This window comes from Capsicum annuum, chromosome 2, assembly GCF_002878395.1.
Source record: "Capsicum annuum cultivar UCD-10X-F1 chromosome 2, UCD10Xv1.1, whole genome shotgun sequence".
NCBI classification, from domain to species: domain Eukaryota; kingdom Viridiplantae; phylum Streptophyta; class Magnoliopsida; order Solanales; family Solanaceae; genus Capsicum; species Capsicum annuum.
The window spans coordinates 145,238,567-145,475,749 of NC_061112.1; the positions used below are offsets into that span (position 1 = coordinate 145,238,567).

The 237,183-nt window shown below is 33.7% G+C and overlaps 19 protein-coding genes and 3 long non-coding RNA genes across 44 annotated transcripts in view; 10 read left to right on the plus strand and 12 right to left on the minus strand.

Annotated features, from left to right (window-relative positions):
- Positions 1 to 8,459, minus strand: part of LOC107860247 (phosphatidylinositol 3,4,5-trisphosphate 3-phosphatase and protein-tyrosine-phosphatase PTEN2A) — a 13,542-nt gene extending 5,083 nt beyond the window's left edge. Inside the window, exons 1-11 of the mRNA XM_016705524.2 lie at positions 8,047 to 8,459; positions 6,833 to 7,259; positions 5,312 to 5,413; positions 5,171 to 5,227; positions 4,300 to 4,365; positions 2,132 to 2,308; positions 1,953 to 2,039; positions 1,802 to 1,866; positions 1,651 to 1,727; positions 897 to 943; positions 620 to 750 (exon numbers count right to left, since the gene is read on the minus strand). Of these exons, the coding sequence (XP_016561010.2) occupies positions 620 to 750; positions 897 to 943; positions 1,651 to 1,727; positions 1,802 to 1,866; positions 1,953 to 2,039; positions 2,132 to 2,308; positions 4,300 to 4,365; positions 5,171 to 5,227; positions 5,312 to 5,413; positions 6,833 to 7,258 (1,235 nt within the window). The 5' untranslated portion in view covers position 7,259; positions 8,047 to 8,459. The remainder of the gene's footprint in view (positions 1 to 619; positions 751 to 896; positions 944 to 1,650; positions 1,728 to 1,801; positions 1,867 to 1,952; positions 2,040 to 2,131; positions 2,309 to 4,299; positions 4,366 to 5,170; positions 5,228 to 5,311; positions 5,414 to 6,832; positions 7,260 to 8,046) is intronic.
- A 1,188-nt stretch (positions 8,460 to 9,647) lies between these two features.
- On the plus strand, positions 9,648 to 13,203 carry LOC107860249 (protein RER1A). The gene is made up of 3 exons (XM_016705526.2): positions 9,648 to 10,295; positions 12,386 to 12,566; positions 12,681 to 13,203. Exons 1-3 carry the CDS (start codon positions 9,916 to 9,918, stop codon positions 12,732 to 12,734), a joined length of 615 nt encoding a protein of 204 aa, XP_016561012.1. The 5' UTR covers positions 9,648 to 9,915; the 3' UTR covers positions 12,735 to 13,203.
- On the minus strand, positions 13,126 to 15,646 carry LOC107860248 (UPF0481 protein At3g47200). Its single transcript, XM_016705525.2, has 2 exons — positions 14,366 to 15,646; positions 13,126 to 14,112 (listed from the first exon to the last, which is right to left on the minus strand). The coding sequence occupies exons 1-2, from the start codon at positions 15,349 to 15,351 to the stop codon at positions 13,464 to 13,466; spliced, it is 1,635 nt and encodes a 544-aa protein (XP_016561011.2). The 5' UTR covers positions 15,352 to 15,646; the 3' UTR covers positions 13,126 to 13,463.
- Positions 15,647 to 21,122: 5,476 nt separating this feature from the next.
- On the minus strand, positions 21,123 to 29,254 carry LOC107860250 (peptidyl-tRNA hydrolase, mitochondrial). 10 transcript variants are annotated; one of them, XR_001671501.2, is made up of 11 exons: positions 29,061 to 29,252; positions 28,332 to 28,448; positions 28,134 to 28,218; positions 27,959 to 28,026; positions 26,409 to 26,459; positions 26,240 to 26,313; positions 25,740 to 25,798; positions 25,576 to 25,652; positions 23,085 to 23,230; positions 22,329 to 22,440; positions 21,123 to 22,223 (listed from the first exon to the last, which is right to left on the minus strand). XR_001671501.2 is itself a non-coding variant. In XM_047407361.1 (10 exons), the coding sequence occupies exons 2-9, from the start codon at positions 28,446 to 28,448 to the stop codon at positions 23,099 to 23,101; spliced, it is 678 nt and encodes a 225-aa protein (XP_047263317.1). In that variant the 5' UTR covers positions 29,021 to 29,254; the 3' UTR covers positions 21,123 to 21,681; positions 23,085 to 23,098. The 10 variants fall into 10 exon arrangements, 7 of the variants coding, with proteins under 7 accessions (XP_047263317.1, XP_047263315.1, XP_016561013.1 ...); XR_007052518.1 differs by having other exon boundaries at positions 21,664 to 22,223; positions 29,069 to 29,254; XR_007052517.1 differs by having other exon boundaries at positions 21,664 to 22,223; positions 25,740 to 25,813; positions 29,061 to 29,253.
- A 6,141-nt stretch (positions 29,255 to 35,395) lies between these two features.
- Positions 35,396 to 43,530, plus strand: LOC107860253. The gene is made up of 3 exons (XR_001671505.2): positions 35,396 to 35,800; positions 41,742 to 41,892; positions 42,780 to 43,530. It is a non-coding gene; the product is annotated as an uncharacterized LOC107860253 (long non-coding RNA).
- A 17,031-nt stretch (positions 43,531 to 60,561) lies between these two features.
- LOC124896304 lies at positions 60,562 to 61,639 on the minus strand. The gene is made up of 5 exons (XM_047407859.1): positions 61,367 to 61,639; positions 61,218 to 61,295; positions 61,072 to 61,149; positions 60,751 to 61,008; positions 60,562 to 60,627 (listed from the first exon to the last, which is right to left on the minus strand). The coding sequence occupies exons 1-5, from the start codon at positions 61,637 to 61,639 to the stop codon at positions 60,562 to 60,564; spliced, it is 753 nt and encodes a 250-aa protein (XP_047263815.1).
- Positions 61,640 to 97,591: 35,952 nt separating this feature from the next.
- Positions 97,592 to 98,708, minus strand: LOC124896305. Its single transcript, XM_047407860.1, has 5 exons — positions 98,657 to 98,708; positions 98,416 to 98,601; positions 98,053 to 98,110; positions 97,884 to 98,003; positions 97,592 to 97,778 (listed from the first exon to the last, which is right to left on the minus strand). Exons 1-5 carry the CDS (start codon positions 98,706 to 98,708, stop codon positions 97,592 to 97,594), a joined length of 603 nt encoding a protein of 200 aa, XP_047263816.1.
- An 8,928-nt stretch (positions 98,709 to 107,636) lies between these two features.
- LOC107860252 (probable hexosyltransferase MUCI70) lies at positions 107,637 to 114,698 on the plus strand. 8 transcript variants are annotated; one of them, XR_007052522.1, is made up of 4 exons: positions 107,637 to 107,691; positions 107,831 to 112,613; positions 113,529 to 113,739; positions 113,973 to 114,698. XR_007052522.1 is itself a non-coding variant. In XM_047407363.1 (4 exons), the coding sequence occupies exons 3-4, from the start codon at positions 113,564 to 113,566 to the stop codon at positions 114,213 to 114,215; spliced, it is 444 nt and encodes a 147-aa protein (XP_047263319.1). In that variant the 5' UTR covers positions 107,637 to 107,691; positions 107,831 to 108,202; positions 113,529 to 113,563; the 3' UTR covers positions 114,216 to 114,673. The 8 variants fall into 8 exon arrangements, 4 of the variants coding, with proteins under 4 accessions (XP_047263319.1, XP_047263321.1, XP_047263320.1 ...); XR_007052519.1 differs by having other exon boundaries at positions 107,831 to 108,202; XM_047407363.1 differs by having other exon boundaries at positions 107,831 to 108,202; positions 113,948 to 114,673.
- A 70-nt stretch (positions 114,699 to 114,768) lies between these two features.
- LOC124896087 lies at positions 114,769 to 115,444 on the plus strand. The gene is made up of 3 exons (XR_007052523.1): positions 114,769 to 114,929; positions 115,018 to 115,196; positions 115,282 to 115,444. It is a non-coding gene; the product is annotated as an uncharacterized LOC124896087 (long non-coding RNA).
- An 11,313-nt stretch (positions 115,445 to 126,757) lies between these two features.
- On the minus strand, positions 126,758 to 143,207 carry LOC107860255 (probable N-acetylglucosaminyl-phosphatidylinositol de-N-acetylase). Of its 4 annotated transcripts, none has more exons than XM_016705536.2 (11): positions 142,825 to 143,201; positions 138,400 to 138,563; positions 138,129 to 138,189; positions 137,266 to 137,336; positions 136,809 to 136,873; positions 136,565 to 136,609; positions 136,405 to 136,485; positions 131,822 to 131,889; positions 130,713 to 130,761; positions 127,576 to 127,736; positions 126,758 to 127,186 (listed from the first exon to the last, which is right to left on the minus strand). In XM_016705536.2, the coding sequence occupies exons 2-11, from the start codon at positions 138,506 to 138,508 to the stop codon at positions 127,120 to 127,122; spliced, it is 777 nt and encodes a 258-aa protein (XP_016561022.1). In that variant the 5' UTR covers positions 138,509 to 138,563; positions 142,825 to 143,201; the 3' UTR covers positions 126,758 to 127,119. The 4 variants fall into 4 exon arrangements, with proteins under 4 accessions (XP_016561022.1, XP_016561021.1, XP_047263323.1 ...); XM_016705535.2 differs by having other exon boundaries at positions 138,400 to 138,551; positions 142,825 to 143,200; XM_047407366.1 differs by lacking the exon at positions 126,758 to 127,186 and adding an exon at positions 127,195 to 127,360 and having other exon boundaries at positions 138,400 to 138,551; positions 142,825 to 143,204.
- A 2,184-nt stretch (positions 143,208 to 145,391) lies between these two features.
- LOC107860257 (zingipain-2) lies at positions 145,392 to 148,706 on the minus strand. The gene is made up of 4 exons (XM_016705538.2): positions 147,838 to 148,706; positions 146,210 to 146,445; positions 145,998 to 146,135; positions 145,392 to 145,910 (listed from the first exon to the last, which is right to left on the minus strand). The coding sequence occupies exons 1-4, from the start codon at positions 148,292 to 148,294 to the stop codon at positions 145,641 to 145,643; spliced, it is 1,101 nt and encodes a 366-aa protein (XP_016561024.1). The 5' UTR covers positions 148,295 to 148,706; the 3' UTR covers positions 145,392 to 145,640.
- A 2,409-nt stretch (positions 148,707 to 151,115) lies between these two features.
- LOC124896088 lies at positions 151,116 to 157,992 on the minus strand. Its single transcript, XR_007052525.1, has 3 exons — positions 157,147 to 157,992; positions 153,134 to 153,188; positions 151,116 to 151,360 (listed from the first exon to the last, which is right to left on the minus strand). It is a non-coding gene; the product is annotated as an uncharacterized LOC124896088 (long non-coding RNA).
- Positions 157,993 to 162,071: 4,079 nt separating this feature from the next.
- LOC107860258 (probable WRKY transcription factor 7) lies at positions 162,072 to 164,052 on the plus strand. The gene is made up of 3 exons (XM_016705539.2): positions 162,072 to 163,020; positions 163,397 to 163,522; positions 163,637 to 164,052. Exons 1-3 carry the CDS (start codon positions 162,323 to 162,325, stop codon positions 163,794 to 163,796), a joined length of 984 nt encoding a protein of 327 aa, XP_016561025.1. The 5' UTR covers positions 162,072 to 162,322; the 3' UTR covers positions 163,797 to 164,052.
- A 5,100-nt stretch (positions 164,053 to 169,152) lies between these two features.
- On the plus strand, positions 169,153 to 172,559 carry LOC107860259 (tRNA-dihydrouridine(16/17) synthase [NAD(P)(+)]-like). The gene is made up of 3 exons (XM_016705540.2): positions 169,153 to 169,758; positions 170,275 to 170,381; positions 171,576 to 172,559. Exons 1-3 carry the CDS (start codon positions 169,414 to 169,416, stop codon positions 172,291 to 172,293), a joined length of 1,170 nt encoding a protein of 389 aa, XP_016561026.1. The 5' UTR covers positions 169,153 to 169,413; the 3' UTR covers positions 172,294 to 172,559.
- A 193-nt stretch (positions 172,560 to 172,752) lies between these two features.
- On the plus strand, positions 172,753 to 174,755 carry LOC107860260 (rRNA methyltransferase 1, mitochondrial). Its single transcript, XM_016705541.2, has one exon. It carries the CDS (start codon positions 173,248 to 173,250, stop codon positions 174,688 to 174,690), a length of 1,443 nt encoding a protein of 480 aa, XP_016561027.1. The 5' UTR covers positions 172,753 to 173,247; the 3' UTR covers positions 174,691 to 174,755.
- A 4,093-nt stretch (positions 174,756 to 178,848) lies between these two features.
- LOC107860261 (probable 2-oxoglutarate-dependent dioxygenase At3g50210) lies at positions 178,849 to 183,133 on the minus strand. Of its 2 annotated transcripts, none has more exons than XM_016705542.2 (12): positions 182,912 to 183,133; positions 182,354 to 182,469; positions 181,852 to 181,970; positions 181,706 to 181,769; positions 180,760 to 180,827; positions 180,536 to 180,594; positions 180,258 to 180,423; positions 180,098 to 180,117; positions 179,974 to 180,020; positions 179,667 to 179,747; positions 179,501 to 179,590; positions 178,849 to 179,400 (listed from the first exon to the last, which is right to left on the minus strand). In XM_016705542.2, exons 1-12 carry the CDS (start codon positions 182,943 to 182,945, stop codon positions 179,272 to 179,274), a joined length of 993 nt encoding a protein of 330 aa, XP_016561028.1. In that variant the 5' UTR covers positions 182,946 to 183,133; the 3' UTR covers positions 178,849 to 179,271. The 2 variants fall into 2 exon arrangements, with proteins under 2 accessions (XP_016561028.1, XP_047263324.1); XM_047407368.1 differs by lacking the exon at positions 182,912 to 183,133 and adding an exon at positions 182,609 to 182,846.
- Positions 183,134 to 185,489: 2,356 nt separating this feature from the next.
- Positions 185,490 to 186,827, minus strand: LOC107860262 (protein IRX15-LIKE). Its single transcript, XM_016705543.2, has one exon. The coding sequence runs from the start codon at positions 186,733 to 186,735 to the stop codon at positions 185,668 to 185,670; it is 1,068 nt and encodes a 355-aa protein (XP_016561029.2). The 5' UTR covers positions 186,736 to 186,827; the 3' UTR covers positions 185,490 to 185,667.
- Positions 186,828 to 191,216: 4,389 nt separating this feature from the next.
- On the plus strand, positions 191,217 to 195,183 carry LOC107860263 (probable inactive receptor kinase At5g67200). The gene is made up of 2 exons (XM_016705544.2): positions 191,217 to 192,880; positions 194,218 to 195,183. Exons 1-2 carry the CDS (start codon positions 191,476 to 191,478, stop codon positions 194,784 to 194,786), a joined length of 1,974 nt encoding a protein of 657 aa, XP_016561030.1. The 5' UTR covers positions 191,217 to 191,475; the 3' UTR covers positions 194,787 to 195,183.
- Positions 195,184 to 196,075: 892 nt separating this feature from the next.
- On the minus strand, positions 196,076 to 199,947 carry LOC107860264 (SUMO-conjugating enzyme SCE1). The gene is made up of 5 exons (XM_016705545.2): positions 199,665 to 199,947; positions 199,450 to 199,533; positions 197,571 to 197,723; positions 197,364 to 197,477; positions 196,076 to 196,382 (listed from the first exon to the last, which is right to left on the minus strand). Exons 1-5 carry the CDS (start codon positions 199,731 to 199,733, stop codon positions 196,320 to 196,322), a joined length of 483 nt encoding a protein of 160 aa, XP_016561031.1. The 5' UTR covers positions 199,734 to 199,947; the 3' UTR covers positions 196,076 to 196,319.
- A 4,885-nt stretch (positions 199,948 to 204,832) lies between these two features.
- On the plus strand, positions 204,833 to 210,459 carry LOC107860265 (U2 small nuclear ribonucleoprotein B''). Of its 2 annotated transcripts, none has more exons than XM_016705547.2 (10): positions 204,833 to 205,327; positions 206,629 to 206,691; positions 207,456 to 207,540; positions 207,626 to 207,694; positions 207,947 to 208,019; positions 208,240 to 208,288; positions 209,104 to 209,186; positions 209,270 to 209,339; positions 209,896 to 209,978; positions 210,080 to 210,459. In XM_016705547.2, the coding sequence occupies exons 1-10, from the start codon at positions 204,983 to 204,985 to the stop codon at positions 210,123 to 210,125; spliced, it is 966 nt and encodes a 321-aa protein (XP_016561033.2). In that variant the 5' UTR covers positions 204,833 to 204,982; the 3' UTR covers positions 210,126 to 210,459. The 2 variants fall into 2 exon arrangements, with proteins under 2 accessions (XP_016561033.2, XP_016561032.2); XM_016705546.2 differs by having other exon boundaries at positions 204,898 to 205,327; positions 207,944 to 208,019.
- A 10,943-nt stretch (positions 210,460 to 221,402) lies between these two features.
- Positions 221,403 to 223,018, plus strand: LOC107860267 (ethylene-responsive transcription factor RAP2-10). The gene has a single exon (XM_016705549.2). The coding sequence runs from the start codon at positions 222,275 to 222,277 to the stop codon at positions 222,773 to 222,775; it is 501 nt and encodes a 166-aa protein (XP_016561035.1). The 5' UTR covers positions 221,403 to 222,274; the 3' UTR covers positions 222,776 to 223,018.
- A 2,858-nt stretch (positions 223,019 to 225,876) lies between these two features.
- On the minus strand, positions 225,877 to 231,920 carry LOC107860266 (CBS domain-containing protein CBSX1, chloroplastic). 2 transcript variants are annotated; one of them, XM_016705548.2, is made up of 8 exons: positions 231,462 to 231,920; positions 230,180 to 230,267; positions 230,038 to 230,102; positions 229,558 to 229,606; positions 227,906 to 227,958; positions 226,589 to 226,704; positions 226,433 to 226,490; positions 225,877 to 226,355 (listed from the first exon to the last, which is right to left on the minus strand). In XM_016705548.2, exons 1-8 carry the CDS (start codon positions 231,651 to 231,653, stop codon positions 226,281 to 226,283), a joined length of 696 nt encoding a protein of 231 aa, XP_016561034.1. In that variant the 5' UTR covers positions 231,654 to 231,920; the 3' UTR covers positions 225,877 to 226,280. The 2 variants fall into 2 exon arrangements, with proteins under 2 accessions (XP_016561034.1, XP_047263325.1); XM_047407369.1 differs by having other exon boundaries at positions 231,468 to 231,848.
- Between the last annotated feature and the right edge of the window lie 5,263 nt (positions 231,921 to 237,183).

The following is a 237,183-nucleotide window of genomic DNA, read 5'->3' on the forward strand; positions in this document are numbered from 1 at the left end:
GGGGGGGGTCGGGTCAACGCCGGGGAGCGACGACCGGGGGTCAGGTCTGGTCAGCGCCGGGGACCGGAGGTCGGATCGGGTCGGCTCCGACGTTCAGCGACGGCGCCGGGGACCGGGGGCCGGTGCGCTTGGGATGGAGAGGGGGTAGGGAGAGAGAGAGAGAGGGAGAGCCGGCGACCGGAGGTCGTAGCCGGCGGTCTGGTCAGCGCTGGCGACCGTAGGTCGGAGCCGGCGGCCGGATCGGGTCGGCGCCGAAGGTCAGCGACGGCGCCGGGGACCGGAGGCCGGTAAGCTGGGGGTGGAGAGAGGGTAGGGAGAGAGAGAGAGGGGGGGAGAGAGCCGTTGGTTATGAAAAAAGAAACAAAATCACTTCAGTTCTGACAAGAAATAAAATGAAGCAGAAAGTATCTATCATGAAGCTGCTACTAGTCTCTATCATCATTTGTTCAATATCTTTACCCTCCTAAGGGGGGCGCGACTGATACTTCCTCCACCTGATTTTATGTTTTATTAGTCTAATAAGTATGAGTCTCATAATTTTTAGATTACGATTAACATTGATATTTGTGGTACACACACATATACGAAATGCTGAAAAAAACAAGGATCAATTGCAAACCAATAGAAATCTCCTTGGCGATCATGAAAGTAGATCTTGAAGTCGCCTGCCAACTCAGTTAGACCAGGTTCACCAGGTAGAGCAAAAACCATAATTCCTTTTCTTTGTGTTCGCATCCAAAAATCTTCAGGCTGCAATAACCAATGAGGCAACAAATAAATATGATATATATATCATGAAAGGGCAAATACTTTGAAACTGAAAATGGCTTTTAAAATAAATGTAAGCACGGGAAACAATTAAGCGAGCTCCGTACACAGAGACTGAACTAATTTACCATAAGATCCTTAGTCTTTGGATGCTTTTTTGTTGAGAATAGGATGCCTGCAGAAAGTAAGGCATAAATATTGTGCTGGATTGAGTTATCATCGCAAATTGATGGGATAAAATGAATCTTACTTAGTAGAAGAGTCACTAAAAACATTCAAATGCAAATGGGATCTGCTTCATGAAGAATTTTGACAAATAAAAGGTGCAAATGGAACACCTCAGCATTTAAAACAGAAGAACGCAAAGTAGCCACTTGACTATCTCAAATGAGAAGCCGCATATTGCTGGTATAAGGAATCACTAAAAGCATTCACTTGGAAAGTGACCCATATGAGGTCTGCTTCATGAAGCATCTCAACAGATACAAGGTGTAGCATTAGATGTCCCAGCATTTAGACTAGACGAATGTGCAGAGGCCACTTGTTATCTGAAGGTACGTAATTCCAACTACTAAAGTCATAGAATCCCTAACAACCACTTCACATTAATGTTCAGCTCTTTTACAATCAATCTGATCCTTCAGAACTTCTAAATCTGTATTGCACGGGATTTGAGTGCTGCTCATTTTCTCCGGTCCAGGCTCGTGTGAGATATCAAATTAAATGTTACTATAACTATGTGCTAACTAGTTCTATAGTATCTTTCTGTCCCAGGAATATTACCTAGTGTTGACAAAGAAGAGATATGTCTAATCAATACATTACGTATAATAGGATTATAGATAAATGTTATTTTGCCAATATTGTGTGCACAAAACCTACCACTGTGACTAGATATAGTTATTGAAGGCCTTATCCAGGATGAACACTTGTGGAATCGAAATCCTCTCAACATGCACCTGTAGAAGGATAACTACTTAATTACTTCTTGAAGGTTAGATCAAGAATTAACTATAGTTAACAAGAAATGTACCTACGTCCAGCCGGAGCTTCACCACCATATTGAGTCAAGATGCGCTCAAAATATTTTACATACCTCTAGGAAAAGCAGAAAAGTCATTAGCTAGATCAAATGAAATAAATCACTGTATATCAAATATGTTCCATTGGAGGTGTTGACTAACAATCTGACTTGGAAGAATAAGAGCCTTCCCATCTACACATCTTTTTTGGTTATAATAGTTGATGCATTCCTCAGCTGTTGGGAAAAACTGAATAGTAAAAGGGCAAAACAAAAAGTGTGAATGAGAGAAGCTAGGCCAAAGTTTCAGACCACAAGCTAGTATTTTCCATTAGGCCTCACCTTCAAAAACAAAAGGAGGCTGCAAATCATAAGTCCTGTCCTCGCCATTCCAGCTTTACAATGTACAACTACCACATTTAGAATGTCCTCCTTCAACCATGCATATGCACTTAGGCAAAACAGTTTAATAAGATGAATTGGAGGGCAGTTGTGGTCATCAAATGGGAAAGATGCAACCTGTTCATATTCAACAAAAATTATCTAATTGAAGATGTAACATTATGCAACTGCAAAAAATTTCAAGATTTCTACACCAGCACAAATTCTTCAAAGAAATTTCAAAATGAATAGCTACTCATCAAAATCCTTCCAGAAACAATTTTTTCTCCACTTTGTGGTTCTGTAACCCGATGGTGAACTAGTAAAAAGTAAAGCCTTAGGTAACAGTATCATATCAGCAAACAAGATGTTCCTCTATCAGAGATCTATTTTAGGTTTCTGAGTTAACTAGGTGCACATTAGAAGCATGTGGGGCACTGGGAAACTACCCCAAGTGTCCAACTAATTAGAGGCACGAACCAGACATTTGAATCAAACAGATTATCTAAAGGTGGCATTGTAGCAGTTCATTAGCTTATTAGTCAGGATGAATTTATCTTTGGATTATTGCTTCCTATTTGTTTTATGATTCATTCGCAGCTTATTAGCAAGCATTTGGACCCATAGATGTCGAGGAGCTTTTCATAATAGGTGAGAGCAGTACCCAAAAAACCTTGCTCTTTCATTTACTCGAAAGGTCATAACAATCTCATTTATGAATGTTATGATGGCCAGGCATAGCCAGGACTCTTTCAAGGCTGCTCTCATGGCAGGTGTTTGAAACTAATCTCCCGCATTCAAATGATTTAAGGGCCCATTTGGCCATAGATATCCCAATTAGTTTTGGGGGGAAATTTTGGCAAAAAGTGTTTGGCCATACAATTTGTCATTATTTGGCAATCCAAATTCCCAAAAGCTAGAAAAAAACTAGTTTTTTGGCCAAATTCTATTATTTGGGAACTTTCAAAAATTTAAAATTTACCCCAAAATTTTATATTTTATAAAAGTACCCCAGCAGTTATTAATCCCAACTAATATCTATTTGCGAACCAACCCCACTAATAAACCTTGTTATTTGACTCAAGTATGTAATAGTATTGTTGCATAACACTTGTTAAAAGTAAAGCAAATAGAAAAACTGGATGCACCTTTGTGAGTTGAGAAAATTGCAATAGCTCCTACACTGATGTGTGAAACTATTTATAAGCAGGTAGAAGCTTATATATATGAGTTTAATTTTTATCCCGGAACATGTTCATTATAAATATTACAGCGTTATTGATAATTTTTTTTGATAATTTTACTAGTTTTTAGAACTTATGGGTATAATTATAAATCATATTTCTTTTAAAAAATCAAATATTTCCCCCCAAAAACTATGTCCAAACACATGGTGAAACTTCACCCAAAAATGACTTGCCAAAAATATTTGAGAATCTATGGCCAAACGCTAGCTAAATAACTTATTGAACCAGTGTTTAACTGAGTGTTAACGAATGGTCAAGTAACAACATGTTCTTTTTCCACATGAAACCTAGGAATAGTTGCATAACATCACGATGTTAAATATTGTTTCTGAGGATTCCTGATGAATGCTTATGAGATGAATATCGCCACAGATAGTAATGATATAAATTGCTGTCTTACATAATATAACAAAACAAATAAAGAAGGCTGACAAAATAAGCACTCCAGAATAGTTTGGTTCTAATTTTATAACTGATAAAACAAAGAGATGAATAAGAGAAGAGTAAAGACATTGATATCAATTTCCTTTGTAATTGTCTGGTTCTTCCACTGAAGATAAACAACATTGGTTATCATCAGCAACAAGGGGGCAACGTCCTACTAAAACCTTTCTTTTAAGCATTGTGAAGGATGGTTGAAATGATGACCAGGTAAATATTCTAGTCGTTGAAACTTCAAACAAACCCAACTGAAGAAATTTGCGTATAGGTACATGATAATATAACTAAAAACAAGGAGTTAATCAGCAAAATATTGCTTTATTCCTTGACCAGATAGTCCTAAGTATGGCATTTTGCAGTGAGCACATACCACAGTTTCTTCGATAAAATAACCACCAAAATCCACGGAATCAAATTAAATTTATAGGAAGAGATTTTCACCTTCCCCCCAAATAATGAAGCATCGTACAGTCTCTCTGAACAAAGATTGTAAACTTTGTATTTTCCCTGCATTCCAAGAGAGCAGGAGTTGCAGTAACAGATTAAACAAAGGAAAGAACACTATCAGCCATCAAGTAATAAACCACCTATAAGGCTATAATTGCATTACATTTAAATGACAACAACAACATTGCCCAATGAAATCCCACAAGTGGGGTCAGGGAGGGTAGAGCGTACGCATGCCTTACCTCTACCCCGTGGAGGCAGAGAGGTTGCTTCGGAAAGACCCTCAACTCAAGTGCATTAAAATTCCCCCAATTTTTACATTAGAAAGATTACAGGATTTTTAATCAGAATATGAAGCAAAATAAGCAGAGTATTATCAACAAAGTCACAAGGCATAAGGTGATATGTCATCCATTGAATCAGAAATCTTCCCCATGTCTTGCTTAAACCAAGAGGATGGAAAAAAAAAGCATTTCACTTTCCATCTCACCCTTTTCTCTAGTAAAACTGCCTACATATTATTTTTCAACAAGAGAAAACACAGAGCTATTTTAATATTTGGGACACATTAATAGGAACACTCACATGCTACTGCAGTTCTCTTCTTAGAAACTATCCCTTATATTCTACAATTACAAAATGCAAATACAACTTAAGAAAGCAAAATTCTGAATCTTAACATCCCTAAGAAACTACTAGAAATTGTTCTAACGGAAATTGACAACAGAAGATCCATAAAAGCATCATGATGGCAGCCACTTTTACAGCATAGGAATGGTATTTCGAGAAGCACTATTCTTACAAAAAGTATAAGATGCACTATAGAGTTACTGGGGACCAAAAGCGATCGAGTTTACAGAAGTACCTGATGATGAGTCTCGAAAAATTTGATCACTTCCTCCATGTGATTTCGATAGAACCCCTGTATCATCCATCTGATATGTCAGAGATGCAGGTCTGGAATAAGTGGAGAATATCCAAAAAGTAATTAATAAGCGATCTTTACCTCCACATATCCAAAGAAACCAGAGCTCATGTCGCCTGCAGGAAAACCCATAGCTATGATATTCTCTGTTATGTAAGTCATATCCAAATCAAATCCACCCTCCTGTTTTATTTAACCAGTTTACATCAACAATCAGATAACATCTAAGAAAAAGATAAATCAATTTTGTTTTGCCAACGGACTGAGCATATCGACATAAAAATGGACGGAAAGCCTAACGAGCTCTGAAGTTAAGACTGTCATGTCGACTTCTCTGAAGAATATATCGGACTGCGACACATCTCAATACTCAATTTAGCTTGTTATTTCGGTTAAGTTTATTTTTGGGGATTACAACATGTATATTCTTTTTGATAACATTTAGCACAACAAAAACAGGAAAGGACCATGTCATAGAAAGGGAGATGCATCTAGGGACTTGAATTATGAATTTGAGGAGCAACTAGTGTTTTTCTACGTGGGATAAAGTTACTCTTTTCATCTGCATGATGTATGAATATGCAATAGCAAGAGAGTTTACCTCACTCTATATGACAGTAAGCAAATAATGTCGTCAAACAATGTCAAAACCATGTTGAACTTTTAATCTTCATGTGTGTAAAAATTCACTGTATCTACTTGAGATTCCATAAAGGATGTCCACTATTACAGAAAACAAATCTAGGCAAAAGGAAAAGTTTTCAAATCATATTTAGTAAATTCAAAAGACACCTTTCCCAAACAAAAGAAGATGAGAGGGAATCTCTCTAAATATATATGTTACAAGAAGCTGTGGCATTTGAAAACATTGTGCCCCATACAAGAAGCAGCCATAAATTGTTTCCACAAAGCTTGTTTTCTAGGAAGGTGTGAAGGGAGCAGATTAAGGTAGAGGGTTAGTGGGAAGGAGTGCATCCTGGCTAGTAGGAAGGTGTGCTTGGTTTGCTACTGTGCATGCAGTCGTAGTGTTATGTGTGTGTCTTGTAGTTTCTTGTTCGTGGTGCTTTCGTGATGTTTGGGATGTCTGGATAGACTGTGTATAGCATTACTTTGTGGGTGTCCTGTTTCTTTTATTTTCTATTGGTGTGTTATCCTTTCCTGTTTGTTGTTTTTATGTTTTTCTTATACTGTTATTTGTCTTGAGCCGGGGATTTATCGGAAACAGTCTCTCTACTTCGTCCGAAGTAGTGGTATGGACTGCGTACATCTTACCCTCCCCAGACCCCACTTTGTGGGAATACATGGGGTATATTGTTGTTGTTATTGTAGCTTGTTTTCTAATTTTGTTGGGTAAAAATTATTTAAACGTCAGTCTCAAGTTTCACAGAATGAAAAATGAACAAGGGGAAAGGATTTCTTGGGCTTTTATCAATATGATCGTGGAAAGATTCGGGGTAATGTCTAGAGTTGCTAACTAAAAGCTATCGACTTCATAAACTTAAGGGTAGCGCATAAAGTTGCAAACTAAATGGTATTGACTTCATATGTCATATGAACAAGAAAAACTTAAGGCAAAAATAAAGCAGTGACATTCTGACCTACCTGGTATCTTCGCTTGTTTTGAGATACTGCATGTCGTGCCTTAACTTGCACAGCCTTCACAGCACTTAGAGATGTGTCAATTAGCCCCTTAGTGATTGATTCAAACACACCTGTTTGTGTGGTTTGTGAGTGGCTTCCGGCGCCATCATTTGCCTCAGAAGCTTTTGAAGTGAACGGCAAACCAAGTCCACTAGCAAAACGTGAGAAGGTAGATGTCCCAGCATCTCCACCTGACCCCCGCTGCCCAGGTGCTACAGGTTGTGGAAAGCTTAAGGTTTTCGCCCAAGATGACATGGCTGATGCAGGTGACTTAGATGTATCCTGAGCAGAATTATCTTCCTGGGAAGCAATTGGCTTGGGAGCTTCAGCATCATCAGAGGGCTTACTGGAGAGTTGTGGAGATGAACTAGTGGATTCAGATTCCATTCTGGAACCAAACAGAAAAATGAAAAGACAATCAGCCTTGTGAAGAACCACAATAAAGAAGCAAATTGGTGAACAGGTGCTACTATATGACACAGTTGAAATGGAACAACGGTCTCTAGTCATCAATCAACGCTAAGCTTAACCTAAAAAAAGTCTATTCGTGCTAAGGAGAAAGAACAAACTGTTAACAAATAACAGCAGACTAAGTATTAAATTCAACTGTACACACGTTATTTGGATGTGAGATTATACATATTGATTTGAGCAAATTCATAACAAAGGATCATTAGTCAACTACTTTTCATCCCGTAAGTTTAGTTGTCCATTCAATCTGTTCAATGATACCAGAAACTATTCGAGGCTAATTTTTACACCAGAGACTGCCTCACAAGTCGAGATAAAGGAAAATCACAAGCATTCAAGGAATATAAAACACTGCAACATCTAATAGCATGCGCTGCATAGCTTTCAAAAAACAAAAGCAATGCTAACCATGATTCGTTTTCACATACATGTGCAAACAAAAAGATTAATAACAATGGCAATAATTAATAATAACGCCTCAGTACTGCAATTGCGAGAGCCATATTAGCAAATTTAAAATGCCTAAAAGGCATATGAAGCGTAACATGTTAACTAACAACGCATTACAATTGGCAATCTCGCAACTGAAAAATACACATGGATCCAAGCTTTACGAAATGAATTGTGCATTACAGAAGAATGACGATGTACATTGCCAAAATATACAACAAAAATTACTGAACCAGAAAAATCGGATCACTCACGGAGACTGGAACTTAAACAGAAATTGATGCAAGCTCTAATTGTTCTAGAGGCTTCGAAAATCTCCGAGTTCGAATATCAAATGAATGCCGGGAATGTGGTAAGACGGACTCCGCCAACGGTGTTTACATTCAAGGCGGTGCAATGGCGGTGACTGGCTGCCGGCGCCGATTGCTGTTGCTATTAACAAATTTATCCAGATCGAGATCCTTTGTAGTTATAGTCAAACATCAATTAAAATAGTACTAATATGTTTTGATAAATGAGCTCCATAGTTTCTTTCTTAGATCTTCTCGCCTAATAAATACTCTTCCCCCATTTTTCCTCACATGCTATAGTATAGAATATTAGATTAATACCACGTATAATAAGACAATTCTTTCACGATCTTCCCTTTTTGCACGTTTAAATTATAATTACAAAGATGTAGAAGTTAGCATAATTTATATATATATATATATATATATGTTATTAAAATATGTGTTACCAATTTGTGGAAATTTTTTTGGTCGCTCATGGACGCAGTCAATTTTCGTTGCAACTTTGTGACGAATGACATTATGTGAGTGCAATAAAATTTCCTAGAAATTTGCTTTGATGTTTGTAAAATATGTTAGTAGTAGCAAATTAAGAAAAAAACGTGTTAGTCCAACATAAAAATATTCGCATGCGAGTGAAAAAGACTTTTATAACATATCAAACTTAATATATATGTAAGGTGCGAGCTGCACATTTAGGCAATTAAGTGATGGCTGACATGGATAATAACTGTAATATCATTATCTTTGAAAGCTTTTATTTACATCATAATTTTTTTTTTCACGATTTTCACTATCATCTTCTTCATTATTTGTACAATTTTATTTGTCTAAATTAGGTCCCAAAAACAATCTCTTTCTAATTCTGATGTATTTTTAGGCTCTTATTTTGAATTTCATTCTGATTTTGCCTCCAATTTCTGCAGAAATTATTTCTATGTAAATTTCCTCGAAGTCGTTGAAGACACCTCACACTAATGTTTAATGTAGTTATGGTGAGTTAGCAAATTTCAAAATACTCCCTCCGTTCCAAATTGAGATGTCATGCCTATTAAGAAAACAATGATTGGTAATGTGACTTTATCATTTTACCCCTATTAATTATGTCATGTTGTTAGTTTCAATATTGATGGAGTTATTATATGGCTAATACCTAAGCACTTTTTGCATGAATAATTAAGATTATAGGATTACCAAAGTCTTTGCAACATTTTTCAAAATTTGATAATTCGATGCTAGTAACAAGGAGTAATCAATTACTAAGGGCATAATGAAAAAAAAATTGTCTTGTTTTGATTAATGAAAAAAGATAAGTAAATGAGAAATCAAATTAAAAAATTTGTTACTGAGGAATATCAGACATATTTATTTATGCATTAGTAAACTTCAAGATATCAGACACGTTTACTTATGAAATATGTTTAATTGAGAACAAATTTGTGTTTAACTGAAATAAGATAAAGCTCAACCTTCTAAATAAAATATTTAGATAAATTTAAAGGCCTAAATATGAATTTAACATTAATTAAATAAATTTTCTTTTCCCAAAAAAAGAAAAGAGAGTGGGTTTGTTTTGAAAGGAAACAATTGATAAATAGGGATGAGAACTACTTTTGTTTGCTTTGCGATAGCGTGGTGGCTATTTTGAATATTTCCAAACTGAAATAAAACGTAAGAAGCAGCGGAACCTAAAGAACTTGTAAGTTACCCGAAAGGAAAACGCAAGAAGCGTGCCCAATTCATCCAAATTTATACTCTCCTGATAGCAACACACCGCTCGTGACGGCGTAAATAAACAATCAAAAGTGATTTAACAGAAACTACACTTCCGTTATGGACATCAACGGTGCCGGTACCGGCGACGCCGCCGGCGATGCTTCCTCGTCTGCTACATCCAGTGGCTTTTCACAATTAACCGCATCTGCTTCCCGATCGTACCAGCACTTTCTGGACAAAACGACGCCGTATTTGCTCTACCGTTGGATCGCCTTCTTCTTCATCGCTGTTCTATATGTCGTCCGAGTGTATCTGGTTGAAGGATTCTACGTTATCTCTTATGCACTCGGCATCTACATCCTTAACCTCCTCATCGGCTTCCTCTCTCCACAAGTTGACCCGGAGTTTCAGGAGTTATCCGATGGCCCGATTCTACCGACCCGAGAAACCGATGAGTTTCGCCCTTTTGTTCGTCGTCTCCCCGAATTCAAATTCTGGTGTGCTTTCTGTTAATTCCTTTTGCTTAGTATGTTTTGCATTATCGTTAATCAGAGATTAACACTTGAATTGTGTCTTTCTTTTGCAAATATATACCATTAATTAAGATTTAGAATCCTTCTTAAGTAGATTATACTGAAATTAGCTGTGCATCAGCAATTCTTCAGTTTTGTACCTTATTATACTGAAGTTTGAGTCCAAGTTCCTTTTTTCCTTAATCTAGGAGCAACTGTTTAAGGTTTCTGTTGATTCTTTTTTCTTCCGTTGCTATTTAGTTAAACCTGCAATGACTTAGCTGGATTAGTGAAATTTTGGGACTTTTGACGGTTAACATGTGCTGTTTAGGGTTAAAAGAGAAGTTCCTTTTATGTTGGTTACTGTGCTTGCGTTTTTGTTAGTGTAATTTTTTATATTTGTTTGCGAGATTGCCGATTTCCTGACTTGCCTTTCATTTTTATAGTTTATTTCAACTCTTTAACATGTTAAGTTATATATCTGGTGATGTCGAAGTAAGCATTGTGATATGATTACATGCTGGAGTTCTAGTGGTTCTCTGTAAAGTGTTACTCCATACAGAGTGGATCTTTGTGGTGGTATGGTATTGTTATGACTTGGACCCTTTTAGGTAGGAAAAGCTGCTCTGTAGTAAGTTTCAGCTCCGAACATCGTTGTTTCCTACTGTAAATGGTTATCATGTCTCTTGAGCTAGATATAAACAGCAAGACTGGTGTAATTTACAAAAATAGTTTGAAATGAAGTGTGGCAGATATGGTGTTGAAGCCAAGAGAAGCTGATCCTTTCTCTCTCTTCACCACATTAGCGTGTGTGCCTAAGTGCATAGTTGTAAGCAAACTAGAACACCCCCCCACCCCCACCCCCACCCACCCATCCCCCCCCAAAAAAAACAAGCACACAGGAAAAGAAAATCTATGTTATATCTTATGAATGTATCTAGTTGTAAGCAAACTAATACGCCCCCTCACCCCCACCCACCCATCCCCCCAAAAAAAACCACGCACACATGAAAAGAAAATCTATGTTATACCTTATGAATGTATCATAGGTGTAAGCAAACTAGTACGCCCCCCCCAATTAAAAAAAAAAAAACACGCACATATGAAAAGAAAATCTATGTTATACCTTATGAGTATATGAATTAAACGTATATGTAGTGTAGGATCATTGTAAAAGGGATAAGGCCAAGCAGAAAAACTAGCAACTGGGCATTGGTCTTGTCTCTTCACTAATCTATCTATTTTATTGTATAAACTTGATAAATTTTCAAATTTCAGTCTGTTCACTGTAGACCTGGCATGCATGATCCAAGCTGATGGCCGTTTCATTCTTCACTCAGTGCGTGTCTGTCTTCTTGTGGCACCATCAGGAAGTCCATTACTAGTAGAAAATGCTTCCTCTGACAGCTGGTTGAAATTTCTGAAACTCCAGACGTATAGCTTACTTTCTAAGTGCAATTTATATTTCCTTTCATTAGAGAGTTAAACATTCTGCTGATAGAGTGGTGATAGTGTGATAAGGTTCAAATAGAACAAGGATGTCCCAAGGCTTCATAAAAGTACAGAACCAAAATTGTGCTGCTGCTCAAGTATTAGATACTATAATAGACATGGGCATGTTAGCAGGGGCATCCCCTCGATAATGGTGTTGCATATTTAACATTCTTGGATAGTGGCTAAAAATGGAGAAAATATTTTCACCCTTTGCACACTGTTTTGATTGGAATTGCTGAATGATTTATACTGTCTCGACCTACCTTTGACTGAAATACCTTGTATGCCCCCAAAGGGATGCTCGTAGAGAAATGCTGTGTATCTATGTTCCAATGGGTGTTATAATGTTTGCTTGTCACCCAACAAATCAATTTATACAGTCCCTTGTTTGCCTGTGTTTATTCTTCTGCACTGACCCGTTCTAATTTGAGTCACAACATTATTCAGTTAGCGCTGCCCTTTGTCATCCATGTCAAAATAAATTCCATATACCAGATGCCCAGAACCTATATAAGCAGTGTATGAAGCTGTCTAATTTCTCAACCATTCTGGGCATTGATTTTCTATTTTCCTGTGTGAAGGTACTCAATTACTAAGGCTTTCTGCATTGCGTTCGTGTTAACATTTTTTGATATATTTGATGTGCCCGTCTTTTGGCCGATTCTCCTTTTCTACTGGGTTGTGCTGTTCACACTTACAATGAGAAGACAAATTCGACACATGTTGAGATATAAATATCTGCCGTTCTCTTTTGGGAAGCAGGTATTTTTAAACCTTGCATATCTTAATAAAATTCTTTTGGTTCCTTCTTTGTTTTCATAATTATCCTTTGTTACTAAGAATTGTGTTTCATCCCAATTCCCTCTATCCTTGCAGCGGTATGATGGAAAGAAAGCAGCTTCATCGGAAAGTGAAGATCTTCTCCCGTAGACTGAAATGCACAGGTCTGCGGCAGCTGTTTGTTCTATGAAATTTACATCATGCAGTTGCAAATTGTCTTTCTTTTCTGCTTCAATAGCCATAGATTTTCTAGGATGCTACTGGAAGTGGAAGAAACTGTCAGGGGAATTAGTATCAAGGATATGATGGTTACATCTTTGTCTCTTAGGGCGTGTATCATAGTGTAATGATATCTTAATTTTTCCATCTTAGCTTTCAGAAAGTTATGCTTTATAAGTACCCTGAGGTCATATAGTACCTTAGTTTTCTACCTAAGACTGGAAAAAAGCCTGCTAGTGCTTTTGTTAGTGATCTTGCTGGCTGTGGCAGAAGCTCCTCTTTGGAGAAAATAAACAGTTAATTGCAGTTGGTATACAGTAAATTAGTGAGATCGACAATGTCCCTCATGTAAGCGCTTAAAAGTTTTCAATGTTACATATCAGTTGAGCATTCCTCACAATTACAAGTGCATATCAACTTGTATTTTGAGCACGGTCTACCAAAGGCCGTGGCAATAGAAAAAGAGAAAGAATACAAACTCTCCTAAGTTTTCATCGACCAGCCAATGTACAACAACAAACTCAGTGTATTCCCACATAGTGAGGAAACAAAAATTCAAATGCCAATGAATCAAGGCGGCTGTGGCCCAGCATCCTGGCACAATGTACACTAACTATTGTGTATGAATTGTAAAAAACATTCTGGAGAATTGAGTGAGAACTAGTGAGGTGGTCTGTAGTAGCCATACACTCCATAAAACGTTTGTGCAAAGGTGAACAGTATCAAAATAACAGCAGCAGCAAAGGAGATAATTGCCCATGGATTGTTGAAATACTTGTGCCTTAAAGTAGCACGCCAAGCATTCCACCTATGGTCATAGTACCGATTAATTTGTTCGGATAACTGTGAAAGGTAACTGTCATTGACGTCGAAAACAACCTCTTGACAAAGCCGGTTGAAGAGGTCAGCAACTTCAGCATCATTGCCAAGCCAATGCTCAATTATTCCACAATAATGTAGGTATTTAACATCCTCTGGTGAATCAATCAAGTTGTCCAAGAAAATTACGTACGAAGTAATGTCATTGGTGCAGTCAAGATGGCACTGCTCAAAAGCAATCAGGTTAAGGAAGAGTGATTTTGTACCATCATGAATTAAAAGCCTAGGCATTTTGAGGATTCCATTCTTGAATTTTACATCCCAGAACCGATCAGTCTTCCTTTTCTTGAACTTAACTCCAGCTTCTTTCAGCTCTGAAACACTATGAATCATTTGCTGCCTGCGTTTGTCTGCTACCCGACTCGAATGCGACCAACGCTTGATCCACATCCTAGGCGTTGGCTTTGGCCCTGTCTGCAAAAGGCTCCTCCTGAAAATTACAGGTGTCAAAATCAGCTCATTTTTTAGTAATCAGTCCAACTCGTTCAAGTTTTAAACCATAAGGAAATTTGGATCATAAGGGATCAAATAGTGTAACCAAAACCAAAATATACAAAATCAAATTTAGAACTTTAAGCTAATTGGATCACGACATGTTATTCGACCCAACCCATCTTGACCCAAGTAAACTTTAACGCATTGCATGATGAGCCGTTTATTAGTTCAACCCATTTTGACTTTACCTGAAAACATCAAGGCAATGAAGTCCACCAAGGTCACCCAATGGATCAAAAGAAGCTGAACGTCCCATTGATGACTCCAATTTGTTCAAGTCACTCTTTGTCAACGGCTCATCCGTTGGCATCAATGGATCAAAAAACCTCAGTGCTAACCTGGCTACAATACCTTTCTCATCAGGCATTTCAGATTGAATCCCATACAACCGGTCAAGAATAAACAACGGAATTTGATTCTCAATCATGATCATATCTCTCTGAATCGAATGCATCGATCCCCTCATCGCGAAAACCGGATCATTTCTCGCATAACCAAGATGCTTAAATCCACCAGCAACTCCACGAAACAGCTCTAAAACAAAACAGCTATCAAGAACCATCATTTCAACAAACTCATTACTGTTCATTGCAATTGTCCCTTCGTAACAAGCACGTGCTTTCTCCTCGAGTTCTCTCACTGCATCAATATACATTTGAATTTCTTGATTTGTCCGCTTCAGGATATGGTAAACGGCTCGCCATTTATGGCGATCCATATTACGAAGGCGTCTCTTGCCATGATGATAAGGACCTAAAGAGACAATTTGAGGTATATAAGCTTTATCATCATCTCTTCTTAAGCTTAAAGGGACTCTATAAATAGAAAGTTTAGCCCATGATCCAGCATCATTATCTTGCTTAGCTTGCTCTAGTTTGTCCTTAATGCTAATTACCCATTCGGATTCGGGTGATTTAGGACCTTCCTCTACATTATGAACATTTTCCTCGATAGTAATTTTCAAAGAATCAGCTGGCTGATGCTCTTCTTTTTGCAACAAGGGTTGTTGTTGTTGTTGAAAGGGTAATTCTGGAAAATGAATGGATCTGTTGGTGGTGGGAGTAGGAGTAGTACTAGGACTAGGAGCATTTTGAAGTCCAGCATCAACAGTTTCTTTGAGTTTGAGGGTAATGAGGTACCAACTCAAAAGATCTTTGTTGAATACTGCAACCATTTTTTTTATTGGCTTGTTTTCTACTTTTCTTTAAAAGAAGATTGGAATTTGGATCATTGTATTAAAGCAAGAAAAATGTTTTGCTTTTAGGGAGACTTTAGCTTGTAAGCAAGTTGTAGCTTACATTATAATGTAATAAATGAATAAGAAGTTATGATTGTAGGATGTTGAAGTTGAACTAATCCAACTGGGGAATATGCTGCCCTACTGGACCCCTCATCACTATTTTATGAACTTGAACACTCTGTTATCAGTTCTATAATTTGTATAAGTGCCTTTCCTATTAATTACTATTTCCCAAAGGTTAACTGATCAATCCTATTAGTGTTGAATTTGGTTATTTGTTGCGTGGTCAAAGGTCAACTTGTTTCGTGTTTGATGATGCTCCAAACATATACATACGGCATACCAAAAAACTACATACAGTTTTTAGCAAAAAGCAACAGGAATGGAATTATTTAAATTTGGAGGATCACATTCACATCTGCCTTAATCTATTTGACCCACCAATTAAGGTGTGAAAGAATAAAAGAATTGACACATGCTGGAATAAACAAATGAAGTGGCTAATATTTGCTAAAACCAGCTGTTGACAGTTCGCACAGATGACCCATGGAAAACACTATTGGGACTAGTTCACCATTATGGCTAATTCTTCACTTTAATTGCCCATAAATAAACCACTATGAATATTGAAAAAAAAAAAAAAAAAAAAAAAAAAAAGAGGATATTTTTCCACTGACGGGTAGATGGCACATCACATGAAAAAAATGTTTTAAGTCTCCTAAACTGATATTTAAGTTAAATCACTTCATATTTCATAAGCAAATCACACTAAAATGTAAAATGTATAGCATTTCTTATGTCGACAGTGGATAAATCTTAATATCTTGATTTATAAAGGAGGCATACAGACAATATTCGGTCAGCCGATCACCTCTTGATCAATAGAAAATGTTTAACAAACTCTCTTTTATAATTATCCATATTCGTTCACGTTCTAATTTGTCAACAGACAAATTAAGGAAGCTTCACAATAAGTTATTTGAGTTTTGGTTACATCTGTGTAGGGTATGGGGTTTATATGAAATTTTTAAATAAGTTTACTATTAAAAGTTTCACAAATCTCCCTTTAATAATTCCATATTCGTCCACGTTCTGAATTTGACAACACACAAAATAAGAGTTATCTTCATTAAACAAAACACGAACAGAAATACACTGCAACAAATACTAAGATTTGCAAATAAACTGTCTTCCAGTAGCTACTAAATGAAAAACAGGTAAAGATAGATACCTTTATGTTGAAAACCTCCATAAATGTGAAAATGTCATGAACTAATTCTTGAAAGTTTGCAAGCATCAGTTGGAACTCTTTTTCCATGTATACTTTTTTGTGAGAGCACAATTAAAGTTAAAAAACATGAAAACTTGTATAAAAGTGCAAATATCATGTCACAAATTAATTCTTGAAAGCTTGCAAGTATAAGCTGAAACTCTTTTTCTAAGTACACTTGTGAGAGCAATCATAGTAAAAAGAAATGAAACTTTGAATAGAAGTTCAAATATCTTGAACCAACGCTTGGAAGCTTTTAAGCATCAGTTGAAGCTCATTTCCTCAATATATTTATGAGAGCATCTTAGTATAAAAAGACATGAAAATCTAAATAAAAGTTCAAATATCATGAACTAACTCTTGGAAGCTTGTAAGCATCAGTTGGGGCTCTTTTCACGAGTATATAATGGTGAGAGCATTACAGTAAAATGACATGAAAACTTGAATATAGAAGTTCGAATATCATGAACTAACTATTTGAAGCTCGAAAGCATCAATTGGAGCTTTTTTCTCAAGTATATTTGTGAGATCATCTGAGTAAAATGACATGAAAATTTTCGATAAAAGTACGAATTACATGTCATGAACTAACTTCATGTTGGATCAGGGGATGCGGGAGTTCTAAATTCACCTTAAGGTTTAAAGTTCAAATTCCAAAAGCTACATGTTTTTCTCTTTGAACCCCTTTGTGAAAATCTTGAATCCATCACTGATTCGAAAAAGATAACCATGGCCAGCAAGAACTACCATGTGATCATGTTCCCATGGTTAGTCTTTGGCCATATGCTATCTTCCCTTCAACTATCAAGGAAATTGGCAGCAAATGAGAAAAAGCGATCGAGGTGACCATTTGTGTTACAAAATTGGAAGCATCAACGCAAAATCGAGAACCTAACATTTACAAATAAACTGTCTTCCAGTAGCTACTAAATGAAAAACAGGAAAAGATAGAAACCTTTCTGTTGAAATTTCCATCAGTGAGTTTATTTTGCGTTACAAATTTGAAAGCATCAATGCGAAATTGTGAACCTAACATTTGCAAATAAACTATCTTCCAGTTGCTACTAAATGAAAAACAGGAAAAGATAGATACCTTTCGGTTGAAATTTCCATCGACGAGTCCATTTTGCGTTATAAATTTGAAAGCATCAAAGTGAAATTGCGAACCTATCATTTGCAAATAAACTGTCTTCCAGTAGCTACTAAATGAAAAACAGAAAAATATAGATACATTTCTATTGAAATTTTCATCGGCGAGTCCATTTTGCATTACAAAATTGAAAGCATCAAAGCGAAATTGCTCTCCACTTGGAGATATTGGCACTACACCATGGTCATTGGAGAGTGGAGGAGGCGCAAACTCCTCAGCCTGGGAGTTCAATTTCAAAAATATTTCCTCTAATTCTCTCATCTTTTTCTTAAACCCTTCTTCAATAACACCTTCATTCTCGATGCTAAGAATTTCAAAGGATGAACCTAGCAAGTTCAAATCTTCTATCTGCCGATGGTTCATAAAAATCAATAGAATTATAATTGAATACAATAACAATAACATACCTAATGTAACAGAGATTAATTCTTGCATTCCTCCATCAGAGTTTTAAGAGCCAATGGCAAAAAGGTGTAATAAAATAAAGCCGAGTGAGGAGGGTAAAAGGAGAAAGACGGAGGGTGTTTATATGTTAAAATTAATTAATGTGTTTATTGATTTTTTCCCTAGATTTCATGCTTTTCGTCTTATTTTTTGACATTAAACTTTTGAAGAAATAAAAATATCTCTCTATATATATATATGAAGAGGATCATGGACAAGGTGATGTAACACCTCTCTATGATCTCTATTCATATTTTTCTTTTTCTTCATTTTTTATTAATTAATTAATTTATCAATTTTAAAAATTATCATATTTATGACAATATTTATAACAAATGAGTTACAAAAAAACCTCAATCTATTTATATTCTCTACTTAAATTACATGTCTTTTCAACTCCCATATATTTAATCCATATAGTTGAATCATTCTATAAATAAAATCACCTATGATGTTGTTCAATGTCAATCTTCAATTCTTGCATCTTCTTCTTTATTTATTTATTTTTTCTTTTTGGGATTCTTTCTTTTATGTAGGTGCGACCAATTAAGGTTTTGGTTGATTAAATCTATGTATTATGGTATGTGTTATTTTTCTTGCATAATGACTCATATTCAAAAGTATTACTTTACGTTTGTGTATATATCTCTATATTCTAGCATATGTATATATAGTTCACGGCAATTGTGATCTTTGCTTTAGTTTGTTTATATTGTATATTTTTTTATAAATTTAATTTTGTAAATTTATCTGTTAATTTATGGATCGAAACACACTAAGTATTGTTGGGTTATATAATCACCTTCCATAGATGATTTCATTTCATTTCATTTAGTACCAGTAACTATATAATTATAGAATTATTAATTTTTGTAGGCAAAATTTTTAATCTAGATTGGTGGTATAAAAAAATAATAGTTACAAATTAAATGTAAAATTATCTTATTTTGTGTTTAATCATGAATTTATTAGTTTAGAGGTATATATTTTGTGTAGTTATCATTTTTCTATGGCTTTATGATGAGAGAAAGCATTTTCATGTGTTTTCATTACTCTGAAATGTGAATGCATGTTTACTTATATTTCCATAAGTCATATTAATCTCAGGCAACTTTAACTTGAATTTGGGAAAGGAATGATATAGTTTTGAAGAGCACTTCAACAAACAATGTCCTTTACTTTTACTCTAATTGAAGATGAACAATATACAATTGAAGAAAATAGAAAATTTCGTGCCTATTAAAATAAAAAATTATATGGGTTATTCGAGTCCCAAAATCACTTGCTTACTATTATAGACTTGATTCACCTGCAGTAATAATCTTCTCGGTATCTTGTTTATTGTACACATATTCCTTTAATTTTTTAGTGGCTCACATGCATTTTATTAACCAAGTAATGTTAATTATGGTTCCCAACATTTCTCTCTTCTCAATTTTTTCGATATTATGTATATTGAGAAGAAATGGTACCATTATGTATTTCTTATATCTGTTCGTATCTCATAAGTGAGAGTTTTTTGATAGTTAATTTTTAATATAAATTTGTTCAAAAATAAAATGACAGCAAATATATATACACCTTATGCTTATACACTGATATTTCTTTTATTATACTAAAGACATAAAGGATCTCAATAATGCTTATACACCTTTCTTTGTTCCTACGCACTTGAGTTTTATTTCTTGATTTAAAATATATAAAAAAAAAAAATTGCAATTTCTTTAGTAAATCAACATTATTATTTGGATTCAATCAACTCAATTCTTTTTCTTATTATAAATTAGGAATATATAAATTTTTTTTTACTAATAATAATTTGTAATCGCATGTATGTCATGTTGCTCCATTACTTTCCTGGTTCAAAATGCATGTATCATTTTGTAGTATATTGAAGTGTCAATCACCCACTTCATGCTTACACTTCGACATTTTTATATATTTTCGGCTAATTCAAAAAAAATATCTCAAAGAATTAAATTAAAAAATTATAGTATTAGAGTAAAAAATTGTGCTTTATAAGATTTTTTAATTTTCATATTAATTTTATGAAATGAAAATGTCCAAAAGTATTCTAAAATGTACCAATAGAAAAACTATATATTATATAGCTTTGGCAGTAGAGCAACTAGAAAAATTGGAAAATGTAGAAGTAAAAGAAAAAGAAGAGGAAGAGATTAGAAATTTTGTAACTTGATTTTTGAAGACTAAAAGTAGTTATAATATTTTAAATATTAAGATACAATAATAAACTATCCGGTGTATTCCTACATGGTGGAGATTTTAAATATTAAGCAGTGGCGGATCCAAGGTATAAAGTTTGTGAATTCCCTGTGTTAGATAAAAATAAAATCAAATAGTAACTAGAGGGATTTGAACTCACAAGTCACAACCTAGAGGTCAATAAAACTTTTACAAGTCTCCCTACTCCACTGAGCCAACAATACACTTTGTTTATGAATTCCCAACTTATAATTCTTATATATTTACTAGATTTCTCTATATAAATACTAGATTCGCACGAAAGTTACTGGATTCCTGGGAACCCGCACCCGGGACCCTAGATCCGCCCCTGATATTAAGATATTAGAAAAATAATAATTTATAAATTTAACAAAATTTTATATAACCGCGCGGATAAATTTACTGGTATTTAATAATCAACAAAAACAAACATCATAAAATATCACATGAATTATTACAACGTGAACAAAGAAACAGCAACGTAGAAGTATTACTAGAGAAAGCAAAGGACATTTTGGTCCATATACTTTCTTCTTCCACCTCAATATTCCAATATATGGCGGCATTGTTCTAAAACGATCGATGTGTAGTCTCAGATGTGCTCAATCGTAACTACATTTTATGTACTTGAATCATTGTGATATTTTGTGCAGAAAATTATAATGAAGAGAACTCATTAATAGAAAAGAAAATCACAAATAAAAAAGTAGTACTATTCTCTTAAAAATTTGGAGGGGCAAGAATACATAGAATGAACTGCTACCATTGGAATGACGCGATTCTTTTTTGTTTGGCTACTCATCTGAAGTAGTAGCGTTGTTGAACAAACAATTACTTCTCGTTTCTGAGAACTTTTGTCTTGCGCATGGCAGAGCTATGCTACTTCGCTCTGTTTGCTCAACCAAATAAGGTACCCCATGAACAACTGAAATCTTCTCTCCTTCCCCTCCAACCCCCTGCCCCCGGGTTTCTTAATATTCAGTTTCTGCAACTGCAATCAAGCCTAACACACAATTCCTTGGCATATTTGGTGAATCTACTTCCAGGGAAATGAAAAAACAAAATTGTAATAGGGTGTGTACCAAGACCATTATCTGCTGCCTGCTGAGAGTCCATGCAAATCTCTAGTGTACTTTTCTTTTTCAACCTTGGTGTCCTGCAATGAGTTCAATAAATGCAAGAAGAAAAACAATAAACATACTGGGATGTTTAGACTTTTGACGCGTATTTTCTGTACAATAGATGTACATATCAATAATACTGTAATTTTGAGTGATCCGTTGACATTCTGTAGCAATGATATAAAGTTAAACCTTATAATTTTCACAGCTGAAATATCATCAATGCCAATGTACAGTTATGAAAAGATAAAATTCTTGCGCAAAATTTATACTTCCATCTCCATTCCCCAGTTTGGTTCCTGAAATTCTTCTTTTCACTAACTTTATGTCGTAGAGTGGGGAGTGGTATGCAATTTTTGTACAGGAAACTGAAATTCTCAACAGTCCTGCATTTTCTGCAGTACACAAAGCTGCATTCTGAAAATATCAGTAGTGAGTGGTTGATCCTTTCTCAACCTGAACATCCGCCCTTCTTAACAGCAGATAAGAATTTAGGAGTGAGTGGAAAAGAGGAAAGGCTGGCTTATGGAGTAAAGGGATGCATCAATGGCAATGGAACGTCGCGCTGCACATTAATCTGAACACCCACAAATTAGTTAATTAAGTTTCACTAGTCTAAACACCCACAACAACAACAACAACAGCAGCAACAGCAACAGCAACAGCAACAGCAACAAAATACCCAGTATATTCCCACCAAGTGGAAAGGGCAGCCTGGTGCACTAAAGCTCCCGCTATGCGCAAGGTTGAGGGAAGGGCCCCACCACAAGGGTGTATCGTACGCAGCCTTAAGTCTAAACACCCACAAGTTGGTTATTTAAGTTTAGTACTTCACTATTAACAGAGCTTGTACATGAAAACTAAAGGTAGCATAAAGGAAATCACTAGTAAAGAAAGTGATGCTATTATGGATTTTATGAGTGGCAACAAAATCACATCACACCAGCTAGAGATATGTAGTTCCAAATATTCCTTATTTCACTTTATAATGTAATACGGATTGATCTTAGAGTAATGGGCAGCTAGGTTTAATTGTTTCCTTTGTCCAAGTACAACTAATTCACATGGAGCAAAAGCAACGTGAAAGCTTATAAACATAGTTGCCAGCTTTTTCAGGATATATATGCAGACAGCAGGCATGAAATAATTCAAGATTACCAACAACATACTCAGAAATCGCATTATGTCGGTTGGGGGGTAGAATGTCATGAAATGTTCATTCACTTAAGTGAGGTAATAAGAACGAGTCAGAGAAGAGACTGTTTTTTCATTTAAGCAATTAATGAAACCTATTTTGCTTGGACTTTAAAGAATTGCACCGGAATCACTAATTTTGGAAGATCTGACACAGGTGCAACAACATTTTTCAAGAGTCCGAATAACATGGACGGAAAGCCGGAAACTAAAAGAAGACACAGCAATAACAAAATCTACAGACCTTGAAGCATGACGTCATGTTGGCAATGTCTGCAATCTTATGTGCTTGTACTTCTGAATTGTATTGAAGCAGTGAGAGCTTTCGGAGAAGCCTTTGGATAAGACTTGCTCCAATGCATGTGCTCCTTCCAGTAATGCTGCATCAATCTGCAAGTAAAATGTATGAATCTTCAACAACTCAAAAGTGGATTTGGAGCTGCAAATGGATACATTTGGAATTCCTTCATTGATGTCAATTTTCAAATATATTAGTTGTGTTTTACAAAAGATCTCTCCAATGCTAATGTGGCTTCAATGACTGGAGCATAGGTACTTCTAAAATGACATCGTATTTCCATCTGATATTACCTATATTTGACTCTAGGGAACATGTCTATGAAAAATTTTAACTGGGTCCAAATATTTTTTCACTGGTTGAATTATACAGAACACGTCATCTGCATGTCTTTTACGTGTTTCAACATGTCTACGAAATTTTGTTTTTGCAAATTGATAAAAGGAAGATAAAAATTATCCATCCAAATTAATGGAAAAAACAAAAGGAAGAATGGTTGATCAAAATGTTTTAGAACAACAAAACCTATGCCAACCAGAACAGGTTGTATTAGTGAATACTCTACTTATAGCTATATTATACAGAACATATACTCTCAAACTCTATTTAAATCATATATAGCAAAAAGATAGGACCAAATTTATCGTATATTTGTACAACTGTATGATTGATTTGATTCCTGTGTTCAACATATAAGCATCAAAATTTAGCCCCTCCCCTCTCCTCGGAAGTAGAGATCATGGTAGAATTATTGGAAAGGGAGCCAGAGAATTCAAATAAATGATCAGGCTTAAAATTTTCAAATCTAGAGGAAGAGCGTCCGAGCAAGAAAGTGAGAAATACGTAAGTTTGTTCAATAAATTGTCCAATATCTTCTATTTTTTTTTTCGAACTTGAATTCTCCAATATGTTTTTCATTTAAAAAAAATTAAACAAAGGATTCTTTACGGTCTTTTCTGAACTCCTCCACTATATCTAATCGACGGTAAGTTTTAGAATTATTGGAAAGGGAGCCAGAGAATTCAAATAATGATCAGGCTTAAAATTTTCAAATCTAGAGGAAGAGCGTCCAAGCAAGAAAGTGAGAAATACGTAAGTTTGTTCAACAAATTGTTCAATATCTTCTCTCTTTTTTTTCGAACTTGAATTCTCCAATATGTTTTTCATTTAAAAAAAAAAATAAACAAAGGATTCTTTACGGTCTTTTCTGGACGACTCCACTATATCTAATCGATGGTAAGTTTTCTAGACTAGCTTCACGTGTATGCAATTCATGTAGGGGTGGCAGATGGACGGTTTGGGATGAATTTGCACAGGTCAAGATGGGCTTAATGAATAAATGGGTCATTGCGAAATCCTGCCCAAAGTTCACTTAGAGACGAAGAAAGATAAAGGAAATGATATATACAATCTGGAGGTGTTGTCACGGTGCCCGTGATTCTTGTGATGAGGTTAGCATTATAATCATCTAAAGAATGTGTCAGGTCTCCATTTCCTTTTTCACTAGATTGATACATGTAGTTTATGTGTTTCACGGGTTAGCTTTGGGCGACATCGCCGGGTTGCATTAGGGATGAGTTAGTTTACAGGTTAAAACAGGTTCTGCCCAAAAACAGCCCATCAGAAAAACTCTCATGTCCAACCTGTTAAAATACTTGGAGGCTTAAATGGGTTTGAGCTAGTTTTGCCACCTCTAAATTCATGTATATACATCTGTTCGCTTTCTAGTTGTGGTCTCATTTCATTTTTGGAGTTTACTGCATTATAACACTAAGCTTCAGAATTTGATAGACAAAGAGCATCAACAAGAGGGCAGCCCAATGCACTAAAGCTCCTGCTATGCGCAGGGTCTGGGGAAGGGTCCCACCACAAGGGCGTATTGTACGCAACCTTACCTTGCATTTCTGCCAGAGGCTGTTTCCAATGCTTGAACCCGTGGACTTCTGGTCACATGGCATCAACAAGAGATTGAAGAAATTTGGGAACAGAATTTTATGTATTGTATGGTTGATTGGCTAGAACGAAAAAGAAGACAATTTGATGGGAAGAAAGAAAGCATAGCTGTTGTGAAGTTTTAAATGTATTCAGAATTTATTGTTTTGGCATAGAGGCTATTTTGCTGATGATAAGTTGGTTTTTGTGGACTTGCAAGCATCTTCATGTGTGTAACCTGACAACTACAGTTGAATTTAACTTTTGCAGTACCCTCTTGGTACTGATATTGAATAAATTTTTTTATAACATTATCAAGAAGATATTCAAGAAAGTTCATAGAACAGAAAATAAAATGCCTCCACTGCACTAATACACAATGAGCCATTCCTTAAAAACTCAAGAGGCTGTACAAGTTCATTAGACCAGTAAAAAAGTTCAACAACAAGAAAAGGAACACTAAGGAGTCGACTTTATGGAAGAACTCAATGAGTTACAAACTTACTCGTTCTCTTGCAGTCGAATTAAACTTTTGAAGCATGAATGCTTTGGGATCCATCTGACCAGGAGGTCTTCCAATACCTAGCAAGAGAACTATGTTTAATTTTCCATACTGAAACTCAAAATGCCAACAAGAGAACATTCAGGTGTTTTAGACTTTCCACAAACCTATCCTTAACCGAGGAAACTCTCCATTTCTACGAAAATGATAAATCACATTCTTCAACCTGTAAAAAAGAGAACTGGATCATATAAAGTTTAACAGTGACTGAAACAGCACCGTGCATGAAGAGACACAGAGCTCTTGTGGTACTAAATAACTAGCAAAAACATGAACCTGATAGCAAACAGAACAGATTTTCAGAGATAGAGAAATTCTATACACTAGTCAAAAAGAGGCATGTCATGCTTTTTCTGACAAAATATTATGCTGACTGCATTCAGGTAAGAATTATTTGATATGTTTTATTTTAGATACATGACATAGCCATCGATTTTCATTATTAAGTTCATTACAATTCCAGCTATGAACCTTTTAAAAAAACAATTCCAGCTATGAACCTACATAGACAATTCACGGGATTGAAAATGAACAGATGGATGGTTTCACGGTACTGAATTAAAGGTTGTTTTAAGTAGATTTAGATAGAGAAGAATTCTGTTCATACCCGTTATGTCTGTTATGACCTCCCTTGGGGTGAAGACGAAGAACTCCACATGGTAAATCCATGTCATCATGAAACTAGAGAAAAAAGACGATTGTTCAAAAGCATTAACAAAACATAATCAATATGTCCAATTGATCTTGAAAAAATATGAACAGCTAGTAAATTGTACCACAACCACACGATTGAGAGGGAGCTTGTAATATGCTGCAAGTGGGCCAATCTAGGGAAAAGAGAAAAGGGAGGGTATCAGAGGTATTGATCACCTTGATAACACTAAGCATCAATGAAAAGCACGATACATCTCCATTCCTCATTAAAAATATCAGAAAAAACAATGTCCAAGAAGTAGAAATCTATTGGAGTCAGAAAATTTATATCTTTTATTTTCACATGTAAACTGGAGACCGAATGACATAAATTGAGCAAATAAATGTGCTATTTTCCATTCTAAAGAGTTCTCAGACACAAGTTCACTTATTAAGCAGAGGAACTTAACTTTTCGGATGAGAGTCTATTACGTATAAACGTTCCTTACAAACTAGGGGAAGCAACGACTGGGCCATGCCCTTAACCTGATTGTAGAGGAACTAAAACTGGAAAAAACAATCGGACCAGGCTTGGATTTGCATATAACTTGTGAACACGCAAGAAAAAAAAATCAATTCTGGCAGAAAGGTGATAAATATTGCCATTCAAAAACATGCTCCCCCAAGTCCATAGGAAAAATAAATCCTGTGCATGCTAAGGTCCTAGAATAATATCATTTTCCACTTAAATGCATTCTGCATATGAATTACCACTACTTTCTGGCAGCACAAGGCTGCTATCTGGGTTGCTTTATTTCATAGAATAAAACATAAGCTGCAATTCACTACCTAGCTACCTAGAAAAAATTCTTGGCAACTTCTTCTAGATTATTTCAGTTAATAAAACCACAAGAATCTAAGCTAAGAATATAGTTTTATCTCAATTTTTCAAAGAAACTGACAGAACATAACAATTCAGAAAACATCCGAACAACATTTTTATCGGGTTAGGACCATTTTTGACAAGAGTTTGGCTAATAAGTCACGAGACAAAGATACTAATTTGGCTTGTCCCATTCAGAGTTTCTTGTTCACTTTTGACAACAATCCTACCAATTTGCAATGTCACGTTGTTGGACTTGCATTCCATGTTAAGTATTCGTTGGCCAGAGGCTGACTGTAACCAGTAAAAATTAACAACGAACTTCAACATGTCTTACTGGTCTTGAGACTAACAGAGAAAACTAGTCCAAAATCATTGAAGGTTAACAGAGAGAAATACGAGCAAACACGTGAAGATATAAGGATTAGCAACTTATTCTCACAGACCAATAGTCGGCACTAGAAGCTTCCAGAAGTAAGAACTATTCTAGTGATCTTCAGCTTCACCACGCACCAGTCCATGCTACACATGGCTTGGGTGAATTATAACTAGAACAGTCAATATAACCGCCAATTCAAAGAGAGGAGTTAACTCTAAACAACATCATCTAGACCCTATTCGGCGAAATGAAAAATTTACAACTCATTTTCGCTATGCGACAGATACAAGAAATCATCTAGAATACAGTCATTAAGAATACCAATTTTCATTCAGACACATCCTTCTTTGAGATGAAATCCACAGGGCACCCATCATGAGCAGAAAAAAGAAAAGCTTTACAATACAAGAAAGACGTATTTAATTTCTTACAGATTCACCACTCAAATTCATGTAAGTTAGCGGCTTTGCAAGGAAAACCGGAATGCCATTGACGAAACCTGAAATTGTTATATACCAACCAAATATAGATAAGAGTATAAACAAATGAACATGAAATGTACTTAAAACATTTAAAAGGCATAAATCAACATTTAGTTAAAGAGACCTTTTCCAAACATAGCTTTACAATGTACAGTCTCCATATGAATCCCTTGCGAATTTGCGAATGCATCAAGCATTTCAAAACCAATCTATAGTGGAAACAAAAGATAAAGCTCTTAATGAAGAAGAGCTCGAATGAGATTGGAACCCATTTTACAAATTCTTTCTAAGAAAGTAATGTTAGTCGAGAAATAGAGGTTACATTGTGTCTCGTTCCCCTGTATTTATCCCCAGGATTTCCCAATCCAACAAAGAGCCACGGCTGAGGAGAATACGTGCAGCAGTTGCGCCTACAAATCCTTCTAAGCATCACATTCATCTGCAATAAATATCAAAAAGGTTTTATTAGTAAAAAAGGACATTACAAACATTTGAGGTGGATTTGGGCGCTTTTAGTTTTAGATCATAATCAAAATACTGAAGGGGAGCCATGTGAACCCGTGCTCTCTCCGTATTTTATGTATATATTTTCTAAAATTGATATAAAATTATTCGTTAGCACTATGAAGGGGAGCCTTCGAGTAATTGTTGCCATGTGACCAAGAGATCACGGGTAAAACCTTGGAAACAACCTCTGGCAGGAATGTAAGGTAAAGCTGCGTAAGATACATTCTTGTGGTAGGGCTTCTCCGGAGCTTTCGTACACAGGGTTGTTCTTTTTATTTTTACTATGCTACTAAGAAAGGTTAAATGGCGCTACTTTAAAAAAAAAAAAAAAAAGCAGTGCACCATGTTCTAAAAACCATGCATTCGCGTGTGCCAAAAGGGGCCAAGAAGCAATTATTTGTCGATTAGACATATCAAGGTATGAGTAAGGCGATAAGGAAGATAAAAGAGATTATATTACTTGAAAATTAGAAATTTGAGCGGAAAGATAAAAGATTACATTACTTGAAAATTAGAAATTTGAGAGGAAAGATAAAGAGATTACACTACTACTTGAAAATTGGGAATTTGAGCGGAATTGACAGCTTTTTAGTGTCGTAGTTGGGTTGTAGAGATGCTGCTGATGCTATGCTGCTTCTTTCCTCCCATCCTCCAATTCCATTGAACCAACTCCACACCCGAACTCTCACCCGTTTCGCCCTCTCACAATTAATTTGGGCCTTTGGGTCCACAGACAGAAATGGGCCTATGTTCTTGTATATCCCGGCATAAATAAGAAATAGGGACTCGTTCGGACATTCAAATTAAAAACATATTCACTTTATTTGATATTTTTCAAATTTGAATTGTGTTAGTATTTTAAAAAAATAGAATATTTTTAAAGTTAAAAAGGATAAAAATAAAAATAAATGTAAACAAATTTAGACTTTTATGAAAGTAAAAAATTTAAATTTTTTTTTTAATAATAAATTAAGAATGCTAAAATTGAATAAAAATAATGAAAACAATTTATTTGGGTCCATGGACAGAAATGGGTCTAGATTTGTATATCTTCGGCTTTTGATTCAGGAATAAATAAATTTTAGTGAAGTTTTGATTTCTGGTCTTCAAAGCTTGCCTCTGAGACAAGTAGGGTTGTCGTTTGAGCCGTTCTTCATTTATTTCATTAAATTTAGGAAAAATGGTCAAATTTATTCTTCTACTTTAAAAATTTGGCTAAATATATACTTTGTTATATTTTGAGATCAAATTTACCCTCATACTTTAAAATCAAAATTAACCTTAATGTCATCTGCAATTCAAATACAAATGCAATTCCTAATTAATAAAATGCAAAGAAAAAAGAATAGGATAGCGGTATTCAAATTAGAAAAGGTAAATTTTAAAAACTATTTTGATATAAGCATACATACCATATGATGCAAGCCAAAATTCATCAATATCATGGAATGAAAATTGAAGCCCATTCATCATCATACAATGGAAATAAAAGAATAGATGGATTTGTATATTCAATATCTACTTGTATTATTTAAAAGGAATACCAAAATATGTAAATCTTATCTCCTATCAATATAAATAGGACTTGTTGATAAATCAAGAATCAATTTGCAATTAAAATGCAGATACTAAATCTACTCCATTATAATTGTTGTATACAAAATCATCACTAGCAAATTTCTACAGAGTTGTAATATTACAGTCACGTACTTTGAAAATAAGGTTCATATCTTCTAAAGATATATAAGTGACACAACAAATATCATCTATGAAATTAGAAGGGCATATGGATAACAGAAATTTTAATATGTTAGTTAGCATCATCGGAGCAAAAATTCAAATTAAAATTATGAACTTCGAAAAAGAAATTTTGAAATTACATACAAAATTGAAAAAAAATCTAAAAAGAAACTATTAGTAAGAAATGCATTCCTTCGAATTAGGTTGTTAGCTTCAATTTTTTTTACTTGATTTTAAAATGCTTGAATGTGAATATTTCAGGGAATGTCAGAGAAATGTAGACAATTTGAAATTATCATAAACAATATTTAATTCAAGGCTCGTTTCTAGGACTATAGTTATTGGAGTATCAAACAGAAACTTAATACGAGCATAGCATATTTAGGAATATGATCTTCAAATTCTATCTTGATAGAATCCTATTAAATTTCTTGACATAAATTTCAGTTATTTGCTACTCATAATATTTACAAAGAAAGGAATAAGACTGGGATTTTTAAAAGCAACTAAAAAAAAATTCATTGAAATTTGACAGTTTATGAGCAAACACGGAAAAAGTTGTAAATCTTCTAAAAATGATTAGAGATTCAAATTCATTAGTTCCAAATATTTGAATAACTCACCCGTTTCAAATAAATTTAAAATAAAAATCTGCCCTTTCCCGTGAAAGCTGAAATAATTGTTATTAAAAAGATATTTAAAAACTTCCTCTGTTCAATAATATTTTTACACTATTACACATTTGTTAAAAAATAATAAATAATAAAAATAATCTAATATATTTCTCTTTGTATGTAACAAACTTTAAATGCTTTGAAAAATATATTTACTCGTGAATAGTGTTTAATAATAGGGTGAATAGGGGCGTGAATCGATCGGTTCAATTTGATTTTGTGTATTAGCAATTCGATTTATTAATTTTTGATTTACAAACACGCTAGATCGATAACCAAACCAATAAGAAGTTCGTTATGGGTTTTTGGTTAATAGATTTTTAATTTTCATCGGTTCAATTTTCGATTTAACTAATAAGATAATATTCGTCTAATTTTTATTTTTTTTTTACTTTCTCTTATTTTCACTTGTTACACAATATTTTCATGCATAAAGTCTACACAAATTATAAGCATTAAGACAACATCTACAAAATGCAAAAGACAATAAAGCATGTATTGAAATCTAAAGTCACTATTAAATATATAATTATGAATAAAAGTATAATTTAAATATAATCTTATTCGATTATCGATTTAACTGTTAACTAAAACTTTAAAATCGAAAATCAAACCAATAGCCCAATAATTTTTTTTATAAAACCATCAAAAATCATTAATTCAATAACCCGATACAGATAAACTAATAACATTTTTATCTATCCAATTTATCATTTGAATCGATTTTCGCACATTTCTAACGTAAATAGATAAAAATTAATAAATTATTTATTATTTTTTTAAATTAAATAAATATTATTATATATCTATTTATTATTAAAATGCAAAAGTATTGTTTGAGAGGAAAGTATAATTATACCCAAAACGAAGCAAAAACAAAAACCATTACAAAAATGGCATTGTACAATTTGGGATCTAACTAGACATTTAACAATATTTATGGAGTAAAAAAAGAGACGGAAAAGTTATGTACTCCGGCGCGTAATCTACCGTTTTCCCCATTTTTGCTTTCTGAAAAACCAAACCACACTCTTTTTCTTACTATATTGGTTTGGTCATAGAATCAAAATGAAATAACAAATTTCTCTAGGGGTAATTTGGTCATTACAATAAATTATAAGCTCAATTCAAATATTTTTTGTGCTTTGACTTTGGAACTTCATTATGAGTTTTAATAAAAACCCATTATTTTCTCTTTAATTACAAGCAATGTCATTGAAGAAATTTACCATAATGTCATCACACATATTTCCACACATGTGGCCCTCTATCTTCCATTTATTTTTCAATCTTATTTATCTTTTTTATTTTTATGTATAAAATTATTTCAAATATATTTAAGTAAATTGATTAGTAAGATGATAATTTATTGTAAAAATTAATTATAATTGATGCAATTAAATAAATTTTACCATTTATTTAATTTCATATCAAACATATAATTTACTTTCTTTCTTGTTTGTTAATACATTTTTACCTAGTTTAATTTTTTTCTAATATATTCAATCGTGCTTTTATTATATTATCTCTAATTAATTATTATGGTCATCTAAGTATCATGTCACTTAAATTGAAGTAGAAAAAGTTTTACACAATAATTAAAAATTTAAATTATTTTTAAAAATATTATTTTTCTTTTCTTTTCTATTATATTATATATATATATATATATATATATATATATATATATATATATATATTTCTTTTCCTTTCTTTTCTTTTCTGTGTATTAGAAATGATGGTTTTGACATGTTAGCTTATGGATATTAAAACAAAGTTTTACGATACTAAGGTCTATAAAATACTTTGCAAAATTAGTTTATTTAGGAAAATTGTATTTTGTGTTTTAATGTTTGAACCTTATCAACAACAATAAGAAAAGTCCTTCCATTTTTAATTAATTACAACTCATGCCATTCCAATGAATTACTACTTTGCCATTGATGCTACTCCTATTGAATATGATGGAGCCCACATATAATTAATTATTATAAATTATTTATATATTAAAATTAATAATATTTAATTAAAAAATTAAATAAATATTTATGACATGCCTATTTAAACCGTAATTATACTATATTACCCCTAATTAATTATTGTATCACTCCTAATTAATTATTATACTGCCCCTAATTAATCATTATAAGTTATTTATACATTAAAAGATTAATAATATTTAAGTAAAAAATAAAATAGACATTTATGACATATTTGCTTCAACCGTAATTTTACTATATCACCCCTAATTAATTATTATGGTCATTTAAGCATTGTGCCACATAAGTTGAAATAGAAAAAAATAATTTAATATGTTATATATTTCAAAAAAATTACATGAAAAATACTAGAAATCACAATAATTAACAATTTAAAAGATTTACAAGATATAAAATCTTTAGTCGACTCTTGAAGTTATATTAGTGTCACTGAAAATGAAATAGAAGAAAAGTATTATAAATCACAATAATTAAAAACTTAAATTATTTTTAAAATATAATTGATTATCAATGCCACAAAAATTTGGACAACAAGAGTAACGTATTCAAAGGGAAAAAGAGTAAAATTTTCATGACATTTTAAAAAAATAAAAAATGCTACATATACTCAAAAGGGCAAAAGAGTAAAAACACATAAGAGATAAATGTTGAGAAATCAAGAAGCACCAAATGTTACAAATGTATCATTAACATTTGTAACATTCAACACATTTCTAAATGTTTCCAGATTCTTCTTGAATCAACACATACACATAATAAAAATAATAAATAATAATAATTACATTTTACTATATCACCTCTAATTAATTATTATGGTCTTTAAGCATTGTGCCACATAAGTTGAAATAGAAAAAATATTATAAATTACAATGATAAAAAATTTAAATTATTTATAAAATATAGTTGACTATCGTCGACACAAAACTATAGACAATGAGAGTAGCATATATTATTCAAAAAAAATTATATAAAAAGTATTATAAATTACAATAGTTAACAAGTTAAAATATCTAAGAACAATTTAATATGTTATATATTTCAAAAAAAAAAAAACATGAAAAATATTAGAAATCACAATAATTAACAACTTAAAAGATTTAAAAGATATAAAATATTTGGTCGACTTTTGAAATTATATTAGTGTCACTGAAATTGGAATAGAAGAAAAGTATTATAAATCACAATAATTAAAAACTTAAATTCCTTTTAAAACATAATTGACCATCAATGCCATAAAAATTTAGACAAAAAGAGTAACGTATTTAAAGGGCAAAATAGTAAAAACAAACAAGAGATAAATGTAGAGAAATCAAGAAGCACCAAATGGATTATTAACATTTGTAACATTCAACACATTTCTAAATGTTTCCAAATTCTTCTTGAATCAACACATATACATAATAAAAATAATAAATACTAATAATTACATTTTACTATATCACCACTAATTAATTATTATGATTATTTAAGCATTGTTCCACATAAGTTGAAATAGAAAAAATATTATAAATTACAATGATAAAAAATTTAAATTATTAAAAAAATATAATTGGTTACCGTCGACACAAAACTCTGGACAAAGAGAGTAGCATATATTATTAAAAAAAATTAAATAAAAAGTATTATAAATTACAATTGTTAACAATTTAAAATATCTAAAAATAATTTAATATGTTATATATTTCAAAAAATTACATGAAAAATAATAGAAATCACAATGATTAACAATTTAAAAGATTTAAAAGATATAGAATATTTGGTTGACTCTTGAAATTATATTAGTGTCACTGAAATTAGAATAGAAAAAAAGTATTATAAATCACAATAATTAAAAACTTAAATTATTTTTAAAATATAATTGACTATCAATGCCACAAAAGTTTGAACAAGAAAAATAATGTGTATTATTTGAAAATTACATAAAAATATTATAAATTACAATAGTTAACAAATTAAATTATCTAAATACCTATTAAAAGTATGATTGATTATCTAAATTCTATTTGTGTCATATAAATTGAGATAAAAATTAATATATTGAACCCGTATTAGATCTCGAATGAATCTTAAAGTGTATATGTAATTTTATTTTTTTTAAAAAAACTTTTATTTAAATATATCAAAACCGAAAAGGAAAATTTTAATGCAATACGTTAAACAATGTATAAGAACTAATATTAACATAAATAATACCAACATTTACTAATAGGAACATTACTAATATATTCTATTCAAAAAGAAAATTTATACACTATAACAAACGATCCTATGTTTCAATAGATGAAATATACAAAAGAATAGTTTGATAAAAATTTTATAGAAATATATTTTATAAGTACATTTTATGGTACAATGAAAACATTTTCTATTCCAACATAAATTCTAAAATTAAAAATTACAATTCATATATTTTATTGTTGGACACGGGCCGTGCACTTCTTTGTCATACTAATAAATACTAGTACTTAATTTCTCAATCAAATCAAAACTATAGAGGACTATACATTTGATTTATTTATATTTCCAGTGACTAAATCTCCATTAAATCTCCGTCAACTTGTATGTAGTACAAAGGTTTTTGTTATTATTATATTTGTTTCTGTACAATGCTGGAATGGCTCAGTACAGACAATCGGGTGCATTAGTTATTACTAACAATGGTGGTGTTGGTGGAGTTGTTCGTAACGGCATCGTATCGGATCATGTATCTGTTGGGATTCGTTCGAGTAAGCAGCAGCAAGCGAGGAATCAGCACCGTTGATTGAAGTCGAATAATCGGAAGATCTCGATTGGTGCTATTATTGTTATTCTATTTGTCGCCTTTGTTGTTTCTGTCTCTGCTTTCTTCTATTTCACATCTCAAAATACGGGTACCTAACTTGCTTTTTTTTTGACTATTAATTTTGTGTGATGTGTTATTTTTAGCTTTTTTGGGGAATTGGGAAATGATGGATTTTTGGAATTTATTTAAGTTGAGGGTATATTGGAAATAGTTTTTCGTGGCAGCGTACTCTCTGCCCTCTCTTGACCCCACTTGCGTAAGTACACAGGTTATGTTGTTATTGGGAAATGTTAGATTTTGTTGGGAAATGGTAGATTTTGGCTTTATTTAAACTGAGGGTCTATCAGAATAGTGTCTATTTCTACAGGTAAAGGTAAGATCTGCAGACTACGTACACTATGCTGTTTCACAGGCTCCACTTTTGGGATTACACAGGCTATGTTGTTGTTGGGAAAGATTGAAGTTTTTGTTGCTAGTTTTGGATTCTGGGTGGTTGAAAGTTTTGTTTTGCAAGTTTCTGAATTTAGCATAAGATCAAAAGGCTTTCTGGTTGAAATCTCAGCTACAACACTCAAGTGTCGCTAGACCAGAAAGCCCGAGGAGGACTAGTAGGGACTGGTGAAACCCCATGTAGAGCGGTCCAGTCAGGAGCAGGGACCCTAGACCAAGTCTGCACTCCATAAATAGGGTGAGTCCCCTCCATATTTTCCTCAAGTAAAACAGAGGTTCCAGTTAAGTTTCTATGAATGTCAGATCTTTAGGGAGGCATGATTTGAAATGCGAGTAAGCTAGAAGTTAGAGAAGTTTCATGACAACTAGACTCTATAGCACTAAATAGAACACAAGAAAGGGAAACATTCCTAAATGCCTTGTAGCCTCCCACCTTATAAGTGTGGCATGCTACACATCCATGAAAGGGACTCTATTCTACACAGCTTTGTGAATACCCAAGGACCCTGAACTTAGCTCTGATACCAAGCTTGTCATGACCCAAACCAGGGCTTAGTCGTGACGGGTATTTCAACACGGTATTAGAGATAGTGTAGGGCTTGGGTCCACGCAACCCGTATCAAAAAAGAATTTTGTTTGGTTCATGTAAAAGAACTAGTAGATCCAAATATGAGCGGGCGTGTCATGGTTAAATAAATATTACGTGTACCCGCTTTAACAACTTTAGCTTTTAGATGAGCTAGTCACACTGAACCTATAGAAGAGTAGTCAAAAGGGAAAAACCTACAAAAAGGTCAAAATTTGTTGAGGTTTTGAGTAACAAAAATACAATTAAAGTATTGCCTTTTGTTAAACAAAGCACCAATTGAGGAAAAATAAAAAGCAGGAAATGCAATACAAGAAAATGGAACTAAAACAGCAGAGACAAAAAACACTAGGTGACTCTTCTCATCTGTCCCAGCCTTGGTGGACAGAGTTACCTGATATCTGTTCTTGGTGGCAGGTATCTGTGTATTTAGTCGAGGTGTGCGAAAGCTGGCTCGAACACCACGGTTATAAAAAAAAAGTAACTATAAGCACAATTAATGTCAAAGACTATTTTAAATTTCTAATGTAGATGAAAAGATATTGTTATAAGTTTTTAATGACTATTCTTTTTGGTAACTAATTTAACTTTATTAATAACTGATTTAACTTTATTAATCACCAATTGGACATTACATATCTTCAGCTAGGCTACAACACAGCCTGCTGATCACTAAACAGAACAACTAACGACACCTACTTCCCGCCTAAACACAACTATCTTTTAGTAGAGATATTCAGAATTGAAGTTGTTGAAGTCTTAGCCCAGTACCACTAGAAGCTTGGACATTACAAACGCAAGCTATCTCCTTTGCTATCACATTGAAGTGTTTCTGTACCTGCTCAAAAACTCTGATATTTCTCTCCCCCCATTCAATATGAATCATCTCAGTGTACACTAGCTTGATCAGTCTATCCTGCATAGACTTGCCTTTAGTTATTCCAAGTACCCACTGCTTTTAAAACTGCCTTGAGTCCCTTGAGTTGCTAGCTGCAGCTACTCTGCCACTGCAACAGTCTTTCCCATAGATGCACTGTGAAGGAACATTCTTCAAACAAGTGGGTATCATTTTCTACATATAGCTTACAGAGAGAGCATGTTGGGCTAACATCAATGCCCCATTTGAGTAGTTTATCTGCTGTATTTAAATGCCCATGCACATGGATCCACAGTGTAGCAATTGCCTTTGGCCTAGTCTCATTTCGAAAAATCAAATGTCTCCATTCTACATTAGGATAATCACCCAAGGTCTGCATATATAGTCCTCTGATTATGCTTTTGTTGGGGTCACATACGACTTGCCTATCTCTAATAAATTCCTTTACTGCAACTATTTTATGCACCATCCAACTCGCTTGCTTAGGAACAAGCATTGCATAAAATCATTGCCCTTGACATAATGACTGTGAATCCATCGAATCCACAATTTTTCTTTTTTCTGAGCAACCTCCCAGCAAGTCTTTGCTATTGCACATTTATTCCATAACCTGAGGTCACTTATGAACATGCCCCCTGCAGCCTTGGGGAGGCACATTTTATCCCATTAGACTAGGGCCCTCTTTGTTATAGTTCCAGTTCTAGACCATATGTAACTCCAGCGGTGGGGCTTTAATCAATTTAATCACTTTAACTGGAAGTTGGAATAGCAGTGACCAGTTCGCTTGCACCCCAAATACCGCTGTCTTGACAAATTTATCCTTCTTGCATATGATAATTTCTTGGCAGTCCAGAGTCCATCAGTGGTTGCCATTGGATCAAGGTGAGTTTCTTGGATGATAATGGTACACCAAGGTACTTAAAAGGTAAGTCACCCTGGCTATAATCCAACACCTGTAAGATTTTTGTTCCATCTCCACTTTGTACACCTCCAAATAACACACTAATTTTAGTCAGATTGGCCTGTGAACCAGAAGCTTGGGAGAATTCACCAAATTTTTCATGGGTCAACTGAACAGTCAAACTATCACCCTTTGCAAGTTGCAAATAGTAATAAGTCATCTGCAAAGCTCAAATGGAATATCTTTAGTTTAGCACCTTTTGGATGGTACTTTTATCTCTTATCACTGTCCAGAGTAGTCAGCAACCTACTCAGATATTCCATCACCACTGTGAATAGAAAAGGGGACATGATATCTCCTTGCCTAAGCCATCTAGCTGCATTAAAGGGTTCAGATGGTTCCCTATTGATCACAATTGAATAATTAACAGTCCTAATTCATTCCATCACCCAACTGGTAAATTGGACTGGAAATTTTAACCCCATCATTACCTGCTCAATGTAAATTCACTCAACAAGCTTTCCGTAAGTCTACTTCAATCATATATCTAGGTGAAGTGTTCTTCCTACTGTAATCTTTAATGAACTCATGAGATAGTATTATATTATCAACAATTCTCCTCCCTGGGATGAAGCCTGATTGAGTATTACTAATGACTGTAGCTATCTCCTTCTGAAGTTTACAGGTAAGTCTTTTAGAGATGACTTTGTAAAGGACTGTGCAGCAAGATATGAGTCTATGCTCTTTTATAGTGGCAGGGTTGGGGGTTTTAGGAATAAGAGTGATTGCAGTGCAGTTAATAGCTTATACAGTTTACCCCATTTGAAGAAATTCCGCACTGCTGCCACTATTTCTTCTTTTAAGGAATATCTAATTTCTTGTTGTGAATCACTACAAGCTCAGTCTTGATGCTTTCTTACTAACTTATATCACGCTGTCAATTATATTTATTGTCTATTGTTGTGGTCTTAAAGATGCACGTCTTAGGACCTTGACGCCTACCCCAAAGTGGTAACTAAGCGAGCAAAGAGCAATCTGGGATTCAGAAAGTTTCAGGGCTTAAATGTACTTGGAGCAGACTTTTAACAACACTAACATATAGAAAGTAGATAGTCCATTGTTTTCAGTAAACATGCTGAAAAGTCAACTGGGAAGGCTTTGCATGTAGAAACTTGTAGAAGTTTTTGTTGACTGATCTCACTGAAAAGTTTCAGATGATAGATCATGTGGGAAAAAATTCAGTTGCCAAATATTCCCAAAATAGTGGCCGGAAAAAATGCAGGTGCCTTTGAGTAGTTATCCAAGAGAAGTGTGGTGCCATTGGAGAACAAACTCACGAGAAAAAGGTGTGGTTACGCCGACACAAAGGAACTAAGAATGTTTTCAATTAAGCAAAAGATATGAAGTAAAACCATGTTAATCCAAGTTCAGAAACCATTCTAATTCTGTTGCAGAGGCAAAATATTACGGTTTTTAGTTTCATTGTCAGATTTAGCAACAAAGTTTTCTAAATTTCAAATTTGTAATTCCTAATCACTAATATAAGTATTGGTAGTGTATCAACTGTGACACCAATTTCTAGTTTGGTGTCATTCTATTAAAGATAGAGCACCACTTAAGCAAGGTGGATTGCTCAATACCTACACGGCACGTAGTCTCAGTTTAATATTCCTCAGGCATGCCCTTAACAATACTGATGGTACTTGGATGGGAAGGGGAAGGGTGAAGCTGGTGGGCATGGCCGAAGATTGGGGGTGGCAAGGATGGGAAATTGTTTAAGTATCGTTGTTCTTTTTGCTATAATTGTTACATTACTATTTTCATGAGTCCTCTTGGAGGGCCGTCTCCTTTCCTTTTTTCTTGTGGTCTACTGTTTCATCTTTCTCCAACTTGCTGCTAGAAATTAGGATAGTCACTTGAGGCTGATTTTTGACTGGAAAAATATTCTGAATTGGTTGGTGGTGAGTGTAAGGACCAACTTCATAAAATAAGGATCCAATTGGCTCAATTTAGGGACTAGATTGCAACAACACTCCTACATTTTGAGACATAAATGTGATTTATCTAAAGTCAAAATGAAATTTTGCCTTTGAAAGGAGAAAGTTTGGCTGATAACCAGTGAAAGCAGAAGTGGGTACAATTTTTGATAGTATAATTTGCACCTCCCTAGTGGGTTACTATATAGCCCTTTATCTAGTTGGACAAAATCTATGTGTATTAGTGCTTGCAATGCATGGTAGTATGCAATAGTACAATACTGGTCCTAAATCTCTAAGGAACTAAGAGGGTGTTTGGATAAGATTAAAATCTCGTCAAACTAGATTTTAATCATTTTTTTAGCTTTTTTAGGTGTTTGTAAAATTAAAAAGAGCTTAAAAAAAGCTAAAAGTGGATTAAAAAAAGCAAAAATTGAGAAGCTGAATACCCCCGGCTTTTTACTTTTTAAATTAAATTTTTTTTAGATTTGATCAAAACATTTAGCTTTTTATCCCTTATATTTTCTTCTAATTCCAACAATAGCCTAAACTTTGTAGCCCTTATTGATTTTTCTTTCTTTTTCTTTTTGCCGCTTTTTTTTCATCTTTTCCCTCCAGTTTTCTCTTCATCTTTCTCCTTTATTTTCAGAGAATCCATCATTACATAAGAAAACACTCAAAAAATTTATCATTAAATCGAACTTGTGGTAAGTTTTTCTCTATCCGTTCATATAGAATCTCTGCATGTTATTTAAATTTTAAAAATTGATTCTTTTTAATAGTTTGTTTCATTCCTAAATTTTTTTTGTTGTTTACAAGCTTGCAATATTACAATATAATACTATATTTATGTAAAAAATATCTTAAAATTTTTATTTTTTAATATTTAAAAATAAAAAAGTAACTTATATTTATAAATTGACCTGACATAATCACTTTACGTTGAAAGTGTATTTAAATAGAAATTATTTTTGAAGTATTAGAATTAAAAATCATAAATAATTCACGTTATTATGTGTTAACAGCTTTAAGGATATTTAAGTCATTTTTACAACAAAAAAGTGATTGACAACACTTCTTTACCAAACACATCAACAGATTTTTTTCAGTTTCAGTACGTCTATCCAAACACTTATCTGCTTAATTTAAAAGCACTTATTTAAGCTTTTAATCACTTAAACTAAAAAACAATTTTTTTAATCCTATCCAAACGGGCTAAATTTGTCTCAATTTTTACAGTTCTTTCACAATATTGCAACACATTGCCATATGGGGAAATCTTGTTGCTTTTTATGTCATCAATTGGATTGTCAGTGCCTTCCCATCCTCCGGCCTGTATACAATAATGTTTCACTTATGTAAACAGCCCTCATACTGGATTACTATATTTGTAAGTGAACTTTTTCCGTCTTTTTTAATGTTGTGTTCAAATCCGTTATTGATATCATGATGTTTTCAAAGTGATTGTCTATTGTTTACAGTTCAACAGTTCTTTTTTTTTTTTGCAAGTCATTTGGACAGTATTTAACTCATGGTTCATATATTTCTGAATTTGAAACTCTCTTTGGATCGTGTTTTTACTTTTATAACCATGACGAACATGCTTAACAAAAACACAGTTAAAGAGTCGAGACAATGCTTCGAAATTGTCAGTCGATCCAGTTTTATAGTAGATTGTGTCTGGGCAGAAGGCTTTAGGAGATGACTTACTATTACACCAGCAGTTAGAAAAAATATTTGTTGTTGGGTACTTCATTTGATTTGAAAACGATAACGTAAGAGTTGATTTTGAATTGTTGCATGAACCCAAGTTCTTTGACACTTCAAAATGTAATTAATAGGGCGAGTTTAAAATAATTTAATATGTCTGAGAAGGGTGTGTCTTGTTACTTGGGACAAGTAGTTATCCTTCAGTTGTTCTGGCATGATATCATTCTATTCATCATCTTTCCTTGTTGATCCAAATATATGTTAGTACATTAGGCAATTCACGAATAGTGATGCTGTGATTTTGAAAATCTTTGTTGTTTGAATATCGATCCGTTGCAGTACCTTCTGAAAGTATTACAGATTGACTGAAGTATTCTGTAACTACTAATTTCTATATGCTAAAGGTGATAAGGTGCTCCTAATTGTTTATATGAAATGCTTTGTTACGTCTAATTAGATGGGATGCTCCTTTTTAGCAATTATTCTACAGGAGGAACTATTTTTCTTATTCCCTCTTTTAGTTCAATAATACAGCATAATTAATTCTAGCTTACCTTCTCATTTCAGATCATTGTTGCAGCTGGCATGGGTCCAGTGCTTGCTTTGAAGTACTTCAGGTATACCTACAGATCTAGTAAAATTAACATACTTCAGCAAGCCGAACGCATGGGAGGACCTATATTGTCCCTGGGTAATATAGAGCCTCAGTTTAGATCTTTGGATAAAGCTGTTTCACCTTTATCAATTTCTCAACCCAAGAACCGTACTTCAGTCTATGAGCCGCTGCTCTCAGATTCTCCTAGTGCGACAAGACGTTCCTTTGGACCAGGGGCTCCATTTGATTTCTTTCAGTCCCAGGCCCGATTGTCTTCAAATTATACAAGAAACTGCAAGGACATCTAATATTGACAGTTCATCTGGTAGGACACATGGAATTATACTTATCAGATGTAGAAAAGATACTACATCGAGGACACTAACTACTGATGTGTTCTTTTGAACTGATCAGCATCTTATTCTACAATTATTCTATGCTGCGTGAATTATAGTTGCATCAAACTGCCAACATCATGCTCAGGGGCTACTGTATTTGGCAGCTTATGCTGTAAAGATCAGGACGGATTACTATTTCCAGGATATGAAGATGCAACAGCATAGCACGATTTTCATTCTTGTTTATTGAAGGAAACAACGAAACATTTCACAGATTCTGGCACCCCATTTCAGGGTGATATTAATTTACAATATCTACTCAATTATAATGGAATCAAAGAGACCTATCCTCGTAACTGAAATATACCCAGCATCATTTTCAACATTTTTGTTTTTTACGGGTTGATGCTATTGAGTGGATTTGTAAAAGGAAAAATTACATAAACTAGCAACCTTAAACTTTAATTACAAGAAACAATAATAGTTTGGTAAAATTACAATTAATAACAAAAATAGTAATATTTTATTAATTTTTTTGAGAAGCGCGTGATATCACCTCAAACTTTTCACATCCCTACTTTTACTCTACTTTACCAATTTACTTTCCTCCAACTTTCATTTTTTTTTTTTTTTATTCAATTTTCGCCTATCTCTCCCACGATCTTGATAAAGATCATCTCCACTTTTCAAGGTAAGTTTTGTTAATGCATGTTATTTTTTTCCATTTAATTTTTGTTAATGTGGTTATTGTCGTCATTTTTTTCAGTATTAGTCTGCGAAAATTGTATGTTTCAGATCAATTTTTGTTTTCTGTTAAAATTTATAATGGGCTCAACATGCAAATCGAAGTTGTTCAGTTAGAGAAAATCAACCGAAGGATTTACTTACCGATGAAGTACCATCATTTAGTCTTGGTTTAACACAAGACGAAGTTTTTAATTTGGGTTCTAATGTTCTCTCTAAGGAAGGTGTTACCATTGAAGAGTTGAGATCTAAGCACCGTAACGATCCCGAAAAGATTGTGGAAATAATGAAAAGGAAACGATTGACAAAAACTTCATCTCCCACAAAATTTCAAAAATCAGTGAAAAGGAAAAAGTCGGATGAAAAAGGAGAATGTAGTAAAATTGCAAGTCCCGTTGCATCAGATTCTGAATCTGAACAAGAGAAAGTGGAGGAGGTATGATACTATTCGAAAATCTTGTTATTGATATGAATTGTATATGCTATATACAATATATTTTAAATATGTATTTCATATCTAAATTTTGTGTAAGATATTTGTATTTATTAGGTTTCTGTATATATATATTTTTTTGAAAAAATTTCTGAAATAACAACTGTAGAAGTGTAATATGTATTCTGAAAATACATTTGTTATATAATTTGTATATGTGTTGTAATATTATTTTCTTTTAATTAAATTTGTACAAATCATGTATTCATAAGATGCATATGTGTTTGTTGAAATATAATTCTAATATGTATTCTGAAAATACATACAGGTTAGATATGTGTTTATATGTTTACCTCTAAGAATTTTATTCGATGTTAAGTTGTATGTGGTAGTCATTAGATTTGAATGTGATATGTAGTTCTTGTTTGTTGAAATGTATTTTTTACATACATAGTTGTATTTGTTATTATTCATCTTATAAAATTATTATAAGATGTATTTCATAAATACATATAAAAGAATTTTGTATTAATATGTATTATTAAATACATTTGTTTTATAATTTGTATATGTGTTGTTATATTATTCTCTTATTAATTAAATTTGTACAAATCATGTATTCACAAAATACATAATGTTTTTGTTGAAATATAATTCTAATATGTATTATGAAAATACATACAGTTTAGATATGTGTTTTTATGTTACCTCTAAGATTTTTATTCGATGTTAAGTTGTATTTGATAGTCATTAGATTTTTAATGTGATATGTATTTCTTATTTGTTGAAATATATTTTTTACATACATAGTTGTATTTGTTATTATTCATCTTATAAAATAACTATAAGATGTATTTCATAAATACATATAAGATACTTTGCATAAACTAGTTTTAAGATGTATTTCATAAATACATATAAGAGATTGTTTTGTCATATAAATGTATTTTTTGATTGTTTAGGTCATTCGTTATCAAATATACATGGCACGGGTATTGCCCAAATTTGCTCCTCATATAGAATGTCAGACGTCAATGACACTGAAGACCGTATTAAGACAATGTTGACGAAGAGTCAGTACAAGATGTTTTGTACTAAAAATATATTTGGTTTCTTCATGAAGAAGAAAGATTGTATCGTCCAAGCCTAGTTAGGGAGATGCATTATGTCACTTGAAACTAGGGAAAGTTCTATTAGTGCCATAGTCATTCGAGCAAAGGGCACAATTCTTCATTTCACTATTCGAGAGTTTGCTTTGGTGACTGGTTTGAATTGTGCTACAAATAAGGATGAATTTGTGTTTGACGAGGAGCGCCCAAATAGAATTATTGATCAATATTTTGATGGTGAGAGTTTTGTACAGAAAAAAGATTTATTTGCGGTTGTTTCTGATAAAATTTGGGGGAATGATAACGATGAAGATGCGTTAAAGTTTGTCAATTTGTACTTTATTCACGCACTCTTACTATCGTCAGTTGAGACCGTAGCTATTCCACGCCTCCACTTTGATTTGGTTGAGAGTGGTCGCAACAGTGATTATCCGTGGGGATCGGTTGCATTTGAAGAATTAGCTAGAAGCTTGCATAAAAAGTTGAAGTCGAAAGGAAAGTTCTATATGCTTCTTGGAATGCCACTGGCCATTCAAATTTGATTGTACGAGTGTTGTTCAAACGTGCCTCGTAATGTTGCTTCCAAGGTGGATTCTCAAATCCCACGTATTTTGAATTGGAAGACTAATTCTCCTCGTCCAAGATATGAAACACTTATGGAAAGTATGTTTGATGATACAGATGACAAAGTTAGTTTTATGATTTTTTTTTTTGGTATGTGATGTTGATTATTTTGTAAATATATTTTCTGATCTGATATATGTATATATACAACATACCATTTGTCACTGTATATTCATTATTGGGTTTGGATCATGGTTAACTGATTTATAATGTAATTAATTTTATCATCTAAATTATTATTTTCATTATGTTATTTAAATTGTAGGTTGTTTTTAAGAATATCGATCCAACAAGAAAGGAGATTTCAGCTTTTCATATACCGAAGAAGCTTGTTCCTGGATCTGCTAGTCATAATGAAGATGACATTGATTCGGATGATGATTTTTAGGATCCTCCACAAAGGCAAAATCAGTTTATCACAAAGAAAAAACATCATGGCGATTCATCAGCTTCACCTGTAAAGAAAAAAATGAAACCATATCCTAAAGGTGTAGATGAACAAACATCAAAACGGACCCCTCTACCCCGTGCTGCAAAGATGCCTTTTGTCAGAACTCTAATTCACAAGTCAATTCAAACAAAAGTTATGCTACGTGGAAATAGAAAAGACATAAACCGGCCTGACAGTAAAAAATCTATTCCAGTTCAGTCACCTGATCCATCTTCGTTCAATTCTGAAGATGAAGACGGTGGTGTCTCGAAGAAAGTCTTTGATAAGTTTTGTGAAAAGGTAATTTTTGTTTAAGTTTTTGATTAATTTATTTTTTCATTTATAATTATTTTTTTTGTAATTCAGGTATGGCAAGAGTTTAATGATGTCTGTGGCCTAGTGTCTTCCAGGTTTGATCAGATGATGAATGCAATTAATGAAAATAAGGTACAAAATATATACATTTACAACATATGTATTTTTTTTACTATTTATTTTTGATTTATATTTTCATGTTTTAAACGCGAAGAAACAAGCAAAAGGCAGCGAATCTGATCAGCCACCAGCGGATGAAAATGTTAAGAGCACATCACCCCATCAAGCGACTACAAAGTTTGTTCATGAGTTTAATAAGAATCTTGAAGGCACATTGGTAAGTAAATTCCGTACATTTATATTCAACTAATTTTATATATACAATTCTAGTTTATCATTATAAAAAATAATATTAAAACAGATTGTCGAAGAGATGACAGGATATCAAAGCAACAGTATGAATGATGTGTATAATGAGATTGATGGGTATAATGAGGATAATAACATTGTTCTGGTAGAGCAATTTTTTTTTTTTTGGTTAGGTATAGTTATATTGATGAATAATACTTATTTTAATTTTTTATTGTTTCATTTTTGAAAGGAAAAAACTGATATAGATGTGCATGAAGCAAGAGATGTATGTGTCGCTCTGGTATGTTGAATACATATAGGTTAGTTTTTTAGTTCTTCATAAATATTATTTTATTTAATTTGTATGAACATGTGTAAAACACAAAATCAGTTGACGAAAGAATTGGTGAAGCACAAATATCAGAATCTCAGTTCACATTTTCAGATGACGTCCTTAGAAACATTGATCTTGACTTCATAACAAAAGCCAATGTTGAAGTTGAAGATGAGTTTAAGGTATCTAAAATACCTGCATTGTTTGCTATTTTTAATTTGCTGGAAAATGCAATCTTACTAGATCTTTATAAAATTTATACAGAACAAAGAAGGTGCGATCGAGATGAATGTAAATACACCAGCAGAATATGAGTCAGAGGTTAATGATGTGGATAATTCAAAGTTAGATCAGCAACATAAGAGTGCAGTCCACATTCCTGCGGGAGTAAATGATGAAAGCAATGCCGATCAAGATTTGTCTGACTCTCAGATCACTCTTTCGGATGAGATTCTTCCCAGTCTTAATGCGTATGTCAATCTTGAACGAAGTATAATTGTATATCCATCGACAAATCAAGCAAAACAAATGTCAACACATGTTTCAAGGATTAGGCAACCATCTAGATACAATGAGTCACTATTCACAATGAAATTTGATTCAGCAGATGGTTAGTACTCTTAACATAATTTTTTTAGTTAACAAATTTGCTTACTTTATATTTTTTTCCCTGATGGATAGTGAAGTATGAATTTATTTTTTACTGTTCAGTTGTATTTTTGGAACAACTGTAAATGTTTTTAATGAGATATGGTTATATTTTGAAGATTATTTTTTTTATTTTGAAGTTGGATAGTTTAGATATTTTTACTCTGCATTTGTTCATATGTATTTCAGAAATACATCTGTTGCAGTTTTAAGACATATGATTTAACTTTTATTTCAATAGTATATTTATTGTTACTTATAATACTACATTATCTTATGTAATTGATTACATTTACATAATTAATTGCATAACTTAATAATAAAGTAAGCACGGAAGAGCAATGGAGAACATTCAATCAGAAGCATCCCTTCACATCTCATTCAGTTAATGCGATAAAAGACACTAAGGTCACCAACAAGTTCATGACGTGGATTTCTTTGGATATTCTTAAATATCATTCGAAGAGGTATACAGAATACAACTTAATAGTACTAACTTTTGTAAGTTAAGATTATGTAAATTACAGACTAATATGTATAATGAATAATCAGGAACAACAAAGAAGAACATTATTTGAAGGGAAAGGCAAAAATATCAGTTATCAACTTTGAAATTTTATCTGTTGAAGACAAGAATTGGTTCTACGTTATGGGTACTCCTAGCCAGACGTGGTCAGATGAGGTAAATGGTGTATTATTACGTTGATTTATATTGGAATAAATATTAGTTCTGTGTTAAATATGAATAATTGTAATTGATTATTTTGTTATAGTTGAAAATGTATATTTGTATATACATATGGAGTAGGTTATACGTTAACTGATATGTACATGATATTTTCATATGTAAGATTTGATTTTTTTTATTTGTTTATTTAATATTAAGTATGAAATTTATTTATAATGCAGTAAATTGATGTATCCTTGTACTATCTTCGAAAGAAGTTCAAGTATGATCCCAATATCTCATATAAGTTCAGCACTGTAGACTACAATTTCATGAACATTGTTACAAGTGTGTTTGATGTGTATAAATTGGATGATGCAACTCTTAATGCTAGTGGAAAGAAATATCATCTGAATGAGTATGTAAGTGGATTCCGCATGCATGCTACAGTGCCATGGCATACTGTTGATCATATGTTCATTCCTGTTCACGTAAAGGCAAAGCATCATTGGATTCTTGCAGTTATATCTTTCAATCATAGGTGCATATATGTATATGATTCTTTGTCAGCTGCTGGTCGTGATGCGACAATGCTTACTGAAAATGAAAAGTTAGCTAAGGTTATACCTATATGTCTCATTGAATATAAATTCTACAAGAATAGAGGTATTGACATTGACAATCATCCTAATTACAACTTGAATGATAAGATGGATCCGTATGGTGTTTCAATTGTGGAGAATCTGCCTCAACAATCAAGTGCAGCTTGTAAATAATTAGTATGCATATTACTTGTATATATACATATGCATTAAAGTTGTAACAACTTCTTACTTATTAATGTATCTCTTTGCAGGAATTTTGGTTTATATATGGTTACGTATGCCGAGTGTCTTACTTTTGGTGAAGGTATTCCATCTGTTGACTTTGACCCAGATCTAATTCGCATAAGATACGCTTCACTGTTGTGAAATTATGGTACTAGAAAAGCAAAAGCAAAGGCACAAAGTGATGATGAAGCACCAATGAGGCCTCTTCGGATCACTGAGTTAACAGAAGGCACTGAAGTGGTTGATATTTGATTTGTATTTTATTTTGTTGAAGTTAACAACATTTAACATTAGGTGGATATTTTTTTTTTGAATATATTATGGGATTCATATGTTACTTTAATGGTCAAAGATGGCATGTTAATGTTCCTTTATTGTTATGTTAACTTTTTGATTTTTAATCGTCTAATTTCCAATTTTTCATGGTTAGTATATGTCTATGTGCATATTTGTAATAATAAATATGCTTATTCCAGTGAACATATGCATTTTTAACATACATATGCTTATTCTAGTTAACATTTTTACTTTTAACATTACATGAACATTCAGTTACCAAATCAATATGAAGTGAACATATCACCAATACAGTAAAGATATGTATTTGCAAAATACGTATTACCATTACAGTGAAGATATATATCACCATGACAATAAATATATGTATTTTTAAAATACATATTACGTATAAATATGCTATTCCAGTTAACAAATGTATTTTATTAACATAAATTTTATAATTTCAGTGAGCAAATGTATATTTAAAATACATATACCATTAAACTGAACATAATCGTTTATAATACATATGTATTTTTATTTGATTTTCATATATACACTTCTACTTAATACACATTCAGACATATGTATTTTTCAGATTTTCATTTGTATTTTTTGAAAGATACATATTATGGTTAATACTAATGTTCTTCAGATTGTATTTCCATTTACGTCTAATGTAAATATATTTATTTTTCAAAATAACATTGGCTCCTATTATTCCATATTCAAACATATTTTAAGTGCAAAAAATATATGTATATATATATATATATATATACACATATATAATATAAAATTAAACATTTGAACTATAGCAAATTAATAAGTTCAACTTCATAAAAGTGCAACATCTGAACACTAACAAATTATCAATATCAATAAAAAGTTCAAAATTTAAAATGAAACAATTAAAAAAAAAATTAAAAAAATTAAAGCAACTGAATTTTCACTAAAAACATGATCAAATGTATCATTTGTTGTATTTCCTAAATGAACGCCTATTGTGACCTTTTTGTCCGCATGAACTACAATAATTTTTGCTTTTCTTTCCAAACATATCTCTTCCTGATTTACCGCGCTCCTTCTTTGCAGGTCTTTCAAGGGGCCGCTTGTATTTTGGGGGCAAAATTACTTCGTCTAAAATTTTCTGAGGTATCACCCAGTCATCTTTATGTGGTAGAGGATATACAGGAAGATCATATGTTCTCAGTACAACTTTTGGCTTATATAGATTAGAGCAATATAGTCTTTTTTCAAGATTCTTGCTATCAAGTACAGCACAAGCATGCACACATGGTATCTCATCCACTTGGAATGCATGACAAGAACATTTTTTTTCCTTTAGACAAACTATAAAATGTTTCTCCTTATCATGGACAGTATAGACGTACTCTGAGGCTGGTATAACTTGAAAATATTAATACATAAAACATATTATAGAAAAAAAATATCACAGTAAAATTTGCTACAGATTAGCAAATGTATTTTTTTCCAAAGCAGCAAATACATATTAATATGTCTAAAGAATATATACATATTTTTTTCATTACAACACATACATTTGTTATAAATTTAATAATTTATATATTAAGATATGTTTCATACAACATTTCAAAATTCAAGAAGATATAACATTAAATGATTATATCTATTTTATCATACCTTCATACGTGTACACTCTGCTTCATTCTGTTGGAGAATTGCTTGAAATTTTTCAATAAGATCCGTGCGTATGTACAATGCCTCCTGTCTGTTTTCACAGTTCTATCTACCAAACATCAATCTAACTTCCTCTAAAAAATCGTATATTGGAAGTTCTCTAACTGATACCAGTGCAACATTAATTGACTCTGCAATATTTGATATTAAGGTCCATCCCTTATGAACTGTTGCATATGACCTAGCCCACTTATCGTATCCCGTCAACTCCCAGTAATTCTTCACCCTAACCTCAACTACCTCCACTTTCTCCATTAAATTATGAAATTCAGACTTTGAGTATGATTTGGCCATGGTATAGAAGATTTCTGACAATGCATCATGTGACTTCCTAATTTTTTTTTTCACATTACCCCATAGATGCCACATACAAGAACTCTAAGTAAAATTAAACTCCTTTTGTAGAGTTCACAAAATTTCAATATCTACAAATGCCCCCTACTTCAAGGCTTGTCGGAGTGTAGACTTGATGAAACTCAAAGACGAGTCTTGAAGTACCACTTCCATCTTTATGATCCCGCGGATACAGATTTGCATATTTGATTTATGAGAGAAGAGATGAAGGGCAGATTTGGTCCCACTAGGCGTGCCCGAATTTGTTGGACAATAAAATTTTGAGACCGAAAAATAAATAATTTGAGACAAAAAAATATTGCAATCGATTTTATTGATTTCAATAAGTGAGTGTTACAATCTCTATGAATCCTCTAATTCACCTTTACGAATATAAATTCAAGAGCTTAAAGCTTAGTCTTGAATTTGAATTTGATTTGATGGACTTGAGGGACTTGATCTTGACTTGTGTTTGAATTCAAGAGCTTTTGAGCTTGTTCTTGAATATTGCGGTCTTGATCTTGAACTTTGATGAACTTGATTTGAATGTTTGAGATTTTTAGAGAAATTGTGGTGTTTGATCCATGAGCTTTCTCTTGCTACTTGTTAGAGTTATGGGGTCCCTCTTCTGAATTATGAGATCCCTATTTATAGTTGTAGGAAAGAAAGAGTCATGATGAATATGGACTTCCTTTGACCAATCAGATTTAAGTGATGTGGCGCCTTTTATGGGCTTTTATTTCATGGGCCTGCTGCATCAATTTAACATGTGGTACGGTCCTATTGGCTGCTTCACTTGACTTGACATGCCACGTCATTTGACACGTGGCGCTTATTTGGGCCTCTAGAATATGACAATATTCTTGGGCTTAGCAAAGTGGGCTTATTATTTATAGCCCAAATTAATGGGCTAGCCCAATAAAAAGTGGACTTTAATTAAACCCATATATGTTTGGACTTAAATAATTAATCTAATTATATTAATCCACAATATTTATTTAGGACTAATATATTTTGAATTTAATATAATCCGAATTTTGTACGAATTTAAATTTAATAAAATTGCGTCGTCCACACTTTTATAATGCTTGGGTTACGATCGGAAACTACACACATATGTTCTCTTTCATCGTATGCTTCCTTTAGATTTTGAAAGAACCATGTCCAGGATACATCATTTTCAGAATCTACTATTCCATATGCCAATAGAAATATTTGGCCTGAACATGGAACAAATACATTAAAAGTACGATATATACAAACATTAAAAAAATCATATGTATTTTTCAAATACATACAGCTGTAAACAATTTTAACTGGAATTTAACACATAAACATAACTCATACCTATAATACATATAAATATATCCGGAACCATATCCTTCTCCCAATCAACATCCACAAAAAATTGAATAAGTACTCTATAAAAACATATAACTTACTGATTATGTGAATGAAATTTATTTCATAAACATAATTCAAAACTTTAATATAAATTCATATATCTAAAACATAACAAATAAATAGTACAAATATAAATATGCAGCATATATATATGTATATGTATATATATATATATATATATATATATATATATATTATAAACACATACAACTTTTGATAGAGTTAAATACATTTCAAGAATAGCTTACCGGCTCCATCCATGGTACATGCAGCTATAAATGTGCCATTGTACAGTCCTCTGAAATAACTTGCATCAACAACTATCACAGGTCTACAGTGATCGAACCCTTGTATGAATATGGTTAGTGCGACAAAAATATACAAAAACTCATTATCTTCATGATTTTTCATTCGTATATGTGAACCTGGGTAAGTAGTGTTCAAAACATGAATGTATGCAGGTAGTTTTTCGTATGATGCCGACGGTTTCCCTCTCAAATCTTCAAGTACTTGTTCCTTAGCTCGCCAACACATAATATACGTCAAATCCATACCAAGGTCTTCCTTCATGTCACTTCTGATTTCAGTCGCACTGTACTTTCTTTTGTGGTTTTTAAACTTTGTTTCACCATACCTCCAATCAACTTACTAGTAGCATGAAACTTAGGATAAATCTTATCCTTTATTGGACATGTATGTTCGGGTAAGAATTTTCTAACACAAAACATTCCTTATATTAAGTTGTTTTATGAAACCCAATATCGGACTTTAAGTTGATATCGAATGCATGGAATAAAAAATTACAATTACGTGATTTGCATATTAATGTGTAACTACAAAACCAAAAAAAAAGATGAAATGTATACCCTTTTCGAGATATAAACTTGTTCAACCTCAATATGTTTGTGATGTGGGTCCGAGATAATTACTTTAGTTGTATCAATATCCAATACACCCAAACATTCATCTGAATTAGTAACTATCAATGCTCTTTCAGTACTTGTATTCACAACGTTACGCGCAGTGATAGATAGATTCATACTCGCAGCGTTACATATTGATGAACTAACGAATTTATTGAAACTATCCTTTTTTGAAACACTTATGTACAAGCGCAAAGCACTCATTGCCTTTACCTCCCTTTTCTGTATAATGTAGACCTTCAAATCCATGTCATTACGTATACATATTTTACCTTCAATATCTATTAACTGATATTCAATTTGAATGCTTTTGCATGTCAAATCGACATCCATGTGCGAAGCTAGTACTTCGCACAGTTGGTTGTATGAAGAGTTTATACTCAACAATATTGTATCACTGATGTAATCTTCATAGTGTTGTTCAATGTTGTTCATACTACCAGTATGTTTAATGAGAATAGGTATGCTTCCCATCGTCAAGGTTCAGAACACTACAAAATATTAAATACAAATTCAATTATATAATATGTACTGCATACAATTAATAATTTATATAAACACAAACAAAATAAAATTTCCACGAAAAATTAATTTTTCATCAGAATAATTTGTATCATCTACTACAATTTAAATTTAACATTTAAGAAGTTTAATTTAGTTTCAAACATACATAACGAAAAGGAAATCTTTGATTTTTGAGAAAAAAAGTAGAAATTTTTTTTTTCATCCACAACTTATAAAATTCAAAATACAATATATAAAATTTTCAACTTCATGATCATTAAACCATATTGTTATTAACTTTTAAAATATTTTCACAATTCCATAAACATGATCTAAAAAGTTTATTTAACTATACCTGTAATCGTGGAGTTGATTATTCAAATATTCTTCGTAAAATACAGAGTTCATCAATGATATTTCAATCTCTCAATTTTTTTTAAATGCTTTTACGTGATGTATATGGAAATCGATATTTGAATTTCAAATTGTATATTAACTGTTAAGGTAAAAAAAAAAGAGTCATTAATGATAAAGGTTTCTGTTAATTAATTTTTGCTTAAAATAAGAAACAGTTTTATACCATAAATTACTCTAACTGATTAGAGTTTGATAAGGAACCTTTTAACATATTTATATATGTATGTTTATGGCAACCTTTTACTAAAATACAAAATACATAGTGCTATTTTTCGTAATTTTGAAACTGCTGCTATAAAAGTTATAATTATGGCTCTACAGTTGCTATTTCTGAAATTTTCTCATTGTAAACTATTTAAAACATTGGGTTGGAAACCTTGAATTAGAAACAAAGTTCCCGTATATCAATTGCTGTGATGTTTCTAAGTCAGGTTGGAAATGATAATACTGATATACAGATCTTACACGGTTGTTGAAATGTTTTTCTTTTTGCATAGATATTCAGTGTGACCCGTGGGTGATTTTTGTGATAGTGCACTACTATAATAGGGATGGAAAGTCGACATGTAATAAGAAATGTTGGGTGTTGTATTAGTATTACAATCTTTTATGATGTCTCATGATGGGAAAGACCTATCAGTTGGCCAAGGAGGTTCACCACTTAACATTTGGTCATAAAGTATTGCTAGCTAGACGTAGGTAAAATAGCTACTTGTTATGGACGTTCGGACGGTAATATTTCACGGTAATTCCTCGTTAGGAAACTACATGGGATGACTCTCGCATCGAGTGATTTTATTTTTTTGCCCCCCGCCCCCCTCTCCCCACAAGAAAAGTCTTTAAAGACTGACTTTTTTCCTTTTTATGAATAAAACAAGTATATTTTTTATTTCTCTACACATTAAATGTTTTCATTTTTCATGCTCATTTATTTTTCAACTTCGATTTTTTTTCTTTTTTTTTCTTGATTTTTTCTTGTTTAGATTCATTTTTTTCAATCTTTATTTTTTAAAATATTTTTTCTTCTCTTTTTTTTTCTCAAACATTTATTTTTTTCATTTCACTTTTTTTTTTAAAATTATTTATCACAACTTTTATTTGTTTTTAGTTTTTGTCTTTTCTATTTTTTTTTATAATTTTTCTCAGACTTTATTTTTATTTTTTTCTTGATTTAATTTTTCTCAATCTTTATTTTTTTATTCTTGGCCTTTTTCATTTTTTTCTTAACCTTTTTTTTATTCCTTTTTCTTAATCTTTGTTTTTTTCTTCTTTTTTTTTCCTCAACATTTATTATATTTTGCTAATGGATAAAAAATTGAGTTTCGCAAAGATCTTTTCTTTGATGATTTAAGGGTGTGACTTGTTGTTTCAAAGTACTTTAGAATAAATTTTGCCTTACACAACATCTTATAGATTAAGACACAATGTGGTAGTGTCAAGTCTTGCTTGTGGGACATAATTTGTCGTTTGAAAATTCTTGAGCGAAGTCTTGTCTCTAAGACAAGAGATAGAGTATCTCACAAATTAAGACATAATTAAGTAATGTTAACTGTTGCTCATAAGGAGTAACTTGTTTTTTTGGGAGGTTTAGGCTAAGTCTTGTCTTAGAGGCAAAACTATAGAACATCTCATAAATTAAAACACCCTATGGTAGTGTCAACTCTTACCCATGAGACATAACTTCTTGTTAGAATGTTCTTGGCTAAGCCTTGCCTCTAAGACAATAAGTTATAGAACATATCATAAATCGAGACACAATGTGGCAGTGTCAACTTTTGCTCGGGGCGTAACTTCTTGTTTGAAAGTCTTTGGACTAAGTCTTGCCTCTAAGACAAGAGTTATAAAATATCTCATTAATCAAGACACAGTGTGGCAGTGTCGACTGTTGCCCATATGACATAACTTCTTGTTTGAAAGTCCTTAGGTTAAGTCTTACCGAGGCAAGAGTTATAGAGCATCTCATAAATCAAGACACAGTGTGGTTGTGTCGACTCTTGCCGATGGAGAAATCCTTGGGCTAAGTCTTGCCTCTTAGGCAAAAGTTGTAGAGCATCTCATAAATCAAAATATAATATGGCAGTGTGAACTCTTGTATCAAAATACAATTGACGTAATATCAACTCTTACCTATGTGGCATAACTTATTGTTTGAAAGTCCTTAAACTAAGCTTTGCCTCTAAAACAAGAGTTATAGAACATTTCATAATTAAAAAATACAACGTGGTAGTGTCAACTCTTACCCGTGGGACGTAACTTTTTGTTTGAAAGTTCTTGGGCTAAGTCTTGTCTCTAAGGCAAGATTTATAGAACATCTCATTAATCAAAAAATAATGTGATAGTGTCAACTCTTGTTTATGAGGCTTAACTTGTTGTTTGGAAAAAATCAAAGAAAAGAAATAAAATAAAAATAAAGGAAAATTATAAAAGTTGAGAAAAAAAATGAAGAAAAAACATCTAAAAGAAAGAAAAAAATTGAGAGGAAAAAAGAAAAAAATCTAAAAGAAAAAAAAGGGTTGAGAAAAAAAAACGAAGAACAAAAGATAAAACAAAAAATAAAGGCTGAGAAAATAAAATAAAAATGAGAAAAAATAAAAATTAAAGAAAAATAAAAAAGAGAAAAAATAAAAGTTGTGAGGAGAAAAAAAAAGTAAAGGCTAAGAAAAACGTTAACAAAAAGAAAATAAAAAATAAAAATCAAAGCAAAATAAAAAAGAGAAAAAAATGAAGTTGAAAGGTAAACAAACATAGAGAATTATATTTTAAAAAACAAAGCCACCCACTATGGAGGTCATTTCTGTAGTTTACCCCCTCCCCGTGGATCATTAAAAGAATCGGTAAGAAAAATTTCGATGAAAGAAAAAGAGGACACATATATAATAGTGTGCGTTATCAGTTGTCTTATTAAAACTCTTAGAAAATTTGAAATGATTACAATTTTGATCAAGGAAAAGAGAGTATAATGTGAATTTTACTCTCTCTGCTGATATCATCACTTGATATAATTGAAGATGATGTATTTAAGTCATTTTTATCAGTTTCACGAATGTTGAGGCTGACACTATTTTATAGTGAAGAAATTTGTTAGATTATCATTTGAACATCTATTTTGCTATTCTTTTAAGGATCATGAGTGAATAATAATTTTGGCTACCTGTATTTTGTTCGTTGCCTTTAATGTATTCTATTTTTAATTGAGTTATGCTTGCAACATTATCTTTATAAGAAAAGTTCACACATCATGTGAATATGTTTTGGGGTTTTAGCTAACTATATTTTTGACTAGTATCTATGTAGATTTGAAGAAGTAACAATTGTTATTTGTTTTGTGAAATTATAAGATATAATTATACCCTTACATGTAAATAAATATTTGTTGAACGTCAAGTTATAGTTGAACTTCAAGAGTTGTACTCAACATGTTAGTTAATACTCTATTCATTTTATTTTATGTAACCTATTTTTTTTAATATAAAAAAGAGTGTCACATTTTCTTATGAGAAAATGGTCAAAAGACTATCCAAACTTTACCTCAAATCCCAACTACACACTTAATCTTCACGGGAGTTCTATCACCCCTCCGATCTATTTTTTCATGTATTTATTACCCCCCCCCCCCCCAATGCTGAGCTGGCACGGAAGGTGAGAACATTCCCTCTAGGCGCGTTGGTTCAGTCCCAATAACTCCGAAAGTAAGAGTTTAGCCTTCCACATGTATAATACAAATCATTAATTGATTTTTTGATGAAATAAATCATGAAAAATGACTCTCTCTCTCTCTCTCTCTCTTCCAACGGTCTTCTTCCTCTTCTTTATATCACTCTTCTCCTTGTCCACCATCTGCCTTCATCTTGCTCCATTTTTTTAAATTTTATTTCTTTAACCTATGTTTTAGCTTTTAATCCCATTTTCTACTTGAATTGTTGGAGTTTTATTTTGTAATTTGGTTCAACTCTTAATTTAGGGTTTGTAATTTGATGATAGATTTTATCGGAATTCATGAAATGACAAATTCGAAATTGAATAAGCTTTGTATGGATGAATCAGACCCAATGCTCAATGCTGTTGAGAGATGCAAACATGGTATTTTGCTTGACTTGCAAACTTCATGGTCGAAGTCATATCCGGGAAGAAGATTTTAGTCTTGCCCCTACTTGGTGTATGTATTTTGCATTGTATTTTGCTGTCACTTTATATTTAAATTATATTAATGTACTGATTTCTAGAAAAAAATTCAATCTAAAAAGTGTAATTTTTTTCTATGGAGGGACAAAGAAAAAGTGGATCCAAGATCAAATTTTATCATTCCAAGATTGGTGAACAAAATCAATGAGTTGCAAGAAGACTTATGGCTTAAACAGGTCCAAATTGATAACTTGACGTGAGAGAAGAGGCGCAATGGAAGATGGAGATGGTGTAGGTTCAATAGGAAGATTTTTTATGTATTTTGATTTTTGTTGTTGTTATGTTCATCAACAACAAATGAACTGAAAGTAGTTGCTAGATCTGGTCTAATATGGTGTAAATTTTGTACACCTGTCTCTAAATATATCAGATTATGTTATGTTGTCTTTTGCCTAGTCATACTTCATATGTTTGTTTTTGCGTAGTCGTACTTCTGATGTTTGTTGTGCTGCTGCTATGTTATTGTTTGCACTTACAAAATCATGTCTTGTGTCGCTGCTATGTTGTGGTTTACAGTTACAAAATTGTGTCATGTATTGCTGCTATATTATTATTTACATTTGTTGTTTCTTGTGTTGTTGCAATGTTATTGTTTACACTTGCAAAATTGTGTATTGTGTTGCTGTCATTTAAACGTACAAACCGGTGTAATGATAATGTTGTTTAGGCAAAGCACTGTTCTAATGCTATGTTTATCTTTACGCTTAGATAGTGTAATGGTAATGTTGTGTTAACATTATAGAAACATCACCACCGTTTAAACAGCACAACAATAATGCCTAATGACAACATTCATCAACAAAACATTCCAACTTCACACATCATCATTCATACCAAAATATATTCACATTCATAATCCCTAACCGTTAGGCAACATTAGTCAACAAAATACAGTGCTTAAATTATTTTTCAACACCAAAATAAAATTATTTTCATGTTAACTAAACTAACTTAAAACAGTGATTAAAATACATCAATAACACTACAATTTCCATGGCATGTTAGACTGTGAAGAAGCGGTATTTTGACTTGGATGATTTGAACTACTTCCCAGTTTCTTCTTTCTTCTATTCTCTTTAAGTTATTGTAGTTTTCTTGTTGAGATTGCTGATTTGCCATTCCATTTTAATTTACTGGTACTACTTGGTGTATAACCAATGTCACCAGTTACATCAGCTGATCTTGCCACCTTTGCTTGCCAGTAGAGTATATCTTACTTCTAGGCATGCCAGGCTACAGGGAAGGATAAAAAAGTTTAAGAATCAACATATACCAATGACTCATAATTTACAAATGATATAACAAAGTAAGAGACTTACATTTAGGACTTTAAAGCTATTTTCAGCTTGAACACACCCCCATTCCTACTACTCTTTGCCTTTTGAATGGAGTAGTGTTTCCCCTACCACTATCCATTCCTCTTTTTATAGTTTCAGCTATTGAAGATAATGTACAAAAATCAGGAAGTGCAGAAGAGGATGCTGGAAAAATAGTAGGTACTGGAGGTGCTGTAGGTAGAGGAGTTGTAGTAGCACCTACTAAAATTATTCTTTTGGGTCTCCCTCTTCCTTTTTTTCCTTGTGGAGGTTCAGTAATGACTTTTAATAAAGTTTTCTATAAATATAAAATGAATATTATGAATTGAGAAAATTAGAACTAAATTCAAGCATAATATACCTTTGGTCTGCCTCTTCCCCTGCCTGGACTATTACTTTTTCCTGTAGGAGCAGCATTAGGTGCTTCTGGTGGAGTTTTCTACATATACAAAAATGTTAACAATTAGAGTAGTGTTATAACATAATGAATTCATATGAAAAAATTACCTTTGGTCTACCTCTTCCCCTGCCTGAACCATCCTTTTTTCCTTGAGGAGCAGTATTAGTTGCTTCTGTTGGAGTTTTCTACATATTAAAAAAAATGTTAACAATTAGAATACTGGTATAACATAATGAATTCAAGTGAAAAAAATTACCTTTGATCTGCCTCTTTCCCTACCTGAACCAGTATTTGTTGCTACTGCTGGTGCAGTTGGTTCTACTAATGGTGCTCTGTGAGGACAACCCCTTTTGTTGTGGCCTCTAACATGACACACACTACATGTCATTGCTAGTCCAGTTCTAGGCAATTTTCCTGACTTCTTTGTTTCCTCAACTTCCTTCTTCCCATTCTTAGCTGGTCTGCCAGACAGGGTTGTGATTTCAGGTGGTGCAACAACAATGTTTGAAGAAACTGGCCAGATTTCCATGTTTATAAATGGTTGAAGAATATTGGCATAATCTGCAAATATGTTTCCTTGCTATAGCAGCTGTCAATATATTCATACAGAGGGTACTTTTTGAACAATATTGCAACACACCATGTGCATATGATATGCTCTTTAACTACCACACCCTACAATTACAAGTCTTCTACAATATCAACTTTGTGTTGACAAAGTCCTTCTTTTACTTCAAAACCAACAACTCTATTAAATTGAATGGTACAATCCATAGACCTGTTGATGTTTTCCTCTAAAACCCTTAAACACATTCGAGAGTAATTGGACTTTCAAGTATTTGGAAACTTCCTCAAAGTGCCTATTCTTGTCATCAACTTTACTCTGATTTCTTCAAGCATGGTAATGATGGTCTTGTGCCTAGCTTGTAAGATCCATGCATTAAAACACTCTGACATGTTATTATCCACAGAATCATATTTTACTTCAGTGTTGAAGTAAAGTTTGCACTAGTAATTAATGTTGAATTACATTAAGTCATCAATCATTTTTGCAGGACCAAGCAACTTCATCTTCTGTATGTTTTTCCTCAATTGAGACTCAAATGTACTTTTGGCTATCCTCCAAAATTGTTGTCTTCTTTGAAGAACTCTCCATTCCTTAGCCTAATTATCTAAGATGTGTCTTACATATCTTCTATGCTCAGATTGAGGTAACACCTACTCAATTGCAGAAAACAATCCCTACAATACAAAACATGCAATAAAACAAGGTAAAATTACTACATAATTACATTTACTTGGCTAAATTAGAAAAATAAGTACACATAATACAAAATACATACCTTTTGCATACCTGTAATCAATGTGAAACCTTCTCCTTCTCCAAGTCCTAGGTCATCCTTTATGCACCTAACAAACCAACTCTATATGTTTGTGTTTTCCTTTTTAACTACTACCCAAGCAAGTGGCAGCATCTGGTTATTACCATCTTTTCCAACAACAACTAACAATTGCCCTTTACAAACTCCTTTAAGAAAACAACCATCTAAACCTATACACTCTCTACAATGTATTCATGCCTTCTTCAAAGCATCAAAACAGATGAAGAAACTCAGAAATTTTGGTTTACCTTCTTCATTAGCCTCACCAAGTTTAACAACACAATTTGTTCCTGGATTTGTCCTCAGTAGCTCATCCTTGTAGTCAAGAATTCTTCCAAATTACACATTATGATTACCCATGATATCTTTCAGTTCTTTAGTTCTTGCTCTTCTCACAGTAGTCTTACCAACATACAGTTTGAATTTTTTTCTTATCAACTATTGCAAATTGAATACCCTTATATTTGGCTGCTCAATTATTCTCTCTCTGAAGGTTTTAGCTATAAATTTTGCATTGCATAAATAATTTCTGGTTGTTTTGTTGCAAGTATGTTTTGGAATATAAGTTTTTATGATGAAGTCATTTGTGGTGTTGTCAAGACCTACATACAAAAGCCATGGACAACCATCTTTCATCTAAGTCTAACCTTTTTTGGTTCATTCACCCACTTCTCCACAGAAACCCTCTTTCTTACTGCATATTTAGTCACACCTCTTCTAAATTCATTCATATCTTTAAACACCATACCCAACTGCCAAACAACTTCCTTTGCAATTAGGTCATGAATGATTTTCTGAGCTGTTGGCCTTTTTTTCGTGACAACTTAATAGATCTTGCCTTACTAGATGCAAGCATATCATGTTCTTCATCACCACAATAATCATCTTCATCTAACTCAAAACTACCCTCATCAAAACTTGCAAAGTAAGGCTCATCACCACCCAGCCTTTCTTTATGACTTACTTTACCTATTTTAGTGTCATCAAACCCTAGATCTGATCCTGCTTCACCTACTGGTACCTCTGCATTGTCAGCTGGTACTCTCTCTTTTCTTTTCCTCCTTTGAAACTTCCTCTTTTTAGTTCTCAACTCCCTAAACTCCTTATGTACATCACTACTATACTCTTTATCATCATCATCTCCAACTAATTCTCCTTCTAATTCAACACTATCCTCAGTAGAGTAATCAGAACCCTCTACTACTTCTTCTGAGAAATCACTTCCAACAGGAACAACATCTATATCATCAACTGCAGTAGCACTACCTGTAGCAACACTAGTTGTAGCAGCACTAGGTGAAGCAACACTAGTTGCAACAGCACTAGGTGGAGCAGCAGTAGATGTAGCAACACTAGGTGCAGCAGTAGATGTTGGCACGCTAGATGCAGCAGTAGGTGCTGAAGCACTATATGCAGTAGCACTATTTACAGTAGTGAAATGAGGTGTGGTAGTGCAAGGGGGTGAAGTTAAAAAAGAAGTAAAAAGGTTCTCCTCATTTATATGGTCCTCACCTACCATAAAGTTAGGCCTATTATCAAAAGATGCACCAGATTCCTCCATATTCTCAAGACTTCCATTTTCTAAGAATATTGGGGGGTCCACAACAATTGGCTCATCCACTAAATGCTTGACAAATACACCCACATTATCTCCATTTTCCAAAGAACATATCATTTCAAAAATATCCATATCATTATCCACATCTACCAAAATGCCACTATTAGGTGGTTTAATACTAAAGGTGCATGTTGTGCTATATCCTAATTTTCTTATATAGTCTCTCAATTCAAAATATGACATCTTGTCAACATCAACATCTAAGAATTCTGTAATTTTTCCACCTTTATAAACCGGTTCTCCACTACTTAAATCTAACACTCCACCATGGTTCCATCCTAGAATAATCAAAGTAAAATCACTCATGTTTGACCTGATGACAATAAAATCTCAAATAAGACAAAGACCAAAAATCAAGCATCAACAAACTTTAATAAAACTACATCATGATTAAACAATGAAGAAAAAACACAAATTTATATCACATTATGCGACTAAGATGAGAACGATAAAAATTGATTACATGAAAATTGTTCTACTTCGGTACAAATTGAACATCTAAACAACAAAATAGTTACATGCCCATGCTACCACACATAATTTATTGCTTTATTTTTTAGATTAATAGTAAATCCTAAAAAAGCCCTAATTTTTAATGAACTCACTAAAACATTAACAAAAACCCTAAGTAGAGATGTCCTTAAGAACTTAATATGTTGTTAATTGAAAACTTAGACAACTTTTTTAGCAAGAAACACAACTTAATTTTCATATCCTAAGCAGTCATAGTCACCATATGCTTAGGACAAACCATAGTTAACAATGACAATAGTTTAGAGAAAAAATGACTACCTCTACTAAGTTAATGCTGCAATTGATGACAGAAGATTCACAAAACTTTATCAGTAACATAAGATTCACAAAATAAAAAGGCTAAATTTGTATGTAAAGGTGGGAGAAAATTCATCAAGGGAAGAAATGAAGAGAGAAGAGAGAAGAGAGAGAGGAGAGAAGAGAGAGGAAGTTGAAAGGGTGATAATGGGTCCATTTACGTTTTAGGAGAGAAATAACCTGGAAGACGTGGGACCCACGTGTGTAAATACGAAGGGATTATGATTTGGTTTATGTTGCCAGCTCAGCATTTGGGGGGTAATAAATACATGAAAAAATAGATCAGGGGGTAATAGCACTCCCGTGAAGATTAAGTGTGTAGTTGAAATTTGAGGTAAAGCTTGGACGGTATTTTGGCCATTTTCTCTTTTCTTATTGATAATTTTTTTTAAAGCACAATTAGTTTTTTAACCTTATTGGTCTCACTTAGTTAAAAAGTGAATGCAATACCTTTAATTTTTTTTTAAAATTAATATAATTGTATTTTTAATAGCAAAGGACAATATAATAAATATTATCAAGTCAAACTTTATTTCTTAAACCCCGTATTTTGTTAAATTAAGCCGCATAAGATGAAACAAAAAGAATAACATGATTGAGATCAATTTTGGTAGACATGAAATTTTAAATCGTGACACAATTTCACTATATATTGGTCTTTCACAGCCTCTGGCAGAAATGCAAGGTAAGGCTGCGTACAATACACCCTTGTAGTGCGCCCTTCCCCGAACACCGTGCATAGCGATAGCTTTAGTGCACCGGGATGCCCTTTATTGATCTTTCCACCTATTTATTCACATCTTTCATCCAACTCGTGGCAATAACTGAGCCCTCGCATGACTTTTTCTATCACTCTCTCGCACTTCTACTAATAAAATAAAATAAAGAGTGAATCATTTGTCCTGCAAGCATCATTCCTTTAATTTTGACAACATGTTTTATATGAGTCAAGATTGTAAGGGTATCAATTTGAAAACTAATCATTGGTTTCATTGTTTTCTATTTTATGGCATGAGTTTAAAGTTTTCCACTTATAATCTTAAATTTGACACCATATAATAGTCTTCTCTCTTGATCTATTTTATAGCCTTTTCATGTCCATTTAAGTTCTAATTCCTTTTTAAGTGATTTTCAACTTACATACACTGCTAAGCTAGAGATTTGAATGAACAACTCCAAAGAATAGCGCCAAAAAAGGTCATAGGTCGGGATGTTACTAATGCCTTGCTCCTATGACAAATTTAATCATTTAAATCTTGACAAGTAGCACTATGCAATTCATATTGATCACTGTCAAAGAATATTATTTTCTTTTTCATGTGCACATATTTATTTATCATGATATTGTTATTATTATTATTATTATTATTTTACAATATTGCATACCACAAAACTCGATATATACGTGCAACTCATGTGTCGCCAATATAATCCATATAAAAAAGTGTGAGCAAAAAGAAAATGGAATGTCACATACAATTTTTTCATTTTGGCAAACAAAAAATACGAGAAAAATAACATGTATACTTTAATGGCAGATTGCGACTTGCATGTATCATAGATAGACACCAACATGACAACAATGAACGCTATTTACTTGCATTCTAATAAATTTCGAATAATTTTTAAGTCTTTTGAGTAATTTTAAGAATTAATAAGGGTGATCTAGTAAAACTGATAACTTTGCTTGACCTCTTAAAATTCAGTAATCTAGTAAAACTCCCAGCCTTGTTTGACCTCTTAAAATCCAGCTTCTCAAAATCCCCCATAGTCACTTATGTCCTATCAATTTTATCATATATTGATAACTTCACATGTTTTTCTCAGCCTTCATCTAGCTAGCTCACGGATGCAATTGAGCCCTTACATGATTTTTTCGTTCACTCTCCTTGCATTTTATATTAATAAATAGAGAGTGAATTTTTTTTCCTATCATCTTCGATCTTCCCTTTGTTTTGATAACCTTTTATGCATGTGTTAAGCATTTAAGGATGTCAATCTGATCTAATTTTTGATTTCATTATTTTTTCTTTTATGTCATGAATCTAAAGATTTCCTCTTATAAGTACCAGATTTGGCACCAAATAAAAGTTTGCTATCTCTATCTTAATATTTTAATTTTCCATGTCGATTTAAGTTCTAATTTCTTTTTCAGTGGTTTCTTATTCATGTCCCTAAGCTAAAAATTTGATTGAAAACTCTAATAAATACTATCATAAAAGGTCATAGGTTGGAGGGTGATACTTATGCCATCTCCTTAAAAGAAATCCAAGTATTTAAATATCGACATACAACAATGTATGATCCACACCGGTCATTCACAAAAAAGTTATTTTATTTTTTCATGTTCACATATTTATTCAAGATATTATTAATTGTATTTTACAATATTACATACCACAAAAGCCGATATGCATGTGCAACTCATTTGCTAAGAGTGTAGTACTTATAAAAAAGTGGGAGCGGGGGAAGAGAATGGAATTTCACATACAATTTTAGCATTCCGTCAAAGAAACAATCATGAAAAATCCTACATGTATACTTTAATGGCCGATTACAACCTGCACGTGTCAAAGATAGACATAGAAATTATAGCAATACCATTAATATGAAAGACTTTTAAGTAATTTTTAGAATTAATAAAGGTGATCTAGTAAAACCTAAAAAACATTATTAGACCCAATAAAATCCAACTTCATCGAAAAACTTCAGAACCTCTTCTGTCCTATCATTTTCACTATATATTGGTCCCTACCCCTATTTTTATCTTCTTTTATCTAACTCATGGTAACAACTGAGCCTTCACATGATTTTTTCGCTCATTCCCTTGCATTTATACTAATAAAGTAAAAAGTATGAATCATTTCCTGCCATCTTAGATCATTTCTTTAATTTTGATAACCTTCTGTATATGTGTCAAGACTTTAAGAATGTCAATTTAAGATCTAACCTCAGATTCATTTTTTTATTTTTTATAGTATGAATCTAAAGATTTCGCCTTTCAAGTCCCAGATTTAGCTCTTTCTTGTACCAAAATGGAAAAAGATTCCTTTTTAGGAATGTAGTTATGCTTTTGCCTTCATTATTGGGAAGTGCAACATCCTCCACACACTTAAACACATAATCAACAACAATTAATATGTTCTTCATCCAATGAACTCACAAATGGTCCTATAAAGTCAAACCCCCATACATCAAATAACTCAACCTCTAGAATAGAAATAAAGAGGCAATTGATGCTTTCTAGGATCCTACCATAGTGTTGACATCTATCACAAGCTATGACAAAATCATGTGCATCCTGATGAATCGTCACCAATAATATTTACATTGCAAAAGCTATAGTGACCCCAACAAGGGATGCATTGCAAGCCTCCAAAATACTCATCATTGTTGCTTTAAAAATTCATTACAAATCATTTTGTCTGCACAAGCTCTAAAGAGATAGGGCTCAATCTAAAAGTAATTCCTCATATCATGGAGGAACTTTATTTTCTGATGAAAGCTTAGGAATTATATCACTAGCAAGGAAGTTAGCAAAATCTGTAAACCATGAGATCAAATTATGCGGAGCAGCCAACAAATGCTCATTAGGAAATGTGTCATCAATCTCAAGCTCACTTTTCTCTTTTAATAGCATTCTCCAATCTAGACAAATGGCCAACTACCTAATTATCAACTCCTTTTGGCACCTCAAAATCAAATTCCTACAACAGAAGTATCCATTGAATAAGCCTTGAGTTTGCATTCTTCTTCTCAAGAGGTACCTCAGAGGTGATTGATCCATATGAACAATGACCTCCATATTGAGCAAGTATGATCTAAACTTTTTGTAGATAAACACAACTGAAGCAACTCTTGCTCTATGACTGGATAATTTTCTTGAGATGGGTTAAGTGTTTTACTAGCATAATACATGGAATGAAAAATCTTATCTCTCCTCTGGCCTAGGATTGCCCCTAGCTCTATTCCACCTGCGTAACATGTAATTACACCCCTTTTTGACACACCAATTTATCTTTTATGCATTTAAATGCTTTCAAGCATGCATCATCAAAAAAAAATTTCACCTCATTCTCAAGTAGCTTACACATGGGTTGTCCAATCTTGGAGAAGTTCTTGATGAATCTATTATAGAACCCTGTATAGCCTAAATAATTTTGAATCCCCTTCACAAACGCCAATAGTGAAAATTCTGCAATGACCCCAATTTTTCCTGATCTACCTTAATGCCCTTTGCAGAAATTTTATGTCCCAACACTATACCTTCTTTTACCATAAAGTGACATTTTTTTCAGTTAAGACTAGGTTAGTTTCTTCACATCTTTCTAGAATTTTGGATAAATAGGCCAAGCAAGCCTCAAACGAGTCTTCAACTACAAAAAATAAATAAATCATCCATGAACATTTCTATGGTTTCCTTAACCATTTCACTAAAAATAAACATCATGCAACACTGGAAAGTAGTTGGTTCATTAATAGCCCGAAAAGCATTCTTCGAAAAGCAAAAGTTTGATAAGGATAAGTAAAGATGGTCTTCTCTTAATCCTCATGGGCTATAGAATTTAGAGTATCTATCTAAAAAGCAATACTATCCTCTGCCCGCGAGCCTATCCAACATCTGGTCCATGTTAGGTAAAGAAAAGTGATTCTTTTAGGTCCATAAATTGAGCTTTCTATAATCCATGTAAACTCTCCAACCAATAACTGGTCTCATAGGAATCAAGTCATTCTTTTCATTTGGAACCACAGTAATTACACCCTTTTTGACACACATTGGATAAGTCTTACCCACTTTTTATCATTGATGGGGTAAGCCACACCTTCATTGAGCCCGTTGATAATCTTCTTCTTCACCACCTCTTGCATAAGTCGATTTAATCCACGCTGGTGCTCAATATTAAAAAAGCTTATTTGGTTCTAACTGAATCTTATGAGTGCATATGCGGGATTCAATATTGCTGATATTTTGCCCATCTGTATTTTCAACTATTTTATGGTAGTTGAATGAGTCAACCAACTTTGTCACAATTAGCTATGTCCCCCTGCATCTCCTTAATGCTCTTATTGAAAGATTCTACTATCTTCGCATTCGATATCCATCGAGTCAATCCCTATAAAAGTCCAAAAGGTATTAATACATGAAGAAAATGGACTGATACAATGCTGGTATATAAGATATATGCAAATATATAGGTTCAAAAAAGAGAAGTGGAAAGGAGAGTTGATTATACAGGTAGAGGACTAAAGTTGTATATACATGACTGAAATATAGTCATATATATATATATATATATATATATATATATATATATATATTGGATATACAGAAAAAATAAGGGGAATAAAATTGCGATATATAGATGATATACCAGACTTTAGAATGGACCAAAGCCCATGAGAATGAAGTCCAAAGTCTGGACAGCTTACTAATGGGCCAGCAGGGGCCCAAATCTTAAACTTTTGCTCCTTTTTTCTTGTACTCATTTATGTTGCTTGTAATTTGTACAAACTTTTATTTAATTAATCTAGTGGTTCCCTATGTTGTTATCATTCTATTTTAGTTTGACTTTTTTTACTTAATCTATAACTTTTCTCACCTAATTTATCTTGTTAAAATGTGTTAAATTGATTTCCTCGACTTTATTTGAAGATGACACTTGTTTTGTTCATATGATTAATAGCCTATTTGGATTAAAGCAATTTTCTCCAAATTTAAGAAACTAATTTTTCTCAAAAATTCTAATTTTTCGTAATTAATGAAATGCCCTTAATTTGATACTCTCTTTCCAAAGGTATTATTTATTAAAAAATTAACTTTTATAATAATAATAATAATGATGATGATGATGATAAAAAAGAATAAAAAACTAATCATATCATCCTCTTTTTTATAAAAGCACAAATTTATTTTCTCGTAAATCTAAAATTTGCAATTTAGTTTAACAATTTTTCTTTAATTTAAATAAATATTATCTCATTTGAACAAATAAATATCATTTTGATCTACAAATAATATTTGATATTTTTCATAAAATTCACCACCATTTAAGTTAGTCAAATGTTTTTGGTAAACCATTTTAAATGGATGCTCTTAAGTACCTTAAAACCTTCTTAGGGAGTTAATTTGAACCATCACTCAGTTTTCTCTTATTTTAAAGATTTATTTTTATTTTTGACTCTTTAAAATTTCTCTAAATTTTCTTGATATTTTTCATAAAATTCAAGTGGGGATTGTGTAAATTTCTCAAGATTATTTCAAATTTTTCTTGAATTATTTGAAATAGTTTGAAAAAGTCAAAATCATTTTCTATTAAATGAAATTCGATAAAGGATAAAATAGGGAATATGGTGAAAATACATCTACAATTAATTTAAGTCAATTATTGTCAGTATCTCTAGAGGGGGAATTTCATCAAGTAAATAAGTTTCGATTTTTTAAAAGAGAAATTTATTAACAAGACTTGGAATATTTTAGGTTTGCTATCAATGGAAGTAAGACACTAGGACTGTGTTTTTCATGACTTCATAACTACGCAAGTTGTTCGTACTAGCAATCTATTCTGATGCATTGTATGGAAAATCTAACAAAATAGGTTCATATAATCATCTCTCAACCCTAATTAGATGAATATCACTCTTCTCCTCTTGGTCTTCAAATGTTTTAGTTCTAACCCTTGTTTTTTTTTTATCTCAAATTAACTCTCTCTGCTAAGGCTCAAGTTATTAGATGAAGATTAATAGCTTCAAATCTCTCTTGTTATTTTCATTTCTTAATATCTAGTTATATCTCTAGCAAGTATAGAATTCAAGAGATTTCTTATCATTTCCACTGTTAGAATGAATAAAACAACAACACACGCATACCAACAATCTAGAATGACTAAGCACTTGATTTGCTTCATCAATTCGTCATGGTTCCCATAATCGTAGTTGTGGAGTTTAGCTACCCATAATTGCAGTGATCATATCAAGATTCAATGAAGAATGTATAATAAAAACACTTACAAGAATCAAGTAACTAATTGGAAGAATTGTAAATGAGCAATGGAACGAAAAGCAAGTCGAATTCTGTAATAAATGGTAAAATTATGATAATATATGTCCAAAGCATGTTAGAACAATATTCAAAATGTGTGTAAATTAATAATAAAATCCTAAATGATGTATTTATAGGCCTAAGTAGTCTTATCCAACTCTTGTGGGCTCATTTTGGGTTAGTGGAAGTGCAAGTTGGCTAGCGGGGCATCAGCTAGACTATTACTCTGTGGAGTTTGTCCTAGTTCTATATTGAGATTCTTCTTACTATAGTGTACCAATTGATATATGGTTTATGCTGTTTGATTGTGTAAATGTGAATATTCTGGTAAGCTATAAGAAAAATTAAAAAAAGAAAGAAGTAATCTTGAGAGGATTGTTGCAGAATTTTTGGGTAGTAGAAATACAGAGAGTTTTTGAACAAATGGGATTTGGTAATGCTGGTGCTTATCAGCAGTTTCAATTAGTTTTGGGGTTGTTTGAAATCTTCATTTAGAAATGGGATGCTAAAATTTTGTGGGGTTAAGCAGTTTTAGCTTGTTTAGTTCTCGAGTAGTTGAAAATTTATGTACTTGTAAAAATGAGACTGCCAAGTATTGTGGGTTTATGTGGTTTAATTTAGTTTTGGTCTTTAGTTAATGAAATTCTAGTGGATTCTTATGAAAATTGGAATGGCAAGTTATGTGAGGCTTACAATGTTTTAAAATAGTTTTAGTTATTTTAATTTTTGATACTGAAGTTAAATTAAGATTCTTGGGTAAAATTGAGACCTTACCATTAAGAAGAATCATTGAATGTTTTAAGAGTTAATGATCAACAACATACCTTGTGAAATCACAGGTGGAGTCTGAGGAAGGTAGAGTGTATGTAGACCTTACCTCTACCTCTTGAAAGTGGAGAGACTCTCTCCGAATTAAGAGGTAATGATCAACCAAAAATTGAAAAAAAAAACGGTAGGAGTTGGAAATAGGTTACAGTTTTATTCTGAAATTGAGAGTTGGTTAGTTGGGTAATATTTCATAGATTATTTATTTACCATGACTGGAGGGTTAACGACTTATGCCTAAGTGGTAATGATAAAATAATGTGGCCTTTTTTGCTGTTATAACTAGTTTGGTTTTTTGGCAGTTGAAATTGAGTTAAACTGAAGTAAGAAGATTAGTCTTTTTATTGGATATAGTTTCTTAGATTAGATTCCATTTAAGTATCACTGTGTTAGGAATCTCATATTGTGACCTTGTTATGCGTTTGGATGTTCTCAAGTGACCATAAGGCTAAGAAAATGTGGATTGTTGAGATTGTTGAAGAATCATGTAAAGTTTGATTAGCTGGTAGATTAGAATGTTTAATTATGCTGTTAGTGGTAGTTAGTTAGCTGACTAGACTTAGTTAGTTAGATAGTTGTTGACAGCTGGCACCTACACACACTTTTACATATGTTGATTTTGCATTCACGGAATAGAGTTAGTTACCATTTCACAATATATCTTCTCGTGATCTTCTCTCAGTTCTCTCTCTCTCAATAAAAGCTCAAGGTTAACTGCACAACAATGGCAGATTTCAGTTTATTGTCTTCATAAATTCTTAACTTTAACATGGTATCAGAGCAATTTTGATCCTGAATTTTGCATTTTTCTTTAGCATTTCTTACTGCTCTGTTCGTATATTCGACCTTCTGGGTTTTTGAGTTGTTTTTTGGTGTTACTTTCTGCTTCACTAGTGTTGGTGATATTGTTGTTCTTTCTCTCATTGCGTCTTCAAAGTGTTTGCTTCTTTGTCATTTCTAATGGAGGATAATGAAGCCAATCCTCCTACTCAAGCAAGTCCAGAAACTATCGACTTGACTAATCCCTTGTATATGCATCCCTCTGAGAATGCAGGAGCAACACTGCTTCCTGGTGTTTTCGATGGAACGGGATATCGGTCATGGAGGTGAGGTGTACTTCATGCCTTGTCAGTCAAAAATAAAACTAGTTTTATCAATGGCAAATGTCCAAAACCACCGGAGGATTCTCCATTTTTTTGTCATTGGGAGAGATGTGATGACATGGTGACTTTGTGACTCTTGAATTCTCTATCCAGAGACCTAATAGATAGTTTATAATACGTCAATAATGCTCAAGAGCTTTGGAAGGAACTCGAAGACAGATATGATCAAATGAATGGGGCTAAGTTGTATCAGTTGCAGAAAGAGATTAATAACCTTTCTCAGGGTTCTTTGGACATCACCAACTACTATACTAAAATGAAGAAACTATGGGAGAAATTGAGTGAACTCACTCTAAGTACTAGCTGCACATGTCAATGCATTTGTGGTGCTAAAGCAGTTGTGCATAAGGCTGAACAGGATCGACGACTAATACAATTTCTCATGGGGGTCAATGAGATGTACACACCTGTGCGAGGGAGTATTTTAATGATAAATCCCCTTCCTAGTATAGTACAAGCCTTCTCCATTTTGATTCAGGAAGAAAAGCAAAGGGAAGTTAAGCCTCACACTCAGCTTAGTCTAGAATCTGCCTCTTTTACCACTCATTCCATAGCAAATGCAACAAATGCAGCCTTTAAGACAAATTATCAAAACACTAGGATAGGAAATGCTCAGTACAGCAACAAACCATTTGGTATTCACTATTCAGGTTCATCTGGTTCTTCTGGAGGATATCCGTATGAGAATTCACATGGTGCAGGTGGCCATTCTCTGAGTAGATCTCATTTGTTTTGTGATTATTGCTATAAATCTATCACACTAAAGACAAATGTTATAGGTTGCATGGTTTCCCTCAGGATTTCAAGTTCACAAAAAGAAAGAATTTGGCTTCTGCTGCTAATGTGTTTGGAGGAATGCACACTGATAAACACACAGGAAAGAATATTTGTAACGCCCCAAAATCGGGTCCCGAGATGTCACACGGTGCTTAGGATCACAAGCGACCCCAAGCTAACCCTTCTATTGGCATAACTCATAAGCAACAGAACAAAAAGTAAAATCTATACAAATCTGTGGAAAATAACTCTTTTCTGAATATGATAGATATAAAACTAAATTTACCAGATTACAACTCTGCTTTTACAACCAAAACTGAAATGGAATACATCAACTTCTACTGACTATCTATGAAGCCTCTACTAGTACTGACTAGGCGTAGTCAGGTCATGAATCTCAACTATCCCCACTCAATATGACTGAATAAATAAAATACAACACTATTAATTCTGCATAACTGACTCGAGCCCTTGAATCAAAAGGGCTCATCACCTGCTGATTGGATGCCGCGAACTGACTGGATCTAAAGGTGCATACTATACCTTGTACCTACATTATGAGAAAATATAGCCCACATACGAATATGTGGGTCAGTACCATGGAAAATGTACCGAGCATATGGAGGTGCATGCAATAAGTAAAATAATATCTCATAATAATCATTTATAAATCATGCATACTAAATGTAAATGACTCACAAAGCTCGAGTAAATCTGAAATCTAAAGATAAAAATCATGAATAGTAAAGCACAAAATCTAGATCTTGTGAGCCATTACACTTAGTTCTAAAATCTGAGTCCTGTTTCTGTTCTCAAAACTCATAGGCTAAATGAATTCTGAAACTCATTATGCATAGTAAATACTTTATCTTAAAGCTTTAAATCTATAAACTATTTTAAGAGTGGGGGACATCTATTTGGGAGGTTCTTCTAACTGACATGTACACCATGTGATCATCCATGATCGCACGACTTGCCCCCGTAAGGTTAGGGCTGTTCTACCCTTGCCATAAGAATAGAATAATCTCATCTCAGTGATCACTATCTCAGTCATCCACGTATAGTGGGAATAAATATCTCAACCTACGGTGGCACGTAGTTCTGGGGTATGAAACCGTAGTAACATACCCAACTCGGTGCTAAATACTACTCCCAATACTATGCTCAAAAATCTCAAAAAAAATCCACTTTAAAGGTAATCTCATATTTCATAAGGAAATCAATGATAAAGTCTCTAATCTCGTTTCATAAAGTGGATTTCAACTCTATTGTGATCAAAAGGTCAAATCTTTCTAAATTGCTTCCAAATAGTCCAAACTTGGGAGCATGTAGCATATAAATTTCAAAAACATCAATCTCAAAGAGGGTTTAATGACCCATATATCAATACTTTGACAAAACATCTCAAAGTTCATGCTTTATATCATAAACATGCATAATTCATTTAAAAATCTGGAAATTTCAGCTTTAAGCATAATAACAACATCAAACTCATGGAATTTATCTTCTAGGCATTTAGAAATATCATAATCTCTTGAACAACAACATGGTATATAAAATAATATTTTAAATTCATAGTAAAACATGTAAAATCATGCATCTTTAGTAATTACATAAATATTTTGGGTACAAGAACGAAAGGGTGTTTTTGTTCGTAACCCCACATACCTTTATGGTAACGGATTCGTTGAAAGATTGGACCTTCAAGCTTGATTGAAAGAATCCTTGTAGAGAACTTTGAATTCGGAGCTTAACTTCTTGATTCTTGAGAGGTAAACTTAGATTTTATTCTTGGGAAGAGAGGAAGGGTTTTGGATTGTAACTTGACTGATTTAGGGCTTAGGGATTGTAACTATGTGTTTAAAAACCCCTTATCAACGATTTGGAGTGATTAAGGACGGTTTAGGGGTGTGAAATGACTTTAACACCCTTGATATAAGTCAAAACGGAGTGTTTTTGGCACTTGAAACTGACTTAGGCGGCGCCCAAGTAATCGCACAAGCCAGGTTGGGCGGCTCCTAACCAATCACCTAAGTTTGGTTAGGCGACGCCTAACCAATCGCATACCCTTACTGTCTCTCACGAAAATGGGCATAACTTTTCACTCGGGTATTGGGTTAAGGTGAAATTGGTATCGTTGGAAAGCTAATTCGATTCTGTAAAATTTGGTGGGTCTAAATATGACAAAATACCACAAAACATCAAGTTACGCTCATTTAAAGATGACCCTTGCGAAACAAAATACTAAAACTTGATGGATTCAAAAGCTCTTAGCTTGCATTACCTTAAGTGACTCCTATGAACACGTTAAACATATCATAAGCTCTATTTTCACTAGGATACTCATCGTAAATGATGTACTCAAATATAAATTACAAGATTAGAGGTTTCACACGTAGGAAGAACAGTTCGTTTTCTAGTTTAAAAGTATACGGGGTATTACAATATTTCCCCCTTGGAATCATTCGTCCTCGAATGATGGGTAGAAACTTGTTGAAACATTAAGGTATGGAATAATGTGTCTTCTAATAAAGAATATAGCTGAGCTAAAACTTTAGAAATTCTATAATGAAGCTGAATTCTAAGCTAACTTGACTTACTCACCATTAGGAACTGATTCATGCTAGGAGTTTAGAACTCACTTGAGATTTCCATGATACAATCATTAATATAGAACTGCGAAGTGATAAATTATTCAGGCACGAATCATGAGACAATGAGACTAAGATTGTACAAGGGGTGCTACACTATCTGAGTTGGTATACTTGGAAAACCGAGGTTACGCTCTGAGCACTTATAAACTGAGTCATGACTAAATAGTTGAATCTTGAACATGATGCTTGGACTAAACTGAATTTGCAACTTGCATGGACGTGAATGAATAACCTCAAGAATAGGAAAGATACAAAAACCATGGAAACTTATCTGTCTGATTACTAAACTAAATTGCTGGCTATACAGACTGAATTATACTGAAAGCTTATACTCAACTAGAATATTTCTTCAGCACTCGTAGCAAGAAGTTATAATAACATTAGGGAAAAAGAATCTTGGGTATGATCAGTGAGATATCTGAAGAAGGAAGTCTCAGTATAGCTATAACTTTGTAACATGTAACATAGGTTTCTTAAACATAAACTAGTTTAGAATTACTAGGCCTTATACAATGCAACTGCTAATTTTTCAAGCTTAGAAACACTTCTCAAATACTCTTTTCAACTATACTTTCTCCCCTTTAGTACCATGCTCACACGGGTTCATATAACTTCATATACTAATGTCTGATCTGAACTAAATTCTCTCACCATGTTCAAGCCTAACTTGAATCACAACTTACTACACATAACATTATAACACTAGTATGAACCATGAATTCAATACCCCAAGCATTTTCACAACTTTTCCTCTCTAAGATGATTTTTCTTAGCACTTCAATGACTAACTCTAAACTCTTACTATTAATTCACTAGTGTATATTGCATTCCTCCACTTACATCCCAACACAACATTCAAGCCTATCATTATAACCACATATGAACTTCAAGGCAAAAACTCATAAAGGCTTACTCCTCCTTGTCTCTAAACCTCTATCAACAACAACATTCTTGCATTATTCTTAAAAATATACACATAAATTTTCAACTGACCACAAAATGTATTAAAGACTTGGCCTCAATCTTCCTTCACACTTATAGCCTTAGCTAAAACGGGCATACAACGATCTTTTCTCAACAATAAATATTTATTCTCTCCCATCTAAACAACTATTCATCATCACTATCTTAATGTAGGAAGAGGTCTCAGAAGGGCTAACACATAAGGACCTGAAGCACGAAAGAATACTATACATAACTTTAACACTTAACTGAGGACTGAGGAATAGAATGTCAAAGGTATAGATTTATTAAAGAGATCTAAACTGAGGGCATACATGATATAAATTGGATTTCACTAGGATCATGACTTTTTGAGAACTGATCATACTCTGGACCATGAGTTCATACTTATCATGAGTGGTTCAACATAAGATTGGAGTTCATAGATTTCTGAGGAATGACTCGAATCATAGACTGAAGCTGTTACTTACTTACTAGAAACCGATAATGGATTTGAGTACACATGAAGTGTATAAGCATTGGCCTTTGGCATGGATCTATCACGCATGACATAAATCTGATGTGATAAAGATTGAAATCCAAGGAATACTCTAGAGGAAGAAAGGATCAATATCTCATCGCAACTCTTATTGACATAATGCAATCTAACTCTCAAAACTTGGTTTGGTTCTTCACTCTACCATCTCCCTCTTAGATCAAAGATGACATTCTAAGTCTATGGAACCCTTTACTAACTCTAATCTAAACTGCAATCCCTTTACTCTAGAGTCTAGGGCATAATGTCCATAAATAACAAACTTACCCTGAAAGACTACACCTTAAAGTGTAAAACCCACTGCTAATTCTTCATTCTAAGATACAACTTTATCTTTCTATGTCCCCAATATTCATCATCTAATAACTTGAACACTTACTAACTTAGAATCTTCAGGAGTATCACCGTACTATAAGTTCACACAAACTAGTTCTTCAACTCTACTTTCTATTAGCTCAATCTTTAAGAAACTCAACTTAGGTTCCAATACTTAACACGGATATCTTCAACCCTTAATGAACCATACTACTTCCGTTATAGCCTACCAATATTGCATCTCCAAACTTATATCTCTAGGCCATGAGAATCAAGACCATAACAAATGGCTCAACACTATCCATCAAAACTCCTTAACTTGGCTAATTAGAACACCATATACCATCTAACTAGTCTTTCTTCACCTAGCAACTCAACGGTACTACTAGCCACACACAACATGTCATAATCCTCGAAAATAAAGCAGCCCCATATTACCTTGGGCATACTTCTACATTACTCATACAACATCATACTTAACCTCAAATCAGTAAACTTACATTTTTGCATTCACTGTTTCAAGCCTATTGGTTCACCTCCATACATCTAGCATCACTAACCAAGCAATCGTTATTTCCACCTTGATGATCATCTACTATTCAAACTTAGTATCTAGTGCTATGCGTGATTAATAACAAAACCTCATATACTATTCTCACTTGGAAACCATAAAACAAAGCATCAAGAAACACTAGCCCACTAGAATCTCATAACCACAATAATTGATCAATAATCGTATGGCCTATCTTATTTACAATCCATTATCATATCCTCCTTCTACACATCACTACCATTTACCCATCCATACACCTAAACTTTTTTCATAGTTCTATAAGTTTCAACTAAACTTCCTCTTGCAATCTCAGGAAAGCCTAAATTAACAATACTCAACCACCAAGTACTTCCATCAAAACCTATACTTTCCTAGCACAACAAATACCATCAATAACTCTTTTCATACTTTAAGCAAACAACAATCCACCTTAACTAATAATCTCCTTCTCTAAATTCACTAAACTAACAAACAAGGGTATATCACTTCATTACTAATTCAATCATAAGCAAAAATTCAGCTATACATATTCAATAAATCGCCCTCACCACCATTCTTGCCACTACACTTCTAAACCCACAAGTTCAACTAACACAAGACTTTCAATTAAACGTTACAACTTCTGTCACTACACAGAAACCCACACTTTCAACTAACACCGGAACAACAAGATAAACAACAAGTTGCTAGTGAATTGAAATAGGCCTCACACGGCTTCACTAAACTTTGGTTTTGTATTTTGAATAAGAAAATTAGATGAATAACAAAGCAACTATGCTAGTGAATTGAAATAGGCCTCACACAACTTCACTAGACTTTGATTTTTCACAAACATAATGATAACAAGATTACATACTACAAGAGATAGAAACTTGACACACAACATTCAACGATCTAAGAATACACCTTACTCTGTCTTAGTTAAATAACTCATAAAAACAAGGGTCTAACTTCAAATCTGACGGACTTATAACATACTAGAACGCTCCTCTCAAGCCCCTTTATGAAACTTTTAAAAATTCTGCTAGTAATTATAAAAGCATTATCTGGGGAGAAACTGGAACTTGCCAAACATGTTACTTCAAGAACATAGATAGAGAAGTATAGATTATCATTATAGATTATGAGGAGAAATTCTAAAGCACATCTGACTCAGGCTTTGTGCACGATTTCTACAGACCTGATAAAGCACTTTAGTTTTTGAAACTCAAAAGTACTGATAGGATACTTTCTAGCACTCTTACAGTCGCATAACTATCTATGGAGAATGAAGCTCAACTATTTTTGATACCTTGGAAATAAGGCAGAGATGGCCTGACTAGAGTAAGATGAGAATCTGTATAAGTTTCTTGGAGAACTTTTCTATAGCACGATTTCAGACTTGAACACGGCTTCATAGACACCCTAGGACACTTGAACTCTGTGCTCTGATACCAAATTTGTAACTCCCCAAAATTGGGTCCCAAGACGTCACACGGTGCTTAGGATCACAACGATCCCAAGCTAACCCTTCTATTGGCATAACTCATAAGAAACTGAACAAAAAGTATAAATCTATACAAATCTACGAAAAATAACTCTTTTCTGAATATGATAGATACAAAACTAAATTTACTAGATTACAACTCTGCTTTTACAACCAAAACTAAAATGGAATACATCAACTTCTACTGACTGTCTACGAAGCCTCTACTAGTACGACTAGGGGTAGTCGGGTCATGACTCCCGACTATCCCTACTCAATACGACTAAATAAATAAAATACAATACTATTAATTCTGCATAACTGACTCGAGCCTTTGAATCAAAAGGGCTCATCACCTACTGACTGGATGCCGCGAACTGATTGGATCTGAAGGTGCATACTATACCTTGTACCTACACTACGAGAAAATGTAGCCCACATACAAATATGTGGGTCAGTACCATGGAAAATGTACCAAGCATATGGGGGTGCATGCAATAAGTAAAATAATATCTCATAATCATCATTTATAAATCATGCATACTAAATGTAAATGACTCACAAAGATCGAGTAATTCTGAAATCTGAAGATATAAATCATGAATAGTAAAGCACAAAATCTAGATCTTGTGAGCCATTACACTTAGTTCTAAAATTCGAGTCCTGTTTTTGTTCTCAAAAGTCATAGGCTAAATGAATTCTGAAACTCATTATGCATAGTAAATACTTTATCTTAAAGCTTTAAATCTATAAACTATTTTAAGAGTGGGGGACATCTATTTGGGAGGTTCTTCTAACTGACATGTACACCATTTGATCATCCATGTTCGCACGACTTGCCCCCGTAAGGTTAGGGCTGTTCTACCCTTGCCATCAGAATAGAACAATCTCATCTCAGTGATCACTATCTCAGTCATCCACGTATAGTGGGAATAAATATCTCAACCTACGGTGGCACGTAGTTCTGGGGTATGAAACCGTAGTAACATACCCAACTCGGTGCTAAATACTACTCCCAATACTATGCTCAAAAATCTCAAAAAAAATCCACTTTAAAGGTAATCTCATATTTCATAAGGAAATCAATGATAAAGTCTCTAATCTCGTTTCATAAAGTGGATTTCAACTCTATTGTGACCAAAAGGTCAAATCTTTCTAAATTACTTCCAAATAGTCTAAACTTGGGAGCATGTAGCATATAAATTTCAAAAACATCAATCTCAAAGAGGGTTTAATGACCCATATATCAATAATTTGACAAAGCATCTCAAAGTTCATGCTTTATATCATAAACATGCATAATTCATTTTAAAATCTGGAAATTTCAGCTTTAAGCATAATAACAACATCAAACTCATGGAATTTATCTTCTAGGCATTTAGAAATATCATAATCTCTTGAACAACAACATGGTATATAAAATAATATTTCAAATTCATAGTAAAACATGTAAAATCATGCATCTTTTGTAATTACATAAATATTTTGGGCACAAGAACGAAAGAGTGTTCTTGTTCATAACCCCACATACCTTTATGGTAACGGATTCGTTGAAAGATTGGACCTTCAAGCTTGATTGAAAGAATCCTTGTAGAGAACTTTGAAATCGGAGCTTAAATTTTTGATTCTTGAGAGGTAAACTTAGATTTTATTCTTGGGAAGAGAGGAAGGGTTTTGGATTGTAACTTGACTGATTTAGGGCTTAGGGATTGTAATTATGTGTTTAAAAACCCCTTATCAACGATTTGGAGTGATTAAGGACGGTTTAGGGGTGTGAAATGACTTTAACACCCTTGATATAAGTCAAAACGGAGTGTTTTTGGCACTTGGAACTGACTTATGCGGCGCCTAAGTAATCGCACAAGCCAGGTTGGGTGGCGCCTAACCAATCACCTAAGTTTGGTTGGGCGGCGTCTAACCAATCGCATACCTTTACTGTCTCTCACGAAAATGGGCATAACTTTTCGCTCGGGTATTGGATTAAGGCGATGGAAAGCTAATTCGATTCTCTAAAATTTGGTGGGTCTAAATATGACAAAATACCACATAAAATCAAGTTACGCTCATTTAAAGATGACCCTTGCGAAACAAAATACTAAAACTTGATGGATTCAAAAGCTCTTAGCTTGCATTACCTTAAGTGACTCCTATGAACACGTTAAACACATCATAAGCTCTCTTTTCACTAGGATACTATTTGTAAATGATGTACTCAAATATGAATTACAAGATTAGAGGTTTCACACGTAGGAAGAACGTTTCGTTTTCTAGTTTAGAAGTATACGGGGTATTACACTATTACAGCAGAAGATCCCAATTCTCAAGGACTTCAGACCCTAACTAAGGATCAATACAGTCAGTTGATGACCTTACTGAGCACTTTTCGACAAGGAGATGCAACATATGACATAAATGGTATTTCTAGCGGTGCTACGAACCTTACAGGTATAATTACTTGTTATTCCTCTATAACTGAGATTGCTGACCTTTCATGTGCATGTACCACATTGATAGATGATTCCTGGATATTGGACTCTGGAGCATCTCATCACATCTCATACAATAAAACCTTACTGATTAACATCAGTAGTTTACCCTATCCTTTCCTAGTAACTTTGCCTAATGGATATAGAGTAAGGGTGACAGGAATTGGTGACGTCTTTATAAATCCAACTTTAACACTGCACAATGTTTTGTTTGTGTCTAGTTAAAATTTAACCTCATTTCTGTTTATTGTTTAGCACTTGATGTTCAAAGCATAGTTAGTTTTAGTAGCTCTTTTTTTTACCTTGCAGGCCCCTTCACTGAAGAGGCCTCTGGAGATTGGTAGAGCTAACAATGGTCTATACTATCTCTGCTCAAAATGTCACAACAACACATCAAGATCTTCTAGCAGACTCAAATCCTTCATTCCCAGCTCTTTAAATACTTGTCTTAGTTTTCCCATTTGTAGTAAACCTATTTCATCTTTACTTCCAAATATTGTTGTAAATAATTCATGTTCAACTAATAAAGAAGTCTGCTCTATTTTGAATCCATGTCTTTCTTCTGCATCTCATGATAATAATGTTGATCTTTTGTGGCATCAAAGATTAGGTCATGTACCTTTTGCAAAAATGAGAGGAATATCTTCACTTCCAGTACCTTTTGCACCAAAACAACCTTTCATGTGTACCATTTGTCCAATGGCCAGACAAAGTAGACTACCTTTTCCACAGAAATCGACAATCAGTACCACCCCTTTTGAGCTCTTACACATTGATCTATGGGGACCTTATCATGCTCCAACTCATGAAAACTATAGGTATTTTCTTACCGTGGTTGATGATTATCAGGTCTGATAATGGCCTTGAGTTTGTAAATCATGCAACTATATTATTCTTCCAAGAAAAGGGCATCATCCACCATAAAGCTTGTCCATACACACCACAACAAAATGGTGTGGTGGAAAGAAAACACAAATATCTTCTTGAAACTGCAAGAGCACTTTTATATCAATCCAAGTTGCCAATTAGATATTAGGGAGAATGTATCCTAACTGCTACCTACTTGATCAATAGATTACCTTCCACACTGTTGAAAGGCCAGTCCCCTTATGAACTTCTGTACCAAAAGAAACCTAGTTACTCTCATTTAAAGTTTGACCTTAGGACCACTCCACATGTTTTCATAGGATATCCTTTTGGTACAAAAGGTTACAAGGTTCTTAACTTGACTACAAAAAGGTTACATATTTCTTGGGATGTTGTTTTTCATGAAAATGTCTTTCCTTTTTCCTTGTCATCTCACCGGCCTGTTTTCCCTGATGTGGTTCCTTTAACAAATCTTAATGTTGATGCTAGTCACTCTTCTGTTACACCACATAGTTTTGATACACATGAGTTGGATTTTAGACAAAATTCTCATAATGCTGCCCCTAATTCTATACTTACTGGCAACTTTTCATCATCACTAGCATCTCCTCAACCCACTACCTCTCCATCATCTTCTCATAATCCACTACCTGATCCTCAACCACATATTTCACAACTACAAGCTGAACCTAGAAGATTATCTAGAACTCATGCCATACCAGCCTACCTAAAGGAATATTCTTATTCCTTACCCAACCTATAACCTTCTTCTTCATCTGTTTCTGCCTCAACAAACATTGCCACTCATACCTCTTTTCACTCACTTTCTTTAGTCCGGATAGCCAGCAGTTGATGAGGAATATTTCACTTGAATATGAGCCATTCTCTTATGAGGAAACGGTATTAAATCCTACATGGCAGATTGCAATGACATAGGAATTTGAAGCTCTATATACAAACCATACTTGGGATCTTGTCCCATTACCTACTGGAAAGAGAACCATTGGTTGCAGGTGGGTTTACAAGGTTAAACACAAGGTTGATGGAAGTATAGAGAGGTTCAAGGCTAGACTCGTGGTGAAGGGATACACATAAAAACATGGTGTTGATTACAGTTCAATTTTCTCACCAGTAGTGAAGATGACTACTATAAGAATTCTTCTCAGTCTAGCTATAAAGAAAGAATGGAAACTTCATCAACTTGATGTCAACAATGCTTTTCTACATTGTTATTTGCATGAAGAGGTGTATATGGACCCTCCAAAGGGCCTATTGTTGGATAATCCAAACCTTGTATACAAGCTAAGGAAATCCTTGTACGGTTTGAAGCAAGCTAGTAGGCAGTGGTATGAAAAACTGGTTGAATCCTTATGTTTGTAGGGTTATGTACATTCTGCTAGTGATTACTCTTTATTTTACAAGAAACTGATGGTTCCACAGTTTTTGTAGCTGTGTATGTTGATGATGTTATAGTTACAGGTACTGATGAGAAGGAGATACACCAACTGAAGTTGTTTTTACATAACAAGTTCAAAATCAAAGATCTGGGACATCTACATTATTTCTTGGGGTTAGAGGTATTATATAGACATGATGGAATTTTAATTTCCCAAAGAAAATTTGCCATTGATTTGTTGAAAGACTATGATCACCTGAACTACAACACTACTGCTTCCCCTCTTGATCCCAATGTTAAGTTATTGGCAAATGAGGGAAAGTTATTGTCTGACCCAACACCTTATAGAAAGCTGGTTGGGAAGCTGAATTTTCTCACAAATACTAGGTTGTACCTTGCATATAATGTGCAACATTTTAGTCAATTTATGCAGGCTCCTAGAGAGCCCCATTATAAAGCTGCTTTACATGTCCTGAGGTACTTAAAATCAGATCCAACCTTGGGTCTTTTCTTGTCAAATGATCCCAAATACACTCTGTCAGCTTGTTGTGACTTTGATTGGGCTTCATGTCCAGATTTAAGAAGGTCTGTCAGTGGATATATTGTGTTTCTTAGCTCAGTTAGTTGGAAATCCAAGAAAAAAATGCCATTTCTCTATCATCAGCTGAGGCAGAGTATAGGTCACTTAGAAAGGTTGTTGGTGAATGTCATGACCTAAACCAAGGCCCTGGCCGTGACGAGCATTCCGAACCATAAAGGACCGGAACACCCCTATCTGTCTGGTGATCATGCACATACCTTATATGATAATGGAAATGCGAAAGATACATAATATAATAGAAACATGGTCAAGAATCACATGAAATCAATAATGGGGAATAATGTCCCACAATCTCAATCAACATCTCGAAAATGTCTGCAAAATCTCTACTACATGACTGAAACAAATAACTATTTGAAAACTGGGACAAGGCCCCCAGTAGACCCAAAACTAATAAATGATAAATGAAACTGCCAGATATCAGGCCTTCCAGAATATAGAAGGCTCACCAAGTGACTCTGCAAAATCTGTCTGAGGAATCTACAGATTTTCTGGACCCCTAGACTGTGCCTCCGAACCTGGGAGGGAAGGGGGTCAATACAAAAGTATTGGTACGCAAAGAAATCATAATAAAATATAATATCTTTACCAAATATAGGTGAGAGCCATTATGAAAGCAGTTTTATATCAAATCATTTGAAAACACATGGGCATAATGTAATAGCTTTCAACAACAATGTAATGCAGCTGAGCTAGGTGGAATACCCTACATATAACGTTTACACCAACTGGAAAATCTCGATTGCCGCCGAGATTAGAGTATAAGTGAGGGGAGGATACATAAGATCACACAGCCGGGTGTCCCGACCCAATAAAGTATAGTAGTGCCCAAGATCACTTAGCCTGGGCTCCTAACCATAGTCCCAATTTGGGAATGACATAAAGTCGAGTACACAAGATCACTTAGCCTGGTATCAAATTCCATGTCTGCAAACACAGTTTCCAGTGATGAGCCCTTACACTCAAACGCCTTCTTCGGGCATCCACCTATCTCATGTAAAATCAATGCATTCAAACTTTATTTAATTCAATCACATATCATATTCTGTGGGGTATCGTCATACCCGACTTGCAAGCCATCAATATCACATCATTCTTTCATGCAACTATTATATTCATCATATTTCAACATAACAACCCTCTCATTGCAAGTCAAAACTGTGACCATTTTCAAAATATTTCATGTCACGCTTGTCAAGATAATTTCAAACATTTCACATCATATGAGAATTTAAAGCGAGAGCATATAAAGAGAGAAATTTCATATAATTCATGCTCTCAAGTTAACATCTTTTTAGAATACATGCGTATGCGTATATTATATATCAAATCACTTCGAAAATAGGCCTAAAGACTAAATCAATATCATAAAACGTTTAAAAACATAATGATATTCGTAATTTCAAAACCCCCATTTTGAAAACATGAATTTTTAAAGCCCATGAGATTATTGAGATAACCCCACGTACCTTTATATGCGAAAATATTAGGTGCTTCTTGAAGCCTACGTTGCGGGGATTCCAAATCTTCAATTTGTTTTGAAAACCCACGGTTGAATCTTGAGTTATTTGAGATTTTTGTTTGAAACTCTAAGGGGTGTTCTTGAGAGAAAATTTGAGAAAAGGATTATATTTTGATAAATTGGGGCTAAATCATGAAATTTGGGTGAGGTGAGATGACTAAAATACCCCTAAGAAAACAATCAAAGTCGAAACTGTCCCTCAGTTTACAAGCTGACAGGCTGAAGTAAAACGGATATAACTCCTTACTCAGATGTTGGATTTGGATGAAAATAGTTGCATTGGAAATAAGAATCAAAGATATTTCATTTGATAGGTAGCAGCTCTCCCAGTTCATTATATTCAGAGATTTATGATCATTTGAAGTTGACCCTGAAATGCTGAAAACTGGGCAATAGGCTATGCATTTTGCTACTGTTTTGAAATCCAAACGCAGCCTTATGCATCCCAAAAAATTTCAAAACTTATCCGAGATGTACTATGAGCTTGCCCGATCGTAATGCAACTTGAAAAATCTAAAAACGAATGTCGGGAATGTTGAAAAGTTGTATCCCGAAGATTGCCAGCTAAAATAACTCTAAGTCCTCATTACACTTAGAAATTTTTTTAAGTTTTTAAGTCTAAGAGCACTCTATTAAAGGCTAATACATGCACGACTTTTACGGGGAGTTACATTATCTCCCCTTTGGGATCATTCGTCCTTGAATGATGGGTATGAACTTGTTGAAGCCTTAAAGGTATGGAATAACGCGTACACAACATGTCCCTTAATAAAGAATACACTGATCTGAAACATGACCATATCGCTGGAACTACTGATATTCTGAATTATTATATTGGACATGCATATCTGATGCATGGAATACACGACTGAAGCTATCATAAGTTGAGTTCTCATAATGAACATGCATATCTGATGCATGGATTTGTTACTGAGTTGTTCTCATGAACGCAGAACTGAATACACTGATAAGCTGAACTTTTTCTATTGGATATGTATTTCTAATGCATGCATATCTGACTAAACTAACGTATGAACGTATGACTGAATATGCAATGATAACTGGTGTGAAGCTTGTAATAAGAATCTATGCATGCAACTGAATGGGGTATCTCCCCCTTGGGACTAAGATGCTCAGAAAACTGAGGCGATGCACAGGGCACGTACGAATTGAATTATAACTAAACCTCTGGAATCTGAATCTAATTCATGATGCATGAAATGGGCTATACTCGCAACTACTGGTATACTCTATCTTGGAATAGAGCATGTCAGAGATTTCGAGTAGCATGAACAAATGAAAAGACGAGAAAACAAGTCATACAAATCTGACTGTTAAATTGATTTGCTGGCCACATAGACTGAACTATACTGGAAACTTATACTCAATCTGGAGTATCTTATCAACACTCCTCCTAACAAAGTCCTAGTAGCACTAGGTAGCAAAAGATCTTGGGTATGAGTCACACAAAATATCTGACTATAGGATCCTAACATTGACGTTACTCTACAGCCTGGAATATAGACATATAACTCATAAATCAAGATGGAATTGCCAGGCCTTAGTCAATGCGACTTCTTACTTTCAAGATTAGCACACTCCTCGAATACTCCCTTAACTGTACTATTTCCCGTAGATACCACATTCATTCGATTCAACTTATTTGTCCTCGTATTTGCATTTATAAATCTTTCTACTAATGTCTATAGTAACTTAAATCCTTTTCACCATGATCAGGTCTAACTCCAACTCACAAAATACTACATGCCACTCCACGATACAAGTTTAAACCATAAGATTTAAGCTTTTATATCTCTGAAAAGATCACACCCTAAGCATATCATGCCTTACCATCTCAATGGCTAACTTTGAACGATTACTACGAAGTCGCTAGCGCATATAGCGTTCCTTTACAAAAATTCCAACATGTCATCCAAGCCTATCTTTATAACCACATATGAACTTCAAAGAAAACACTCATAAAGACACTTCACATATTTCACTAACCATCTATCAATATAGCTCCCACGCGCTACCCCAAGAACATACACACACCTTTCAGCTAACCATCACATGTATCAAAAACTTGGCCCCAACCTTACTTCACACTTATGGCCTTATCTAAAACAAGCACACTATGATCTTCCATCAACAAGAAATATTTACTCATCACCACTACCATCACATAAAAAGGAGTCACTAAAAGATTAGAACATAAGATATTGAAGCATGGAAGGACATTATATGAAACTTGACATTTAACTGAGGCCTGAGGAATAGCAAATCAACATCCAGAATTTATCAGAGAAAAAATCTGAATTGGGGCACACATGGCTATAAACTATATATCGCCCATCATAAAAGGTATAACATGAATTACGGGAACTGAGGCACACTATAAAGAGTGAATACATGAGTCATGAGTTGCATGACCTCAATTTAGAGTCCATAACATATGGAATATGAGTCCGACTGCTGAATGAACTGAAGTTCCTCATTTAGGAATCTGGAAGAGCACGTGATTATCTATCATATACATGAACATGAACTATGATCATGGAACTGAAACGTGAGGTATGAGTAGGTATTAGGATAACTGAAAAATATTGAGACAGGAATGGGTTGAGCCTCACCCTTCCCTTCTGACGTTCCATATCATCATGACACCACTACTAGAACCTGAGGGCCGGACTTGGTTACTTGTTCTATCATCTCCCCCTTGGCTTTAAGCCATCATATTAAATTCAAGCGATCCCTTATTACTAGACTCTAAACTCAACTGCACTCACTGCACTCTGGGGTCTGAAATATGAAAATACGCAAAATTAATAGAACTTAACCCGAAAGGCCACACATAAAAGTGGAAAACCCATTGCTAATACTATCTTCTGAGACACACTCTATATTTTGATCGCCCCAATAGTCATAGTATAATGCTTGCACACTTATTTCTATCGGTTCAACCTTCAAAGCTCAAACTTAGATTTCTAACACTTAACATGGATATCATCGAGCCTTTGATGAACCATACCGCTTTCGTCATATCCTACCAATATCGCAGCTCCAAACTTATATCTCACTACTATGAGAATCAAGATCATATAAAAGAGCCCAACACTATCAATCAAAACTCTTTAACCTGGCTATTTAGAGCCCATATAACATCGACTAGTCCTTCTCCATCTAGCAACTCAATGGTACTACTAGCCACACGCAACATGTAATAGTCTTAGAGAAATGCCACTACCTTATATCACCTTGGCATACTTCTACATCATACATACAACATCATACTTCATTATGAATTTAAATAAACTTAATCTCTTGTGTACACTGTTCAAGCCTATTATATCCCTTCTATAAATCTGGTATCATTACTCAAGCAATCATCACAACTACCTTAATGGCCATCAACTGTGCAAACTTAATGTCTAGTGATAAACATGATTTACAATCCAACCTTACACATAATTCTCACTTGGACACTACGAAATAAACATCAAGAAACACTAGTATTCTAGAACTTCACAACCACAATAATCGATAATGACCTTACGGTTTTCCTTATCACAATCCATTTGCACGTACTATTTCAACACACACAAAACATACATCATTAATCTCATGCCACTATTTTTTCCACCACATTCTACACTTAAATTCAAGCCTATAGTTTAGCATCAATCATCTATCACCATTGAAAAAATGCAACATACTGTACTAGCCCATCAAATTGGGATATTCTACCCAAATACCTCAAAAATCTACCACATACTTTTCTCACAAGTAGGACTAGTTTACAACTACTAACAAAAAGAGGGTCAAGGGGTAAAGTCACATAATAGACATGATCAACCTTAATCTGATATTATAACCCCATACAATATTATCTACTTATACGGATTTCTCAATCCATGCTTACTTACTCAATCATACCTTTAAACTTTCTTCTATTTCCACAACAACCATGAGTCTATAATTATAACTTACTGGTTAATATAGCTATATTCACACTTCAAGCAACCGATAAATCACCCTGACTAACTGCTCCTTCTCTACCTTCTACTAAACAACACACAAGGACGAATCACCTCTTTACCAACTCAATCTCATGCAAACAAATTCAGCTATACATATATTAAACCAACACAAGTACAACAAGTTGGACAACAAGTTGCTAGTGAATCGAAATAGGCCTCACACAACTTCACTAGACTTTGATTTTTGTATTTTGAACAAGAAAATGAGATGAATGAAAAAGCAACTATGCTAGTGAATCGAAAGAGCCCCACACAGCTTCACTAGACTTTTAAATTTTTTTTTTCCAAAAACACCATGATAACAAGATTACATATTACAAGAGATAGAAAATTGACACATAATATTTAATGGTCTAAGAATATACATCTTATTCTGTATAAATAAAAATCTGAGTAAAACACTTCCCTCATGGACTACCATACCATCCACACGTGCTATTAGCTACCACATTAGTTTAACACTATAAAGGGGTAAATCCTCCTTGAACATCGGTTATTAACTAAAATATTCATTTACACAAAAGTCACCCTCACTCTGACTTCTAACTTTGTGACTTCACATCCCCAACTTCTTGGTCCAATATCATTACTAAAAGGTCATGACAACAACACTTTAACGTATACTACTATTCGGGTGGAAATACAGTTTCAACATTCTACTACACGTCATCCCCCCTTAAGCAAGACATTTGTAACATAAATTTGAAGGGGACTAAATACAATTAATACCTCAAGCTGAAAAGCACAATTTCATCAGGATCAATGTTTACATCAGAATCAATACACATTGAATCACTAACGGACTCTTCTCAAGTCCTTGCACAAATTTTAACCCTTATATGGTTCAATCAGAAAGGACCATACCATTTAGATTCTAAACTTCTGTACTTGAATCACCTCAGTAATGAGACATAGCTGAGGACATTAGAGTAAGGAAAGAATTTGGGATGACTTTTTACATTTGTATGGAAGACACCATAGCACGAATTAGAGTATGAAAGAGGAACATTCTAAATCTATTTCACGAACTAGAACATGAAGAAAGAGAGACATTCCTAAACGCCTAGTAGCCTCCTGCTTATAAGTGTGGCGCTCTACGCACCCATAAATAAGACTCTACTCGATGCGATTTCGCAGACACCCTGGGACCATAAACCGTGCTTTGATACCAAGTTTGTCACGACCCGAATTGGGGCCCTGGCCGTGACGATCATTCCGAACCATAAAGGCCCAGAACACCCTTATCTATTTGGTGATCATGCACATACCTTATATGATAATGGAAATGTGAAAGATACACAATATAACGGAAACATGGTCAAGAATCATATGAAAACAATAATGGGGAATAATGTCCCACAATCTCAATCAATATCTCAAAAATATCTGCAAAATCTCTACTACATGACTGAAATATATAACTATCTGAAAATTGGGACAAGGCCTCCAGTAGACCCAAAACTAATAAATGATAAATGAAACTGCCAGATATCAGGCCTTCTGGAATATAAAAGGCTCACCAAGTAACTCTGCAAAATCTGTCTGAGGAATCTACAGATTTTCTGGACCCCTAGACTGTGCCTCCGAACCTGAGAGGGAAGAGGGTCAATACAAAAGTATTGGTACGCAGAGAAATCAAAATAAAATATAATATCTTTACCAAATATAGGTGAGAGCCATTATGAAAGCAGTTTCATATCAAATCATTTGAAAATACATGGGCATAATGTTATAGTTTTCAACAACAATGTAATGCAACTGAGATAGGTGGAATACCCTACATATAACATTTACATCAACTGGAAAATCTCGGTTGCCACCGAGATTAGAGTATAAGTGAGGGGAGGATACACAAGATCACACAGCAGGATGTCCCGACCCAATAAAGTATAGTAGTGCCCAAGATCACTTAGCCTGGGCTCCTAACCATAGTCCCAATTTGGGAATGACATAAAGTCGAGTATACAAGATCACTTAGCCTGGTACCAAATTCCCATGTCGGCAAACACAGTTTCCAGTGATGAGCCCTTACACTCAAACGCCTTCTTCGGACATCCACTTATCTCATGTAAAATCAATGCATTCAAACTTCATTTATTCAATCACATATCATATTCTGTGGGGTATCGTCATACCCGACTTGCAAGCCATCAATATCACATCATTCTTTCATGCAACTATTATATTCATCATATTTCAACATAAAAACCCTCTCATTGCAAGTCAAAACCATGATAATTTTCAAAATATTTCATGTCATATGAGAATTTAAAACGAGATCATATAAAGAGAGGGATTTCATATAATTCATGCTCTCAAGTTAACATCTTTTCAAAATACATACATATGCGTATATCATATATCAAATCACTTTGGGAATAGGCCTAAAGACCAAATCAATATCATAAAACGTTTAAAACATAATCATATTCGTAATTTCAAAACCCCCATTTTGAAAATATGAATTTTTAAAGCCCATGAGATTTTTGAGATAACCCCACGTACCACTATATGCGAAAATATTAGGTGCTTTTTGAAGACTATGTTGCGGGAATTTCAAATCTTCAATTTATTTTGAAACCCAAGGTTGAATCTTGAGTTATTTGGGAATTTTGTTTGAAACCCTAAGGGGTGTTCTTGAGAGAAAATTTGAGAAAAGGATTATATTTTGATGAATTGGGGGATAAATCTGGTGCCATAGACAAAATTTGGGTGAGGTGAGATGACTAAAATACCCCTAAGAAAACAATCAAAGTCGAAACTGTCCCTCGGTTGACAAGCTGACAGGCTGAAGTAAAATGGGTATAACTTCTTACTCAGATGTTGGATTTGGATGAAACTAGTTGCATTGGAAAGAATACTCAAAGATATTTTATTTGACAGGTAGAAGCTCTCCTAGTTCATTATATTCAGAGAGTGATGATCGTTTGAAGTTGACCCTGAAATGCTGAAAACTGGGCAATAGGCTATGCGTTTTGCTACTGTTTTGAAATCCAAACGCAGCCTTATGCATCCCAAAAAATTTTGAAACTTATCCGAGATGTACTATAAGCTTTCCCGATCGTAATTCAACTTGAAAATCTAAAAACAGATGTCGGGAATGTTGAAAAGTTGTATCCCGAAGATTGCCAGCTAAAATGACTCTAAGTCCTCATTACACTTAGAAAAGTTTTCAAGTTTTTAAGTCTAAGAGCACTCTATTAAAGGCTAATCCATGCACGACTTTTACGGGGTGTTACAGTGAACTGGTATGGGTGGATAGACTGCTGACTGAGTTAACTATTGTCTCCACCAAGCCTATTTCAGTACTTTGCGACAGTCAAGCAGCCATACACATTGCAAGGAATCCTATTTTTCATGAGAGAACTAAAAATATAGAAGTAGACTGTCATTTTTTCCGGGACAAGCTACATGAAGGCCTCATTAATTTGCAACATGTTACTACAAATGCTCAACTTGCAGACATCTTGACAAAGTCTCTTACTGGAGTTAAGCATCATACTGTGTTAGGCAAGTTGGCTATACTTTCAGAACCTCCAACTTGAGGGGGGTGTTGAGATTATTGAAGAATCATGTAAAGTTTGATTAGCTGGTAGATTAGAATATTTAATTATGTTGTTAGTGGTGGTTAGTTAGCTGACTAGACTTAGTTAGTTAGATAGTTGTTGACAGCTGGCACCTACACACACTTGTATATATGTTGATTTTGCATTCACGGAATAGAGTTAGTTACTATTTCACAAAATATCTTCTCGTGATCTTCTCTCAGTTCTCTCTCTCAATCAAAGCTCAAGGGTAACTGCACAACAATGACAGATTTCAGTTTATTGTCTTCATAAATCCTCAACTTTAACATGGATGATTTGGTTAGTAACTATAAGCACTTATATAACAAGAAATGGGCTTATTAAGTTTTACAGTACATGTTATTTGTAGAGTTTGATGTATTAGTTGACGAAATTTGTGAGTGAACCAAACAAATGCTGGAACTATGGAGAAGCGCTCTTGCGAGTAAGGGGTTTTAATTTTTATGGTGAGTTATATAAGTCAAAGTATATGCACCAAAAATTTACTCTCGAGAAAAATGAAGGTGAAGTAAGATTACATGGATTGTAGTACGTAACTTCAGACTATTCAGTTGTCTAGGTTCAACCTTTAGGAAGAACGACATGATAGATGAAAAGATTACACATAATTAAAATAGGATTGTTGACAGTGAAGATGCTCTGCTAATTAAGTGAAATGTGAGTTCCTTAGAATGGATGTGAGAGTAGTAATATTACGTGGGAGTACATAAGCACGAGACATATTAGCTTGGATGCATCCCAATTTGTCAGTATGTTGAGGTGTCCTGTCTTCCAAGTTTCAAACTGTCTGCCCTCGTGGATTTCTGGGTTCCTAAAAATAAATAAATGTAAAGCTAGATGCTCCATCAACTTGTCAAAGTCAAGAACTCAAAAAAGTTTGCCTATGGATGTCAATTTAAAGAAACAATATGAACAAGCAAAGTTTGCATATGATGTTCTAGTGTGTTCGGTTGTATCTTTTTCTCTCTTCTGGACAATTAGGCTAAATCTTCCAGTTCCGTTTTAGAAATATATTCTCCAATATTTAGACAGTTCCCCTGTGTATTGTTGCAGAGTTAGATAATAATCATTTTCAAGATGAGGGTGATGTGGAAAATGATTCAGATTTTCTTACAAATGTGACACGGACGCCAGGGAAGGTTCTCCAATTTGGACATGGGTCAGTAAGTCATGGCAGGGATTCTCGTTATTGGGATAAGGATGACAGGAGAAGGGATGATGATTACAATGAGGAGGATTTGGAGCAGAATCCAGATAGTGACTTGGATAAGGAACAAAGTCCTCCCCGTGGGAAGAGAGGAGATAAGAAATCGCTTTCAAAAGGATTGGATCATATGTGAGAATTAATGGAGAAAAATATTATTGAATGGTGTGTTTACATAATTACATCGAGACCATATTTACAGACACTATAGTACAATCCTTTTTCAGTAGGACTTTGTATATACTATTCTTATTTCTACTCATATTTTAACACTCCCCCTCAAGCTGCTGCATACAAATCATATGTACCTAGCTTGTTACAAATGTAATTAATACGGGGACCGGTGAGGGACTTGATGAAGATATCTGCAAGTTGGTCACTTGACTTCACAAATTTTGTAACAATATCTCCTGAGAGTATCTTTTCTCTATAAGTGACAATCAATCTCTATGTGTTTAGTCCTCTCATGAAACACTGGATTTGATGTGATATGAAGGGCTGTTTGATTATCATACACAAGTTTCATCTTATCGATTTCTCCAAATTTTAATTCTCTTAGCAACTGTTTGATCCAAACTAGCTCACAAGTTTCTACAGCCATTGCTCGATATTCTGCTTCTGCACTAGATCGAGCAATCATACTCTATTTCTTACTCTTTCAAGACACCAAATTACCTCCTATTAAAACACAATATCCGGAGGTAGAACATCTATCAGAGGGTGATCCTGCCCTATCAACATCTGTGTATCCAATGATATGCTCGTGACCTCGATGCTCAAAAGGTAGTCCTTTACTTGGAGCTGTCTTTATATATCGCAAAATACGAACAACTGCATCCCAATGACTATCACAGGGGGAAGTCATAAACTGACTTACAACACTCACAGGAAAGGATATGTCAGGTCTAGTCACGGTGAGATGATTTAACTTTCCAACCAACCGCCTATACCTTTCAGGATCACTGAGTGGCTCCCTGTGTCCTGGTAGAAGTTTGGCATTTGGATCCATAGGAGTTTCAATGGGTCTACATCCCATCGTTCCTGTCTCCTCAAGAATGGATAAAGCATACCTGCGTTAAGAAATAACAATATCTGATCTGGACTGAGTAACCTCAATACCTAGAAAATATTTCATTCTGCCGAGGTCTTTGGTCTGAAAGTGATGAAAGAGATGTTGCTTCAATTTAGAGATACCATCTTCATCATTGTCAGTGATAATGATATCATCAACATAAACCACCAGATAAATACACAAATTTAGTTGAGAATGTCGATAAAATACTGAGTGATCAGCTTCACTATGAATCATGCCAAACTGCTGAATTACTGTACTAAATTTTCCAAACCAAGCTCGAGGAGATTGTTTCATAAGATTGTTTCATACCATAGAGTGACCTGCGCAATCAATATACAAGGCTACTAGACTCTTCCTTAGCAACAAACCAGATGGTTGCTCCATATAGACTTCTTCCACAAGATCACCATGCAGAAAAGCATTCTTAATATCCAATTGATAAAGAGGCCAATGCCGAACGGCAGCAATAGATAGGAAAAGACGGATAAATGCTATTTTAGCCACTGGCAAAAAAGTGTCACTATAATCAAGCCTAAATATTTGTGTGTATCCTTTGGCAACAAAGTGAGCCTTAAGTCGATCAACCTGACCGTCTGGACCAACTTTGACTGCATAAACCTAACGGCAACCAACAGTAGATTTACCTACCTGCAGGAAGGGAATCAAGCTCCCAAGTACCACTTGCATGTAAAGCAGGCATCTTATCTATCATATCTTGCTTCTATCCTGAATGAGAAAGTGTTTCACATATAGTCTTAGGTATGGAAATAGATGACAAAGATGATACAAAAGCATAATGGGGTGATGATAAACGATGATAACTCAAGAAAGTATAGTGTGGGTTAGCATTACAAGTGGAACACATACCTTTTTAAAGTACAACTGATTGGATAAAAGAAGGCAAGTCCGCAGTAGGAGCAGCGTCCGACGCATGACATGAATCATCTGGGACTAATGGTGGACACGGATGATGATGATAAGTCAGAAGTGGTGGCACTGTAGTATGAGATGTAGAAGTAACCGTTGATTCCTTAAAGGTTAGTTCGGGTAAGTTTGGAGATATGGGTAAGACCATGGATGGTGCGGGTAAGACTGGAGATACGGGTAAAATCTCAGAGATATCAGGATAATCAGAAGATATATAGTAAGGTCAAGATTCGAAAAAGTGACATCAGTGGACATAAAATAGCGACGAAGATCTGGTGAATAACAACAATACCCTTTTTGAACTCGAGAGTAACCAAGGAAGAAACATTTGAGAGTACGAGGGGATAATTTATCTTTTCTAAGGGCTAAGTTATGAACAAAACATGTGCTCCCAAAGACACGAGGGGGGATAGAGTTAAGATGTGACTGTGGAAACAATATATAATGGGGAACCTTATTATGAAGGAAAGATAATGACATTCTATTAATTAGATAACAAGATATGAGGATTGCATTGCCCCAGAATTACAACAGAACATGGGATTCAATGAGAAGAGTGCGAGCAGTTTCAAGAAGATGCCTATTTTTCTTTCTGCTATACCATTCTGCTGAGGGATGTAAGGACAAGATGTCTGGTGAACAATTCCTTGATGGGTCCTAAACTCCTGAAACTGAGAGGATAAGTATTCTAAGGCATTGTCACTATGAAAAGTACGAATAGAAACACCAAATTGAGTTTGTATTTCATCACAAAAAGTTTTGAATATAGAAAATATTTCAGAACGATCTTTCATTAAAAAAACCCAAATACATCTTGAAAAATCATCAATGAAACTAACAAAATAACGAAAACCTAAAGGTGAATTGACTCTACTAGGACCCCAAACATCAGAATGTACTAATGAGAAAATAGACTCTGAACGACTCTAATACTACGTGGGAAGGTAGCACGGGTGTGTTTCCCAAGTTGACATGACTCACAATTTAATGTGGATAAACTAGACAAACTAGGCACCATCTTTTGTAGCTTGGATAGACTCGGATGTCCCAAACGTTTGTGAATTAGGCCTGGAGGGTCTGTAACGAATCATGTTGTGAAGGAATTTGAAGAGGTAAGATGGTAAAGTCCTTGTGATTCATGTCCTACGCCAATCGTCTGTCCAGTACTGCGGTCCTGCATTAGAAAAGAGTCATTAAGTAAAGTTATACTACAATTAAGGGCACGTGTCAAACGACTAACATATGCAAGATTAAAAGGACAACTAGGGACATAAAGAACAGAGTCTAGAGTGACAGAAGATAGGGGTTTGGCTTGTCCAATTCCTTTTGGTTTTGTTCGGATCCCATTAGCTAAAGAAATAGCAGAAAGAGATTGTGAATAAACAATATCAGACAAAAGTGATTCGTTACCATAAATATGATTAGAAGCACCTGAGTCTACAACCTATGATCCAAGAGTACTAGGCTGTGAAACACAAGCAAAAGGATTACTAACAACAGAAGCATCAGGCTAGAAAACTAAGGCTACTTGTGGAGAAGTCTGCTTACTTGCTCTATACTGGAGGAACTCATCATATTTTGTTTGGGCAATATGAGCATTATTGGATGGTCGATTAGGCTGTGGATATGTCTGCTTACTTGCTCAATTTCGAAGGAACTCATTATATTCCTTTACAGCAGCAGGCTCATAACTGGGTGGTGGACCATGCAAACTATGACATATATCCTGAGTGTGTCCAACTTTATGACAATAACTACACTTCGATCGAGAATTTCTGGAAAGACCTCCTCCTCGTCGATCTTTCATAGGCTGATATGTTCATTTTTCTATGGTTTGAGATGCAAGAATAGAAGAGTAAATAGTGGGTAATGAAACTACTTTGTGACTGGGAGGCGCGGCAAGACAAAGCAGACGAGAGAATAACTCATCAATTGTAGGAACCGTAGGACTAGCTAAAATCTGATCACGTACAACATCATGGTCAGTTGAAAGTCCAGAAAGTGTAAGAACTAAAAACAACTTTTGTCTGTGCTTTTGTTATTTTTCTATATCCACAGTGACGGGCATCAATGTATCAAATTCTTCCATGACTGCTTGTACTTGTCCCAAGTAAGTAGACATATCGGATTCCTGTATCTTCAAGTTGGTCGTTCGAGCTATCACATCATAAAAATGAGATATATCATTAGTGTATAAGGAACGAGCCTTTTCCTAAACTAAATAACATATCTAGAATGGATGAAACAAGGGCATCAACTAGGAATCAATAGATCGCCATAAGAGACTACATAGTTGAGCATCAACTTTCTCCTATTGCTCTTTAGCTTTTCCATCTTCTGCACTAGAAGTTCCCTTTTCATCGACCACACTAGCCTTATTCGTTAAATAATCTTGGACACCTTGAACTATGCACCACAACTCAACTGAGGAAGCCCAGACTAAATAATTTAAACTTTCCATTAATGGTTTAGAAGTGATCATAGGGCTTGAACTTTCGATACTGGTAGTTTTGGGACCAAAAACATCATACCCAAAAGACATCTTTGGAATTATAACTTGAAAGTACCAAGAAACAGTAGCTGAATCTCTCAATAAAAACTGTCAAAAAAAATATCTGAAGCCGCCGGAACCCTAACTCCGACAGCCGAAATTTTCAAAAAATTGCTAGAATTTGAAAATAAGGTAACTGTCCAGACTATGATTAAACAGATCACAATTTTTCTAGTCATTCGAGAGACTAGAACTCTCCAAGAATTCCCTTTTCCTTTTTCTGAATACCCTCTTCTAACTACCTTGCCCCTATTCTATAGAAAAACCACCCCGTAACTGTTTCATTACATTTGCTAAGTTTTTTAATTGTTTATTGTGGCCTCTTGAAAAAAGTTTTTATAACTTGAGGCACATCATGTACCTCATGAGTAGTAGGATTTATGATAATCGAAATGGGGAATGAAAGGCTAAAAAATATCACTCTTCCATTTATAGTACTCCCTGTTCCCCATTTTATGAGACACACTTTTCATTTTTATTTGTCCCAAGAAAGAATAAACATTTGGAAACATCTTTTAAGTTTGGCATCCTAATATTACCCTCAATTACTTGACTTATCTGAACCACTTGATATAAAACTTCTAGAGAAAAAATGACCAGCCACATGGAACTCTCACCACCGCTAGTATTAATTACGGGTAGTTGGGGCAAGTTTCATACTCTGCAATTATTTAGCTTATATGTCAAAATTCTTCATTTACCTTTTTTAAACCTCGTGTTCAGTTAAAGGCCTTCACAAAAAGTAAGGGTAGCAATTGTTCAAGAGATAATACGTAAATATGACCCTAAACTTGATATCAAATTATAACTTTAACCTTAAACTTTGATAGTGCACAAATATGACCTTTAACTATTCAAAACTGCACAAATATGACCTCCGATCCTACGTGGCAAAACGCGTGTTTAACACGCAAAACTGAGCGCATCCAGCTTAAAATCTAAGGGTATAATACATAAATATGACCTTAAACTTTGACAGTGCACAAAGATGACCTTTAAATGATTTTTCACTATTATTTTTTTATTATTTTTGGCTCAAAGATGAAAATAGCATCTAATTTGTTTTGTCATTGCTGAAAAGAGCAACATTGAAGATTTATTAATTAGGTGGGTCAGGCTCATACGAAAAAATCACGCGGGTATGTAAATATATTATAAAGCAGAGGGCGAATTTAAGTTATATAATATATCTAAATATAATTTATTTAAAGATGAAACTATACTAATAAAAAAAAATTATAGTTTTAATAAAACGTTATTAAGGATAGTAGTAGTAGTATATTAAATTAACGTTATCAAATTAACTTTATTACAATGTTATTAAATTAATGTTATTAAAAGGTTATTAAATTAATGCAGGGGCGGACCTACATAGTTGCCATGAGGTTCACCCGAACCCCTTCAATAAAAAAATTATGTTATATATATAAGGTAGAAAATCTATATTTATGTACATATATTAATGTTGAACCACATAAAACAATGCACTTAGATAGCCCAGTGGTGTTATTTGCTCTTCTTGGGCACTTCCTTCAGCCTACTGTGCGGGTTCGATTTTTTAATTAAAAATAATATAGGTGTTGCTGCTATAGAAATAAATAAAAAAAATAAAATAATAATAATAATAATAATAGAAACGACGTCGTTTTAACACAAAAAGTAAAACTTTGACAGTGCACAAATATGACATTTAATTATTTAAAACTGCACAAATATGACCTCCCTCCAAGTCAGCCCTTTTAACGATGTGACACCGTGTGATTGGATTACCTTTCCACGTAGGCACGAGTGAAACTCACGAATGGGATTGCAAAATTGAAGGTCATATTTGTTCAGGTTTTGAATAGTTAAAGGTCCTATTTGTGCACTATCAAAGTTTAAGGTCAAAGTTATAATTTAGTGTCAAGTTTAGGGTCATATTTATGTATTATCTCGTTGTTCAACAACTAAATTTCATTCAGGGTAGGAGATTGAAGCGTAATTAGAATTAGGGTCACAGTTGGTGGGGAGAGAATTTATTGAGGCTTTCCTTCTCTGTCTTATACTGAGTTCTGCAGCCAAAAAAGGTGACGTGATAGTAGGTTCGATGGACACATGAGTGGTGAATTCATTGGGATTTAAGCTATTAGTAGGAATCTATTGGACTGAGGGATTGACATATTCCAAAGCTTGGTGGAACTCCTCTATAAGCAGAACATTTCACATATCGGCCCATTTTCATGGTGATCGGAGAAAGGAGAGATGACATGCTCTCAGTTTAACTCATACCACCATAAAGCAGTCGAGTTTACCGCACATCCAGTTAGATTCGTAGGGCCCCAAGAAAATGTGCTTCTTTGCTGTTGGTAGCAAAGGGAGCAATACTGTATTGTGTCTGCTCCTTAGTGATCGAATAGTTATTTTGTGTATATGAGCAGGCACTATATTTTTTTCTTGCATCTTCTGGATGATGCCTTTGATGAAGTATGTTGAAAGCCTGAAGAGGAGACTTTTGTTAGTTGGTGAATTTATGTTTTGTGAAAATGTAGCCTCTTAATACATTATTAGGTGGAAATGCTTAAGTTGTTGATCCTGAATCAGTTTGTAGTACGGTTAGCTATATACGACTCAACTGAAGAGTCGTTGCACTGTTGGGACTTCATAAGAAGAAAGAGAAGACATACCGTGTTAGGATGTTGCCCTGTAGTCCTCATGTAGGGTATATAAAAGGAGAGGAGTAGGAGTGTTTGAAGGCAAGAGAATGACCATATAATGAATAACCTCTTGTTTCTCGTCTCTTTTATATATATATATATATATATATATATAAAGTCCATGTTTTTATGGAAGATTGGGTGTCTTTTGTTGAAAATTATATTTTGTTGTAGGTTCTCTACCCGTTGGCACGTTCTCCTTGCGTCTTTTTCTGTACATCATGAAGTCATTAAAAAAGTTACTTCAGATACTTCCACCTATAATCTCCTTAGATATTTTGCCCATCCATTTTTAGCAATACCCTTATCTCGGTTACTTTTCTTGATAAATGCCCCCATCCTTTCTATTGTCTAGTTTGTTTGTTTTTCAGCTCGAAGTTACTGTTCACAACAAATTTTCGTTAACTCTGAAAATTAACTGCAACTAAAAATAAAATAAACAAAAAGAATAATTTTATATAAATGAATTTTGCGGGTACAATTCCGTTATTCTCTCGATTCTTCTATCCTAAGTTTTTTCTGTGATTCGAGGGCCTTTGCAGCGTGATTCTCGAATGTAGGATGATTTGAGCCTCCTATAAATGTGTTTGGATCTCCAGGAATTGTCTGACAGCACTTCATCTTGTCGAGTTGATCTCCGGGCAGAACTCCGTTAGTCAATTCGTTGAAGAGCTATGTAGTCAATGCAGAAACTTCATCCAATGCTTGCAGAATGTCCTTCTTTTTCTTTTCTTTCCCCTAGAATGTTATGTTACTCCCTATTTATAGTTGTAGGGATAGGCCTAGTTGCTTGTGATTGGCCGAAACATGTCACTTTGCCACTTGGCGCCTTTTGACTGGTTGTTGAATTTGAATGAGATTTTCACATCATTTGTACATGTGGCGGCGTCTCATTGGTCTTGAATTTGACTGGGATGCCACATCACTTGATGAGTTTGGGCTTCAAGGTGAGATGGACCTTGATGAAGAATCAAATGAAAAATTTACAGAAAGTAGCATACTTAAGACTATAATTACAATAAATTACAATACTTTTGTAAAATTACAGTTTATAGCAAAAGTAACATTATTTTACTCATTAACTAGGCAAGCGCATGTTTTACTCTCAGTAATTTACATTTTCCTATTTTCACTCCATTATTTCACCTCCCCAAAATATAGTCATATCTTTTACCCCTTTTTTCATCTTATTTTTTTTAACATTTTATTTTTTTATTTTCACTTAATTTTCTCTCTTTTATTTCTCTACTGTTTTTGTCCTTTTTCCTTTTCTTTTTTTTGTTTTTTTTTTCATATTTGAAGATAATTATCTCCATGATCTTCAAGATTTCAAACTAAAATATCATTACCGTCTTTCACTCTCTTATATCTCTACCTTTTTTTCTTGTTAGTTTTTTTCATCTTATTTTTTTATCATTTTATTTTTTATTTTGATTTCTTTTTCTTTTTTTTTTGTTTCTTTCCACTTTATTTTCTCTTCTATTTTTTTTTCTTGTTCGTTTTTTTCCTTTCTCATATCTTTTTTTTCTTTTTCTATTTCCGTTTTCATCTTATTTTTTCTAGTTTATTTTATTTTTTCTTTTATTTTTACAGTTCTATTTCTCTTTCTTTTTTTTTCTTTTTCACTTCTCTTTTTTTCATTTTTTTATTTTTATATCTTTTGGGTTTTCCTTTTTTTTACTCTTCTATCTCTAACTTTTATTTTGAAAAGACAAATATGTATATCACATACACAATATTCAAAATACATACAAAATACACAGCCATAAAGATCTAGATATGTATTTACGGTACAAAACATACATATGTATTTACGAAATACATATCATATTCATATTAAACAATAACAAACATAACTATACTATATAACTTCATATGTATTTGCGAAATACAAAGGTGACTCATATAAAATAAGAATATACATATGGATCAGGTTTGTATTCAGTAAATACATATGCAGAGCTATATGTATTTTATACGATGTTGAATTTGTCTTTGAACTGTAAATGCTATGTCATTTTAGAGGGTAACATATGTATTTATTTGTTTTCGTTTATTGTTTAAGATATGTATCATGTATTTTTTATTATCTATATGTATATGTATATAATTGCTATTTTTGTTATAATGATTTTGTGTCATATATGTTTATATATACATGTGAGTCAGATATGTATTTCTGTAAATACATATGCAGATATATATGTATGTTTTTTACCATAAAAACATATGCAAATCTGTATGTCTATTTATTTTATATATTTTTTGAATATGTATGTATGATATAGATATTTTTCTCTTAAAAATAAAAGATAGAGATAGAAGAGTAAAAATAAATAGAAAAAAAAATAAAAACAAAAAATAAAAATTCAAAAAAAAAGTGAAAAGGAAAAAAAAAAGAAATAGAAACTAGAAATAGAAGTGTAAAAATAAAAGCGAAAAAAATTTAAAAAAAAAAAGAAAAAGAAAACGAAAAAAATATGAGAAAAGGAAAGGAAAACGAAAAAATGAAAAAATAAATAAAAAAGCAAAAAACAAAAGAAGATAATACCCAATTACCCCCCTGAACTATACCCTAAAAGGTTATGACACACCTCAACTTAAAGGGGGTCCTATTATCCTCTGAATTATTTAAAAGTGTAATTGACACCCTTAGTGCCTACGTGGCACATACATGGCACAACACACTGAAGTATCCGCGTAGGCACACGTGTGTGCTAAGTATGTGCCACATAAATACTAAGGGTATCAAAATTACACTTTTAATTAGTTCAGGGGGTAATAGGATCCCCTTTAAGTTGAGGTGTGTCATAGCCTTTTTGGATCTAGTTCAGGGGGGTAATTAGGTATTTTCTCAAAGAAAAAAAAAAGAAAAGTGGAAGAGAGAAAATAAAGTGGAAAGAAAAAATGGAAAAGAAAAAGAAATTAAAATTAAAAAAAAAAGATAAAAAAAATGAAAAAACTAACAAGAAAAATAGTTAGAGATATAAGAGAATGATATTTTGAAATTTTGAATATCATGGAGTAATAATCTTCATATTTGAGTTTGATTTGGAAAAGAAATCTATTAATATAAATAAGAGTAATTTATGAGAATTTAATTAGATGAGATCATTATTCCTTATTTAACTCAACTAATTTGAGTAAAATAAAGGCAATAAATCTTATTGTATATGTATTTGTATAACAACAGTTTACTTAAATACAAAATACAATTTGCTATTTTTCGTAATTATGAAACTGTTGCTATAAAAGTTGCAATTAAGGCTCTATAGTTGCTATTTCTGAAATTTTTCCGAATAAAATAGGCTTATTATTTTTTTTAGCCCAAAATAAGTTTAAACCCAATAACATATGGATCAAATTCAAATTTTATATGAATTTGATCCAATAAATTTTATGTGTCTACAGATGCCCCCTACTTCAAGGTTGGTCGACATGTAGGCTTGCCGAAACTTGGCGGGGAGACTTGAAGTACTCATGAATGTGTTTCCATTCTCATGATGTCAAAGGTATTTTTTCTCCCAATGTTGATCATGCCAAATTGAAGCATCGTACGTTTGGTACCGACACTTATCGCCAGATTGAAGTTTCACGTAGTTGACATCAATCCGCATAGTTGATGTGTTACATCTTTATTTTTTTGTGCAGGTTTATGCAAATGGTCTTGATGTCAGACCAAAAAGGTCGACATAATTGATGTTGAACATTTAGTGCACTATTTCCTTACTGCTTGATAAGAAAGTGACTTGGAATGATCTGATTTTATCCTTGACGACGCTGAAAGTTTTGCATTTTAGCTTCAGTGAGCATGTACTTGTTGTCATTCTTACGACCTTGTGATGATAAAGTTCTGAGTACCTGCAGTCCATCGTTGCAAAGCAAGCATGTGGTGCATCTCATCCGTGGGGCTCGGCGATAAAGAGGTTTCGAGTGAGAGCATCCCATTCTTTTCAAGGAACACGTACATGGTTCCATCCAGCTTGATAATATTGACACAGGGAGTAGCCTTTTCTGACTTTGGTGAGCAAGTACTAGGCATACGTCCACAAAAATATTTATTCTCCGATGGGAGAATAAAAATATGAGTTGTTTGATTCATAAAAATGGAATTCAATGTCCTATCTTATCAGCTTTGCGCAGCGTCACGATAAATTTAGTATTTTGATGTAGGAGTATCAAAATCAGGAGCCGTTTATTTTTAGAAACTAGAATCCTATAGCTACGTCTTACGCAGAAATCGCAATCAGATTGCACCCAAATCGTCCCAGATATTGCCCTAAAATCTATCTTTTAATCTCGGTTCGCTAGTTTCATCAACTTTGCGCATCGTCACGATAAATTATATATCTTGACGTGAAAGTATCGAAATCAGGTTTTATTTTTTGCACTGAAAATTAGATTCGCAGAGATACGTCTCACATGGAAACCACAATTATATTGCATCCGAATCATCCCAAATATTGCTCTAAAAACAGCCTTCTAATCTTGGTTCGCTAGTTATTTCAGCTTTGCGCAACGTCACGATAAATTCCATATCTTGACGTGAAAGTATCGGAATCAGGTTTTGTTTTTTGCATTGGAAAGTAGAATTGCAAATTTACGTCTCACGCAGATACCACAATTAGGTTGCATACGAATCATCCCATATATGCTCTAAAAACAGCCTTCTAATCTTGGTTTGCTCGTTATTTCAACTTTGCGCAGCATCACGATAAATTCCATATCTTGACGTGGAAGTATCGGGATCAGGTTCCATTTTTTGCATTGGAAAGTAGACTCACAGATCTAGATTAAGCGTGAAATCCATCAGCATATAACCTCTATATTTTCTCAGGTACTTTTCCAAAGTTTCAGCCTAAATCTTGTAATATTCTATTTCTCCTCAGATTTTGGATACTTCATGAATTTCATCATCTACTTCAAGTTTTGGGCCACATCACTTCGGAAATATGTTGAAGGCCAAACTAGAGCAATATTCAAGGCACCACAAGTCTTTTTCTTGTAGAGAAAACTTTATTGTTTAAGAGATAATAAAGAATTCTTTTGCTTCAAGACGGCATCTTCAAAGGACTCCAAATATGCATTTAAGCTTCATACTTTTCCTTCCTTTTTATTTAGAGCCGTTCACAGTTTAAACTCATGCGGGCCAGGAGTGACATGCAGTTTAAGCTAGTACCTTAAGGAGAGTTTTGACTTGCAGTTTAGGCTCGTGCGTCGAGGAGAGTCTTGATTTGCATTTTAGGCTCATGCATCGAGGAGTATTTTGTCTTGCAGTTTAGGCTCATGAATCGAGGAGCATTTTTGACCTGTAGTTTAAGCTCGGGCAGCAAGGAGCATTTTTGACTTGCAGTTTAAGCTCGTGCAGCAAGGAGCATTTTTGACTTGCAGTTTAAGCTCGAGCAGCAAAAAGCATTTTTAACTTGCAGTTTAAGCTCGTGCAGCAAGGAGCGGGCCAGGAGTGACATGCAATTTATGATCGTGCCTTAAGGAGCATTTTGACTTGCAATTTAGGCTCGTGCGTCGAGGAGCGTCTTGACTTGCAGTTTAGGCTCGTGCATCGAGAAGCATTTTGACTTGCAGTTTAGGCTCATGCATCGAGGAGTATCATGCAGTTTATGCTCGTGCCTTAAGGAGCGTTTTGACTTAGGAACTTTAATGACTTCTTTGGCTAACAACTCGTCAAGAATTTTAGGAATATTAGAGTCGAGAAAAGGATATACCCTTGCTTGTAACTCTTTCAAGGTTGGTTGATTTTTCACCTCTCACATTTGTTGCTTTGGAGCTTCCTCTTTTAACTTTTTTCTTGTAGGGGACTTCGTAAAACTCACAGTTGTCATCATAGATTCCCCAATTTGATTTTCAGATAAGTCTTCAAATTTCGTGACTTCCCTTCTAGGATCAAAAATAGGTGACGCTATTCTATGACTTGCAATACTTAGCTCCATGTCATGAGCGTGCGTAGCTAATTCTTCAAAAGTTTGAGGCTTAATTCCTTGGAGGATATACACAAGGCCCCAATGCATCCCTTGAATGCAAACTTCAACCGCAGAAGTTTCAGAAAGTTGATCCTTGCAATCAAAGCTCAATGTTCGCCAGCGATTTATGTAATCCAGTACAGGCTCATCTTTACTTTGTCTTGTGTTTGTCAACTCCATCATACTGACTATACGACGGATACTGTAGAAATGATTTAGCAACTGACTTTCTAGTTGCTCCCAACAATCAATTGATCCAGACTCCAAGTCTGTGTACCAATCAAAAGTGTTGCCTTTCAAGGAGCGAATAAATTGCTTGACAAAAAAATCGCCATGTGTACCAGCACTGCTACAAGTCTCAACGAAATGAGCAATGTGTTGCCTTAGATTTCCCTTTCCATCAAATTTTTAAAACGTTGGCGGTTGATATCCAATTAGCATCGATAAGCTCTCGATTTGCTTAGAATACGACTTTGAGTATCCTACAAAACTTTGTGACGGACCGTCATATTGTGCCTTGATGGTGTTTGCAATCATATCTTGCAATTATTGAACTGTTAGAGTAGCCACTTAAGCGGATCGATCATCGCAGTAATTGTCACTTGTCTTGATGAGAGATTCACCATCAACTTTTTCTCGCGGTGTTAGATTATAATATGACTCTTCAGGATTATAGAGATCTAACTTGCTCATAAATTGGGTGATTTGATGATCTTTCTCATCAACGAACTTCTTCAAGGCTTCAATGGTTTGCTTCATCATTGCAAACTTCTCGTCCAAGATAATTGCATCAACCATAAGGGGGTTGACTTTTGTTGAAGTTGGAGAATTCATTAATTTTTCTTATTTTCCAAAGTTGCAGCCAGTTTCAGACGGATCATCTGATAAAATAGATGCAAAGTTGCCCCCAGAGGTTGTAGTTACTGCCGAAATTTGAGATTTTCTCCTTTTTGTCATCTCCAAAATGGTGAAGTATTGGGATCCATCCAAAGCACAAGCGTTGAGATTGCATCGATTGATGGGGCCAACAAGTTTGATTTCAATAGACGTGGCAGTAGTAGACTTCTTGCACGAAACTTCATTGATTTTTCTGAAGTCCATTGTAGTAGTTGAATATATGATTTCCTTTGACTTGTAGGAGGAAGAGATGAAGAGCAGAACTGGTCCCACTGGGCGTGCCAATTTGTTTGCAACAAATTTTCGTTAACGTTGAAAATTAACTGCAAACAAAAATAAAATAAACAAAAAGAATAATTTTATATAAATGAATTTTGAGGGTACAATTTCGTTATTCTCTCGATTTTTCTCTTCTAAGTTTTTTCCATGATTCGAGGGCCTTTGTAGCATAATTCTCAAATGTAGGATGATTTGAGCCTCCTATAAATGTGTTTGGATCTCCAGGAATTGTCTGACAGCACTTCGTCTTGTCGAGTTGATCTCTGGGCAAAACTCCGTTAGTCAATTCGTTAAAGAGTTGTGTAGTCAATGCAGAAGCTTCCTCCAATGCTTGCAAAATGTCCTCTTTTTTTCTTTTCTTTCCCCTAGAATGTTATGTTACTCCCCTATTTATAGTTGTAGGGGGTAGGCCTAGTTTCTTGTGATTGGCCGAAACATGTCACTTTGCCACTTGGTACCTTTTGACTGGTTGTTGAATTTGAATGAGATTTTCACATCATTTGTACATATGGCGGTATCTCATTGGTCTTGGATTTGACTGAGATGCCACGTCACTTGATGAGTTTGGGCTTCAAGGTGAGATGGACCTTGATGAAGAATAAAATAGGCTTATTATTTTTTTTTAGCCCAAAATAAGTTTAAACCCAATAACATATGGATCAAATTCAAATTTTATATGAATTTGATCCAATAAATTTTATGTGTCTACAGTTACATCTTAGACAAAGGTTCTTGTGTTGCATCTAACTTTGCTAGATCCTTTTGAAAAGGTTTTGGAGAGTTCTTCATGTCTGATATTGTTAATATCAGTTTTTTTTTTAAGAATTGTAACTTATGATATTGTTAATATCATGCTTTTACAATTTCTGTGTTTGTCCTTTATTTGGAAACATAAGATCCAAAAAACGTGGTTGTTCTAAGTTATATAGGGCAGACTTTTGGTTGGTCAAGAAATCACATGTTCAGAAGATGAGAGTAGCGGAAAATGAGGATGTTGAGATGGATGAGGAATGAAAATGTCCAGGATAAGGTAAGAGTGGCTTTTATGGTGAACAAGACGAGGGAGGCGAGACTCAGATGGTTTGGGCATGTGAAGAGGAAATGCATAGGTGCCCCGGGTGAGGAGGCATGAGAGGTAGGCTATGGTGGGTTTGAGGAGAGGTAGAGGTCAGCCGAAGAAGTATTGGACAGAGGTGATTAGGCAGGATATAACACTTTTGTAGCTTCCGAGTACATGATCCTAGATAAGAGGATATGGAGGCCGAGGATTAAGTTACATGGTTAGTTGGTAGTCGAGCATTATCTAGTTTCCTTATCAGTATTATTATTATTAGTCTCCTGCTATCTTATTCTTCAATTTTATTATTACCTGATGTTTCATTTGTTTTGGTAATGGGATTATATGTTGTGGTTACTGTTCTTTCCCACGTGGCTTCTTCAATACTTTATTTCCTTTTCTTACTGATGTTGATATGCTTTACTCTAGCAGAGGGTCTATTGGAAATCACCTCTACCTTCACAAGGTAGAGGTAAGGTTGTGCGTGCACCATGTATGTTGTTGTTTGTATGATCCAAAAAAAAAAGCATCTATTTTAGGATTTTTATAGAAGAGATGTTTCATTCTTGAGCAGAGAAGGCATCTTGTTAGCACCATAAGCAGTTTTCTCCTTGCTTTGTACCCCCCTCTAAATTCTCCTTCAAGATAGAGTAATTTCTTAGCCATGTTAAATTTTGTATTTAATTTGGATCACAGTCTTTATGCTGAAGAATGAAACTCAAAACTGAAGGAAAGATTTTCTGAACTCAAAACTGGTTCAGTTTCTACAGATTTTCTGATATTTTTGGTTTGGCCAATTTTTTCTTTGTGAAAATTAGAAATGTAGCCCAAACAGTCGAGTGGCAACTTTTTGTTAAACTAGTAGAACTGGTTTATCAGCACCATTTTTAAAAACGTTTCTTCTAACTTATTTCAGTTGGATTTATAATGCATCTAGGAGGGTAACTATTTTATTATAGAGAGAATGTAGGCTTTTGTGGACGACCTACCTATCAAAAAAAAAAAAGAGGAGGATAATTCACCTGTTTCTGGCTCTGTCAATAGCTTTTAGTTGTTTATACGAGAATTTGAATTACTTTACCTAAACTTATCATTAGCTGCATTTTATAACATTTTCTTAATTTAATTTCCTTTTCAGGTCTCCCGTAATCAAAGAAAAATGTTTGTTTCATTATGTTTGTGGATGAAGCTACTCTAAAAACTCTTACAGCTGAAGGGAAGATGCCAGACAGCATGGGCTTTGTAGGTTTATGGAAGATCGTAGTGGTAAAGAATCTTCCTTTTTCTGATTTGCGGAGAGTGGGAAAGATACCAAATTTATTGTCTCATCGGCTCTTTACTTCCGCCAGGTAACTGGAATTACAATCTTGTATATTTTTGTTTGTGGTACTGCTTGAATTCTTCTTTATGACACCATACTGTAGCTATTTAGCACTGGTTTACCAAACAAAAAAAAAAGAGAAGGAAAAAACAAATATGGTTCTCAATGCTTTTAGTCGTGTGCACTGATTTGAAATTTAACTTAAGGGACATCATTTGTGTTTGGTACATTCTCAGCATTAGCTTCATGCTTCGCCTGCAGCTTGATCCCCTACTCATCTTGGAGTACTTCCTGTGGCGAAAGGGTTACGAATATGCAATTTCCAATCACTATGACAGGCATTGTGTGTGGGAAGAAGTTGCCCAAAACAAGAAGCTTAGCAAGTACAATCATACTGTTATTGATACAAGCACGATCATGAAGATGAACGTTTTTGAGTATTTTGGATGTAACCTCGGAGGTGTACGAGTTGAAGTGTTAAAAAGGGCTCCAAACCGCCCCTAAAACACTCCATGGGTGCCTATTTGCCTACTTGGTCATTAAACGGCCTTTTTGTCATTTTATCTTTTTATTTGTAAAGTACTATAAATAGAAGAATATAGGATTTTAGTTAATTAGTTTTTGTTGAATATTGTTGAAAGAACACATCTCTTGAGAGAGAAGGTCTCTAGGCCTAAACTAGGACATGAACAAGTGTGGATTCACTTGTAATTGTGTATTGCTTGGAAACATTGGTGCTTGAGCGGTGGAATCCCTCTTGTGTCACGTAAGAGTGTGGTGTTGCTATTGTAAGTCTTAGGGGTCCTTAGATTTAATACATCTTTGGGTTCTTAACCTTGTAATAGTGTATGTCTCACTTCCTATCTTAACATATCATGTACTAGTTGTGTGTAGTCTAGTGAACCGTTTGGTTCTTGTTGTTCTTGTAATCTTGTAACCGTTGGATTGTTGTTATTGTAGTGTTGTTCCTCTCGTTATTGTTGTTTATCTCTTGTTGTTGTTAGTGCTTTTGGTGTCATTTACATCTTGTTTCTTGATGTTGTAGATTTGGTGTTTGTTGAGCTCTCGGGTTTCCTTTGTTTGTGGACTATTTTTGGCTTGTTTTTGATACGTACCAAATTTGTATCGTATCAGTTATAGATGAACAATTTGCATTTTACCAGACTGACGGATTGCAAAGATTTAATGCATCTGATCCAAACAAGCTTCTTCACAGCAGTATGGTTTAGTTCAATATTTAATGTCATGCAATACCTTTTGGTTTCTGAGTTTTCATTGGCAAAATGTCATTACGTGTTTCTGACAGATGTACCAGAAGGATCTTTTATTGTGAGGGCTCACACGCCAAGGTCAAACTTGTTTTCATGTTTATGGTACAATGAGGTTGACCGGTTTACTTCCCGTGATCAGCTGAGTTTTGCATATACATATTATAAGTTGAGAAAGATGAATCCGGACAAACCTTTTTATCTCAACATGTTCAAGGTGAGAAATTTAAGTTGCTTCCAAGCACAACTATGGAGATAGAAAACCTTCCTTTTTTGTCTAATACTTGGTATGTGCATTGTAGGATTGTGAAAGGCGAAAGATTGCTAAGTTGTTCCGTCACAGATCAGATGAGCAGAGGAATATTATATTATCATAAATTGGAGTTCAAGTTAGTTGAAGTTAGTGGAAGTCCAAATCAGTTGATTTTAAAAGTTAGTTAGAAACAATGCAGCTACAGTAGTCTGATTCCAGAAGTTAGTTAGGAGTGACAAGTTGAGTCGATTATCAAATAACTGTTTCATTAGATAGCTTTGATCATTTCAGTTACATCATTGTCTATAAATACTCATTGTAATCATCATTTACAGCATATATGAAAATTGCAATTCTTCCTCCTAAAATCTATTTTCTCTATTCTTCTCATCTTCTAATTTCTCTTGATTGTATCCTTGAATCTCCATTCCTGGACAATCTTTCGATCCTCGAATCTTTGAGATTCCTGAAATCGAGTAACATTGGTATCAAAGCTAGTCTTCCTCGGCATCAATGGTGAAATGTGTAAGAATAACGGGTGATTCAATAACTGAAAGTGCTGCTGCAGAGATGGAAGATCTGCGTGAGATGATGCAAAATCTGGTTACAGAGGTGGGTAATTTGGCGGGAAAGGTCTCATCATTGGAGAGGTTGGATAGTGTTGTTATGGAGTTGAGGCAACAACTGGTAGGGGAAGGTCGGAGGAACAATGTTCCTTTAGGGCATGAAGAAAATCATGACCAGGAGTGGGGAATTGGAAATAAAGAAAGGAGCCCTAACTATGGTACTATTTCTCAATTTTCCAATTCTTTTAATTTTCAGCATTCTCATTTCAATAGATGGTCGAGAATGAAGTTTTTAAAGTTTTCCAGGGATGATCTTCGATCTTGGTTATTCAAGATTGAGAAATTCTTCTCTATGGAGAATATTGCACCTGAGGATAAGGTAACCATAGCATCTATGCAGTTGGAAGGGGAAGCTATCCAGTGGCATGTTTCTTTCATGAGATACAGACAGTATGTGCAGGCTACCAGTTGGAAGGAATATGTAGGAGCTTTGGTAGAGAGGTTTAAGATTGACTTTAATGATCCCAAGGAGGAAATTAAGAAGATTAAGCAGACAGGAAGTGTAAGAGAATATCAAGCAGCTTTTGAAAGAATTTTAACTAGGGTGAACTTATCAGAGGAGAATGCTATCAATTGCTATATTGGAGGCTTGAAAACTGAACTCAACATTGCTATCAAGATCACAAAACCTTTTTTTCTTTCTCAGGCTTACAAGAGTGCAAAAATGCAAGAGGCATATTTGTTTGCTATCAGACAACATTCCAGTAATTCCTTTCAAGTCAATGCAAGAAAGTTTGTAGATCAAAAGTACTCTAATAGTAAGGGAATTCTACCTACTCCTAATAGCATTACTTCTGGGTTCTCTAAAAGGGTGAACAAGAGAACTCTAAGTATTGAGGATATGAATGATAAGAGAGCAAGGGGGGTGTTATTTCTGCAATGACAAATACATACTTGGTCATAAATGCAACAATTCAAAACAGTTGTACTTGTTGGGGGTGGATGAATCTGAAGATTTAAATGAGTCACAGATTGAACAAGATGGTGAAGTCCAAGAAGAACAAGGTGATCAGTTGGAGTTGGGACAGCTTGTAGAACATATGGAAATTTCCATGCATGCCTTGAATGGTTCATTGGGATTTAGGACTCTGAAGGTGACTGGCTATCATTCCAAAATGAAGTTGCATATCCTAATTGATACTGGAAGCTCACATAATTTCATTGACCCTGACTTGGTCAGTAAATTAGGTTGTGAAGTGAAACCTATTAAACCGGAAGTGGTGGCTGCTGCTAATGGTAGCATGCAAGTAGATAAGATGACAACTATTACTTGGTTGCTGCAAGGAGCTGAATTTTGTGCTGATTTTCTTTTACTTCCTCTTGGTTCTTGTGGAGTGGTTCTAGGAGTTCAGTGGTTACTCACTTTGGGCGGTATCAAACTGAATTTTAGAAAATTACCATGGAATTATGGTATAAAGGAAAGAAACATTTACTCAGAAGTGTCAGCAATCAAGTATTGACTTCGGGTGCAGGGAAATTAACAAAACACTCAGGCAACCAATCTCAACTGTGTATGATTCAGGTGGTTCCACAAAGTAGGGAAGAAAGCATATGGCATCCCTCAGAAGTTGACAAGAATAAAGAAGATGATCCTGCATTGCTTAAGGTATTATCTGAATTTTCTGCATTGTTTGAAGAACCTATAGGTCTACCACCTTCTAGAGGTATATATGACCATAGAATCGTATTGCAACCTAGGATTGAACCTATCAATAAGAGACCTTATAGATACCCCTCTGTTAAGAAGGACATTATTGAAGGCATAGTGCAACAAATGATGGATCAAGGTATCATTCAACCTAGTTGCAGTCCTTTTGCATCACCTGTGGTATTAGTAGGCAAAAAGGATAGCTCTTGGAGGTTATGTGTTGATTATAGAGATTTGAACAAATTCACTGTCAAGAACAAGTTTCCAATTCCTATTGTTGAAGATCTCTTGGATGAACTAGGAGGTTCCAAGGTATTCTCTAAAATCGACTTAAGGTCTGGATATCACCAACTAAGAATGGCAAAAGAGGATGTACCTAAAAATACTTTTAGAACCCATTCTGGACACTTTGAATATTTGGTAATGCCTTTTGGCTTATCAAATGACCCTGCTACATTCCAAGGACTGATGAACTCTATATTCAAGGAAATATGTATTGGTTTTTTTCGATGATATATTGATTTACAGTAGAACTATGGAGGAACACATTGTGCATTTAAGGTCTGGGTTTTTTAAGATAGTGGAACATCAACTTTTTGCTAAGAAGAGCAAATGTTTCTTTGGTGTTATAAGAATTGAGTATCTTGGTCATTTTATAACAGCTGAAGGTGTGTCTATTGATCCGCAAAAGATTAAGGCAATAAGGGAATGACCTATCCCATCTACATCGAAACAATTGAGAGGGTTTTGGGATTAACTGGATATTACAGGAGGTTCATACAAGGGTTCGGTATCATTTCCAAGTGTCTTACTGACCTCACTAAGAAGGATAAATTCAAATGGAATGACACAGCACATAAGTCCTTTATGCAGTTAAAGGAAGCATTAACTCAATCTCCTGTGTTAGCTTTGCCATATGCAAAAAAAACATTTATTGTGGAGACTAATGCCAGTGGATATGGTATTGGTGCTGTACTTATGCAGGAGAGACATCCTATAGCCTTCATTAGCAAGGCATTATCACCAAAACATGCAGCTTTATCAATATATGATAAGGAGTTATTAGTTATTGTTCAAGCAGTTACTAAATGGTCTCAGTACTTGTTAGGCCAAAAGTTTGTTATCAGGACAGACCAAAAAGCTTTAAAGTTTCTCATGGAACAAAAACTACACACCAATTCACAATTGTTGTGGCTGACTAAGTTGATGCCTTTTGATTATTCCATTGAGTACAAAAAAGGGGTTGAGAACAAAGTGGCTGATGTACTCTCTAGAGTGACTGGTGCTAAATTGCTTGCTTTAATTATATCTCCTACAAACACTGACCTTTTCAATGATATTGTGGCTAGTTGGCATACAGATCCAGAGCTCACTCAACTAATTACTGACTTAGAGGCAAATCCTACATCGCACAGACAGTTCAACTGGGAACATGGTTAGTTGAGGAGAAAAGAAAAGCTAGTGATTGGAAAGGTCCAGAACTTGAAGAAGGATATTATATCCTTATGGCATGCTGGTCCCTTGGGGGGCCATTCGGGAGTAGATGCTAACCTTAAAAGGTTGTTTACACTATTCTATTGGAAAACTTTGAGATCTGATGTAAAGGACTTCATTCAAAAATATGATGTTTGTCAGAAAAACAAATCTGATTTGGCGGCTTAACCTGGTTTGTTACAACCTTTACCAATTCCAGAGGTGGTGTGGTCTCAAATTAGCATGGATTTTATTGATGGTCTTCCCAAATCACAGGGTTTTGAAGTAATACTAGTGGTGGTGGACAGATTAAGTAAATATGGTCACTTCATGCCACTCAAGCATCCTTATACTGCTCAATCTGTTGCTAAGGTGTTTTTTGATACTATTGTGAGACTACATAGTCTACTAGATGCCATAACCAGTGATAGAGATACAGTTTTTCTCAGCTCTTTCTGGCAAGAGCTTTTCAATCTTCAAGGTATGATGTTACATACTTCTACTGTATATCATCCCCAGTCTAATGGTCAGACGGAGGTTTTAAATAGATGTCTTAAGACTTATTTGAGATATTACTGCAATGATGATCCTTCTGCTTGGGTTACTTACTTACCTATGGTTGAATACTGGTATAACACAAGTTTTCACTCGGCTATCCAAACTACACCTTATGAGGTGCTTTATGGTAGGCCTCCTCCTCTACATCTACCCTACTTTCCAGGTGAATCGGCTTCTGCGGAGGTGGATACTACACTGATTAATAGAGAGCTTAAGTTACAACTCCTTAAGCACCATTTGCTCCGAGCTCAACATAGAATGAAACAACAAGCTAATGCTCATAGGAGTGATAGAAGTTTTAATGTTGGTGATTGGGTCTATTTTAAAGTGCAACCTTACAGGCAAACCACTATATCTCACTATCCTTCTCATAAGTTGGCTGCCAAATATTATGGGCCATTTCAGATCATTAAAAGTATTGGTCCTGTTGCTTATACACTGTTGCTGCCAAGTTCTGTCAAGATCCATCCAACTGTTCATGTGTCCGTACTCAAAAAATGCTATGCAGTACCCTCTACTATCTCTTGTCCTTCTACTATGGACTTAGCTAATCCCAATTGTCCCACTCCTGAAGCTGTTTTGCAGAAAAGACTAGTCAAGAAAGGCAATAAAGCGGTGGCACAAGTGTTAGTGAAATGGTCTGATCTACCTGCCGATGTTGCTACTTGGGAGTTTGCTAGTGTGTTGAAGACCAGGTTTCCTTCTTTTGATCCTTGAGGACAAGGATCTTTCTATGGGGGGGAGTATTGTTATCATAAATTGGAATTCAAGTTAGTTGAAGTTAGTGGAAGTCCAAATCAATTGGTTTTAAAAGTTAGTTCGAAACAGTGCAGCTACAATAGTCTGTTTCCAGAAGTTAGTTAGGAGTGACAAGTTTAGTCGGTTATCAAATAACTGTTTTATTAGATAGCTTTGATCATTTCAGTTACATCATTATCTATAAATACTCATTGTAATCATTATTTACAGCATATATGAAAATTGCAACTCTTCCTCCTAAAATTCTATTTTCTCTGTTCTTCTCATCTTCTAATTTCTCTTGATTGTATCCTCGAATCTCCATTCCTGGACAATCTTTCGATCCTCGAATCTTTGATATTCCTGAAATCGAGTAACATATTATCTCTCAACGTGAGACAGAGTAAACGTGGAGAGGAACTCCTGATTTGGGGGGATGATTCCTTTTTATTTTTTTTTTGGTTATATGCATCACTATGTTGTACTTTCTTGCTGGAAAGAGGTCATCATGCCATAGCCGTTGTGATTGTGTCTGTTGTACATTACCAGTATCTTCTCTAGAGAAAGCCATACACGTCCAATTCTATTGACTCAAGCAAAGCAAGGGGGATTCTGCTGGCTCATCTTTCTGTTAGAAAGATCACACCACCAGCATTTCAGCTTCCATTCTATTAATTTCATTGCCTTGACCAACTCCTAGTGTTAAGCATATCCTATACATTACCCCTTGTATCTATAGGAGTTGGTGAAGAAATACCTGAAACGATATGTATTCTTTTTCTATGAAACAGGGTGCCAGTTTATTGTTTCTAATATTTGATATATTACTCATATTCAATTTATAGGCTTATTGTGATGATTTTAACATTTAGGAAGGGATTTGCTCCTTGTCATTAGCCGACTTACAATATGTCTTAACCACTCACTATCTACAAAAATCATGATGGATGAAAAATCAAATTAGTAAATGACAAAGGATTTCTTAAACACAACAACTACAATATACTCAGTGTATTCCCACATAGTGGGATTTGGGGAGGATAGTGTACGTGGACCACACCACTACGTGTAGAGGATTTCTTAAACACAACTCGTTACCAATATATAAATTACAACGGGTTGTCTTTCCTTCATGGGGTGTCGTGGAGCATTTGTCTAGTTGTCTTGTGTGATATTTATGGCATGGGTTCGAGTCTTGGGGTAGTCACTAATGCTTGCATTAAGGTATCTCTTGAGATGTGACCTTCCCTAGATTTTGCTAATGCCAGTTGCTTTGTGCATCAAATTAGCTTTTTATGTCTTTTTCTCTAAAAGGTTTACTCTGGTTGTTTTAGCCAAAATGGTGGGGGATGTAGTACGTTCTAGTTCTTGGTCACAACTAATGCACATAAATTACTCTCTTCGATCTCATCTGTCAATTCATGGAGTGGTGTTTTATGATCTAAAACTAGTAATTGATATTTGTGCGACTATAAAATCATAGCATTGAAGGAAAGTTCAATTTTTTTCTAGTAAGATATTATTCTTGAAATAAACTGAAAAAGAAAATATTGACATATAAATCAGAATTGTATAGTTAATGAGAAAGTTATGGTAATAATGTCGTATAATGTGGAACATATAGAGTATTGAGGTGTTTTTACCACACAACCCTCCCCTCAGGGAAAAAACAAAAAAGAAGAAATATACACAAGCAGTGGAGTATGAGTTATCTAAATTCCATTGCTTTTACCAATCATGTGGAGCAACTTATTCCTTCCTTTTAACACCTCTTCAAATACTAGATTAACTTGTGATTCAAACTTCTCCAAACCAGCCTTTAGAGCTTTAGATTTCTGCAGCATAACATCTTTATTCTTCTTAATCTCTTCTTCATCTTCTCCATATCCTCTTTTTAACTTTTCTTTTACTTGCATTATTGCCTTCTCCATTTCTTCATACTCAGGAAATCCTATCATCCACTTCTCTCCATCTTTGCAAAATTTCCTCTGAAATTCAGTGGCAAGTTCATCAATTGAGTCCCTAAATGACTTAGTTGGAGAAGAGTTGCAACAAATCCTATCAACTTCTTCCAACTTATAATTCTTAGTTGGATACAAAAAAACACTTAAAAGAATGTAAGATAATAAACTCATTGCAACTCTTATTGTGCAAATCAAACTTGAACAACAATCCCTTAGTTGCATTTCTGGAATAAGAATTCTCTTGCTGTCCCTTTGTACAATTGATTGCATATTGGAAAATGACTCTGCCTCATAATTATTCAAATTCTTCATTGTAGCATCAACTGTTAAATGATACATATTGATCTTAAAACTTGATGACTTCAACATGTTACATAGTTCCATGATGTTCAAACTCTCCTTCATGTACAAATTCAGCAAATTATCATTGATCCATGTAAATGGTACCTTTGATTTCTCCAATATGATGAGAAGAAATTCAGAGTGAAGTTTTTTCAGCAAAGTCATGGCTTGTACACACCATTGAAGAGTTAAAGAATTCTTGGATAGTGATAATTGGAGATTCTTGATTTCATTGGTGAATGAAGTGAAGAGAGCCATAGTTTCACTATTTGTAACATGAAAGATACATTTTCTTTTGTGGTGAAATGGAGAAAGACAAGCCATATATGCCCTTCCCATTATTTGGCTATTCTAACACAAGAAAAAGATGCCAACTTTGGGAGATTATCAAAGGGGTGGAGAAGTAGAGAGGAGGGGAATTAGTAAGGTGGAAAAAAATGGGGAGATGTTTAGAGGAGGTGCATTAGTAAGGTGGAAAAGGGTGGGGAGATATTTGTTGGTAAGATAAAGATGTAAGACATGCATTCCTTGATCAATATTACCATCAAAATTAGCTTTCAAAATCTTGAAAAACTTATCATATTTATACAAATTCCAACCCTTACAAAGTAACTACAAAAATTTCAGCTAATTATATATTTTCATTAGATGTATCGGGGAGTTAATTATATATCCCAGCAGATCCAAAATTTAAAAAAAAAATATATATATATATATATATATATATATCCAGAGCTAATTATGTATTTTTTACAAGAAAAAATGTATCTTCGTTGGATATATTATGTATCTCCACAAACCTAAAATCAGAAAAAATATATCGGGAGCTAATTATGTATCATTACAAAGAAAAAAATGTATCTCGTTGATGTACCGGAAGCTAATTATGTATCTCAACAGACCCAAAGTCACATTTTTCAGTAATTATGCAAAATGTCAAAATTTTCTGTAATTAAGCTCCAAACTGTCGGGAAATATACACCTTAACTTATCATATTTATACAAATTCCTGCTCTTACAAAATAATTACAAAAATTTCAACTAATTATGTATCTTCGTTGAATGTATTGGGAGCTAATTATATATCTCGAAAGACCCAAAATTGAAAAAAATATATCAGGAGCTAATTATGTATCTTTACAGAGGAAAAAATGTAATTGGATGTATTATGCATCTCAACATACCCAAAATCGAAAAAAATATATCGAAAGTTAATTATGTATCTTTACGAAGGAAAAAGTATATATTTGTTGGATATATCGGGAGCTAATTATGTATCTCGACATACCTAAAATTGAGATTTTCAGCAATTATGCAAAATATCGAGATTTTTTATGGTAAGCTCCGAACTGTCGAAATTTATTTTGTTTTCTCTATTTTTTATGTTTTCTCCCTTTTTCTCTCGATAACAACAAATAAATTTAATTTTTATATACCGATGATAATGTAAAAAAAAAAAAAATCTCAATATAATTTAACTAATTATAACTGCTTATCATTCTATTCTTCGAGTTACCTTATTAGGCTTGTTATGAGAAGTTATATTCATTGTAGATTAACTCAACTTGATAGTTATTTATTTAGTCAGAGTTCGTTATAGTAGTCATTTTCTATAACAATATTTTGTTATAACAATCAATTTTTTATGTTATATTATAATAAATTTTCTCTATTACAATATTTTACTATAATAATTAAAAATGTTCACACAAACAAAGCCGTTGTGAAGAAATTTAACAAATATTATAAGAGCACAAAACTTAAATTAATCATAAAAGGTTGGAATTGTAGTGAATGGGGGAAATAAAGAAGAATGCGTGGAGATAAAGCAAAACGTTTGGCAAATTTGTAACTTTAGGTTAAACAGGAAAATAAAGACAAGGTGGAGACGTCACGCAATGTATTTGGAGAAAAGGGTGGATTTAGTAAAGAAAGAGGAATTTATCTCAAAGTGACACATTTATAGAAATTCTCTTTTTCCACTTGAAAAGTGCTTCCTTTGCTTACTTAAAACACATTTACTAACTTTTACGTGGCTTTTTGTCCAACTTGTACTCCCTCCGTTCCGAATTAGATGTCACTTTCAACCTTAGCACACCCATTAAGAAATCTAATGATTAGAAGTATATTTTACCTTTTTAACCTTCTTAACATTGTAAGACTTAATAATTATTTAAGCATAGAAAATTGTAGCATATGCATGCATGGATTGAAAATCTTATAGGAATACTAGTAGTACTCCTTGAAAAGAAGAAAAAAAGCCAAGTTTCATAAAGTTTGTATTGAACATGTAAGTGTTATTTTCAAAAATTTTGAAAAGTGTAGTTATATTTAATACCTATTAAGGGTAGAATGGGAAAAATTTATATAAAATAATCTTGATTTGATAAGTTGGACAAGTAAATTGAAACAATTTTTTGTAAAAAGAGGGTCAACTAATTCGAAACGGAGGGAGTAGTATATATTTTATTGTTTCAAAATTTTGATAGTGTTGTAAATGGATGACATGTAGGCATTTTAGAGGCGATTTTATTTTCCTTTTATTTAAGTAGGCAACTTTATATAAGTGGATAATTGATTAATGGGCAATTTATGTCAATTCATACTCCACCACTAAGGAATAGATAATCTTATTAAATTGATTGTTATGGCTATAAATAGCCTTACATTTGTTGGAAGTTTTGTACAAAAAAGAAAAGATTAATACAAGTTTTCTTTGGTTTCATTCCTTCCCTTTTATAATTTTATATCAGATAGGGACTTGTCACTTTCTTTAAAATAAAAATTGGAGTCTTTGGTGGGTACGGTACGAGGAAATATTTTTAATAAAATAAGTTAATTTTTTATTTATTTTTTCATTTTTGATACGTAAATAAAATATTATTCTAAATTCAAATGTATATAATATAGATAGATATTTTAGAAGGTAGAAGGTGGAAATAGGGTGTGGGGTGATAAGGATGGAGGCAACTAAGTGGGGTGAAGATGAGATCTATTGGAAACGAGAGCTGCCACAATAAATATGAAATACCATTTGTATAACTTAATTTGTTATTTTTATTAAAAAAAAAAATTAAAGAACTTATTTTCTTACAAAAATATTTTCAAAAGAATAAGTTGCGAGAAATAGAAAATATCTTCAAGAGGACAATTGCACGAATTAGAAAATATATTCAAGAGGATAAATATGACGTGAAAAACTCTAACTCTTCATGTTTAAAATACTAAGTAGTACTTATTAATGAGCAAAGAAATTGCATTTGAGTGTGTGAAAATTGAAATTAACTCTTGCAGAAAGGGATAATCACATAAACCTTATTAAAGAAAATTGAAATTAACTCTTGCAGAAAGGGATAATCACATAAACCTTATTAAAGATGTAGGATTTTTGAATCGCAAAAAAAAAAAAAAAATTGATTAAGAGCCCATTTGAATTGATTTATTTTAAATGTTTTAGAGCTAAAATAGCTTTTAGCTTCTTTTTGCAGCGTTTGGATAAGCTAACAGAAACACTATAAGGTGAGATGGAAGTCCCCGTTGATCCCAGAACAATCTTGTGGTTGTTTGTAATATTTGGTCTACGCATCAAAACTAATAACCACATATGATATTACTCGGGATTATGCACTAAAGATTATTCAATGAATTGTACCAAGCTTTCATGAGGTTCATTCAAGGCTTAGATCTTTTTGTATTTAGTCTTGAGCCAGAGGTCTTTCAAAAACAATTTCTCTGTCTCATCTCTAAGGTAGTTGTACGGACTACATACACGTTACCCCCGCATTGTGAAAATTTACTGGGCGTGTTGTATTTAGTAAATCAAAGATCAATAAATCAGTTGGTGTTTTAAAGATTAGAGTCCAGCTTCCAGAGTAATCTGATTTTTGTGGTTAATTAAAACAATTTCGTTACTTGAAGGGACCCAAAACTTTCAAAAGGAATAATTGTCTGAAGGCAATGTACAGGTCGCCGGGAGGCACACTTGTAAGAATACAATAACAATACCCAATATAATCCCATCAAGTGGGGTATGGGGAGGTTAGAGTATACGCAAACCTTACCTCAACCTCAGAGGTACGGCGCCTCTTTCCGATAGACCCTCAAGAAGGCATATATATTCTATAAGAATGGCAAATAAAAAAGAGAGAGGAGTCAAGAGCACAAAAAGAAAAGAGGTAAAAAGAAAACCAATCTTTAAAATTGACCTTGCATAATCAAAAGCACTAGGCATTATTATAACTAAAATAAAATAAATATAAAAAGGAGCACATGACATTTTATATGTTCATATGCTCAATATCAGTGACAGATGGTTTCGACTATTCTACAACAACCAACAATTCTAACACGCCTTCAACTTTTTAATGGATCGAAAGTTTTCAAAGAAAAGCTGACGTGATATATGGGGTACACACTTTAGCTTAGACGATTGATTTACCGAGTAGTTTTACTTATTCCCATTCCAAGTGTTTTTGAACCAAACATCTAATTGATCTTCCTTTCAAGTGTCTTGTTGAACCAATAACCTTACACGTATCTTAGTCAATCTTCCTAAGGCAGTTAACGTATGTGTAACTTGAGAAGGAAACAAATAGCTTCCGGAACCTGAAAAGGCAAACCAAACGACAGTTACAACATGTTATGCAATCTAAAAAATGTTCCCTTTATTTTTAGTCTCTGTGTGTGTGTGTGTTTGTAGCATATGTTTGGATACGCAGCTTTTGGATACCGATGTAATAGTCCCAAGAGTGATACCAGCAACTACTTCTCTACTGCAAGCTACACATCACGGACAACTGTGAGATGACTTGCAAGCTAGAGGATGTGTCTTATAGATCATTCACTGTATATTTGATTTATCTTCTCGCTCCCATAATGGAATACAAAGACAAGGAAACGAATGTCTGGAAACAGAAACCCTCCCTTTATTTTTTCCTTTCCAAACTTTCCTTATTCGGGTACCATAAGCAAGACAATAACAAAGGTTTACATACCAAACCCACTGACTCTTGTGCTGAGCCATTGCAGCTAAGCTCCTTCTGGGATATTCATTTAGAAAGCAATGCACCACTCCACTTAAATGGAACTTGGCAGACAGGAGGGACAACCATATGTCAACTGGTCCGGTGTACTTGCGCAATATGCTAGTGCTAACCTGAGAATGATTTACCACAAAGCTCCCACTTCAAAACTTAAACCATAGAATTGTGATTATGTTCCTTTTTTTAACTTCAAAATTGGAGAAATAACAGAGAAAGAGTTGGAGAGAAAAATATACTGCAATTGTATTGTCAAAGCGAATTATTTTATTAATAACTCAAAACATATATTTATAGCTAAATTTCTAACTACACTCCAATTTAAATTGGGATAACTAATTTCTATTCAAATAATAAAGGGATAACTAATTCCTAAGTCACATAGGACTCTCTAATAATTAAAAACTACTAAAAATATTTATTCCTACTTTATTTCTGAGACATATTTTCAACACTCCTCCTTGGATCAAAAATTGTCTCGGCTTCGGCTAAATTTAACCTCTTGAATAAATCTGTCAATTCATCTTTATTCGACTTATGTGCATCTTCTGTTGGATTAAATAAGAAACTTTTGCCCGTCATACCAACTTGTAAAATCTCATGATTAGTGGAATTAAAGATTCGACAATATTTATCTCCAAACAGTAGTTTAAATCCTTCTTCCATTAGTTGGCCAACACTTAACAAACTTTTATCAATATCGGGCACGTAAAGGACATTTGAAATTATTTTTGTACCTGAAACTGTTTTGATTGCAATATTCCCTTTTCCTTTTGCAGGAATATAGTCACCATTCCCAATTCTAATTTTCTTATTTTCCACAGGCAAAAACTCTTTAAAAAGTGTACTGTCAATCATCCAAAAATCAGATTTCTTAGTTGAAAATGTTGCCACAAATAAGTGATTTTCTTCATCTTCTTTGGTGACTTGAGCTTCTGCTTCATATTTTTGAGATTTGTTTTTGCAAATCACAACTTCATGGCCAAGTTGATTGCAAATCTTGCATTGTGCATCTGGTCTCTTCCAACGTTTAAATGGAAGATGACCTATTTTGCCACAGTGCTGGCAAGGCGGGTAATTTTTCCTTGAATTATTACCCTTGCTTTGAGTCTTGTAGTTGGCTGTCAAAGCTCCTTCAATCATACCATCCTACCTCATAAGCCTCCTTTGCTCTTAAGTCTGCAACGTATTTAACAATTCTGTCAAGGTAATCTTGGACAGATCTTTTGTGTTTTCCAAGGTAGTAATTGATACTTCGTATCTTTCAGTCACAGTAACAAGGATTTTTTCAACTATTCTTGAATCTTTAAATTTTGTGCCAAGCAATTTTACCTTGTTAACAATGCTAAGAAGTCGGTCTGAGTACTCTTTAACGGCCTCAGATTCCTTCATCTTTTGCAATTCGAATTCCCTTATTAGATTCAACACTTTATGCCTCGTATTCTTTTATCTCCTGTATATTCTTCCTTTAGATAATCTCAAATTTCTTTTGCTGATTTAAAGGCCATAATTCTCGTGGAAATTGTTGGAGAAACACTAGCAAACAAAGTTGATTTTGCCTTTGATTTTCTGATTTTCTTTTCCTTATGACTTTTGATCTGGGCCACCGTGGGATTATCGGGCAGCGGAACATCATAATCCTCCTCCACGGCCTCCCAAAGATCTAAAGCCTCAAGATAAGTCTCATTCTTACTGCCCAAAGTTGGTAATTCTCACCATCAAAGATAGGAGGAGCTATTTGAGAAAAGTTGTTTTCAGAATTCATCTCTCACAGATCCCTCAAGAAGCTGGCTCTTGATACCAATTGTTGGTTTTTTAGCTTCAAAATTACCAATTGTTGGTTTTTTAGCTTCAAAATTGGAGAAATAACAGAGAAAGAGTTGGAGAGAAAAATATACTACAATTGTATTGTCAAAGGAAATTATTTTATTAATAACTCAAAACATATATTTATAACTAAATTTCTAACTACACTCAAATTTAAATTGGGATAACTAATTTCTATTCAAATAATAAAGAGACAATTAATTCTTAAGTCACATAGGACTCTAATAATTAAAAACTACTAAAAATATTTATTCCTACTTTATTTCTGAGACATATTTTCAACAGATTAGCTAAGATGACAACCATAGTAATAGAAATGCAAAACCAATTAACCCCCGAATGCTTCTAGCCTAAGTTGCTCGAACTCGGGTGCAGGTATCCAAGACGGGAGCGGATCCAAGAGTCGGATTCGTCAAAATATAAATTTTAAAATTCGGGAGTACAAATCTGAGTGTGGATACGGGTGCGGGGATTCGGCTAAAAAAATTAAATATTATAAATATAAAATTATAAAGATATTTACCAAAAAATAAGTATAATTAAGAATTTAAACTAATGTTGTCAAAGTAGAGTACACTAATCGACACAGTGTTGTCAAAGTATACACGTTTTTTAGTTTTTACTTTTTATTAAATAATTTACTTTTTATTAAAACATATATTTGGTAATATACACGTGTTAATATATGTTATTAACAATACAAACAAATAAAGACAGTCACTTTGACTCAAAAAAAAAAAAAAAACGTCACTGTGTCCAACGACCAACGCCAATGACGACTGGGGTGGGATAAACGGATGACTGACGACGACTGAGGTGGTACGACGACTGCAACGATGATTTCCGGCGACGGCACATCGACTATGTTGTCTCTGTTCCGGTGGTCGTTGGTCGGGATTTTTTCAGGTAAGTTTTCGGTTAATTATTCGATGTTTCCTCTCAAATTTCTTCTTTAGTTTGGTCAACATCTCCGAAATCGGTTGACCAAATCGAAAACGGCGGAAGCACCCATCCCCGCCTCAGTCTTGTGTCGAGACGGGTTCGACAGCAAAACAGCCGAGTCCGAGCAACATAGCTTCTAGGTATGATATTCCCAAGAAAAAGATCTTAAATGAAACGATATGGTCGGTGAGAATTTATATAGTTGACCTCAACTTGCTTGAGATTGAGATGTGCACGTAGTTATTGTTGTATGATGTTCCCAAGAAACTAAAATAAAAATCTACAAGTAGTACCAGAAGTAAAGAGAGAAGGGAAGAACTCACAAGTTCCCAGACCTCAACTTCTTTATGTGAAGTATCTTGCAATAGTTCTCTGCATGTAAGGAAACCGTTTTATAAAGATGATCAACAAAATATGGAAAATGGAGGACATAAATTAGAGGTGCTACCTATATGTTTAAAGAAAGTAGATATTTCAAGGAAATTTAACTAAAAGAAAGCTACTAATTCTAAGCCTTGCATATTCCAGTACCAAATTCTAGACTAGTAGGAGAATTATACTACAATAACAACTATGCCTCAATCCCAAACCCAAGTTGGAGTCAGTTGTATGAATCCTCACCTAACCATGTCACTTTATTTAAGTTCATCTCATATCGATATCATACAAAAATAAAAATGAAAAGAAATAAACTACTAGAATTCTCTATAGTTATTGGCATATAAATTTCTGATATGACTAAAAGACTCCAAGAATCATAGGACCAAAGTAAACGTGCTAATCTAACTATCACAACAGAAGAACTATGGTTAAGTTAATTTGTTGAATCTTGAAAAGATTTATATTTAAGTCCTACATCTACAGAAGTGTCCAACTCATCAGTGTTTTCCTTGTCATACAAAATACACAACATGTTTTCGGCATGTCAATCAGTTATAGTTCAATAAAAGAGAAGTAAAGAATCCCTTATAACAAAGCTTGTTCAGAAAATCTAATCAAGTATAAGATATATCATACTAGAAAGTAACAGGGTCATTATGAAACTTTGCTAGTACTCCCTCCGTTTCATATTAGTTGGGCCCCTATGAACATGGCACACACATTAAAACAATATTAATTAGGGGTCTATTTCACCAAATTAGCCTTATTAATTATGCTTTGAAAATATAAATTTGAGTAAATACATTTTGTTTAGTCATTTAATATTGAGGGTAGTAACATAATAAAATCCTCTTGATTTCATCAAAGAGACAAGTAAATTGAAACAAATATTTTTAGTAAGAGGGCCAACTAAAACGAAACGGAGGGAGTATTAAATATCACTGTCAATAATAAGTAACTCTTTTTATAACATCTGCAAGAGCGCTTCCAAGTAATACCAAATCTTGCACATGTACTACCAATGGCTACCAGAATATGATGAATAACTTACCGTACACCTTGATGAACATCTTGATGGTTACAATGACCGGAGACTCCATAATTATCAAAAGTTATGACCTGGATACAAATGTCAATGAGATGAAAAGGTGACATAAATAATATTTCCCTCTGCTCACAAATAACTTCAAGGCAACATTCTAAATACAGACAAAAAGAAAAAACAGAAATTAGAAAGTGAATAAGTGACAGAAAATTTAAATAAGATTCCCCGCTGCTCACATAACGCTATTGACTTGACTTCTTTATTTATGTTGAAGATGATTATTTTCATTTTTCCCTTGGTTAAATGAAATATCTTGAATTAATTCACTCCTCTAGTTGCAACTCTGATGTTCCTCCATCAGAATAAAAAACTTTTGTGAAGCCGCGCAAATCTGAAACTGTTGGCGTGACGTAACTTAAAGCTAGATTCAAAAATCATATAGAACAATTCTGGACTTTGGATATGTTGTAGATTTTGAAGTCTAGTTTCTAGTAAATGATTACTACCATAAACGTGTTGAGCTGCGAAAAAAGTGACATAAGTTGAAAAGAGAAAGGAAAAGAAGAAGAGGACTTGTTGGAAAACCACCAATGGATGATGCAAAACCAAGACCAAAGACCATTTTATATAGAGGTTGGGATGATGGAATTCGAGAGGGATAAAGCTTTCAAAACAAAAGAGAATTAAGTTCTCACTTACCGAAAGTTAAGTAGCATAAGGTTTCCAAAGGGATTAATGGTTCCCACATTTGCAAGAAAATCCTAAGGGTCTTACAATCCCATATGTGTAACGACCTAAAAATTTTATGAAATATGTGAAATTTGTCACTTTACGTGATTTGACTATTTTACCCCTCCTCGTTGATGCATTATGGTAATTATGGGGTGTGGGAGTGGTTGAAATGATTTTTGATGCATTTTGGTATCATTTATGTAATATTGTGGTTTTCGATAGCTTCGAGAGTCTTATTTTGGACTAATGTAGATATATTTTGATCCGTGCGATGGATGACCGAACGGACTGCGCCAGCAGATCCGGAATATCGATTTTAGGTTAGGTAGACCTTTGGTTCGGGTCCCGGTGCACCCGAGCTCATTTCGACTTATTGATCGGAAAGTTGGAAAATTGGAAATAGGGGTGTGGGACCCACATTTGATTGAAACGACCTCGGATAGAAAATCTGACTTCGTCAGCAGATCCGGAATGTCGATTTTAGTGTGTTAAAATGTTTGGTATGATTTTACGGCTTTTAAATCTCATTTCGACCCTCGGTTTGAAAAATTATAATTTCAAATTTCGGGGGTCAATTTTGTGAAAACGGCATTTTCTGGAAAATCTAGTATCGCCATCGCGTCCGTAACGCCGAATTTAGTATGGTTGCATAGTTCGTTTGTGTATATCGGACTCCGAACGAATCCCGAGCACCCCATCAAAGTCCGGAGTGAACTTTAAAAAAAAAAAAAAAACTGCAGCCATTGCAGATTTTTCTGCTATAAATATAGCAGATTTTTCTCTTTTTGGCCCATTTTGCTCATTTTTCATCTTGCCTCTTAAGAGTTAAACCCTAAATAGTTTGGGAGCTTAAAAGAAAGTTTGTGGGAGCTTGAAAAGTTAGATTAACACCTATTTCTTGATTTTATTACGGATTTAAGGTAAGAATTCATCTTTTTCTTAGTCAAAATCCCAAAAATCTTAGGGCATGATTTTAAACTCAAATTCCACTCATTTTCACTTGAATAGTACTTTTATCTTATAATTACTAGTTTTTTATCAATTTAATCTTCAAAACAACTCTAATTCTTGATTTTAACCCGGATTTCAAATATTGTACCCAGTAAAGCTCAAAAATGATTTTTCTTTGATTTGAACCTCGTTTTTTACTCGATTTAACTTGGATTTTCAGCTGTAGGTTCCTAAAAATATGGGGAACATGTTTTTGAAGTAAAGTTTCGATTTTGCCCTTCTTTTTCAAAAACTCATTTTGGGGGTCCGTTTTGACCCCGAACCAAAAGTAGTTAATATGGGTGTCGCTGGTTTTGTTTTAACGCGTAGATTTCATATTTGATGTTTTTTAGTAGAGTTCGGGATTGTTCGTGAAAAGTAAGATCGAGGATTCAAATGTAGCGAACCGATTTCGGCTTTCAAGGTAGGTTATGGCTTAACTCTTCAGACTATCTAAAATGCACGTTAAGGGTGGAAACTAATCATGAAAAATGGCTATCTATGTGTTGTGCCTGTGTGGGGGCCTATATGTGATCTTGATAGCCTTGAATACATGTGAATAATTGTATTGTATTGTTTAATGTGGTACCATTAGTGTATTGTGATTATATTCATACTTTATTGACATATGAGATATGTGGAAATTCATGAATGAAACGAAAATAACGAGTGAATATTGGTTTATGTGGTTGTGGAAATGTATCATTGTTGTTGGTTATAGAAATATATCATATGGTTGGTTGTGGAAATACTTATTGTGATTGGTTGTGAGCATTACATCTTCATATCATACTCATTCATGAAACATTGATACCACCGTGGCAACATCTGAGAAACACTGACAACACCTTTTTAAAAATATTGTAGCACCTTATAAAACCCTTTTCGAGGAATGTGCCGGAAAGGAGATATGAGATATATGGATTGTATATGGGTTGACGAACCCCCCATGGGTCCTACATCGGGATGCTTTAGCTCCGTAGGTGTATACGGGGATTGTGCGACGATCCCAGAGACAACCTCGTGCAGCATCATCATCATCATTATAATATACATTACACTTACTTTATTGTGTTTATGTTGTGTGGTATTGCCTTATTGACTTGTCATCTATGTATTTGTCTTACCTTCTTTTACTTGTATTTGATGACCTGGTATCTCTGTATGTTCTCTCTTGTTCTATTTATATGTGGCATAATGTATACTTGTGTACTATATCTTGGTGTGTTTTTGTAATATATGAGAAATATACTAGAACTATTAGTGCAAGCGGTGTGGGCTACCGTTGTGGGACATTTTCTGATTACAGGTACGTGTCCTTAACGTATATTTTGTATGCTTTATTTACTACTTTGCTTGGTCGGCCTATGATACCTACTGAGTATAAATGGACCGTACTCATGCCTACTGGGCCCTTTCGGTGCAAGTCCTAGCTTGAGTGTGCCTCAGCTTACTTGACTCGGGCGATTGTTGGAGCTTCCAAGATAGCGATTGGATATTCATGCATCCGAAGTTCACCTCTATCTTTCTATACTAGTTATGTCTTTATTAGTATTCGGAGACAGTTATTATTCCTTTGTGGTTATTTTTCTGATGTATTTGACTCTTGGATTATATTAGTAGTTCTTACACTATTGACACCTGATTTTGGGCATGATTGATATTTTGGACAAGTTCTTTCTGCATTGTTATAATTACTATTATGGTTCGGCTTGATTCTAGAAACCAAACCTTGGGATATTTCTGTCTTTTCCTTTTTTTGTATCAGTTTGGGTGATAGGCTTACTTGTCAAGGTATGCCGCGACAAGTGTCATCGTGATCCTCATTTTTGGATCGTGACAAAATGTATGTGGGAAACACAAAAATTGCAAGAAAAAAATTCATTCTATCATAAAATGTTCTGAATTTTTTCCTTTCGATAGAGGGATTTTCAAACTCCAGAATTACAAGTGTCTCAACTTCAATTTCACAAAAGGATGGATAATAAAATTCATTCAAGACATATAAAAGTTGAAATGGAGTATTGTCTTCATCAGGTACTTCAAGGCCAATCCTTGGACAATTATACACCTTGACAAGTATTAAACTAAGGGATAATTGCAGTTTATTGAATTTAAATCCACAAAGATAGATTTAGCCAAATAAATACTGCGGGTAAATATAATTGAATTATTTATTTAAGTTCAATTATAAGTATGGATTTAATAAATGGTCCAATTTTGTTGGGCTAGCCAATTGTTTTGGGCTTCAAGTGATCCCATTTTGTTAAGCCTGAAATATCATCTTATCCTAGAGGCTCAGATTGACGCCACGCCACAGGCCAAATGACGCGTCACGCCAAGACAACTGGAAATGTCAACAGGGTAATGCCACATGCTAAATGACGAGGCATACCAAGTCCAATCAAAAGGCCAATGAAATATGACACGTATAGGAGTGATTCTGGCCAATCAAATGGGGTTGTGTAATCTGATTGGTCGGTGATTTAAGTCAGCCAATCAAATGAAGAGTTTGTCCTCGTCACAGTCCTTCCTCCTATAACTATAAATAAGGCTCATCATAATTCATAAAACGGACTAGAATTCATAACAAGCAAGAAAGAGCTTGTGTATCAAAGGCCTTTGGATCAACCTCACTTGTACGTGTATGTTTTTGGCTTTTGATTTGACTACATGCCACTCCATTAGCATGTGCATGATGCTGTTTTGTTTGACTTGGTATGCCACGTTATCTGACATGTGGCACCAAACTGAGCATCTAGGACAAAATGACACCTTAGGCCTAACACAGTAAGCTCATCATTACTACTGAAGATTACTCGAAAAGGCCATATTAGCTGAACACGATAATTACTGAAATTACGTACCAAATCAATTGCGCAATTGACAATTTCCTCCTTGATAATCTTTGACAGTAACTTAGAGTTCCATGATTTGCCAAAACCATCCTAGTAAGAACTAGGCTTTAGAACCCCAGTTAATCATTTAAGAACATAGAGATGTAGCATTTTGATACAATCAGAATACCTGTAGATCTGGATGGTCAAGAACTTTCACTTGCTTTTGTGGAACCTACATGAGTAAATAGAGAACAGAAAGATCAACGACTAATATCTGACTAGCTTGTCAAACATTTTACAAAAACTTCTGTTGTAGAAATTCACAGAAATAGTGTAATGCAGGAACAATTGCATGAAAGCCAGCATAAAAGATCACAGATCTAGCATTAATGCACCACTCAGAATTCTATTCAGATAAAATTTCACGTCACCTTAAGCACAGTCGAGGCTAAATAAAGTTCTTCTTTTCTGATATTCCCTATACCATCTGCATTACCTATATTTAAATACAATGCGATGAAGCACAAAAAAAATACATCAGTAACAGACTCTTGGTTATCTAGGATACAGATTTGTAAAGAACAGTTCCAGTTATTTGCATCCTGATCATTTAAACATTTTAAAGTTGAAAAAAAACTGCAATAAATTTAATTCAGAGAGTGAACCTCGGGTTTAAAAACACTGCTTGAACTGGATCATACTTTTTTAAAAACTCAATTGCTCAAGTGTTTCAACCGGTTCGAAAATCAACTTTCCATTTTAGGTTTTATTTTGCATCTAGAGACATATATATGGCAACCAAAATACACATCACGCAAAACTTAGGCATAAAAGAAATTTGTTGATTCAGCATCTGCAACAGAAATTGAAATATTCTAATAGCCTTACCGGTTGACATGCATAATATGTGCAGATTACATCCTCGCAAAGACAAATAATTAATGGTTGGAGTAAAGAACCTGCAGTGTTGAGTTAAGAGCACCATAAGTCATTATCATCACAACAATGATGCTTTGTAAAGCAACAACAACAACATACCCAGTAAAAGGTCATTACTTACATTATTTATTAATTACTTAATAATGAGATTGCCTAAACATTAAAAGGTCATTGTATCATATGTAGGAACGACATCTATAGTTAGAGACACAGTAACAATCAACTAACATCGTGAGTTGCGATCCTTCTTACCAACTATATTTAACACAATTTGCAAAGGGAAACATAGTCCAAGAATGGATGCTTCTCTGAAAACAAGCATAAAGGAAATTTGCTAAACTTAAGAAAAGGAACGGAATAGCATTTTCTTAGGTTGTAGATTTGAATGTATCATGACACCGTATGCTTAACAAAACAAACCAAAAGAAAAAGATTCAATTCATAATTTGTATAAAGACAAATCATATTTCATTTAACGACCTATTTAACAAAGAGAGAATGATTGAATCTTATAATTTAGCCCACTAAATTCTAGTCCACCACGTTTCAAGGAGGACATACGAATTCATGGGACTTATTATACAGTGAATGTGCGTATGAGCTCAACTAATTAAATTTTGTTTCAACTGCGCAACTTTGTGCTAATGTATAACTAATGATACATAGGGCTCTCATAATCTTGCTTAAAACTAACATATAGTTCCAAGTGTCTTAGCCTGCAACTCCCTCTATAGCAATTCAAAAGTCAGCATCGCTCAGGAAATTCATGACAGGAACAAATAGCAACTCAAAATTAAGATATTCAACCTTACATAGACTCATCATCAGGATGGGCAATAACCAACAACACATTTCTCTTGCAAAAAACTCCACCTGAAACATAAGAAGAAAATAATATCAAGAGGGGAAGCGGCTGATCCTTAAAAAAAAAAACAGAAGGGAAGCCATTGGCTGTAGAACAAACACTACAGGGAAAGGTGCATATGTGTCTGTATTTTGATTCTAAAAGAAAACTGCATAACAACACTGAGACAGCCAGTAAATGCAAAAGAATTGACATTTCGTAGAGAAGTCACTCCATACCATCATTCAAAACTTCAACTTGTGAGGCAGAGAAAGATTCATGGAGAATTTTAAAGAGTGAAGCCACCCACAGCACAACCATTGTAACGATGATTGCTAGCCACTCCATTTAACTTTCTTACTAGCAGAACAACAGATGCACAGAATTGTATCTGCATGTTAATCTGAAATGAGTTGTATTACTAAAACCCATTATGGTAAATGAAATTGGTACTTCAGAACGAGAAATCAAACACCAATAATTCAAGGAGATCATGGGATACTATCAACTATAAACCTTACAACAAACAGCATCCACTACATTACAAGCTTTTCTTGTCAACCCTTGTTGAAAGAGATTACGATGGAATTTTTTTTGGGTGTAATCTGGAACAAGCTTTGTGTTCTTTCTGTTTACACTACTACTTAACATTCAAAAAAAAGATGGAAAAGCACGACTCCTAAAAATTAGGTAGCAAAAATGAATTTTGCTTTTGCTCGTTACTTCCTGATGATAGGATACGGATTAAAAATGTCCACAAAATTATATAACCTGCATTTTACCTACCGAGTGTCAAACATGATAATATTCAAGAGTGGAGGTAACCACAGATAAATGGGCTTTAGTATTACCAGATGACGTGATAAGACACATAAAAACACGACGAGGTTATACCAGGAGAAGTCACAACCACCTAACACAGACAGGTTGTCTTGGATGAAAAGTGAAATAGATGAGTAGAAAAGGAGATCTAGTGAGAACTACAGAGCACAAACAAGTGTGGCCAAGTGGTTCAATGAAGTGGGTTGAGCACCATGAGGTCTCAGGTTCAATTCCCAACTGAGACAAACACTAGGTGTTCCCATCTTTTCTAGCCTTGGTGGACAGAGTTACCAGGGTTATAAAAAAAACAGGAGCACAAACAAATTAATTCTGCCATTTCATTTTATGTGAAGGTGTTTTACAGCAGATAAGGAGTCTAGATAGTGTTGAAACTGCATTAAAAACGGACTTGAACACTAAGTTTGAAGAGCTGGCCACAAGGGGGGAAATACACTGGAGACAAAGGTCAAGAGTACCAATGGTTGAAACAAGGGGACAAAAACACAAACTTTTCTCAGAGATTAGCAAATGCTCATAAAAGGTACAACAACATTGATCATCTTGTAGTGGGAGGGGTTGAAACAAAAGAGCCAAGGATTATCAAAGCAGAAATAATCAAGTTTTATGAGCAACTTTACTCAAAATCAGAAAATTGGAGACCAGAATTCAATCAGATTGCAGACTCTATGATATCTGATCAAGAAAAGGACTGGATACAAAGACCCTTTGAAGAACAAGAGGTATTTGAATGTATAAAGCTTTGTTCTGTGGACAAAGCTCCGGGCCAGATAGTTTTAATATGGGTTTCTACATCCACTGTTGGGACATAGTCAAAGGTGATATCATGTTGGCAATACACAATTTCCACAATCAGGAGTACTTTGAAAAAATCTCCAATGCCACATACATAGCACTGATCCCCAAAAGCGCTATGTAAAGACCGTAAGGTCATACCTAGCGAGAATCTTTCAACCCAACATAAGTTTCTGGCGATGGACTGGAAAATCAAGAAGGGCAAAAAGAAGAGGGATGTGGCCATTGCTTTGGAGATAGAGGAGAAGTTGACGACTATGGGGGCTTGGGAGAGTAGAGGGGATGTGAATAGTATATGGGAGACAACTGTCAGTTGCATCAGAGAGACAACTAGGGAGGTGTTGGGTGTCTCGAGAGGCCGATTTGGCAAGCACCGGGAGGACTGGTGGTGGAACGAAGAAGTTAAGAAAAAGGTGGAATATAAGAAGGTGGCTTATGTGAAGTTGGTGAAGAGCAAGGATGGCGAGGAGAAGTGAACGAATGGAAATGAGTATAAGTTAACTAGGAAAGAGGCTAAGTTAGAGGTTACGGTGGCTAAGACAACAACTTTCGAGAGCTTGTATGTGGCCTTAGAGGAGAAAGGTAGTAATAAGAAGTTTATAGGCTTGCCAAGGCTAGGGAGCAGAGGGACCGTGAGCTTGACCAAGTGAAGTGCATCAAAAGAGAGGTTGGCAAAGTGTTAGTGGATGATGCCTTCGTTAGGAAAAGGTATCAATCTTATTTTCGTAAACTTTTGAACGATGAGAGAGACAAAGGTTTAGTACTGGGGAACTTGGAGCACTGAGAGGTGTCACGATTACGGTTATTGTAAGCGTATTAAGGCTGAGGAGGTCAAAGGTGTAATTTGTAGGATGTGTAAGGATAGGGCGACTGGGCCAAACGAGATTCCTGTGGATTTTTGGAAGAGCACTGGCGGGGCAGGTATGGAGTGGCTGACAAGGTTGTTAACATCATTTTTAGGACAGTGAAGATATCGGAAACTTAGAGATGGAGTATAATGATTTTATTATATAAGAACAAGGGGGGCATTCCAAGTTACAACAACTATCGGGGATTAAGTAGTTGAGTCATACTATGAAGGTTTGGGAAAGAGTGGTAAAGTTGAGGCTGAGGAGGATCGTGACTATTTTAGAGAATTAGTTCGATTTCATGTCAGGTCGCTTGACTAATAAAGTTATTCATCTTGTGAGGAGATCATGGGAGCAGTACAGGGAGAGGAAGAAGGACTTGCACATCGCGTTCATCGATCTTGAGAAAGCGTGCAACAAAGTCCCCAGGGAGCTTCTGTAGAGGTACTTGGAGGTTAGAGGTATGTCTGTGACATACACTAGGTCAATCTACGACATGTACAATAGAGCGAAGACTTGTGTGAGGACGGAATGAGGAGATTCAGAGTATTTCTTGTTTTGACAGGGTTGCACCAGGGATCGACTCTTAGTTCGTTTTTATTCACCATGGTGATGGATATATTGACACGACATTCAAGGAGAGGTACCTTGGTGTATGTTATATGTTTATACTGCAGTGCTTATTGACGAGACCCAGGGAGGTGTTAATGATAAGTTAGGGGTCTGGAAACAGACTTAGAATCTAAAAGGTTTAGGTTGAGCAAGACCAAGATGGAGTACTTGGAGTGTAAGTTCAGTGATTTGACGCATGAGGCTGACGTGGTAGTGAAGTGGGATTCTCAAGCCATTCGGAAGAAAAATAGTTTCGAGAATCTTGGGTCTATGATTCAGGAGAATAAAGAGATTGACGAGGATGTCCCGCATCATATTAGTGTCGGGTGGTTGAAATGGAGGCTTACTTCAGGAGCCTTGTGTGATAAAAAGATTCCTCCTAAGCTTAAAGGTAAGTTGTGAAGAGGCAGTCCGACTAGCTATGTTGTATGGAGTGGAGTGTTGGCTAGTTAAGAACTCCCACATCCAAAAGTTGAAGATAGCGGAGATAAGGATGTTAAGATGGATGTGTGGACTTACTAGAAGGGATAGGATTAGAAATGAGATTATTCGAGAGAAGGTGGGAGTGGCTGTGGTGGAAAACAAGATGCAGGAAGTGAGGTTAAGATGGTTTGAGCATGTGATGAGGAGGTGCACGGATGCCCCAGTACGAAGGTGTGAGAGGCTGGCTACGGATGGTTTCAGACGGGGTAGAGGTAGGCTGATGAAATATTGGAAGGAAGTAATTAGGCATGACATGAAGCAGTTACAACTTACAAAGGACATACTATTGATAGGAAGGTGCGGAGAACACAGATTAAGGTAGAGGGTTAGTGGGTAGGAGTGCATCCTTTCTAGTAGGGACGAGTGCTTTGTTTGTAGATGTACCTGTAGTCACAGTGTTATGCATATGTAGTTTCTTGTTTGTGGTGTTTTGGTGATGTTTGTGATTTTTGATAGATAGTTCATAGTATTACTCTGTGAGTGTCTTGTTTTTTTTATTATCTATTAGTGTATTGCCCCATTTTGTTGTTTGTTTTTATGTTTTTTTGCTTGTTATACTGTTATTTGTCTTGAGTCGGAGGTCTACCGAAAACAGACTCCAATGCATCTGAGGTAATGGTATGGCCTGCGTATACTTTATACTCCCCAGACCCACTTTGTGGGTATACACTGGCTATGTTGTGCATTGGGGTTGTTTTACAAATCGCCGAAAGAATACTGAAAGGTATTCCCATCAATTTCAAAAAAAATACTGAAAGCTATTCCCTTATATCTGTTCAAAATTAAACGCAAATTCATTTAAATTATATTGCATAATCTCTGCAGGGTTTACTATATTATGAATTCCTTATGCTATGGAATAATCTCAAAATGCTATATAATATAACCGCAGATGCATTTGAAAAAGGATCAGAATAATGCAAATCAGAAAAATACAACCAGCAAATTGAAAAGAAACAAGTGAACAACAGTATTAGTCATATACCGTCAACTTGATGGATATTAAAACAAGCAGCAAGGTAGGAGTGTTTAGTTAAGTGTATAGGAATGGATATTAAAAGACGAAAATAAAATCGAAGTAATTACCTGAAGATAAATCAGCAATAGTGTATAAGAGAGACGCAGGATGGAGTGAGGGGCGAGGGAAAGACGAGGAAAAACAGAACAGGAGAAAGGGGATATAGAGTTCCTGAGTATTTTGAGAAAGAAGAGCACGAAAAATAGGAAAAAACAAATGGGCAGTGGAAACCCAAATCTTGGATTTATTTTAATTTTTATTTTGGAAATAATTATTTAAAAAATAAGCTAGTTATTATTGTTGGTCCACAGGTTTGCCTATGCCTACTGCTTGCAATTGATTTTGTTTTACAAGGAAGTTTATGCAGTTTGTTTGTAAGAAAGATTATTTACATTATACTGGAAGCTCAGTTTTAGAAAATGAGAAAGATTTGAAGCGGTGGAAGAAAGGAGAGATATGCAGATTAGAAGTTTGTGTTGAGTATTAGTATAAAATTACAAATATACTCTTCATCGTTTTTTGCTCGTCTTTCTGTACAATAAAAATAATTAATATAAAAAATTAATGTTTTTTTTTTTATAATTATTGTTCTTAGTATAGTGTTATATGTAATATTATTATTTATAATAACAAGTATTGATTTAAGTTAATAATACGATAATCATGCGTTTTCAAAACTTTACCTTAGATGTTATTGTAAATATATTACTTCCTCCGTCTCAAATTATGTGTCATCATTTTCTTTTTAATCCGTCCTAAAATAAGTGTCGTCTTTCCTTATTTTGCAACTTTTTAAAGGCACAATTATCATTTTACCCTTATTGGTCCCACTTAATTAAAAAAAAATATATTGGCACATTTTTTTATAAAGAATAATTTGATAAACTTTATCAAGTCTTCCCTTATTTCTTAAACTTCGTGCCCGATCAAATGGCGATACATAAAATGAGACAGAGAGGGTATTTATTATTATAAAGATTTGAGTAGTTTAATTTAAAATTTCAAAAAATTTTACTGAATGATGATACTATATTCATTGTTTGTCAAAAAGGAAAATTATAAAAGTATCAATTAAATTTTTTTCAAGGCCTAAAACAAAGATTTTACTTGCTTTATTATTGAGGCACCGTTTCCTTTATACCAAACATACTCTTTGTATTTTCAATCGTTACGTGCTCCTTCATAGTTCATACCGAACACACCCTTGTACTTTTAAAAGTTACGCGGCACGCACTCACATTTATTAAAAATGGTCATTATAAGAATATACTAGTCGTTATAGAAAAATAAGTTTGTAAATTTATTTTTATACTAATAAATATGAAGGTAAGTTGGCGTTATTGATGACGGTTTTGTATGAGCTAAAATGAAACAAAAAAAATGGACTTTTAGAAAGTGTAGACTAAAATGATAGGTGGTATGGAGAAGAATTGATGTTCAGAGAAGAGGTCACATAGCTTTTCTCTCATTTGTTGATTTTACAATATCATGCGTGCAATTAATGAATAATGGTCTATTGTTTTTGTGGTGTGAGGGGTTCAATAGGAACATTTGTTATGATATTGGAGTATCAAATACGAATATGCATGCCTTAATTTTAATCCAAATAAAAAGCTAAAATCAAATTTAAAGCATCGCTTATATCAAATACGAAGCATAAGCCATAATGGTGGCTTGGGTTTTTCTCGAGGTATTACATACTATTAGTTTTCGCAAAATAAAAAATAGTTCGGGTGTGTTTGGCAAGGAGGAAATGTTCTTTTTAATTTTTTAGACATGACAAAATTTTTGAACAATATTTTCTTTAGGAACATATTTAAAAAAAAAAACGAGTAAAATGATTTTCTTAATAAAAGTAAAGAAAACAAGTTTTATAAGTAACATTTTATATTTATTGTATTTCTATCTTTCCACACACACAATGCCTCCAACCCCTACTCCTTGACCTTCCCAACCTCATCCATGCCCGAGGCCCTACACCCTATCCCTACCCGAGTCTATCCCTATGTTTTTTTTTTTTTTTGTGAGATTACACATATTCTCTTGAGATGGAGTAATATTTTTTTCTTACTTATCAAACACTAAAAAATAAGTAAAAAAAGTAATTTATTTCTTTAGAAAACTTTTTTTTTTTGGAAAACATTCTCCTTCCTACCAAACACACACTTGGTACTTTCAGTAGTTACATGCTCCTTCATAGTTCAAGACTTCAATCCGAACACATTCAATCCGAACACACCCTTGTATTTTCAATAGTGACGTGTCACGCACTCTCACTTATTATGGTCATTATAAAAATATACTAGTCGTTCTAAAAAGATAAATAAGTTTTTAAATTTATTGTTCATACTAATAAATATGAAGGTAAGTTGCCGTTATTGGTTACGGTTTTGTATGAGCTGAAATGGAACAGAAAAAATGGACTTTCAAAAAAAGTGGACTAAAATGATAAGTGGTATGGAGAAGAATTGATGTTCAGAGATCACATAGCTTTTCTTTCATTTGTTGATTTTGCCATATCACAATGCGTGTAGTATAGTTAACGAATCATGCTCTATTGTAGTTAAGGGGTGAAGTGCTGAACCATCACACCAACCTTGTAGTTGAGATAGAAGCATTATTCGATCACATCTTAGATCAAGAAAATGATTGACAAATCTTTCTTTCATAGATTTCCATATTCGTCCACGTTCTGAATTTGTGACACACAAAATCAAAGATACTTTTCATTAAACAAACCACAAACAGAGAAATGCATTGCAACAAATACCCAACTAACTATTTACAACATTTAATGATCAACTAAAACAAACATAATAAAATACTATCACATAAGCCATGAAATTCCCCTAAATGCAAGGACAGCTGAGAAAATCAGAATTCTTCAGATGCTGCTAATCTTCTCTTCTTTTGAAGTAGTTGTGGTACGTTTATTTATGCCATCCTTTATGGGATATGAAGCCTCTGTCATAATTCCACACTTGCCCAAATGAGCGTTCTTTACATTACGCTCCATTTTGACATAGCCATTTTCTCCCCACTTTGTGCCCCATGAGTTTCTCACTATCCAATAATCCTTTCCACCTTCGCTGCCGTAGCCAACCACAACAACACCGTGGTCTACTTGCTCTCCACATTTTCCCGTAAACACGCCCTGTAGTGACAGAGACGGATTCAGAATGAATATTACTTTATTATATAATATGTACGTATATTTTATATATGTAACGACATAAATTACCGAAGAGTAGAGCTGGAAAGCCCTGCCAGAAGCTTCAATGGCTACGCTAACAGGTTGATGTGCCACAGCTTTTTGAAGTGCTCTTTCATTTCTAGGCACGTCTTCATAACCATCAATACTAACAACCTTATAATTTTTCTGTAACATTACGATTTTAATCAATAAAGAATCATAAAATGTTTATAGGAATATAAAATGTAGAATGGACTAACCCGAACAGGATCGCATCTGCCTTCAACTCCGCGATAAGGATAGTGATTTTCAGTGTCCATGCCACCGTTGGAGATGATGAACTCAAAGGCATAGTCCATTAGGCCACCATTACAACCAACGTTATGGGCTCTGTCACAATCTACAAGTTCTTGCTCGGATAGTGTGATCATTTCCCCTGTTACGATCTGGTTTATGCCTTCTACTGCTGCCACTGTTGAAAAGGCCCAGCAACTTCCTGTAAAGGCCCAAACAAATTATTATGTAAAACATCGCTATGTAAAAGTCCAGCTTACCTACCAAATTGAGCTGATTTACACAAAATATCTCTTTTTTATGTCATACGCCGTCATTTAATTTTTGTTCTACTTTAAAAAGTTATGCAGATCCAACCATTGAATTTGACGCTACAAATTCTATCTTTCATCTTATCCTAAGAAATGGCCACAATAATAAAAAAATTATATTATTTTTTTTTCTTTTAAATAAATAAAGTTATTTAATTTTTAAAGTAAAAAGATAAAAATATTCAAAAGTTAACTAGTTCATAATGTGAACGTAACTTTTTTTTATTGTGGCCAAAAGACTTTTCCAAATAAAATTGTACACACGTCATAAGCTTTTTTAATAAGGTTCATTTATTAACTAATTCTCAAAAGCTTAAAGCATGAAGCTGGGAAAAGCTATTGGTGTTTAATCACTTTAAGATTTAATATAATTGAACTAGTTATATTTGTTCATCTTTGATGTAATTTAAGATAAGATTTTGGTTACAAACAGTGACAATAAACCCTTTTTAGCGCTGTCACAATTACCAATCAATATTAGTTGACTATTAAAAAAATATTTAGTAGAGATCTATTTTATCAAATTAGCGTTATTAATTATGCTTTGAATATATACAACTTTTCTAGTCATTTAATAATAAGGTTATTATTGGAAGAACATATTAAAATCCTTTTAATTTCATCGATGGAACAATTAAATTGAAATAACTATTTTTAGAAAGAGGATCAACTAAAACAAAACGAAAGGAGTATCAAATTTGACACTTAGGGTTGGTTTGGTAGGATGCATTTAGAACAAATAATTCAAATAGTAGCTTTGTGTGTTATTAATATTTTATTTAATAATTTTTTCAATTTATATATAACTAAACATTATTGTGCATTATGTCATGCATTACTAATACATGAAAAATCTTAATGAGTATCAACTATGCAAGAAATTTTAATGTATGCATTAACATGTGTACAGATATAATAGCCTTTTAAAACCTTTTCTATATTATTTTTATTATATTTGTGAAGGACATTTTATAAATAATTTTTATTTAAAAATATGTTATATGAGTTTTTTTTTAACACATTAAACTAAATACTGTGTAAGAAATAATCTTACCATAACTGCCGCTAATATTAGTAATGCTTGTATTCCTAATAAATCATATTTTTCACTATTCAAATCTACACCGTACGACACCTAAGTTTATAGCTTTAAGTTTTATTCCCTAAGAATAATACTAACATGTTACAACTCATTAAATTTACCGAATTATCTAAAAATTCTTTACATGATCCCAATAGTTACAGTACATATTACAATTTGCAAAACTAAAACGAAGACGTACCACAACTCCCTTGATTCTTAACAGGAGCAACAGCACCTCTCCTCCTCCAATCGACAGAATGAGGCAGCAACTCGTTAGGCCGCGATGCATAACGTTGGCTTGGCCTTTTCGACTTCACAAGTCGCCGCCTAGCGTCACTTCTCGTGCCCAAATACATAGCCCCGTACTCCTCGTTTGTGAGATCAGCAAATTGGTTCAAGCCAACCTTGTACGTACGATTCTCAAGGTTGTTATGTTCCTCAATGAACCTCAAATTATCCTTAAATATCTCAAATCTTTTGTCCTTTTCTCCCAAGGCATTATATACTTTCCCATGCTCTGCCAGCCACTGTTCGTATATTCCCTTCATCACCTCTTCATCTTGGTTGTTTTTGTAATCTATAATAGACATGTCAATTGCATAGGATAAAGACGAAAACAGTGTGAAGAGAAGAGCTGTTATTACGGTTTTAGACATGGCTGACAAGTGCAAAGGAAGACTTAACACTTGTAGGGAGAGTACAGTGTGGAACGGAAGAGGCTTGATGGGGATGGCTAACCACTTGGGCTTATATAGATGGAGGATTTGGATATTAAAATAATTTTTGGGTTGAATTATTTTTTTAGGATAATGTTAATGAAAAATGGTGAAGGAATTTATGGGTCTGTTTACATTGGGACCAAAACGCCAGGGAATTAATGAGGAGGAGTCTCATAGGTTGTAGGAAAGCCAACAGATTTTGTAAGACCAAACCGCCAAATGACCAAACTCCGTAACATGCAAAAAAAGATTTCACTGTCAGAATTCATCTTCAGGATAAATTTGAGTGTTTGCCTATAATAATCTTAAATAATAGAGTACTAACAAACTAGATCCTCACCAACTGATTGTGTAAGATCAATCAACCGCCAAACTAGCTAACTTAGCGATATCATATCATTATAATTTTAGCAGGTGTTGGATCATGTTTTATTGTGAAAATAAAAAATTATAATTTTTATTTTAAAGTAAAATATAATATATAAAAATTTTAATTGTGTTTTATCATGAAATAAATTAAATTTGTTCTTGAACTTTTAAGAGTAAATAAAAATATTTTTTTTGTTGAAAAAGAAGATAAAAGAATTTTTTAAAATTTTATGGTCATGATATGTGTTTTGCAGAGTTGAATTCCAAAAAAAAAATTGAAAAATTTCGATGGCCAACCCTAATGACGGATTCAGAATTTAAAAATTATGAATGTATGAGAGACTCAAACACATATATTGAAATTCATAGATTTAAATTTTCGTCAAAAATTAAAATACCCGTCTAGCTTTAAATGTTATATCAATTTTTACAAATTATATAAATATATATATAATATACATCAAATTTAACAAGGGTCAAAGCACCCCAAAATTGGCATTGGATCTGCGCCTGCCAACCGCCCAAGTTTGCAGAAACAGCTATGTAGATTTGCTGACTCAATTACTACTTGATTAATTAAATGACTTTTTGTTTAATTATAATATCTCTTGAAATCATAGAAATATTTAAGATTTTTAATTATATATGTTGACAATAGTAGTATTTTCTTATGCAATTTTTATCTATGTACTATATTTTACTTTTAAAATCATAAAAAAATTATATACTTAATTTGCTTACTCCAAAATCTTCCACATAAATTGTAATAGAGTAAATACTACTGTATTTACAAATAGATTTCATATACGAGCAATATACGAAATTGAGCAACCACAATTAAAGTATCAATTTTTTCCTATTATCAGAAGATTCATCGACCCTTGACCAAAAAACAAAATTGATAGAGAATAATTTTTTATTTAATGGATCTTACAATTTTTTTATTTAATGGATTTTACAATATGGTATAATACGAATTCAAAGAAAATAGGAAGACTGGGTGATGAACAAAAATGAATGAACGAAACAGGATTTGTAGACCAAGTTCCTTGAGTTATGGGTTGGTGACTTTGTGGTCAGAGAAGCTTACGTTGGAAATGTAACAGATGCCTTGAGATGTGAGACACCAACTTAAACTAAACTAACGGTGCATCATCCACTCTCTATATTTCGGCTGAATCTTTACCTACTCCCTCTATTTTAAATTAGGAATTTATTTTATCAAATTAATCATATTAATTATATTTTAAAATTATAAATTTAAATATATATATATATTTTATTTAGTTATTTAATAATAATAATAATAACATTAAAAAACGTAATAAAATCTCTTGATTTTATAAAAAATAATTAAATTAAAATAAATATTTATAAAAAGAGAGCTAACTAAAACGAAATAAAGGAAGTATTATTTATAAAAAGTTTTGGTACGATTTTTGTATTGAAATTAATTAAATTCGTAGTTGAGTTGGAAATTTTGATATTTAGAATAAAGTATTCTTTAATAAAAGTGATTATGTGTTCGACTAGCTCAAATTTGAATCTTGATTAACCTAACGTTTGTCCATAGATTTTTGAATAATTTTAAAAATCAAATTTAAGGAATTAGAGAGCATATTCTTACACTTCATCTTTTTAGTAGTGTTTAATTTCAATATGCATTTATTAAATAAAAATAGCTTATAAATTACATGAAGCATTATATTTGTTGCTAACTTTTTAAAAAGTAGTATATCTTAATCAATATACTCTCTTCGTTCGAATTTATTTGTCATTATTTTTTAATTTAATTTTTATTCTTATTTGTTATTTTTGATAAATTAATAAAAGATAATTTTTTTGATATTTTATTTTTAATATTAATTATTTATTTTTTATATTAATTATTAAACATCAATTAATAAAAATAATATGATAAAGCTGAGAGTGGAATAGATAACAGTACTCTCTACATTTAAAAAAAATATTGTTTTTTAATCTATTTTTAAAAAAATAATTTTTTTGACAATACTTTAATTTTAATTTTTCACATGGCATATTTAAAATCGTAAAATTAAAGGACATTTTGATGTACTTGACACAACTTTAATTTAAAGTCATAAAATTCAACAATCTTCTTTATTTTTAAAAATTTTATGTCAAATTAAAATAGATTTTTTTTTTTTTGAGACGGATAGGAGGGAGTATATCTTAGGATAATGCTAAATGACTATAAAAATTTGATCTAAATCTGGTCATAAAAATAAAAAAATTATATTATCTTTTTCAATTGTATTAGAAATAAAAAAAGAAGAATATATTTAACTTTTAAAATAAAAAGGTAAAAACTTTTAAAAATTAACTAATTCATAGTGTGAACGTAACTTTTTCTATTATGATTAAATTGTGGCAAAAGAAAAACTTTTCCTATATCATAATGTTGATGGCCAACTTATTGATTTCTGCAAGTCATGTTACTGGAAATCTTCCTTGGGAAGTAGCTGGCCGGTGATTTATTGGTGTCTGTGCCGCCGGCCTTTATGAATCAACACTCCCACATTCTGTTGTTGAGTATTATAAAGTTTAGCACCGAATCTTAAGGTGGCTTGATCCTCCCATTCAATAGGATGTTTGGCGTTTTCTTAGAGATTCCTGAAAGAAAATTAAAAAAAGCCTTCAATGTTGGACCCTCCAGAAATTTCTTCAAGGCTTCACGCAGCCTGGTTGGACCCCATAATGTGCCTCTCCTCCTTTGCTATTTTTAGCTTAACAAGCAGTGATGAGCCGAATTTTGTCATGCTCCATAGAGTCTTCTTAATAAAATATTAACCAGATTAATATTTCCTTAAATTTAACTTCTGTTTACATAGACATACCTACATAACTCGTGTTTACTAAATCTCAATTCGAATTACTCCCTCCATTTCATTTTACTTGTCTCAAATTTTCTAATTTAATTTTTTATTTTAATGTTTCATTAATTATTTTTCCTTTTTTGTCTTTAGTATTAATTATTTTATCTCCAAATTAAAATACAAATATCATTTAACATGAGTACTATGATAAAATAGTCATGTTATAAAATTATTTTTTTTCATCAATGTACAATGTCAAATTGAAACGAGTAAAATGAGATGAATGGAGTAAAAAATACCATATTGAGGTATAACGCTTTTAAAATAAATAACCATATACATCCAAAGCTTAAACTCCAGATGTTTGATAAATGAATCTAATCTATGTTTCCATGAATGGATATCTGCCCATGGAAGGGAGTAGGCAGATATATTAGAATGGCGATGTCAAGGCCGTTACAACTTCAAAGGAGCTAGCTACCCATTGTCGACCAGATAGAGAGAAGTTCAAGTCTGATCATTGCATGCATCATCACCTCAACGTTCTGTTAACTGTTAGCAATATTATATTGCATCTGATTACACAGTACTACTTATGCATGCAGAGGAGGAGACCCAACTAATTGACACAAGACACATCTTAATCCAGCTAATTACGTATCCCAAGAAAAAACTTAAAGGAATCGTTTGGTGTGAGGTACTAAAGCATATAATCTCGGAAAAAAATAATAGTTTCGGAATAAAAAAAATTTAATATGTCATTTGATTGTCAGTATTTGGGATAACTTATTCCAAGATTAATAAATAGCCTAGAGATAAATTATCCCACACATATGATGGTATAATAATTCCAATACAATTTTTTTTTTTTAATAACTGTGATGTCCGGGTCAGCTTGCACGCACCTCGATTAAATTCACAGGATACCTGCCACCTACCACCTCCCACCAACAACTGGTACCAGGTAACTCTGTCCACCAAGGCTAGAACAGAAGGGAAGAAAACACCTAGTGTTTATCTCTGTTGGAAATTGAACCTGAGACCTCATGGTGCTCATCCCAACTTCATTGAACTACTAGGCCACACCCTTGGTTGCAATTCCAACACAATTTATTCTTGGGATAAAACTATAAAATGACAAAATTACCCTCAAATCCTTTGATTATCACTCTTCATTATATATATATATATATACTAGTTTAGGTGTACGCGTCTTGCGTATACCTCACTTTAATGAGTTCAAACATTACACTAAATAGAATATTTGTTTAAATAATAAAGATGAATATAATAATTAAATTTAATATCTTTTGAGTATGTAAAGATAGAGAATTTATTTATTAAACCTAATTTTTACCAAAAATATTTTTAAAAGTCGATCGACACTCATCTATCATTTATAAATTGCAACAAAACAATATAATAATAGAGACACCAAAATAATACAATTAAATTTAATCTTTACATACAAAAATTCTCTCAAAGTCGTCCGAGACTCATCTACCACCTGTAAAGCGATAACAAAATAATACGATAATAGAAATATCAAAATAATACAGCTAAATCTAACCTTTACATAAAAAAAAATTCTCAAAGTCGACCAACATTTATTTATCATCTGTAAACTGCAATAAAATAATACGATAAAAGTGATATCAAAATAATACAATTAAACTTAAATTTTACACACAAAAATTTCTCAAAATCGATCGAGATTCATCTACAAACTGTAAACTACCACAAAATAACAAACTAATTGAGATATTACAATAATACAATTAAACCGAGCCTTTACCTAAAAAAAATTCAAAGCCGACCCATATTCATTTAACATCTGTAAATTAAAATAAAACAGTAAGATAATAAAAATATCAAAACAATATAATTAAACCTAATATTTACACAAAAAAAATTTCAAAGTCAATCGACATTCATCTACGACCTGTAAATTATAAAATAAAATATAATAGTGATCATAAAGCTTCGATTTTGATTCAACTAACATATTAATTTTCACACGCGGGCACCGCATATTAATTAGTATAATATTTTGACATGTTACTCATATTATCAAAGTGTGTACCATGAGTTACTCAAAATTATAAAATCCAATGATCAAGTAAAGTGTGCTTCTTAGGAAAATACTTATACATAAATAAAATGCAAAGAGATTTGAATGATTTGTTTCAGTTAAAACATCATTATGATGCAAATATCTTCAAACGTATAAAAAGAAAAATCAAATTGCCTATTACTCATCTCAATATTTATAAAAGTATTTCCTTAATAGAGTCATATTTTAAGAGTATTTTTCTAATTGAGTAGTAGAAAGAAGAATATTAATTAATTCTCCTGCCATATATTTTATACGTCTCATATATTTTAGGAAGTCTAGTAGAAAGAAAAATATTAATTAATTTTCCTACCATATATTTTAGGAGTCCCATATATTTTAGTAAATCTAGTTAATATAATAAAAATAATTAAATAATAAATTAAAAAATAGTAAAAGAGAGTTTTGTCTAAAGAAGAGTCTTTTAATGAAGGACAAAAAGTTTAAATCACTTTTCTAAGGGTCTTCACACTTTTAATATATTATAGATTATAGATGTAGATTGTAGATATAGATATAGATTATATATATATATATATATTACTTTACTTTACTACTACATATAAGAGTAACTGTGAGATTTTGGTTGTCCTCATATCAATTTTTTTTATCAATATTATCCCTAAGCTAAATTTTAATTACTCTTCAAATTTTCATCCATTTTGACAAATTTAAACAATTATATGAGCTTATTAAATGCTACAAAAATGATGAGACATGAAAAAATGAAAGTGACACCATAAAATCAAGTTATATGATCAAATTCAAAATTGATGCAAGAGTTTATTGTCTTTTTATTATGTAGAAATGTTTAATAATCTTACTTTAGATTTTCATCTTCCATAACAAATTTAACATTGAGAAATAATTAATATCTTGACATTCCCTTTATAACTTAGTACATGCTTACTTATTAAATAAAAATTATTTTTTATATATAGCTAAAATGTTTGAATTTTTTTTATTTTTTTTTTAAAAAGCACAATTTAACTTTCAAATATGATACTAAATAATGAAAAACGAGAGTAATTATTTTTCACACTTTTTGATGATAAATTTTTTTAACAAAAAATGGGATTATCAATATTTTATAAGAATTTATGACAAAATAAATAATTTAATATGAAATATTAAAGCTTTATATACGCTTAGGAAATATTAACATAAATTTCTTAACATGTATTTTTAGAAAAAAAATTAGGAAAAAAAAAAAGAGTAACTTTTCAATTTTTTTATATGGTTTAATATGAAGGAAAATAATTAAGCTAAATAAGGTAAAAGATATTTTTGTAAACAAACTATCAATTCTTCAAAAGAATGAAATGGATATTATTTTTAGTACCACAAATCAAATAACCACAAATAGACAATAACAAAATAACTAATTATAGGACAACTAATCCTAATATAACTAATCCTATCATAACTTATTTTTCAACCAAACGACTCCTAATAGTATTATTGTAATATTGGCATCGAGGATATTGCTAATGGTAATAGGTAGTAGTAATACCAAGTAGCTAATTTTTCTTATACTTTTGTTTCTGGCATGCATGATATACGTCCTAGATCTTTATGTCAAAGCAACATGATCAAATTTGCTCATGTATTGTTTGAAATTAAGCACTAACTAATTTTTTCATCCATCAATTGACAATTATTATTATTTATTTTGTTTAATATTACTCGTGTCGTTTTGAAAGAGTTTCATCTTTGCCCTTGATCGCTTCAAACGACAGAGGATAAGGCCTAATAACAATTGTATGTTTTTGGCGATTAAAGCAAAAATGAAATAATATTTCTTAATGAAGATTTACCGGTTAAGCCATAATGACTTTGCCAGCCATGTTCTAAACTAGACTAGATAAGAGGATATAAAGACGGTGTTTGGAGGAGCTTATAAGTTGATCAAAATGACTTAAAAGTCACTTTTCATTTTTAGAAGTGTTTGACAATTTTAAAAGTTGCTTAAAAAAAGTCAACTTTGGCTTAAAAAAAGTCAAAAACTAAAAGCTCAAATTCCTAACTTATTTTTTTTATTGGCTTTTAAGCCATTTTAGTTTGACCAATTAAAAGATATTTTTATTCCTCAAAATTCTCCTTTATTCCAAAATTATCCTTGTATAGCTCCAAAATAGCTTTTAATGCTTAATGCTTGTATTAATTGAATATTTTCACCTTTTGCATTTATTGCAAACTTAATTCTAACTATATTAATACTTCTTTTGTATGAAACTTCTAATTTATGAAATATGAATTTTTATATATTATTTTTCTTCTTTAATATGTTCTTTTAAATTTGAACAATTATTATCATACAACATATGAATTTCTCTCATAAAAATAATAATTCACCAACCAAAATATATGGAGAATACTCATTGAAGATATACACCTTCATGGACGGTTAGTGAATGATCCATCTATATTTCACGACGCAACATTCACATTCTTTTTTTGGGTAAGTAATGATTTCGCCAATGTTTTAATAGTGATAGTCATTACTCAATCAACGAGTAATATGTTTTCTAATTAAGAGTCTTTTTATCAAACAAATAGAATCATTTATGACCAACTATTTATCTATTAATGTAATTATAATGATTAGTAACATATATACTTTGCTTAATGATTTAAATTTTTTTAACCAAAAAAAAATTTTTAGCGCACAAATTAATATTCATTCATGAAAATATATATATATATATATATATATATATATATATATATTTTAATTTAATTATTTTTAAAAAAAATTAATAATAATCAACTCTATATATTGTTAACAACTTTAAGGTATTTCAAACATTTTGACAAAAAAAAGTGCTTAAAAGCACTTGTTTACCAAACACATCACTGCTTATTTTTAAAAAGAAAAAATACATAAAGTAACATATTTAAGTATTAAATTACAAAAAACAACAACACTTTTATCAAATTACATTCTGTAGCATATGTATTTGTATTTTTGTAGCAACAATTTGAAAAAATACAAAATATATATCGATCATAAGGGCAGTAAAAATCATATATATTTGTATTTTTGTAGCAATAGTTTGAAAAAATATAAAATACATATCGATCATAAAGGCAGTAAAAATCATATGTATTTGTATTTTTGTAGCAACAGTTTGAAAAAATATAAAATTCAACTTGCTATATTATGTAATTATAAAACTGTTGCTGTGAAACTCATAATTAAGGGGATAAGTATGTTATTTCTGAATTTTGTCATTTTAAAAATAAGTTTAGCACTTTCAAAAGTATTTTAAAAAAAAAAAAACAGCTTATCCAAACGGACCCAGAACCCAAAAAAGTCCAAAAGGGCCCGTGAAAATACGTAACATATTGGGCTTTGGACTTTGGATTTACTTTGTGATATTCGTGGAACCAAATCTAGCCCATTTGATGTACACGAAGATGTGACAAATCCAAAAAGTTGGATTCCATAAGCTTATGATAACACTGACCTATATGTTTCAATCCATTGACCAAGTTAATTTGGGTAGTATTGAAGAGAGGAACTCTGAAGTTTACCTATAAATCATGAACAGGTTAAAAACTTAGTCACACTCCATATTTGTATTAAAGCAATAAATACATAATATGTGTTTACACATATTTCTTTTGAACTTAATTATCATGGTTAATTAACATGTATTTTCACCTCATAAAATCACTTTAACTGTAGTAAATTTACTGTTTGGTATAAACACTTACTACAAATAAGTATTTATGAAGGAGCAATCTTTCCTTCAACATACGACTAAATCTTCAAGATGTGAACTTGATAGCACTTCATATCGCAGCACCGCACACAACGCTATTACATAAATTTTGACGAATTTATCCATACTGATAATGTATGTAATTATACATTGTTTACGCTAAATTTAATAAGTATACATAAACAAATTCCTATAAAGAACTAGACCTAGCTTCTTTCTTCTTTTATACATTACCAGCTGGTGCTTATAGTACTTTTTTTTGTGTGTGTGTATGTGACTTAGAATATATTCTAGCAGCAGATGTCTTGTTTTTCTTACTCTTTTATGTAAGATTCTTCATGTGCCTGCAAGGGAAATTGACGAAAATGTAACCTAAAATTAAAAGACCTATGGGGAAACGTAGGTTCTCTCAGGTTTACTCGTTTTCGAATAAAATTAAATAGGAGACCATACAGTCAACAATGAAGTTTGAAACTTGGAATATATACTAATGGAGATAATGATCAATTAATACTCTCGTCAATTCAACGGTCAATGTTGAGGAAATAACGAGTGAACCCAAATTTTCCACACTGTCCACATTCCTATTCGAAATTTGAATGGAAAAAATTAACCACACTTGATATTTATGTCAAACCAATATACCTCTCTCCCAAATTTCTTAATTTGATTTCTCATTTTACTTGTTCTTTTTCATTAATCAAGAAGAGACATTTCTTAATTTTATTTCTCATTTTACTTGTCTTTTTTCATTAATCAAGAAGAGACAGTATTTTTTCTTCATGTTTTACCCTTTGCATTAATTACTTTTTTCTTTATATTAAAATGTAACTATCATTTGATAGAGGTACTATGATAAACCAGATATGTTATTAATTACTATTTTTCTTAATCAATGCGTCATCTCAATTTGGGACGGAGAAAGTAAATCATATGATTACACAATATTAATATGTACACTTTCATGTCACGTATTAATTAATATTCCTCAATTTTAATTTATTTATTCTGCCTTTGATCAGCTGTATAAAATATTTCATTTTTTTTTGTAACTCTTTAGTTTCAACTTCCCATATGACACCACAAAATTTCAAAATATTTTAACAAATTTTACATATCTTTAATATAAACTCACAAAATTTTAAAAAATTTATTTACTTTCTTAAACTTGATGTTAAACTGAAATCAATTGTTTTCATATTATTTTGTTATAATGGCTAAAGAGATTAGAAAGAGTTGTCAAAACCTCGCCATTAGAGTACAAGCTCTACTTATATTAACTGGTATATATAATATGACTTGGTGTATTTTAGAATAAATTGCAGTAGCCTTGTAGGTAAAGGGGTTGGGTTTACATGGCCAAATGCCAATTTTTCCTTGCCTATATGTGGGTGTTGAAAATGCAGCCTCGTTCTATCGCAGTCTATATTCCTCCTAGCAAATCTTCTTCTTTGACTTGTGCTTCTTACATTAGATGATCTATAGCTAGCTTGGAGCAAACTGTGGAATATCAGGTTTAAGAAAAAAATAATTTAGTTGAAAATTTGATGTACGATTCGACTTTATTAAGAAAACAGTATTAATAGACATCTGTTTTTAAAATAAATCACAAGTATTAATGGACGGAGGAGTAGCAAGGGTTTAGTGTATTACTGCTACGTATCTTCGTGTGAATATAAACCATCACAAAATTATACCAAGAGACAAAACAAAGATCAAATTAAAAACTCAAAAAGAGAAAGATTTAAAAAAAGACCCGACAAAAGTTGGGACCAAATCTTTTCCAGCTAGTTGCAGTTTCAATTATAAGGCATCCGGAAATCCAAGATTTTGCTCATATAAAAGAGAAAGTATCTGTTCATACTCAAGTGAAAAGTTTGACAAAATCCAATAAAAACGATTATATTTACAAATCTAACAATTGGTTTTTAAAGAAACAATTTACTCAATTGATCAAATTAGGCACATGACCTCTGGATTTCAGAACAAAATAAGGTGTGAGCTGTAGGAACTAAATTATGCTTGGTAAGACATAATTTATACCTTGCGAGATTTTCAACAATTATTTATACTTAAAATGCTAAAGGACAAAAAAAATAAAATTCAACTTAAAATAGAGATAAGATAATCGTGGAAATGACCCATTAATTATTAATGAAATTGCTGTTCCTGACCTATAATTCTATTTTTGGGTCCTTCGTTTTGCTTTTCTTCGTGGGGTCTCATATTTTTAATGGACAACTCTGTTAAAAAAATACTACTGATGAGTTTTCACAAAAATTGCTCAAGTGCACTGTCATGTGAAAAGGTTCGTTCAACAAACACGTTTGACTCGAAATGGATTTAGATTACTGTCCTGACTGATTTTGTGCTTTATCCATCTAATCATCTTAATTGAAGTTAAACCTGATGAAAAATGGGATAATTCAATGAAGTAGATAAAGCTTTTTCAAAAATGCAGTAGTTGTGCTTATTTAAATTTAAATGGTCAGGGTTTCATTTACCTCAATCTTAAAACTATTTGACTGTATCGTAATTTGTAAGAAAAGATTAACGGCGAATTAAATCAAATCAAAGTACACTTTGTGGTTTTATGTCTATTTAAGTTGATATACCAGTCCGAGTTGAATATTCAGTTATTCTTTGTGGAGATTTCACTACCAGATTAGTGTAAAATATTTTAAAACAGTCGTAAATTTATTTAGTTATCTACTAGAAATGTAAATTTGAAATTTGACAAGTAAACTTGCGTGAGTGTTTGGAAACCTCCATCAATCCTGGTAAGTTGAGAGGTCTAATCACATTAAAGAGTAAGTAAAAATACTATCGATTCTTTAAGAGGAAAAAATTAGTGAAATTATCTTTTTCTACCATTTGAAAAAAGTCTACAAGATGTCTCCTTGCCAAAGAAAATTATCATCCTTGTTTTTACAAACTACTTTAAACTACTTTTTGTTATATCCATGTTTTTTCTTTTCTAATTTAAACCACTTTCTCTAATAAAGTTAGTCAAGCCTAAAATCTATTGTGAAAGGAATTATATATGCTGGGCTGGCTAAAACCAATTGAGGGGGTAAGACTAATAAAATACTCTCATCCATTCTAGAAGAAGATGAAGCCAACATTCAAAGATAAAATCAAACTTAGAATAATTAAAGTGGACAAAATGGAATTTAAACGAAACTCCTTTTATTCAAAAGAGCAGATGCAGACAAATGGAATTGAAACAAAATTCCAACCCTGCTGAATAAATGAGAATAGTAGGAGTATAATACAAATACAGTGATTAAGAAAAGTCAACTAAGAGAGGAAAATAAAAAAAGAAGTAGAAGAAGTAGTACGTAACCAAATTATACCACCAATTAATATGCAATTTACTTTTAAACCTTAGCAATTTACTTTTAAACCTTACTTCTAATTTAGTGATATCGTTGAATGCTTTATTTTAAAGAGTTGAAAAGTTGTGTTGGAGAAACTTTCTTTTAAAAATTCTAATCCAAACAAATATTTTTTGCTAAAATGCAAAGCAGAATAAAATTTCAAAATTCGAGAATTTCATCCAAATCTCTTAGTTGATAAGAATTTTATTTTCATCACCGTGAATTCACATGATATGCACAATTAAATTTTATATTGCTGTATTCATTTCAATTAAGAATCTCACGTTGAATAAAAAGAGAATGAGTTGTAGAATTCTACACTTTGATCTTTCAACTATGTTACTATTATACAAACAAAAAAGAAAAGAAAAAGAAAATAGGGTAGCCAACAACAAATCAAACACAACTATCTCGTGAATCGGACGGCGTTGTCACAGTCCTTTGACCTGATCAGTTCAATTTTCTCCAAAAAAAAGACCCCATTGGGCCCCCACAAAGTACTTACTTGGCCCCTCCTCCTATTTCCCAAAGAAAATGTCAATGGTCCATCAGTCTCATGACCCACCTCATTCATTTTAGACCAAAATCAATTTTATTTTATTAATTAAAGTAGCATAATATTCTCTTCTTTCACAGCCATCGAGAAAGAAAAATAAAGTTAATTCCTACTCTTCCCATAGAATAAAAAGTGACAATTTACCGGTATAATTGTTGAGTAATGTTGCTTTTTCTTACTCGTCTTATAATGGCACTCTCAAGTAAGACAATTTTTTCTCTAATTTTTAACTAGCATTTATATACTTGACAAATTATTCATATATTTTAAGAGTCTAGTTAAGTACAATAAGATCTCATGCTCAAATTTAAAAGACAAAACACTTGAGGGTCGTTTGATAGAAGGGATAAGAAAAATAATCTCGAGATAAAGATTGAAATTAACATTATTCCATATGTGATATTAGGTAACTTGATTTCGAGACTATTTTGTGCATTACTTGTACTAAAATAGTGGAATTATCATCCTATGTAGAGAGATGAATAAAATAATTTCATGCAATATCTCACCTCATGAGATATCCTTATTTATCTCACGAGTGTATAAAACAACCCTTTAATGATTTTGTTGTATCTGTTTGAGTGTTGATGGACTAAGTAATCTAATACCTATTGTTGATAAAAAATAACAAATAATTAATAGCGCAAAATAACCCAGACATGACAGTTTTTTAACTCATAAGAAAAGATAGTAATAAATAAAGAAGACCTCGTAAAAGGCCAAAGCAATGTATGTGTCCGATTGATCGGATTCGCACCTAAATTTGACGAGGCAGAAGTTAGATTAGAGTGACAGGTAAGTCACCTACTGTTTACTTTATCACAACTTTCTTTCTTCCCCTCCCATCTTTTTATACAATAAATAACCTCACCAAAGCCATCACTTTGACTCTTTATCAAACTCTAATTTTCCCAACAATTCATTTGATGTTTCTATTTCCCAAAATCACTATACTTGTCATCATTTGTCTGAATTAGCTATAATGGCTGTGGACTTAATGATGGATTATAGAAACACTAGCAATAGTAGCAGCAATAATTGTATCAACTTCGTAACCAAATTGGAAGAAAAAGCAGTTGTTCAAGAAGCCGCTTCTGGTCTAGAGAGTGTTGAGAAACTCATCAGAATGTTGTCTCGTAATAAATCTCCACAAATTCAGCAGCAAAATAAATCCCCCATGGAGATCGAACTAGTGGCTGATGCAGCAGTAACAAAGTTCAAGAAGGTAATTTCACTTCTAGATCGAAACAGAACTGGTCATGCTAGATTCAGAAGAGCCCCTTTAGCTGCTACCACTTCCCCTTCACCAACAAATTGTAACAAAGATATCGTCGACACTAAAGTTTATTCTCCAACTCCAATCCAACAAGTCCCTTTAGTATCCTATGAACATTATAACCCTCTCGTTCCACCAAAGACGATTAGTTTCTCATATTCACCTGAGATGTCTCGTACAAACTCGTTCAATATATCATCGTTGACAGGGGATACGGAGAGTAAACAACATTCTTCATCTTCAGCAGCTTTCCAGATTACCAATCTTTCCTCTCAAGTCACTAATTCTGCTGGAAAGCCTCCGTTGTCTTCTTCTTCACTGAAAAGAAAGTGTAGTTTATCAGAAAATGCTGTATCTGGCAAGTGCAGTGGACCCTCTGGTAGATGCCATTGTTCCAAGAGAAGGTAATTACATGCACCTTTTTCATCACCATAACCATTTGAACCGAAAAATTTAGTTGACTTTGTGAGTGGTCGGATCCCACGTTATAATAATATCCTCGCTCCTTCCTCATTCGCCTACTACTAATTATTTTTTTTAATAAAAAAAGACCGCTTGAATTGTGAATTAAGTTATTAGAGAAAATATTTTTATTTACATATTGTGTATTCAACGTGGTTGGTCCTCATTCTTTTTAACGAGCACAATGATCATTTCATGATTTTTATGTAAAATTTTAAGCTGTAAAAAACATTTTTAGTTACTTAATTATGTCAATTTTCATATAGTCCAGTACGGTGGTATTAGTGAAATAAATTAATTTTTAACTTAATTTGACAGGAAGTTAAGGCTGAAGAGGGTAATTAGAGTACCGGCAATAAGCATGAAACTGGCAGATATTCCACCTGATGATTACTCATGGAGAAAATATGGACAGAAGCCAATCAAAGGATCTCCACATCCAAGGTATATATACATAGAAAACCAAATTCATTAATATCTTATATGAATATTTTTCATAATTTTTTAAAATTATTTTTCGGAGTCTAAATAATTTTCTTTTTGTTTTGGCATGAACAGGGGATACTACAAGTGTAGCAGTGTAAGAGGGTGTCCAGCACGCAAACATGTTGAAAGAGCATCGGATGATCCAACTATGCTCATTGTTACATATGAAGGAGAACATAATCATTCACTTTCTGTTGCAGAAACAAGTAGTCTTATTTTAGAATCTTCTTAAGTTAGAACTAATAATGCTAGTGAATCCAAATTTGTGTAGCTTTGTTTGCCCTCATGAAAAGAAGAAGGGTTTTCCGATCAATGTAAACTGGCTGTTAATTAGACTAGTTAATCAGTCTGTTGAGTAATTCACGTTCTCATGTCTCAAAGGAGATTACGTATCGTAATTACGTATTTTATTTTTGCGAAACTGGATTGCTACTTCGTTTCTAGTGTATTCAACTTCTATACGCTGATACTGTAAATAAATTTTTTACTTTAATTAGCTGGTTTATTTTTCAAATAATTAGATTCACTTGGTATGAACATGTAAACTCTTTTTGTGCTTTAGCTAAAATAAGCTAAATCAATTTACAAGTATTAGTCAAAAGCAAGCATAATTAAAGGACGGGTTGATTTTTTATTTTTTATTTTTGTCGGGGCGGGGATAATGGATTAGGTGCGCTTAAATAATTCAAAGAAATAGTACATGCATTTTGGTTTCTTTATTTTACTTTTTACTAAGTTTGCTTTTGTCTTCGGATCCTTAACTTACCCTTTTTTTAATTGATCAAATAATATAGAGACATAATATCATTTAATGTAGATGATGTAGTAACTATAGCTTATCTTTTTCTTTTCTTTTTAAAATTAATGTGTTATTGTCATTATTTGCTTTAGATAGTCTAATGTAATAAATGGTTGATCATCAAAAAGTAAAAGCAAGAAAGTGACTTGGTCAAAAATATGATAAGATGCCGTAGTGGAACAACCTTGTTGATCTATCTATCTATCTATATATATATATATATATATATATGGTCTTTTTTAATGTCGTGTTTGGGACGGTTGACTAACAAAAAGGAAAGGAGTGGAAGATGGAATTATAAGGGAGGAGAGAGAAGTTGGTAGTTGGGAAAATGGGGACGGCTAATTTACTTTTCAACTCACCATACTAATGACATATACTAGTAATGGAGGAGAAAAGTAAATGCAAAAACATTTGTGGTGTGTGAATTGCAAAGGGTGGATTTGCATTGTTATGTCATATAAATATTTATTTGTTAAATTAGGAGGAGTTAGTTGTTTTTTTAACATGATGTTGGACCATTCGATAAGTTAGCTAGTTTTTTTGGATTGAGTTACTTCTAATATATCGTATCATCAAACCCACCTCAATTCTTGATTTAGCAGATGTTGGATTACCTTATTATATTGTTCATGCTAAAGATTTTTGAGGATGAATTCGAAGGTCCATTCAAGAGGAATCCAAATCTAGAGTTAATGGCTTCGAATTTCAAAATGTATGTGATGTTATTATATGAATATACATAATTCAAGCTGAACGCAATGGATTCAATTGATCTTGCAAAACTTAAACCTAAATCAACCTTTAGTTAATTTACACCTATGACCCAAGAAATATTAATAGGCAGTACATGATGAAAGCTACATGACCACATACTTGAAAAACTCTAGATGCTTTGTTGCTTTCAGAATTGGATTTGAAGCAAAAGCAGTTGGCTCAACATATGAGAAATGGTTGGTGCGAAGAGTCTTGAACCCCACGCACATACAAGAGGAGGATGGAAATTATGAATCAATGTTTTTGGTTCATAAAAGTCAAAGAAGAGCAGATGGGTTGATTGAAGAATTCATGAGCTATTATTATGGTTCAAAGAATGGGGGACCTACCTTTTTGTTTTTCTGCTACTTTCGTTTAATAATTTCTCTAGATTTGCTGGACGTCAAAGCTGCTGATCATGCATGGGAATCGTCGTATTGTATGGGTGTGTCCATCGACCATCATTGTCAAACCTTCGTGGTCATTATCGTCGTCTTATTTTCTGCCCTTCTTTCGTTGATGATTTCCCGCTATTGCACGCAATAAAGTTTGAAACTCTGTCGCATGCACTTAAAGACAATACTAAAGGACAATCCGCTTCACTCAAGTCTCCGCCATATAGGCAATTGAAAAAAAAAAAATGATTAAACTACAAGGTTTGCTTATTGTATGCAGTTTTACTTTATATTTGTGTTAGAAATTGTTCATACGACTTGAATTCATAACTTCCTGATCACATAACAATAATTTTATCACTTATTTCACTTGAACATTCTACTAAAATGAGGCCGAGAATGGAACTCCAAAACCGATCTTTGAAGGCTAGTTTGGGTAGATACCTAGTAAAAATAAAATACATATCGAAGGTCGGTATGTCATATAGTCATCGGGGAGATGTATTTTTTTTTTTTTGTTAACCAAAAATGAAAATTATGAATTTTCGGATGACACTTTTAAAAAAAAAAAAAAAAATATTTAGAGATCGAACCTCCTTATAATTATAATATTAGTCTAAATTTAACAATTATGTTTTATAGACTTCAATTAGTAATCATATGTATTCAGAATCCTAATATACAAATAACTAACAGATTTTATTGTTATTTCAGTTACGTTTAGAGATAAAAAGGGAAAGAAGAGTAATTCATTCTCTTTATTTCTCTAACATCTCTCATTATTATTGTGTATTAAAATTTAAATCCTGTAAATTAAGTGTGTGAGCAAATTGAGTATCATGAATATGTTGATACCCATTATGATTTGTAATACACAATGAATAAAAATCAGCGTATGCATATAAAAATAGTTATAAATATGCTCTTTCTCTCTCACGCACATATATACAAACACAGAGCAGATATATACATATCTGTGTATGCATAATGCATGTATGAACCAGCACATAACATTAAAAAAAAATAAAAAAATAGAAAAACAACACATAATAATCGTATACATACATACATACATACATACATATATATATATATATATATATATATACATATGTGTGTGTATGTGTGTACCAACACAAAGCAAACTTGTATACATATATAGTTATACAAAAGTATAATATATACATCCAAAAAACATATACTCAATACATTCATACGTACATACATATACAAATAAAAAATAACTTTTACATTAAGTTTTGTCAGTCATTTGAATCGAACATAACAATTACTTTAAAACCTAATCAATATTGCAGATATGGAGAAATTAGTCAATTTTAAAGATGAATTGGCGAAGAAGAAGTTAGAAAATATAATAATATCCAAAGGAAAAAATAATCATGTACGCTGCTTTTAGGTGAAAAAAAAAATCTTTACTTTTAATTAGGTTGAACGAAAATTCTTTGCTTTTAATTAGAAATGATATATACGTTGTTTTTATTTAACTAAAAATTACATAAATACACAACTTATGTTTTCAATATTAATAAAAATTCCAACTTCCTAAACATATTACAGAAATCTCAACATATACACAGAGTGTTATGTATATGTCGGTTATGTTATGTCTATTAATAGGGAGAAAGAGTAAAATAATTAAAAAGTGGGATAGAGTGTAATATCTTCTGGACCCCTGTATTAGGTCGGTTTTCTAAGTTGGACACTTCTACTTACATGTTTGTCATTTGGACCCCCAAACCCACTAAAAAACAACTGTAAACACATTTTGGGAGAGTGTAACACACTCACCCACGTCAGCTGCCACATAAGCTACCACGTGTGCCACGTCACCTGCCACATCATTTTCAAGTATTTCATGAAATTTCAAGTCATTTTTAAAATGTTACATGACAAATTAAATATTAAAATTAATTTAATTAAATAAAAAAATTTATAAATTGTAGAAAAATTTAAATAATCATGCTTTTATTTTTGCTCACAAATTAAATATCAAATTCATTCCAAATAATTAAAATTCTTCTCCAACTAATTTAAATTTCTAACTATAAATTCATATATACAAACGTAAATGAATTTTTTATTTTTAAATTTGAATATCTTTAAAAAAAATAATTAAATAAATTATTTTTATAGATTGTAGAAATTCTAATACACAAAGACAATAATTTTTTTATTTAAATTAATTTAAAATTTTAACTATAAATTCTAATACACAAACACAATAAATTTAATTAAACATCAAATTTATTCCAAATAATTGAAATTTCTCTCCAATTAATTTAAAGTTTGAACTATAAATTTATATTCACAAACATAACAATTTTTAATTTTTATTTAAATATCTTTAGTAAATTTGTAAAAGTTACAAATTAATCCTAAACAAAATAAAAATTTTAAATTGAGAACAACAACAACAATATCTTCCACAACAATGAACAACCTACAACAATATCAATGGTGATGGTGATAAATAACAACAACAATATCAACACAGCAAAGAGACTTGACCAAAAAAAGATTAAAAAAAAAAAAAAAAAGTAAAGACCCTCTTCAGGAATTGTCCAGAAATCTGCCATATATGATGATGAAGAAAAGGAAGATGAAGAGAGATATTTACATGGTGATGGCTATGGCAGCTATGGCTGTGGGGGTGAGGGGACGAAGAGAGATGAAGAGAGCTGCAGGGGCGGGGGATGTTAATGGTGATGCCATGACACCCATGGCAGTCATGGATGGATGGGGGACGGGGGTGAAGGGTGGGGTGGGGGCGGCTGGACCGGGGGGAGGGGGGGAGGTGCTGGACGAGGTTGAGGGGGTAGTTGGACAGGGGAGGGGGTTAGGGGAGGGTGGCTGAGGAGTGGGGTGGGGGTTGGACGGAGAGGGGGTTTGGGGAAATGGGGGGTTTTTTATTTTTATTTTTAAAATTTATTATTTTTAAAATTTGAAAAATATTTTTTAATTAAAAATGATTGAGAAAAAAAAAGGCTATTTTTTAATTTTACTATTATTTTTTAATTATTTTTAGTTATTTTAATATAAAATTGACCAAAAATTGACCCCACTCGCACCCCATGTGAGTGACCACATTCTCCTTGTCCTAGTTAGTCATTTAAAGCCACATAGGCAAAGTTAACAGTCAAAGGGTTTGAAATATTACTTTTTAGTGAGTTCAAGGGTTCAGATGACAAACATGTAAGTAGAAGTGTCCAACTTACAAAACCGACTTAATACAAGGGTCCATAAGATCATTTTGCCCTTTCAAAATGGTTGGTATTTCTGTTAGGGCATAATTCAGAAATAGCATACTTATACCCCTAATTATGAGTTTCTAGTAATAGTTTTATAATTACATGATATAGCAAGTACTATTTTGTATTTTTGCAAACTGTTGCTATAAAAATGCAAATACATATGATTTTTACTGCCCTTATGATCGATATGTATTTTGTATTTTTGCAAACTGTTACTACAAAAATATAAATACATACAAATATATATGCTACAAAATGTAATTTGATAAAAATATTATTATTTTTTGTAATTTAATACTTACGTATGTTACTTTATATATTTTTTCCTTTATGTTATTTATACTCTATTCAAATATGAGAGCCCATATTGAAAAAATAGTTACATACATTAACCATGACAGATAACCACGCTATGTTTCTTGAAAATTATGCTTGGCCCATGCAATACTCATAATTGGGCCTTTAACCCAAGAGAATTGGACCCGGGCCTTAATCAAGGTGAATCTATCTTCCTTCAGCGCCCCGATGCTAACTGTATCTCAACGGCAAAAGGCGGCGGGGCGACGATTGGTTGCGTAACCGTCCCCGTTGCCCATTCAATAGGTTCGACCTGTTTCCGCCGTTTTGATGGCCACCAAAACCATAAACCTCAACAACGAAGTCATTGAAGACGACGACTGTCTCTGCTCCATTCCGTTGGAACAGAAGGATCTAGAAGAGACGCAGTACTTGACAATGAATCGTCCAAATGCATACTTGAAAGGAGAATCGCGGATAGAGAGAGCGTGGTTTCACTGGAAGAAGCTAGGCGAGCCTAAGTTTATTGTAGCACCAATGGTTGACAACTCGGAGCTTCCTTTTCGACTTTTGTGCCGAAAATATGGTGCAGATGCTGCTTATACTCCTATGCTTCACTCACGTTTATTCACCGAAGATGGAAAGTATCGATCCGTGGAATTTACCACTTGCAAGGTAGTATCTACTTGCTTGTCATTAGTGTCATGTTTACATTTATGTCCTACTTTTAGTTAATTATCGGATTATTCTGATGTAGTATCTGTTCAGTCTGCTTTGTGTTGCTTTCACTTCCATTTGTTCTCTTGCTGGACTGCTTTGGATTACTTTCTTGAGCTGAGGTCTATCTGAAACGGTCTCTACCTCTGAAAAGTAGGGGTAATGTTTGCGTACCCACTCTCAATTAGTAGGACTACAATGTGTAAGTTGTTGTTGAAAAATCACCTAGGTCTGGTGGCATACAATTTGGAAAATAATAATGTTCATGTTGAGCTTATTGGTTTTGATTTATCCGGTTCTTAGTTTTGTATGTAATTGTTTAACATGAGAATTGTTCACCATATTCTTCATGGTAAAGAATTTCACTTGGATTGGTGAGGTTTCTGTACAGTTTGTCAAGTTGGACTCATGCTTTTTTTGTGCGCATTCTTCCATACTGTAGTATTTGAGCTGATTCTACTTTATTTTATGTAGGAGGACCGTCCACTTTTTGTTCAATTCTGCGCAAACAATCCAGAGACTTTGCTGGAAGCAGCTCGAAAAGTCGAACCCTATTGTGACTATGTGGACATCAACTTTGGGTAAACTTCATTCTCAATGTTACCAAATCAAGTTGCGTTGATTTTTATAATATATACCGTGTTCATCAAGCTAGTCTAAACTTTGGTTATGTCATTCCGGTGATAATTTTGTGTCCCTCAACCTGTTAAGCTTTACCTTACCAGCTTTGAGTATTGACGATCATATAGAGTAACAATCTAAAGTCTCCATGCTAATCATTCTATGGAAATATAGACGGTGGCACATTTGAATATTGAATAAGTTTCCATAGTGTGTTAAATTCAATTTAATTTTGTTCCTCTGGATTTTGTGTTAACTGTTAATATTATCCAACAGAGTCTTCTGTAACATCACTCTTATTATGAAATGTGCTACTTCATCATATACTCTATTCGTACCTGAATTTTAAAGGATAGGCGTCTGTCTAAAAACGTATTGAGTACTCAATGATAATTGAAGTTGCACCGACATGAATGTGCACGTTTTGATTCCACAGCTAACAAAAGGAGCAATTAGGATCCACTTGTTCTTAGAGCTATTTACTCGATTAGGATCCAGTTGCGGTGTCTGATAGAAGGTAGTGGAAGCAAAGAAAATAAGGAATAAAAATAGTTAAGCATTCCCTAAGAATAATCAAAGAATAAGAAGCAAGACACGCTTTACCTAAACCATGGCACGGAAGTCGACGACGTTGATGGATTTTGGTAAGTTTTCCAGTTGTGTTGTTGATCTAATGGGATCAGAAATTGAAACAAGAAATTAGGAAAGCTTTAGCACCTAGAACTATAAGATAAAAAAGCATATAAACCTCATTCTGATGACTCTAAGGTCTTTATGTACTTGCATAGGTCTGATTTGCGACTTGTATAAATGAAAATGAAGTCTAGAGTAGACTTTGCAAAACAGTGAAAGAAGCTCCAATGCATGAGTGAGAGACCGTAACTGGCTCTATATTTTCTTTTTCTGCTTGCCATTTGAGTTCATGTGCTTGCTTATGTTGTGGTGAAGGGACATCCTTTTGTAATGGGTAAGAGCAGGTTTTCATTCAAATCAAGATTTTTGGTTTTATTTTAATTTTGCATTTCCTTTTAAACTTTTCTATGCACAAGACTGCAGATTTTGTTGTTATATTTACTGTGTTATCAGTGCAGATCATTTTTCCTTTCACCCTTTCTGTCAGTTCAGTCTGCTAAGCTGTACTACTTGCTGTGCAGGTGTCCTCAGCGGATTGCCAAACGTGGGAATTATGGAGCTTTCCTCATGGATAATCTCTCACTTGTCAAGTCTCTGGTAGAAAAGTTGGCTAACAATCTCACTGTTCCAGTATCATGCAAAATCCGTATTTTCCCTAATTTGCAAGATACACTCAGTTATGCAAAGATGTTGGAGGATGCAGGTTGTTCACTTCTAGCAGTGCATGGACGCACAAGGGATGAAAAAGATGGGAAGAAATTCAGAGCCAATTGGGAGGCCATCAAGGCTGTCAGAAATGTGGTTAGAATTCCTGTCCTGGCAAATGGTAATATAAGGCACATCAATGATGTACACAGCTGTTTGGAAGAAACTGGTGCCAATGGGGTACTTTCAGCGGATCCTCTTCTCGAGAATCCAGCCCTCTTTGCTGGATATCGAACTGCTGAATGGGGATTGGGCAGTGCAGGAATGAAGGAAGATGATAAGCTAGATCAGGCTGAGTTACTGATAGAATATTTGAGGTTTTGTGAGAGATATCCAGTGCCTTGGAGAATCATTCGTTCTCACGTGCACAAGTTATTGGGAGAGTGGTTTAGGATCCAACCAAGTGTGAGAGAGGATTTTAACAAACAATACAAACTCACCTTTGAATTTCTTTATGATTTAGTGAATCGATTGAGGGAACTTGGGGTGAGAATACCACTTTATGTGAAAGATACTCACGAGACTGCAAATTGACCTGCTATGGTGAAGCCACCAGCTTTTGCCGGTCAATTTTTTCACTCCAGCTTGTGCTTTGAAAAATACACACTTATTAATGTTGGTCAGAGTAGTTGCAGGGTTAAACGTATTTCAGCCTTTCCCCTCATGTTTTGTATGATTATATGTTGACATTTTTCTTGTATTATTATGATAACTTACACATCTTGAATTGTATTCAGACTAATTATTTGTAAGGTGGCTAATCGTTAAGCAATAGATGCACTTGAACTGATTACTTGGGAGATTATGCAATAGTGCGTTGATCGTATGATCAAAAACTCTACTTTCATCCTCATTAGTTTATTTTCCATACTGGTTGCTGTAAGTGTTGAGCACAATGTAGACAACTTTACTCTCTGTTAGTTTGAAAACTCGAATGTGAGGACTGAACCATGCTCTCTGTTGGGTTTTAACTTGTATAGTGCAACATTGTATTTGGCACTTGTTATTCATTTTACTAAAATGGGTTACGGTTATGCATTGAAAAATGCTCGTTAGGATTTGATTTCACTAGTCCCTCGCGTTTACATCATTTTCATTGTTTATTAATGTTCGGTACATTCTTATTTCTTCACTATACCTGTGGACATATACAATAACTAAGGATATTTTAATATTTTATTGGTTACGATACAACATCATCTCGTCAAATACAATGAAATTATTATTAATCGACAGTAAATAATATATAGTTCATACAAACATTATATTGAACCATTACAGAAAGGGTCATAAAACATATTGCTATTCTGATTTTTTATTTTTATTTTTTTTTTTAAAACCTGCCCTTGGGCCTTTTCTTGATAGCAGAAGGGGATAAACCCTAACACAAGGTTAGCACTTAGCAGTTTGAAGAAGTGGTGGATGCAGAAAAAGGTATCTAAGTTGTTGCCATTGATTTTCAATTAGGTTTAATCACAATATTCGATTATGCTAAAACAGTTTCACACCTCAAAGCCACAATCTTTACTAGCAGTATGCCACCCAACGCACAATTTCAATTTTAGCTTGAAATGCTTTAGCAAGAAAACCCAAACCCATGATTTAAATCGGTATGGATCTTTAATCTTTTTCATCATTAAACCCCCTTGGAACTTGGGAATATCTATGAATTTTTCATGTGTAGAGTTTCGCCCGAAATCTCACCATTCAATTACTGCTAGAAGTTTTTCAACTTCGGGCAGTGAAAAGAGTCTTCCTTGGCTTGCAAAAGATAAAGCCAAACAAGCTAAAAGGCCTGAAAAGGTGGTTGCAAACCGGTCTTCTTGGGAGGAATCGGCTGACAAGTTGTTTAAAGGCGGTGTTTCGAGTGTAGAATTTAAGGATTATAGTGGAGAAGAAAAAGAAGAAGAAGATGAAATGGATGATCCGAGATGGGATAAGATTAAGAGCAGGTTCAATCGAGTTAAAGTAAGACCGGGTGGATCGGATAGGCCAGAGGTTAGAAGGTGGAACAATCAAGATAGTTGGGGTAAAAAGACATGGAAGGAGGCGACGGAATCAACCCTACCAAGAATGGTTGGTGAGGGAATTTATGGTGTTGGACCTGTTTTAGCTGCATTGTCATCTGGAAGAAGGGAACTTTATGGTTTGTATATTCAGCAAGGGTTGGATCTGAGTGGGAATAACAGGAAGAAGAAGGATAAGAAAGGTTTTGAGAGAGTTTTGACGATGGCGGATAAAGCTGGATTAGGGAAAAAGGAAGTATCTAAACATGACCTAAATATGATTACTGATAACAGGCCCCATCAGGGACTGGTCCTCGATGCTTCTCCATTGGAAATGGTTGCCATCAAGGAATTGGAACCTGTTTCAATTGAGGAACAAGAGACTACTTCCCTTTGGGTTGCTTTGGATGAGGTTACTGATCCTCAGAACTTGGGTGCAATCATACGGTCTGCTTACTTTTTCGGAGCTTCTGGGATTGTCTTATGTGCTAAGAACTCTGCACCGCTGAGTGGGGTAGTGAGCAAAGCAAGTGCGGGCTCACTTGAATTGATGGAGCTGAGGTCTTGCAAGAATATGATGCAATTCCTTGCTTCTTCGGCAGAAAATGGATGGCGGGTCCTAGGCGGTTCCGTTTCTTCAAGAGCTGTTCCATTGCATGAGATTGTGCCTGGTGCTCCTACAATCCTTGTTTTGGGAAGTGAGGGAACTGGTCTGAGGCCATTGGTGGAGCGGTCATGTACTGAATTAGTTAGAATTCCGGGAAATATCCCCGTGGATATAATTGCTGGACAAGATGAGGATGCTGAGTGTGATAATAGTATTTCAGGCCAGAATTTTAAATCCTTTATGGCTGTGGAAAGCTTGAATGTAAGTGTTGCAGCAGGTGTGCTTCTTCATCACTTGATTGGTAGCAAAAACAACTAAAGCTAATGTAATTTTGCGACGCTTAGTTTTGATTGTTTCAATGATATCCATTTGTGCTGTTGCAAGGAGTACTTTAAAACACTTTCCAGTTGGAAGTATGCAAAAAAAGATGACGAAGTTTTACCATAGTCTGTGTGCGCTCCAACTGAGAATTACTTGAATCTAAGAAAATAGGTTGAGATCGCAGAAAGCAAAAGATTGATACCACTTGTTAGAAAAGAGATATAGCAATAACAGGACCATCCAATAACTCCCAATAACTTACCATCCAACAACATTATCAGCCTTATCATGTTCATCTAACATAGATGCAGCAGTGTATCCAATTGTTTGCAAGACCCAAAATGGATCACCAGCTATTTCCCCTTCCATTTCGTCCGCTGATCCACCCAATGCTACACAAATTCCCCTCATTATCTTACGTGATAGATCTAATAGAAGTATAGCACAAATATTCGCCAAGTCAGTACCAGTATAGCACCTGTTCAAAGGTCACCATCAACTGTTTGAACTTTGAAGTGGTTATCTGGCCTGCATATGAAAAAACAGTGTACATACTAAGGCCAAACAAAACAAAGAAATACCAAATGCATAACAAGATGGTAACTTTGTTTTCCTACCATATGTTGGATCCTTTCTTACTTCTCTATAGCCACAAATGAGATTGAGACAAAATGCATCAAACGTGATTTACAAATAGAACACCACCAATTACTATTCAATTTAAGTCCAATTTATCTGACACACTTTTTTTTTAGTCTACAGAATGCCATTTTTTAATATTTAGACAGTTTGACATTCTTATTTTATTCTTAATGAGATGATTTATAGCGGCACAAATGTCTAAAACTTATGTGTAGTCCAAATAGTTCCATATAAATTGGAACGGAGAGATTAATAGTTATTAAAGAAATAATTCCTATAATGTGGAAATAAAAGAGAAGTTCACGCTCTATAACATTGAGAATGTGAGAAATGTTGGCCATAGTTGAAGAATAGTCTCCAAGTTTAACAGCAAAAACAATTTTTTTCTGGTTTTTGAGTAGAGCATAATCAATTTATAAATGATTCGGATAAAGTAATTACTATATATATAAACTTACATCAATAGCTTCTTGCATATCAGGTATGCCTTTAGTTATAGGCAATTAGTATTACTGTAGTTATAGGCATATCAGGTGTTTGTGTACCATTTTCAATAGTTGAAGGGTATATTAGACCCTTTTTTGATTTATAAATGATTAGAATAAAGTAATTACTATATATATAACGGAAAAGGGTCTAATATACCCTTCAACTATTGAAAATAGTACACAAATGCCTTCCTTCCACTTTTAGGCTCAAAAATACCCTTCCATCCATCTATTTGGCTCAAAAATATCCTTAATGTATTAGCAATGGCTCAAAAATGCCCTTCTTCATCTATTGGTTCAAAAATGCCCCTCCATCCACCTATTTGAATAAAAAATACCCTTAACATTAAATTTAAATCCACAAATGTCTCCTCCTTTCAACAAATTTTGATGTGGAATATAATTTTTTTAAAATTAAATACATGACATTATTTTTATTGGTCCACATCTAATTAGACTCAAATTCACTCACAATTTAACCCATTAATCAAATCAATTTTAAAAGATCTGATTGAATAATGATCATAACTCGCACCTAATCCTAAAGGAATGCATTTGGACATACTTTGGTAAGCATGATTGTGGACATACCAATACCTTACCTCTGCGGAAGTGGTGTGGACTCAGTCCCAGTGGCAGAGTCAGAATTTTTATTGAGGGGGTTCAGAAGTATATAATACGAACTAGTCGAATGGGGTTCAATATCTACTATATATGCATAAAAAATATTTTTAACCATGTAAAAATAAATATAAAAATAGTATAATTTTTCGTAGAAGGGGGTTTGGGTGAACCCCTGGAGCAAAGGTGGCTCTGCCACCATATGAACTGCGTATATTTTATACTCTTTTCAGACTCTATTGCATGAGAATACACTGGGTGTGTTATTATTATTGTGTAAATTTACTCTATTTTATTATTTATTTTATAATTCTATATCGAGGGACTCTTCCTTTTAAGATAATGTATCTTTTATTTTCCTAATATATTTATTTGCCTTCAATTATTAATCAAGTAAATATTTTTTTATGTCATCGTTGTGCATGCGTGCTAAAAAATACAGCTCAGACTTAGAGAAAGCCTGCAGAAAAAAATACAGCAAATTGATGGAAATTAAATATTTTACAAAGATTTTTGATAGAAAAATAGTAGAATATAACCCTATGAAAAATAATTATTTTGGTTCTCCCTTTTAATATTATGTAATTAATTATTAGTTAATTACTTTGGCTTTATATCTTTATAATCACGCTTTATTTTGTATTAAGATTTTATTAGATAATGCAATTCCTTAGTTTTTGTTATTTATATTACGGACGTACACTTACTTTTTTCAGACGTGTTTTGTGGGTGTATACTGAATATGTTGTTGTTTGTTGTTATATAATCAATCTAATTTCCCATAGTGGCAATTCAAGCGATTCCTTAATTTTTGTTATTTATATTATAGACGTACACTTACCTTTTGTGGGAGTATATTGAATGGGTTAAATTGTGAATGAATTTGAGTCTAATTACATGTGAACCAACAAAAATAATGTCATGTATTTAATTTTAAAAAAATTATATTCCACATCCGAATTTGTTAAAAAGAGGAGACATTTTTGGACTTAAATTTAATGTTAAGGGCATTTTTAACCCAAATAGGTGGATGGAGGGGCATTTTTGAACCAATAGACATTTTTGAGCCATTTCTAATATATTAAGGATATTTTTGAGCCAAATAGATGGACGGAAGAGTATTTTTGAGACTAAAGGTGGAAGGAGGATATTTATGTACCATTTTCAATAGTTGAAGGGTATATTAGACCCTTTTCCGAATATATAAACTTACATCAATAGCTTCTTGTATATCAGTTCCTGCAAAATATTCACGTGTAACGCTTTTGATCTCTTCCCTAAGGGAAACAGGGATGCCATGCCCCTTCTGCAACATTGCCAAACAGAGAACATACTAGTTTCATATGTAAATCGAAAATACTGAGTTCAGATGAATCTGCATTCCAATATATTCGTCGTCCCTTGTCTATTTGACCAACTATACTATGTTAAATAATGTAAGAAAGAAAAATTAGCTGGAGAAGAATAATTTCTCAGCTTCTCCAAAAGTGGACTTATATCTGTCTCATATGAAATACTACTAAAATTAATCGAAATATTTTAAGGCAAAGTTTCAATACCATGTCCAAGAAGAGAACATAAATTAATACTAGTATGCAATGAAAAATAGACCATAATACTAACAGGCCAAGACAGTGGAGGAATGTTCAAACCTATTATGGGGATAGACTTGAAATCCATTGCCTTGGTGCTTCGAGTAGTACTGTATTTCATTCAACAAAAGTACATAGTGCAGCATATATAGAAAAAAGAATATCCCATTGTGGATGACTTTTAAAAGAGTTTAAGTTAAGTTATACACGCCCGTCAGTATTTTACGCTATTAGAACCCAAAGAATATTTGATCTATACATAGGTCTCCATAAAATGTGAAATTTGAAAACATCAATAAATGTGACATAATGGTGTAAATCTATATAGGAGTTGCCCTAAAAACCCCGGACATGCAATTAAAGAAGAAAGGGACAAATCCTAGCTTTTGAACATAAAGGAATAAATTTTGTGCCATAATGAATTAAGTTGGTTAAATTGTATTTTAATTGTTAAAGTTATCTATGATGTCTCTCATGTTTTTTAATTGCTGATTTTTGGCTTATCATATGACATTTGTTGAGCGTAGTACAAAGGATTCAAAGTCTAATCGCATCAAAAAAAATAAAACATCGAATTTGAGTCTTGGTGCACGGTAATGATGTTGGATTATAGTCTCATTATATTATAACCTTAACACACCTTTATATGGGTAATACGTTGGGTTTGAGCCCCAATACATCAAACTAATGATCAATGATTATTAAGGCAAGACAATGTTCTTTTTTGATGACTAATCATACCTTGAGGGGAATATGGTAACAAACTAACAATACATAACAAGTCTGAATGAAAACTTGCAGCAAAACAAATGTGAACGTGCCAAAAGACAAAATAATATTGTGGTAATATAAAAGGAAGAACATTATGGATTCCTAAAATGCTCCTTCAAACATGAAGGTAACTATTGGTGGCAAAACAAGAGTGAAGTTCAAATGTTCCATATATCATTTTTGCCCAAAATATCTTAGTTAAATTCTGGACCGGTCAAATTGATACTCTCTTTGAGGAATGGAACCTTCCTTTTTTTCCATTTACTTTTCTGAGGGTAGGGAAAAGGGGGGGGGGGGGGGGTAGGGAAGCTGAGGCCTATACTTTTTTTTTGGTTGGGGGGGGAACAGATGAAAAGCTATACTATTAATTAAGCATGAGTTACATTGTCCATCCAGTACTGAATTGTTTACTAAAACCAGTTGAACTAACCAACCAAAGGAGGAGGGGTAAAGTCGGTCTTGGCCTACAGAATAAAATTGGTGGTGACTTTGCTGACCAAATGCTTCCCATAAACAGCTCCTTCAAAATTCTTGGTGCCACCAGTCTTCTTTAAACACACATCCAGTGGCTCTATTGCAGCATCGAAGTTAGGCTACACGAGAAATAAAATACGAATCATCAGAAACTAACATTAAAACATACCATCATTCTTTTACTTGAGTTATCACAAAAGAAAAAAGAAAGTCTTTAACCTCATAAAAGTAGGCCACGCAAACACGATAGTTGGGAGAGTTATTGATGACCCGGTGCAACGTTGATTCATAAATTCCATTTGATAAGATCTACCAATAGCAAGAATACAAGAACGACTTAAGAAATATTAAAATGATGAAAAGAGTTGCAAAGAAAATTAAGTACCTTCAGCATATCTCCTATATTGCACACAAATGTGCCAGGGATAGGTGGTGCTGATATCCACTCGCCCGATTTGTTTCTCACCTTAAAAATATTCGAAATGATTAGTAGTGAAACAAAATGAGTATATATATTTCATCAGCAATTCAGCCCTGTAAATCAAGATGAAGTACAAATTATAAAACAATGATGTAAGACGAGGTTTTACAAGGTAAATCTAGGGAGTAAGCATGCTTTAAGGACTCGAAAGCCAATCTTCCTCAGTAGCTCTGACAGAAGGAAACAAATTGGACAAGGGACACAATAATACCTGAAGCGCAACGATATCGTCATCCTGGTTCACTAATGTCAATAGCCCTGTAAGCCAAGAAAACAAACATGATTGGTGATCAGTGGGGATAGGGTACTATCCTTGTATAGATCAGAAGCTTTACCATAGTCTGTATGGGCGCCACTGAGATTTATTTGATTCCAAGCAAAGAGATGTACAACACAGGAAGCAAGAACATCACTAATTGGAAAAGACATGCACCAATAACAGAAAAAAAAAATCTGAAAAAAGAGAGAAAAGTGACAACCAACATCACGACTTACCATCCAACATCATTCTCAGGCTTATCATGTCCATTTGAAATGGACGCAGCAGGGTAGCCAATTACTCGCAAGACCCAAAATGGATCACCACCTATTTCACCCTCCATTTCATCCGCTGATCCACCCAATGCCAGAGCAATTCCTCTCATTATCTTTCGTGATAGGTCTGTCAGCAATATAATAAAAAAGTTCAAGGATTTTTTTCAGCTCCAGTGTAGAAATTTCTTTTCAGTCACTGCAAAGATGCAAAGGAGTAGGTAATCTACAGAGTAAGGCACCTGTGCAGCGGTCAATATACTCCTCCATTGCCTGCTTGAAACTTGGAGGATAACTTGGCCTGCATGTGAAAACAATGTACTTAGGCTAAACAAAATCCAAAGTAGTCATTTAGCAGTCGGTAGAATAAACCAATGGGATTTAATAACAAGGTTTTAAATGTACAAAGGGAAACAAAGGAGGGTAATTGCAAAGGCCGTGCATTATAAGTAACTTGTTAACCTACCATTTGTTGGATCCTTGCATAACAGCTCCAAGATCTCCATACATCCCATGTTTCACTTCTCTATAGCACTGGAACCAATAAATGATATTCAGATGAAAACGCATCAAAAATGATTAACAGTAATAGCACAATTACTAATAATTGTTTGTTAAAGTACTCCTACAAAACTGTGTCAGGACACATGTGCTACAGGAAGTGACTCCAAGAGAGTTCACATCTATAGCATTGCAAACTGCAGAAATGATGTCCATATTTGAAGAATGGCCTTTTAACAGCAAAAACAAAGTCTTCTCATTTTCTAGAATGGCCCTTTAAGCAATTTGTTAATTACTTTGTTATGAAGTTCACAGCTGAGCCAGAAACCGGATTACTTGAAACCCGACCTCACCTAAAAGAGAATGAGCCCCAATACCCCGAGATAGAGGGTAAATAGGAATAGCACTATAATGTGTACATTGTTTAAAAGCTCACTTTTTTAAGGTACACACATACTCGTATAGTTAGACATTTAAATGATCTGCATGTAGAAGATATGACCAAGATGAGGCGAACAGCAGCAAATAAGTCTGCTCTTTTTGTCTTCACCACAAGCTACTTTGATGAGACAAATACCACGGGCATAGTATTTCTTGCATTAACAGTTTGCCTTTGCAACTCATTTTATCCATACAAGTTTGATGTTCCCATTTTAGTCCACCCCTCGAATCCAAAGATTACATATTTACATGTCTAGAATATCTTATAGCCACAGTAATTCAAAACGTTCCAGTTTTGCAGAAAAACATAAACTGGAGGACACACTCCCAAACCTCCAAACTGTTCGCCAATAATAACGAAAAACTATATACTGCATAATGTGTGCAAATCAAAATCTAACTCAGAAACTTTAGGCATGGGACAGTTACTTTCTCTACTATATGGGGCATAAGTAATTATTATAACACACATCAATAGCTTCTTGTATATCAGGTTTCCCTTTGGTTATATTCTCTCCAATTTTTTGATATCCCCTGCATTCAAGATATGTAAGCAATCATTAGTTAAGATAATGTATTGAAACAGTCACAGTTTAAGATAACATAAGGAATAAACCTATATCCAGTTTCTGCAGAAAGTTTGATCTTGTTTTTCTCCGCAATAGGCTGACGAAAAAATTCGCGCGTAATGTTTTTAATCTCGTTCATAAGGTAAACATTGATGCCATGGCCCTTCTGCAAGATTGCGAAACAGATACCAGTAGAGATCAGATGGACATTGATCCCACAACAATCAAAATATTTATACGGAAAAATCCAAACATAACTTAAAACTCAGTAAAAGCTTAGCTTCTTTCACAGAGACAGCACACTAATTCCCAAAATTTGTAAATTGGATAGATACAAAAATTAGGCTGCAATCAAGACCACCAATTTTATTTTTTTTTAAAAAGGCCGTCCAGTGCACTAAACTTCCGCTATGCACGGGTCCCAGAAAGGGCGAGACCACAAAGGTCTATTGTACGCAGTCTTAGACTTGCATTTCTGGGAAAGGCTATTTCTAAGACCACAAATAACATCCATAAATTCAATTATTAGAAGGATAAAAGAACAGTTACCACATAAAAGAATCCAGCTTCTCTACAAGCCTGATCCAATTGTCTAACAACTTGAGCTACACCTTCATCTTGAGCAATATTTGGATGATCCCATTTCTCCAAAAGAGGACTTACATCTGTCTCACATGAAAAAACAAAAAAAACTTTCATTTCCACAGAACAGTGGCGGAGCTAGACTATTGGTTAAGAGTGTTCATATTTTCCCTGGGACAAAGAACTGTTTAAAAAAAAAAAGAAAATAAAGCACTGGTGCACCTGCATCTATATACTCAAAAAAAAATTCCGACAAAGGGTGGTCATCTGACCACCCTTCGTCGGCTGTGGCTCCGCCACTGCACAGAACCAATGTCCAAAACCATGGGCAGAGCTAGAGTTTCGACTACAAATTCTGCAGAAGTCAGTAACTTTGACTTAAATCCTATATTTGTTTATATAAATAATTTATCAAGAATCCAATAAACAGCATTTTGTAGAATAAAACAAGTCATACATTTAAAATTCTAACTCCACCTCAACCAAACATAGAAGTAAATAATGAAACTGAAAATGAATTCAGACCGATTATAGGGATGGACTTGAAATCCGTGGCCATGGTGATTCGGAATTTTCTATGTACTTGTGCTTAGCTTTGCTAGAACTGATGCAGCTGGAATCTATCAGCTGTCACGTCACTAGAGTTACCTTTTTGATAAGATTCCTGGTGTCCCAAAACAATTATTTGCAAATGATGATAAAAATGGTCCTTTATGTTTCGGGTAAGGTTCACACTAGTGTTTTATATATACTCTTTGATTAGTTTTCGTCCTTTAAGTTGTAAATTACTTCCTCCGTTCTAAATTACTCCTTCCAATTTTTCTAATTTAATTTTCCTTTTTACTTTTTTTTTTCTCATTAATCAAGAAGAGATAAAAAAAAATAAAAAATTCTCATATTTTACCTTTTGTATTAATTATTTTTTCTTCAAATTAAAATGTAAACATTATATGATAGGGGCACTATGGTAAACTAGCCATGTTATTAATTATTTTTTAATCAATGTGTCATCTCAATTTGGGACGGAGGGAGTAACTTTTTTGATCTCCGTTAATATTTAAAAAAAAATGGTTATTTGATGAAAAATAAACAAATTATTTGATAGGAAGTAGGAACTCACATTTGGAAGTATGGTTTTACAATTTTTGCTATTTTTTATTTATTTAGTGTTTCTAATTAACTACTTTTCTTACTTATTTCTTTTTAAAATTCGTAATCAGAGTCCTAACATTTTTTATGAAAATTAAAATTGCTCACTTTTAATAAATCTAAAGGGCCAAAACTACTTAAGAGTGTACGTAAGAAGTTCTTTTGAAAATATCCTCAAATATAAAAGAACCATTTCTCTTATTTTGTGTGAAATTATTGATCTTATAAAAAAGAAAGAAAGAAAAGCGAACCAACAAAAAAAAAAACACAAAATTCTAGAAGTTTATAAATTATATGTATGAGGGGACTAGTTGTCTCGTATGTTCTTATTGTTAATGACTTAACGGCAAGAATCTTTTCCTTACATTGACAAATGTTAATATGCCTTAAGATCAAAGAGTGAAACTAACTCTGAAACTTCCAATCTTGTTCTTATGATTGAAGTCATTCTGGAATTTATGATTCCTCTACAAACTAGATATCGAAGGCCCGTGTTATATATATGTTATTTTTTAGTATTAATTTATGTGACACAAATAAAATTTAGATAATTATTGTGATTTGCAAGAATTTTTTCATATTTTTTTGAAATATATAACAAATTTTAAAAATAAGACAAACAAACTAAAATGGATGAAAAAGATAAGGCAAGGGAAAGGACCAATGAAGTTGTGCGAAAACAAATAAATTGATCTTTAAATTTTTAAAGTTGTTAATTATTGTAATATATAGTATTTGTTTACGTATTTCTTTTGAAATATGTAACATATTAATTTTTATTTTTTATAGATATTTTCAGTTGTTAACTATTGTAATTTATAATACCTTGTATGTAATTTTTAAATAATATATATTATTATCCTTGTCCAAAATTTCTTGGCATTGATAGTCAATTATACTGTTTAAATAATTTAATTTTTTAATTATTATGATTTATAATACTTTTTCTTCTACTCCAATTTAAGTGGCACAACACCTAGATAGTCATAATAATTAATTAGGGTGATATAGTAAAATGACGATTGAAGCAACAAAGCAGAGATGTTTTAAATGTCTTATAATAACTAATTAGAAGTAATATGGCAAAATTACTATACAAAAATACTTTCGGAAAAAAATTAAGTTCACCTCATATAAGACGTCAAGTTAATTTAGGATTAAATATTATTAATTTTTTAATACTTAGATGACTTTATAATAATTAATTAGCGGCGATACAGTAGAATTACGGTTGAGACAACTGAAGGAGACATGTCATAAATGTCTATTTTTTTATTAAATATTTTTAATATTAATTTTTTTAATACTTAGATGACTTATAATGATTAATTAGGGATGATACAGTAAAATTACGGTTGAAGTAGCTGAATAAGACATGTCATAAATCTCTATTTTAATTTTTTTATTAAATATTATTAACTTTTTAATACATAAATGACATATAATAAAATTAATTAGGAAGATACAGTAAAATTACGGTTGAGGTAGTTGAAGAAGACATGTCATATTTTATTAAATATTATTAATTTTTTAATACATAAATGACATATAATAAAATTAATTAGGGTTAGATACAGTAAAATTACGTTTGAAGCAACCGAAGCGAACATGATATATATGTCTATTTTATTTTGTTATTAAATAGTATTAGTTTTTTAATATATAAATAATATATAATAATTAATTAATGGTGATAGAGTAAAATCACGAAGCAAACAGCTGAATGTCGGCAAGCAGAACGACGGGAAGCTGTCTCTTATATTATAAGAGAATACTTTAAGAGTGGCACTTCCCGTTCAATCTTTTAGACACATTTGAAATTTAAGGACAGTGAATGCATATTCGTATAAAAATGTATTATAAATTTTGTATAATATGTTTATAGTTGGCACTTTTGTTTCATCAGCACGAGCTAAAAGATTTTGGCAAATTGCACTAGTAAAAGTACCCAAAGTTTTGACAAAACAGTTGGCTTTTTTTTTCATTCAAGGAAGAATACATTTGACAGAAATTATTTTTTTAGAGTGTCCCCTCCTTCCCCTAGCATAACAAATCCAAAAATTTGCGACATGTTTAAATACAGGAAACAGAAAATAAAGCCGATAGGCGATAGATGATTACAGCGTAAACATCTAAGAAGACGAACTTGCTGTTGTTGAGTTATGGTTGCGACAGAATTGAAAGCTGTTAGCATCCATTCTCTCCAACACAAAATGCCCCAATGTGTCCATTGATTTCACCAAATTCTCTTTGCACAAGAACTCATCACTTGTAGTTCTATCCACTTGTTGGTTAAAATCATGCACAAGTACATGCGTCTTTGGATTTCCCCCTTTCTTGCTCCGCGCCAATACACTAGCCGTAAAAATAGCTGACATTCGCCCTGGTGCCTCAGGCCAATACCCTCTTGGACCATCAACCAAAATAACATCCCAATCCACTTCATAGAATTGATTTGGCAAGTCATTAAGCCCGAGCTTGCACTCCGAAAACAACAGATTCTGCACTGGCTTGCATTCATTCCGCACCTGTTCCTTAACTCCTGCAATCAATTCCTTCATTTCACTCAGTTTAGTCGTGTACTGCACGTCATATGCTTCAACTTCCGGGTATTTTTCCTCGATGTAAGCAGCATAATATCGATTCTCATCGATGAAAACCGTCCTGCCATTGTGATTCAGGGCTTTCCAGAGAAGGGTCTCGTGAGTAAGTCCAAAAACAAGTAAATTACAAGGCTGAGAGCACTTTTGAAGAACATCAGCAATATGTTTCATATCGGTGTAAGACATATGTTCTGTATTATTCGAATTTGATGCATAGTGGACAAGGGCCCTAGCCACAGCCTTAGACAATGGTGGGGTACTTGTACTAGTAATTGTAGACGCAACAGCTATAGAGGTCGTGATTTTTGACTCCCTCGTATAAATCAAGGTAAGAAGAAAAGCTAGCGTCAAGAATGACACAAAAGCCAAAGCCCAAAAACGATTCGAACTCCCTTGTTTTTGGATATAAGGGTGGAGTAGTATAAGCTTTGTGCTACTTCCAAGAGTATTCTTCATCTTTATTTTTTCGTAAAACTTGGATTGGAAATTCTTGGAAGTTGGGATGAGTTTCTTGAGAGAAAAATGAGCTGTGTTTTTAAAGTATAGGATAGATATGAATTGGCAGATGGTGGAGATTAATACTATTAATCGTGACATTAAAATCCCACCAATATTTGATTAAGTAAAGCAAACTAGCAAAGCGTCGTTGGCAATAAGAAGTTGACTTGTTGACCATCTGGCAGTGTGATTGGCTAACTCAAGTTTTGTTCCAACCACCTTGTTTATTGTTAGTATTTTTTTTACTTTTTTTTTTCAGCTAAAAAATGTGTTAATATTGAAAATGGAGTAGTTGAAGGGAAGGTATTTGGTAGTGACTGAGTAACTAATTTACAAGCAGGAAGTCGCTTTTCCTTGCTCATTCCATCTTTATTTCTCACGTAACCTCTACAAATATTAAACTGGCATTTTACTCTTGGAGCAGGCGAATCATATTCCATTAAATACATTAAAATACCTTCACATGTATCTTACAAAATTGTACTAAGAAAACATGTATCTTATAAAATTTAGAGTTACTTGATGACATATACTTCTAACTTCTCAAGTGTATCTAATTTGTTGCAACTTCCGTTGTTTAATTATTGACCACATGTTTATTTATGTTGGAGTGAGTTAGAGTCCACGTTGGTTGGTATCAATGTTAAAGTAAGTTGCAAGTCCACATTGGTTGGGGAACGGAATGGTGGTCTACTTATATATATTTAGGCAATCATCATCTTTGAGCTAGTTTTTGATTGAGTTAGGCTCAAATGTCATATCCTTCCGTTGAGCTGGATTTCAGCTTAGGTCTAAATGTCATATCTTTACAACTTATATAGGACGTTCCATGCAATCAATTGTTTTCACCGGGCCTTGATGCATACTCTAGACACAAGAAAAACAAGTATTCATATATTTTACTAGGTTTATACATACATAGTCATAGACGTTCGTCTTTAGTTAATTAAGCCGATCATACTTCCCAAATGTACTCGAAGTTATCCAAAAACTTGTGGTGAAGCTGAAAATAAAAAGGAGTAAGTATAGATTATGGTTGGTTGACTAAATTCTTGTATTTTCCTTCTTATTAATTCTTTAGTTTAGAAGCGAGATGACACTTGTTTTCAGATGAGTGAAACTTTCTCAGTTGGTGAACCTTCTTTACCTTTAATCTTTTTTTCATCTCTTACACTTTTATACATTTAATCAGTCAGTCGAAAGTTCAAATCTTCAAACTCCTATTAGAAAACGAATAAGATAAGATAAAAGAGGGATCGGACGTCAGCTGGGTGATAAATTCTAGATGCAAGGTGCCAACTATCATGTTAGGTCAGCTAGAACAATCAACTAAAATAGAAAACTCTCTAAATCTATACATGCCTTTGCTACGGACTCACGTTTACTATTGAAATTTTGTTGTCAGAGTCCTAAGCTTCAATATAAAATTCAATAAAGTCTACATCTTCACCAATCCTTATTTTGTCCCACTACGACACAGTGCAAAAGGGTTCAATTTCCATACAATGCAACCTATATAGAATCTCCTCAATTGAATTTGGTCAGTTTAAGAAAGAATTCAAAAAAATAGTTGAAGTGACGTCATGATTAATGAAGCCCACGTTTGCTAGTTTTTCCTGTTGGTGCACATTAATTTTCTGAAATTGTCTGTGTCATCTATGAATTTCGAACGTTAGTAATAACTTCCATATAGCAAGAAACAAAGAGCCAGTTTCAAGAAAGAAATGTTGGGGCCTTGTTCAAAAACAATTATTATTGTGGGCCTTGTGATGTCATTAATATGAAATCTTAGCACTGATGAGGACATAGTTTCAAATAGAACTATAGACTTGGGCCAGCCAGCATTATGGAAATTCAGCCTCAGACATTGTCATGTATCTCAACATTGCATCAGTCATTGTAATTGATTTTGATTTCAGAAATTTAAGTTTGTAAATAAGGGATCACTGAGTCTGAGTCCACTGCTCTTTTATAACGATAGGTGTAATGTTTTATAGTTCTACATATATAGTTCAAATCACACATAGTACACTATTGGTGCTGTCTCGTGGTATGTTATGAGGATACTACGATCAAAATCTTAAATGTTAGATTAATCGGATCCCTATCAAATGATGAATTATCATCCTCTTCCACAAATCACAAGAGTAATTTCTACTCAAGTGTGCCATAATTTGCTAATAACAATTCCATTATTGGCAATTAGTGGCTGCTCAATTGCATAAAGGTGAAAACATTCTCATTAGCTTTGTAAATAGGCCCAGGATAGAGGAGAAAAGACAACTCTAGAGGTAAAGAACCTTTTTTGGTGTCCCAATACATTTGTCTTGTGGATTATTAATCGTCTTTTTATGAAATAAAAGACGCTACTTTTGGGAAAAGAAGGATTAAAGGGTGGAAAATTTTGATTGAGGCCTTGAAAGTTTGGACTTTAAGAAAAGAAGGAAATATGCCATTTCCCTCAGCTACTCTCCAGAAGATTAGATTCATCCGGTTTCCGATACTCGCATTGGAGCCCGACTAATCTGGATTCGCATAGGGCCCCATTCAGGAGGTAGTGCTCCCAACAGAGTTTTCTCTAATACTTTAATTTTTATATACAATCACACCACCGCCCAGCTACCATTTACCATTGTCGCAATCAAACAAACAACTATAAAACACCATGTAAGTTGATATTTTCTCTAATATTTTACTATATATGTATATTAATTTTTAGTTAAGTATATGTATCATGCACATTTGGCTTATCATAAACTGGACTGTCTTAGTTATGCAGTATTTAAATTTGCAAATTAAATTGTATCACTAATAAATAAATATACATATATGTTAAAAACAATTTAATTTTTTAAAACAAGTTTGTACATTTTTGGCAAGCAAGGTCAAATTGGCAGGGAAGGTATGACTCACCTCAGAAGATATCACGCCATGATTTTCTTTAAAGGGTGCGTTATTAGTCAAAAAAGTGACAGCACTTGTACCACCTCCATTAATTTTCACTCCTCCAACTCATATATCCTTATATTCTACGAGTTAATCATACATTTCCTATTTTGAAAGCGTTTCTAAGTACATATTTGACAATTTTTATCAAAATTATTGTTTATAAAACTTGCAAAATCTCATAACTAAATTATTGCAATTGTATTGGCTTGTCAAACTAGATTTTCAACAATTATTTTAAAGATTCAAATAATAATTCCAATTGGACAATTTGTCCGTTGTCATTAAAGACTTCTTAAACTATCATACAGTTTATTAAGAATAAATTACATATGAAACTGTAAATAATAGACATTATGGTCAAATTTACCCTTAGCTTGTATAGGCTACTCGATAGAGCTCTGTGACAGACCAAGCTAATAAGAACTTTTACAGTTGTATTGCTTATCTTTTGCTTGTCAATCCCTGTTTCTACTTCGTTCATTACACTTTAATCTCAAATTTAACTTTGTCAGTATCTATTCTAGTAGTATATTTTAACATCAGCAGTTGGTTAGCTAAATCAACAGCATAGTTAGCCTATCATTAATGCAAAAGCAAAAGACCTATTTGGGGAACGTTGCAGTGTTGAGACAAAATTTAAAATTATGGAAAAAGATTCACGAGTAAACAAAATGACTAAAATTAGCAGGACTTTCAGAGCATTGGACGAATGACTGACTATGCATCCTACCAATTTCCCAGTAGTTTTTCTTCTAAATAATAAAAATACGTCCTCCACTTTCACGTGACACTGACCCATGTTTTCAGCCAGCTGCTTCCCAATAACTACTTCTCCTTCAATTGACAAAAATAGGTTTAACATAATCCAAGCATTTTTTATTTCCTCAAATATTAATCAAACTCTAATTTTAGATTTAATTAAAATTATGAAACAAATAGTATTTAATGAAAACTAACATTTGAAAGTATAATTTTGTAGTTTATTTTTTAAGAAAAAAAATAATCTATTTTCAGAGTCCAATTCAAACTGTTTGAGGTGCAATTTCTGTTATTTTTGTTTTGTTTATATTTTATGTTTACTATATTTCTGTTATACTATGATGTCTGGGATATAAGGAAATTTCTAGTAAATATTTGACAAAGTTAAGCATGCCTGGAAGAGAGCAATACTAGGATGGATTCTCTCGAGAAGTCCTCGTATTGCATCTCTCCTTTTAGTACTAAAGAGTGTCTTCGAGTAATCGATAAAGTTGTGTTGTGTGATTAGTAGGCCACGAGTTTAAATTGTGAAAATTTTCTCTCGTAGAAAATATAAGATAAGACTGCGCAGGGGCGGATGCATGTAGTCTTTGCCTGATGCTTGAGTACCAACTGATCTCGGTAAATTTTTTACATAGTTATATAGAAAAAATCAATTATGATGTATTGTTAAGCATCTATAAACAAAAATGGTGATTGGATGCTTTGACTTTGACTTGAAACTTAAGCACCTTAATACCTGAAGTGACGTGAATTTAATCTCTGATAGCAACACACTTTTTTTTCTTAAAAAAAATGAGCACCCACAATCTTGAAATTCAGGATTCGCTCCAGTGACTTTAGTGCATCAGCTGCAATTCAGGTAGTACTATTTTGAATTTACTATAGAAAATGAAGGGCCATTTTTGTCATTTTATGTGTCCTTCACCCTACACCCTCCTCCTTTAGTGCTTTTCCCTCTTCACTCTTCTCCATAGCTCACACTGTCTCCAAAAATTCAGTCCATTTTTCAGACCTCGTTACACATACTAAACCAAACAACATGACAACAAACTCTAAACTTGGCCTCTAGTAGTAGTCACTTAAACCATTGCCCACTTGACCCTTTTTTACTTACTCCCAAACCTTGCAATGTCCCCATTGATGCTTCCTCTGTTTCTTCTTCTACTTTCTTACACTTTCCACTTTTCTTCTTCTTCTGCTTCTTCTTCTGCTTCTTCTGCTCCATTCAACTCTTTACTTCCTTCCGACGCTGTTTCTTTACTCTCCTTCAAGTCAAAAGCTGACCTCGACAACAAACTTCTTTACACACTTAACGAACGTTTCGACTACTGTCAATGGCGTGGTGTAAAATGTGTACAAGGTCGTGTTGTACGTTTTGTTCTTCAAGGTGTTGGTCTCCGAGGTACTTTTCCAACAAACAGTTTAACTCATCTTGACCAACTCCGAATCCTTAATCTTCGTAACAACTCTCTGTCCGGTCCTATTCCTGATCTTTCTGGTCTTCCTAACCTTAAAACTTTGTTTCTTGATCATAATTTTTTCTCTGGAACTTTCCCTGTTTCGGTTCTTTCTCTTCACCGTCTTGTTATGCTTGATCTTTCTCGTAATAATCTTACGGGTTTACTACCCGTTGAGCTTACTGTTCTTGACCGGTTGAACTATCTCCGGCTTGATTCTAACCGGTTCAACGGTGCGATTCCGCCGTTGAACCAAACGCAGCTTCAGATTTTCAATGTGTCGAATAATAACCTTACTGGACCAGTACCCGTTACCCCAACTTTGAAGAAATTTGACGTACGGTCGTTTTTATTGAACCCTAGTCTGTGTGGTGAGGTTGTTGATAAGCCGTGCCGTTCGTCTCCATTCTTTGATTCACCTGCCTCTGCTGCCTCTCCGCCGACGCTATACCAAAATGCACAGTCAGAGGGTATTGTTGTTACTCCTCCATCTCGACATAAGCACAAAAAAGTGGGTGTAGTTTTGGGGTTTGTAGTTGGAACATTGATCTTGATTGCAGCTGTTCTATGCATTTTTGCTTTTGTGAAAAAGAGAAGAGAAGAAGAAACTGAAGCAAAAGAAACAAAATGCACTATTGAGACCATTACCAATAGTGCTACTGCTGCTTCCGGGACAGTTGATAGTAGCCCAGAGATAAAACTAGAAAAGGAAGTGATTGTGCCTCAGGGTCCCAAACAATATTTGAAGAGTGGAAATCTGATATTTTGTTCAGGGGAAACAGAGTTGTATAGTTTGGAGCAGCTAATGAGAGCTTCAGCTGAGTTGCTTGGAAGAGGCACAATTGGAACAACGTATAAAGCTTTGATGGCTAGTCAGTTGATTGTTTCAGTTAAGAGATTGGATGCTTGTAAAACTTCGATTACGAGTGCAGAAGCGTTTGAGCAGCATATGGAGGAAGTTGGGATGTTGCGCCACCCGAATTTAGTTGCAGTTAGAGCATACTTTCAGGCTAAACAAGAAAGGCTTGTTATCTATGATTATCAACCTAATGGCAGTCTCTTCAATCTCATTCATGGTAAAGTTTCTAACTTTATTATCTACCATTACTTAAAAAAAAAAGAAGGTAAATCTCAGTGCACTAAAGCTCCTGCAATGCATGGTGTCCTGGGAAGGAAGGGTCTAAGAATTTCAGCGAGAGGCTGTTTCCACGGGTTGAACCATGTGACTAGGTCACATGGCACCAACTTTATTGGTTACGTCAAGGCTTTCCTTCTGATTTACCATTACTAGTTCTTATAATTACTCATATGACATTGGTCAATTTCATATGGAAATTTTACTTTTCATTTTTGATAATTTTGCTAATTGGTCAATGTGAAGTCAATTGGGTGGACCTGTAATGGAGGAAACAGCTGAAGAGTGAGTTGTCTGTGGCTAATCTATATCTAGCCTTCTTTTTTCTTGGCCAGTAATTGGCTGTAGTCTTTTGGATGGTTGCAATAGCAGGGGACTTTTTTAGCTTTTTGTGTAGATGCCTAACATGGGCTCCCACTGAGTTCACTACGGACAATTACAATGTTTGTGTTTACAGGGCAGCCAAATAGTGGTGTGTGTTAATTTCAGGCTGTCACTGACTGATCGGCATGGGTTGACAGCACTATTTTCCCAAACTACCTTTCATATTTTATTATGCATTGTGGCAAATGATCTTTGGCTCCTTGTGTCCGTTTTTTGGTATTTATGAGTATGTTTGCTTCTCAATTAAGTTGAATAGTATATTGACAGTCACTTTTTGGTGTTTTCCTTTTACTTGTTCAAGTGTTCTCTGCTTCTTAAATAAGTATTAAAGCTATGTTGCTCGAATTCTTCAAAAATATCTGTTAGGTACGTGTTGGATCCTCCAAAAGTAGTGCATTTTTTGAGAATCCGACACATGTACGGCAATACTTTTGGAGAGTCCGAGTAACATAGTACTTAAGTGACCGCTAACATTATTAAATGGAAAGGATTTAATGAAAGAAAAACTTCAATGACATTGATTCTAGATAACCTTTGCCCCTTCAGCAGTGCTACATGTCATGATGGAGGTTCAACTGAGTTGCTTGGTTAGAAAATTACATTGTGTATGTGGAGTAAACATAATTTTGCTGTAATAACACATAGAAATTGGTGAATTCTCGACAGAAAAGACACTTTTAAGTGTAGTGACAGAAGTGGTATGAAATTGATTCAAGTTATATATGTTTGAATCCTAGGTATGACGTTCTTGCTATCCAGAAATTGAGATTACACCGCTTTAAGAATATCGATATCTTGATATAATTCCGTGTGTTAAAATTTGCTGTTCTTTTCACGTAAAACTTGATATTCAGTTGTGACGTTGTGTGTTAAATTTTCTATTTTCTGTGGCAGGTTCAAGATCAAATAGGGCAAAGCCCCTTCACTGGACGTCGTGTCTAAAAATAGCAGAAGATGTGGCTCAGGGCCTTGCTTACATCCATCAAGCGTCAAAGCTCACTCATGGCAACTTGAAATCCTCCAACGTCCTTCTAGGATCTGATTTTGAAGCCTGTCTAACAGACTACTCCCTCATCGTGCTTGCAGATATTTCCTCGGATGATGATCCTGATTCAGCACGCTATAAAGCACCAGAAGTGCGCAAATCTGCACGAAGAGCCACTCCAGGGTCTGATGTATATGCCTATGGCATTCTGTTATTAGAGCTTTTAACGGGTAAACCTCCATCTCAGCATCCACATCTATCTCCCCCTGATGTGCCGGATTGGGTTAGAGCTATGAGGGAGGATGATAATGAGGAGGACAGATGGCTTGCGATGCTAGTTGACCTTGCTAGTATATGTAGCTTGACATCACCAGAACAGAGACCAACAATGAGGCAAATCTTGAAAATGATTCAAGATATAAAGGATAACGCAATGGTGGAGAATAACAAAAGGGATGCACATACTGGATACTCGTAGCTTCTTTTTGTATTGCAATTACTCCATTAACCGGCGGCGAGGGTGCATGGTCAATTGTAAGTAAGTGTCACACCTGAAACAAATTTGGATAGTGAAATCATTATGTTTCCCACTTGGCAAAGTGCCATTAGTTGACAACATATCTGCTACTCAGATGGACCAAATAGTATCAGCTGTAATGGTGCTTGTACCTTTACTGCTCAGCAGTAAACAGCATAAAACTGACAGTTTTAGGTCTATCTGCTAGAACTTGGTCAACTTAGTCACTGAAGATTTGACACTTTTTTTGGCCACACAAACATATATGGTGCTGATATTTTTAGGGAGAATTGTTTACAGCTAAAGCTATATATTGTAGTAGCGTTTTTGGTTGGTTCTTTCTCCAAGGAACTTCAAATTCACTGGCTTTATCTTTACGGCAAGAGGATGTATAATCTTGAATGTTAAATCCCCTTGCTGCATAGTTTATTAGCACACATCAATTTAGCAGGAGAAGAGGATAGTAAAGCGTGTGCCTTTCCGCCTGACCAGAACAAGAGGCGCCAAAACATTATCGAGTCCGTCGGTTGAGATGATGCTATTCTCGATACGAGTAATCCAAGAACCTTTACAAAATTGAATCACAAGTTTAATAATTGTAATTTTTTTTAATCATAGGTGCGAAGGTGCCCAAAAGAAACTATGCTCCTCGAACTGTTCTTTCTTGGACAAATTTGGCAAATGTGTTTTTTAAGTTGTCCATCATTCATCACCAGTAGTACTATTATATTTGATTTTTTGGACCAACAAGAAAGATCTATGAATCAATCCGGACAAAAATTTAAATGAACTGACCCTTACTAGACGCTATCGTAGAGGGAGTTAAAGAGATGAAATATATTAACAGCGATACTTTGTAAAAGTAATTTACTGAATTAGATACCACAGCAAACAAAAATTTAAATTGTTAAGTAGATCTGAAACTTTGAAATTTGTGAATGTTGATTAGAATAATGTTATTTATCAACAGAAATTTTAAAACAATTTTGGGTGCCACATAAGTGAGAGTACATATATCACATCAATTTGAAAACGGAAACCAAAGGTAATCCTTGCAGAGACAGAGTCAGAAATTCCCAAAGGAATCAAAACGTCACAGAGTTCTGCCAGTGAAAAATGTTTCCCTATTTTTGTTACTTTGAAATTGTCAAATGAACATAAACAAAAGAAAAAACAGAGCTGATTTTGGATCCAAAACACAGTATCCTCCTGGAGCAAGATTTTTCGAAAATGTGCAACAGAAATTCTGCTTTTTGCAAACGAAAATAGTAACTTTCAACACATTTCCAACACATTTAGATGACAATTTGCAGTTGTGCTTGTTCTACACATATACTCTCTGGAAACTACGAAAGGCAGTATCAGACATAAAATCCTGTAGTTATAAATATTTACTTCTCCACATAAACAAATACCAATCAGCATCACTAGGTGGCAGATTCCTTATCCGCAAATTTTAACGTACTTTCAAGTCACCACAAGATTAGACATTCTTTAAACAAGAGGTGGATACTGCTTTGACTGCAGGCGCACCCTCTTTCGGTACTCCAGAGGATCCTGCAGGAAATCAGAAAATGAGAGTGCGTCAAACAGGGAGAATCAAACTCTTATTCTGAACTTATACATCTTTCAACAGTTTCAAGCGGACCAATAAAAGAAACAATATGGACCTGTAAACTACTATAACATCCTATCACCACATTTTCTGTCCCACTAATGAGATAACTACGAATCTTTCCGCTATTTCCTAAACGTAATAGAATCTGAAATAATTCGAGAAAGAGAAACCAGAAGATTATTGAGCTCCCAAATGATGACGTCCATGAAACCTAATAGCTATCACTAATGCCTCTGAACTACAGCAAAAGCCACCAGTACCTTTCTCATCTCCATGTGCAGGAACATTATTGTGACATAAAGCTAAAGCACACTTCAGTAGAGATATGACAATTAGCATCTTCTTCATCCCATATCTTATCGTTATTAAGGTAACGGACAAAATTCATCACTATCCTAATAAAGGAGGCCAAATTAAAAGTTAAATTTCATAATATTACAATTAAATGGGATGCATAGTCAGCTAAAATCAACTTTTCAATAAAATTGGAACTTGTATAATAATTCCACTCTCATCATGCTTTATTTGAGACAATTTAATAGAAAATATGAAGTTCAAGATGCTGCTCTAAGTTTTGTAATGCATCAGAAAAGATGAAAAATAATACATCAAAATACCTGTTAACAGCTGGATTGGCAGAAAAAAAGTTTCATCAAAAACTAATTTTGACTAGTTAATGCATTTAATTTCTTGCCATTTGAGAAAATTGTAATATAAAATAGCGAGACTTTCCAAGATGGAAAGATTGTTATATTAATTGAGACAGGAAAAGAAGGAAAGTGTGTTCAACTGTACATCTTAACATATTATAATGAAAAGAAAAATCACTTACACAAAGTAGACACAATTGAGGCTAACATCAAAAGTAGGATAGTGAGTTTGGAAGAAAAGAGAATTAACCATTTCTGAATCAATATTACCTGAATAAACATATGATACCCTTCAGTTTGGGCGGGATCAGCAGGGTTTGGCTGATCTAACAAGTCCTGGATACCAACCAGTATCTGTTTCACGGTGATAGCTGGTCTCCATCCCTAAACAAGAAAATGAAAACAATAGCCATCATATACATTGAAAACAGTCACAGAGCAGAAAAATAGGTCAAAGAAACAACATAGACCACATACACTATCTTCATTGAGGATCGACAAGCAAACTGTTCCAGAAGGATAGACATTTGGATGGAAAAAGCCTGCTGGGAATTTACACTTTGGCGGTTTACTCGGATAATCTTCACTGAACTGAATTGTAAGTGGGTAGCAACCACCTTCCCAATCAGTCTGCAAGCATTAAAATGCCATTAAGGAAAAAGAATAACAGAAAGATAAACACGATTTCCCATACATCAGACAAGCATAGTACTTCTGCTGAAATAGGAAAATACTACGGGATTTGTATGCATTATACACTCAGAAGAAGCTATGATCTGAGGGAGGCAGCAGAAAAAAACAGAAGCACAAGAGAATCCCACTCTATAGCTTGCAGTGTACATAAACCAATGATTCATCCCAACATGCATTTACTCTGCATGTTTAGACTTAAAAGTCTGACGCTAATGCATCCACTACATATAAATTATATACTCCATATGCAAAAAATCTTATACCACTTGAGAGTAAATAATACAAGCCATACCGCTTCAAATAAGCCTACAACTCATAAAACTTGAGGCTTGCTACTGCACTGTGCAACTTCATAAGACTATATGAGGTTGGTGAAGTGTTAAAACTTGAGTTATCCAACTTTTTCTTAGGGGAAAGGAGCAGACGAGGATGATGTCCCTTATCCCTGGAGATATGAGGAAAGAAAAATGAACCCTGTAAAAGCTTTTCCATCTTCCCTTTCTTGAGATTTTACCGGCTTTTCTCCGTACGAAGGAGATACAAGTGAATGTTAAAAAGCTTTCCACTCATGTTTAAAAGATGATTAACGAGAACAGGTACAATTTTCTATTGAGATACGCCTTTTATTATCTTAGCTATTAAAGGAATAACAAAATTATTGCATAAGCTGATAAAGTCAAAGATATGCAGCTGATGCCAAGATTTCAAAGGGGGGATGGAAAATCATATAGCAAAGCCATGAACAATTTTGAAACACCAACAACAAAAAAGACCTCATCTACATCCCTTAATGTCTTGTTCAAAATTTTGAAAGAGCATCAACAATACATTGTCCATACCCAAAAGTAAGCTAGAATTTTGAAAAATTATCTTCAAATTATCTATTTGGCCATCTTTTATCAGATTCTGAAAATCTGATCTTCAAAATATTTTCAAGTTCCAAAAGTGTCTCAAATCAAGTTTTGTGAGAAATTTCAATTCCACTCACGAAACGTCAATTCTTTTCCAAACAAAATGCATGTCCAAACACAATTTTAAGTTCCAAAAATCACAAGTTCAAAACTCAAATTTTCAAGTTTCAACTTCAAACCTTTGACCAAAAGGGAGCTAAATGTTTGTTTGCCTAATCACATAACAATGTAAGAAAACATCTCTATAAAGATAAGAAGACAGTTGGAATTCTGAGGCTGTTAATGAAGTGGGCTGTATTTTCTTTCTCCGTGTTATGGAAGATGGTGCATACTCGCCAGCAGTAAAAAAAATGCAAACAGTTATTCAACGTTATCTCAAAAGAGTTTCACTTTCGCCAGTATCAAATGAGCATTATGCTAAACAGCACTCAATTTAAACTCCATAAACCAAGATGCTTCAATCAAACAACACATCAACACAAACAGACACATACTAACAATCAACCAAGATGACCCAAATTGGTTTGACCCCTAAAATGGGTGCTCAAATCACTGTTGATCATTCACTGAAAGGCTTCCCTTGGTTACCCCTACGCGTGTCAAATGGGCAGGTTGGGCTTAAAATTGGCTGAACTAAGAGGGTTAAAATGAACCCGTCCAAACATCCTCACAAGAAAGGAAAGCACCAGTCTTTTCCAACTAGTAAACAAAAAAACTGGAAGAAAAGAAGCAGAGAAGAACAAAACACATACCGCAGCTTTACCAGGGATAGTACAGTGCCAAATCATCAGGTTAACTGACCCATCTTGAAGTGTCTCCGGCTTAGCAACAAAACCCTACAACCAAAAATCATTCCAACAACCATCGAAAACACAAAAACAAAATTCACAAAAATCAGAAACAAGCCCAACAAAGTTTTAAACAAAAAGAAAAACAGAAAACAAGAAAAGGGCCATGGAAATCAAACATGGGGGTGATTCTTTCTCCAAGCTTTGCGTTCCTCAGCAAGACGACCACGAGCAATACCTCCCGACATTGTTGTCTTTCTCCAACAGTTGTTCAAGATTAATCACTAAATTAGCAGTGAACAATCTTGTTGGTTTTTCTCGCAGAGTTTTTTTTCTTGGCTGCCCCCCTTTTTAAAGGGGATAAAGAAGAGAGAGTCTTGTTGGTAACTAAAGCTGTAAGTGGCAGACTGAACGGTGCAGATTATATGAGGCAAAATATGCTGACCTATTTACCTAATTGTTGTCTTTATTGTGAAGTTGGGTCTACTTTTTTTATTACTCAATTAAAAAATATATTAAATTTTATGATATTAATTAAAAATATATTAAATATATCAAAAATATTTTAACTATTACTTCTTCCTTCTCAATATATGTATTGTCGTTTGACTTAACAATATCATCCTCATTTTATCCTTACTGAATTCACTTTATAATTTTATAAATCATCATTGATTTCTTAAACTTCGCATTCAACCAAATAACCATATATAAAATGAAAAGAAGGAAGTATAATTATTAGTATCTAAAAAAACATAAAACAATAGATTAAAATGGAATATGATGGAAGTCAATGGATTCCGATTTTATTTTGAAAGTAAAAAGGAGAAAAGATTCTGCTATTAATGTTCTATTTCTGGCGTGAAAACCACGCCACTATGTACGAATTCACGTGGAAAACGTCAATGGTCCTGCTCTCGTTAGTCGCCATTACTTGTAGCAATTTGCACTTATCGAGGACATATACAGTTAAGATTGGATGGAATGTTTGATGGTCGTATTTCTATTTTTATTTAGGTTGAAAGTTTATCAAAAAATAAAGAGACAATACTGAGTTATCCCCTGAATAACTATACCAAAAAGGTTATAATATATCTCAGCTTAAAGGGGTTCTATTATTGCTGAACTAATTAAAAGTGTAATTTTGACATCTTTAATGCACATGTGGCACAGCACATTGAAGTGTCCATGTAGGCACACGTGTGTACCACATATGTGTCACATAAGCATTAAAAGTATCAAAATTATACTTTTAATTAGATTAGACGTAATAGGACCCTCTAAGTTGACGCGTGTCGTAATCTTTTTGGGTATAATTGTTCGGGGGATAACTGGGTATTTTTCTCAAAAATAAAAATAATTTTGATATTTATATGAGGTAATTTTGAGCAAAAGGTACATTAAAAACAGTTTCTTTATATCACTGAGCCATGACCCACTTTAATTCTTTTTGAACCGTACTTATTGAATTAGATTGAATTGTTTTTTTTATTCTAATTTTTAGTTTTATTTTTGTCTTTCTGAGTAGATATTTTTTGTGCAGGGTATAAATTTATTTATATTCTGTGCTCTTGAAGAATTTAAATTTTATTAGACATAAATTTAATTTTTAAGAAGAAGAATTAGAAAATAATTTATGCAAAAGACTAACCACTGACTAACTCATTTAAAAAATAAATCATACAATTAAATAATGTTGGTGACTTAACCAAAGTCTAAATTCAAGACCCCTAGAGTGGCTATTTAGGTCACGTATAATCATAAATTTCTTAGTTGGGTTCACTCAAACCACTACACTAGACTTGGCTGTCAAAGTGGCCCATTTGCAAAGGGAAAAAAAATGGAAAAAATACAAAATAGCATATTTAAGTATTAAATTATAAAAAATAAAAATATTTTTATCAAATTACATTTTGTAACATATGTATTTGTATTTTTCTAGCAACAGTTTATAAAAATATAAAATACATATCGATCGTAAAGGCAGTAAAATCATATGTATTTTTGTAGCAACAATTTGCAAAAATACAAAATATAACTTGCTATATTATGTAATTATGAAACTCATAATTAAGGGGATAAGTATGTTATTTTTGAATTTTGCCCAAAAATAATTAAAGATAAACTCATTTAAAGGGCAAAGCCTGAAATTATTTTATGTGCCAAATAATAAGAATACAAATTTAATTTTAATATCATAATCGTAATCATAAATTTATTAGTAATGTAAAATATGTTCAATCTTCACTTTGGTCATGCATATTTAATTTTTGAAGTATTTGGTGTATAGAAATTGAAACATATTTGATTCACCTAATAAGTTGAAGATGCATCCAAATGATTAATTGTATAAACTTATTTCTAAAACACAAGATAAGGAGGTATTAGATGATTTTTTACCTTGGCATGTCTTTGTATTGAAAAAGGTTATCATTACACCAAGTTGTTTTGCTATATTTTTATATATATTCAATATATACGATTACTTAATCTCGTTGAAGATAAATAATATATCATGATAAAGATTAATATATCAAAATTTTCTATTCAGGAATGTCTTGTTCTACCTTGTTCAGTCTATAGTATATAATCCTTAGAGAAAAGTTATTTCGTACATTTATAGTCCTTAAAGAAGAGTTATTTGGTACATGCATTTTTCTTGTCTTGTCTTTTTATACAATTTTTTAAAAAAATATTTGTAACTACTACTTATTAGTTTTATGAAATGCATAACATCTCAAGAAAATATTTTCTAACAATTTAAATGAACAAACACAAGTTAATTAGCGATGAAAAATGTCTAATATTACTCCCTCAATTCTTTTTTATTTGCTTCTTTTATTTTTAGAGTCAAAGGATATAAATTTTGATCAACATTTTAAGATGTAATTCTTAATCAATTTGAAAAAAGAAAATTGTAATTTATGATACGTTTTAATAGTTTTTGAATATTTAAATTATAATTTTAAAAAATTAATTTAATCTAATTTAGCTTTTAAATATAGTTAAATTATTTCATTAAAAATGAAGGAAACAAATAAAAAAGAATGACTTTTTGCTGCTTAGGAAGGGGGATAGAGCTTTGTGTAAAAGGTGGGTGAGCAGGGAGGAGTACAAGTTAGCTAGGAAGGATGAAGAAAAGAGACGGGTGAGCAGGGAGGAGTACAAGTTAGCTAGGAAGGAGGCTAAGTTAGCAATCACAACTGCTAAGTCATCAACGTTTGAGAGATTGTATGTGGGATTAGAGGAGAAAAACGGGAAAAAGAGGATGTATAGGCTTGTCAAAGCTAGAGAGCATAAGGGTAGGGATCTGGACCAAGTTACGTACATTAAGGGGGGATGACAGAGTTTTGGAGGGAGACATTCTTATTAAGAAAAGATGACAGCCGTATTTTTTATAGGCTCTTGAATAATGAGGGGGACAGAGGCATTGTGTTAGGGGAGTTGGAGCACACCGAAGAATGTCACGATTTCAACTATTGTCGGCGTTTTAAGGTGGAAGAGGTTTGTAAGGCTATTCGCAAGATGCGAAGAGGCAGGGCGACGAGGCTCGATGAGATTTCAGTGAATTTTTGAAAGTTTGCTAGCGGGGCAGGGTTAAGGTGGCTGACCGACTTGTTCAACAATATTTTCAAGTCCGCTAAGATGTCCAAGGCGTGGAGAAGGAGTACAATATTTCCTTTATATAAGAACAGGGTGACATTCAGAGTTGCAATAACTACCATAATATTAAGTTGTTGAGTCACACGATGAAGGTTTGGGAAAGGGTGGTGGAGCGGGGGTTGAGAAAGATAGTGTCTATTTCGGAGAATCAATTTACATTTATGCCTAGTCGCTCGATGATTGAGGCAATTCATCTAGTGCGGAGACTGGTTGAGCAGTATAGAGAGAGAAAGAGGGATTTACACATGGTGTTATTAACTTGAAAAAAACGTATGGCAAAATCCCTAGGGAGGTTCTTTGGAGATGCCTAGAGGCGAAGGGGGTCCCAGTGGCATACATTCGTTCGATTAGGGACATGTACGAGGGGGCAAAAACTCGGGTAAGTACTGTGGAAGGGATTTCGAGCACTTTTCGGTCTTGACAGGATTGCACCAGGGGTCAAATCTTAGTCCATTTTTATTCGCCTTGGTGATGAATGTGTTGACATGGAGCATTCAAGGTGAGGTGCCTTAGTGTGTGCTTTTTGTGGATGATGTAGTTTTGATTGATGAGTCACGTCGAGGTGTTAATGATAATTTGGAGGTTTGGAAACAAACTCTAGAAGCTAAAGGATTCAGGTTGAGTAGGACCAAGACGGAGTACCTGGAGTGCAAGTTTAGTGACTCTAGGCAAGAAGACGATATGATAATGAAATTGGAGTCTTAGGTGGTTTGTAAGAGGGATAGTTTTAAGTACCTTGGATCTATGATTCAAGGGAACGAGGAGATTGATGAGGATGTCTCTCACCATATTGGGGCAGGTTGGTTGAAATGGCAGCTCGCCTCGGGAATTTTATGCGATAAGAAGGTGCCTTCTAAGCTTAAAGATAAATTCTACAGAGTTGCAGTCCCGCCGACTATGTTGTATGAAGTGGAGTGTTGGCCTGTTAAGAATTCTCACGTCCAGAAGTTGAAGGTGGCGGAAATGAAGATATTGCGAAAAATTTGTATTCCCTTACTGAACGAAAGTACCGATTCCCGCAACAACAAAAATAAGTAGATGAAGCGAGTCGAAAGGAGAGGAAAAAACGTTGGATGTATGGATTCACGAGGGCTGGCAGAGTTAGGAATGAGATTATTCGGGAGAAGGTGGGGGTGATTTTGGTGGATGATAAGATACGGGAAGTAAGGTTGAGATAGTTTGGTCATGTGATGAGAAAGGGTACGGATGCCCCAATTCATAGGTATGGGAGGTTGGCCTTGGATGTTTTCAAGCAGGGTAGGGGTAGATCGAATAAATACTGGAGAGAAGTGATTAGACTCACTGAGGACATGACCCTCAATAGGAAGGTTTGGAAGAAAAATATTAAAATAGAGGGCTAAGGTATGTGGTCAAGTTATAGGCTGTAGTTAGGACAGTTTGGTGTAGCTTGGTTGGTAATGCTAGGGTTGGGGGATGGGGGTGTCCTTTGTTGATTAATGTACTTTATTTTTGTGGTTGTTGTATCTATATTATTTTTATCATGTTAAATGCTTGCGACGTTTGTCTATGGTCCTTTGTCTTGAGTTGGGGGTCTATAGAAAACAGTATCTCTACTTCTTTGGATATAGTGGTATGGACTGCGTACATTTTACTTTTTTCAAACCTCACTATACGGGAATATATTGGGTTTGTTGTTGTGGTTGTTGTTGTTGAAGTAGATATTATATTAAAGCTAAAATCACAAATAGTTACAAAATTAAGGGATCAAAAAGTGTAAATAATCGACGGACTAAAACACAGTATAGTATACACAGCAGCACGGAGCAGAAAATATAGGGCAAAAATCCGACGGCACTGATTGGTCCCTTTCCCCATGGACGAAATTGCCCAGTACTATCATCAGCACCCTTATTATCAAACTCCACCGCCACCAGTCCCTCCGCCGCCACCTGGCACCACCCTCCACGCGCCGCCGCAGCCGGCGGTAGTGGTCCAGTCACTTCCTATTCCGCAGTACCACCACCCTCACCAGCCACCTACCCCCGCATACGTGCCCCCGCTGCCTGTTTATCCCCAGCATTCGCACGACGATGTTCGAACTCTCTTCATTGCTGGGCTTCCTGAAGATGTTAAGCCTCGAGAAATTTACAATCTATTTAGAGAATTTGCAGGATATGAATCTTCTCATCTACGTAGCCAAACATCTAGTAATTCTCAGGTATGTACATTTACCGGCACAAGCAATGCTATACACATTTACATGAGCTCAATTAGAGGGAATTGGATATAGAGGATTTATATTGTATAACGAATCCTAAATAGTTTGGTATTTAGTGGAAAAGGTATAGCTGATAGCAAGGGCACAACTTTATTTCATTACTAAGCCCACAAGCATCATTTTCGATCATGACTCCGACCTAGGCCACCTCAGCTTCCTCGTGGGACTTGCCATAGGCAGGATGTTGGTGTTACCAACAGGAAACAAAGTGGAAGGGTTACATAGGATTTATGTAGTTGATCCCAACTATTTGGAATCCATACACGTCTTCATGTGGCTGAGAGTTTGCAATGAGCTGTTGATATTTAAGGATCATTGCACCTTGAGGGGTCTTATTGGTTAATCTTCATTGAGCTTTGCTTATCAGGCATTTAAACTCTTTCGGTTTTCATAGTTAGAGTTTCTTGATAGTGACATTTGTGGGATTTCAGTGGGTATCTTGTTGTAATTGTCTGGTGGTGAATTTTTCGGAATCAACAAGTCGATCACTTTCTCAGTGTATGATTATATGGTATTGGTGAGTTCCTAGCACAATACAGTTATCTTATGAGAAAAAGTTATGAACAAATCCATGGAAGAGCTTCCAATCCCATGAGATCTTCGGGGTTGTGTTTTCTGGTAGATATTCTTCTTTTGAGATGTTATTTTGATTATTACGTGGCTCGGCTTTTTGTACTTCACAAATGAAAAACAAATGTTGAATGTAACAAGGATAGACGTTCAAAACTTTATTATTTTGTTAGACTTCGTAAGAATATAGCAGGTAGTGGAGTTCTATTCACATAGTTTTAGGGAACATAGATGAGCCTTCAATTATTGCAAGGTCAAGGTCTGTTCACATAACCCATAGAAACCTAGCATTCTTGAAAGTACAGCTTAAGGTCCAAATTTAGTCTACTTGTAGAGATACCGAAGAATATCAGGTATGGCTGGTGTTTATGTGCACCTGAGCAGCAAAGATGCTAGCTTTCTCATAGGATAAAATTCCTTCTCCTGACACATTATCCGTTACAAGTGAGATATTGCTATGTATTGCCTATGGCTTGGCAAGCTTTTGTCTTTGTGGGACATTGCAGCTGAAGGGTTTCTCGTAACTACAGTTTCTGGTCATGAAAGGTTATTAGATCTACAATTAACTTCTTTCAATTGTTTCCACTATTGTCTTTGCTTTTCTCATATTATGTAAGTCTGACACGACTGTTCTGCTAAGGATGTCTGACGCATTGTTTGGTTTCTGTCAGCCATTTGCTTTTGCCGTCTTTGCGGATCAACAGTCAGCACTTATCGCAATGTATGAACTGAATGTAAGGTCCTTTTCTGATATTGAATACATGATTTTGCTTCCTTCCTAGTTCAGTGCTCATGTTAAATAATTGTGTAACTACGTTGTGCCAGTAGTTACTTTTTTGTCTTTTAGGGAAAAGTACAAAGATCCTTCTAAATTTTGGTTTATACTAATGTGAGTAAACCTTCCACAATTTGGAGTATTAGACATTATGTTTGGACATCATACCAAAGAAGGGTGAGTGTTCTAATTAGGAACGTATATTACCTTGTACACAAGATGAACAAATGCTTAAGAGAAGAAAGATGACTATAGTTGTCTTTTGCTTCTTATAGTAGAGGCTTAACAATAATTTCATGGCTAAGGAAAATGCAAATATGAAAGGAGAGTGGCTTGAAGAATATTGAAGATGGAATCTTCGGCGTGATCTCACAATCAAATTAACGTTAGCTTGAGAGGGATTGCATCTAATGTCATCTTCTTTTGCACTTGACAAGTATTACTCTATGTTTTAGAGAGCCAGTTCTCTTCTGTTAGATGTGTAACTTGACCTTGCCTGAAACATGGAGAAAAAACAAAAAGAATAAGAGATAGAGCATAGTTCTATTCCCCTTTTTGTGACAGTTTTTGCATTAGACATATAATAGGCACAAATTTCTTCCTTCATTCGCATCCAATCGAGTATTTGGTCATGAATTTGTTAACTAGAAAATAGATAATGATGTTAGGAAGTCATACACAGCCTAAGGAATCTAATTGCTTTGCTTGCAAATGTGTGCCCAGGGAATGGTTTTTGACTTTGAGAAGGATTCCAAATTGTACATTGAGCTTGCTAAATCAAATTCAAGGTCGAAAAGGTTACGGCCAGGTCTGCTGCGAGTGAATTTCTTTTGGTTGTTAGATTACTGGAATTAATTCTCCTGAGGCAACAATTTACTTGATTTAAACCACAGATGATGGGAAGCCTGTATCGGAGAAGAGGATTAAAGGTTCTGCTGCTATTTCTAGAGACAGTGGTTCTGGTATAATATCTGCCTCTATGACATATTACACTCCTTCCCTTTGAATTAGTAGGGTACATGGATGTAAAATCTGAAAATTTGTGGGCCATCATGTCATTCACATATGAACCACTTTGCTTCTGTGATGTATTTTTGCCAGTCACATTTAACTAATTTGATGTCATTTAAGGATATAACTGCTCGTCAGTCACTGCAAAGCACTTTATCCAAATGCTCACTTTGCACATGTTTTGCACGCTTGGGCACTAGCAGGTTTTGGCAGCATTCACATGCCTGGAATGGGTAATTCTGCTTACAACACGATTGGTTATCCATCTACACAAAGGTCATCTGCACTACTTAAGCACACTTTTGTTACTTAGTTGATTCCTTCTGACTAAGAATGCTCCGTGTACTTGTACTTCTAGCTGAAAGGTTGAGCACCAAACAGAAATAGTTTCTCTATTCCCTATTCACTGAAGTTAGGGTATTGAATCATAGTATAGTATTGATCTTTTGTATGATTTCTATCCTCAATTGTGAGTTTCTTTTTTTTGGTGATTCAGTCAGGGAAAGTTTGATGGTAGACTTGGGAATCACGCTGCTTCTAAAACGGTAAGGCGTCTGATTGATGCTAATTTGGTTTGTTGTTCTGTTAGTTTGATCTATAATTTCAGCATTTATCTGTAAAATATCTTTGCGGACTTTTAGGCATATTCCTTTGAAATCCTGATCTTTTACTGCTCTGTTTAATTACATAACAGGCATGTATTTAAAGTCCTTGTTGAATGCTGTGATAGATAAAATAATCAACTGGTGGTGTTGTGCCATTAGTTAATCTATATAGCTCGTTTGTATTTAGTTTTTACTCTTGCTTTTAACTGATTGTTGATGTCATGAAGTACATCATAACATCAAGATCGAATCACTTTCTACAGCTCTCCAAATTTTCGGGGATACATGCAAAATTATATGTTGTCCAAGTCTGTTAGATTTATCTTGTCGAATTGCTCTGGTGAATCCAAAGCATGATCCATCTCTTTAAGGAAGCTAACGTTTTGAAGTGCACCAAAGCTCTAAATCATTTTAAAGAAATATTCTCTTTTGTGGGACCATATAAAGCTAAAACAATGAGTGCTGATCCTCTAAGAGATTGCTTCGCGGCTAACAACTAGGATGTTTGAAGTAAAACTTTATTTCTTTCTGAAGTCTCAAGTTGGTGCTTCAAATGCACTCAATTGGCTGCTTGTTAATCTCATCACATGTGACTACTTCTGAGAACTAGTGGTGATGCATCCATTTTTAGTCCTGAATTCTCGTCTATTCTAATTCTCTTCTTAAAACTCTGTATATTTTAATTTGTCTCCTAGTCTTTGACCCAAGTTTCTTTTTGTTAATATAATTATAATTCATGACCTTAAATTTTACAGGCAGCTGATCCATGTCCAACACTCTTCGTTGCTAATCTGGGCCAAAGTTGTAAAGAGCAAGAGCTGATTCAAGTATTTTCAAGGTTTTGATAAGTTTCCTTTTTAGTTCCAGCCACTAAAGTATTTGGCATACTGGATGGTTACTGTGCTTTTTTGACATTTTCAGATGTCGGGGGTTTTTAAAGTTGAAGATGCAGAGTACATATGGAGCTCCTGTTGCGTTTGTTGACTTTCAGGTAAAGTTATCTCACTTATCTTGCAATCTATTCGCACACGTCTTCTGCATGTCCTTTATCTTCATTTTTTAAAAAATAATGGTGAGATGTCATTTATCTTCTGGAAGTGCTTGTTCATCCCTAAACCAGCAATATTTTCTGAAGTCTCAGCAATCTTAATACGGAGGTTCAGATGCATCTCCTAATTAAATTCTTCAAGAAAGCATTAAGCACAGGATAACTGTTGCATTTCCATTCAAGTAATTGTTTGATTGCAGAACATTCTACCAATGATTCACCGATCTTTTATCTCGATAAAGTTGCCTTTCCTTTATGATGAAATTTAGTGTTTCCAATGCCCTATACCAACGTGACCCAATAGAAGTGGTTTTGGTGGGAAGGTGCCAATGGGTACAACTATTAAAGCAGTGACTATTGCCTTTATCCTGTTTGTCTTCTGTTGGTCTGCTACCATATCAAGGTCTAAAGTCTTAAACAGTCTGCTGCATATCAAGTTCAAATACTCGAATAAACATGGGTCAATTTTGAAATTAATATTTATGATCCACATTTCTAGGACACTGCCAGCTCAACTGAGGCATTGAGTAATCTTCAAGGCACCATTCTGTATTCTTCCACTGGAGAGGGCATGCGACTGGAGTATCCTTTCTTCAATAGTTTGGTTTCTCTGAACCCCAACCTTTTATTCTCTTTGATTTGTGCTGCTTTTGCATTATAATTTTTCTTAATGAAATATCTAGATATGCGAAAGCACGGATGGGACTGCGAAGTAAGAAGTCAAGGTAAATGCTTGGGGCTACAATAGAATAAAGATCTCGTCAAGCAATGCCATCAACAAATAACAATCTATCATTTGCTTGGTTGTGTATTGGCAACGGGTTAAAATATTACTTGTTCACCTTCAATCTTTCCATTAGTTTGGATGTCGCTACTGTGAACCACAACCATGTTTCTTTTTCAAAGTTTGTTCTTCAATTTTTCCTTGTATGTGCAAGTTAGTTCCTCTTTCCTTTTGCTGCGGCTTGTTCCCATCTCTGTTGTCTCATCAACTAAAGGAGCATTAGTCATTTGCACCTTATTAATTTCATATAACATGCACCCTTTGAACTTTGTGCTTCGACATTGATTCTCCTCCCAAGCACAAGGCAGTTCAGCGTTAACTGTAACAACATTATGTAAATTACCAATAATTCTCAGGCCCTCTCCCAAGAACTGAAGATTGTAATTGCTTCCTCCTAATTAAACTCGAGTCCATGCTAACTAAAGTAATTAGTTGGCCTGGACAAACAATTCAAGTGGGTGTAATTACACCTAGATCTACTTACAAATGTGCTTCATATAACATAAATAATCCTAGCTAAATGCAACTCGTAACTAACCAAATAAGAAATGGTATGTTTCTTGCTATAGGAGATCAAAAGCTATTTGACAATTTCAGAAACTGGAACTTTATACTTTCTCGGCGTGACCTCGTGGAAGTGGGTATCCTGTAGAATGTAGGCAACTTTTACTGGTTTAGTTATTAAACTGTTTAAAGAAGGGACCCCTTTTGAGTAAGTAGGCCTATTCTTTTGAATATCTTATGGCGTGCCGAGAAATAACTAGAGGGGGATCCAAGCTGAGGTAAGATCTCGTCTACTCTGCGCTTTTCAGATCTCACTTTGTGAAATTTTACCGCATGTGTTGGATGTTGTATGCTAAGAAAGAATTAGATGTAGGTTGATAATTGATATATCATCATTTGGTTGTTTCCCTAACGGCTGTTTGACTATATGAGTATTCTTCCCCTTCAACAATTTAATGTCTTTAGTTTCTTTTTCAGTATATTTTAAGAAAGTTTCTTTTTCTATATTTAGTAAAATTTTCAATTCCAACATCCTACATGGCAAGGGAAAGATAATATGATTTAAAGGACTATATGCATCTTTAATTCAGGATCACACGGTTCAAAGTTTTCCTTTATTTTTTAAACCGTATGTCCAAGTCAAACTAAGAGTATTTTTCTTTTTCTATTTTTCACTTTGGGGTTATCGGAGTATTTTTTTTGGAAAAATTTCAGAAATAGCAATTCTGTAACCTTAATTATAACTTTTATAGCAACAGTTTCATAATTACGAAAATAAACAATTTGTATTTGTATTTAAGTAAAATGTTGCTATATAAATACATATACAAATATATATGTATTACTCATAAATACATATGCACAACTGAAAAATACATATTCTTTTATTACTCTGAAGTGGGTAAAATATTGCTACTTCTGCTATAAGCTGTAATTTTAAAAAGTGTTGCTATTTATTGTAATTATAGTCGTTGCTAGTTTTTATAATTTTTCCATTTTTAATATATTTTTCTGAGTCGGAAGTCTATCATAGATAACTTCTCTACTTCTTCTGAGGTAATAGTATAGACTGTGTATACTCTATCTTCCTCGTACCTCATTTTATAGGATTATACCATATATATGTTGTTGTTCACTGTAGTGTTTTATATACCCCTTTCGTCTTCACATGGCGGCTTCTATTTTTACTTTTTTCGGTTGTCTTAATTATTCCAAAATGTGATACATTCAAGTAATATTAGAAAAAGTTTACTAAAGTCTCAGTACAGTAATTATTTAACTTCACAGAAGTCAAAATATTACCCGAAATGCTCCTTACAAATATTTATGGTTTTTACTAATTGGTCATGTCACGCCAAGGTATCCACGTGGGTTAGCTTGTAGTGGGTCAAGAAATATTAAATGGTGATACAGGCAGGATTAGGTATATAAAAATTACTACTACTAGTTTTTGTTTTCAAATTTGACGTGCGCTTCGAATAATTAATGAATTACAATTAGTTTGTAGAGTAATTGAGTCATTGGTAAAAATCAGATTCAAGGAACATTATATGACGTCCTCCATCTGTAAATATTGTTCCAATAATTCTTACTATTTCATTTGTCTTTTCTTTGTTATCTTGTAGTCTATTTAAAAAAGAATCTCTATTTCTCAATTTGATAACTCTTAAATTTAAATATCTCATGTCACATTTCTGAAACTACATAGCTAAAGTATATTTTAATATATCATGTACATCTTTAATTTAAAATTATTAAAATAAAAAAGAAATAATTTATTTTTAAAATTTTGTACCCAATCAAACTATGGAATTAAACCGAGGGAGGACTTGACTTGAGGGAAATGTTTTAGCACTCATTGCGGTGACTGGCTTCAAAGGCACACGACCAAATACAACTAACCCATCAATCATTTGGCCATGCATGTCCAAATCCTATAGTATCAATATTAATCATCTTTTGACTTGTAGGCAGGGAGTGGACATTAAAGTCAAATTGACACACATAATACAATTCCAATTTTAGTCGTGTTTCAAATTACCACATTAAAATGAGTGATTTTGTAACATTAGGTCCGAGGCGAAGTCAAATTTTAAAGTTTATGAATTCAGAATTTTTTTTTTTTTTAAAATTATTGAGTTTTAAATTAATAAGTAATATACATTGAATGAAATTTCTAAGACAAATATAGAAATTCCACACAAAACTCCTCCGTTCTCCCCTTACTTTAGCTGTCAATTTGCCTTACTTTATTTGGCTGCATTAATTATTTTATTGCCTTTTAATCCGATTGCTTATTTCTGGGTAATTTATTGGTGGATTTGACTTCTTTTATTTCACGCCAAACTTTTCTTTGTTTAGTCCATGTCCACGTTGCATGTGGCAGCATGCTTGTTGATCATTTAATTTTTTACCTAAATCCCTAGTTAGGTGGATCATGTGTAGTGTTTATGACATTTATAAACTGAGAGAAACACTTTATGAAAATGCTCGAATTTTTGTTTGATTTTGTGCCCTTGGTATTAATTTTGCTCGTGATTAAATAGTTTTTTTTTTTAATATGTATTTGCATAAAATTCTCGAAAGGAGAAAGAATATTAAAAAAGGTGCAAGGTGCTTTTGGCTGTTGGACCTAGTTAATGAGACATATCACTTCAAAACAAAACAGTAGAGATAACGAACCGAATCAAATTTAGTGTAGGTTAAATAATATTAGGTGATTCTTTAATCGTTCAAGTTTTGACAGGTTATTTTTTTATGTACGTAATGAAATTAGTTAAGTTACGTATAAGCTAATTGGAATACTACGTCATGAAAATACCGAGTGAATTGAGGCTGATAGCTACTGCATGCAAATTCTGTTCTCACTATAGATTAGAGTAATTGGATTCAAAACTTTAGCAAGTGCAACTATATAACACTGTATCATTATTGTAGAAGAATATGAAGCTATAGGTGTTGTAACTTAATAATGTAATTAGTGAGTATTAGTTATTTAGTTACAACAGAATTATTAGCTAAGAGCTTCTAGATAGTTCTTGAAGTAGTGATAGTTGTCTGTCTAAAAATAGTGGAGACGGTTATCATTCTAAACTTGTACTATTTTTATTGAGCTTCTATTGAAGTATAAGCTTTCCTCTCCTTCTTCTAATTTCTGCATTACAATCTGTCATAGCTGAGCTTCTTAACATGGTATCAGAGCTAGGATGATGCATCTCTCAGCTCAGCTCGCAGAATCATCAAAGAAAATTATCACTGAAGGATCTATCAAAGCTCAACAGTAACAATCTCTATTTGATTCAGAAAATCGATTTGTATAATTTGCATCAATTCGAAGCCTCAAAAGTGAAAATCCAATGATTGAAGTACCAATTTCGCAGTTGTATGTGAGAATTTTTGCTTTGATTTGAAGAATTCCTCAAATGGCCCCAGCTGAAAACTCCAACAATAAGCAACCTTCAATTCAACCTGTAGAAATTCATCACAATCATCATCTCTATATTCATCCTGCAGATACACAAGGTTCGGTTCTTATCTCAGTACAGCTTCAAGGATCTGAAAACTATTCATTATGGAGCAAATCTCTAAAAATTGTTCTCATTGGCAAGAATAAATTAGGCTTTGTGTTAAGAACTTGTAAAAAGAAAAAATTTGATTCTAGTCTCCGTGAACTCTGGGATAAATGTAATGCCATCAGGATTATGAACACTGTTCCGAAAGATTTAGTAAGTACAGTGATCTATGGAACTGATGCGCACAGTGTATGGGAAGATCTAAGGGAACGGTTTAGTAAAGTAAATGCCTCTAGGATTTTTTTCTACACAGGGAAATAACTACTTTCACTCAAGGCATTTCCTCTGTATCAGTGTATTTCTCTAGATTGAGGGAGTTACGGGATGAATTGGGAGCTCTACTCCCCCCACCTACATGTCCATGCCCAGAATTCAAACAATACAGTGAACATTACCAGCTACATAATCTATGGAAATTTCTAATGGGATTAAATGAGTCGTACGATAATGCTAGGAGTCAGATTCTTATGACAGTTCCTTTACCTACTGTAAACCAAGTCTATGCTATGATCATAAATGTTGCAAGTCAAAGAAAGAATATCATCGGTGCAGAAGGTAATGAGACCATAGCTCTCATGACAAACAAGTCACAAAATCAAGGTTATTCAGGTGTATCTAGCTCTCAATGAGGTGGCTATGGTGCTGGGTTTAATGGATCCACTAGTGGTATTGGTGGATTTAACAACCACAATCACAATAACAGAGGTTTCAAGTCTAGGAAAAATTATAGCAGATCTAACTTGTTTTGTGACTATTGTAAGTTCACAGGTCACACTAAGAAGTGTGTTACAAATTGCATGGTTACCCTACTGACTACAAATTCAAGAAAAAGAGAGGTGGTATGTCTACTCTTGCTAGCAGTGTGTATGCTAATAATGCCATAAATTCTGGTTGTGAAGCTCCAGATGAGGCATCACGGGCTTGTGCTCAGCCTAACACTCTTGTCTCACACAATGTGGCTGCAAGCTGTAATAGTGTCGTACCATATTTCACACTTGAGCAACACTCTCAGCTTCTTCACATGCTCAACAAAGGCAAATGGAAGGATACTGATGCAATGGTAAATGTTACCAAATTAGGCTCTACGGGTACATCTAATACCTCCAGCATTATTACTGCTTTTATGACTCATTTAGTGGATCATAATTGGGTTGTGGATACTGGAGCATCCAACTATATGGTTCACAATCTTAATCTCCTTAATAGGAGAGAGAAAATGATAGGTGAACCTACAAATACTGTCCAATTACCCATATGAGATCAGGTGAAAATTAGTTATAAGGGAGAAACTCTTATTCTTCAAAATAGAGTTATTCAGAATGTGTTGCATATTTCTGGTTTCCAGTATAATCTACTCTCAGTATCATAGATCACAAAAGAGCTAGACTGTCTAGTAGTCTTTTTTCCTAATTTCTGTGTGTTTCAGGAAATCTCAAGTAGGAAGGTAATAGGAATTGGTAAAGAAGAAAAAGGTCTCTACATTTTGAAAACTGACAACATGAGTGATGAAGATATCATATCAACCCTGTTAAAAAATAAAGCTGATAGTATAAGACAGTTGATGTTGTCACAACAACAATTTAGTTTTAATCATGTTCAGGCTAGAACTAATGTAGCTAATAATCAGATGCCTACTAATGGTACCTTATCGTATCGAAGGTTAGGACATGCTCCTGTGAAAGTGTTGAAGAGTATAGATGGTTTTCAAAATGTTCAATTTACTGATCATATATGTACAATATGATCTTTATGTGTTTTTTATCTCATTCATGCTAATGTCTGGGGCCCTTATCGGGTGTCTACTTATGATGGAAAAAGGTATTTTTTAACCTTAGTAGATAATTACTCAAGGTTTATTTGGATATTTCTTACTAGGACCAAATCAGAAGTAGTAGTTGCACTCAAGGATTTTTTACAGTCTGTATGTACTCAATTTGACACTCAAGTTAAATGTATGAGATCAGACAATGGTGTTGAATTCCTAAATGATCAGGTTAAGTATCTATTTGCAAGCAAAGGGATAGCTCATCAAAGTTCATGTGTATATACTCCTCAACAGAATGAGGGTGTGGAGACAAGACACAGGTCTATCTTAGATATGGCTAGAGCACTAAGATTCCAGGCTAGTATACCTCTCAAGTTTTGGGGTACATGTGTCGCCACAACAGTATATTTGCTTAAAAGGTTACCTTCTTCCTTCTGTCATGGTGTTTCTCTTTTTGAGAGGCTGTATAAGAGACCATCTTCATTGAAACATCTGAGAGTGTTTGGGTGTTTTTTCTATGCTGCTGTACCTAAGAAGCATGATAAATTTAGTCCTAGATCAGTACCTACTGTCCATCTTGGTTATTCTTTTTCTCAGAAAGGTTATGTGTTGTATGGTTTATGCTCTAAAAGGTTCTTTGTCAGTAGAGATATTGTATTTCAAGAGGAAATCTATCCTTTTAAGCATGTATCTGATTTACCATCACCCATATTTGCGGTCCTTCAACTCAGTGACTCTGAAGATTTTATCCCCTCTGCTGCTTCTTCTAATATATATAATGCTTCCATTAGTACTGCAAATGACTATCACGTATCTCCCGAAGTCTCTGCTCCTTCTGATATTAATTCTACACCTGATCTAGAACCTGAGGAACCTGTCCTCTCCTCTGCCCCTATTGTTGCTACTAAACTAAGAAAATCTTCTAGATCTTCAAAACCCTCTATTTGGATGGTTGATTATGTGTTGCCCAGGTCCAAGTCCAACTGTTGTGCTTATCCTTTAAGCAACTATGTCACTTATGACCACATTTTTCCTTCTTATAAAGCCTCTTTAGCTACATTTGCTGTGTCTGAGCCTCACTCTTATGCTGAAGCTAGTAGAGATCCTTTGTGGATAGAAGCCATGAAAGTTGAAATTTCAGCTCTAGAAGATTATAGTACTAGATCATTGGTTGATTTGCCTTCTGGGAAGGTTCCAATAAGATGCAAATGGATGTTTAAGATCAAGTATCATGCATCTGGTGCTATAGAAAGGTATAGGTTAAGATTGGTTGCCAAAGGTTACTCTCAACAGGAGGGACTTGATTTCATAAAAACTTTCTCTCCTGTTGCCAAAATGGTAACAGTAAGATTTATTGTTGCTCTTGCTGCTTCTTCTGGATGGTATATTTTTCAGATGGACGTTCACAATGCCTTTTACAAGGCGAACTTACCGAAGATGTCTACATTATTGTTCCTGAAGGTGTGCAAGCTACATAAATCTCTATATGGCTTGAAACAGGCACCTATACAATGGAATTTGAAGATTACAGAAGCTTTGATCAGTATGGGATTCACTCAATCTCATTATGACTATTCCTTGTTTACTCAAGTTATGGATGGAGCTCTGATTGTAGTGTTAGTGTATGTTGATGAACTTTTAGTAACAGGCAGTAGTCTGGTTCATATTCAAAAGACCAGAAAAGTCTTAAAGTCCATGTTCAAGATGAAGGGCTTAGGAGAGCTCAAATATTTTCTTGGCATAGAATTCTCCAGAAGTGAGAAAGGGATTCATATGTACCAAAGAAAGTATGCTCTAGAACTGGTTTTAGAAATGGGATTATCTGAAAGCAAACCAGCAGGAACACCTCTAGAGTTCAATCACAAACTCACTTCCTTAGAATTTGACAAATAAATAAGGCCAGAAAATCTTGCTCATGACAAGTTGTTGGAAGATAGGAGAGCTTATCAGAGAATTGTTAGAAAACTATTGTATCTAACCATGACTAGACCAGATCTTTCATTTGTAGTACAAGTCCTTAGTCAACACATGCATGCTTCCAAACAGTCTCATTTGGATGTTGCAGCCAGAGTAGTTAGATACATTAAAGGAACAACAAGTCTTGGCCTTCTCTTGCCTGCAAATGGTGAATTGAACCTAGTTGCATACTGTGATTCAGACTGGGCATCTTGTGTTGAAACCAGAAAGTCAGTAACTGGCTATCTCTTGAAATTTAGTGGAGCCCTAATATCATGGAAGTTAAAAAAATAATCAAATATTTCTAGATCCTCTGCAGAAGCAGAGTTCAGGCAACCACAGTAACTGAGATTACATGGTTAACTGGTATGTTCAAAGAGTTGGAAGTTGATATTGCAAAACCTGTCACCTTGTTCTGTGACAGCAAAACAGCTATCCAAATTGCTGCCCATTCTATATTCCATGAAAGAACTAAACATATTGACATTAATTGTCACTTTGTTAGAGAAAAGATTCAAGAAAAACTTATACAAACACAACACATTGGTACCAAAAATCAATTAGCAGACTTGTTAACCAACAGTCTCTGCAAGCCTCAACATAACTATCTGATCAACAAGCTAGGAATGAAGAACCTATTTTCACCCACTAGCTTGTGGGGGAGTGTAGAAGAATATGAAGCTATAGGTGTTGTAACTTAATAATGTAATTAGTGAGTATTAGTTGGTTAGTTACAACAGAATTATTAGCTAAGAGATTCTTGATAGTTCTTGAAGTAGTGACAACTGTCTGTTTATAAATAGTGGAGATGGTTATCATTCTAAACTTGTACTGTTTTCATTGAGCTTCTATTGAAGCATAAGCTTTCTTCTCCTTCTTCCAATTTCTGCATTACAATCTGCCATAGCTGAGCTTCTTAACAATTATAATTGGTTTGTGATCACAGGTGTGAATATTTACCAAATGTTTGGATTAATCTTTTTTTACGTGACTTATAAGCTAAAAGTCAAAAGTCAAAAGTAGATAGTCACCTACTTTTTTTTGTGTGCTTTTTAAGCTAAAGTAAAGTGCTTAAAAATACTTTGTGTCCTTGCCTAATACATTCAAAAATTATAAAGTGTTTAAAAGCCAAAAGCCCCTGAAAATAAGCCAGTCCAAAATAGTGTATACCATGCACACAAGCATATTTTATTTTGAATTTGAATTTAAGATGTATATATTATTAGTGTATTTGCTTTACATATTTATTTATTTTTATATGTTTAAAAACTTGAATTGAGGTCAACCGAAAATAATCTTTCTACCTTCACAAAATAAGGTAAGATTGCATGCACACTACCCTCTCGAGATTCCACTTATAAAATGACACTGAATATATTATTGTTATACATTATTAGTATAAATAATTTTTTATATTAGTATACGTTTCTAAAATTAATCTATATCTGATCTATAGGTAAGGCTACCTTTAAAAAATGTAATATGTAATTTTAAAAAATATAATCTAATAGAATAAATTTTTTTGATGGTACGTATAATTTAAACTCTTTTTATTTCTAAGTCTTTGAAGGTAGTAAAAAAAACTAGAGAAGAGAAAATGTTATGCCTAGCTTCCCCGCGCTCTAAAGTAGGGTGACCATTAATAGTGATCTGTTCTATAACTTTATTAATGATATAGTTTTATACTAAAAAAAGGAATTAATTAAGAGTGTTATTGTTAAGTTTTTTTGTTCTGGTAGTCGTTATTATTAAGTTAATAGACTAAAAATATTAATGCAAACTTGTCGGTGATGAATGCTTGCACCAGTAACATACATAACATAATGGATTATAATACAATTTTATTTTTTTTTATAAAGAATGCAACAACGAAAAGATTGTTATGTGGTGATGATGGTCCAAGAATTACTATGTTGTGATTAATAATGAAATGCTAATTATAAGGAAATTTGCTTAATTTAAAATTATTTGTTGTCTTTAATAGTTTGAATCTTATATTCCAAGTATACATATTTTAATTATTTAAATCTTATACTATTTTTGAAATTATTTTTTGCATAATTGATTTCCTTACTCTAGTATTTTCGAGTTACATTTTCGTACTTTTTTTTCGAGTTGAGGTTCATAAAAAATAGTCTCCTATATGCACAAGATAAAAATAAAACTGTCTACAAACTACTTTTTTAATATTTTACTTCTAAAATTATACTAAATACTATGTTATTGCTGTTGTAAAACCCTTGATCAAACACTACATTAATTATATAATTTTTTTAAAATTATTTTAGAGAACCAACCAAAATAAAACATTCATTATGTGGAGAAATAATGTACATACCACGTAACACTTAACGTGAGATTTAATTATATCAGAATTATTTATACTACTTCTTTCGTTTTAGTTACTTTATCTTCCTTTTCTCAAGTCCGTTTCAAAAAATGTTTCCTTTTTTTCCCGGCAAACATTTAATTCTATCCTCCCATAAAACATGTTTAAAACCTATTTAATATCATCATGTCGAAAAATATTTTGTTATATTTTTAATTTAAGATCATAAGATTTAAAAAATTATTTTGCTTTCTAAATTTGTGTTAAGTTAAAACCTAAACAAATAAATTAAAATGAAAAAAATAAAAAAATTAATTTTAAAAAACTAAGTGTATATATATGAGACACAACAAAGAATGTTATGCAGTTGACGAGACTCTTTCTTTCTTAATTAGAGATCTCAAATTTAAATTCTGAGTATATATATATATTTTTTATTAAGGAGCGCTACTTCTAAATAAGCCCTACTCGATGTGATTTTAAATTATTCAAATTTTAAAATGAGTATCGAATGAAAAATAAAAAATATATATATACACATGAGGCATACATTATAGACCAAATGGATAGAAACTAGAAGACACAAGTACATCAAGTAGCAATTCTTTTCCCATTGGAACCAAATGGGAGACAAGGTGGGTGCTACACCCATGATTCACCTTTCAAGCATAGGAATCTCCGACCACACCAATATCGCGCCAAAATAATGTGGATAAGGGTAAAACTGTCATTTCACCAAATATCGTTATTGCTTTGTACAAGGGTAGTTTTGGAAGTTCATGTCACTACATTATCTGTTCCATCCACCGACCACCGACCTAACTCTCCCACCACAGTTTCTTAATTCCCTAAATTACCTAAAAACATAAATTCCTGTTCCTACTATAATCATACACAACAAAAATATTATTTTCCGCTTAAATTTATTTATCTAATTTTATTTTGACATGAAATTTTAAAGTTATAAATGTATTATGATGTTTAAATTATATATATAAATTATTAATAAATCATTTAATTTTATAATTTTAAATTCATACGAAAACCTTTTCATATTTAATAGAGATGATTTGACGAAAAATACTCCCCTTATTTCATTTTATATGTGCTATTTTTTTTTATTCGTCCAAAAAAACGGCGACACTAGGAGTATAAATTAATTCTTTGTTCATAATATAATATTAATAATTCTCATTGAATTATTGTAATCATCTTTATATAGTTAGAAAAATCCATTTCTCTATCGTCACCACTGAGCCAAATGACAACTACTTTTCCATTATTGATTTCCCTCTAAATTTCCCTTACCTCACATAATACGCCACCCCCTATCATTTAAAAAACAGCCCATTTTGTAAAATTTGATTCCAAAAACAGAGAAAATCCAAGAGGGAGAAAAAGGAGCATATTTTCACCTACATCTATAGGTATAGCGTATAGGTGAGATAATTGTGTGAGGATTTTTGGGAGCTTTTAACATGGCGGATGGCCAACAACCACCATATCTTATAAGGTACGAGCAGCTAAGCTTTTGAATAAACAAAAAAGGGACCTATAAAAAAACTTAGTAATTATTCCTATATTTACTTGTATTATTATCTTTTTTTAATTATTGTAGAGAGAGAGAGAAAGGAGGATTGATTGTGTCGGTGCTTTTAAGTTTTAAGTATATTATTTTTTATTTTTTTAAGGAGTCTTTTATTAGAATTTTGTTTTTTAATTATATTAAATAAAAATATGCTTTTAAGAAAATCAACGTAGAGTAGCCACAACCGCTACACCCACAATAACCTTTTGTTCACTTCCAGCTTTTTTTGCCTTTTCATGGGTATTCTTTCTCTCTCTGTTATTCCTCCCACCTTAGCTCTAGATTACAGGGAAGCTAAAATTTTGTAATAATTCCACATAATTATTATACACAAGTCAGAGAGAATTAGAGGACGAAAAGGTGCTTGCTGAACAAGGAAGATGGAGGTAGGTGGTGGGGGTGAAAGTGGAGTTACTGCAAGTTCAGGGGTCTGTTGTGGTGGTAAGAGAAAGAGCGAAAGGCCATACAAAGGGATTCGTATGAGGAAGTGGGGGAAGTGGGTTGCAGAAATTCGAGAGCCAAACAAGCGTTCGAGGATTTGGTTGGGCTCGTATTCGACCCCAGTTGCAGCAGCACGGGCTTATGATACAGCTGTTTATTATCTAAGAGGGCCTTCGGCCCGATTGAATTTCCCAGAGTTGTTAGTTGGTGATGTCGGGCTTAATGATTTGTCTGCTGCTTCAATTCGTAAAAAAGCTATAGAAGTTGGTGCGCAAGTTGATGCTGTACAGAACTCACTTGCAAATCATCATCATCACGAACATCCACAAGAAAAGTTGGAAGCTCCAAGCCCGTCGGAGTTGAAGCCCTGTTGGTTTCAAGAAAAGCCCGATTTGAACTTAAAGCCCGAGCCCGAAGATCCAGAATTGGATTACTGGTGACTGGTAATATTTAGTTACTATCGATATTACCAATAATAATAGTAATTAATATGCTAGTGTAATTTTAATTTTTTTTTTTTTTTTTGGCGTTTTGTTTGGGGTGCTTTGGTAAGAATGCAAGCGCCGCTCCAGGTTGTGTTAAAACTCCTAGCTTAGTAGCCTAGGATTGTTATATTCTAAAAATTATCACCTCTTTCTTTTATTTCGCTTTCTTTTTAATTAAGAAAAAAATTATCAGCTCAACAGTTTTGATGTTGTGAGATGTAAAGGGTATTTGTGTTGGTATTATTTTGTCTAATCCTAATTCAGTTTGTACTTAGTGGTGGGGGAAACAAATGGTGGAGTCAAGTGTGAATGCTGGATATGGATATTGGTCATGTTCAAGACTAACCAATTGTTTATTATTTTGGAGAAAAATGATTGAGTGAATAGAGCGTGTGTGGCGGCGACACAAAAGGGTATTGGGAGTTAAATTGTTATGACTTGTAGTCAATTAGTATTTTTTTTAAAAAAAAATATATTTTTATTTTTGAGTGATTGATAGCATGAATTAGTTTATGATGGAAAAGATTTTTGTGGATTTTAAAAGTTGTAGTTGGGGTGTTTGTGAGTATCAATTAGATGTTCGAGTTGAAATCTTAAAGAAAGACGTAAAACTTATAACTTGTAAGGTTATGATTAATCCAAAAACACATCCATTTTGGGTGATTAGGGGTGACTCGAATTTAATTTTTGAATTGACCTTAACTAAAATGTTAGTGTGATAGATAATTGTGATTGTGCTAGTACTACGCGAAAAGACCAGCGGATCCAATTGGGAAACCGCTACGGCCACTTGGACTGGCCGCCTAATGGGTGAGGATGAGGACGAGGGAACACCACTGGTCCTACAATGGCTTGAGTAGGTGCAAGTGGGTCGTATGTGATGTTGTGTTTTGCTTGACTCAAAACAAAAATGTACTACTACTACTACTACTCCTGTGTAGTCAATTTATGCCCACTAACAATTATTTCGTCATATATGTTCGTCCTTTCACTAACATATTAAATTTGGATAATTTGGTTCACCAAAATGTAGATAGTATTTTGCAGCTATAGTCGCAGGGATTGGAGTTCGACTCGTGTTCGGTATTTATAGCTTTTGTATCAAGGAAATTTTATTAACTCCCTTTCATATATGCGGCTCCGCCTACATGAGTTCATGATTGGATTTCGTTTTACCTACAAATTACATTCATATATACTTTCAATTGTGACAAAATTTTATAATAAAGTAGTTAAAATATCTCTTTCAACTTTTTGAACATGGCAACACAGTTGAACATCAAAAGGGTAACAATGATGTGCTCCATTTATTTTTAAGAGATAAAGATATGCAGATGATATTTGAACTTAATAAATCTTGGCTAGTAAAATCAAATGATATTATACCATATAGTACCCCTTTTTGACTTTACATAAATCTCAAGGAAAAAAAAGAAAGAATTTCGAAATTCATGGTATAAAATGATATTTATGACTGTAAATCATTTTATTATAAGTAAAAGATAATTTTTAAAATCAAATTAGCTTTAATTATAGAGCAATAACTTTTTTTTAGACGGACAAAAAAGTATTACTACATAGCTTGAGAAAGTGAGAGTAACTTATTATTATTACTGATAATTGTGGCGTCTAAATCAGTTAGCTAATTTTATGAGATATGTGTCTATTCAATACTCCCTCCATTTCATTTCATAATAAAGAAATTGTTAAATTTTGACATATATATTAAGAAAAAAACATTAAAATCATAAATTTTAACACAGCTTTTCATTTTTACCTCAAAAAAAAATTGATCTTGTAATTCTTTTTAAAAGTTAATTAATTGTTAAATTATAAGGACAAATTTAAAAAAAGATTTAATGATTCACTTATTTTGAAACACCAATAAATATCCCAATAATTCACTTATTCCGAAACGAATAGAGTAGAATTTTATTGAACCACTAGTACCTTATTAGAGTACCACAATTCTCCTGCACCATTATCGTCAGCAATTTTGATGACGAGACTATGGGCCACCAGCCATTCCCGCTTGCCGGCCACAGTCCCTCTTCTATTTCCAGATATTATCTCCATGGTCAAATCAAAACTGTTACATATGCACTAGCAATAAAATACTTTTCTTAATGGAACACGTTTCGACCTGGCACTAGATGTTCACTTGGCTCGTCTTTGTGTGATTACCAAGAACAAATTGTTGTTTGTTCAGTTAAAGTAAACTCTATACCTAAAGGAACTTTGAAACGATGTTTCCCATAATAATTTTAGTGAAATAAGGTTAAATATTCAAAAACATTTAAAATAAAAAGACTGAATATTACTACTATATGTCATATTTGACAAGAGCTGATTGCACCACTTTATTAGTAATAAGTCTTTCTGAATTGACCAAATGAATCTAATTACACGCAAAAATAGTGTTAGACGCCCCCCACCCCGCCACCCCCAACGAACAAATTAATGGCAGTGCGTCCACTGCTACTTGGAGCACCGTGCCTGCCAGGTAATTTACAAATAATCCTAGGTTTTAACCTTAAAAGAAGAAGCATCATCGAATGCTACTGTGGACGCTAATAAATTGAGAAAGGAGATTTATCCGGTTTAAATGGAGAGACTTGGATTCTTCCTCCAAATTGATCTCCCTGTTTACAAAAATACTTGATACTTAAAAAAAGGAGAAGAAGAAGAAGAGGCAATTGATTAGTGTGAAATGTGAATGCAAATGGAAATGCTTTTCTGTCAAATTCAAAAACAGAACCATCACCATCAGCATGTGGAAACGCCCCGTTTCCAAAAGACAGTCCGGTCACTAGCCACTAGGGCCCCAAATGGCAAAACTAAAATTGTGCCATTTCTGTCAACAGGACCTGTTGAAAATCTTCAACGGGGCTACTCTTTATTTTTTGTTTTGTTTTTTTTTCCACATCGGTTTACCCAACCACCTCAGCACGCTTAAAGCATTTAGTCAGTTGTTTTGTAGTTCAACAACCGAAGACAGAAAAGCACAGCCCATTTAGAGATGGGTTCCACACTAGGTAAATGAAGAAGACAAATAATTCATAACAAAATCAACCGCAAAGTCCATTCATTCAAAGAGCAAAGTTCCAGAGTCAAGAAAGGTGCCTACTATTTAAGGAGCACATAAAATGTTTCCCACTTGCAATAAATATCTGTTTTTTTCTGTGTTTCAAACCTTGAAGAGTTTTGACTCGAACACTTTGTTTTTGCATGTAGCCTTTTAACGGTATGATCTATCAGAATGAACTCTGCAATGTCTTAAACGCTGATGTAGTCTCACTATTCTCCTACAAGTTTGCTAATTACATAGATAAATCCTAGTCCGACACAGTATATATGAGAACTGCAGCTTATAAAAGTTGATTGCCTTGACCACCAGATCCTTTGAAAGAAGGGACAAACTGCAGTACTTGTTTTTACAGTTAAGTTATATTGGTACATGTCAATTTTCCGTTTCGGTAGCCCGCTTTATCTGAAGGGCGGCCCTTACAACGTTCCCCCTTGTTATAATTCCCACCTTCATTAACAATGGCCAATCGATTAGAAAATGATACGATTGAGAGGCTGTAAACAAAAATAAATTCAGGAACTTACCAGCCTACCCTTACCATCTACCACAGGAAGCCGGCGATATTTTGTTTTGAGTAGAAGTCTGACAGTGAAAGAAAGTACATGAGAGAGAGTCTTGGAGGCCTCATTCAATGAAAAGCATTACTTGGGTATAGGTAAATAACAAAAAAAAATGACAACCTTGCTGCATCCTCAAGATTGGTAGATTCACGAACTACTAAAGGAGCAGGTGTCATCAGATCACCAACCACTTTCCCTTTCGTCTTACCAAGCAACTTTTGAACCTCATTGAATGTCTGCAATTATTATTCAGAATGTGCCACAGCTTTATTAGCTCTGAGGTGCAATGTGATACTGTTAAATAATACATAAGCAAGTGAATTTTAACTGTTTTTCCTCGCAGCAAAAAGATGACATACCATCCCAAGGATGCCAAAAGGCCTGAAAATTATCATTGTATGGATGTGAAGGTTATCTATCTTTCCAAAGGAGATCCAAGGTTTGGAAGAATGGGAAACACGGAGAGGATAGATACTAGCCTAAACATAGAGGCAGTTCTGTAGGCTTCTTTAATTAGAGCCATTAATTACATTTTACAAATAACAGGCAGTTTTTCCTGTATTGTCCAGGCCAGAAACACCTAAATGCGCAAAGTTGACATGATGTAATAGCTTAGCAATCAGGAGCATCCACATAGAAGATCAGTGCGCAAGGATTAACTTGAAGTCCTCAAGAATTCTCGAGGTTGGAACAGGAATACTTTAAGAAGTAAGGCACTTCTTTAGGCAAACTTTTTAGTGAGACATGCCAAGTTGGTGATCAAGAAACTCTCTTATGTTTCCTCCCCTCCGTTGTGCACAATGACAAAGACGAGCAGTTTGGGAAGGGGGAGGTGGAAATGAACAGGAAAAATTAAGATGATAACACTACACTGGCTTTTCTCACATGGCAGCCATTGACACTACAGGATAACCAATTGCAGCACTGCTCCTCTTAACTAAATTTTTTTTTTTTATATAGAATAAATATTTGTAGGTATGCTCCACCGATAATTGCCAACTTACCCTCTTTCCCCTTATCCACCTTACTGGAATCCCCTTTCCCTCAGTCGTTAACTGAAGTTCCAGCCTTAAGTAGCTTTTGCAATAAAACTTCACCAGATTTGTCACTAAAGTCTGTGCTACAGTAGGCCCAAGGCAACTAACTGATGTTTAGCGGGGAGGGGGAGAACAAGAGGCATTCTTTGAGCACGTGTTTCCATTGGGCTCTTTGTTTTCCCTCATCAGTTCTCAAGTGAATATCCCCCTTACACTACGGAGATAAATTCACTAGTCTTCTAAGCAGAAATCAGAGGTCTTTTTGTACATTAGAAAAATAATCAGAATTTTGTAAAATTTTGGATTTTATGTTAAAAAGGAAAATATGTATGGAATTGGCAGTGTGAATTATTTTAACAAATATGAAATACAGTAAACAAAGGCATTAAAATTTTCTTACTTTCCAGTTGCTGTCTACTTCAGGAAATATGCCTGCATCAGCTGTTCCTGTACCTAAGAGAAGTATTTGAAAAATTAACATATCAGGATTTTACTAATCAGTATAAAATCAAATGGAAAAGGGGAATGGAAACGGTGAAGGACTAACAAACTCTCCACAAAACAAAATGAAAAGGTAAGACAGGGAAAGTTCCACTCAAATCTATCAAGATTCAACAACACCAGCTGGTTAGCAGCACCTCTGATCTGATATTCTAATTAAGATTATTACCCAATTAATGCGATAAGCAATTCAATCTTGAGCAATCCAATTGAAATCAATAATTTAGGTGACAGATGCTCTACCGCCACGGCATAGATTTGTTGTGAATTGTGATGCCCATAAATATCAATTACTTACCTCTGGCATAAATAATTTAATTTCCCATATAAAAGAATTTTAGGCTGCAAGAATGAATTTTTTCAGGCAATTCCACTTTCAGATAACCAAAATCTGAGGAAGTAGATTTACAGAAGACAAAAAGCAACCCCTCTTCCTTCAAGCATTGCCCAAAATTATGACAAGTGGATGTAGTACTGACATGAATGTTTTCCATGGCAGAGCAAATAGTGCACAGAGCACCCAGGAGAGCAAATCATGCCTTCGAAAAGATTGACAAGGCAAGAATGATATAAAAGTGAAAAATGAAATACAGGATAAATGAAATATAAGCTGAACATGTGGAAGGAAAAGGCAGCGGAGGAGATGGGAGGGGGATTTGAGTGGGAACCACTAGCCTCACAAAGGGTAAAACAACCGACATATTCTTAATCCAAATAAAATTTCAGGACTAGATAATTTATTTCATATAAAGAGAGAACATAAGCCTCGGAGAGGTTTTCAGTCAGAGAACAGCTAGAGTTTTGAAAAGGTCCCAAACAGAGAAGCACAATAAGGAATGAGGGAAATCTTAATTTATTTTGCACCTTATAGTCGTAACATAAGGGCTTAATAATAATAATAACAACAACAAATTTAAAGGGACCAAGTTTTTACTAGAAATTTGGCTATAGTAAAAAGGTCCATAGCACAATAAGGAAGAATGAAAACCATAATTTATTTTGAACTTATAACCAGAAAGTAAGACTACTAAGAATGATAACAGCATTTTAAACATGCTTTCTTTTAATTAATAAGCAAGTCCAACCTAAAAGCAACTGGAAAAATGATTTGGAATTTGTTCCTCGTTGATTGACATTGTAACTTCAAAGTAACAAACTAATAAAATAGCGGAGGTATCAGAACTTTCACAATGATAGGGGTAATCTAACTAGAGAGACATGTTACTGTTACATGTTAACCAAAGAAAAAAAGGAGAAAAAGATGCAGTATCCTCATCTCAAACATAAGCTTGCCTGGAGTATGAAGGCAAACAAATTATGGAAGATTTTAGACTCCCAAAATTTAAAATCCAATCATCGTTTATAGGCTAGTTCAGTGGATTGTATCCCATTTTCTCCATTTGGCAGTCCAAAACAAACAAAGCAGTTACATGCCAAACACATTCAAGTTTCAACGAAAATAGACCAGAAAAGGATATTGGTCAAAGACCAGTAGAATTCATTGTGATCTCAACATGAAGTCATCGTAGCATCACCATGAAGAAAATTTACCTGATACAGAGTCGAGAGCTAATAGATCATAGTCAGAAACAAGACCAACCTGCACAAGAAAGTGTTAAAGTGAGTTAAGAGTCACACAGTGGTTGGGGAATGGATTGGTGGTTTGCTTGTATGGATACTTGGGCTCCCCCCCCCCCCCCCCCCAATCATTGTAAATAACCAGCTTAGCTGTCTAATAAACAAATGATATGTCCAGTCTTATATCAATCTATACGGTTTGATGGGCCGAATTTATCTTCAGTTTATAGTTTACACAAGGTAAGACACCAAAAAATGTGAAAGATTCCTAATGCTCAGCTATGATGATACTAATTCAACTTTAGTGACAAATTAGCTTTAGGTATGTAGTTTAAGAGATGCTCGTAAGTGCTACATAAGTTGGGAACTGAGTCACTGGATAAGGGGTGGTTACAATCAATAATGCGGGAACTACACTGGATTTAGCTGCTTAAATTGCAAATCAGAACTTACCAATTTCCAGTTATCATCAATCACAGGGAAACCAGTGATCCTGTGTTCCACTAGAATTTCCAACGCTGTTGCAGATATCATCATTAATCAGACATTAACTTCATGTAGATAAAGTAAAGATAAAACTTGAGCAGAAAAGTACCTTCATCTACCGATGTATTGGGCTTTACCACACGTAACTCCTCTTTTCTAGTCATGAAATCACCCACCGTATACACACCATTTCGAGGCTGACACAAGTAGAAAAGCTTATGATTTGGTAGACATTTTTGTGAAAAGGAACTTGTTGATGCAGTTGAAAAATGCATTTACAGTTCCCAACTGAGAAGAAAGGGCTTCAAAAAGAAACAGATTTCAAACAACTTGTGAGGTAGAGGTTCACATTAGGAGCCTACCTATATATTGATCCCATTGTCCCAAAATATCCAGGTGGTCTCCCAAGAGTCAAATAAAATAAATCTTTTTATAAGACATTTAAAATGTATTATGTAATCATTTTGAAATAAAAATGTGATTTATAATGTATTCTGTGTAGTTCCTAAATATCTAATTTTATTTTCTAAATACCTTCATTTCATTTTCAGCAAACGTAATAGCAAAAGAGTTACATATTCCTTTATCTACGAAACATCCACACCCAGTTGTGTAGCCAAAAAGGTTTTGCATTTAGTGAGATGCAATCAACTGGAAAAAAAAAGAAGGATAGTTATAATTTTAGACAGAAGAAGTAGTACAATACAATTTACTTGCCTTTTCTATCACTTTCTTTTTCAAAAAGCATGAGTGCCTGTTAACTAATCCGCCTAAGCAGACGGTAAATATGTAGCTCTCCCTGTGTGGAATTAAATTTCACTGAAGTTTATTACTCCATAATACTAATGATGGATAAAATTCAGGTTCACTTCTCACTTCTCAGTTCTTGTTAACTTAAGTGTATATAAAATCTTAACTAGCACATAATTTAACAACTCCTTTTATCACTTCACATTCAACTTAGTTTAGTGCTAACGAAACTTATCAAATTTCCGGATATACAGAAGTTAAACAATGTGATAGTCCCTACTCCCAACAGATGTGTTTTCAACCTAATCCAGCAAGTATTAAGCTGAAGAAATCAATTGGTAACTATTGAACATATTACAACAATTCACTTTACAATTTACAAAGCTCACAGCACTTAGATAACTCAGATTGAATCGAACAATGTCTCTTCTCTTCAAAATGCATCATTTACAGCAGATTTGCAAGTTGGCAGAACCAAATTCCTTTACATCTTATGTCTTCAGTTTATCCTTCCAGCAAATTAGATATTATCCTACAACTAGTGTATGCTATGCTAAATTACTACTATTTGAGCTGCTAAAACAGAGTGAAGCTAAGCTAAGAGTTGAATCAAGTGAGCAAAAGTGGATAAGGAAGCAAACCGGTACAGAATTGGCCGTCAAAGTGTTGGATGAAGCAAGGCGAAAGGTCTCTCTCGAATCCGCAAGTCGGTAACATTTAGGTGAAGCAGCAAATTTGTGGCCGGGAGGAGATAAGAGCAAGCAAGGCAATTGACGGTGGAATGCAGTGGATGTGCGGTGGAGACAGATTGGAGACGGTGATATAGATGCCATCACCAACGGGAGAAGAAGACGATTGGAAGTTGAGATATTTATTGTGCAGTAATGGCTTCGACGGAAATTGCGAAGCCAGTACGAAGAGGATGGCCTCGTCAGTTAGTTATATTGTGTGCTTCTCGAGGCAACTTTCCTCTACTTGGTGTTTCTCATACAAAGATATTTTTATTCTACTACCACGAGTTTCTTTGATTGACCACATAGTTCAAATTGGATGTTCTCAACTTGTTGATACAGACCTCAGATTAGTATAATTGGTACACGTTGTTCCGTAGCATGCAGAAAATCTAACTATTGTTATTATACATGAAACGTGGTATAATTATGTCTAAATCAGCTGTCGAAGGATCAAAATTGGGCCCTCAATTCAAGTTAAGTTGCTTATTCACAGCCTAAACCTGTTCCTAAATTGCCTATTTTAACAGATTGATTTTAAGTTTTACTAAGTATCTACAAGCATGAGTTAACAAATGACACAAGAAATGAACTGCTAATTTATGTTATTCGTTCTGCTATATTTCAATCAATAATTTTGTTTGTCATATTTGGACTTGTTTTACTATTTCTATATTTGAATTTAATTTCTTTCTTTTCTCCCTTTTCTCCTCTTGTGGAGCTCTCATCCTTTTTGCTTCTGACTCAAATTCACAACCTCAAGATTGGCGGTGAAGGGTGTTTAGATTTGAGCAACTCCTCTGACCCCCTGGGATTAGCTGATCGAATATTTACCTTAGTGTCTGTGAACTTGTGGAAAATGGACGTACAGGGAAATATATGAGGCCGACAAGAAAATGGGTCGGTTTTTGTTGTTCAATTTAAAACAGGCTGAAATAACAATGGGCCATATTTACTGTTGTTGTACCAGGCGATCGCAGTGGTGTACAATGGCCCAATTATTTACTAACCATTAATTCGGCATTATTAAAGAACTATTTGCCATGCCCAACCTGTTTTTTTCCCTTTAAAAGCATCTATCTACTTGACCAGATTCATATCTTTTTTTAAAAAAAAAATCTTAACAATCAAGGTCCTGGGCTGCTTATAAAGACAACTATTATTAAGTTACATTGCAGATTTCAATAGTAATAACAATAAGAAAAGGGCCATGAGAATTCCAAATACAATTTAGAATTGTATTTGGAAAATTGAAAACAAGTAAAACTATGTTTCACTTTTCTTACTCCTATTTCTTTTACAAAATTTTAAAAACAACTCCAACTTTAACTTCAACTTCAACTTTGAAAAATTATAATTTTCATGATCAAATGATTATGTACACTTACGCTCTTCAAACCCCACTCTATAGGAATATACTAGTTACAACAACAACAACATCCACCTTATTCAAAAGTCAAAAGTCAAAACGAAACATTAACATACAAACTACAAAACCGAAAAAAGTGAAATGGAGCCCAGAGGAAAAGCATATGTGAAATCCTCGTATGGATCATATACATGGAAAAAGCCTTGAATACTAATTATGGTGTGAGAAAAGCTGCCACCATTTTGGTGTTACAGAAGAAAAAGAAAAAGAAGATAAAAGCAGTACAACTTAAGGCTTCGTCTGGTTGGAAATGTAGTTATGTTGGGATTAGTTATGCTGGGATAAGTTATACTGGGATTAGTTATGCTAGGATTATTTTTTATTGAGTGTTTGGTTTGTTGTTTTCAAATTAATATGTATGATATAATTTCTAAGAATAAAGTATTTGATTACCAAAATACCCCTATCTTATTTAATTTCTTTTTTGTTTATATATATTTGTTTTCAAACTTTAAATATTTATTCTTAAAAATAAAACTTCCATCTTCTTTAGCTTAACTTTTTTATGTGTGCATTTTCATGTTTATATCGTGTGTATTTTAAAAATAAAACTTTCATCTTATTTAGCTTTAATTTTTTTTGCATGTGCCTTCATATGATTATACCATGTGCGTTTAAAATAAAAACTTACTACAGCTTATTTAGTTTGAATTAAAAACTTTCAACTTAAGTTTGTTAAAGTAAAAGAAGATTTGTTGTTTATGTCACTTCATTTAAACACATATTACTCATATAATATAGAATATTAAAATTCATTTTAATTGATATATACAATATCAATTTTCAAGTTATTAAAAAACTATTTAATTTAAAATATGTAATTGAACAATAGAGTAAATTGTGAAACGATAATGTGTATTAAAACTAGACAATGCCTTTATAGTTGTTAAAATATTTTATAGATTACTAGTGAATGGTAATTATTATTATAAAATCTACTTACTTTAGTTAATCTTTTCATTGTGTAGTAAGAATTTTTTGTGTTATCAATTCACAAAAATAACATTTGGAAGGAAAAAGTTGATGTTAAATTCTATTTTTCTATGCTTAAAAAATTATAGTACCTACATTTTGTTGGATATATAAAAAATTATAGTACCTAGTTTTGATCCTTATTATGTATGAATTTAACATATTTTATTTTTTAATTTGTTAATTTTGCATTTTGATCCTTTATATAAGAAAATAGCGTATAAGTTTATAAAATTCACAAGTAATGGAATGAAAAAAAAATGCAAAGTTTAATTAATAAGAGGCTAATTTTTCTTAGTCATATATTTTCTTCGTTCCAAAATAAGATATTTTAGTCTTTTTAATTTGTCATAAATAACACGTTTTAGATAATCAAGTAGATATCAATAATCTTTTTTCAATTTCAAAAGCAATAATTAAAGATGATGAAAAAGATTGGAGAAATGTGTTTGTAATGGATTTGGGATATTTTTGTCATTTTATAATTTATCCCGGGATAAATTAAAATGGGATAGCTTATACCATCAAATATGTGGTATAACTTATCCCGGAACTATTATTAATCCCGGAATAAATTATCCCAAGTATTACCAAATCAAACGGTGTATTAAAAAATTTATTCCGGGACTATTATTTTATTCCGGGATAACTTGTCTTAGTACCTCACACCAAACGGCCCCTTAAAGTATAAGATTATATAGTAGTTCTTTGAAGTTTCAATTATCATAAAATTTTGATTCTAATCCTTATGATATTTGATGCAGTGTATTTGAAATATGCAATTCTAATCCCCCTTTGCTGCTAAATATTCACAAGTTCTTAGATACTAACCATTATTACCTTATTTCTAGGAAACTATACTTTTAAAAATTGTTTAAATACAATATGTTTCCTCGTACAAATTAAACACCAAAACATGGATTTAAATTAATTAAGGATTACATAAATTGAACCATACATGTATAGTAACGAGTGGAGTACATTTTGTAAAATCTATATGATTATACACAAATTAAGGTCACATGAACCTCTATCATAAAATAATAATGAGTTCTACTCATGCATGCAAGTGAGTTAGGGGAAAAACACACACACACACACAAGGGAGGGTGGGGACTGGGAGGGGATATATGGTGGGGATTAGATTTTAATTCTAGTACTTGATTACTTTCTTTTTATTAGATTCCATGTTTTGTCAATTGGTCCCTACTTATTGCCTCTTTCAAGAATGTTGAAAATATGTTGACAAAACAAGAATGATGATTTTGCAAATATGTTGAAAGGAAACAAACAAAAATTTTCCCTTAGATCTCTGCTGTTTCTTGCACATGATTGAATGATGTTTTTATCTTCAATCTTGCATCTGAATTCTGATCATTTAGGGAAACTCTATTGTGACAATTCTTTCAAGTCCTTGCATAATTCAGTAAATTAGTATTTCTTTTTTTAAACTACACAAACTTTAGGATCAATTTACAGGGTTCATATATTAGAGAAGTCTTAGTTAATGGCTCGGGTTTTTTAGGACCATTTTATGTAAAAACTAGTCAATAGAGGAACACAATAGCCAGCAATTTGGAGGCCACATATAAAGCATTAATAAGCCATCCCTTCAACAACAACCCACCAACCCCAAAATTTTCAAGTAGTTCATCTTAGGTTTGTTGAAATTTAAGAATCTAATTATTGAGCTATAGACTCTCATACAAAAATGATAACATGGTGTTATTCCTCCATTAATGAATTTTGGAGAAGATAGAGTGTGTGCAGATTTTATTAACTTTATCCTTAATTACCTCAAGAGATAGAAAGGTTGTTTCTCAAATAGACTCTTTGACTCGAGTAAAAGCTAGCATTTAAAAGGAACATGTTATAGACTTATCAATGTTCTCATAATATACCAAAATTTGATCATCTTTAATAGGAATCCAGAACCAAAATATGCCTTAAAACTAAAAAAAAAAAAAAAAAAAAGAACCAAAATAGGCTTTGTGCACTTATTAAGTGCACAATGCCTTTAAATTTGTAACGGAAGCTAGCTGATGGCGTTAGAAACGTTGAAATTCACATTGTGCACTTATTAAGTGCACAATTCATTTTTTTTTTTATGAATTGTGCACTTATTAAGTGCACAATCCATTTTTTTTTGCATTGTGCACTTAATTAGTGCACAATCTCTACTCACTTTTTACAATTCCCCTTATCTGATTCAATATATTTTTTTTTATCTTATAGAATTATCAAAAATAAAATATTTCAATGACTTCAAATTTATATAGTATAATAATTATAAACTTAATTAGAGTCATTATATAAATTAACTTAATAATGATCTATAAGAACATTCAATGATATTTAAACCAACATTAATTGATTACTCCATTTGATCTATTTACTTGTCATATTTTTTCTGTATACGACCCTTAAAAGAATGCCTTATTCGCCCCATTTTAATTATTCTTTTGTCTTTTGTCATGTCCACTAAGAAAAATAATAAATACAAGATATTATTTATTACAAAACAAAGCATAAATCTTCTTCATTTTCTTAAATCTCGTATCAAATCAAAACATAAACGAAATTTATTTACTCTGTCTGAAACCTTCACATAAACGAAATTTATTTACTCTGTCTGAAACCATCTTTTACTCTCCCCGAATATTTATTTACTTCGTTTATGTTTTGATTTGATACGAAATTTAAGAAAATGAAGAAGGTTTATACTCTGTTTTGTAATAAATAATATCTTGTATTTATTATTTTTCTTAGTGGACATGACAAAAGACAAAATAATAATTAAAATGAGACGAATAGGGCATTCTTTTAAGGGACGTATAAAGAAAAAATATGACAAGTAAATAAATCAAATGGAGTAATCAATTAATGTTAGTTTAATTATCATTGAATATTCTTATAGATCATTATTAAGTTAATTTATATAATGACTCTAAATTAAGGTTATAATTATTATACTATAAATTTGAAGTTATTGAAATATTTTATTTTCGATAATTCTATAAGATTAAAAAAAAATATATTGCGAAACTACTAAATCAGGTAAGGGAAATTGTAAAAAGTGAGTAGAGATTGTGCACTTATTAAGTGTACAATCCATTTAAAAAATAAATTGTGCACTTAAAGCCTTTAAAAAATGGATTGTGCACTTATTAAGTGCACAATCCAGAAAAAAATGGATTGTGCACTTAATAAGTGCACAATTCATAAAAAAAA

Excerpts from the sequence above, each read along its gene's own strand:
- LOC107860249 (XM_016705526.2), top strand. The coding sequence starts at position 9,916 with ATGGACATCAACGGTGCCGGTACCGGCGACGCCGCCGGCGATGCTTCC. Across the intron at positions 10,296-12,385 it reads CTCCCCGAATTCAAATTCTG|GTACTCAATTACTAAGGCTT; the intron begins GTGTGCTTTCTG and ends TCCTGTGTGAAG. Across the intron at positions 12,567-12,680 it reads CGTTCTCTTTTGGGAAGCAG|CGGTATGATGGAAAGAAAGC; the intron begins GTATTTTTAAAC and ends CTATCCTTGCAG.
- LOC107860248 (XM_016705525.2), bottom strand. The coding sequence starts at position 15,351 with ATGGTTGCAGTATTCAACAAAGATCTTTTGAGTTGGTACCTCATTACC. Across the intron at positions 14,113-14,365 it reads CATTGCCTTGATGTTTTCAG|GAGGAGCCTTTTGCAGACAG; the intron begins GTAAAGTCAAAA and ends TGTAATTTTCAG.
- LOC107860250 (XM_047407361.1), bottom strand. The coding sequence starts at position 28,448 with ATGAATGTGATGCTTAGAAGGATTTGTAGGCGCAACTGCTGCACGTAT. Across the intron at positions 25,653-25,739 it reads GTTTCCTCGGTTAAGGATAG|GTATTGGAAGACCTCCTGGT; the intron begins GTTTGTGGAAAG and ends TTCTCTTGCTAG. Across the intron at positions 23,231-25,575 it reads ATTCGACTGCAAGAGAACGA|ATTGATGCAGCATTACTGGA; the intron begins GTAAGTTTGTAA and ends TTTTACTTGCAG.
- LOC124896304 (XM_047407859.1), bottom strand. The coding sequence starts at position 61,639 with ATGGAAATCTGGCCAGTTTCTTCAAACATTGTTGTTGCACCACCTGAA. Across the intron at positions 61,296-61,366 it reads GGGAAAGAGGCAGATCAAAG|AAAACTCCAACAGAAGCAAC; the intron begins GTAATTTTTTTC and ends TTTAATATGTAG. Across the intron at positions 60,628-60,750 it reads AAAGAGTAGTAGGAATGGGG|CCTGGCATGCCTAGAAGTAA; the intron begins GTGTGTTCAAGC and ends CCTTCCCTGTAG.
- LOC124896305 (XM_047407860.1), bottom strand. The coding sequence starts at position 98,708 with ATGCCTGCTTTACATGCAAGTGGTACTTGGGAGCTTGATTCCCTTCCT. Across the intron at positions 98,602-98,656 it reads GCTTGATTCCCTTCCTGCAG|ACGGTCAGGTTGATCGACTT; the intron begins GTAGGTAAATCT and ends AAGTTGGTCCAG. Across the intron at positions 98,004-98,052 it reads CAGAATGAAATATTTTCTAG|GTATGCTTTATCCATTCTTG; the intron begins GTATTGAGGTTA and ends TTCTTAACGCAG.
- LOC107860252 (XM_047407363.1), top strand. The coding sequence starts at position 113,564 with ATGTTTGTGGATGAAGCTACTCTAAAAACTCTTACAGCTGAAGGGAAG. Across the intron at positions 113,740-113,947 it reads CGGCTCTTTACTTCCGCCAG|CATTAGCTTCATGCTTCGCC; the intron begins GTAACTGGAATT and ends GTACATTCTCAG.
- LOC107860255 (XM_016705536.2), bottom strand. The coding sequence starts at position 138,508 with ATGGAGTGGCTAGCAATCATCGTTACAATGGTTGTGCTGTGGGTGGCT. Across the intron at positions 136,486-136,564 it reads TTGACCATCCAGATCTACAG|GATGGTTTTGGCAAATCATG; the intron begins GTATTCTGATTG and ends AGTTCTTACTAG. Across the intron at positions 131,890-136,404 it reads TCAATTGCGCAATTGATTTG|GTCATAACTTTTGATAATTA; the intron begins GTACGTAATTTC and ends ATTTGTATCCAG.
- LOC107860257 (XM_016705538.2), bottom strand. The coding sequence starts at position 148,294 with ATGTCTAAAACCGTAATAACAGCTCTTCTCTTCACACTGTTTTCGTCT. Across the intron at positions 146,446-147,837 it reads TAAGAATCAAGGGAGTTGTG|GAAGTTGCTGGGCCTTTTCA; the intron begins GTACGTCTTCGT and ends GGGCCTTTACAG. Across the intron at positions 146,136-146,209 it reads GCAGATGCGATCCTGTTCGG|AAAAATTATAAGGTTGTTAG; the intron begins GTTAGTCCATTC and ends GTAATGTTACAG.
- LOC107860258 (XM_016705539.2), top strand. The coding sequence starts at position 162,323 with ATGGCTGTGGACTTAATGATGGATTATAGAAACACTAGCAATAGTAGC. Across the intron at positions 163,021-163,396 it reads TGCCATTGTTCCAAGAGAAG|GAAGTTAAGGCTGAAGAGGG; the intron begins GTAATTACATGC and ends TTAATTTGACAG. Across the intron at positions 163,523-163,636 it reads AAAGGATCTCCACATCCAAG|GGGATACTACAAGTGTAGCA; the intron begins GTATATATACAT and ends TGGCATGAACAG.
- LOC107860259 (XM_016705540.2), top strand. The coding sequence starts at position 169,414 with ATGGCCACCAAAACCATAAACCTCAACAACGAAGTCATTGAAGACGAC. Across the intron at positions 169,759-170,274 it reads TGGAATTTACCACTTGCAAG|GAGGACCGTCCACTTTTTGT; the intron begins GTAGTATCTACT and ends TATTTTATGTAG. Across the intron at positions 170,382-171,575 it reads TATGTGGACATCAACTTTGG|GTGTCCTCAGCGGATTGCCA; the intron begins GTAAACTTCATT and ends CTTGCTGTGCAG.
- LOC107860260 (XM_016705541.2), top strand. The coding sequence starts at position 173,248 with ATGCTAAAACAGTTTCACACCTCAAAGCCACAATCTTTACTAGCAGTA.
- LOC107860261 (XM_016705542.2), bottom strand. The coding sequence starts at position 182,945 with ATGGCCACGGATTTCAAGTCCATCCCTATAATCG. Across the intron at positions 181,971-182,353 it reads AAGCTGGATTCTTTTATGTG|AAGGGCCATGGCATCAATGT; the intron begins GTAACTGTTCTT and ends GCAATCTTGCAG. Across the intron at positions 180,595-180,759 it reads ATGCAAGGATCCAACAAATG|GCCAAGTTATCCTCCAAGTT; the intron begins GTAGGTTAACAA and ends TTTCACATGCAG.
- LOC107860262 (XM_016705543.2), bottom strand. The coding sequence starts at position 186,735 with ATGTCACGATTAATAGTATTAATCTCCACCATCTGCCAATTCATATCT.
- LOC107860263 (XM_016705544.2), top strand. The coding sequence starts at position 191,476 with ATGTCCCCATTGATGCTTCCTCTGTTTCTTCTTCTACTTTCTTACACT. Across the intron at positions 192,881-194,217 it reads TCTCTTCAATCTCATTCATG|GTTCAAGATCAAATAGGGCA; the intron begins GTAAAGTTTCTA and ends TTTCTGTGGCAG.
- LOC107860264 (XM_016705545.2), bottom strand. The coding sequence starts at position 199,733 with ATGTCGGGAGGTATTGCTCGTGGTCGTCTTGCTGAGGAACGCAAAGCT. Across the intron at positions 197,724-199,449 it reads CTATCCCTGGTAAAGCTGCG|ACTGATTGGGAAGGTGGTTG; the intron begins GTATGTGTTTTG and ends TAATGCTTGCAG. Across the intron at positions 197,478-197,570 it reads CGATCCTCAATGAAGATAGT|GGATGGAGACCAGCTATCAC; the intron begins GTATGTGGTCTA and ends TTTCTTGTTTAG.
- LOC107860265 (XM_016705546.2), top strand. The coding sequence starts at position 204,983 with ATGGACGAAATTGCCCAGTACTATCATCAGCACCCTTATTATCAAACT. Across the intron at positions 206,692-207,455 it reads TCGCAATGTATGAACTGAAT|GGAATGGTTTTTGACTTTGA; the intron begins GTAAGGTCCTTT and ends ATGTGTGCCCAG. Across the intron at positions 208,020-208,239 it reads GGTTATCCATCTACACAAAG|TCAGGGAAAGTTTGATGGTA; the intron begins GTCATCTGCACT and ends TTGGTGATTCAG.
- LOC107860267 (XM_016705549.2), top strand. The coding sequence starts at position 222,275 with ATGGAGGTAGGTGGTGGGGGTGAAAGTGGAGTTACTGCAAGTTCAGGG.
- LOC107860266 (XM_016705548.2), bottom strand. The coding sequence starts at position 231,653 with ATGGCATCTATATCACCGTCTCCAATCTGTCTCCACCGCACATCCACT. Across the intron at positions 229,607-230,037 it reads TTGATGATAACTGGAAATTG|GTTGGTCTTGTTTCTGACTA; the intron begins GTAAGTTCTGAT and ends TTTCTTGTGCAG. Across the intron at positions 226,705-227,905 it reads AAGTAGACAGCAACTGGAAA|ACATTCAATGAGGTTCAAAA; the intron begins GTAAGAAAATTT and ends TAATAATTGCAG.